This window comes from Dipodomys spectabilis, unplaced genomic scaffold (genome assembly GCF_019054845.1).
Source record: "Dipodomys spectabilis isolate Male_0828 unplaced genomic scaffold, ASM1905484v1 ptg000108l, whole genome shotgun sequence".
NCBI lineage: Eukaryota > Metazoa > Chordata > Mammalia > Rodentia > Heteromyidae > Dipodomys > Dipodomys spectabilis.
The window spans coordinates 9567503-9855860 of NW_024870785.1; the positions used below are offsets into that span (position 1 = coordinate 9567503).

At 39.8% G+C, this 288358-nt stretch overlaps 4 protein-coding genes and 1 long non-coding RNA gene across 7 annotated transcripts in view; 3 read left to right on the plus strand and 2 right to left on the minus strand.

The window, feature by feature from the left end:
* Positions 1-34342: 34342 nt before the first annotated feature.
* Fgf7 (fibroblast growth factor 7) lies at positions 34343-88166 on the plus strand. The gene is made up of 3 exons (XM_042688019.1): positions 34343-34708; positions 86840-86943; positions 87897-88166. Exons 1-3 carry the CDS (start codon positions 34423-34425, stop codon positions 88089-88091), a joined length of 585 nt encoding a protein of 194 aa, XP_042543953.1. The 5' UTR covers positions 34343-34422; the 3' UTR covers positions 88092-88166.
* Positions 88167-92747: 4581 nt separating this feature from the next.
* Positions 92748-124403, minus strand: Fam227b (family with sequence similarity 227 member B). The gene is made up of 11 exons (XM_042687597.1): positions 124353-124403; positions 123227-123280; positions 122039-122251; positions 117087-117191; positions 109757-109792; positions 109091-109195; positions 108276-108374; positions 104727-104828; positions 103414-103540; positions 101425-101562; positions 92748-93019 (listed from the first exon to the last, which is right to left on the minus strand). The coding sequence occupies exons 1-11, from the start codon at positions 124401-124403 to the stop codon at positions 92748-92750; spliced, it is 1302 nt and encodes a 433-aa protein (XP_042543531.1).
* A 3661-nt stretch (positions 124404-128064) lies between these two features.
* Positions 128065-162109, plus strand: Dtwd1 (DTW domain containing 1). 3 transcript variants are annotated; one of them, XM_042687715.1, is made up of 6 exons: positions 128065-128181; positions 133145-133419; positions 134703-134840; positions 136160-136412; positions 142792-143010; positions 161991-162109. In XM_042687715.1, exons 1-6 carry the CDS (start codon positions 128100-128102, stop codon positions 162092-162094), a joined length of 1071 nt encoding a protein of 356 aa, XP_042543649.1. In that variant the 5' UTR covers positions 128065-128099; the 3' UTR covers positions 162095-162109. The 3 variants fall into 3 exon arrangements, with proteins under 3 accessions (XP_042543649.1, XP_042543652.1, XP_042543650.1); XM_042687718.1 differs by lacking the exon at positions 161991-162109 and adding an exon at positions 144349-144565 and having other exon boundaries at positions 128066-128181; XM_042687716.1 differs by having other exon boundaries at positions 128067-128166.
* A 97268-nt stretch (positions 162110-259377) lies between these two features.
* On the plus strand, positions 259378-270926 carry LOC122114669. Its single transcript, XR_006148595.1, has 4 exons — positions 259378-260424; positions 262399-262572; positions 264577-264664; positions 270871-270926. It is a non-coding gene; the product is annotated as an uncharacterized LOC122114669 (long non-coding RNA).
* Positions 260965-288358, minus strand: part of Atp8b4 (ATPase phospholipid transporting 8B4 (putative)) — a 134175-nt gene continuing 106781 nt past the window's right edge. The window contains exons 21-28 of the mRNA XM_042687985.1: positions 287758-287908; positions 283974-284157; positions 282583-282806; positions 273273-273356; positions 270476-270721; positions 266995-267133; positions 264226-264356; positions 260965-262041 (exon numbers count right to left, since the gene is read on the minus strand). Of these exons, the coding sequence (XP_042543919.1) occupies positions 261760-262041; positions 264226-264356; positions 266995-267133; positions 270476-270721; positions 273273-273356; positions 282583-282806; positions 283974-284157; positions 287758-287908 (1441 nt within the window). The 3' untranslated portion in view covers positions 260965-261759. The remainder of the gene's footprint in view (positions 262042-264225; positions 264357-266994; positions 267134-270475; positions 270722-273272; positions 273357-282582; positions 282807-283973; positions 284158-287757; positions 287909-288358) is intronic.

The following is a 288358-nucleotide window of genomic DNA, read 5'->3' on the forward strand; positions in this document are numbered from 1 at the left end:
TTATAACATCACGGTATGTCGGAGCAGGTAATGTGCGAGGCTGAGGGTTAAGGAAGGAGTTTCACTCAGGAACATTTGGGAGAGGGGACAGAGTCCTTCACAGGGAACAATCCACGGGGCTCATCTGGCCTGTGCCTCTGTGTCAGGAGAGGTCCCCGGTGGCAACATGAACGTCGAGTGTTCAGTTCCATGGCTGCCATCCACCTTCAGATCTAGCTAGCCCCCGTGTCCCATCCCTGGGACCACAACCACCACGGGCTACTGTCATTTAACACTGTGCTAAGCCCCGTAATTCGTTTTGTGTTAAAATGTGTTTTTTTGTTTTGTTTTGTCGGTCGTGGGGCTTGAACTCTGGGCCTGGGCGCCGACCCTGAGCTCTTCAGCTCAAGGCGAGCGCTCTACCAACCACTTGAGCCACAGTGCCACTTCTGGTTTTCTGGTGGTTTATTAGAGGTAAGAGTCTCACAGACGGGCTGGGAAGGTGGCTCAGTGGTAGAGGGCTTGCCTTGCAGGCTGGAGGTCCTGGGTTCGATTCTTCAGCACCACATAAGCAAAAAGAAAAAAGCCAGAAGTGGCGCTGTGGCTCAAGTGGTAGAGCGCTAGCCTGGAGCTGAAGAGCTGAGGGACAGCGCCCAGGCCCAGAGTTCAGGCCCCACGACTGACTCTCTCTCTCTCTCTCTCTACATATATATGTATATACATTTTTTAAAGACCTCAACAATGTCCTTATCTCCATTGAAGTGACTGAGAAATATAAGTAACATCATGATAAGCTTGAGTTAAATTCATCTCTCTCCCTCTCCCTCCTTCTCTCTCTCCCTCCTTCTCTCTCCCTCCTTCTCTCTCTCCCTCCCCCCTCTCCCTCTCCCTTTCCCTCTCCCTCACTCTCTCCCTCTCTCTCTCTCTCTCTCTCTCTCATTGGTTGTGGGGCTTGATCTCAGGGCCTAAGAGCTGTCCCTGAGCTATTTTGCTCATGGCTAGCATTCTACCACTTTAAGCTACAGTGACACTTGCGGTTTTTGAGTGGCTACTTGGAGATCAATCTCCCGGGGACTTTTCTGCCCAGACTGGCTTGAAGCCACCATCCTCAGATCTCAGCCTCCTGAGTAGCTAGGATTACAGGCGTGAGCCACTGGTGCCCGGCTCCATGACTCTTCTTGTACACATCAACTGAAACCCCTCTTGAACAACTATTAAAAGCTAATAAAAAAATGATGAAAATGTACGTCTTATATAAACGATTGAGAAAATAATTGCAGTTATTTAAAATTTGAACGTGAAGTTCTTAAAGCCAAGGGAGCTAAGGAGCACCTTTCCGCTTCCCTGGCAACCATTTGCCCTGCCCCACCAGGAGTGATGGAGAGCTTCCTCCTGGCAGCCATAAGCGCTGTCCACAGCAGTCTTCAGCAGCAGCCGTCTGGCTGGCTGCAGGGGGACCCAGGACACAGACCCGACCTCCACTGTGAGCAGGAGGGATGACCTTGCGACTGGAGCAGCACCAGCATTCTCGGATACACACTCATCTCAGGTTTCTATGTAGGACTAGACTGCAGAATGTCATTTTTCTTTAAAGAAAGAGATGGACCTCATTTAATGTCACAGTCTTGGTACACAATCCTGAGCTTACAGTTGCTTACAGAGCTTACAGTGACAAGCCAGGGTGGGGACAGGGCCTGGCACCCCTAGGAGGTGGCCAGCACCGCCCCTGGTATCAGTGAGAACCGCCCCCCGCCCCCTGCAGGCTGTGAGGACTCAATCAACACAGGAAAGCAAACAGACAAGGTGTAAGCGTTTCCTCCCCACTCTTCTGCTCTCTAGGTCTTCTTATCTTTTTGGCTTTCCTCTATCCTTCCATGGAAATGGATTCTAGAAAGAGGTCCATCCTGGAGACTGGGGTCCAGATCTGTGTCTACACTGAGCGCTTAACCGTTTAAGGCAAGGGAGCAACAGAGTTGACCAGGCCTGTCCTTATCCCTTCATCTGTGAACTCTGAGGGTTCAGGCACGTTTACCCACAGCCCCTTCCCCTGCAGTTAGGATCTTCTATAAAGAAGGATAGACTAAGTTTGAGCCTGTCATCAAGGTGGGATGGGCAAAATGTGGACAGTATGGGATGCAATTCAAGGTTTTTCTTTTTTTCTCTATTTCTTTCTCTCTTTCTTTCTTTTTTTCTTTTTGTCAGTTATGGGGCTTGAACTCTGGGCTTGGACACTGTCCCTGAGCTCTTCAGCTCACAGTGAGCGCTCTACCGCTTGAGCTACAGTGCCACTTCCGGTTTTCTGGTGGTTTATTGGAGTTGAGTCTCATGGCCTTTCCTGCTCTGGCTGGCTTTGAACCGTGATCCTCAGATCTCAGCCTCCTGAGTACCTAGGATGACAGGCATGAGCCACTGGCCCCTGGCTGGAATTCAAGGATTTTCAAAGGTAGAAAATTTATTACTGGATATGGAAACTGGATGAGAGACAGGGAAATGAAGAGATAACCAAACATGGCTAAGATAATGATAGCACCATGATACAAGGTTGCAAAAGTCTGTCAGCTTGAAGGGTATATTATAATGGACAAGAAATATTTTAATAATAAGCATTTTCAATAAGAAACCCGCAATAACTGCAGCTAGCCATGGAAGCAGATAGGAATTTGAAAACTTCTAGAGGAGGTAGTGGAAACAATGCGAAAAGATGAAAATCTGAGGGAGAGTGCAAAAAGAAAGGGAGACCAGAGTTCCTGGAAGAAGACCACACTGTAAGGGGGAGAGGGAGGAGGAGGGAAGCATGTGCTGAGACAGTGGCTGGAAGGTACTGGAACTGGTACTGGATAATGGCACAGTGGCAGAGAAGAACTAGTTAAGAAAAGATTTGCATGGCACTCATGGCTCACACCTGTAATCCTACTTACTCTGGAGGCTGAGATCTGAGAATCAGGTTTGAAGCCAAACCTGGGCAGGAAAGTCTGCGAGACTCAATAAACCACCAAAAAAAAAAAAAAAAAAAAAAGCCAGAAGTGGAGCTGTGGCTCAACTGGTAGAGAGCTAGCCTTGGATAAAAAAAGCTCAGGGACAAGACCCAAGCAAGTACTGAGCACAGGCTGAGTGCTAGGCACCGTTCTAGGCTCTGGAGATTTAAGAGTGACAAGACATTCTAGATTTCCACCCTCACAGGACTTGTATTTTAAGTGTGCGCATGTGTGTGTTCTGGAGCTGGAGGAAGGCACATGGGAGACAAAAGAGGCGTATTCCTATCCCTCCCATACGCAAGGGGCTGCCATCCCACGTGTCAAATTTCCATCTTTAATTCCCCCCCCCCCCCACCTTAGCCTTGTGGAGGCTGGTGTCTGGCAGCATTGGAAGAAAAGGTTCAGCAATCTTCCTGAATCAAGCCATGTCTGTTTTACTTTTTTTTTTTGCTACGTCAAGTGGCTGAGAGTCTACAACTTCTCTGAGTAAAAGCTGCAGAAAAATGACTATCATTCTTATAGTATAATTAGTGATGTACTTTCCCTAGTGTAGATGCCTCTCCAGCTGCTTCAGCTTCACGGGAATGAACTTTTTCCTACTATGTATTCCTCAGAGAGAGAGCCTGTTAACAGCTTCAAAGAAGCTGGGTGCCGGTGGCTCAAACCTATTAACCTAGCTACTCAGGAGGCTGAGATCTGAGGTTTACAATTCAGAAAAGTCTCCGGGAGACTCTTATTTTCAATTAACCACTCAAAAAACTGAAGTGGTGCTGTGGCACAAAGTGGTAGAGCACTAGCCTTGAGCAAAAGAGCTTAGGGACAGTGGCCAGGCCCCGAATTCAAGCCCCATGACCAAAAAAAAAAGTTTCAAAGATTTTATTATTCTATGAAGTTACACTGCACTCACAAGTATAGCTCCATGATTAAGTAGTGAGGGAGATGATAAGTTTTCCACATTGAATTAATTGGGGTTTCTAAGAAAATACTAATGGTACTGAAATAAAGAGTTATGTTTTATTTCTTATAAGTTATTAATTTTGAACAGATGGCTTCATTCAAGTAAACTGGGTATATGGGCTTTATAAAGTCATTGCGATTATTTACACCGTTTGGTCATGGTTGTACATTTGCACTGTGTGGTGAGGTTCTGGGCTGTATTATGTGGGTGTTGACTAGGACTTCAACATTTTCTTGTCCTACTGAACGGTGATGGTTTTCAGTAGACTTCTGTTCATGTGTGTTAATGATTGTCCTAATTTTTATTCCCTTCAGATATTTAAAGCCATCATTATTTTTTCCCCAACCATAGAAAAATAAGGGTACAAAAACTTATAAATTGTAAGTAGCGGCTCTACTGGATTCCTCGGGGATGACTGCCTGAATTGGCCCCACACTTCATTTTCCCAGGCACTACTACGTGGAGGAGGAGTCATTTAGGGACAGATAAAATGGTCCTCTTCTAGGTCTTTACCACTGCTATGATTTGGAGGCAACAAAGACTGAGATATCCTAAAGGCCTGAATTAAGTTTCTAGAGTCTTTGGACTCTTTTTTGTTTGTTTTGTTTTGTTGGTCGTGGGGCCTGAACTCTGGGCCTGGGCACTGTCCCTCAGCTCTTCAGCTCAAGGCTAGCGCTCTACCACTTGAGCCACAGTGCCACTTCTGGATTTTTCTGCTTATGTGGTGCCGAGGAATGGAACCCAGGGCCTCATGCATGCAAGGTAAGAACTCTACCACTGAGCCACCTTCCCAGCTCCTTTGGTCTCCTTTTAGAATCACAGAATATGGAGAAACAAAGGATCTTCGAAATCATGGGTCCAGTTGGTAGCTCACACCTGTTAATCCCAGCTGCTCAGGAGGCTGAGATCTGAAGATTATGTTCTAAAACCAGCCTGGGAAAAAAAGTCCAATTTACCCACACCACAAAAGCTGGAAGTAGCCAGGCACTGGTGACTCACGCCTATAATCCTTGCTACTTCTGAGATCTGAGGATCATGGTTCAAAGCCAGCCTGGGCAGGAATGTCCCAATAAACCACCAGAAAACTGGAAGTGGCACTGTGGCTCAAGTGGTAGAACGCTATCTTTGAGCTGAAGAGCTGAGGGACAGTGCCCAGGCCCAGAGTTTAAGGCCCACGACCAACAAAAAAAAACAAAACAAAAAAACTGGAAGTAGAGCTGTGGATGAAGCGGCAGAGAAAAAGCCTAAGGGAGAGAGAAAGCTAAGCTTCAGAGGAAAAGCTAAGGGAAAGAGTCCAGGCCTTGAGTTCAAGCTCCAGAACCAACACATATGCATGCGTGCATGTACACATCTACACACACACACACATCTACACACACACACACACACACAGATTCCCTGACATTCAAAGATCATTTAGCTACTTGAAAATGAAGTTTTCCTGTTAAAACTAAAGTAAAAAAAAGAATGCCTATATTGATTCATTTATTGTTAAATGAATCGACTCCACAAGTGTTTGCTTTAAAGATTGTGTAGCGATCAAATAGGAGATGGTTCTGTGTTGGAGCTCACGTAAATAGGAAGAATCTCTTATTCAATCCACCAAGGGACTCCGCACTTGAGAGTGTGTGGTCATGTGGTGATAAACTTGTAGAAGGAAAAGGACCAAAGTGATTTGCATGCATGTAATTCTGTCCAGTGAGTGAGTGATCCTGAGTTTGCTCACTTAGCTGATGGCAACAGTGAGCTGTGATTCATTTGGGGAGACAACAGGCTGCCTCTGTCAGGAAAGAGGGCAAAATGAAGACGAGGAAGGGCCTCCTGAGCAGGCAGCTTCCTTTTGCTTTTTAGGACAGGTTAGGAATAAGAATCCTGATGTCTTTCTCATTCTTCCAGCTGTACGTGCACCAATTTGGAAACCTCTATACTCCATGCCTTTGGTGTTCATCAAAGTCTCCGGGGAGAAGCCGGTGGGAGAGAAGGAAGGTTAGAGTGGAAGGAGATATATCTGAGTCCTCACCTGGGCTGCAACCAAAGGGCTCTATTCATTTAATTTTTATTTTATACACTGAGCTTTCTGGTACATTTTTATTTGAATGAAGGAGCCACAGATAAAACATGTCTGAAACTCTTTGGAGAAGCCTAGAAACCCATGACTAACAATTCTGATAAATGCTTAAAATGGAACAATGAACATTACACTCTCAAAGATAGCCTTTTAGCCAAGAGCTAAGTATCTAAGTTTACCGTTTTTTTTTTTTTTCCCCTTTGAACTCAGAGACTCATGCTCAGCTTTTTTGTTCAAGGGTGGTGCTCTACCACTTGAGCCACATGTATGTTCACTTCTAGTTGTTTTGATGATTTAGTGGAAGTTACAAGTCAGCCTAGGCTGACTTTAGAATGCAATCCTCAGATCTCAGCCTCCTAAATAGCTAGGATTACAGGTGTGAGCCTCCAGCACCCAACTAGTATACACATTTTCAGATTTCTGAGATTTATGTTTGTTTCATTTTGCTTACATGCAAAATGACAGCATCAGCGCTGAAACAGAAAACAAGTTAGCCAAATGTGCTACAAAAGTTTTGTGCAGTGGTCAAAAATGCGTTGAATTTCTTTTTAAATTAAGACATTTAAACTGAAACGCTGAATTTTCAATAGTTCAGAAACTGATCATTTGAAAGCAAAGTATAAAAAAGGATATGGTTCTTTGGATATCTGAGTGAGTCTAAACTTGTTTGGTTTAGTAGTTCTGAAATTACCACCTGGTTCATGCATCTTCAGGTAATATAAAATCAGCGGACTCTGACCTCCAAAATTGAAGAGAACGCGGCAAAACTCGGGCCCAAAGCTACTATAATGGGACTGGAAGAGGAAAAAACAAAGTGAGCCAGATACCGCCTGTGTGTTCTTAAAGAACTGTAAATAAATTAACTGTGTTATACGTATGAATCAAATTATTGGAAAGGAAATTCTACAAAGCATCTTTTTTTTTTTTTTTTTTATTTGAGATGGAATCAGTTCTGGAATTTGCTTTGTGGATAAGGCCACTGTCCTCTTCTATCCTCTGCCTCAACCTCTGGAGTGCTGTAATTGCAGGCATAGGCCACCACATCTGGCAGAACATCTTAAGCGGAATTTACTGACGTATGAATCTCTGAATAGGTGCAGCAAGGCTTTTTGTTGCATTACTGAGAATTGAACTTGTGACCTTGCTCACTCAGCTCGCTCACCCAGCTACCACTTGAGCCATGCTTCCAGCCCTGCTTTCTGCTGCTTATTTTGGAGATGGGAGTTTAGCAAACCTTTCTGCTTGGGCTTGCTTGAGCTGTGATCTTCTGGATCTCAGCTTCCTGAATAGCTAGAATTACAGTCATGAACCATCACTACCTATCTTCTCCTATCTTTGTGATTGGTCATCAAGTCCAAACGTAGGTCAACAGAGATTACTTAGTCTGAACAATGGAAAAAATAAATAAATGAAGAAAATGAACAAGCCAGGTTAGGAAAGACTAATGAAAAAAATAATGGCATAAACTTTTCCAATCTCCTGGAAAACAAGTCCCAGAGGTTTGACAAATTCTGAGTCGGATAAATTCATGTCTAGACACACCATAGACAAAATGTCTAAAGACAGAGAAAATCTTTAAAAGCAACAGGAGAAAAACAACCCATCACCTATCCAAGAATCTTCCTAACAACAACCAGTGACACTGTTACACCAAGAAAGCCAGGAGGCAGTAGATTGCACAATCAAAGTGCCTTGGGGACAAAATTTCTGTGGAGCAAGGACTCCATGTGAAGAAAACAAATGTATTTGTTCTGAGATTCTTTTTTTTTTTTTTGGTAGTGGGGCTTGAACTCAGGGCCTGGGTGCCGCCCCTGAGCTTTTTTTTTGCTCAAGACTAGTGCTCTACCACTTCAAGCCACGGCTCCAATTCCAGTTCTCTGGTGGTTGACTGGAGATAAAGAGTCTAAGGGATTTTCCTACCCAAGTTGGCTTTGATCTGAGATCCTCAGGTCTCAGTCTCCTGAGTAGCTAGGATTACAGCCTCAGCTACTAGCACCCAGTTTGAGATTCTATTCTTATATTCTATTCTTACAGGAGCTCTTCAATAGAGCAACTATACTTTAAGTCTTTCCTTCCTCTTTGTTGTGCAAAGATGTTATTTTGGGGGGCTCAGTGGTAGAGTGCTTGCCTTGCATGCATGAGGCCCTGGGTTCAATTCCTCAGTACTACATAAGCAGAAAAAGCCAGAAGTGGTGCCATAGCTCAAGTGGTAGAGCGCTAGCCTTGAGCTGAAGAGCTGAGGGACAGTGCTTATGCCCAGAGTTCAGGCCCCATGACTGACAAAAAAAAAAAAAAAAGATGTCATTTTGGGTTCTACTTTCTGTGGGGAAACAAAATTACATTTTTGTTTGCTTTACTGAAACATAGAAGTCTCAGATTTCTTTTGCTTTATGGACACTTTTCTGTGTCTTTTTTAATAAATAATATATGTGTCAGAATTCCTAATTTTTGTAAAATATATATTGAAGATGCAATAACCTATATATATGTGTATATTCATCTGAATCTGGCTAATTCCAATGACAGTATATTGCAAATTAAACAAAAACTCTAAAAATAATCACTACTCTTCAAACCTTTTTTGTTGGCCGTGAAGTTCGTACTTCCTTGATTTCGGGTCTTTTATATCCTCTTAGGTTCTCCATAATTTGTGCCATATTGGAATGTATAGCTAAAACAGAGAAGAAAATACTTCTTAAAATTCGGCTTTATTTTCCTTTCACAAAAAGCTTGCTACCTTTTTTGCTATTAGCAGTAAACTTTAAATGGAAAGATATAAGTATGGATAAGAAAGAGTTAAGGTATTATTATATCATGCCCAGTCAGAGGAAATAAATATTTCATCCCATATTTTTACTAAGTGGTGCTGTGGCTCAAGAGTGCTAGCCTTGAGCTGTAAAGCTCAGGGACAGTGCCCAGGCCCAAAGTTCAAGCCCCACAACCAAAAACAACAACAAAAACTACTAAGTAGGATTTAGAGTCTATAAAGTTCATTCATTTAGATTATAGCTATCATTTTCACAAAACTATTCAGTGAGCTGAGTAACACTGTCCACAATTTACAGAAAACTAAAGTGCAGGAAATGTCATGACTCGTTCAAGCCATTGTTTATGAAGCAGTGGAGGAGAATTAAGTGTCCAGGGTTCCTTCCGTGACCCTCTAGCTAAGAGCAATATGTGGCTGGGAGCTCTGCTGTCACAGTCCACTCTTCCAATAACATATCCAGAAAAGGAAAGATAGGATCCTCTTTTTTCTTTCTTTTTTTTTTTTTGTTGGTCATGGGGCCTGAATTCTGGGCCTGGGCGCTGTCCCTCAGCTCTTCAGCTCAAGGCTAGCACTCTACCACTTTGAGCCACAGCGCCACTTCTGGCTTTTTTCTTTTTGCTTATGTGGTGCTGAGGAATCCAACCCAGGGCCTCATGCATGCAAGGCAAGCACTCTACCACTGAGCCACCTTCCCAGCCCGATGATAATCTTTCTTTTCCACCAGAATGAGTATGCATAAAGGTACTGAAGGTATCTTTCACATCTTAAAAGAGAAAACTGTAACATTTAAACACCTATGTCAACCAACTTAAAAAACACAAACTAGGTCTCTAATATATCTTAGCCCAGAACAAAGAGAAAAGATTATTTGTTAGGGTTGGTTTAGATTCTGGCACTGACAGTTACCAGGGAGACTCATTCAGTCTAGGGGGATATAATGTTGATGACAAATTTCTTGTAAGAGTTGAAGAGAGCCACCTGAACTGACTTCTGACATACATCAGGAAACATTAGACATTAGCCTCCTGGAATACGAGAGATAGATAAGCGTTTAACACCACAAAAGTTGAAAAGTTTGGGTAGTAAACAATCTACGCTTTGAATTTGGAATAAAATCAAGCCAAGTTGGAGTCGGAATGAGCAAGAATGGCAAAGAATATGATTTTTTTTAGCTGGGCACTGGTGGCTCATGCCACTAGTGGCTGAGATCTGAGGATCACGGCTCATAGTCACCTCAATCAGGAAAGTCCATGAGACTCCTATCTCCAATTAACCAGGAGAAAATGGGAAGTAGTGCTGTGGCTCAAGTAGTAGCCTTGAGCTGAAGAGCTGAGGGACAGCGCCCAGGCCCAGAGTTCAGGCCCCACGACCGGAAGGAAAAAAAAAAAAAAAAGAGTATAATCTTTTAAAATTTCTCTTTGTTAAGCTGGACCCAATAGCTCAACTGTACTTCCAGTTACATGGGAGGCAGACATGGGGTGGGGATCACAATTGGAGCCTAGTCTGGGGGAAAAAATTGTCCAAACTCCATCTCCATCAAACTGACGTTGGCAAAGTACTGCGCATGTGCTGTTTCAGCTAAGGGGGAAGTGCAGCGGTAAGCAGCTGTCATCTTTGGTAAGAACTGCAGCTCAGGCAGAAAGGGAGGCCATATTTGGAAAAGAAGCAAATAAGCAACGATAAAAGAAGCAAAGAAGCTCATGTGGTACAAGGGTATATAGGCCAATGCAAGGCCTTGAGTTCAATCCCTAATTTTTTGGGGAAAAAAAAGTTGCTCAGTTTTAAGTCATTCTTCAAAACAAAACAAACAAACAAAAAGCAAACAGCCAGGCACCAGTGGCTCAGCCTGTAATCCTAGCTACTCAGGAGGAGGCTGAGATCTGAAGACCACGGTTCAAAGCCAGTCTGGGCAGTAAAGTCCTAGAGACTCTTATCTCCAATTATCCACCAGAAAACCAGAAGTGGAGCTGTAGATCAAAGCAGTAAAGAGCTGGCCTTGAGAAAGAAGGAAAAAAAAAAAAGCCCAGAGACAAGTGCCCAGGGCTTCAGTTCGAGTCCACGACAAAACAAACAAACAAAAATCTATCAGGAAGTAGGGCTTAACTGTTTTCACTAAGTCTTCGGAAATTTCTTTAGTGGAAAAATATGACACGAAAGGGCAAATAGAATGTAAAAGAAATGAAGCTTTTAGGATCAGTGACTAATCTGTGGGATAAAGAAATCAGGGAAATCTTACTAAAAACCTGATTCGATTTGCAGGAGTTCAGCCATTGCGGGTGAGGCTGGGTAACTGGGCATCTGGGCAGGAATATAAGACCACCATAGTTGTAGTGAAGGGCTCTTTTGGCAATGTCCTTAAAGAATGTGGAGCAAAGGACATTAAGATGGAGTGGTTATCCTTGTATAAGAAGATTTTTAAAAATGTGTCTGTCAGGAAATAAAACATTGAGTTTAAACCTTTGAGAATGACTGAAATAATTCATGGATAATTATGAGTTCATTTGAATACTATAGTTGCTTCACAAATTATGTGCGTGATGCGGTTTTACCCCTTAAGTCATAAAGTTGTTAATGAACCTCATTATTCCAAATTATCCTAAACTTCATTTCACCACAGATTATTGGTCAAGGAGGAGAATAACAGGATAAGTTTATTGGAAGTTGAATGCAATTATGTCTCTTTTACTTATCATCATCTGACTTAAAAATGTTTGCCATGGGCTTCGTACTTTGTGTTAGCTGAGTGCTGCAGTCTTTTCTCAGCGGAGGGGGCCGCCTGAGCCCCACAGTAAGAAAATGATGCAGAAGGCATTTCATTATCTGTTATTGTAGAGAAAGAGGCTCAGTGTTTGCAGTTTCAAAACTCAAAACTGTGATGAATGAAATCAATTGATAAAGAGGTTACTGCCAAGCTCTGATGGCTCAAGCCTGTAATCCTAGCTACTCAAGGGGCTGAGAGCTGAAGATTGCAGTTCAAAGGCCGGGCAGGAAAATCTGTGACACTCTTATCTCCAAGTAACCACCAGAAAGCCGGAAGTGGAGCTGTGGCTCAAAGTGGTAGAGAGCTGTCCTTGAGCAAAAAAAAAAAACAAAAAAAAAAGCTCAGGGACATGCACATGCACACACACACACACACACACTCACATGCACACACAGAGGTCAGTATTATGTAAGCTGTGTAGGAAATACAAATGTTCCTTGCAAAATGGGTGGAAGGGTGAGGCATAGTGGGCAGAAAATGTGCCCAGTTCATGGTACCTTCCTGTTGGTATAAATGTTAAATGGAGGGTGCTGTGGCTCACCCCTACTGTTTCCTCTTTGTGTGCAGCCATTGTGCTCTAATGGGAAAAATGCTAGCCAGAGCCCTGGTGACGCAGGGTCAGTCCTCACCCTTTCAGCAAAGTCTTTCCATCACTGTGCTTACTGTAAGTCAGACTTCAGCACCCCACAAAGAAAAGGGGCATCTGATTCCATTATTTTACAAAATAAATTATAGGCTCTCCAGCTCTTTCCGTGGGTGGATTTTCAATATTCACCACTGAACAATATGTCTTCCAAATTAAAGCCCATATTCCAAGATCAAATTTGCAAAAGTTTGCTTCTGCTTTTAATTAAACTCAAGCTATTTCTCAGTGAATGAGAAATTAACAGTTAAAATGAGTGATTAGAATAAGAATGGGCTCTTCTAAGGCTGGTAATCCAACTGCTTTGATCTGGCTACCACTAAGCTCCTACTCTGACTGCTGAGACCAACACCAGAATCCAACCTTAATCAAATTAATCACACCAAGGGCCGGATGCCACCAGAGGCTGCCTTCCAGACCACATGGCACTAGAGGGATTTCTGGAAGGTCTGAGTTAGTACCTTGGAAGGACTTCCCCAGGGAGAAAGACTGAGGGCGACTACTTGATCTAAGAATCCATTTTCATTTTCAAAATAATTAGTGTCACTCTTTTCTGGTACAAAGTGCACGAGACAGAACAAAATGGCACGCCAGAGGGTGCTTTAAACATCAGATGGGCAGAAGAAACACCAGGGTATTTAAAATTTTTCTTTTTTAAAAGGAAAAGCTGTGAGTAGGTATGGTTCCTAGTAAAATAATCACAAGCGTGGGTGCCAGTGATGCCCGGGTGTGCCCGGAGCCGTGCGGGGAGGGAGAGCTCCGCAGTTCCTCCCCAACCGTGTGACTGCAAATCTGCTCCTCTCTGGGTCGGTACCAACCTCACAGCATCACGAGAGGGGTAAATGAAATGCTGTTTGTGAAGACAGAGGGAAAAGCAGAGATGAGGGGTAGTTACAAGCTGGCCATTGCTGGGTGCAGCCCTGTGGGAAGAGCTTTAGTAGTCTTAGTGAAATGCCAGGTGAGAGCATCATCTGACTTGAGGATGGGGAAGGGTAGGAACTGGAGATCTGAAGCGGGGAGGGAAAGGTGGAAACAGTTGTCTAGGGGAGAGAAATGAGAAGGATTATGATTGTCTGGTAGAGCGCTAAGTTCATTTGAGTTATGCAATTATTAATTTGAAAGTCACTTTTGAACTAAAAAGTATAAATATACACACATACCTACACACCATGATCTAGGACCCCATCATAAAGATTAAATCACATCATTTGCAGGGAAGTGGATGGAATGGGGGATCGTCAGGTTGAAAGAGACAAGCCAAGCTCAACAAGCCAACTAACTCATGCTATCTGTGGAACATAGACCTAAAATGATGTTGATGGCGATGACAGTGGGGATGGTAATGGGTCAGGAACGTAAAAGAAGGATTGTCTAGAAAGGAGTCAGGGAGACAGGAGGGTTGGGGAAGAGGGACTACTGAAGGGGAAAGAGGATGAAAAGATGGCACCCGCCCTACACACATACAAAGCACACACAGACCACCATAGCATAGTAAAACCCACTAAATGATGCTTGAAAAAGGGGTGAGCAAGCGAGGCGCCAGTGGCTCATGCCTGTAACCTTAGCTACTTAGGAGACCGAGATCTGAGGACCATGGTTCAAAGCCAGCCCAGGCAGGAAAGTCTGTGAGAGACTCTTGTCTCCATGAACCACCCGAAAACTGGAAGTGAAGCTGTGGCTCAAAGTGGTAGAGCGCTAGCCTTGAGCACAAAGAGCTTCAGGGACAGGACCCAGGCCTAGAGATCAAGCCTCATGACTGACCAAAAAAAAAGAAAGAAAAGAAAAACTACAAAACCAAACCAAAGCCCACTAATTTATACATACAAACTCTACAAAAATATCCTTTATATAGTGAAAGTCAAATATAGACATATGGAGACACAAAATTAAAGGATTGAGCATTGAGTATGCTTGAATTTTTGTGCTTTTTTTTTTTTGTCAGACATGGGGCTTGAACTCTGGGTTTGGGCGCTGTCCCTCAACTCTTCAGCTCAAGGCTAGTGTTCTACCACTTGAGCCACAGCACCACTTCTGGTTTTCTGAGTGGTTTATTGGAGATAAGAGTCTCATGGACTTTCTTGCCTGGACTGGCTTTGACTTTGAACCAAAATCCTCAGATCTCAGCCTCCTGAGTAGCTAGGATTACAGGCATGAGCCACTGGTGCCCTGCTATGCTTGAATTTTTCTGCATTATTGTTGCCATATCCCAAGGTCCAGCTTTTGAAAAGTTGATGAACTGCTTAACCTCTTTGAGACTCCTGTTATAGAGCAGGGCTGAGCATTCTGTTCATCTTAGAAGAGGCTACTGTGATAATAATGAAAGTGCTTTTTTTTTAAAGCCTCCTCTTCATAGATAGTTATAATTATGACAACCTGGCTTATAGCCCATTCATAATTTTTTTCTCTTTTTTTTTTTTTTTTGGGTCCGGTCGTGGGGCCTGAACTCTGGGCCTGGGCGCTGTCCCTCAGCTCTTCAGCTCAAGGCTAGCGCTCTACCACTTGAGCCACAATGCCACTTTCGGCTTTTTTCTTATGTGATGCTGAGGAATCGAACCCAGGGCCTTGAGCATGCAAGGCAAGCGCTCTACCACTGAGCCACCTTCCCAACCCCAATTTTTTTCTCTTTGTATTTGTATTGAAAACATAAAATGGTTCCTATTTGTGGGATGCCATGTGATGCTTTTGTGTGTATGTTCTGTAATGCTTAAATCAGGTTAAACATCTGCATATTCAAAAATCAATCACAGTCTAAGGAAAATATTCTAAATCCTTTCTTCTAGCTTTTTGAAATATGTAATACATAATACTTGTCACCTGTAGTCACCCTGCTGTTGCTACCTAGATATAACTCAGTACCCATCCCTCCTTCCTTTATCTTCCAGCCTCTGGTTACCATCTCTTCTCAACTTCTAGGAGATAGACTTTTTTTTGCATTCTACATAAGTGCCGGTCTTTACTATCTATCATTTTCTCTGCTGTATAAAATTCTTTTATTTTCCCCTTTTGCTATTTTTTCTTATTTCCTCTATGTTCCCTGCTATCTTCTCACTAATGTTTTCTTATTCTTTCTTGGGTTCCTTCCAATTTTACTTTTGCCTCTGGAAGGCTTTTTTTTTTCCCCATGTCTTTTCGATCAGACCCTTCACCATACTTTTCTTCTATGCTTTCTGATTTGCCATCTGTAGAAGTTTAAAAATGTGTGGTAAAATATTTAGTTATACCTTTCTCCTACTGCATACGGTATCATTTTTCTGGCTGATATGTTTCATGCCTTATTTGTTTTCTTTATCCACTCCCCCACCCACTCCAGTTCTCTTTCTGTTGTATCTTTTTCTGCTTTGATTTTTATCTATCTTCTAGTTTTACTGTAAGTAGCATCAGTGCTATTTTTTCTGTTCTTTGTTGCTTCTGGATGCCTTCCATAAGGAGATGGGGGTACACAAACTTTATGCTTTGTGTTCAAGCCAGAAGTCATCCAGCATGTTCTTCGGTTTATTATCTTGAAAACACTTGAAGCTGTAAAACTATTACAGTAAATACCCCTTGCCTTATCCTTAGATCCACTGATGTAAATCATTTTGTCACATTGGTTTCTTTTTTTTATTTCTTTAGTTTAATCATTCTGAAAATGAGTTGCTGTTACTTTAAAAATGAAGCAAACAAAAAGTATTTAAATATCTCTGATTATTATTGTTTATGCCTACACATAATTCATGTTCCCCAGTAGCAAACTCTGTGCCAAGGATTCAAGAGCAAGGCAGCTTTTGGAAGGAGTGGGGAGTGATGTAGGAAAATCAGGGCGGCCAATGAAAGACCAGCAAGAAGGCAGATACCACAGTGAAGGTTATGACCTTCCCTCAGGAGCCTGGGAGAGAACGTGCTTGTGGCTCAGAATTAGCCCGGCTAGGGACAGGGGATTGGGGGGAAGGGGTGGCATTCATTAACTCTCTCTCATCAGTCACTGGTTACGGAATTTGCCCCAGGGGCTATTAATTCTGTCCCCTCAACTGTGGGCAAAATGAGTTCTGCAAGTTTTTCTGAGACACCACTGCTGTCTCAGGGAGGCAGGCAAGGCTGCTCTGCAGGGAGCACCAATGCTTTTCCAAGATGACTGAGGGCAACTTACAAAATACAGTAAGGAACATGGAAACATTGGAACGCTCCTTCTAGAATTGCCCAAACAGCCTCCTTTAACCAGACTCCCACTTCAGATCTTATACTGCACTGGGACTGTATTGTTTCCCTCCCTCCCTCCCTCCCTCCCTTCCTTCCTTCCTTCCTTCCTCCCTCCCTCCCTCCCTTCCTTCCCTTCCTGCATCCATACATTAGCATTCAGTCCCCTGACTTTCAGGTTTCTTCAAAGGGAAACTGGTAGCTATTTTTTTTTTCTTGTACTGGGGCTTGAACTCAGGGCCTGGGTGTTATGAGCTTTTTCACTCAAGACTGGTGCTCTACCAACTTGAGTCATGCCTCCACTTCTGGTTTTTTGGTGGTTAATTGGAGATAAGAATATCACAGCTGGGTGTCGGTGGCTCACACCTGTAATCCTAGCTATTCAGGAGGCTGAGATCTGAGGATCATGGTTCAAAACCATTCCAGACAGGAAATTTAACCCCCAGAAACCAGAAATGGCACTATGGCTCAAGTTGTAGAGTGCTTGCCTTGAGCTGAAGAGGCCAGGGACAGCGTCTAGGCCCAAAGTTCAAGCCCTACGACTGACAAAAAAAAAGATTATCACAGACTTTCTGCCTTGGCTGGCTTTCAACTTTCAGTCCTCAGCCTCCGGAGTAGCTAGGATTATAGGCATGAGCCACAGGCTTTCTTATACATAGTGGACTTAGAGAATTTATCTAATTTGTCTGTACCACAGAATTATTACAAGCAGTAATTCAATTTGCATATGCTTGGATAAACAAATTATCTGAATCCCGAAAGCTCTTAGACTAGTTTGATCCAAACGGTTTCTAGATACTATATTTTCTCATTAGACCAGTTTGATCCAAACAGCCTCTAGATACTATATTTTCTCATTATGACAGGATTCTGCTTATAAAACTTTATATTTTAGGAGTCATTTTCCATACTGTCTGTCTTAATGATTATTTGCTTTTTTTCTTTTTTCTTTTTTTTGGTGTGGGGCTTGAACTCAAGAGGGCCTGGGCACTGTCCCTGAGCCTCTTCGTGCTCAAGGCTAGGACTTTACCACTTGGGTCAACAGCGCCACTGCTGGTTTTCAGTGATTAATTGGAGAAAAGAGGCTTGGGAGACTTTCCTGCCTGGGCTGGCTTTGAACCATGATCCTCAGATCTCAGCCTCCTGAGTAGTTAGGATTACAGGCGTGAACTAGCACCTGGCTTGCTTTTTCTTAACTGGTTCAAATTTTTGTCTTCCCTTTTTCAGTACACAGGATTTGCTATCTCTTCATTCCCATTACAATGTGTCATTTAACTTGTGAACTCTCAGAAATGAACTGCTAATGAGAAGAGTAAGTTATTTTCCATGTTTAGTTTCCAAAAGCTCTCATTCTGAAAAAAAAAAAAAAAAGGTTTTCAAATATTATCTTGCTTTAAATAATGACTGATCAAATCTTACCTTCACAAACTTTTTTTTTTGTATGTGGTGGGGCTTGAACTCAGGGCACGGGCACTGTCCCTGAGCTCTTTTTGCTCAAGGTTAGTGTTTTACTACTTGGAACCGCAACACCACTTCTAGTTTTCTGGTGGTTAATTGCAGATGAGTCTCTAGTCTCATGGATTTTCCTGCCTGGGCTGGCTGTGAAACATGGTCCTCAGATCTCAGCCCGGAGTAGCTAGGATTACAGGCCTGAGCGAGCAGTGCCAGGGATTCACAAATTTTTATCAAAGGAAGGGAGAGAGGGAGGGAGGGAAGGAGGGAGGGAGGGAAAAACAGAAAAAAAAAGAAAGAGAAAGAAAGGAAAGAACAAAAAGGAAAGAAAGAGAAGGAAAGCAAGAAAGCCTGCTAAATTAGACAGCATGAATAGCTTTTAAAATTATTGGATAAAAGTTTAAATTACCAGGAGTTGCATCATTATGGCTTATTATTTGAGAATTGTTTGTCTTCTATAATATGAAATTATTCTCAGAGGAATACTGATCAGAATAGAAACCAGATGTGTTTTTTAGGCTAGATTAAAAAAAAAATCAGTAAAAGAATAATTTACAAGTTTCTAAAAACCTGAAGCATGATGGGTATGATAGGAAAAGGATGTGTGTGAGAGAGAGAAAGAGAAAAAGAGAGAAAGTTAAAAAAGGATCAGAATTTAAAAAGTTTAAAAATGAAGAAAGGGAAAGATGAAATCAACAAAACTGAACAATAGCAAAAACAATGCTAATCATTGTAAATATTTAGAATCAACAAGGAAATAGCATAATTTAATTTTTATCTAGTAAATCAAGGAACTAGAGAGCAGAGAAAAGAATAGCCTCTTAGTCTACAAGAGATAAATTAAGTATAATGGCATGAGGAATCTTGAAAGGAAATAAAAATTTATTACATTGAAAATTTGAAATATTCCAGATATGATGATGTGAGCCAATTTTTTAAATAGTTTCACCCCTTAGTGTTTACTTTTTGAGGGAAAGAGAAATTTTTGAACTTTTGAGTTTGCTTCCTGGTTTTATATTTGATCCTTTTGGAAATAAAAGTATATTTATTACCATAATATGTGAGCATGCTGAGTAAAGTACAATGGAATGGAAAAAGTGGTAGAGGGTAATCAACGGAAAGATAATTAATCAATTTTGTGCTGGTTCCTTGTCTGGAACTCAGGGCCTCTCTCTCTCCCTTACCTTACTTGCTCTCGGATAGTTTTCTACCGCTTGAACCACATCTCCAGTTTGACTTTTTTGCTGGCTAATTAGAAATACAGTCTCTTGGACATTTCCAAGGCTAGCTTTCAGCCTGTATCCTCTATATCTCAGCCTCTTAAGTAGGATTACAGACGTTAACCACTGGCACCTGGGCAATGTTTTACAGAAAGTTCCTTCTTAGTGTCATAACAATTGACTTTTTTTTTCTTTTCTTTTTTGGTCAGTTGTGGGGCTTGAACTCTGGGCCTGGGCAATGTCCCTGAGATCTTCAGCTCAAGGCAAGCACTCTACTACTTGAGCCACAGTGCCACTTCCAGTTTTCTGGTGGCTAATTGGAGATAAGAGTCTCACAGACTTTCCTGCCTGGGCTGGCTTTGAATCACAATCTTCAGATCTCAAGGCTCCTTTTTAAAAAAAATTTTTTTCCAGTCCTGGGGCTTGAACTCAGGGCCTGGGCTCTGTCTCTAAGCTTCTTTGTCTCAAGGCAAGCACTCTACCACTTGCGCTACAGTACTGCTTCTAGCTTTTTCTGTGTATGTGGTATTGAGGAATCAAACCCAGGGTTTTATGCATGTGAGGCAAGCACTCTACCACTAAGCCATATTTCCAGCCCCAGATCTCAGCCTCTAGAGTGGCTAGGATTACAGGTGTGAGCAACCAGCACCTGGCTAACAACTGACTTTAATATTGTACACTAACTTACACTTGAGAATTCTCAAGCTGAAATCAAAGAATAAAATTGTTTTAGGTGCCAGGCACCGGTGGCTCATGACTGTAATCCTAGCTACTCAGGAGGCTGAGATCTGAGGATCACGGTTCAAAGCCAGCCTGGGCAGGAAAGTCTGTGAGACTCTTATCTCCAATAAACTACCAGAAAATTGGAAGTGGCACTGTGGCTCAAGTGGTAGAGTGCTTGCCTTGAGCTGAAGAACTGAGGGATAGTGCCCAGGCCCAGAGTTTATAAGCCCACAACCAGGAAAAAAAAAAAATTGTTTTAGGTTTTCACAGTAAGATACTGGAACATAGTTTGACTTTTTTTTTATGTATGTGCTGGTGCTGGGACTTGAACTCAGGGCTAGGGCACTGTCCCTGAGTTTTTTTGCTAAAGGATAAAGCTCTACCACTTGAGCCACAGCTCCATTTCTGGATTTTTTTTGGGGGGGGGCAGTTAATTAAGGATAAGAGTCTCACAGACTTTCCTGCTCAGGCTGGCTTCAAACTATGATCCTCAGATCTCAACCCTGAGAAGCTAGGATTACAGGTGTGAGCCACCTGCACTTTGTGATTTTTTTTTTCTTGTGCTGGTCTTTGGGCTTGAACTCAGTGCCTAAGCTTTTCTGCTCAGGCTAGCACTCTAATAAAAAAAAAAAAAAAAACAATTGCACTCTAATGCAAAACAACAACAACAACAACAAAATCACCTTTTGCACCAGATATCCTTATAAAGAGATTGTGTTCTTACTTTCACACTTCTGTAGTAATTGATTTTCAAGATGTGGCCTGGTTTTGATTTCAAGGGAATAAGACATCCTGATTCTCTGATTTAGAGTGCAGCTTTGGGAATTCACATTCCTGATGCCCAAACTTTCCAACTCTCAGATTTCCCCTCCCACAGGGTCCTCCCTAGGCTCAATTCTGCAAATGACACCAGTCCTGATCCACTATTACAGATGTCAGACCCCCAGAATGTGACTGTGACTCCTCTTTGTCTCCTACTTTATGTCTATCATCAAGCTTTGTCTCTAACGTGTATCCCCACCTCTCCCACCATAGTAGCAGCCCAAAAACAATCACCTCTGAGTTGGATTTTAAAAACAGCCCCTGTAACTTCTGCCATCTCTGAGATCATTCTTCACAAAAAATGTTCAGGATGACTGCATTTCTCACTGATTATAACACAGCCTAATCAAATCCTGAACTGCCCACTGAGCTCAAAGCCTTGCATAATCACTAAACTCTGTCCTAATTGATTATGCGCAGCATGTGTCATTTGGTTTCTAGAACGCAATAAGCTTATTTCACTTGAGAATTTTACTTTTATCTTTTTACTTTACTTTTATCCCTTCTTACTTTTTTTTTTTTTTTTTTGGGTCTGGTTGTGGGGCCTGAACTCTGGGCCTGGGCACTGTCCCTCAGCTCTTCAGCTCAAGGCTAGCACTCTACCACTTGAGCCACAGCGCCACTTCCGGCTTTTTTTCTTTTTGCTTATGTGGTGCTGAGGAAACGAACCTCGTGCATGCAAGGCAAGCGCTCTACCACTGAGCCACCTCACCAGCCCAATCCCTTCTTACTTTTATCTAGAAAAGTTTATTTTCATGTCTTCTTGTCTAGCTTTCAAATCTCAGCCTGAACGTTGCCTCCTTATAAAGACTTTCTATGACCGGATTCTAACCACCTCACCCCTTTCTGTTATTTGCTTCCACAGTGACCTTCTTATTCTTGAAATATGGAATTTTATGTTTATCATTTTCCTCCTCTTCCACGATTGCAGCCCGATGAAGCTAGGGTCTTTGATATTAAATTGGACAGACTATCTCGATCACAATGTCCCTCTCTGAATACATAGGAAGTATTCATTTGAAGGAATTAACTGAATTAATAAATAGAACCAAGAATTGCATAACTGAAAACTCAGACTTTCCTGTTGTGGCGGTCTTTGAAAAGTGATCCTCAGATCTTACCTTCCTGAATAGCTAGGTTTATAAGCTTCAGCAACCAGTGTCAGGCTTCTTATATTTTCTTTATATAATTTTTTTTTTTTTTTTTTGTCGGTTGTGGGGCTTGAACTCTGGGCTTGGGTGCTATCCCTGCACTCTTCAGCTCAAGGCCAGCGCTCTACAGTGCCACTTCCGGTTTTCTGGTGGTTTATTGGAGATAAGAGTCTCAGGGACTTTCCTGCCCAGGCTGGCTTTGAACCAAGATCCTCAGATCTCAGCTTCCTGAGTAGCTAGGATTACAGGCACCCGGCTCTTCTTTATATCTTAAAGGAAAAAGCTCACCTGTTCTTATACCAATAGTAAAGTGGTAACAATTCTCCCATGGCTGCTATGTAATACATCTTCTTTCTCTGCCCTTCACCATGTCTCTTCATTTGGCAGTATGGTGGCCAATGGCTTGACCTAATGTGTGAGTCCTGGACTTCTTGGGCCTGGGGTCTTAGAACCTGGTTTCAGAATCAGGGGCAGAGAACAAAAGGTATGCAGAGTGTCCCCTAACAGGTATGGTCTAGTGGATCTTTATCTCTGTTCTGATTACCCCAGCTTCCAGTTGTGGTGGTTGTGGTGGTTATCACACCTGTTTCCTATGAGATGATCTCTCCTGCTCCGGGTGCAGCTTGGTCATCAGAGGTCATTATCCTCTCAGGGGGGCTCTGCTGCTCCTTAGGGGTAGTTTTAGTTCCTGGCTATAAAGACATTGATGGTAAGTCTTGCTTCCCCAAACTCAATGTGACTGTCAAGTGACTGTGGAAAGAGAGGCTTAGTGCAAAGGCAGATACACAATGGCGGCAGAGATGCCACACTTTTCTCCTGCTTTTAGTTAATGGCAGCAATAGCTTAAATATACTGTTACAAATACCCTTTCAGTAGACAGTATTAGCCTTTGGGATTTGGGTATTTACTGAGTTTGAGACATTCCTATCCTAGGAGCAGCCTGCAGGGCTGAGGTCATTTACAGAAGCTTGATGTCTCTTCCTCCTTGGTCACTGATTTTTTTTCCTCCTTAAGGACTAGAGGCCTGGAAAACTTTTCCATTTTAGATTTTTGTTGCATATCCCCATCAGTGCTGCCTATCCCAAGCACTGTGAAAATAAAAATGGAGCTTCTTCAGAAAACTAAAAACTAGAACTCACATTCAATCCAGCCATGCCACTTGTTGAGGCATGTAAGTGAGGATACAAGAGGCATCTGTACACACTGCTGCACCATTCCCACTGGACAAGCCATGGAAACAGATCAAGAACATGTGCTGTAGCTGGGCGCCGGTAGCTCACACCTGTAATCCTAGCTACTCAGGAGGCTGAGATCTGAGGATCGTGGTTCAAAGCCAGCTCGGGCAGGAAAGTCCATGAGACTTTTTTTTTGCCAGTCCTGGAGTTGAACTCAGGGCCTGGGCATTGTCCCTGAGTTGCTTTTGCTCAAGGCTAGCGCTCTACCACTTGAGGCACAGCGTCACTTCCAGCTTTTTCTGTTTATATGGTGCTGAGGAATCGAACCCAGGGACTCATGCATGGGAGGCAAGCACTCTACCACTGAGCCACCTTCCCAGCCCTCTGCAAGACTCTTATCTCTAATTAACCACTGGAAAACCGGAAGTGGCATTGTGGCTCAAGGGGCGGAGCACTCACTTTGAGGTGAAGAGCTCAGGGACAGTGCCTAGGCTCAGAGTTCAAGCCCCATGACCAAAAAAAAAAAAAAGAAATCAGATATATGCCACATATACACAATGGAATATTGCTGAGCCATAAAGAAAAATGAAATTGTCATTTACAGGGAAATGGTGGAACTAGAGAACAGCGTGATAAGTGAAATATGTTGGTTCAGAAGGACAAAAGTCATACATTTTCTCTCATATGTGGAAGCTAGACATAAAAGATAAACATGTGTATGTCAGAGAGAGAGAGACAACATCTTGACAGTTGTGCAACTATTTGAGAGGACTAAGGGGGAGGAAAATGGAAGAGACTGTCAGGAGAGGAGATGGAGGACCCTGAGGTACATTGTATCTGGCTTCAAGATGGCATAAGGCGGTTGGGTGCTGATGGCTCACGCCTGTAATCCTAGCTACTCAGGAGGCTGAGATCTAAGGATCGTGGTTCAAAGCCAGCCCCGGCAGGAAAGTCTGTGAGACTCTTATCTCCAATTAACCACCAGAAAACTGGAAGTAGCGCTGTGGCTCAAGTGGTAGACCACTTGCCTTGAGCTGAAGAGCTGAGGGACAGTGCCCAGGCCCAGAGTTCAAGCCCCATGACCGACAGCAACAACAAAAAAGATGACATAAGGAAATTTGAATGAAGACCAGGTTAGTAGGGAAGAGGAAAGAGAATAACTAAGTGGTGAATCAACTTCTAGGAACAATTAATATGTGCTTAACAATGAATGACAGGAAATAAAATAGATCCTGTTAGTGGTGGTGGTGGTAGGGGGGGATTGTAGGGGAAGCAAATGGAGAGGTGAAGGAGGGCAGAAAACCTGAGGTTGTTTTAAGAACCAGGAAGCCAAAGGAGGGAGAGCGATAAAAAGGGGACAGTCTGATGAGGAGCCAGTTTTAAGCAAATATGGATATGTCAAAATGAACCCCTTTTGTATAACCCTTAAAGGCTAATAATAATTTTTAAAGAGCAGGGTAAGCAAAAAGCTGGAAGGAAAGGTGTGGTGTGCTCAAGTGGTAGAGCTCCAGCCATGGGTAGATAAAGCCAAGGGAGAGCCTGAAGGCCTGTGTTCAAACTCCTCTCCAGGCCCAGCTAGAGATAGATAGGTAGATAGATAGATAGATTTAAAAAGATAGCCTTTTGGTGGGCGTTATAGTTGCTGAGTTGGCTTGTGGTTAGGTCTACTAGCAGGCCGTAACCATTGGCGACACTCAGGCTAAGGTGCTGTTGTTTTTTAATTCTGAAATGTGGAGATATGACCTGAGCCTACACAAACATAGGAACAATAGGTGAGTTTCAGGATTTCCTTTTGCCAGACTGGCCCACGTGTTTTCTCTAGGTCTCCCCCATGGAGAAGAGTCTGTAGCTTTTTAACATCTTAAAGGAGAAGGCAGGTGATGGTGGACCCTGTGCTTGTCATTTAACATGTAAAAAGGAGGTGTTGGGGGGAAATCGCTGCTTTAGGTTTTCGGCTTACTTCCCAGTTCTTATTTGGGAGTCTGGCTCCGTGGGTTCCTTCAGCTGACTTGCCGTTATAGCCCCAGCGGGCCCAAGGGTAAGTACAAACTGCTTTTCTCCTATGCGTAGGTTTCTGTGTTTGGTCCCAGTTTTACATGAACGTGCAGTTTACCAAGTGCCTAGCAATTTGTTGCTGAATCTTATAGGGGAGGTAAGATGGCTTCCATCTTTCTAGATACCATGGGTAAGAACTGAATTAAATTGACATAAGGCAGATTAACAATAGGAAAACCAATTAAGCATAGACAGATGCTCAAGAGTCACACAAAATATGATTCTCAAAGAAAAGTCGGCTGACACGTTCCTTTCTGAGTTACAGAAAGGACTAGAGACCTGGGACGTCCCTGGGGTTGTGGTAGATATGAGATATGGAGGCAGAGGAGAGGAAATGTGTGGTGAATAATGGTTACCTCGTGTGAAGGGTAAAAAGCCTCTCAGGTAGTGAAAAGCTGTCCTGAAGCCACGCTCTGGGCAGGGATAGTCTGTCTGGGTATGGAGCTATCGTCCCAGCTCTACTCTGGTGGATTAGATATCTTGGGTGGGATTCATGGCTACTTTTACATCTGTGTCTCAGGGAAAATCTCCGCTGGCAAATACCTTTGGGTCTCCATAACTTTCTTTTCCTTCTTTTTCTTTTCTTTGTGTCAGTCTGGGGCTTGAACGAAGGACTTGGACACTGGCTTTAGCTTTTTCCACGCAGGTCTAGCACTGTACACTCGAGCCACAGCTCCTCTTCCAGCTTTTTGCTGGTCAAAGGGATGGCTTTGAACCACAATTCTCAGCTCTTAGTCTCCTAAGGAGCTAGGATTACAGGCTTGAGTCACTAGCACCAAGGCTTCTTGAAGATCATCATAATTTTTTTTTGAGGATTTAAAAAAATTAGAACCTATTAGTTGTAGGGGGGGGGGGGAAGTTTCATTGTGTGATGTTTCTATAAATGCATTCAAAGCACCCTGATCAAACGAACTCACCTCCTTTGTCACTGTCCCTCATTCCATTTCTGCCATTAAAACAATTTTAGCCGTACTTTTTATGAAGTACTTTGGCTACATTTACCCTTATTTATCCCATTTGCCTTCTCCATTGCCCGCCTCCCCCCCCCCCACCCCATACCTGTCTCTCAGTACAGCTTGTTTTCTTTTCCTGACATTTTTCATAAAATTTTTAGTGTATATTGTACACTAAATTGTACAATTGGGTTTTACTTCAGACTGGCCTCCTCTATTTCTTGTTTCTTGTCCCCTCTATTACTTTTATTTAACCTTTGTCCTCCCACTTTTAGAACGTTTATAAAGTTGTAATTTTCAAGCAAATAAAATAAAAATCAAACCAGTTTTGCCACAAACACATTGACATCCATGAAATATTTAAAAATTGGTTCTGCTGATTTTATCCCTCATTCTGCTGTCTTGTTATGTGGCACAGAGATGATTCAAACAATGCAATAAGCTTAACTGTACAGGATCTTTCTGTGCTTTATGAAGTCTGTCTAGGTGCAGGAGAACACTTTTCAGCTTCTAGAATGGCAGCAAGCACTTGTGTATTGCATTGAATCAGGAGTTTCAATCAATCACACAACAACCTAGTAGTTCCTGCTAGAGATCTAGCTTAGGGTCTAAACTTGGGTCATCGTTTAGATTCATAATTTTAAGACTTTTAAATTTAGATATCAATTCATAAATATGAAATGAAATAAAGCAAATTTTTAGAGACTCAGAGTCACGATGAATCAGATAGCATTTGTAGGCAGATATTTACATAGTTGGGTCACTGGTGTCCACACCACAATTTTGAGTACATGATTCAGACTTCACATCTTATATACAGTTAGTTTCTAAATGTTAGGGCATTAGTCCCAGTGTCAACAAGAAGTTTACATAACTGAGGCTTTATAGGGACTTTAGGTTTGCTCAATGACTTTTGGGATTTTGCCCCTGAGTTGAAACTACTGTCTGACCAGATCCATCCAGGTTGCTATTATGGCCTACAAAGTTCTTAATGACTGAAGTGCCTGCCTGCATTCAGCTTCATTCATTTCACTACATGTACTTCATTCATACTGGCCTTTCAGTCCACAGAACACAAGATCCTCACCCTCTTCACCAGATACCTACCCCAAGATTCTCACCTTTCCCACCCCACCCCTACTCCCTGGTCTACTTGTTTATGTTGTTCAACCAGCCCCAAGATTCTCACCTCCAGCCCCCCTCTACTTGTTTATGTTGTTCAGCCACTGGAATGCAGACTCTGTAAGAGCGCTGATCACTTCCAAAATAGTCACCATTGTATCCCCGGAAGACTAACACGACATCTGGCTATTTGATAAATATTTGTCATATAGCTGCATCTAGGAGACCAGTAATCTTGGTATGATCCAGAGTCAGGGCTGAATTTTGGGAATGGAACGGACAGAAGAAAGGATGAAGACAAATTCTTGTGTGAGGATAGATGTAGGAATGTGGTGGAAATAAACGTTGGCCCACAATTTAAAATGCATGGAAAAACATACACTTGCATTTTACAAAAATAAACTAAGTCGGTTCCAGTTTTGGGAATTCCATTCTCCTAGGTTGGTGAACTACTTGACCTCTTTTGTTCTTGGGTTTCCTTCAAGTTGCTTTGAAGATAGAATAGGGCTCGGTGGCTTTCTGCAGGGCAAAGCAACGGATGACCCTTGAATTGTCTACCCTGGTTACTTGTGGGGTGCTCACTGAGTCTATTCACATAGCTCCTTTAGGTCTGGGTTTTCATCAGACTTTTAGATTTCTTTTAAAACACAAGACGTCTTCCTGAAGGTTGCTTATAGGCTTATATGTGGAGACATAGAAGACAGTTCTTATTTTCTGCAGTGTTATATTTCTCTGCTATCTGTTGTGGTGCTAGCTGAAATTTAGGAGGTGGGATCTCACCCCCCCTCAGCTATGTGGCTCCTAGCTCATGGACTCTACTTTTATTGTGCTGATTAGCAAGAACTCTCCTAGGTTTCACTTATTTTGAAGGCCTTCGGCATGGCATTTTAAAATACATTCAGGTGATATACCCAAGTCAGGAAGCATAGATGACACCTGATTCCCCAGCTATGTTCCAACCCTGCCATTCTAATTATAGCTTGCCTATACTTTGGACAGTGTGAAGGGCAGAGAGTATAGGCTGAGTGAATGTGAATTAGTATTTCATAAACTTATTCTGCCAATGGAAATTAAGTTTGGATCAGGGGCAAAGAGTACAATTCTGATCATGTTACTCTTCTGCTCTTAGAATAAAGGTCAAACTCAACATGGCCAATCAGGGTCCTATGTGACTTCCAGTCTGTTCTACTAAGGCTATGCTGGAATTTTGTTGTTCAAAAGTAGGTGCCCTTGACCATCTTAGGATTTTTGTGCATTCATGGGGCCTTTTTCATCAGTTTTCACTCCACTTCATGCTTCAAATTACAGTCTGCTGGAAATTTTGCAGGGAAACCTGCCACCTGTTGTAGACAGCACCAGATGGCTTTTCCTTCTAGAATCTGGGCACGATCAGTCACCTTGTCTCACGAGAAGGGGAGCACAGGGGTAACTAAAATGAAATGCCATTTTTACTTTTCACATTAGCTTGGTAACTTTGCTGAATAAATGGGTGTTTTTATGTACTGTTCAGATGAAAAAACTTGTGTACCACCTTCCTTCATTCCTTTCCTCTTCCTTCCTTCTCTCCCTCCTTCCTTCCCTCCCTCGTTCCTTCCTTCCTTTTATGAAAAATAATTCTACATCTGCATACTATAAAATGATACTTTTTTTCTAGGAAATCAGTGGCTCACACCTATACATCCCAGGTATTCAGGAATTTGGATATGAAGGATCATGGCTTGAAACCAGCCAGGCAGGAAAGTCTAGGTTCTATCTCCAAAATAACAAGCAAAAAACTGGGACAGAGATGTGACTCAAGTAGTAGAGTGTAGGCTTAAGTGGGCTAAGTCAAACACCCATGAGGCCCTGAGTTTATACCCTAATAAATATATCATTTTATTTTATTTATTTATTTATTTATTTATTTTTGGGTCCGGTCGTGGGCCTGAACTCTGGGCCTGGGTGCTGTCCCTCAGCTCTTCAGCTCAAGGCTAGCACTACCACTTGAGCCACAGCACCACTTCCGGCTTTTTTCTTTTTGCTTACGTGGTGCTGGGGAATCGAACCCAGGGCCTCATGCATGCAAGGCAAGCGCTCTACCACTGAGCCACCTTCCCAGCCCTAAATATATCATTTTAGAATAGGAAATATGGGCAGAAAATAAGTGATCACAAATGGAGGCTTTTTAGAATACATTGGGATATACCCATTCATTGGAATGCTATGCATTTGTAAAAAGGGAGAAAGTTTGATAATTAGTAAAATAAGAAAAGAGTCTGTTGTTGCTAAGTGAAAAAAAGTAATGCCCAGAATAATGTGTTTTATAAAAAAAAAAGGAAGGGGAAAAGTAAACACATATACGTAAGTATATAGTTTATGCGGCAGCATGCACTCCAAAAAGTTGTAAGAGAGCTGGGGAGGTGGCTCAGTGGTAGAGCGCTTGCCTTGCATGCCTGAGGCCCTGGGTTCGATTCCTCAGCACCACATAAGCAAAATGAAAAAATCCAGAAGTGGCGCTGTGTTGAGCTGAAGAGCTGAGGGATAGCACCCAGGCCCAGAGTTCAGGCCCCATGACTGGACCCCACCCCAAAAAATGTAAAAACCAAAAAGTTGTAAGAAACTAATAACTAGTAATTGTATTTGGGGAAGGATAGAAACAGGAAGGATGGGGAACAAGACAGAGCATGTAAGAATACAAAGAAAAGCCGGGCGCTGGTGGCTCACGCCTGTCATCCTAGCTACTCAGGAGGCTGAGATCTGAGGATCGCGGTTCAAAGCCAGCCCGGGCAGGAGAGACCGTGAGACTCCTATCTCCAATAAACCACCAGAAAACCGGAAGTGGCACTGTGGCTCAAGTGGTAGAGCGCTCGCCTTGAGCTGAAGAGCTGAGGGACAGCGCCCAGGCCCAGAGTTCAAGCCCCACGACCGACAAAAAAAAAAAAAAAAAAAAAAAGAATACAAAGAAATCAAAACATTTAATGCTCCTGTCTACTGATTATATTATACATAATTATGAATGAAACAGTTTCAAAATTAATGACTGAAACCTAAAATTCATTAAGCACAACTTATTGCCTATCCTTTATTGCTTCGTGGAAAAAATATAGTGTTTGCATGAGCAAAGTTAAGCTATTAATTGTATAAAATTTAGGTTATAAATTGTACTTCATGATATTCACTGTAAGAAATTCTCTATATTCTTTTCATATACTTTATCCATAAAGTAAACTGGCCCAATATTAAGTTTTGCTTTTTGAAAAAGTTTTAGTTCTACCTTTTACTTTCAAAGGACATTTTAAAGAGCCATTTTTAAAAGAAATACGATGGAAATGTTTTGTTTTCCAAACTTAAAGCTCACAAAATATTGTTTCTAATTAACAATGAAGTTACCTCAATCTAGAAGCAACAAAAGACAATTGTTCAAAACAGTTCTATGCTTAGTCAATTACTGTATGCACATTATATAAAAACAGTAAAGGATTGTCAAAGTGCAAGAAAAATTCCTCTGAGAATTCATCTCTGTTTATCTCTACAACTAAGTAGAGACAACTACAGCTACTGGTTCTTAGAGAATCCTCCCTGAAGTGTAAGTGTGATAAGGTGAGGTGTGACCAAAGTCTCCATTACCTCCGTGATATCAGTGAGCCAGTGTGTGCCCGTGTTGAATTAACTAAGGAGTCACTAAAAACTTGCTAGTCAAATTTAAACCTTAAAGTATTGGATCGTCAAATACTGACTCCTAATATGTTTAGTTCTTGGTTTAAAATCTGTCATATTAGCTCGACAAGAAATGACTCATTACCTTACTTGTGTAACTGTAACCCTTCTGTACAGCATATTAGTGCCATATTAGTGTGAAAGAGATGGGTTTAATAGTGCTTAAATAGATTTACATTATGAATGGATTTAATTACTTTTACTTCTTTTTTATTTTTATTTTTTATTTTGGTCCTGGGGCTGGAACTCAGGGCCTGAGTGCTGTCCTTAAGCTTTTGTGCTCAAGGCTAGAGCTCTACCACTTGAGCTCCATTTCTGAATTTTTGGTACTCAATTGGAGACCAGAGTCTCAGGGACTTTCCTACCTGACCTGGCTTTGAACCATGATCCTAAAATCTCAGCCTCTTGAGAAGGTGGGATTACAGGCATGAGCCACTTGTGCCTGGCTTACTTTCATTTCTTTAGAAGAAATATTTGAGTCCTAGAAAGTTGGACTCTGTTCATTTTTATTGTCTCCAAAATTAGTGGGATATAACTATTCCTCCTTGTAGGAGGAATTTTAGTATGCTTTGATCTATCTTGATTTCACAGATGCAGCTTAAAAACCTTAGCAGCTTAAAAACCTTCTCAGCTTAAAAACCTTAGCAGTTTAAAGATATTGGTGTTGGGGCTGGGAAGGTGGCTCAGTGGTAGAGCGCTTGCCTTGCATGCATTAGGCCCTGGGTTCGATTCCTCAGCACCACATAAGCAAAAAGAAAAAAGCCGGAAGTGGTGCTGTGGCTCAAGTGGTAGAGCGCTAACCTTGAGCTGAAGAGCTGAGGGACAGTGCCCAGGCCCAGAGTTCAGGCCCCATGACTGGACCCCCAAAAAATAAAATAAAGATATTGGTGTTTGAATGCAAGGTAACTCAGTATGTTTAAATATTCTATGATCTTGAGTCTGTCCCTAAAAGCTCAGAACATAGTTGAAGTTCAGTTGAATGGATTTCTTTTGTCTATTTGGTCTGCATGCACCACCTAGTGGTAAAACAGTGTATTTTAAATGCGGGGCGGGGGTGGGGGGAGCGGGGGAGAAGGGGAGGAGAGGAGAGAGAAGAGGGAGAAAGAATGTGTGATATAACATGGAAACATAACTTTATATACATATTCTTAAATATTGAATTAGATCTAAATATCTAATAAAGCTCTCAAACATCATTTATATGCCCGCATAGGAAGCAAATGTGAAAAATTCATTTGAAAAGGAAAAGAGCTTTCTCTTACTTACATAAGCTATGAGTCTGATGATTCTAGCCCTAAATTAATATTTAATATTGAAACAATGTCCTGATTGAGGCAAACAACCAAGGTATTTAATTTTCATTTTATTTATTGATTTTTTGTTGATCGTGGGGCTTGAACTCTGGGCCTGGGTATCGTCCCTGAGCTCTTCAGCTCCAGGTGAGCACTCTGCTACTTGAGCTACAGTGTCTGGTGGTTAATTGGAGATAAGAGTCTCACAGACTTTCTTGCCTGGGCTGGCTTTGAACAGTGATCCTCGGATCTTAGCCTCCTGAGTAACTAGGATTATAGGTGTGAGCCACTGGTCCCTGGCTTATGTTTAGTTTTTAATAGTGGTAGTTTTTTTGGGGGGTGGGGTGGGGGAGGAAGGATGTGGTCCCAGGGCTTGAACTCAGGGCCTTGTTGCTGTTCCAGAACTCCCCCCCCCCCCCCCCCCCCCCCCCGCCACTTGAGTAATAGCTCTACTTTTGGCTTTTTGGTGGCTAACTGGAGATAAGAGTCTCACAGTTTCCTGTCCAGGCTGGCTTCAAACCAGGATCCTCAAATCTCAGCCTCCTAAATAGCTAGGATTACAAACTAAAAACCCTATACTGTACGAGCTGTAGTATAAAGTTATAGGACACAGGATTTGGAGGTTACAAAGAAGTATTAATTTTATGAATCTAGCAGCACTGAAACTCAGAATGTAAAGTGACTTGCTCAAGGTCATTCTGGTTATGAGCAGCCCAATTCTAGTTAAAAATAATAATAATAAAAAAAGAACAGAAAAAGGGCTTTTTCACTTTGACACTAAGAAGGCAAAAAAAAAAAAATCTTCCCCATACATTAACGGTCAGCTGTCTCTGTGAAAAGGTATATTCTCAACTCTGTCATGTACTTCTTTAAGATACTGAGATGTGAGTTAATACTTATTGGTAGTTTTGTTCTAACATTCTGAGCACAAAGGAGTTAAGTGAAGAAACATGTATCACAGAGCTGGAAAAGAGTTTCTAACTGTGAAACCCCCAGTTTTATATATATGTTCAAGGAAATGTTTTCACTGTCCATGCAGCTGCTATGCTGTGAAGATCGAACAATTCCCTTTCTTCTTTAACTGCTTCAGAATCAGAGATCTGTTTTTACAAAGCAGATACCCACTTGTAGATTTCAACATAAACCATGACCATAGCTCCCTCTCATGACCAGTGAATATTCTACAGGCGTCTTTTTATTCTCCCTGTTGTACTCGACTAACAGCTCACTGGTTAAGTTTTAATTGCTTCCAATGAGGTCAGCAAAGGTATTTATTGAAAAGCCCTGAATAAAAGGGCTCCACACACACACACACACGCGCGCACACACACACACACATATGCACACACACACACGCACACACACACACAGGCATACACGCGCTCTCACACACAGAGAAAATCCTCTTGCCTCTTGATTTATGGAAACAATTATGATTCTGCTGGAGTATTTCTCAGCTGAGAAATAGTTTGTAGCTACAGCAGAGAGGCTCCAGTTGCACAGGGCAGACAGCAGACATGGAATTCTTGAGTATCCAGCTGTTATAAACAGAACAAGTAAGTTACTGTTATTTGTCTTTAAAACAATGCTGAATTTTTTTTTAAAAAAAGTTTTCTCTCTTTCTCTGGTTTTAGTAATGGGGAAGGAGGGGGGGGGAAGTAAAGTTACTAGAGTTCTGAGCCATGTAAATGTCTAGAGTAGTTCTGTTAAGAACTTATGTAAAGATAAAGTTGATATTCTCCAGAGCAATGTTGACATTTAACTTGAAAAACAACAACAACAAAACGTGAGCAGCTCAGGAGAGGGCAACTGATTAACCAAAAAGGTAAAAGTGGAAAAGAAAGTAATGTAGGGAAAGCATTTATACTTCGTGAATGAAGGTTGTAGATCTGATTAAAATCAATAGCTCTACATGCAGAATGTTTCTTACAAAACTGCAAATAGAATAAATGGTTCCATCAGAATCTGGTTTGTCTACTGATGTATATCTTGCATAAACTTACATCTAGAGTGGAAAGATGCTGACATTCTCTGCAAAAGCTGTACCTTCAGAGTACAAACTGCACTCTATGTCATAATGCTGTGTGTCCACAAAATTTAAACATACATTTTTTTAAATCTTCCTTTTTCTTCCCTTTCCCCATTCTTACCCTCTCAGTGCAAACAGAAGTCAAATAGAGATCAGCATTGCAGCAACTGGCCTTACTACAACATGTTTTTATAAGGATATATGAACAGAGAATTACTTGAGGAGGAATTCGACATTGCCATCAGAAACTAAAAGGATAAGGGTTAATAGTCTGAGAAGAGCAACTACTCTTTTAAATCAATCTAGACGGCTTGCAGAGTGGAAAAGGTCAATGACCTAGGAGTAAGCATCAACTCAAGATTTAATTTTCATTATGTTATTCATGAACACCCGGAGCACTACACTATAATGCACAAATGGGTACTGACATGGATCCTGCCAACTTTGCTCTACAGATCATGCTTCCACATTATCTGTCTAGTGGGCACTATAGCTTTAGCTTGCAATGACATGACTCCAGAGCAAATGGCTACAAACGTGAACTGTTCCAGCCCCGAGCGACATACAAGAAGTTATGATTACATGGAAGGAGGGGATATAAGAGTGAGAAGACTTTTCTGTCGAACACAGTGGTATCTGAGGATTGATAAACGGGGCAAAGTGAAAGGGACCCAAGAGATGAAGAACAATTACAGTAAGTAATGTGTTTTATTTAAGGCACTGCTTGAATGCTGAGAAATCTGTGAAGGGATCCAGGTGGCAGGCTTTTGAAGTTTCCTTTTTCATCAAAAGTACTAAATACAACTATCACCTTCTAATTTTGCTGTACTGGGACTGTCAGACTATGCTCCTAAAAATATCTCTTGGAACAGGACAAACCTGCTAATATTATAGTTGGAACTGATCACCCAGACCAACTGCAATATATGCTCCATGTCCTAAGCTCAAAATACACTTAAGCCAAATGTAAGTGATATTCACACAAAAATGTATACTTTTTTTCTCCCCAGCAAAAATTACTTAGGGGTTCTCATACAGTTCTCAGTCAATTCTCATCCAAACTATGAGTAATCACTAGTTTGAGAAATAAGAATTTATTATTTTTTTAATGTGTCCTTTGAAAGAATAATTCCAGGATGCCTAATATTTTATCTGCATTAAAATATATGTCTTCAGTCATGGGCAGTTATAAAAGAGTGGGGGAGGAGGGGTCTGTGGCCACTACCCATCCATAGCATAATGTGCCTGTAGAAGATTGCTTAAGTACCTAGCGAGGCAGAAAAACATGTTTCTAACATTTTCTTTAAATCTTCTATGCCATCTAAGTTTTTTAAGTTGATTTGAGACGCGTAAGTATGAGGAAACAAAAATCACTTGGAAGATTTGATTCATAATCGAAAACTTTATGCCTTTCCCCAAGCACCAGCTGTTTTTATCACATTAAAATACCAGGACTTGGTTTTTCACTTAATGGTTATGATTAATAACCTATGTCCACAGTGTTAAAGTTAATGGTGTAAAGTATATACTTCAGCATTTACTTTAAGGGTTTAAAATCCCTGTGTGAAAACAAACTTGGTTTCCATCAGTAGTATTTAGACAATGTTAATTGTTGCACATTTTGTAAAATGTGTTAGTGTTGGGCTGGTGGTGCAACCCTTGCCCGGTACAGCACCAGACCTACGGTAATTACTTGAAACTTTGGTTGCCTGCTCATGCTTTTTGGCTTGTAGACTAATTAATCAATGTATAAGAATTTAGGGAGGGGGGAGGTTAGGTTTCTAATATGAAATGGAGACAATTTAACCATAATCAAATACACAATGCTAGGCCCATTTGATAGATTGTACTGCCTTATCATTATTGCTATTTATAGAGGTATCATGTTAATTCTAGAAGATTGCTCTGATTAGACTAGTTTAACTAAGGAAATGGCTATATAGAGAGAAGTTTTAGTTGATAGCCATTTCTATGTGATCAACAGTTTGGTGTGGCGTCAGTTTATTAAAAAAAAAAAAGTCAATGAGATTTATCATGGATGATGAAATCTGGTAGAAAGGCTAGTACCCTGGTGGAATTTATGACATACATGTCCAATCTCTGTGAATGATGGAGGACAATTTCTCAGTTTTCTTAATCTTCAATCTATAAAATATAGGATTTTTTTCCAACATGCCTTCTAATTGTTACAGTCTATTGCACTATAGACCACAGAATATAAGTATGAAGAAATCTTAGAACCTATTAGATAAATGCTGCTTATAATGAATGAAAGTGAATACGAGCTCAGTAAAATGTTCTGTCAACATTTCAAATTGTGGTAGTAAGGTTGTTACACCTAAACTGTAGAAATCTATATTTTGACTAATTTTGGAGGTGGTTTTGCAAAATAATAAGCCACTAAAAGATGTAAAATTTAGTAAAAATCTGTGATTTGAGATAAAAGCATTTGCAATTAGAATGCACAGGAATATACAAGGTTTATTTTTTTGCTAAAATTGCTTAAAACTATGAGACTAAGGTATTTATAAACATACACAAAGTGCTAGAATTGTTCTGTAGGTTGAAACACAATATGTGTATCCATAAAGCCCATCTGGTAAACATTTCTCCTCTAGTAAGAAAGGAAAGAGAAAGGGATCCTATACATTATACACTAGGATGTCACAATACTAATGTACTAAAATATGACAGTATATAAATAATCACCACTATCAAGCTTTATTAAAGTCTCTGTAGATGGGTATTTTTTCTTGCTATGTCAATTCTCATAGAAGGGGAGGCCTTCCCAAGAATACTTCAAATAAATGCTAAAACTGTTGCCAAGTTGAACTGCTATCTTACAGTAAAAGGAGTGAGCAAGGTTTCTCCAAAGTTAAAAAAAAAGAGGGGGCTAAGGCACCTTTGTTCTACAGGAAAGCCTAAGTTGCATAAAAAATACTTCAGTGAAGAATATTTGGAGAATAATCAGGAGGAGAAAATTTTGATAATTATTTCTTCTCACCTAAGAAGCAGCCTTACTCATTTTAAGAATAAATGCCACAGGTAAACAAGCAAACTGATCCATGTGATGTTGAAGCTATTGTATTAGGAAAATCAGGCACAAATAAAGTAGCTAGCAGAATTTGTTAAAATAATCAAAGAAGATGAGAAACTTGAAATTGCAATTCGCTTTTTTGAATTTAATTAGGTAATTCCATTGTGATAATTCCATACATACATCAATATTACTTTGAACAAGTTTACCTGCTCTATAAATTTCCCCTTCTTCTCTCTTGCTCCCCTTAAATTTTAAATATTGATGATTGTTTTACCAGTGTCAGTAGATGAATGAATGAAATGAATAAAAAATTGTTCCCTCCCCCCCCAGTATCATTAAAATGGAAGTCAAGGTAGTTAGATCGCCTACTGGAATCAAATGCGGCAGAATTTAGAAAGTCATAGGGTCTCATACTTGGGGAACTCATTGTTTTCAATGTTGTGATGCCTTAGAATTTTAAACAGGTTGTTCTTTGGAGATCTTGTAAGGTTGGTATGGATTTTGATGTCTTAGATGTCACAGTTTTCTCTGAAAAGTGAAATGTCAGCTAGGTAAAAATAATTGTCCGGACTGCCACAGAAAACTTGCTGTCCATTCTCACATATTTTCTCTGAATGACAGGGAAAATGACTTATGGGTGTTAATGGATTTGGATGCTAGGAGCAGCCCCGCTCCCCAGAGTCTTGGGCATGCTAATCTAGTACTCTACCACATTACTACTGAGCCAAATACCTATCCCCTAGGAATGTGGTTGATAAGATACTGATAAAACTTGATTGGCATTGGCAAGGAGAGTTGAAATATCTGGGTGTGTATAACCCTGCTTCCAGAAGATGGGATGGGGTAGAGGACATCGAGGAAGAGAGGGAAGGAGTGGGGTGGTGGGTGGATGTAGTCAGTCACTCCTCATGTCTTTAGGCAAACTGAAAAACTGTTTAAGTCACGCTGGACTATGAAGATTCAGGGTATCACATTCATTTCAGGTTTATCTGAATGATTGGAATGAATAAATTACACTAAGAAATTAAATAATTTTTTTTTTTTTTTTTTTGGTTGTGGGGCTTGAACTCTGGGCTTGGGCGCTGTCCCTCAGCTCTTCAGCTTAAGTGCTTTACAACTTGAGCCAAAGTGCCACTTTTGGTTTTCTGGTGGTTAATTGGAGATAAGTCTCCATGGACTTCCCTTGTCCAGGCTGGCTTTGAACTGCAATCCTCAGGCCTCAGCCTCCTGAGTAGATAGGATTACAGGTGTAAGCCACTGGCGCCTGGCAATGATTTTTTTTGTTTGTTTGTTTGCCAGTCGTGGGGCCTGAACTCTAGGGCTGCACTCTGTCCTTCAGCTCTTCAGCTCAAGGCTAACACCCTACCACTTGAGCCACAGCACCACTTGCAGCTTTTTCTGCTTATGTGGTGATGAGGACTCGAACCCAGGGCCTCATGCATGCAAGGCAAGCGCTCTACCACTGAGCCACCTTCCCAGCCCCCCGGCAATGATTTTTATCTGTAGACATGGAACAAGAACTAATGATGTAGATGAGGGGGATTCCAGGAGAAGCCAAAGACTGGAAAAGGGAGAGGCCAAAAGACTGGACTGTATATTTCTTTTTTTCTTTTTCTTTTTTGTTAGTCATGGGGCTTGAACTCTGGGCCTGGGGCCTGTCTCTGAGCTTTTCAGCTCAAGGCTAGGGTTCTACCTCTTGAGTCACAGTGCCACTTCTGGTTTCCTGATGGTTAATTGGAGATAAGAGTCTCATGGACTTTCCTGCCCAGGCTGGCTTTGAACGGTGATCCTCAGATCTCAGCCTCCTGAGTAGCTAGGATTATAGGTGTGAGCCATCAGTGCCGGGCCTTATGGTGCATTTCTAAGTGATGAAGTTGGAATCTGATCTCACCTAACAACAAGGAGAATAAAATCAGGAATAAATACTCATGTTGTCTGTAGGAGAACACAGATAACATCATAAAGGGACTGGAAATGAATGGTCAATAAATACTCTGACTTCTGTTGTCAGAACTCTCCCCTTGGAGACAAGGCCAGAGGGTGAATTTAGATGGTTCCTGGCCCAAGCAGACCATCAGCAGACAGGGGCAATCACTCCACACCTGACAAAAATAACACTGCTGTCTAAGCTTGGAATTGAAGTGCTGAGTGAGGGATGGCAGCAGTGTGCTAGGTACCCAACAACCGTCTCTGTGAACCCAGTTCTTCAAGATCTTGCTTTTGGTATTCAATTACTAAAAAGTTGTGTTGTCCCCAACAATAGTATTATTTATTCCTGTTGAGAGGAAATTCTATATTGTTACAAGCCATGGATGTGACTGTGTTGTTAGTTCCAAAGCAAGAAAAGGGTTAGCCATTCTGAAAATTGGCCAATGATTTGGCAATACTCTCTTTTGGACTGTAAGACTGAGATGGGATATGGCCTAACAATTGGCAAAAAGCAAATAAACACAGTGGTGTTGGATCTGACTATGGCCATGAAACCTTCAGAGACTCAACTGTCAACAATTCTTGGGATTGGCTCCTGCTCAACAGTACTCTCTTCTACTCGCCATAAAATGTGCATATCATCTTGGAATACAGAGAAGGTAAATTTACTTCTAAACAGTTCTTCACAAGTTGCCTAAAAGAATAATAACTCATATTGTCAGAACAAAAACAATATAAACGTAACTCCTGCCTTTAAAAAAGAAATATACCTAATGGAGTTCTATGGAACACATATATAAAACCAAATCCTAGAAATCATTGACAAAGTGGAATCCTATAGGATTACATCAATTACATCAATTACCTTAATAACTTTTCAAAGCCTTACATGAAAGATAAAGGATGGTTAAATTTCGAGGAAGCAGATTTAGAAACAGCTCTTCTTTGAGAACTCTTAACATTTTTTTATTTAAGAAATTTTTTTGCTGGGGGGCTGGGAAGGTGGCTCAGTGGTAGAGTGTTTGCCTTACATGCATGAGGCAGGCCCTGGGTTCGATTCCTCAGCACCACATAAGCAGAGAAAAGCTGGAAGTGGCACTGTGGCTCAAGTGGTATAGGGTGCTAGCCTGAGCTGAAGAGCTGAGGGACAGCACCCAGGCTCAGAGTTCAGCCCCCACGACCAAAAAAAAAAAAAAATGCCGGTTCTGGGGTTTGAACTTGGCCTAGCATTGTCCCTGAGCTGCTTTTGCTTAAGGTTAGCTCTCTACCACTTGAGCCACAGAGCCACTTCTGGCTTTTTCTGTTTATAGGATGCTGAGGAATTGAACTCAGGGCCTCATGCATGCAAGGCAAGCACTACCACTGAGCCACCTTCCCCACCCAAGAACTCTAATATTAAGGACTATTTTCATTTTATATTATTTTTCTTTTTTGGCTATGACAAGTACCTCACACTTGTTCAATGTAAATAGCTCCATTTATTGCCATAAGTGCATCTCTTGTCACCACTTTGTAAATGTGCATATGAAAAGACCATTTCTATATCAATCTAGAACATCTGGTGATTTACTTTCCCTTTGCCACAGCTGTATGATAACTCTTTATAGAATCAGGGTATTCTAAGACACAAGGAAAAGAAGCCAGCTTGAGATATATAAAAGGAGCCATCTTTTCTAGGCTTTTCTATTTCTTAACCTTGTCTAAACACTGCAATCAGCTAGGGACCTTTAAAAAAGTATTGGTGCCAAGTCCCATCTACAAAGATCATTAAATTGGTCTGGGGTGCAGTCTCGGCATGGAGACTTTTAAAAGCTCCCTGGATAATTGTGATACACTGCCAAGGCTGAGAACCATTGGGGTGAGGGGATTGCATTAGACTGTGAAGGAAACTGTAGCTCAATTACATCACAATCTCATGAAGATAGGGAGGACCCAGGATTCCGTATTTGGTAAACTTCTCCAGTGATTCTAATGTGCAGATAAGGTTGCAGGGCACTGCTTAAGGGGAACAAAAATTGTAATTCAGCCTACATCTCCTGGGTGAGAAATAGACTTGATCAGACATCAACCTGTAAGTTATATATTAAAGGAGTTCCATTTGACCTCCCTGGACAAATCTCAGTGGCTTTCCACATTTGGTCAACTGGCCTAGAATGGCATGTAATGACAACTTTGTATCCTGCTTTAAATAAAACAAGCTAAGGAGTCTGCTTTAGTGAGTAACAGAGCTGCAGGAGAGAACAGATCCTGTGCCACAGGCAGATTATTCAGACTTGAATTTCAAGTAGTGCTGAAGGAGGGGACCTGGGGTACAGACAGCTTTTTAGTGCCAGTTTATTTGGCACTAAGCATGCGACTTCTGACTATGAACTTAGATACCTCCAAATTAGGCTCTTACCTCTCAAAGCCCTTCCACCCAGTTCAAAAGCAAAGATTTAAAGAGATGGTATTGAACCTAACAAAACCCAGTGAGGAGAAGAGATTGTAAGATTGGGTTGATGCACAGCATAAAGGTGCAGCTTTATTTTCTTTTGTATCACATAATTTTTGTTGGTGGCACCAGCTCCCTAATATTGTTATTGGACTATAGTATTTTTCTCTATCTTAAATTTCACATATGGCGCATAGAAGAAAGGGCAGGAACTATTTATACATACATAATATGGAGAAAGAAAATTAATTGAAAGTGAGCTTATTTATCAGAATTATTCTGAAACTCAGTTTATTTTTTATGATGAATGTACAAGAGAAATGGGGCACATTTCAACATCCTTAAACACTGTTTTCATGTTCTATTGTAGTTTTTCCCATTTTATCTTTTTTTCTATTTGGATTTCAGATGTAATTGTAGATAATGCTGAAAAGTTTACTTGAGACCAAATTCAGAATCAACTCGGCCTGCATATTTTTCTTAGGGCAGTATTTCCAAACTGTTTTGTAGAACACTGGTGTCCCTTGAGATATTAATGGTGTTTCCTGAAGCACAGTTTCTGTGGCTAGCTGACTGGAAAATATTAGGTTAAGTAAGGTTGAGCCAATCTTTTACAGCAGAATTTCTATGGATCCATGGGGCACAAGTGTGAATTGTAACTATATGGGTAGCCAAGCTTACACGACAATAGAACCCACCCCTGGCTCTCTGTAAAGCCCCATTCTTGGAATTTTGTTAAACTGCAACCTCGCAGTGATTGTCTTGGAAACTGTCTTTGGTACAGTCAAGAACCAAAGCAAGCGACCACTTAGTTGTTCAATCACTGGAGGCTATACAGTTGACCCTAAACCAAGAGCAGTTCTATTGAAGTTATGAGCTCAGATAGCAATGTGGAATTCTGGGCAAGGATGCTGGGCTGGAATCCAGAGATGTGCAGTGGGATTTCAGCCTAATTTAAAGTTCTGAGTTTTGAGCAGCTTTATGGGACCACTCTCCTTATATGAAATGGTACTCAACTACTAACCTTGGGTAACCTAAAAACTCCAAGAGCACTTCCCATATGGTAATCTAAAAAGGTTTCGGGAGTCCAAGATGACTAAAAAATTCTTACCATGTACCCCGAACAGTAAACTATTTTTTCCTTATTATTATTATTATTATTTTTGTTGGTCATGGGGCTTGAACTCTGGGCCTGGGTGCTGTCCCTCAGCTTTTCAGCTCAGGGCGAGAGCTCTACCACTTGAGCCACAGCTCAATTTTCTGAAAGAAAATTCTGTATTTGGGATTTTCATAAGAGATGGCAAGTAATGTTCTCTCCTGTGCTCCAGATAGTGCACCATCTGCACAGAGTACCTCTGCTATCTACATTCTTTTTTTTTTAGGGGGGGGTCAGTCATGGGGCTTGAACTCTGGGTTTGGGAGGTGTCCCTGTGCTCTTCAGCTCAAGGAGAGTGCTCTATGGCTTTAGCTACAGTGCCACTTCCGGTTTTTTAGTGGTTTATTAGAGATAAGACTCTCACGGACCTTTCTGCCCAGGCTGGCTTTGAAGTGTGATCTTCAGATCTCAGCCTCCTAAGTAGTTAGGATTACAGGTGTGAGCCACCGGCACCCAGCTTTGCTGTGTACATTCTTTCTGTGTGCATTGGGTACTGCCACTGGAATGCCAGTTTTGAAGATGAGCACCGTATCTTACTCTCCTTCTCCCAGTGGTACAGCTGTGCCCAATGTAAGAGCTGAAAGAAGGCACAAAGGTTTATAACCACTAAATATACTTCCCCTTTAATTTGTTACATATCTAAAATCAGTGAAGGAGGAAAATGTAAGAAATGTACTGCTCAATTTTGATGGGAATTTAGTGTGGATAAAAACTAAAAGCTGGGGATGGGGAGGTGGCTCAGTGGTAGAGCGCTTGCCTTGCATGCCTGAGGCCCTGGGTTCGATTCCTCAGCACCACAGAAGCAAAAAGAGAAAAAAAGCCAGAAGTGGCGCTGTGGCTCAAGTGGTAGAGCGCTAGCCTTGAGCTGAAGAGCTGAGGGACAGCCCCCAGGCCCAGAGTTCAGGCCCCATGACAGGACCGAAATAAAAACAACAACAACAACAACAAAACTAAAAGCTTTGCTGAAATAGAAGAAAAACACATCTTAGAGAATAAGATCACAGGCGTGAGCCACCAGTGCCCGGCCAAATAGGTGTCTTATGGGAGGAGTGGACAATACAAAGGAAGCTAGGTGCCCTGGAGATACACTGGAGAAGTGAAGTCAAGGTGAGCCTGGAGAGCTGGGCCTCTCCTCACCAGCATCGCCTCACCTTGATGCCAACTAATGTCAGGAGAGCAAAAATCATACCCAGGAAAAACAATTCACAGTTGATAGTGACTTAAGAAATATCTGTATTGAAAGAAGAGAGAGAAAAAAGGTTTTGAGAAGTAAATGTATTATATGAAAAGGAAATATTCGGGGGTCTGTATATTTTTAGATAGGGAATCTGTCTGCTAATCAGACTGATTCTGGACTTGCTTTGAGGGTTGAAGGGCTTATGTATACAACACACACACACACACACACACACACACACACACACACACACACACACACAGAGGGAGAGAAGAGAGGAAAGGGAGAGAGAAAAAAAAGAGGGTAGAAATGGAGAGGGGAAGAGGGGATTGGAAATGGAAAGCTGAAAGTTGGTGAATCTGTTTTCTTGTTGTTGTTCACTGTGAGACTAGAACTCTGGGCCTGGGAGCCAGCCCTCAGCTTTTGCACTCAAGGCTAGCACCCTACTACTTTGAGCCACAGTGTCACTTCTGGTTTTCTTGTGGTTTATTGAAGAGTCTCATGGACTTTCCTGCCCAGGCTGGCTTTGAACTGAGATCTGAGGATCTGAACTTCCTAAGTAGCTAAGATTATAGGGGTGAGCCACCATTGGCCTGGCTGTCCATTCTTTCTTTAGTACCAGTGGCCTGATAGTCTTAGGAGGCTTTTGGTGTCCTACAGTTTCTCTAGTTGTACTTCTGGTCATAGGTCTGGTTGGTTTGCTTACTGGGGCAGGTGTTATACGGAAGTCACCTGAAGACAGTAGACAGTGTCTTCTTTTGTTTGCATATGAATAATGAACACATCACATAAAACTTTGAAAGAATGATGGTGCTTTACCTCCCCTCAACCTGCGTTCTTTTGTTAAATTCAATGAACAGCAGGATACTTCTCTTTGCTATACTAAGGTTATACAGGTTCACAGCTCATACTTTTCAGAGGGTTAACTGTTTAGTTGAAGGGTAGGGGATAATTATAAGTTAGGGGCCAAGTTTAGAGGACATGAAAGATAAAAGACAGATACACTATCCTGAAGGAACTACTTTTTATTTTTTTTTTGTCGGTCGTGGGGCTTGAACTCTGGGCCTGGGCGCTGTCCCTCAGCTCTTCAGCTCAAGGCGAGCACTCTACCACTTGAGCTACAGTGCCACTTCCGGTTTTCTGGTGGTTTATTGGAGATAGGAGTCTCACGGTCTTTCCTGCCCGGGCTGGCTTTGAACCGCGATCCTCAGATCTCAGCCTCCTGAGTAGCTAGGATTACAGGCGTGAGCCACCAGCGCCCGGCTAAGGAACTACTTTTTATAAAAGCTTGTTATGAAGGTATGAGGTTGGGAAATGGAAAGTGATTGAACACATTTCCAAATATCAATGTTGAGTTTACCAAGGTAATCCTTACTTTTTCTGTATTTCAAAAATTAGGAAAACTTTTGTTTTTAATCAGTTTTCACACTGTGTAATTGATATATGGATTAAAAATGTAACTCCCTCCAATTGAAGGCTATTTCTCTAAGAAATACACATTGAGGATTTTGTCCCTACCAATCCTTGATGTGGTGAAGGTAACAGTGACTATTGATAAATGAATAATAGCTTGCAAAAGTTTCATGTGATTAATTCAAGTTCAACTAATTGGATCGACATAGACTGCTTTTTTCCTCCCTGAAAAACTTCATGGTTTGGGCTGGGAAGGTGGCTCGGTGGTAGAGCACTTGCCTTGCATGCTCGAGGCCCTGGGTTCGATTCCTCAGCACCACATAAGCAAAAAGAAAAAAAAGCCGGAAGTGGCGCTGTGGCTCAAGTGGTAGAGCGCTAGCCTTGAGCTGAAGAGCTGAGGGACAGCGCCCAGGCCCAGAGTTCAGGCCCACAACTGGACCCCCAAAAAAAAAAAAAAAAAACTTCATGGTTTTTCTCTTTAAAAATATTTGATCATAACTGACCTGTTAAAGTCAACTGTATACAATCACTATAAAAGTTACATTATCACTACAGAGGATTTTTTTTCCATAATAATTCCCAAAACACAAGAAAAGTAATAGTTTTCAAGCATATATGTTTAGCATTTAAGGACAGAATCATGGAGGTTATCTGCTGTATTAAGATAAGCCAAAAAAAAAAAAAAGGATAAGTCATACTCTTAGTATGCTATAGGTGTTCTATCTAACCTTACTCAACTATGTAATCACAACAATCAGCAATCAAGCAGCTGTGCATCTAATTTATGAAGCTGGCAAGGAGGGTGGGGTGTTTCCTTACTTAGATAAGGAATATTGAGGTGTCTCTGTTTCTAAGAAATTAGGTTCATCTTCCTTCTTCTATAAATAATGTGTCATGAAATAATGTTGAATGTTTAACAGACACAAAGATGTGCTTTGGGCTCCAAATATTTTGACCAAATTTGGTCTTCAAATATTCTTTCACTTGCTTAAGAGTTTATCAGATATTGAATGATAATATATCTCAAAGAAAATGAACATAAATCTATAACATGGTTGTTAAACTGTACTTTAAAGTGTTTTAAAGTATTATTTTTAGTTCATCAGGTATTCACAGTAATGTTACCACACTGTAGAAATAAATTTTGTTACCAATAACTTTTTTTTTTTTGGGGGGTATGGTCGTGGGGCCTGAACTCTGGGCCTGGGCGCTGTCCCTCAGCTCTTTAGCTCAAGGCTAGCGCTCTACCACTTGAGCCAACGTGCCACTTCCGGCTTTTTTCTTTTTGTTTATGTGGTGCTGAGGAATCGAACCCAGGGCTTCATGCATGCAAGGCAAGCGCTCTACCACCCTCCTAGCCCTGGTACACAGTATTTTATTTCATTATAACTACTTCTCCAAATACTTCCTGCTACAAGTTTGCAACTACACTGCTCCATTAACACAAGGAAAAAAGCTCTCAGGAAGATAATCAGCTTAATTAAATTTACTGGTATACAATTTTTAGTTTTAAAATTATCCATAGTTTTGTCTCCTATCTCAGTGTTGCTCATTTTAATTAAGAAATATTGGTGCTTCAAAAAGCCAGGCACGGGCTTGGAAGGTGGCTCAGTGGTAGAGCACTTGCCTTGCATGCATGAGGCCCTGGGTTCGATTCCTCAGCACCACATAAGCAAAAAGAAAAAAGCCGGAAGTGGCGCTGTGGCCCAAGTGGTAGAGTGCTAGACTTGAGCTGAAAGCTGAGGGACAGCGCCCAGGCCCAGAGTTCAGGCCCCACGACCGGACCCAAAAAAAAAAAAAATTTGGCTGGGAAGGTAGCTCAGTGGTAGAGCGCTTGCCTTGCATGCCTGAGGCCCTGGGTTCGATTCCTCAGCACCACATAAGCAAAAAGAAAAAAGCTGGAAGTGGTGCTGTGGCCCAAGTGGTAGAGCGCTAGACTTGAGCTGAAGAGCTGAGGGACAGTGCCCAGGCCCAGAGTTCAGGCCCCATGATCGGACCCCCCCCCCAAAAAAAACCAAAAATACTTCCCAGTTTACTTATAAGACAAACCATTATGACATTTTAGAGGAGAAAAAGTAAGGCATTTTTAAGTAACATCTCCAATTAATCACCAAAAAGCCAGAAGTGAAGCTGTGGCTCAAAGTAATAGAGCACTAGCCTTGAGCTGAAGAGCACAAAAGCTCAGGGTCAGCACCCAGACCCTGAGGTTAAGCCCCAGACCAGCACCAACAAAACAAAACATCATTCAGATGTATAATTTGCATCTGAAGAAGGATAAACAGATAAAAATTTTCTCCTCTGTAATATGACGTAATGAGTATCTGGCAAAATCATCTTCTATTAAATAAATGCGTTACTCTAATTTTCCTTGTGTAAAACATCTCCATCTGTCTTCCCTGGAGTTGGTGCAGCAACTTTTAGTTTATTTTTACTTGAAAATTGCTAAATATGCCACAAAAGTTATTTTGTTTACATTTTAATACATTTCTTTTTTCTTTTTTTCGTGTGTGTGTGTGTGTGTGTGTGTGTGTGCGCGCGCGGGTGCATGTGTTGGGGTTGAACTCAAGGCCTCAGCACTGTCCCTGAGTTTTTCTTTTGCTCATAGCTAGTACTCTATCACTTGAGCCACAGCTCCACTTCCTTTTTTTTTTTTTTTCCTTTGCTACCAATTGGAAATAAAGAGTCTCACTGACTTGATCCTTAGATCTCAGCCTCCTCCTAAGAAGCTGGGATTACAGGGGAGAGCCACCAGCACCTGGCTTGAATAAATTTCTGACATTTATTAAATCAGTTAAACTTCTGCTCGTGTCTGCATAATTATTATAGAAAGCATACATATAGCGTTTTAATTACAGAGATTAAATCAGCCAATTTTAAAGTAAACGCAGATAATTTCCTTTTCTAAAGGCCACCAGAACTGAATGCAACAAACACAAAAATAAATAAACAGCAGAGAGTTTGTTTTTAACCAGTACTTCTGAAGAGTAGTTGAATAGTTTATTGGCAAATTGGTCCTTTTGTCCATGATTACTGTGTGTTCTCAATTTATTTCTAATCCTCTTAGGGCTCTGCCCAAGAAAAAGAAAGTGTCTGGAATTTCTATTTCTGGATAAATCACATTATATCAGTTATTTCTCAGTGGTTTTCTTAAAACTACACATATGCATTAGTTATGAACTTGAGTGACTTTAGGTTCCTCCACTATCTTTAAAAAAACTTACAAGTTTTGTGTTCTGAAAAATCACAATGGCTCTGTCCAGCAATTAGCAGTATTCATTGCCATCTTTGTGTATTTATTATGCTATGTGTGTGGCTATATAGAAACATAAAGTGAAGACACACTTGGTAAAAGTTCAGCTTACTTGAGGATACCAGTTATAACGAGTCAATCTGTAGACATTAGTTTATATTGTTATATTGGTATGTTCAGGGAACCATACTGAAAGGCAACTAATCAAATCTGTGACAGATGTGGAAAGATTCTTTTTTTTTTGTCTGTCGTGGGGCCTGAACTCTCAGTCTGGGCACTGTCCCTCAGCTCTTCAGTTCAAGGATAGTGCCCTACCACTTGAGCCACAGTGCCACTTCTGTTTTTTTCTGCTTATGTGGTGCTGAGGAATCGAACCCAGGGCCTCATGCATGCAAGGCAAGCACTCTACCACTGAGCCACCTTCCCAGCCCATGGAAAGATTCTTAAAAGACATGGCATTTGAAGTACATCACTAAGGGATGGTAGGAAAGAAATGGCTAGAAAAAAGAGAGCAACGGATGGAGGAGGGAGTCAGAAGAATAAACATCCTTTCCTGATAAACAGTATATAAGGACAAGCTGACAGATGTATCAGTAGGTATGTATGGGAATCTGTTGTTTCTGGAGCATTAACTTCAAAACAGGAAGTAGAAAGAAAAGAGAAGGCAGTGAGGTATCATAGGTTGGAAAGTTATATTTCACTTAAGGAACATGGACTTTAGCTATAGGAAATAAAGACCTACTTGGAGAAGAATAGCAATAGTAACTAATCAAGGCCAGTTACTTACATTATCCACAAAATAATTATCTATTTAATAATTCACAATAGTATTTGGTTAAAAAAGTTTAACTTCTTTTCTTTCCAAAGCTTCTTACCAGATCAATCCACAAATAAAAGATCAACCAATAAATGCCCACTAATGTTGTCCCTTTAATCTTTGATACAGAAGTTTAAGAATGGCCTAGATTACCAGCTGGAGAAAAGGCTGAAAAAGTAGGCTGATAAATACACCAATGGTTTCTCAGTCAGTATAGCATACCAAATAGGGGTATTTTAGCATAAACATTAATGTGTATTATTTATTACGCATGGGTAGACTGAATTGATAGGAACATGGGTGGCAGCAAAAGGATAGAGAAATCATGGTCTGAAATGTTGTGAAACTTGGGTTTTGACTTTTTCCCCCCCAATAATTTAGCTGAGCAACCTTAGGCAAGCACTTAATCATTCTAGACCTCAATTCTATTTTAAAACTAAAACTAAGGGGTTAAACTACATTGTGTGAATAGATTTCAATTATAAAGCGTTACCTATGAAATAGAGAGGATTGGCAAATGTTTTTTCCACTCGTTAGTGTTTTTGTTCTGGAATATTTTGGGGGTTGATTTCTGAGAGAGATAGTATTAAGGTGAACCATTCTGGTATCTTAGCATTTTAATCAAAATAATATTGGCTACCATATTGGTTGAGACTCAGCAAGTGATAATATGAAAGCTCTACCTGCCTAATTAACTGCTGTCAGGTCTTCTGCTATTAAAGACTTGCTGTTTGGGGAGTGCTTTGTCGTCTTTGAAATTATGCTATTTATGAATTGATGAATCTTAACATGAATGAGTGAATTCGGTAATGGAAGGGTAGAATACAGTGAGAACATTGTTTCTGGTGTATTGAAGGGAAGACCCAAAGAAGGGCGGAGGGTGTCACCAGACAACACGAGCAGTGCTCCCCAGATGTCCATGACTTAGGTTTTCACATTACACTTTTTTTTTTTTTTTTTGCTGGTCCTGGGGCTTGAACTTTGGGCCTGGAAGCTATCCCTGAGCTTCTTTAGCTCAAGGCTAGCACTGTACCACTTGAGCCACAGGACCACTTCCTGCTTTTTTTTGAGTAGTTTATTGGAGTTAAGTGTCTCACAGACTCTCCTGCCTGGGCTGGCTTTGAATTGTGATCCTCTGATCTCGGCCTCCTGATTAGCTAGGATTACAGGCATGAGCCATTGATGCTTGGCCTCAAATTAAACATTTAATTTACATTTAATTAGCATGGACTTCACTCTGCACATCACAGGCACATTACAGGACTCAAAGGAAGCTTGAGTCCCTGTCTGTTTTTTGATTAGACAGTAAGAGAAAATGTTAATGCAGAATGAGTTTAAGTAGTTGTGATCAATGTATACATGATCAATGTACCAAAAAATTCTGTATCTCTAAAAATTACTTAATTCAGCAAGTTCACTGACATTATGGAAAATACGTGAAGTTCACTATATGCCCACATAAATTATCTGCAAACTTTTTGTGGGAACCATACCTGTTCCACTATTTGCAAATATAAGTTGGCTTCAAAGAAAAAGAATCAACAAATATTTTGAGAGTAGCTTTGACTTTTATTATTTATGATATTGGATGCTATTATCTTTTTATTTTATGTGCATGGTGAGGTTGAACTCAGGGCCTAGGTGCTGTCCCTGAGCTTTTCTTGCTCAAGACAAGTGCTCTACCACTTTGAGCCACAGCACCACTTCCAGTTTTCTGATGGTTAGTTGGAGATAAGACTCTTGTGGACTTTCCTGCCCAAGCTGGCTTTGAACTGAGATCCTTAGATCTCAGACTCCTGAATAGCTAGGATTACAAGTATGAGCCATCAGCACTTAGCACTATGATTCTTTTATACATGTAAAATTAATAATAAACCATGTATATATGCATATGTGCGCTTTTCGCTGAAAGTTAGCTGTTGAAACGTACATTTCCATATATAATTTATCCATCCACACTAGTACACTTCTGACAGTAAAGGATGGTGCTACAAATAATCACTTCATGATAGCAGGTGTAAAACTGCAAACCAGAGTGAGTGGCTTTGTTACAACATTACATTAAGTAGTAATGTTGCTGACAGTAAAATTGGGGAGGCAGTGGCACTGGGGGATGGGAAAATGCTCGTTGAGGAGAAGCATGACTCTTACTTCATTTTTCCATTGTAGTATCTCTCTTCCTCATCAGGGATTTTGGTGGCTTTCAAGACAAAAGGAACACATTGAAAGCCCATAATCTAGCAAGTTAGCTCAGTGTTAATTCTTCCTAACATTTTAACATTTCAGAATACTGTTACAGAAAGATCTTGAAAATTCAGGAATCAACATTGGTTTAAACAATAACAGATTCTTTTGTAGTTTTAAGAAAAGTAAAAGATAAGGAAAATAGATCTTTGTATATTTTAGCTTTTGAAACATTTTTTTAAATTGTGAAAATACTGTACAGAGGGGTTACAATTACATGGGCAAGATAATGAGTACATTTCTTATCAAGCATTGGAGCCTCCTCCTTTGTTTCCCCTTCTCATCCCTTCCCATCCTTCCCCCCCCCCCCTCCCCCCCGCCCCTCCTCCCCGCCCCCACCAAAGTTGTAAAGTTCGTTTTTCCACATAACGACTTGTACATCTCATTGTTGCAGTGGGAGGGGGGGAACATTTTTAAGATAAAAAGTAGGTAGACAAGGAAATAACATTGATGGATCTGCTTAAAACCAGCTACCAAGGCTGTACTATTTGGGGCTAATTCCTTGGGCTGAATGTAGTCTGACTGAAGGAGCATAAGGTTTATCTCAGGCTCAGAAGCTTCCACGTGGAGATCTGACTTGGATCCAGATTCTATTTCACCTAATCTGTTGCTAATAACAGACCAAAGACCTTTGTGTTTATCTTCTATGAGTTATCTCAAAAGTTAGAAATAAATTCCAGTATCTCCAGGTCTTTTCTCCATCAAACTGTCATCTAAGAATCAATTTAAGTCCTTTTTTGAGCTAAAGAAGATAGTAAGCTTACAACTTAAGGCATAAAGTTTGACTTCTCTCTGATTTGTTCTAATGCATTAATTCCAACTTGCAAAACAAGCTTCCAGTTATCAGTATTATGACATTCTGTAACTCATTCAGTATTGTAACTCATTCTGGTTAATGTCCTGAAACATATATAATTCAGTATATCCTCTGCAATCCTTTTCAGACTAAAAACACATAAATTTTTCCCACTCAAATTGAAGTTTCTACTGTTGTTTGATATTTTAATGCAAAAACAAATGGAAATGGACCCTTTGTTTAAGTAGTTTCTATACTGTTAAATCTACTATTTTAGTTCATGTAAAATGTTTATGATCTTGCTCAGATGATAATATCCAACATATTTTGGATAAATGAAAATATATAAGAATGAAAAAATATAAGATGGCCAGGTTCTGGTGGCTCATGAAAATAATTCTAGCTACTCAGGGGGCTGAGATCTGAGGGTCACATTTCCCAGCCAGCCTGAGTAGAAAAGAATGTGACAGATTCTAATCTCCACTTAACCACCAAAAAGCCAGAAGTGGAGCTGTGTCTCACCTGGTAGACAGAAGCCCAGGCCTTGGTACATACTAATCATTAAATTGAATGAATGCATTCACTATACTTGAATTTAAAAAGCAATGAAAACTAATTGATACACTCACATTAATGTATAAATCACATTAAAAAACTCTGACTTAGAGCATTATCAAAATGCACAAGAAAATGAACTTTATGCCATTAGCTTAGATTCTGAGTATAAGTTACCAACCATCTGTTACCTGTATTATGTGTCAGCATTCTAATTGAGCTCCTTGATTCTGTTATTATTTCAAAATACAAATTAGATCACATCATTCTTTTTTTTTTTTTTTTGGTCGGCCGTGGGGCTTGAACTCTGGGCCTGGGCACTGTCCCTCAGCTCTTCAGCTCAAGGCAAGCACTCTACCACTTGAGCTACAGCGCCACTTCCGGTTTTCTGGTGGTTTATTGGAGATAGGAGTCTCACGGTCTTTCCTGCCCGGTCTGGCTTTGAACCTCGATCCTCAGATCTCAGCCTCCTGAGTAGCTAGGATTACAGGCGTGAGCCACCAGCGCCTGGCCACATCATTCTTAAAACTGCTCATTGTCTTCCTGATTTATTCAAAGTCTGAAATCTTTACAATGACCTACTCACTCCAAAACACTGTGTGCTTCCCCTTCCCTTGCTGATGTCCTTTGCTCACACTGTTCCATCAGTAGCTCACTACTTCTTCCTAATCTTTTTTTTTTTTTTTGTCGGTCATGGGGCCTGAACTCTGGGCCTGGGCGCTGTCCCTCAGCTCTTCAGCTCAAGGCGAGCGCTCTACCACTTGAGCCACAGTGCCACTTGTGGCTTTTTCTGCTTATGTGACGCTGAGGAATTGAACTCGGGCCTTATGCATAGAAGGCAAGCACTCGGCCGGGCTCTGGTGGCTCAAGCCTGTAATCCTAGCTACTCAGGAGGCTGAGATCTGAGGATCATGGTTCAAAGCCAGCCCGGGCAGGAGAGACCGTGAGACTCCTATCTCCAATAAACCACCAGAAAACCGGAAGTGGCGCTGTAGCTCAAGTGGTAGAGCGCTCCCCTTGAGCTGAAGAGCTGAGGGACAGCGCCCAGGCCCAGAGTTCAAGCCCCACGACCGACAAAAAAAAAAAAAAAAAAAAAGAAGGCAAGCACTCTTCCACTGAGCCACCTTCCTAGCCTCCTTCTTCCTAATCTTTGCCAAAGTGTTACTTTTTTTTTTCCAAGACCTTCCCTGTCTTTTCTATTCAATTACATACTCTTGTTCTATTTTTCCTCTTAGTATTTGTGTATACTGCCTTTGTGTAAACTATTTCCCCAACTAAGAAAAAGTGGGTATTTTTGTCTATTTTATCTTCTGCTATTTACTTAGTACCTAGAGTGGTGTCTGGAATCTATTAAGTGCTCAATAAGTATTTGTTGATGGAATAGGATAGATGAATTCCATAAATATTTATTAAGTTACTATTGTGTCAGGCACTGGGCCAGGCATTAGGAATGGAAAGAGAACAAAAAAATTGTTTTTCCTTTATAACTGCTAGGAAATAAATATATATAAATGAGGAAATCTATCAAAGGAATACTTTGAGAAATAAACCCAGAAATGGCTCAATTTTGACTTGTACTTTAAGGGTTGGGTTAGATGTGCTGAACTCAGGGATGGATTCAATCTCAGGTGATATAGAGGAAACTTAATCATAAAAATCTCTCTGATCTATAGCTCACATCAGAATCTTCCTAGTCTGAGAATTCTTCAGTAACCAGAGCTTTTTGTAATTCTGGAAAATTGTAAAAATGTTTCTTTAGTTTTTCTTTCAGAAAGATTTCCAATGTAAGAAGGCAACCATGAAATTTTAAAAAAATACATTAAAATAGGCTTTGGAAGATTTAGCATCTGCATCTTTGTAAAGCAATTTGCATTTTCATCTAGACTACCAAGAGTTCTAATAGCCAAAGAAACTTTCTTGTCCTCAAATTGTGCGTAGTTGGCAGAATCATATACAGGTGTCTAATAAATCCTAAATAAAGGCGTTATATTATAGATGAGAAAACTCAGACATAAACTGGCTAACATGCAAGGCCATGGTGGTATTTGCAAGTCAGAATTCAAATTCCTAGTATCTGTTCCCATATACTACACTACCACAGTGGTGCTATGTTGCCACTAAGTGGAGAGGTGATGAGAAAAGCCACTGTGTTTCTCTTAGTAGGCATACATACTGTATGGGTAGTATTGTCTTAGTGAAAGAAAGCATGGATGCCATTTCTAAGCAAACAAATTAGTTCAGAGATAGAGTGAGCTCAAGATGCTCAAGGCTAGGGTTCATTCATAGCAGAGCCAGGCCTGAAGTCAGCCTTAGCTCTGGCATTTGAAGGCAGTGGTCACCCCACTAGAACCATGTAGTAAATTCAAAAGCGACTATATTCAGGGAACAGTGCAAGGTGGTCATCTCCTTCTGCGAATAGGTCTTTGTTTTGTGGATAAGGAGCATTGAGACTAGTAGATACACCCAGTCTGGTCCATGGGAATGCTGTCCACTGGCACAGCATATTGAGAGGTTTACTGCTGGCATCGGATTGGTTTGAGACCCACACTAGGCCCTTTATGAAATCCAGATCCATTCTTGTTCTCTTACAGAAAGAAACTAAGGGTATTGTGTCAGATCTCCACAAGTGGCTATCAGATAGTAATAATGGCTGATATTTATAGATCTCCAAAAGTGACTAATAGTAACACTTAGGGAACTCTTCTTAACGTTGTGAAAGATAAACCATTCATTCATAGTGAACTAATTTAATTTTTAAAATAATTCCGAAGTAGAAATAGTTGTATTGTCAAAGCTCATAAAATTCACAAACACTATAATGATAATGACAATTTGCCTTGTGAAGTTTAAAATGTGTCAGCATCACTATCCCACAATATTGTAAAATTTGTTAAGTTTATGTAATCATTTAATCTCAATAAAAAATGATTATTTTAAAATTTTTTTTCGGTGGTAGGTCTTGAACTCTGGGCCTGGGCGCTGTCCCTCAGCTCTTTAGCTCAAGGCTAGCGCTCTACCACTTGAACCACAGTGCCACTTCTGGCCTTCTCTGCTTATGTGGTGCTGAGGAATCAAACCAAGGGCCTCATGCATGTGAGGCAAGCACTCTACCACTGAGCCACCTTCACCTCAGCCCTCAAAAAATTATTTAAGCAAGTAAAAAGATAATTCCAAAGTGTACGTTTTTCTTTTACAAATGAGGGAAAAGGCAGTTTTGAATAGATCGAGTGTCTATGAAAAAGAACTGAGTGAGATTTTCAATTTGGAGTTTGAAGTGTAAATTTTTAGTACTTCTACTTTAATGGCTTAGAAGTCTTCCGATTACTTTCTGGTAACCATACCCAAAGTGAGATGGTTAGAAAATACAAAAACAAATGAACGATTTCTATATTACCATCTTATATGATGAAGACAAAATCATGGCTCTTAGTATCATTTAAATAATGAACCCCTACCCTGAACTGGGAAGCGGAATTCTGGGTCCTGATCTACCCTATAATTTGGATTATGAACTATGCAAGTTTTTAAATTTTTTTCAGACTCAATTCTTTATAACATGATTAAGCCTTCCTATTGCTAGACTCTTTTGGCTGAAATATCTTGGAGTGTCCAAAATGATTTGAAGTAATTTTTGGCTATTTAAAATGTTGGCCTGGTTAACAGATAGGACTTAAATAGGATTTAAATGATACTAATGGTCTAAAGAGAACCTGTCTAAAACTATCTTGGAGAGGCCCAATATTTTGATTTTCCTTTATTTCCATATACATAGGATCATATTAGCTCCTAGTAGCTATTGTTACTTCTTCTTTTTTTTTTTTTGGTCAGTCATAGGGCTTGAACTCTGGACCTGGGCGCTGTCCCTCAGCTCTTCAGCTCAAGGCTAGCACTCTACCTCTTGAGCCACAGTGCCACTTCCAGTTTTCTGAGTGGTTTATTGGAGTTAAGAGTCTCACTGGACTTTTCCTGCCCAGGTTGGCTTTGCATCAGGATCCTCAGATCTCAGTCTCCGAGTAGCTAGGATTACAGGCATGAGTCACCGGTGCCTAGCTTGTTAGTTATTTCTATATGGACTATCACTATCATGAAACCAATCTATAACCTAAGATCACACATGGGTAATTTTACTTTGTGCTCACAAATCATCTTTTGTAGGACAGTGATTTTCATATTTTACATATATATAATCTGTTGCATTTTTTTTCCGGCTTTTTTTTTTTTTTCTTTTTTTGCTTATGTGGTGCTGAGGAATGGAACCCAGGGCCTCAGGCATGCATGCAAGGCAAGTGCTCTACCACTGAGCCACCTTCCAAGCCCCTAATCTGTTGCATTTTTATGTAACCTAATCTTTTCTAGGCTAAACAATGTAAATTCCCTCAACCATTACAGTTAAATAGGACTTCTCAGCCTTTCACTACCCACCCATCTTCTACAGAAGCCACCTAAAATAGGGTATCCAGAACACAGTGCTTCAGGCTGAGTAGGGTGGGTCAGGAACAGCATAGCACTGCCTCTTTGGCAACACCATACTCAGAGAGTGAAGCTCATTTCAAGCTTGTCTACTAAAAGTTCCAGTCTCTTTGATATTAATGATTGCCCCATCAGGTTTCCTTTTCCGTACAGGTGCCACTGCTGCTTTGAACCTGTGTTCAAGGCACTTTGCCATTCCTGTTGGATTTTATTTTCTTGGCTCTTTCCCAAGACAGCAGTCTACCGTAGAAACGTTACATGTGAAAGGTCACCTATTTATAGTGATTCCTTAACATTATGGGAAAATATCATCCTTTGATTTTTCTGATTTTTTTTTCTGAGTTAGGAAACAGACTTTTAGAAACAGCAAACTTCAATCACAAACTAGACTGTGACATTACATCTGCACAAACAGAGTTCCAAGTGCCCATAAAGAGTGGATCAGCAACACATCTCCAAGACCCAGAAGCAAGTATGAAACAAAGCTGCAGAATGAACAATCTTTCTCAAAGAGAAATTAGCTACAGAGATAGTCATCATAACAGAATTAGAATAGGAAAAAGTGAAGTTAGTGTATATGTCAGGATTCAGCTGGTAGAAGACAAGTATTAATTGAAAAACTCATAAATTATGTGTTGGTCACTTTCCTTCTCATCTTTCAGTGGTTTACTTCCATGACAGGCTGATAATTGTAAATAGTTCTATGTCAGAAAGTTTAAGTTTCTGAGCGAGGAGAAATAAAATGAAGAAGTTTCTTAGGTATATAATTAGGATCAGAGTGGTGAAGTTTTATTTTGTGCTTCTGTGAAATGTTGGAACAATAATGAATACTTTTAGTGTCACATCAAGAAATATATTGATGTTATATACATATATATATACATGTATATATATCAGCAAATAGTTATACATAAATATGTATTTAACATTTCTTGAAACATGTCACATTATAATATTAACAATGAAGTTAAGTTCTGAAACCTTACTAAAATTCTCATCTTTATATAATTTTTCCCAAATCCTGTTGATTCCTTTTCAATATACCTTTATGCTAACTATGTAATCCACTCATTTCCATTGATATTTTGAGTAAACATGAAACAAAATACAATCATGAACTTATAGAATTTCAAGTATGTCTCCAATCATGGAGACATCTTCATAATTTCAAGGCTTTGATGAGGGTTGATAGTAACTATTTTTATTTAGAATCATTAGTTAATTTTTAGCACCCACCAACAGAAGTAAATCCTTTGCCTAGGAGAAAAAACTGAGACATACTTTATAGTTTGTTAGGTAATGACTTATTTTACTGTACCTAGTGAACTGAGAGCCTGGGATTCAGAATCCTTTTAGAATTTGATAGACTATGTTTAATAAATAGAGAAAATAGATATGTGGAAAGACTTTCTCTCACTGTGATTTCCTTCTTCTCTACTTGATGTATATATTCCTTCGCCTCTACTTGATTTACTTGACTTAACTGTAGTTTTAAACATTAGCTACCTGTTAATTTACATTTGTGAAAATTAAAACAAACACAGGTGAATTTTTAACTCTATACTTTGTATGAGAAGGATAAAGTGTAAAGCTGCTGGAGAAAGAGAAATATCTTTTCATCTGGCATTTGGAGAAAATATCTTGTGTAAAGCTGTTTTTCAGTTCCAAATTGTTATTTTCATTTGAGCAATTACCTTAAAAAAAGCTCTCTTAGATAGTCTTTTAGGAGGTATAATAAAGAGACCTTAGTTTGGGTTCAAATCCCAGGATTTGATACAAATGTTATTAGTCCTGGGAAAATATCTTCATTACAGTGACAGAGATAATATTCAATTTATAGAGTGACAGGATTATTAAAGTAATGAATATAAGTGAAGCACAATTATGCTGTTACTGGGCATGGTGGTGCATGTCTGTAATTATTCAAGATGTGGGTAGAAAGACAGGCCAGGGCTGGGAAGGTGGCTCAGTGGTAGAGTGCTTGCCTTGCATGCATGAGCCCCTGGGTTCAGTTCCTCAGCACTACATAAGCAAAAAAAGCTGCAAGTGGCGCTGTGACTCAAGTGGTAGAGTGCTAGCCTTGAATTAAAGAGCTGAGGGATAGTGCCCAGACCCAGAGTTCAGGCCCCACAACTGACAAAAAGAAAGAAGAAAGGAAGAAAGAAGAAAGGAAGAAAGGAAGAAAGGAAGGAAGAAAGAAAGAAAGAAAGAAGGAAAGAAAGGAAGAAAGGAAGAAAGAAAGGAAGAAAGGAAGAAAGAAAGGAAGAGGCAGCCCAATCTGGCCTTGAGCTCTCAAACTTCCTGACTCTGTCTCCAAAGACTTATAGGCATGTGCCACTGTACCTGGCTGCTATCTTGTATTCTTTGCATATGAGACTAACATCATTGACCCTGTTGGCCAAGCTGGAAGCTTCACATTCCTCACTTTCTTTAGCTCCAATTTTTATCATTGAGTCTTACTATTCTAGCAGTTATGTGTCATTAAATAAGGAACAGTTAGCCTGGCGCTGGTGGCGCACGCCCGTAATCCTAGCTACTCAGGAGGCTGAGATCTGAGGATCGCGATTCAAAGCCAGCCCGGGCAGGAAAGACCATGAGACTCCTATCTCCAATAAACCACCAGAAAACCGGAAGTGGCGCTGTAGCTCAAGGGGTAGAGCGCTCGCCTTGAGCTGAAGAGCTGAGGGACAGTACTCAGGCCCAGAGTTCAAGCCCCACAACCGACACACACACACACACACACACACACACACACACACACACACACACACACACACACATACACACACACACACACAAAAGGAACAGTTGTGATGTAATTTTAAAAAAAGATGTGTTAATAAACCTAGGCTTGCAGCTATTCTTGTTAGTTATTCAGGGAAAAATATTTCATGTTCATATTTCTTCACTTGTACAATGGATGATAGAAGGTTTTAACCCTATGATGTATACATAATGATCAATAAGAGCTAATTCCTTCCATTTTCTCTTTTTCCACTGTTCATATTCCTAGTGGAGATTATCTTACTTAAAGCACAATCTATAATCCTAGCTCATTATGTGTGTTTTTCTATTTTCTCAGCTTCCAAATGATCTACCAGACTATTAATATATAAGGGATTTTCTTTTCATTTTTGGTCCTGGTCCTGGGGCTTGAACTCAGGGCTGGAGCACTGTCCCAGAGATATTGTGCTCAAGGCTACTGCTCTACCACTTGAACCATACCTTCACTTCCTGCTTTGTAAGAGATTTTCTGAAAATCTGATTATTATTCTATTATTCATATTTGTAATGTTTACAATTGGATGGCACTCATATACCAGGAAGATCAAATATGTGGCTCTTAACACTGTTCATTTCATTTTATTCTAACATTCTTTATGTTACTCTATATGTTATAGCTTTCTGTGCATTAACTATACTAGTATTTTTCACGCTTCTGTATATTTTCACTGGCTAATCTGTTTGGAGGTTGAGCAATGATGATGCTAGTTTAGAATAAGCAAATGCCATGTTGAAGACTGACATGTTATTATCAAACACAAAGACTTAAATAAACTGTGATCTCTAAAATATACCATGGATCAGCCAGAGAGGTTCACAATGAAGAGCACCTGTCATATGTTTCCTATATACCTTCTTCCCTTTTCTAGTTGAATCTCAGCAACAGTTTATATGGATAAAAGTGGAGGGAAGAGGCATTACTATTACTTTTGGCAGAAGTATTGATGATGATGATAACAAATAATAGCTAGTATTTAAGTAGTGCCTGCTCTGTATTGAGAAAATATTTACTTATACCCCTATTCTCAAGTAAGTTCAGTACTGTGGAATTTCCCATTGCTGTTAGAACATTTGTCCCACTCAATTTACCTTTCCTAAATAAGATTTCCAGAATGGGGATTCCATACAACTGCACTCCTTAGTCTTTCTCTGCAAGCTTCCAATCTCATCATCCACAGTCAGCCTATTCTAGGGACTTAGTGGGCTGAGATGGGTGACACTAACCCAGATGGCAAGAGAGCAGGAAGACTTAATTGTAGCTTGAGGATGGCCTGCAGTAGGATCACTCATTTCACTTGTTCTAAAGTATATTTTCCAAGCCTTAACCCACTGAATCAAAATCTGTATTGTTGATAGGCTTCTCAGGTGATGTGAAACGCATGTTAAAAATTAGGTACCTCAAGTCTATGTATTCATTTGTGCAGGCATGGTGCTGGCACTGTGCTAGGTCTTGAGAACGTAAGGGTAAGAGTGGCTATGGTATCTCTGTAATGTATAGTGTTTCTTTCTGTCATGAATTCAGCTAGTATGTGAATCAATGTTATCCTGTATGTCTGCATTGTCTTTATTTTAAAGATACTTGTTTAGTGCTGGGCACTAGTGGCTCATTCATGCCTGTAATCCTAGCTCCTCAGGAGGCTGATATCTGAGGATCACAGTTCAAAGCTAGTCCTTGCAGAAAAGTCTTCATGAGACTAATCTCCACAAGGAAACTGGAAGTGAAGGAGTAGCTCAAAGTGGTAGAGTGCTAGCTTTGAGCAAAGGAGTTTAGTTACAGCACCTAGGCCCTGAGTTCAAGCCACACAACCGACAAAAGAAAATAAAAACAAATAAACCCCATGTGCAAAAATTGCAGCAAGGGGCTGGGAAGTTGGCTCAGTGGTAGAGTGCTTGCCTTGCATGCACGAGGCCCTAGGTTCAAGTCCTCAGCACCACTTAAGCAGAAAAAACCAGAAGTAGTGCTGTGGCTCAAGTGGTAGGGCACTAGTCTTGAGCTGAAGAGCTGAGGGACAGCGCCCAGGCCCAGAGTTCAGCCCCCATAACTGGCAAAAAAAAAAAAAAAAAAAAATGCAGCAAAAACCTGTTTTGTCAAAATAATTCATGTTCTTTCAAGTAACAAAAATGTAGAAAGAGTATATTAAAAGTAATAAGTGCTAGCTGGGCGCTGGTGGCTCACGCCTGTAATCCTAGCTACTCAGGAGGCTGAGATCTGAGGATCGCGGTTCAAAGCCAGCCCGGGCAGGAGAGACTGTGAGACTCCTATCTCCAATAAACCGCCAGAAAATCAGAAGTGGCGCTGTAGCTCAAGTGGTAGAGCGCTCCCCTTGAGCTGAAGAGCTGAGGGACAGCGCCCAGGCCCAGAGTTCAAGCCCCACGACCGACAAAAAAAAAAAAAGTAATAAGTGCTATATTCACTGTAGAATACTGTTCAAATGTAGCACTCCAAAAAAAAAAAAAAAAGATAAGGCAAATACTTTTGTTTACTGAAGTTGTGGTTGGATTAATCATCAGGTACGAAAACAGATTAGCAAAAAATTTCTTAAGAAATAGTTGAGCAATTCAATTTCTTATCAAACCTTTTATGTCTAAATAGACATTTATAAATAGCAGTGATTAAATAAATGTTTTAAATATATGTGCAGGGAACTTTCTTGTGCTGAGTATGAAAAATTTTAAAAAATATGCTCTACTTTTGGTATAGTTAATAGGACACAATTCTTTTTTTTTTTTTCTTGTCAGTCATGGGGCTTGAACTCTGGGCCTGGGTGCTGTCCCACAGCTCTTCAGCTCAAGGCGAGTGTTTTACCGCTTGAGCCACAGCGCCACTTCCAGTTTTCTAGTAGTTTATTGGAGATAAGAGTCTTACAGACTTTCCTGCCTGGGCTGGCTTTGAACCGTGATCCTCAGATCTCAGCCTCCTCATTAGCTAGGATTACAGGCGTGAGCCACCAGTGCCCCGCAGGACACAATTCTTAGATTTTTGTACACACGCTATCTTTTCACTGTGGAGTGTTTGTTTATAAACTCTGGTTTTATTCTCCTCTGCCCCCATCCCAGCTTTGGTACTTAGAAATGCTTCTCTTGATTTTCACTCTAAAGTTCAGAATGTGTTGGAAGCCACTGCTGCTGCTATGTTGCTGACCCCCCAACAACAGTACCAGGAATGCTCTGAAAGAGACATCCACCCATTAACATAAATAACTTAGAACTGGTTCAGCATCCCTGTCCTATGCCTTAATGTGACCACATATCTGTGCCATTTCTGCCTTTTAAAGCTATCCTTAAGAGACAGTATTAAAATTTAAAGTAAGTCTAGACTCTACATTCAAGCATTCCTACTTTGGTTAAGTACATTTTTGCAGATATGTTATTTCAGTTAATTCCTCAGAATTTCATTTTTTTTTTACCTAATTTTCCACCAAGACTTGAATTATAACCCCAATTCCCATACCATGTTTGATGAGCATAACAGAACCCTTTGTGAAAGCAGTAAGAAGCAGACTTATATTTAGATGTTGAAAGAAATAATGGAAAGGGAAGCAGCTGCACAGTGTCTTATATGACAAGTCATTTCTGCCAATTAAAATTGCTAGACAGGGTTAAGAAAGGTTAATGTAAAACGCAATGCTATATGGGGAACCTATTTGAAAGTTTCTCAACTATTATATTTCCATCTATTCAATAAATATAGCATTTCTGTCATGGGCAGACATTCAACTATAGATGTATGAAATATAAAAATACACACGAATTATGTTGGTTGGCGTCTCCTTCAAGAAGTGAATGCTACAAATGGGGAGATAAACATAAACATAACCACATAAGTCCGTATAAAGTAAGGCAGGCTACACTAAGGGTTCTTTTTGAAAGAGTGAGAGACCGAGTGTAGGGATTTCTAAAAAGGGCAACATGGGGGAGGAGGAATGAAAGTGTGTTGACAGGCAATCAGAGGGTTTGAGGTCACCCTGCAGGCTGCATGAACAAAAGATGCAGAGTGGTGAGACACAGCAACCTGGCTTTGTGGATGAGCAAATGACGACAAGGTTAACTGTTTTTACTATGTGTTTGGCACTGTGATAAGTCTATTGCAACACAATCTAATTTAATTGTTTATTTTAATGAAGGACACTCCCATATCATAGTGAAGGAAACTCAGTTTCTTTGCCCAAGATCACAGAGCTAGAGAGTACACAAATCTAATTTTGAAGCCATCTCTCAGTTATTCTTACTTTTTGGGGTGTGTGTGTGTGTGTGTGTGTGTGTGTGTGTGTGTGTGTGTGTGTGTGTGTGTGTGTGTGTGTGTGTGTGTCTGTGTGTGTGTGTGTCTGTGTCTGTGTGTGTGTGTGTATACGTGTACATGTGTATATGCACCAGTAATAGGGTTCAAACTCAGAGTATGGGCATTGTCACTTACTTTCTTTTATCCTACCTAGGATGGCTTCAAACTACAATCCTCAGATATCAGCTTCTTGAGTAGCTAGGATTACAGGTATGAGTCACTGTTGCTTAGCATATTTTCATTTTTACTTTATACTATGTTGTCAAAATAGGGAGGCTCCATAATTTAGAGGATTGTGTTTATAAAGTGTTTATCTTTTCTTAGGAAAATAGAAACAGTTTTTTGGAAATGGAGTGTGGAGAGATTATAGGGTGTAAGAGCATTCAGTTAAGCTGTAATATTCCAAATGTAGGAGCAATGGTGTTGGTAAAAGAAGGAAAAACTACTTTTTTTTTTTGTCAGCTGTGGGGCCTGAACTCTGGGCCTGGGCGCTGTCCCTCAACTCTTCAGCTCAAGGCTAGTGCTCTACCACTTGAGCCACAGCTCCACTTCCCTTTTTCTGAGTGGTTTATTAGAGATAAGAGACTCACAGACTTTCCTACCTGGGCTGGCTTTGAACTATGATCTTCAGATCTCAGCCTCCTGAGTAGCTAGGATTATAGGTGTGAGCCACCAACACGTGGCCGAAAAAAACGAGACTTTTATAAAATGGTATCCATGTGTAAATTCCTCTGTAGATAGAATCCATGGAAGTGGTTGTTAGGTAGGAGTGATAAGAAACTCTCAAGAGCATTGCAATTCCAAAGCTGAATGGTTTAGAAAACAGTATTGATATTACATAAAACAGGAAGAGAATATTGAACTGTTTAAAGATCTAACTACTTGAGCCATTTCTACCCCCTTTCTCCCCTCCCTCGCTCCCTCCTTTCCTTCCTTCCTTCCTACCTTCCATCTTTCCTTCCTTCCTTCCCTCCTTCCTTCTTTATCGTGGGTTATGGGGCTTGAACTCTGGGCTTGGGCACTGTCCCTCAGCTCTTCATCTCAAGGTTAGTACTCTACCACTTGAGCCACCTTTCCAGCCCCCTATTCCTTTCTTTAAAAAGAAAAAAATCTAATAACTTCTATGTGTGTCCACATTATCAAATTTCTCAAAGAGTAGAAACTCTTCCATTTCTCGAGAAAAAAAGGCCTAGAATGCAACATGGAAAGGAAGTCTGTTAAAATGAAGATTGTCTTACATACAGCACAATCTCTGAAGTGCTCCGAAGGTGCCAACAATAGACTTGCATTGTCTATTAATTCAGTAATGAGAACAGAGATTGAAAGTCTTGAGATTACATATATGAAAGTATGAGTGCTATACATTTATTCCATAAAAAACAGGAGTTTTGTTTTTGTTCTTGCTTTTTAAAATTTGGTCCTTGTCCTGGGGCCTGAACTCAGGGTTTGGGCACTGCTCCTGAGCTTGTTTTTTGCTCAAGGACAGCACTGTACCACTTGAGCCATAGCTTCACTTCTGGCTTTTTTGTTTTGTTGCTTTTGGTACTTTATTGGATATAAATCTCATGTACTTTCCTGCTTGGGCTAGCTTTGAACTGTGATCCTCAGATCTCAGCATTCTGAGTAGTTAGGATTACAGGCATGAGCCACTGGCACCCAGCTAAAAACAGGAGTTTTTATTGTTTATTGTTTATTTTTTTGGGGGGGGGGGTCCGGTCGTGGGGCCTGAACTCTGGGCCTGGGCGCTATCCCTCAGCTCTTCAGCTCAAGGCTAGTGCTCTACCACTTGAGCCACAGCGCCACTTCCAGCTTTTTTCTTTTTGCTTATGTGGTGCTGAGGAATCAAACTCAGGGCCTCAGGCATTCAAGGCAAGCGCTCTACCACTGAGCCACCTTCCCAGCCCCTAAAAACGGGAGTTTTTAGAGTCACCAAATGATGATTTTTTTTGGAAAAGGTTCATAATAGTATAAAAATTTAGCAATTAAAATAATGAAATAAATGAAACGTTCTAAACCTACCCTTGTGTTTTTTAAAATTTTGATTAGGTTTCTCTTTCTCTCTTTTTCTCTCTCGGTCTCTGGGTGTGTGTCTCTTTCCCCTGCTTTTTGTCCCTTTCCTTCTTACCTCCTTCCCTTTCTTCTTTTGATGGTGCTGGGGTCTGAACTTGGGCCTTGGACTTTTGCTTAGGTTTTTCACTCTAGATTAGGGCTCTACCATCCTGTTTTTTGGGAGATAAGTGTGTTGGACTTTCCCACCTGGTCTGGCTTTGAACTACAATCCTCTCAGATCTTAGTCTTAATAGCTAGGATAATTGGCATGACCTACTGATGCCCAGAGTGGTAGCATTTTCTTGATTGAGGTTATTTTTTCCATAAAGCATATTACTTATTTCATAACAAGATTGTTGTTGGGGAAATCTAATGAGAGAAAATATGCAAAAGATTTCTGAAAGCTAAAAGGCTTCAGTTTGATAAGATGGAAAGTAAAGGAATTCATTTACCAACAAACTATTGATTCTGGGGGGAAAAACAAAAATAAAAGATAGAACATTTAAATAGTCATCATCCACAAGTAAGCTATTACTTGGCTTTGAGTCACCGTAAAAGGTCATTTGAACTCATAAACATGCACTTCCAGCATAGTAAACTTTTGTTTCTAATTAATTATCATTTAAAGGTTTCAGTTTTATTTGGATTATTTTTTCTTCCAAGATTTTCATGTTCCCTCTTTTCCAATTTAAGATTCAACACACTTCATGCATTTTAAGATAATACTCTTTAGAAGAAACTCTTTAAGAACAGAATGACCAAAAAATTGCTTTTGACCTCTGCCAAGTTCTTGTCTTTATAGAAATCAGAGTGAACTTTATGTTCTCATATTTTCTGACTTTCATACAAATGAAAACATAATATGTCAGAAAACAACACTAAAAATCAACTTTATGATAATGTTTCACAAAAGAAATGGAATTAGTTACAGTTGTAAATACTTTGAAGTTTCTAAAATATTGTCTTTTCTATAAATCCAATCTATAGAAAAAAATAAGCCTTGCAAATAAATTCAAAGTACTCTTCAGTTACACAGAATTTTGTCTATTTTTTTCTAGCTCTCCAACATCTACTTTTAAACTATAATTAGTTTATTTTTTTTTATTAGGCTATTTAGTAAAAAAAAAAAAAAGGTGACTGTGAAAATACCAATATGCTAGCGACATCAATACAAAGTCTTTAGCCCTTAATTTTTCTTTTGTATAAAATAAAAATTGTCATGTAGTTATATCCAACCCTGTACCTACCCATCCTTGTTTGCTACTGAGGATTGAACTCAGGCTGCAGACTTACTAAGCAGATACCCTACTACTTGAGCCATGCCTCCAGCCATTTTTTGGTTGTTCATGAGGCTTGAACTCAGGGCCTGACCTCTTTTGCTCTACCAAATTTTGAGCCACAGTGCCACTTCTGGTTTTCTGATGGTTAATTGGAAATTAAGTCTCATACTTTCCTGCCTGCATCAGTGATCCTCAGATATCAGTCTGCTGAGTGGCTAGTATTACAGGCACGAGCCACCTGTGCCTGCTTCCCTGGCTACTTTTGGGTTAGGGTTTTACTTTATGCCCGGCTGACCTGTGTTACAATCCTGGTGTTGCTGGTGGGGACAGGTACTAGCCACAGCGCCTACCCACTGGTGCTTCCCACACAGCCTAGATAACAGGCATGCGCCCCACATCCAACCATTGGTTGGGATGGATTCTCTCTAACTTCTTTTTGCTGGCCTCAAACCTTGATCCCCCAATCTCTATCTACCGAGGAGCTAGGAGGATAGGCTTGGGCTACCATGTGTGGCTATCTACCTTCTTTGGTGATACCAGTACAATATAGAATATATCTCCGAAGCCTTTGTCCAGCAGAGAATATATGTGTACCTATGCTTTTCTCCTACTTCACTGAAGTTGGTGTAGAGATATAAGCTGTCCTGGACAGATAAAAAGGAAGTTTTACATGCTTGGCTATGTACAACCATGGAAGAATGAACTCTCAACAGGCTCTCTCCAGTAGGTGATTTTTGGAGGAACAGCACAATCGTGAGGTTTCTCCTGCTAACATAAAACTCTCTCAGATCCAAACATGTATATTAGTAAATCCACTCATGGCACTTGTCCATGTTGCTGCACATTTCTTTAATGCTGGTTTCCTTCCTTTGTATGAGACAGAGCACTAAGAAGTGATTTAAACAATGGGCTTGTAATAAGAGATGTGTTAAAGTGTTTCTCTTTCCCATCTGATAAAGGAGCTAGTTTTTCTATCCTTATCTTAATAAATCTTATAGTTCTCTTGTTTCTTGTATATCTCTTCTAGTATTTTGAAAAATTTACTCTTATACAAATTCATAAGTTTAGAGGAGGCTATCTATTATTTGTGTTGTATCATGTATTATGGTTTTATACTCTTAAAAATGATCTCATAAAAATCTCAGAGCCCAAGGCTAGGCTTCAACTTGGGACCTGCAGGTAGAGTTAGCTCATCTTGGCTTCTGAGAGCTAACAATGTGCATCCCTTTTCAATTTCACATTTATCTCCTCCCAGCATGATGTTGGAGGCTTGATATGGGCATGAAAGTGGGCATGCTAGAAGTATTTATACCTTGGAAATTTATACCTGGCAAAATTGGCAAAAGCTATAAAGCAGAACAGTATTTTCTGGAGAATCTATTGAAATATTATCAGCCTACTCACTGCTTATACATTTAAAAAGATACATTTAAAAAAGTTATTCTGGACAGGTGCTAGTGGCTCACACCTATAATCCTAACTACACAGGAGGCTGAGATCTGAGAATCGTGGTTCTAAGGCAGTCCAGGAAGGAGAGTCCAAGAGACTTTTATCTCCAATTAACCAGCAAAAAGCCAGAAGTGAAGATGTGGCTCAAATGGTAAAGCACGGGCCTTGAGCAAAAAAGCTGACGGACAATGCCAAGGCCCTGAAATCCAGTCTCACTACTGGTACAAACACAAAAAAATTATTCATGCATGCTAAATAAACTAGCACTCTTCCACTGAGTCCATCAATGAAATTTCCACAGCTGCCCCTTACTCCCTTGACAGCATGTCTCTTGACTCTTTTGTCTTTATCAGTGGCAGACTTCCTGTTTTCATTAGTGAAGTAGCACTCTGTACAAAGAAAGAAAGCTAAAGCATTAAGTCCTATAGGAGATACAAGCCCTAGGCTATGAAGAGAGGAAAAAAGAATGATGGTCTTTCTTTGGTCTCTGTGGAAGGGTCCTCTGAAGTATTTTCATTTTTTCCTTATGTAGAAAACTATAATTGGATCCTCATTTGTCATCATGTGCCCATATCAATTCAAAGTGCATCAAAGACCTCAACATCAGACCTTAAACTCTGAAACCACAATAAGGTGGAGGAGAAACATTAGATCTTATAGGCATAGGCAGGAATTTTTTTTTTTTTTTTTTTTTGTCAGTCTTGGGCCTTGAACTCAGGGCCTGGGTATTATTCCTGAGCTCTTCTGCCCAAGGCTAGCACTCTAACACTTTGAGCCACAGTGCCACTTCTGGTTTTTGAGGGGTTAATTGGAGATAGGAGTCTCATGAGAACTTTTCTAACCAGGCTGGTTTTGAACCATGATCCTCAGATCTCAGCCTCCTGAGTAGCTAGGTTTATAGGCATGAGCCACCAGCACCCCGCAGATACTTTTTGAAAAGAATCCTAGGACACGATAAACAGGAGAGAGACTCGACAAATGGGATTATATCAAAACACAAAGTTTCTGTGCAGCAAAGGATACAGTTAATGAACTAGAAAGACAGTCAACAGATTGGGAGAACATCCTTATCAGCAATACATCCAACAAAATATATCCAAAATATACAAGGAGCTCAAAAAAATTATTCGCCTCCCCAAAGACCCTAATAAACCAATCAATAAATGGGCAAAGGAGCTAAAGAAAGACTTCTCAGAATGGCAAATAAACACATGAGGAAATGTTCAACATCCCTGGCCAAAAAAGAAAATGCAAATCAAAACAATATTGAGATTTCATCTTACTCCGGTTAGGCTGGCCAACATAGAGAACTGAAACAACAACAAATGTTAGTGGGAATGTGGGGAAAAGGGAACCCTACCACACTGTTGGTGGGAATGTAAGCTAGTACAATCATTCTGGCTGGGGGTCTGGCGGTTACTCAAAAAACTAAACATAGAACTTCCCTATGACCCAACCACTCTATACCTCTTTTGGGCATCTACCCAGAACATTACAAGGATATGGTAAAGACACTTGAACATCCATGTTCACTGCTGTACTATTCATGATAGCCAAGTTACAGAAACAACCCAGATGCCCTACAACAGATGAATGGGTAAAAATATATGGTACATATACACAATGGAATTCTATTCCACTGTTAGAAAGAATAGGATGATATCATTTGCAGGAAAATGGATGAATCCAGAACTAACAAATCCTGTTATGAGAGATAAACCAAGCTCAAAGAGACAAATGGCACATGGATCTAAAAACACAACTGGACATGACAACTTATAACAGGGCTCTATGCATTTACACACAAACAGACTAATTGGGGATATACTTAGAGGAGGAACCCAAAATACTACTTGCCAAATGAATCCCAGAAAATGGAAACATAGCTGGTTGTTGTTGTGTGTGTTTTGTCTTAGGGGGGCAAGGGGCAGAACAATGGAGGGATGAAGGGAAAACAAATGTAGTCATGGTATTCAAGTATAAACTCTGTAAATGAACAATGCAAGGAGGATGCAAGTGGCTAACACCTGTAATCCTAGCTATGCAGGGGGCTGAGATCTGAGGATCACAGTTCAAAGCCAGCCTGAGCAGGAAAGTCTGTGAGACCCTATCTCCAATTAACCACTAGAAAACTGGAAGTGGTACTATGGCTCAAAGTAGTAGAGCATTAGCCTTGAGCAAAAGAGCTCAGGGACCATGCCCAGGCTCTGAGTTCAAGATCTTACCCCCCCCCCCCAACAGAACTATGCAACTTATGGACAAGGACAGGACAGGACAGGGAAGACTGGGTAGAACAAAAGCAGAGGTGACATTGTCCAAGAAGGACTTCACTTAAAAAATTATGACCCTAGCCGGGTGCTGGTAGCTCACGCCTGTAATCCTAGCTACTCAGGAGGCTGAGATCTGAGGATCGCAGTTCAAAGCCAGCCGGGGTAGGAGAGATCGTGAGACTCCTATCTCCAATAAACCACCAGAAAACCGGAAGTGGCGCTGTAGCTCAAGTGGTAGAGTGCTCGCCTTGAGCTGAAGAGCTGAGGGACAGCACCCAGGCCCAAAGTTCAAGCACCACGACCAACAAAAAAAAAAAGACAAAAAAAATTATGACCTTTTTTCACAGCTCCTTAATAACACAAAATGGAGAGAATGAAATCCTGCTAAAATAATAGAAAAACAGGATCTTAGCAATTACTAAAAGTGGATAAACTGTAAGAGCAAAGAAAGCATAAAATGAATTTCTGCAATATAATTTTTTTAAAGAAAGATCTGTCAAAACTCAGTGCCTCTAAAAACAGATAAACTGCATATTTAATTTCATAACACATTATTGGCCACACAGATGACATGTTGAAACAAACATGGGAAGTGAAGTTGAATGTTGGAGGAATGAAATATAATACACTTCAATGTTTCAGGTATTTGGGGTGTCTACATATTATCTTTAGCTCCATGCAAAATCTATAACATGTATTCAGGTTAGCCCAAATTCTAAGTCTGTAGCACCACAATTCCTTTGTTTTTCCTACTTATATTTTGACATTTCTTCACAGTCTAGGCAATCATTACTAAATATTCGAGGTGGGAGTATTAGCAAATTCCAAAAATGTTCTAGCAACAGCCAAGTCATAAAACAAATATTTTAACCCACACATATTTTATTCATTATAGTCTGGAAAAAAAGTCTCTTGATACCAGTCATGTATATAATGATTAAACAATCTGAAACCCCTCTGGCACTTGTAAAAACTATGCAGCTTCTCGGTTTTGGCAACATCATTTTTCTGCCCTGAGCAGGGATGTATCAGAAGCAGAACTGTGCACGGTCTTTGTGTGTGAGGCAAATATCAAAGAAGAAGTTTCTGTTTATTTGTTTGATTTATGTTTTTTTTTCAGGATTTGTTTGGCTTTGCTTTTAGTATTTCTTTTGAAGGAAAACTACCCATACCAAATTCTGCTACCGCAAAATCCAGTCTTGCTGGCTGGCGTGCATAGGAGCACAAAAGGGCAGTGGCATTTATCTATATGGCAAACTCTCTCCTGAACACAAAGCCCCTTGCCTCTTTCATTTTTCTTAGTCTGCTTCCTTTTAGTCTGTTTCTTGCTGATGTAAGGATTGCCCATGGTGATGAACTTTTTTCAAGGCCTTCCTGTTGTTTTCCTGTTCTTCTCAACAATGACTACTGACAAAGATTTCTTCTTTCTTTCTTTCTTTTTTCTTCCATTTCTCTTTTGCTATTTAGAATCCTCTTTGTCATTTGGGCTAACTTGCTGCCCCCTCCCCTCCCCCTCCAACTTCCCCTCCTCCTCCTCCTCCCCCCCCCCCCCTCCTCTTCCTCCTCCTTCTTTTGGTCTGAGACTGGGACCTGAACTCTGTACCTTATGCTTTCCACTCATTGGTTAGTGTTCTACCAACTGAGCTATGCCTCCAATGCACTGTATAGGTTTCTTATTTCAAAAGAAATTTAACTGTAACCACTCTATCACCCTTACAATAAAATAAAATTTAATTAAAAGAATTCCTTCCTCAAAAGTAGAGAGCTTAGTCAGGCACCAGTGGCTCATGCCTATAATCCTATCTACTCAGGGTGCTGAGATCTAAGGATTACCCTTTGATGTCAGGTCAGGGCAAATTTGTAAGGCTTTTAGTTCCAATTAACTATCAAAACACCAGAAGTGGAGCTGTGGCTCCACTAGTGGTAAAGTGCTAGCCTTGAACACAAAAGCCCAGCTGAGTGCTGACGATCTTCCATATAGCCACTATGCTCTTATTTATGTAACATATAGCTTGAAAGATTGTTTTTGGACCTTAGTGTATATAAATACACTAAAAAGGTATCCCAGTTAAACTACCCTGCAAAAAGCATTATACATGGGCTGGGAAGGTGGCTCAGTGGTAGAGCGCTTGCCTTGCATGCATGAGGCCCTGGGTTCGATTCCTCAGCACCACATAAGCAAAAAGAAAAAAGCTGGAAATGGTGTTGTGGCTCAAGTGGTAGAGCGCTAGCCTTGAGCTGAAGAGCTGAGGGACAGCGCCCAGGCCCAGAGTTCAGGCCCCACAACCGGACCCCCTCCCCCCCCCAAAAAAAGCATTATACAAAATTTATACAAAATTTTTCAAGATGAATGCACTTCATATATATATATATATATATATATATATAAAAATATATATAAATATATACACACACACACTCACACACAAATGTATGTATGTATATATATATATATATATATATATATATATATATATATATATATATATACACACTAGAGTTTAGATAGATAGATTTAAAGTTAAATGTTCTCAGATGAGGTTTCTTAAAGTATGATTGTTCTACGGCCCCTGTTTTTTTTTCCTCACTGGCTAGAACTTGAGCCTTTGTCCAGAAATGTCTTTAGTTCACACTTGCAATTCTCCTTTTCCATGTAGACAAATAGTTTAAAAGTCTTTCATGACTCTTTTTTTGCTTGTGTCTCCTGATTCCTTGAGTATAATCCATAGCACAGAACTGGAATATGGATGGTAGGAAAATAAGGGCAAGTCATGACTCTCTCTCTCTCTCTCTTTTTTTTTTTTTGGTCGGTAGTGGGGCTTGAATTCTGGGCTTGGGTGCTGTTCCTCAGCTCTTCAGCTCAAGGCAAGCACTCTACCACTTAAATCAAAGCACCATTTCTTGTTTTCTGGTGGTTTACTGGAGAAAAGAGTCTCACGGACTTTCCTACTCGGGCTGGCTTTAAACCATGATCCTCAGATCTCAGCCTCCTGAGTCACTAGGATTACAGGTGTGAGCCACAGGCACCCAGCTATGACTTTCTAAAAGTAAGAGAAAAGCTAAACTTCTTCTTTTGCTTAGTAATACCATGACTGGTTTCCCCTTCTCTTTCTCCTATTAAATTTGTTTTGCTTATAAGGTGTGGATTAGGCAAGAAATGTATTTTCTCGGATGGAGGAGTGGGTAATCAGAATCACCTCAAAGTTTGTGTAATTTGTAAAAGTTTCTGACACCTTTTTCTAAAAAACTCCACATAGAGCTCCCCTATGACCCAGTAATCCCACTTTTGGGCATTTACCCAAACGATCACAAACAAGGACATACTAAAAGGAAATATCTTTACCCAGCAATACCCACTACACCTCTACCACCAGTCTAGCATACTGGGAAACACTATTTTTAAGAGGAAAAAAAACCAGTTAGTTTGAATAAATATTTTGAATGAAAATGTCTAACAGTGATATTCCTCAGGAATCACTAAAATGATTAAAAACTTGACATTTTCAGAAATGTGAGGAAAGTGAGAATGGAGAATGAAAATTCCAAGTATACAGATTGCATCGACATCTTTAAATCATTGAGCTAAAATAATGATAAAATGTTGGAAGATAAAATATTAATAACCAGATATGCAGAGAACCATTAGAAGAATTGTAATCCAGTACATTTTGCAATAAAATTGAAATGGTATTTATAAAAGTCACCTGATAATGACTTCCTCATAAAAAAAGGCATCTGAATAATTTGGATATTTCCCTAAAGATACTATCCTCGTGTGAAGTTGTAGTTAAAAAAAGAAAAAGCCAGTTAGAGAATGGACATTAAGGGCTGGAAGTACGGCTTAGTGATAGAGTACTTGCCCAGCATGCATACAGCCCTGGGTTTGATGCCTCAGTACCACACAAACAGAAAAAGCTGAAGTGGTGCTGTGGCTCAAGTGGTAGAGTGTTAGCCTTAAGTACAAAAGCTCAGGGACAGTGCCCAGGCCCTGAGTTCAAGTCCCAGGACCAACATAAAAGGAATAAAAGAAAAAGAATGTTAAGGCGTAAACAGAACATGTTATAATATTTCTGTATAAGCAACATTATATATCTACATCTGGAAAACAGATATTCTTTGTTTAGCATTAATAAAAACTATATACTACAATGAATGAGAATGAAGTGAATGATAGACTTATATCATGACATTGGCTAAAATCTAGAGAAAGAAAAAAATAATTAAGATGACCATTAAGATGAACTATATATTCAGTATTTGTAGGAACATAGAAATATGCATAAGAACAAAGATCTTTTAACTCATTAAATACTAGAGCTGGTGTGTACTTCTCAATGTCTTAATATGCTAGGAGCAAGACAGATAAATAGATGTGCTGTATTACATAGCAAATAGGAAACATATGGAAGTTATTACTCATATAAAAGTTTCATGCTAAAAATACAAATATGTTTAAGAGACATATAACCAAAACCAAAACTGGAAAACCTACAGTTTATGGTAAAACTAGGGATGTTTGGAATTCATCCATCCTTTCTGGATTGACCTCATAAAATACAATCTGAAATGAACTATTGTTTGAATTAATGATGGAACTCTGTGCTTATCTAATTAAACACCAAACAAATTAAAAGGACATACTCTGGTAATTCAATCTTTGAACATCAATTTTTCTGGCATTTAATACAGTTCTTTAATCCCTGAATATTAATAATTTTATTTGTTAATTACCTGACAATAAACCAGCTACAGTTGAGTTTATATATTGTTAAACTGTATTTTTTTTGTCTTTTCTTTTTTGGTACTGGGGATTGAACCCAGGACGTTGCACTTGCTAGGCAAGCGCTTTGCCACTGAGTTACATCCCAGCCCGAGTTTATATATTATTATATCCGCTTCCCCATTTAATGATAGCCAATTAGAAATGCCTGTATCAAGTTCTGGAAATCTGCACAAGCATAAGGAAGTCTAGTCTGCAAGACAGAGAAGAAAATTCTATGTTGTTTTAAGAACTGGTAGGCAGAACAGGGAAAGTGTTCAGCATTTTCATGTGAGAAGAAAACAATGAAATAAATCTGTTTGAAGCCAAGGATAATTTGTAAAGGAACAATGGGAGAAAATAATAAAAGGAGGCTGCCATCAGATCCTACAGGGCTTTCACTTCTAAGTACAAAAAGGTTTTGTTTTCCTTTGCTTTTTATAGAGTGCACATTGGAAGTTTTTGGAGCATAAGAATAAACTTTAGTTCATGTTCTTTATGAATATATAAAGTATATATAAAGTGTAACTATAAAGTCAAAGAGGCTGGGGGGGAGAGGTCTAAACTATAATAATTGGTGAGGAAAATAAATAGTGAAGGCCTGACATAACACTGATTGCTATGGAAACGGAAGACAAGGGCTGGCTCTGCCTGTGGCAGCTAGAAACACAGGAAAAGTTAACATTTCTGATTAAAAACTTGGGGTGCAAGAGGCTTGTTTTTCTGTAGGGTACAGCTTTGTGTGGTGATCTTTTCATTATACCATGTCTGGAACCTTCCTACTCTTGCTCTAGGCTTGGGGAGATTAAGCTCAGAGGTTCAGGTAAACATCTCAGTCACGCAGCTGATACCTTTCATTTCAGAAATAAAGAATGCTTTGAAAGAGAGAAGAATCCAAGGTTTGGTACAGTGTATGTCTACGTGTATAGTTATTATTCATCCCATTTTTCTCACTGATCTTCCTCAGAAGAGGCTCTGAGACATGGTCATAAGAATTACTCAACAGCAATTCCATGTGCTCTCTCAGTACCAAAACATAGTAAGATAAAAGTTTTTTTTCTAGCCAGGCGACGGTGGCTCACACCTGTAATCCTAGCTACTCAGGAGGCTGAGATCTGAGGATCACGGTTCAAAGCCAGACCAGGCAGAAAACCAAAAGTGGCACTGTGGCTTAAGAGGTAGAGCACTTGACTGGAGCTGAAGAGCTGAGGGACAGCCCCCAGGCCCAGAGTTCACGCCCCATAACCAACAAAAGAAAAAAAAAAAGTTTTATTCTTTCCAGGGTGACTTAGATTTGAATGATGGCTTGTTGGATGAAATGGATTACAGTTTGGGAGAATTTAATTTGAGGAAAAACTTAGCAGGGACATCCTTCTTTAATATTTTAAGTATCTTCCTGTGCTTACTGGGATGTTTTTATTTCTTCCTTTTTCTTTTCACTTTCATTTCGATATCAGAAAAATTGTGGACACTGCTGACCAAACAAACAAACACAAAAAAGTCCTCAGCTACTTAAAAATTCCTAGGGGTGCTAAAGCCAATGAGAGCCAGAGCCAATGGCTCTCCTGGAAATTTTTAGTTGATGACTAGAATGATTTGAAACTAAAGTTTACAATTATCTTCTTGCTCATGTGGCAAATACTTAAATACAATTTGAAGAAGGATTGAAGAAAGATAACATTACCTATCTACAAGATGGCAGATTTTCCCTATCAGTAGTTAAAAGCAGAAGTGGGAATGTCATAGATCTTCTAAGCTGGTATCTCTACCAGTAAGTCTGCCTTGATTCCAACAGCTGTCTAAAAGCACACTGTAAGTGCACATCTTCCTTTTATGACTGTTTTTTCCTTTCAGTTCCATTCTTGGTGCTTGTGTGCTCACTTCCCTTTAACTCTATCCAATTCTGCTCTGAGAAAAGATGTATTCATTGATACTGGAGTATGAATTCATGCTGTATATTCACCTCTCTTCTTTCTAGCCCTGTGTAATGAAAGCAGGGTTTTTTAAATGGAAGATATTTTAGATTTTAGGAAAAGACGAAACAGAGGAGAGATTTTCTAGGTAGTAAAAAGAGATTGCTCCAGTTATTTCTATTTTACAAAAATATTTTTCCCATATATTCTGGGATGATGGTATTCATGCCTTATGGTATTCATATACATACTCTATTGGAACCAATTACTACCAAGTGTGATACTTAGCAAATATAAATAGTTGTTTTGCGTGATCAGAGAAATAATTCTTTCTCAATAAAAGTTTTTTAACTTCTTGTGATTACAGAGGAAACCAAAGAATATTTCCTCTTGTATGGTCAAAGAACATGTTTTTCTTGGTCCGAAAGACGGAATTGAGACTTGTTAGTTCCAAAGAGGTCAAAACTATAAAATTGGTCGGTGAAATGGTATAGAAATCTAAGTCTGTAAATATGGTCCAGCTGTGTTCCCATTACACTCTTAATATGCTACTGGATAAATATCTCCCTATTTATTGTACAACCAAGGAGTTTGCTTCTAATTCTGGCTTAGATCTAACCTTGCTGAAACAAGCTGTTGCAACTTAAATTCTTTCAAAAGAAAACACTGCCATCACAGTTGTACATTCTGATGATGGACTTTGTAGAGGTTTACTGATGTTTTCACAACAAATCTCTCAGTGAATGGCATGATTTTCCCTATACGTCATCTAAATGGAATGTGGCATCATTATAGGGATAGGGATTGATACGTACTACAACTGACTTATTGCTCAGTGAGGATGATGGTGCTGTAGAATCAATTCTCTGGTTCCAGCACACTGCACTTACATTTGATACTAGCAATTATGCAAGCGTGTGGACCTGTTTTGAATTTCATGCTGATGTGAAGGGAATTACACTTTTGTGTTTTCAGTAATAATTTATCTACTTGTGTTTCTTTCTTGCTGGCTTTGATTTGATTGCTTTTCTAATTTCTTTTAGTATAGTCCAAGGTTCTGTCTTGGATCTATTATTTAATAGTTACAGGGTATGTTTTCTTAGACAAAAATGATCTAAATGCAAGATTAACGTTATCAACCATATGTATCAATTGTGTAATTTTACAATAGTGGATTCTAGAGTACATAAGGGGAAAATAAAGAGAGAATCTGGAAGCAGGTTTTGTGTCCAGCCTGCTAGAGGTTATTATTATCTCCACAAAATCCTTCATGCTCTCTCCCCAAGTGAAAGTCAGCAAAGAAATGAAAGGAAAGGTGGGTGTGCTTCTTGCCCAGTTCAAACACTGGCTCGGTCTCTCTAGGCAGCAAAGCCACCATGTCAGCATAGTACATCCTAACACGTGACAAAAGTTTTGCCATTGATTTTGAGCAGTCTGTTTCATTCATTGAACAGGTTTATTTCAATCTAAATGCACATAGCTCAGGTTTTGAAATCAGTTTTGCTGTAATTTTGAGGAAATTAATGTTAAAGAACAAGTACATATTACTAAATATACTAGTATAAATATAAATTATTAAATATAGAATTACTAAATATAGCAAGTGACCTTTAGAAAGTCATTTATATTTTGGTTGACCCTTTGAAGTAAAACACTGAAAACTGCATTTTGTGTGTGTGTGTGTGTGTGTGTGTGTGTATTTTATTATTATTTTTTCTTTTTGTCTTTTCTTTTTTGCTGCTGGGGATCAAACCCAGGACATTGCACTTGCCATGCAATTGCTTTGCCACTGAGTTCCATTCCAGCCCTGCATTATTTTTTAAGTGAACATTTCTCACATAAATTTGATACTTTGATAAAATTCAGTTTATGAAAAACTCCAAATATAAGTGGTTTACAAGAACATAAATGACTTATGAACAAATTAAAAACAAATATAAAACTGAAATATAAGCTGAGCCCAGTGGCATATCCCTATAATTTTAATGTATAAGGAAGATGAGATCTGAAGGACCATGGTTTGATACCAGCCCAGGTAAAAAAATTTCACAGGTAGAAAATTCTCCAAAATGACCAGCAAAAAACAGAGCTCAAAGCATGGCTCAAGTAGTAGTGTACCAGCCTAACAAGTGTGAGACTCTAAGTCAAACCCTAGTACCGATTAAAAAAAAATAAGAGACTGAAATATATTCAAAATATTACTTGCATTCTTTCCTTATAAACAATTCCTCTATAATGAATGAGACTGATGTTACTCCACTTTCAAATATATTTGTTTTAAAGAATATTTTTTGGCTAGACACAGTCACTGTATAAAACTGCTACCACTTTACAGGAATATTTTACAGCTAATTTAGCATTAATATTAGTTTAGTCATCAGAATATTTTACATATATTTAATTTAAACTACAAACAAATACTATTTAATTCTAAAATATTAGACTAGGGCTGGGAATGTGGCTTAGTGGTAGAGTGCTTGCCTAGCATGTATGAAACCCTGGGTTTCCTCAGTACCACATATACAGAAAAAGCTGGAAGTGGTGCTGTGGCTCAAGTGGTAGAGCACTAGACTTGAGAAAAAAGCTCAGGGACAGTGCTCAGGCCCTGAGTTCAAGCCCCAGGAATGGCAAGAAAAAAAAATTTAGACTAACAAATTGTTTGGGTTTTCTTAGCACAACTACTTTAATTTCCTATTTTAGAGTCAGAATAGAAAAAATAGCATGTTATATCTAATCAAGGCCAAAACAGTGTCTATGAATTCACTTATTAGATAACATTAAGAACTGAATAATCTGTTTAGCCTAATTTTATGAAGAGGCAGACTAAAAGTAGAGAGACATCATCTGCAATAACTACTGGCATCAAAGAATGAAAGTCTTCACTCTCAATGTATTCACCACAACTAATCTATGCCTTTAATAACAAGAATGTGATGGAGAAGCTACTGGCTGAAATATACTGAACATCTTTCAGTCTCTTCTGATTCTCAGAAGCTACGATAATTCCAAATAAGAAGTGATGGTAAAGGAAAGAACCAAGAAACTACTTAATTGTTCTACAGAACAATTAAGCATATAGTGAGACCATCTTATCAACAGGTGAAAGCATTAGGCAGAAATGGTGCTCACATTTGATGTACTTATAATTTATGATAGTAAAATTTAAGCTCTAAATACAGCTACAGATTTGGGTCCTTCTTTTGAGACCTTAAGACTGTTACCAGGGGCTGGGAAGTTGGCTCAGCGGTAGAGCGCTTGCCTTGCATGCATGAGACCCTGGGTTCGATTCCTCAGCACCACATAAGCAAAAAGAAAATAGCCGGAAGTGGTGCTGTGGCTCAAGTGGTAGAGCGCTAGCCTTGAGCTGAAGAGCTGAGGGACAACGCCCAGGCCAAGAGTTCAGGCCCCACGACCGGACCCAAAAAGAAAATAATAAATAAAAGTTGCACATTTCAGCTGGCTGTGGGCATAGCATGGAAAATGGTGAAATTCTACAATGTGACTAGATTGCAAATAGAAGAGGAAAGCAGATGTAACAGTATTTGGACCTCTACAGATGGTTTTTGGCATGAGGGCAATGGAGTAAATATTAAATACCAAAGGTTAAAAACACTATTATTATATTTTTTACAAGTCAGAGTATCTTCTGAAATTTTTTGTAAATTGAGTTTTTGATTGCTAAATGCCAATTCTATTAATTCTAAATTTCTGCAGGCATTTGAAATGATCTTGTACTTCAACTCCTTATGCTTTGGCCTCAACATCTATTAAAATAAAATTGAGGAAGTAGGCATAGTGAGAGAAATAAGAACAAGTGATAGAATTAGTTTGGATTACTTCTTGTCTAGTTTATGTTCTTTGCTGCATTCTCCTATATTTGCTTAAAGAAGCTAGAGCTGATGGTATTAAAGTAGTACATTCCAATACTATGTACTTCCAGTGAGACTAATATAGAAGCAGTAACATGGGAATCAGCCAGAATGAATGAAAAGAAATGCTTCCAAGAGTTCAACAAAGAGACCGTTTCAGCTCTCTTGGGTCATATTCTTTTTTCTGTCCTGTGTTTGAGATGGTCAGTGATCATGTGCAGTATAAATATGAGCTGTTTTTCTTGGCTAGATATGAAAGTAAAAAGACTTGAAATATTTTTCTATGGTATGGCTTATTTGAGAAGTTAAATAATTTTAGATGTAGTAGAGTGCACATCTATAATCCCAGCCATCCAGGAAGTAGAAGCAGGCTAGCATTAGTACCATAGGAAGGACACTGCTTTACAAACAAGCAAATGACCCTCCCCCCCAACAAACAAACAAGCAAACATAAAATCTACAAAGAATGAAACAAACTAATTCAGAAAAGAAGCCAAGAAGAAAAAAAATCTGGACGCTAGAAAATATAAACCATCATTAATTGATCATAGAGGAAAGAGAATAAATATGCAAAAGATTGAATATAGTTAAGTGCCCAATTAACAGTTATGATGCACTGAAGAAGAATGGTGAATCTGGTCTTTTGGAAAGAATCATAAAAACATTTCATGCTTTATGCAACAATAAGGAAAATTCAGAAAAACTAGGCCATTCCCTGGCTTGCAAGCAACTGAACATGAGTTAATATAGCTTACTAGGGGCCTCACGTTTGTGTCAGGATGTAAAGGGGAATCGAGGAAGAGTTACAAAACGAAGTGCAGACACATGTATGAACAAATGATAGCACTCGAAGAAATGGGATCTCTAGAGTGAATGAAGTTCTGAATAGGAACTGAATAGAAAGACATAAGAGCACAGGTGTTGTTTTCATTTCTTCCCATAGACTTTTAGAAGGGAAAAAAATAAAGAAAAAAAAAGCCAATGACCCTTGGTTAGTTGAAAATGAGAGTTTCCCTTCTGGAATATAGCTTCAAATAATGGATAAAAATGGAGCACGTGGGTTTTTATGTGCATTTTATGAAGGATGAATCTGATAGAAAGCTGAGGTACATTAGTTAAAAATTCAGTTAGAAAAGTTGGTTAAAATAGTTTATGTCTCCATCTGTTATACTGGAGGAATGACTCCCGCTTCACAGAAGCACTGGGAGGTTGGGGGTGTCCTTGGCCCATTCAGTTCACATTTCCACTTCACTTTGTTTCCAGAATCCAAAATAGAATTCAAGTTCCAAAAGAAAGATAAAATAAAGAAATGAATACAAAAATATATGGAGCTCCTGCTCAGTATTTTTCATGGAATATTTCTGGAAGTTGCCATAGGACACTTTACTTACATCCTCTAGAATTTGGTCACATGGATATACTGAGCTGTGAGAGATACTGAGAAGTGCAATTTTTTTTTATTTATTTGTTTTTTGCTGGTCCTGGGGCTTGAACTCAGGGCCTCTTTGTGTGCTCAAGGCTTGCTCTCTACCACTTGAGCTACAGTGCCACTTTCAACCTTTTCTGAGTAGTTTATTGGAGATAAGGCTTCTCATGGGCTTTCCTGCTTGGGCTGGCTTTGAACCTCGATTCTCAGATCTCAGCTTCCTGAGTAGCTGGTGGCATGAGCCACCAGCACCTGGCTAAAAAATTTTATTACTGTGGAAGAAAAGCAGAATGGGAACTGAACAACAATTAATAGCCTTTGCCTGTATATTATTAAATGCTTGGATGATATAAGGAATGACATGGTATTATCATAAGCTTGAAGACTTGAAAACTACAGATTAATGGTAACAACAGAAAGCTCAGTTTGCTGCTTAAGAAAAAGGACAGGTTCAAAATGCATAGGTTCCAATGGCCATTTAAAAATATTGGTAGCATAAGTAGAAAGAAAGTATCCAAATGATATTACAGATGAAAACTTCTCAAATTTGCCTAGGACAAACACAGGAAAAGAGTAGCTAATTTGTTGGGTGCCATAAATATTAGTACGTTCATGTATCATTTATATGTGCTAATTTACAATAGAGATTAAGGAGGCTAAGCTAAAGTTAAATAATTGGGACAAGCAAGATGAATGAGGATTATACATAAAGGCGATAACTTAAGCAAAAACAATTGGATGATGACAAGCTGACTGTGATGTAATTTTCACATTTTGCAAACTCAGTGTAATATATCCATATGTCACTATTCTAAAAATGGCTAATGTAGTTTGAATTAAGAAATGCATTTCTCCGTTTCTTAAGCAACTGTATATTAGCTCTCTGGAGGTTTTCCAAGGTATGTAGGTGATTAAACCGAGGAATGTCAAATACAATCTTTTTAAAAACTAATTTTACTGTTTCTTAATCTAGAAAAACATGGCTACAGTGTATCCACAAACAAACCAAATCTGGATGCCTGGCAGTCAAAGAGATGAGATAAATCCGTCCATGACTTACTCAGCCTTTCATCATTTATTCAAGTCATGATGACTGTCGCTACTACATAAATAGGCTCCTGCATTGCCATATCCCGCTAAATTTACAACGTTAGTAGGCACTAGTAATGACAGAAAGTATGATAAAGGATGCTGAGTTAAATATCAGCTAATATAAGAAGCATAAAATAAAAATTTTAACTTTGTTTTTATTGAGGTACATTTGAAATTCACAGTTGATTTTTAGATCAATAAGATCTCTGCCTAGCTTGGCAATAAATACTTAAAGAATATTTGTTAAAAGCTGGGTGCAGATGATTCATGCCTGAAATACTAGCTACTCCAGCGGTTGAGATCTAAGGGTTACCATTCAAAGCCAGCCTAGGCAGGAAAGTCCATGAGACTATTATCTACACCAATACCAGAAAAAAAGCCGTAAGTGGAAGCTGTGGCGTTGATGGTAGAATGCTAGTCTTGAGCAAAAGAAGCCCAGAGACCCCAGGCCCAGAGTTCAAGCCCCAGGACTGGCAGTAAATAGATACAATAAAAATGTAACTGGTTAAGTCATATCTATAAAAATGTTTGCTATTTCTATTCTACTATTCTGGAGTTAAGAAACCAGGGCTAACTTTCTTAATTAAAGAGGTAAATATTTTTCTCTATCATTTGAACTGAGCTCTTGGTCCATTTTTCCTAATCTTTATCCTAAAGTCACATTTATACAGCTTAGGCACCTCTGTTTCTACATGAGCAGCCATGAAACTTGGTTAGATGAGCTCTGACTAGCCTGATGCATTAGGAAAAGGCTTCTGTTTGCATCATGTATATGGAGCAGATCACAAATACTAGCTCAGTTACTACTACAGGAATACCAATTTTGTTATCCAAACAAGAAAATTGAGGTAAAAAGAATAAATCAGATGAACAATGAGAAAACAGACTAAAAATATTCTCCTAAAATTAAGTGAATATTTTGGAAAATAGCTTTTGCACGTAATTTGCACTTTTGAGTTTTTTACATTTTGTTAGGAACAGATATGTATAGATGCATGTATGTATGTACATAGGTATATATCTATATATCTATGTATAACTATACACAACATGAAATTATGCCTTTTGCAAAGGGATGTACATTTTTCCCTCAGGTAGATCTTCGACCCAAAATACAACCTCTCATATCAACATGCACAGAGACATGCTTGTATATATGAGTTACTTGACTAAAGTATGATATATACAGAAGTGAAACTTCATGGAGTAATAAGCGTTTTGAATAATTACCAAATGTCTTACAAAAAATGAGTATCAGGAAGTTGAAACAAGATTTTAAGGATGTAAGGTACTGTAAAGGGGGGGGGGCTGTTGAATGAAAAATGGAACAGGGGACAAATATTGCAGGAATATTCAGCGTGTCTATGAGTCTGGAGGAAGGGGATAGGATGAGAAGAATGATGGAAGGGTAACTCTGGTTAAGAAGCACTGGACAGTAATTAGATGGATATAAATTGTAACTCCCCTGTATAATCTTTTGAGGCTCAGAAAAAAAATATGGTTGTAGAGAAATTTGTATAGTAACTCTTCATTAGTTATCTATTTCTCCAAATAAAGTCTCATCATTTTTTTTGTAACCAATTTCTTTTTTTTTTTCAATTGTGAAAATACTGTACAGACTGGTTACAATTACATGGGCAAGATAATGAGTACATTTCTTTTTTTTTTTTTTTTAAATTTTATTTTATTTTATTTGAGAACATACTGTACAGAGGGGTTACAATTACATGGTCAGGATAATGCATACATTTCTTACCAAGCATTGCAGCCTCCTCCTTTGTTTACCCTTCACCTCCCTTCCCAGCCTCCCCCCTCCCCCCCACCCAATCATACCCCCCCTCCCCCCCCCTCCGACATTGTAAAGCTGGTTTTGACATGACATTTTGTAATGAGTACATTTCTTATCAAGCATTGTAGCCTCCTTCTTTGTTTCCCCTTCCTATCCCATCCTCCCTCTGTCCCCCCACCTAACCTCCTCCCCCCACCCCACCAAAGTTGTAAAGTTCGTTTTCGACCTAACGACTTGTACATCTCATTGTTGCAAAGGGGTCCACCTGTATCTCTATTTAAACGATTTGTTCTCCCCACACACAAATTATACCAGCATCAAATACAGTGAAAGCAGGGGTTATACTGTGGGGGAGGGACATCCAAAGCAACAAAGAAATCATCTTATAAATAAGTAAAGTCTCATCATTTTTGCACTTGAATGACTTTTCTTGTTACTATGTATGTTAAGGGTGTGGGGGGGGGGGATTGCTTAAACACAAGAATAATTATAACAGCTCACAGATGAAACAAATAAAGACATGGCCTTTCTTGGATAATCTACAAGGTTGAGTCAATAATCAGAATATCTTTCTGTGATTCCTTGCAGATATCATGGAGATCAGGACAGTGGCAGTTGGAATTGTGGCAATCAAAGGGGTGGAAAGCGAATACTATCTTGCAATGAACAAGGAAGGAAAACTCTATGCAAAGGTATTCATTTGTTGATGGCTTAGAGTTAATTTTTCAAACTTGTTTTTGTCAAAAACATTTTTGCCTTTTTAGAAAGCAAAACTGGAACCAACTTCTTTCCAGTGGTATAATTTAATGATTTCATTAAAATTTTATACCCAAGCATTAAGAAAAAAAATGTTTTCTTTGTGCCTTTAGACAGATTGCTTAAGCTGTCTGGACTTTGGTTTCTTCATCTGTAAAATGAGCTTCAATAGCTGATTCTTCTGGCTCTAAAGTCCCATGTGCATTTTAGATACTTGAAATCTAAATTTCCATCTGTCAGTATTAAAGCTCTTTTCGTTAAAGCACACTGCTGACATGAAAATTCTTGGGAAAAAAAAATCCTGAAGTATCACATCCATCTCAGAATCACGATCTCTGAACTGGAAGCATTCACACTATTTGCTCTGTTTCAATGTGAAATATGTAAAAATTTAGCCCACCATAATAAAATGTGATTGACTTTCCTTTGTATTCCTAGAGCTCAGCCTAATGTCTGACATAATACTACAGGTGTACTTGAATGATAGCATAGATGAACTTTTAATTTTATTATTCTTGAAGGCCATGTAGCAGTAAATGACCAGAGAGAGGCAAATGCTCTCTTGACTACTCCAAATTTGCAGTGCTTAGCAACAGAAGAGTTATTAGGGGAAAATAAGTCCTAATATGACAGAACAGTAGAATCTGACTGCCCACATAATATTTTTGTGGCCAGGTTGCATAAACTATGTATCATGTTGTCTTTTTTGTTTTCAATTTAAAAATAAAGGGCTGTATTTAATACACATTAAATGTATTAGGTCTGCTTAATCTGAGGTTTAAAACAAGTCATATATTGCTTAAGTTTTCTCCCAAATATTGCTTAATCTTAGTTTAAAATTGAATTCTTCCAAAAGTCATTTGAATAATACGGCACATTGTTTTAACAGAAAGACTGCAACGAAGATTGCAACTTCAAAGAATTAATCCTGGAAAACCATTACAACACATATGCATCTGCTAAATGGACACACAGTGGAGGAGAAATGTTCGTTGCCTTAAATCAAAAAGGGGTTCCTGTAAGGGGGAAAAAAACGAAGAAAGAACAAAAAACAGCCCACTTTCTTCCTATGGCGATAACCTAGTCAATGTATGGTATATAAGAAACCAGTTTCAGCAGGGAGATTTCTTTAAGTGGACTGTTTTCATTTTCTTTTTCTTTTCCTTTTTCTTCTTTCTTTTTTTTTTTTTAAAGTAACCGAGAAAGGCTGGAAAACTACTGAAAAACTGATCAAGCTGGACTTGCGCATTTTTGTTTATTTTAAGAGACTGCATTAAAGAAAGATTTGAAAACTATACACAAAAATTAGATTTAGTAACTAAGAGTTGTAAAAAGTTGTAAAACTGGTTGTACAATCATGGTGTTAGTAATAGTAATGTTTTTTTCTTAAATTAATTTACCCTTCAGAGTATGTTAGATTTGATTATCTGATAATGATTATTTAAATATTCCTATCTGCTTATCAAATGGCTGCTATATATATAATAATAATAAATAATAATAATAATTATGCAGATGATGTTATATAAGGTATGTCAGACCTAAAGGCTGCTGGAATGATCTGTCAGATAATCAAACCAACACTAACTAGGAGACGAGCAGCATTTGTGATGCTTTCCAGTGAAAAAATCATAATCCAATCAGAAAATAAGGACTCTTCTAAAAAGTTCTATTATGGAATTGGATCAAATAAGTAGTTTCAGAAAGCATGCTTGTACCTATTAACAAGGAAAAAAATTTCCCAATGCTGCTCAGATTGAAAAGGTATTGCAAAAAGGAGGTTTTAAAAAAAATCTTGTACATAAAATAGCAATAATAATAATACTGTACTTCATCTCACGTGCCACAAAGTAACGTTTTATAATCCCCAAAAGTAAAATTCAGAAGTCTTTTAAGTTTTTTTTCTAGTAACATAATCTGTCTTTTGTATAATTCATATTTGGGACTTGGGCTTTTTAACAATGTTCTTCCCACAAATAATCATGCTTTTTCCCCCCTCCTGTGTTATAGCATTAAACTCTATTTTAAGTTGTATTTGAACTTTATTGTTTTGTTATTTAAGTTTATGTTATTTATAAAAAAAACCTTCATAAGCTGTATCTGTTTCATATGCTTTTAATTTTAAAGGAATAACAAAACTGTTTGGCTGAGCTGCAAATTACCCCTCCCCCTTATGACTGACACCAAGTCTGGTACACAGTACTTGGGCCAGCAAATCCTGGAGGGCAGACAAAAATGACAGCCCGCAGCAATGCTTACAATAGATGCCTCACAGGGAACAATACAAATATGCAAAAAATGTTTTACCACAATTCTCTTGCCAGTTAAATTGGATCACAGAAGTAAAATCGTTCCAGAGGAAAAAAATCTTAAAGAATATATTTGAGCACATGAATAGAACAGTGTCATATTTAAACATTAAGGATAGTTAAAGGTAGTAATCCTGTAATCTAGAGGAATACCTTCCATCCAAAAGGTGGCAGTATTGAAAACCTTTTTCCTTTTAAATGGCAAGAGAATAATGACTCAAGTAGAGGATATAGTTAGGGATATGAACCCCTGAATGTCATGAAGACCTAGGGCTATGGACTTATTAGAAAGACTGAATATCTACTTTACAATTCTTCCACTAGCAGATGTTGGTAACACTTTATATGTTCACCAAGGACAGCTCAAATTGTTGGTCTGTTAATTATTGTGATTTCAACTTCAAAATGTTTGTCATTAAGGTCTATTTACATTACAGAAACAACAGAACTACGTATTTTCTTGTTCACTTATATGACCAAGCCAGGCCAGATACAGTTAGGGGGAAGTTTTTCCTGGCCTTACTCAAGTATATTCTAGAGCAGTGCCATGCATGGTATTCTGAACTATTGTCTGATTTGGGAATGTTGCTAGTCTAGCCAGATCAAGTGACTGGAGTCTTGTGAACATTTAAAGGTTAGAACAAGGCATTTTTCGTATTTGATTCTTTAGTGCCTTTCAGAGTTATCTATGATAAATTTTTATCTAAATCCCTTCAGTGTCTAAATAGCAAAAAAAGTTGTAATAATGAAACTAATCTTAAGTTTTGAAAGTTGAGGTCATTCATGATTAGGCAAAAATACTGTATATACATACAAGAGAAGTTACAAATGCCATCAAATTACTGTTAGATTGTTTTGAATTAGGCAAAAACCAGGATTTATTAGCAAAACCAATCCTGGAAGTAAAGGTTATCTACAAAATCTTTCTAAAAACATTTACTTTTAATTCTTGTTCTTATCCTAGGTTTATACATTTATCATGCAAATTTTAGAAATAAAAATATGCTTTAGTTATATATACTTTGAATTCTAGAACTTTAAAATTCTATGAGACCATCATACCATGTACTCATTTATAGATAAGGAAATTAAGGTTTTTGTAATTCAAGATCATGTAGCTGGATACACAAGAGAACTGTGACAGAGTCTTGGTTACTTAGCATGTGCTACTTACCCTGGGATTCTAATCATTATTAGCAAGCAAGCTTATGTTTTGGTTTGCTTCTATTGAGATATCTTTATATTTTCCACTGAATGTGATTTATTGGCAATTCACTTTACACATAATAATTAATCTGTGTCATAATCATGTAACCAAAAAGGAGAAAAGCAATAATATAGTTTCCAATCCTGATTTGTATTCAACTTTTACGGGTACTCCTTTACTTATATAAAGCATTATGCATACTAATTTTATAGGTAGAATAACCCTTTCTAAAATGTTATTTTGAAAAGAATTACATAAATATGTTGGTCTCCAACAATTAGGAAAAAATTTGAAAGAATGTAAAATATTAACAAAACAAGTAATAAAAATATGCTATCTCTTAGAATTTGCTCTGCTGGTTCTTTAGAGTGCCAAAGAAGATCAAGTCTGACCATGGAACCTGCAATAGTAAAAGCAATAGTAAAAGCAATTCTATAGCCACAAACACCCTGAAGCTGTGCTCCTTATAATTCTTTTGCTCTACACTAGTAGAGTTGTAGAATAAGATTGAGAGAAAAGTATAAAAACCGCCACTAAAGACAGAAATCTTCTCTCTTGTAACTCATGTGATTTTTATGTTTGTATACATTTGTGTTCACTTTACTATGAATCTGACACTAGTTAACTCCCGAGAGTAACACTCATGCCTCAGAAGGACATCCAAGGTTTAATCTGAGGAGTCATTCGTACTCCTTCTCCAATGTATCCGCTTGAGCATGAACACAATACAAGAGAGCTTCCACCTTCCCTTGTCTGACATTACACATAAGTAACACATGGCTAAAGAAAACTAAAACCCAGTCTAAGGTCCTGTATGTACCAGAGTGATACCGAAAAACATTTAACTGCCTGTTATGGGGTGGTTATCGACCGAATATAACACTGTTCCATCAGAATGAACACAGGCTATTACGACTAACTTGTGAATAACAGATGATTATCAGCTGTGACCCTAAGATTATCTTAAAACAGTTTTTGAAAGTGTCTATTAATTGTTCTCTGTGGTTGAATTCTTAACATGTATTTTAATAGAAAATAGTTCATTAAAAGTTGTTTTATAAATGCTTCAGAATCATTGTCAGGCTACTCTTTATTTGATTTTTTTTTCCCTTGAACTCAGAAGCTGGACAATGTTCCTGAGGTTTTTTTATTCAAGGCTAATGCTCTACTTTGAGTCACAGCTTTTTTGTGGTTAACTGGAGATAAGAGTCCCTTGGACTTTCCTTCAAAGGCTGGCTTCAAACTGAGATCCTCAGATCTCAGCCTGAATAACTAGGATTACAGACATGAGCCACTGTCCTCAGCTTGTGTTTTTGCTCTAAATCCACATGGACTAGCCTCAACTTTGAGTCTTAAATATGTGTGTTCACAAGCACACACACACACACACACACACACACACACACACACACGCACAAAGCAGGTTCATCAAGTTGTTTAGAGAAATGTACATTATCAAAAACTGCAATTTCAAAATTGTTCTTGTTAAGTTTCTGGTTGAAGAACATTCTGTTTTTGCCAAGATTCATGTGTTTGACAAGGCTCGGTATTGTCCAGAAAGTCCATTTTGCAAGATGGACTTGATTAGTAAGAACTTTTCCTAACATTTTGTTAAATTTATACATCCTCCTCATTCTCTCTAATGAAAACTCGGCTTCCCCTGCAGTCCTCATACCTCGTGTATCTTTTTTTCTCTCCCACATCACTGACACACAATCTGAAGATGTGTGAGAGGTATATGCATGCCCATCATACATGTTATATAATTTATGCCTGTTGGTTTCTCTCTCATCACTAGGCCACAAGCTCTAAAATAAAAACGGGATGACTTATTTTGTATGGAGACTTACATATCCACATTTATCACTATCTGTTACACTAAGTAAATATTCCCACCCAGAATGTGAATACTTATTTCCAAATGTATTTATTGAAGGAGTGCACAAACAAATTCCTATTTAGTGACAGAACAATGAACACACATTACTATAAAGCATCAGCCTATTCCTATCCAGTGTGGTTGTTTGCAACTAACAGAATGTACTATTGTTTTGTGCCACCTGAAGAATAAATTACTCAGAACCATCTAACTTTGTTCACTTTTGATCATAGCACTTTTACATTACTCAATACAATATTCTATTTATACTCTGGTTGTCAAGGTGTGGACAGGGCTGAAGACACTGGTGCTCTCTGAATTTTAATTGTTTGTTCACTGTGAAGTCTATGGAGGTTTGGCTCCTGCCACACAGCAGGTGGGAAGCCAACTTCCTTCCTTCAGTCCCCTACTGTTCCTCAGGGCATGATCTCTTTCCCACTTGGGACCAAGAAAAGGTGTGGGGATGGAAGGCATGTTTCCTGATCCAATAGAAGAGGAGGATTCAGTGCCTTTACTTTCAGTGCCTCCAGGGTTAGGGGCATCAGAGTTCTCAGAGCTGTCCCAGAAGAGTGGGAAGTATTTGTTACACGGAGTTATTGAGTACCTGGAATGTCGTTCTAAATCAAGAAGGGCTGGGAGCTTAATGTACACAGTAACAAAAATATATAAATTTAGTATTATATTGGCTGATTAAAATATTTTGGTTACACAGGGTTAAATCTTTTGTTTACAAATGAAAAAATAGTGTAAATAATGCATTTCATAATAGGATACCTAGTGGTGAAAAATGAAATTCAGAATTTCTTACAAGTACTGCCAGTATACAGACCATTGTATTGGGGTGGGAGGTTCAAGAGACACAAGTAAACCTTTTGCAGACCATCAAAAAAATTCTGGAACCCAAACTAGTAATTAAAATTTCCTGGAAAGCAGGGTACCCAAGAAAAGAGAATTAAATGATTTTAAAATAAATTTAAATTATGAAAACAATTCATAAAATCTGGATAGTTCTGTAAAAATGGTCAATTTCCAGTTTTTTATATATATCTATTCTATTTCTAAAAAGTAATCTATTACACTTGGTATAGTATAAAATTCAACATAATACATCTTATTAAGTTGCTACTACATTAGGAGTTTGTATGTCAAGCCCTCTTATCACCGCCTGACACTCTTACTTGAGAGTGATCCACTTGTTTACTGGGTAATTTCCTTGTTTTCTTTAAATGATATATGAAAAAACACATTGTGGAGATTTTGCTGGCTTAATTCTTAAAGTGGTATTTTACACAGATTTAGGGTTCTTTCATTATTGTCCTGAGCAGTGCAAATGGAGATATGAATGAAAATTCAGGTAGCTCTTTGTGACATGTAGACTCAAAACTCATCAGGCTGTGACAAAGTATTTCTGCACATTATCTAAATATCAAATAGTGAATATCAAATAGCTAAATATCAAATAGTTATTGTCCAAAAATAAGTAGTATGTATCCTTCATTTTTTTTCCTGCATGGCACCAAATACAGTAATCTGTATTAGGTACTTAATGAATTGTCTTAGTGCTTGCAGTTTATCATTTATAAAAATGATGGGTTTGTTCATGTTTGACCTTAAAGTTCAGCTAAAGCGAAAAACATTGGGTTTAAAATTGGGAACTCTATAAAAATAGTTTTTCAAAATGATCTTTTGAGTTTAAAAGCTTACATTGTATTGTACCACAATAGGAGAAATGAGCATTAAAACTAGTCTCGTAAATAATCTGACAATATGCTGTTTAGGGAGAGTTGGCTTGTAAATCCTGAGTCATTCCAGACACTGAAATTCTATAACTGCTTACATTCCAGTCCTAAAAAGGGAGATATTGTGCCAGTTTGTTTGGAAGGCAAACTTTAACTATCCACTGTCTGTTTATTTCATTAAAAACCAAAACAGAAAGTTCTTTTCACTAAAATTCTGGAAGAAAGTTAATTCCGTATGACAATATGCATCTCAAATGTCAAGAAGAAGAAGAAATTGTTTTAATGTTTTAAATATGCTTTAGATTAGAAGCAGCAACTCTAAAACAGCAGCACACATGAAGTGTAGATTATTCTATTCCTTGAAAGTTATATATATTCATGCATTCATTCTCATGTTTTATCCCAATTCTACGTTTGACCTGATTCAAGCTTTTTCCAGAACAAAGATTAAAGCTTTTTTTTTTTTTTTGCCAGTACTGTGGCTTGAATTTAGGACCTGGATGCTATAGATTAGGATTTATGCTCAGGGCCAATGCTCTACCAGATGAGCCACAGTTTCACTTTCAACTTTTTGTTGGTAAATGGGAGGTAAGAGTCTCATGCCTGGGCTGGCTTTGAACTGTGAACTTTCCACGTTAGCTTCCTAAAGTAGCTAGAGTGAACCACCAATTCCTGGCTACGATTAAAATTTTAATATACACAACTCTTCCTCCACACCATACACAAAGATATGGAGAGGGAAATCATGAATCCTACATCATCAGTCTCTATTCCTAATCCCACATCAACAATCAAAAACTACAAAAAAAAAAACCCACCCCAAACTATGTCAGAAAATTATTTCATGCATATGAGTAGAAGTCAGGAAATAACATCATGGAATAACAAGAATATAGACATTCACAAAGTTTAAAACGCATAAAGCAAAAACTAACAAAATTACAAGGACAAATAGATAATGTCACAGTTAACAGAGATTTTATATTGCCTCTCAGCAGTAGATTAAATAAAATATGAGAAAAAATACAGAGGTAACAAACTTTCCTCTAAAGGACTAGATAACATTTTAAGATTCTTTCAGGCCACATTTACCATCAATAGTGTTCTTTACTGAGATAGAGAAAACAATCCAAAAATTCATATGAACAATTAAAAGACCTAGAAGAGCCAAAGCAATTCTAGGTAAAAAGAAGCAATGTGAGCTGGGCACTTTTGGCTCATGCCTGTAATCCTAGCTACTCAGGAGGCTGAGATCTGAGGATCTCGGTTCAAAGCTAGTCTAGGTAGGAAAGTCTGTGAGACTCTTATCTCCGATAAATCACCAGAAAACCACAAGTGCCACTGTGGCTAAAGGGGTAGAGTGCAAGCCTTGAGTTGAAGAGCTGAGGGACAGTGCCCAGGCCCCACAACCAACCAACCAACCAAAAAAAAAAAAAAAGCAATGTGAGCAGTATCATAATATCAGACCTCAAACCTTACTACAGAGCTATAACAACAAAAACATCTTGGTAATGACACAAAAACAGACCTGAAGATCAATGGAATAGACTGAAAGACACAGAAATAAAACCATACACTTATAGTTACCTGATATTTGATAAAGGAGCCAAAAACATACACTGGTAAAAAAAAAATAGCCTCTTCAATAACTGGTGTTGGGAACACTGGGCATCCATATTCAGAAAACTAAAAGTGGATCCCTCTTGGTCACCATGCAATAATATCAATTCAAAGTGGATCAAAGAATTCAATGTCAGACCCAAAACTTTGAAATCACTGCAAGAGAGAGTACGGGAAACATTAGAGCATATAGGTATAGGTAGAAACTTCTTGAACAGAGTCCCAGGGACACAACACATAAGAGAGAGTTGGTAAGTGGGACTACATCAAAATAAGTTTCTGCACAGCTAAGGCCATAGTTACTAGGCTAGAAAGACAGCCAACAAACTGGGCGATCTTTTCCAGCAATGTATCAGACAAAGGCCTAATAGCCAGTTTGTACAAGGAGCTCAACAAATAACCACTCCCAAACCTAATAAACCAATCACTAAACGGGCAAGGAAAAGAGACTTCTCAGAAGAGGAGGTAAGAATGGCAAAGAAACACATGAAGGAATGCTCCTTATCCCTGGCCAAAAAGGAAATGCAAATAAAAACAACTATGAGGTTCCATCTCACTCCAGTAAGATTGGCCAACGTTGTGAATTTGAACAACAACAAATGTTGGTGGGCATGTGGGGACAAAGGAACCCTACTGCACTGCTGGTGGGAATGTAAACTAATGCAACCTCTCTAGAAAGCAGTCTGAAGGTTCCTCAAAATAACTAACAGACCTTCCCTATGACCCAGCCATACTACTCCTAGGCATCTATCCTGAATATCATGAGCCAGAATATGATAAGTATACCTGCACATCCATGTTCATTGCCACACTATTTACAGTAGCCAAGATGCCCACAGTAGATGAGTGGATCAAAGAAATGTGGTACCTATACACAGTGGAATTTTACACAGCCATTAGAAAGAATAAAATAATGTCATTTGCAGGGAAATGATGGAACTAGAACAAATCATGTTGAGTGAGGTAAGCCGAGCTCAAACAAATTCTCTCTGATATACAGAAATTAGACCTAAGCACTGGGATAAGATAAATTATACAGGATTCTAGATACAGCAGTGAGATCAAAAAGATATTCTTTTTTTTTTTAATTGTAAAGATACTATACAGAGGGTTACAGTTACATGAGTGAGGTAATGAGTACACTTCCTCTTGAACATTGTTACCCCCTCCATTGTTTTCCCCCTACCCTCCCTCCCTTCCCCGAGGTTCTTTTTTTTTTTTTTTTTTTTCAAAAAGATATTCTTAAGAGAGAAGGTGCAATGCCTAAGTGCCTTTTCATATTTATATAAAATAATATACATACTGAAATGAACTGCCAGATATTGAAACAAGAGACTTACTCTTTCTTGCTTTCTTTCTTTCTTTCTTTCTTTCTTTCTTTCTTTCTTTCTTTCTTTCTTTCTTTCTTTCTTTCTTTCTCTTTCTCTTTCTCTCTCTCTCTCTCTCTCTCTCTCTCTCTTTCTTCCTTCCTTCCTTCCTTTCTTCTTCTTTTTTTTTAAGTTTTTGATGGTTCTGTCTTCTTTACCTTATGTATGGTGCATTCAAGAATACACCTTCAGGGCTGGGAAGGTGGCCAGTGGTAGAGTGCTTGCCTTGCATGCATGAAGCCCTGGGTTCAATTCCTCAGCACCACATAAGCAGAAAAAGCCGGACGTGGCGCTGTGGCGCAAGTGGTAGAGCACTAGCTTTGAGCTGACGAGCTGAGGGACAGCGCCCAGGGCCCAGAGTTCAAGCCTCATGACCAACCAAAAAAAAAAAAAAAAAGAATACATCTTCAGAGCCAGTGGCTCACGCCTGTAATGCTAGCTACTCAGGAGGCTCAGATCTGAGGATCTCAGTTCAAAGCCAAACCGGGCAGGAAAGTCCCTGAGACTCTTATCTCCAATAAACCACTAGAAAACCAGAAGTGGTGCTGTGGCTTAAGTGGTAGAGTGCTCGCCTTGAACTGAAGAGCTGAGGGACAACGCCCAAGCCCAGAGTTCAAGCCCCACGACCGACCGAAAAAAAAAAGTACATCTTCAGAATGGTTGGGGGGAGAGTACAGAATTTGAGGGAAAAGGGTAAAAAAAGTGTAGCAATGGAGCTCACTGGACATTGATGAAAGTCAACTATACAACTAAGGTAGAGATGGGAGGGAGAGACTCAGAAAGAATGAAGAAAGAGTGTAAAGGAAATGTATTCATTGCCTGACTCATGTAATTGTGATGTAATTATGCATTGCCTCTAAAATAAGAATAAAGTGCCAGGTGCCGGTGGCTCACACCTGTAATCCTAGCTACTCAGGAGGCTGAGATCTGAGAATTGGGGTTCAAAGCCAGCCTGGGCAGGAAAGTCTATGAGACTCTCATCTCCAATAAACCACTTAGAAAACCGGAAGAGGCGCTGTGGCTCAAGTGGCAGAGCGCTTGCCTTGCATGCTCAAGGCCCTGGGTTCGATTCCTCAGCACCACATAAGCAAAAAGAAAAAAGCCGGAAGTGGTGCTGTGGCTCAAGTGGTAGAGCGCTAGCCTTGAGCTGAAGAGCTGAGGGACAGCGCCCAGGCCCAGAATTCAAGCCTCAAAACCAAGAAAAAAAAAAAAAGAATAAAGTAAATTAATTAAAAATATATAACCCCCCCCCTCCAATTGTAGGGCATGAACTCAGGGCCAGGGCATTGTCCCTGAGAGCTTTTGCTCATCAGTGCTCTATTACTTTGAGCCACAGCTCCACTTCTGGCTTTCTGGTGGTTAATTGGAGTAAGAATTTCATGGCCACTTTCTTGCCCTATCTTTGAACCTCAATCCTTAGATCTGTCTTGAGTAGCTAGGATTATAGGCATGAACCATCAGCACCCTTCTATAAAACCTATTCTTAAGAGCACAGGATAGTTAAAAACATGCTACAAGATTTGTTCCACAAAACAAAGTTTTTGACCTCTGATACAGATATGAGTAACAGTATTTGATCTAAGTTGAGAAGTCAAAAAAAACTGCAGATGTATAATTCTCCCCAGTACACATGGAATAATAATCACCACAAACTAGACCATAAAATACATCGTATTATATTAAGTATGGTCTCAGGATATAATAGTTTTCACATTAAAATAAAAAAAAGTAACAATAAATATCTAGAAAAAGTCACATTTTCAGATATTAAATAAGACCCTTATAAATAACCCATAGGTTATAGGAGTTTGAAAATATTAATTATGTTATAAAATATAGCATATTTAAATTTGAAGACTATAGCTAGATCAATGGTTATGGGAAATTTATAGCATAAAGCGCATATAAAAAGAAAAGATGTCTGGCACTGGTGGCTCATGCCTGTAATCCTAGCCACTCAGGCGGCTGAGATCTGAGGATCACAATTCGAAGCCAGCCCAGGCAGGAAAGTCTGAGAGACACTTTTTTTTTTTTTTGGTCAGTCTTGGGGCTTGAATTCTAGGCCTAGGCCTGGGCTCTTCAACCCAAGGCTAGCACACTACCACTTGAGCCACAGTGCCACTTCTGGCCTTTTTTTCTATTTATGTGGTGCTGAGGAATCGAACCCAGGGCTTCATGCATGTGAAGCAAGCACTCTACTGCTGAGCCACCTTCCCAGCCCCTCTGAGAGACTTTTATCTCCAATAAACTACTTAGAAAAAGCTAGAAGTGGCACTGTGGCACAAGTGATAGAGAACTAGCCTTGAGCACAAAGGAGCTCAAGGACAGCATCTAGGCCCAGAGTTCAAACCTCAGGACCCACAAAGGAAAAGAAAATAGTAAAAATGAGGTAAAATGCAACTTGTGGTTGGAAGATACATGAAAATTATTCATGGGTTTTTTTTTTTTTTTTTTTTTTTTTTTTTTTTTTTTTTTTGGCTTTGTACTTGTTTTTTTTTTTTTTTTTTTTTTTTTTTTATTGTAAAGCTACTATACAGAGGGTCACAGTTACATGAGTGAGGTTATGAGTACACTTCCTCTTGAACATTGTTACCCCCTCCATTGTTTTCCCCCTACCATCCCCTCCCTCCCTCCCTTCCCCGAGGTTCTTTTTTTTTTTTTTTTTTTTGATTGTGATTAAATGATTACATAATTTCAAAGTCACAAGTTCATTCTAACTTCCCTGGAGCAAATTGTCTACCACAGTCTGTAATATATAACAGTGTTCACATGTTATATACCATATTTGTGATCAGCTGCATGAGGATATTTAGTAGTGGTTCAACCAGATGAGCGGGAGTTCTTTGTTTCTTAAGTCCTGTTAGTTTTGTCGTATCACTAACCTTTTGGATTTAGCATCCACTTATGAGGGAGACCATATTCATGGGTTTTTAAAATCACTTTTCTGTAAGTTTATTTTGTACCAAAAAATCCACAAATAATTTAATTTTGTATTGATCCAAACAGTTACAGAAAAAAGAAAAAAACAAAACCAAAAACCAAAAACAAGAATAATTGGAGTAGTGGACTACTCTTTCCATTCCAAATTTCTAGAAAACATCTTCCAAATACATATATGATGTAGATACTAAGTTGACATTAGCAACCTCAACAAGAAATTTCATGTAAGTACTAAAAAAAAATCATACATGGTAATATTTTCAAGGGTAACATTGGGGAAAACCAGAGTTCAATGATTCTGTGAATTCCAAGTACAAGTATCTGAAGAGTAATAATTAACTAAATATTTTTAGAATCATAAATCAACTAAAGAATAGCTATCAGAAGAGCAGATTAAATTGGCTAGTCTCCCTTCTTCCTGGTTTATAAATGAAGGCATTGGAAAAGCATCCCGTTTCACCTCTCCTCCTCTCTCCCTCTTCCTCTCCCTTTCTTCCACCCCTCAACTAGCTGTTTTAATTTTGCTGCACAATGAAATTGTAAGAGGAGCGTTGAAAGGTAGAGAGCCTGGATTCTGAATTACCTGGTCAGAAACAAGGCCTGAGTATTAGACTTATGTTTGGTAGTGGGGATATAGCATAAACAAGAGAAAAACAAATTCATCTTACAAAGTTCATTAATGTAATTAAAGAGGTTGGCCTGATGCAGCCGTTTGACATATAGTTCAAGAACCAAAAGAGAATACAAAATATATTAAAAAATGGGTATTTTAAATGATTTATAAGTGGATTTTTTAATAAAGGAGTCATCCGGAACAAAACATCCTATGGAAAAATAACTGTCTTCCTTATAACAAAGTAAATTCCAAACAGATGAAAGAAACAAATTGACTAATGAAAGAAAGTAGTGAAAAAATACAGGTAGGTATTTTCATAATCTTAGCTAAATCTAGACAAAAATGCCACAAAACTGAAATTCTAAAGCAAACACAATATACTAAGTAAAAATATTAAGCTCATCCATTGGCAAAATAATCTTCCCATCACACCCATACAAAAAACAAAAACATCGAACCAGCAACAAAGAGTAACACTATTACCAGCTAGCAATATAAGCTAAGAATGAGAATGTCTAGTGTATCTGTATGGATACAAGTTCCAAAAAGCAACAAATAATTGTTGTAACAGGTGAACCAGCAAAACCCTTAAGCATGTATCATTGTAACAACAATCTAAATAAAATGGTATTGAGACCTTCACAAAAAATGAACTAAGAAGTCATGACCAAAAAATAACCTAATTCCTTGGTTTAGGCTGCTTTCTCTTTCTGTGGCTCACACAACAAACATTTACTTACCAGTGCTTATGCGTTCTTGACTGCTTGCCATCCTTTCCATCAGTGATTTTGCAGGTGTTCTACTGACCCCATGAATTGTGGTGGTGATGAGGTCTTTCAGATTCCAATGGGTCCAAATGTCTTTTGGAGGTTTTAGACCTGTTTATAGAAAATACACATTTGCCAAATCAGATTACATTATCAAATCCAAATTTTCTATTTTCAGATGGGCTCATGATCTTCTGCCTGGGACTGGCCTTAAGACTATGATCCTCTTACCTCTGCCTCTGTGTAGCTAGGATTACAAGAGCAAACCACCACTACTGGCTTAAACTTTGAGAGGGTCTCATTAACTTTACGCCTAGGCTGGTCTCCAACCAAGACTGTCTTATCTTTGCCTCCCAAGTAGCTAAGACTATAGGCATGACTCACTATGCCCAACCTCAGTAATTACTTTTTTAGAATTAGTCGTCCACTAGATAATATACTCAGAAGCTATTAGTTTGATTAATCTGAGTGACTCTTTTTCAGTTTTCTTTTGTTGATATAGTAGTGGCTCTGGTTTTCAAAGTGTAAGCATTTATAGAGTGATTAAAAAACCAGAGTCTGGAGTTTATGAGTGTGCAGAAAATAGTGGCTTGCGTTATAGGATGTGGGCTGACTCACTACTGTGGTGGTTTTGATGCCTGAGGTGTGGGCATGTACTCCGCTGCCATAGAGCCAAGGTCTTGATTGTAGGTATGCACAGAGAAGCAGCAGCACCAAAGTCCCGGACAGGCTTTCATTTGACCAAAGGATATTGGTGATATCAGTGGCAAAAGTCACCAGTGCCCTCTGAAGCAGGCTGTTGAAGTCTCTATTGATAAACACCAAGGGAAGATCCACTGTGAAAGCCTCTAGGAGTCTATGGCTGCTGCTATTGGGTTGTTCAAGTCCTTAGCAGCAAAGGTTGATGTAGACTGCTGCAGGAGAGGCCACTGAGGACTATAGTTGTACCAGCCATATGCCCAGTTCTGATAACCTCCATCTACCTTCTTGTTCTAATCATCTCGGTGTTACCCATATGTTGATCTCCCCTATCTTCAACACAGTCACATTAAAAGGGTTATAATTCCACTTCAATATAAAAATCGGGAGGGAGACACAATTCAGTCTGTAAAAGAACTTTTAAGAAATTTCCTGCTCCTCACAGCAGTTGAAAGTATTTATCTTTCACATATGGTATCATTTCTGTTGTAATACTGTAATCTGTAATAATTTCATTGATTAAAATTATTTTGCCTTTTAAAGCTAAGAACTAATTTGGTTAAGAAGTTAAACATAGGAGCTGGGAAGGTGGCTCAGTGGTAGAGTGCTTGCCTTGCATGCCTGAGGCCCTGGGTTCGATTCCTCAGCACCACATAAGCAAAAAGAAAAAAGATGGAAGTGGCACTGTGGCTCAAGTGGTAGAGTGCTAGCCTTGAGCTGAAGAGCTGAGGGACAGCGCCCAGGCCCAGAGTTCAGACCCCACGACCGGAACCAAAAAAAAAAAAAAAAAAATTCACTAAGAAGTTAAACATAGCATTTAAAAACATGCTATTGTATTATAGCATATTTAAATATAAAGATAAATATATAACAAATTATGTATTAATAAATATATAATCACATTTAATATCATTTTTTATAAGGCAAAAAATACCAATTTCTTGATCTGAGTAAACAATATTTAATCCACATTTTTTTTGTGCCATTCCTGGGGCTTGAACTCAGGTCTAGGTGTTGTCCTTAAGCTTTTGTGCTAAAGGCTAGCACTCTACTACTTGAGTTCTACTTTCAGCTTTTTGGTATTTAATTGGAGATAAGAGTCTCAAGGAGCTTCCTGCTTGTCCTGGCTTTGAACTCTAATCATCAAGTCTCAGCCTCCAAGTAGCTAGGATAATAGCCATGAGCCACTGGCAGGCACCCTGCTCAATCCCCAAAAGTTAAGGATTCAGTGTAATAAATAGTACTTAAATGACATATTCATACCTGTCAGCCAAAGGTAAATGGTATTCCCTAGATCTTCTTTAAATTCATCATTAAAGAGGTTCGTAGACTCTGGAAATGCTTCATAAAATGCCGTACAGATAGCTTGTGCCAGACAATCTGGGTACACCTGGAGTTAGTGTAGATTAATTTTATATTTTCTAATTATCAAACACATTATAAGTTTAAAATACAGGTATATTGCTTTTTTCTTAAAGCTTATTTTTAACCATTTTATTACTTCTTTGTAACTTTAAGGAACATGAACAACAAAGAGAAGAAAATTAAGTTGATCTGACAGCATTTGGTAAAAAAAAATTAACTTCAATACAGGATGAAGTAAACAACTGAAGTAATTTGATGATTAATCTTTTATTTCATTTAACCTTGCTGTTGCTACCTTCTTTTTAGAAAAATGATACACATGGGTTGTCATAATAAAAAGCATATTTTTAAAGAATTATATTGTTCAGGAGCATTTATATATTGCAATCAATATTGTTCAAAAATTAAAAACAAGATATAAACAAATACATTGCCTTACAAGTATCCCATTAACATCTTTATTAACTTCTTCTCAAGGAGTGACTAGATATAGAAAGATACAAGATTTTTTTTTTTTTTGTCGGTCATGGGGCTTGAACTCTGAGCCTGAGCACTGTCCCTCAGCTCTGCAGCTCAAGGCAAGTGCTCTACCACTTGAGCCACAGTGCCACTTCCAGTTTTCTGGTGGTTAATTGGAGATAAGAGGTTCACGGAGTTCACTGCCTGGGCTGGCTTCAAACTGCAATCCTCAGATCTCCTGAGTAGCTAGAATTACAGATGTGAGCTGGTACCTTGCAAGATTTTTTACATTGAAGACAAATATATATCTATTTTGGTATTCTGCATTCACATGTTAAGTCACTAATTGAATAAGATTTTATTTTTATTTTTTGTGGGGCTTGAACTGTGGGCCTGAGTGCTGTCCCTCAGATCTTCAGCTCAAGGCGAGCCCTCTACCACTGGGGCTACAGTGCCACTTCCAGTTTTCTGGTGGTTTTTACTGGAGATAAGAGTTTCACGGACTTTCCTGCCTGGGCTGGCTTTGAACTGTGATCCTCAGCCCTCAGCCTCCTGAGTAGCTAGGATTATAGGCATAAGCCACCGGCACTAGGCTCAGAGCATAATTTTTTAGTGGCTAATACTTACTCCACATCAGACAACTTTGGTTTCAAAAGTAATGAAATATGTTCTCAAATGTGTTCAAGATAGTAAGTTTTTCGAATTCATTCAGGCTAAAAGTAGTCAGCATAATTATTATTTTCATTGGTTACCTGTAAGAATGCATCTTTTCGACTTAGAGGTATGCTCAGGAAAAGTGTTACATAGCTTTCTGAAATTCTATCAAATAAGTAATCTTGATTTTTTCTGTCAGGCTGAAAAAACAAAACATGTATGTAATTGTCAATATTGTGATTTAAATTGAGAATTATTTACATAATCTCAATAATTTTTTATGTTCTTAAAGTATATATCAGGTCAATGTAGTGAAAGAAGCATGGGTTTGGGCACCACACACAGCTGAATTTGACTGACTTTGTTATTTATTAATTGCATTGCCTTTGGCAAGATACTCATGTTTTTGTTTTTGGGGTATTTTTTTTTTTTGTTGGTTGTAGGGCTTAAACTCAAGACCTGGGCACAGTCCCTGAGCTCTTTTGCTCAAGATTAGTGCTCGGGCCACAGTGACACTCATCTAGCTTTTTTCTGAGTGGTTTACTGGAGATAAGAGTTTTATGGACTTTCCTGCCTGGGCTAGCTTTGAACTGTGAGCCTCAGATCTCACCTCCTGGGTAGCTAGGATTACAGCTATGAGCCACTGGCACTTGGCAGTGTCTCAGGTTTTCCTTTTTTTTTTTTTTTGCCGATCCTGGGGCTTGAACTCAGGATGTCTTTGAGCCTGTCTGTGCTCAAGGCTAGCATTCTACCCCTTGAGCCACAGCGCCACTTCTGGCTTTTTCTGTTTATGTGGTACTGAGGAATCAAACCCAGGGCTTCATGCGTGCTAGGCATGAACTCTACCACTAACCCACATTCCCAGCCCCCTCCATTTTCTCATCTAACAAATGTAGGGCACATATACCATACCTCAGAGGAGGAATAAAATTAAACAATAATTAGGCTTTGTGTAATTTTCTATTTTAAGCACTCAGCATAGTGATGGCATACAGAATGCATGCAATCATTTGAGGAATAAAATTACTTGCATGGTAGTTAATATATAAAAAGCAACAGATGACTTAGCTACCCTCTATTCTTTCCGAACAAAATTCACAACCAGAACTTCAGTGTGAAATTAAAGCAATTTCTGTGGTTAGCTTTCTTATATTGCTCATATTTCCTAATTCCCCTCTATTCTTTCTTAACAAAACTCACAACCAGAACTTCAGTGTGAAATTAAAGCAATTTCTATGGTTAGCTTTCTTATATTGCTCATATTTTCTAATTCAGAATGAGTTTAATACATTCGTTTTTCTCTATTTTTTGAAATATTCGAAGATTGATGTTTCTTGTTTAATTGTATATGTATTTCAATGTTTAAATTTCTCATTAAATACTCTTCCACAAGCATCTCACAAATTTCAATCTGTGGTTTTTTTTTTTTTTTTGCATTCAGTGCCAAACAATGTTTGATTCCTGGTTCAACTTGTGGTTTTGAAAGGTATGTTCTTTAGTTTCCAAAATTTTGGAGACTTTTCCAGGTATCCTACTATTTTTCATTTATACTCTAATTCTGTAGCTTAGAATACAGCTTATTTGGCACATATTTAAGTTGTGCACCTGAGAAAATATGGATTCTGCTGTTGTTGGAGGGTTCTACTGCCTGAATGTCCCACCAGTTAATGTCCTGGAATCTGATCATAACTGATGTCGTAGTGGGGGTGGGACCTAATGGGAGACATTTAGGTTATGGGAAACCACCCTTATGAATAGATTATTACTATTCTCATGGGCATAGATTCACCTCTCCTCACTCTTACGCTCTCTATGTCTTCTTCTCAACCTCTCATTCTTGCCCTTCTGCCTTCTACCATGGATGGACTACCAAGAATTCTTCTGCCAGATGTCTAGTACCTTCCTAGAACTTGGACCTCTCAGCTCACCAAACCACACAAATCAACCAGTTCTGTTCATTATAAAGTACTTATTTTGTAGTATTCTGTTAAAGCAACACAAAATGAACTAAAACATGAATGTTGCTTCATGTTGTTAAGTTGTCATGATGTTTAAGTCTCTGATTTTCTATATATTTTACCAATAACCAAAGGTAAGGTATTGAAATCTGAAATTAAACTTATGTGTTTGTGTATTTCCCCAGGGAGTATTGAGGCCTTTTAATAGGTGCATAAATACTTAGGTTTATTATGTCATCTCATATGTACTCCTTTTTTTTTTAAAAATCAGCCATGAGGCTTGAACTCAGGACCTGGGTGCTGTGCCTGAGCTCTGTCCCTGAGCTCTTTTGCTTAAGGCTAATGCTATACCACTCTGAGTCACAGTGACATTTCTGGTTTTCTAATGGTTAATTTGAGCTAAGAGTCTCACGGACTTTCCTGCCCAGGCTGGCTTTGAACTACAATCCTCAGATCTCAGCCTCCTGAGTAGCTAGAATTACAGGTGTAAGCCACCAGCACCCTGTTGTACTTATTCTTTATCCCTGGTATTATTGTTTGGAATGGACTTTGAGTGATGAGTTAAAAAATGGGGCTTTAAATGTTATATGGCTTATTTTGTATGAGTGGCAATGAAAAAATTTCCTGCTTTTTTGGGAGTCAAGGTCATAAGGGCATTTTTTGTGTGTGTGCTAGTCCTGGGGCTTGAACTCAGGGTCTGGGCACTGTCCCTGTGCTTCTTTTGCAAGGATAGCACTCTACCACTTTGAGCCACATTGCTACTTTCAGCTTTCTAGTGGTTAACTGGAGATAAGAGTCTCATAGACTTTCTTGCCCAGGCTGACTTTAAACCATAATCCTCAAATCTCAGTGTCCTGAGTAGCTGGGATTATAGGCATGAGTCACCAGAGCCTGGCTCCTAAGTGCAATTTTTATAAATCTAAAGAGTATTATAATTTCCTTATGGAAATTCTTGAAGTCAAACTCTGCCTTATATATTATTAATTTCCAATCTCTGATTTTTTTTCTCAGATCACCACTTTGATCGTAATTCTAAGTCTCACCCTTTCCAAGTCAAGTAAAGACCTTATCTTTCTTTGATCTTTAGACTTTTTTTTTTTTTTTTTTTGTCAGTCGTGGGGCTTGAACTCTGGACCTGGCTGTTGTTCCTGAGCTCCACAGCTCAACACAAGTGCTCTACCACTTCAGCCACAGCATCACTTCCAGTTTTCTGGTGGTTAATTGGAGATAAAAGTCTCGTGGACTTTTCCTGTTTTGAACTGCAATCCTCAGATCTCAGCCTCTTGAGTAGAAGTATTACAGGTGTGAGCCACCAGTGCCCGGCTGATCTGTAGACTCCTTTTCAAATTGAACTTCTTTAAATCTCACTGATTTTCAGTGGGTTTTGTGAAAGTTACACATTATAATTGAGGAAAGTTACAACCTTAGTTGTATTATTCACTATGGTACTTGAATTCACCTATCTTTTTCTGATTAATAATGGTTCAAGAGCTTTGAAATCTGTACTGATGTCCTAGTCCTACAAAAAAAGGAGAGTTTCAATAGGATATTTTTTAGCATGTGTGGAATGCTTATAATCTAATCTCTGTGAGAAGACCTAGAAAAATATTTTTGTATGTGTTACTTCAACTGAAAAATTAACTATGCTACTATGTTTATAAAACAGAACTTTGAAAATATATCATTTACCTTAAATTTATAGAGAAACCACCACCAAAAGCAGTCATGCAGAAGGTAAATGGAGGCTTCTGAGAGAAAATGGTGCTTCCAGACTTTACAAAGTCTTTCCTACAGAAGAGAAAGGTGAATCTCAAATTAAAATAGATCACAAAAATGCTAATGTAAATGTGCTTTACAAAGAATGTATTCCATGGTTACCGATCAGCATAGTCCAACAAATAATTAACATGAGCCACATTTATGATATTAATTTTCTGGTGGCTACTTTATTTTTATTTACTTTTTTGTCAGTTGTGGGGCCTACACTGTCCCTCAGCTCTTCAGCTCAAGGCTAGCGTTCTACCACTTGAACCACAGTGCCACTTCGGCTCATTTTTCTGCTTATGTGGTGCTTAGGAATCGAACCCAGGGCCTCATGCATGCAAGGCAAGCATTCTACCACTGAGCTACCTTCCCAGCCCCTCTGGTAGCTACTTTAAAAAGTAAAAAGTTAAATTTTAATGACAACCTGACTTGTAAGTTATTTTAGAGTCAAAGCAGCAGGCTAAACTATCCTGAGCTGAGAGTGTAGAAACAGAAGGAAATGCATGGCATCTGGTCACATGCCCAGTCAGTGTATCCTTAGATTTGTAGGCACTAGCACTGCCTAATACATAATCTTTTGATAAATGGCATTAGACATCACTGGTATTTCCTGCCAAGTTTAATGTCCGAAGATCAATTTTTGCTTAATAATTAATTTGTCATAGCTTTAAATATAGATCTGGCTTATAAATTGATATTCTCAAAGTTTATTATACAATAACAAAGTCATGTTTACCTACTTCAATGGCATGGTTTTTTAAAATAAAAAGGAAAACTCGTTTAGCATCCACATGTCTGGGTAATGGAGTAGTATCACTTATTTTGAAACCTGAGAAATTAGAACCCTAGAAAAAAAGAAAAATATCACAGAATAGAAATTAACAAAGATTTTTTTCATGTTACTATACTATGTTATATCTCTCTAAGAAAAATCTTCATATTTTTTTCTGGAAAAAGATGTGTCTTAGCATCCTTATATGGCATTTGGTTTGGTATATGGTCAAATGATTTACAATGTTAGCTAGATGACATAAGAAATATGAACGAGGCAGGCAGAAAGAGAAAGGCTCTATGCCTGCTTTTTTTTTTTTGTCCAGTCGTGGGGCCTGAACTCTGGGCCTGGGCGCTGTCCGTCAGCTCTTCAGCTCAAGGCTAGAACTCTACCACTTGAGCCATGCGCCACTTCCGGCTTTTTTTTCCCTGCTTATGTGGTGCTGAGGAATCAAACCCAGGGTCTCATGCATGCAAGGCAAGCGCTCTACCACTGAGCCACCTTCCCAGCCCTCTATCTTTCTTTTCTGGAACACTTCTCTATATTTTATCTGCATCTCTTGTGTCATAAATGTTATTATAGCTCGATATAATATTTTCGATACACAATCCTGAAGAACAAAAAGTTTAAATACCTGTATATTCTTCTCTGTCTTCATTTCATCTGAAAGCTGCAAAAGATATAAATAAAATCTTTAAAGCTCTTAATAACAGGTTTCCATGTTAAGAACCAGATTTTAAAATACAGTAAAATGTTTATAGTTAGTAAAAATTATGAAACTATTGTCAGTACAATTCATCTAAAAGTAATTTCAAAACATACTGAAAAGTTGTTTGATAAAATTCAACAATAAGAATTTTAAAACATGAGTCAGGTACTGGTGGCTCACATCTGTACTCCTAGCTAGCAACTCAGGAGGCTGAGATCTGAGGACCATGGTTGAAAGTCAGCCTGGGAAGGAAAGTCCCTGTGAGACTCTTATCTCCATCTAACCACTAGAAAACTGGAAGTGGTGCTGTCCTTGAGCAAATGAGCTCAGAGAGGATGCCCAGGCCTAGAATTCAAGCCACATGACTGACAAAAGCAGGAGGAGGAGGAGGAGGAAGAGGAGGAAGAGGAGGAGGAGAGAGAGAGAAAAAAGAAAGAAGGAGGAAAAAGAATGAAGAAGCCGGGTGCCAGTGGCTCACACTGTAATCCTAGCTACTCAGGAGGCTGAAATCTGAGAATCGTGGTTCAAAGCCAGCCCAGGCAGGAAAGTCCGTGAAACTCCTATCTCCAATAAACCACCAGAAAACTGGAAGTTGTGCTATAGCTCAAGTGGTAGAGTGCTCGCCTTGAGCTGAAGAGCTGAGGGACAGCGCTCAGGCCCAGAGTTCAAGCCCCATGACCAAAAAAAAAAGGAATGAAGAAGAAAAAAGGAGGAGGATGAAGAGGAGAATTAGGAAGGAAGGAGAAAGGAGAAAGAAGAAGAAAGAGGAAGGAAAAAGAATGAAGAAGAAAAAAGGAAGAATGAAGAAGGAATTATTATTATTATTATACAATTTTTTTTTGTCATACTGGGGTGTGAACTCAGGGCTTCATTCTTGTTTGGTTTTTTGCTCATGGCTGCTGCTCTACTACTTGGGCCAGGTTTCCAGTGCAGCATTTTGCTGGTTAATTGGCGTTGAGTCCCTTAGGCTTTTCTGCCTCTGTTGGCTTCAAACTGTAATTGTCTCAACCTTCTGAGTAGTTAGTACAGGCACAAACCAGTGCCTAGTCTTAAAACAATTTTTTTTTTTTAAATTTTATTTTATTGTAAAGGTGATGTACAGAGGGGTTACAGTTACATAAAGTAATGAGTACATTTGTTTTTGACAGTGCTACCTCCCCCGTTTTCTCCCTCTTCTGGCCCCAGCCACGGCCCCCCAACTACACTCACCACCAAATTGTAACATTTCCAACATAGTGTCTAGTGAGTATCACTGTTGTACTGGTTCCGCACCAACATTTTTAACAAGCTCCCGGGTGTTACCAACATTGTGGTCCACAGGCCACTTGAGTGGCAAGTTCTCAGTCTCCTGGTTTAAAACTCCAGATTTTTAGCCTCCCCCCCCCACCCCACCCCTGCCTTCTGGTCATCTAATGATATGGAAATCATCAAGTTTGGGGTAGTTCCTGCATGATTGTCATACTAAAAGTTAAAAGCAGCTAAACACGTGTTTAGGTTGCTAGATATATCCCTTCTAGGAGAGTCATACTTGAGTCTCTCTTAGCCAGTTACTCCCATGGCTGCCAGAGAAATGCAGATGGGAGAAGCTACCTTCCATTTCTAGGGAGTTTGGGTGATGGCTCAGGAATATCATGAGTAAGCAATGGTACTTTGCCTCTTTTTACTGCTATTTTTACCTTGCTACTGGTAGGTGGTTCTCACCGGGGTAGGATGGAGGTGGGGCTTTAATTCACTCTATACTTCAAGGAAAGAAGCCACACACGATAAAACAATTTTTTAAATAATAAAATGAATGCAAGATGGGCACTGGTGGCTCATGCCTATAATTTTAGCTATTCAGGTGGCTAAAATCTGAGGATCATGATTCAGAGCCATCCCAGGCAAGAAAATCTGCAGTGCTCTTAATCGCCAGAAGTGAAGATATGGCTTAAGTGGTGGTGCACTAGCCTTGAGCTAAAAAGTTCAGGGACAGTAGCCATGCACTGAGTTAGTTCAAGGCCCAGTATTGCCGACCTGATTACTGTAGAATTATTAGCTTTCCATTATTCCAAAACCTAAAACAGGATACTGATGACACTTTAGAATATACTTCAAGACTCTGGTTTTAAAGAAAATATGAGGTTTTCTAAGAGTTTGGGGATGGAGTTTTTGGGATCATGAAGGTATAGTATCATGTCGTCTGCAAAAAGGGATAGTTTACCTTCTTCCTTCCCTATGTGGATCCCTTTAATGTCTTTTTTTTGTTTGTTTGTTTGTTTTGTCTTTTGCCTTATTGCCCTGGCTAAGGGTTCTAGGACTATATTGAAGAGGAGAGGAGACAGTGGGCATGCTTGCCTTGTTCCTGATGTTAGGAGAATTGGTTGTAGTTTTTCCCCATTAAGTATAATATTGGCTCTTGGTCTGTCATATATGGCTTTTATTATTTGAAGGAATGTTCCTACTATTCCTATTTTTTCCAGAGCTTTTAACATGAATGAATGTTGTATCTTATCAAAAGCCTTTTCTTCATCAGTGGAGATAGTCATGTGGTTCTTGACCTGTTGATGTGTTGGATTACATTTATTGATTTATGTATGTTAAACCATCCCTGCATCTCTAGGATGAAGCTTACCGGGTAGTAGTGTATGATTTTTTTTATGTGTTTCTGGATTCTGTTAGCTAGAATTTTGTTAAGGATCTTTGCACTTGTGTTCATCAAGGAGATTGGTCTGTAGTTCCTTTTTTTTGTAGGGTCTTTGCCTGGTTTGGGGATGAGTGTGATATTGGCATCATAGAATGAGTTTGGGATAGCTCCCTTTTTTTTCTACTTCTCTGAATAGCTTGAGGAGTATGGGTATTAGTTCTTCTTTAAAGGTCTTATAGAATTCCGTTGTGAATCCATCTGGTCCTGGGCTTTTCCTTGTTGGAAGACTTCTGATTGATTCCTGTATTTTGTTGTAAGATATTGGCTTATTTAACTGATTTACTTCTTCTTTGATCAGTTTGGGCAACTTGTATTTTTCTAAAAATGCATCCATTTCTGCTAGATTTTCTTTCTTTAGAGTATAGCTATTGAAAATAGTTCTTTTTTTTTTTTTTTTGGGTCCGGTCGTGGGCCTGAACTCTGGGCCTGGGCGCTGTCCCTTAGCTCTTCAGCTCAAGGCTAGCGCTCTACCACTTGAGCCACAGTGCCACTTCCGGCTTTTTTCCTTTTTGCTTATGTGGTGCTGGGGAATCGAACCCAGGGCCTCATGCATGCAAGGCAAGCGCTCTACCACTGAGCCACCTTCCCAGCCCCTGAAAATAGTTCTTTATAATTGTTTGGATGTCTTGGGTATTTGTTGTGATTTTTCCCGTGACATCCCTGATCTTGTTAATTTGGGTTTCCTCTCTTCCGTTCTTAATTAATCTTGCCAAAGGTCCATCAATTTTATTTATTTTTTCAAAGAACCAGCTTTTTGTTTTATTAACTTTATTTATTATTTTCCTATTCTCAATCTCATTAATTTCCACTCTTAATTTGATTATCTGGCTCTGTCTAGTAACTTTAGGTTCCATTTTTTCATGTTTTTCTAGCTGTTTTAATTGCAACATGAGATTATTTACTTGGTCTGTCTCTATTTTCTTGATGTGGGCACTGAGGGTGATAAATTTGCCCCTCAGGACTGCTTTTGCTGTGTCCCACAAGTTTCTTTGTGATACATATTCATTTTCATTGAATGTAGGAACTTTTTAATTTCCGCTCTAATTTCTTATTACCCAGGTGTTGCTTAGAAGTGTGCTGTTCAATTTCCATGTATTTGAGTATTCCTGTGGTATGTTTTGTTATTGAGAACTAGCCTGATTCCACTGTGGTTGGATAGGATACAGGGAATTATGTCAATCCTCTTGTATTTGCTTACGTTCCTTGTATGAACTACTATATGGTCTATTTTGAAAATCCTCCTATTTTATACTTCCTGCAGTACAGGAATGCACCACCTTGCTCAGCTATTGGTTGAAATAAAATCTTGCAAACTTTTTGCCCTGTCTGGCCTGGGACTGCCACCCTCCTAATCTCCACCTCCCAAATAGCTAGGATTGCAGGAGTGAGTCACTGTGTCTTGCTCATACAGCTTTTCTACTAATTTAATCATTCCTTTATGTACAATATAAATAATATATCATTATGAATGGAAATTTTCAGGAAACTTTTGATAGACAAATGGTATCCTTATATTCTACAAATTATTTTAGATCAAAGGGATATAAAACTAAGTATATTTCCTGAGGTTTAGTATGATTTTAATACTAAAATCAACTACAGATTATATAGAAAATGATTATCTTACTAAACATAGATGCAAAGACTAAATAAAACAAAAACAAGGAAGCAATGATGCATTATTTAATGAGGTTCAAAGTCTGAAGAGGTACCAATGTAATCTGTCACATTTACAGATTCAAGGATGAAATTACCTTTTGTTCTCACCATAGTACACTCACCCCTCTCATTTCAAAACACTGATATTTCATCATTAATAATAATTTATTCTACATCTACATCCATATACACTTCTATATATTTTGAAAAAAAACTAAAAATTTCTTAATGTAAAAATGTAATTATATAAACATTTAAATTACACTTAATAGCAATATACCTATATCCTCTCCATTAATGTCAGAGATAGCATGTGAATCCCTAACATTGTTAATATTCATAAGGCAATAATAATAACATCCTATAAGCCATTAATAATGGGAAAATGTGATAGACAAACAATCTTGCCACGATTATTAAAAAAATTTGTAATGCCTACGAAAAATGTAACAGGTGGTATGTAAAGCTTATATAGAGAAAATCACATAGATTTTATTTTATTTTATTTATTATTTATTTTTTTTTGGGGGGGGGGTCCAGTCATGGGGCCTGAACCCTGGGCCTGGGCGCTGTCCCTCAGCTCTTCAGCTCAAGGCTAGCGCTCTGCCACTTGAGTCACAGCGCCACTTCTGGCTTTTTTCTTTTTGCTTATATGGTTCTGAGGAATCGAACCCAGGGCCTCATGCATGCAAGGCAAACGCTCTACCACTGAGCCACCTTTCCAGCCCCAAGATTTTAAAACTAAAAGACCCTTACAAAAGAGTAAGTATGACTATATCTATGATCTAGCGATGAAGAAATCTTTCTAAAAACTATGTCGCCCAAAGTAAAGAAAGTTAGTAAAAATTATATATCCATGAACATATAAAATTCTATGTAGCAAAAAATACTTTTGCACAGGGGATTGGGAATCCTAACTATTCAGGAAGCTGAGATCTGATGATTGTGGTTCGAAGCCAGCCCAGGCAAGGACATCTGTGAGACTCTGATCTCCAATAACCACCAGAAAAGCATAAGTAGAGTTGAGCTCAAAGTGGTAGAATGCTAGCCTGAACAGAAGAACTCAGGAGACAGTGCCCAGGCTCCTGAGTTCAAGCCACACAACCAACCAAACCAAACCAAACCAAAAACCTTTTGGGTTAAGAGAAAATGGGATAAATATTTGTAACTCATATTACTGAGAAAATTTAATACTTTGGAGTATAAATAGCTCTTAAAACTAAAAATAAGCTGAGTGTTGTTCGTCCATACCTGTAACCTTAGCTACTGAAGAGGCTGGGATCTGCCCAGGCAGAAAAGACTGTGAGAACCTAGCCAGTTAACCACCAAAAAGCCATAAGTGTAGGTGTGGGCAAGAGTATGGGTAAAGCATCAGTCAGAGATTCCATTACTACAAACAGAAATAGTTGCTATCGAAACATCAACCTAGCAATGTATAGAAAAACACTTAAAACCAATATTTCCCCAGTTGGTTCTCCTTTTAGACACTTATCCTTATAATCATGGAAAAGAATCTTTGTAAATGACAATGAATAATCAAAACTAACTTAATTGTTCAACAAAAGGCCTAATAAATTAGCTTGTTTATGAAACATACAGTTTAAAATTATTTAAAATATGTGTTAGCTGGGAAGTTGGCTCAGTGGTAGAGTGTTTGCCTTGCATATATAAGGCCCTGGGTTTGATTCCTCAGCACCACATAAATAGAAAAAGCCGGAAGTGGCGCTGTGGCTCAAGTGGTAGAGTGCTGGCCTTGAGCTGAAGAGCTGAGGGACAGCTCTCAGGCCCAGAGTTCAGGCCTCATGACTGGCAAAAAAAAAAAAAGTGTTAAAAACTTGGTAGTGCATTGATGGATTAGAAAAATTTTTTTCTAAGAAAACACAAATGAAATAAGGTGACTTATCTATAAATGATAAAATTTTGATTGTAATTCCTTTTTAGTGCTTATCTCTTTTTCCCAATTTTCTAAAATTCCTCCCTTAGTGATTTATAGTAAGAAATAATAAATTTAAATTTTCTAGCCAGGTGCCGGCGACTCACACCTATAATCCTAGCTACTCAGGAGGCTGAGATCTGAAGATCATGGTTGAAAGCCATCCTGGCAGGAAAGTCTATGAGTCTCAGGTCATAGGCACTGTCCCTGAGTTCTGTTCAAGGCTAGTACTCTAGCACTTTGAGCCATAGCATTACTTCCAGTTTTCTGGTGGTTAATTGGACATGAGTCTTTTAAAATATTAAATTAAGTGGATGGGCTAATGGTGGCAGATACTTAAATCTTTATAGCATTAACAATATGTAACTGAAAAATTTATTTTTGAAAAGGGCTAATTATATGTAAGTAATTCAAAAGCCTATTATAATTTTAGTGAAAATATGAAGATTTTTTAAAAACACTGACAAAATAATGATTGAAAGTATTATTTTTTCCTAAAGGAAGAAGTTAAACATGGGACTTAGACTATAAAGTATGCATTATTATAAATTATGATAAAAATAAATGAATAATTATAAACCTCAAAGGATATGCATAAGTTGAAATCAATCTTTAAATAACTTGTAATGATATGAAGATACCTATACTCTACCAAGAGAGTACAAAGCCCCAGAAATTATTTGGTACATGATAGAACAAACACTTATGCTTTTCCTCCATGGCCTGTCTGACTGTCCTGATAATTTCTTATGGTGTGTTAATGACATTATAAATATCCAAATGTCCTTGCCAGAAAATAAAGCTTACCTATCCTATATTGTGAAGAGAAGATAAACCCAGTCATTCCTGAAATAGAAATAAGTAACCAAAAACTAAAAGGGTGTTTAAAAAGTGTTAACAGTGCTTATCTGTGAGACTGCAGTGCTTATATGTTCTATACAAATACAATTTTTGAAGAATGAAAAATGTAAATATCATACCATTATCTTCTTTTCTTTACTGCATTTCTGGAGGAATAACTTGTACTTTTCAAGTTTTTCGTCAGAATCTTTAAAAAAGTAATTGATAATATACTTAATCAAATTCTCTAGGAATGAAGAAAAACTTAAGTTCTTTAAAGAAATAATATTTAAGTTTAAATACTTAATAAGTTTAAATACTCTAATTTAGAGATATGACATAAAATTGAGTGAAGATGAGCTAGGAATTTTACTAAGTATAACCTATCCATACTTTTATTATTTTTTTAAATATATTTTTATTGTGAAAATACTGCACAGAGGGGTTACAATTACATGGGTAAGATAATGAGCACATTTCTTATCAAGCATTGGAGCCTCCTGCTTTGTTTCCCCTTCCCATCCCTTCGTATCCTCCCCACCCCCCACCAAAGTTGTAAAGTTCGTTTTTCGACATAACGATTTGTACATCTCATTGTTGCAATGAGTCCTCCTGTATCCCTGTTTTAACAATTTGTTTTTTCTCTTCCCCTCCACATATACCAACATCATATATAGTGAAAGCAGGGGTTGTACCATGGGGAAGGGACATACAAGGCAACAAAGACATAATCTTATAAATATGTTAGAAACAATCGCATGAAAGAGCTCTCTCTTTTTTTTTTGTCAGTCATGGGGCTTGAGCTCTAGGCCTGGGAGCTGTCCCTGAACAATTCAGCTCAAGGCTCATGCTCTACCACTGGAGCCATCGCGCCACTTCTAGTTTTCTGGTGGTTTTTTTTTTTTTTTTTTTTTTTTTGTGATTAAGTGATTACATAATTTCCCAAATTTCACAGTATTGTGGAATAATGATGCTCATTTAAAGTCACATGCTCATTCTAACTTTCCTGGAGCAAATTGTCTATCACGGTCTATAACATATAATGGTGTACACATATATCCCATACATGTGATCAGCAGCATGGGGTTATTTAGTAGTGGTTCGACCAGATGAGTGGAAGTTCTTTGTTTCTTAAGTCATGTTAATTTTGTCGAATCACCTAACATTTTGGATTTAACATCCACTTATCAGGGAGACCGTGTACCGTTTGTCTCTTTGCTCTTGGCTTACCTCGCTCAACATGATTTCTTCTAGCTCCATCCATTTCCCTGCAAATGCCATTATTTTGTCATTTCTAATGGCTGCATAATATTCCATTGTGTATAGATACCACCATTTTTGGATCCATTCATCTGTGGTGGAGCATCTGGGTTTTTTCCATATCCTAGTTATTGTGAACAGTGCTGCAATAAACATGGAGGTACATGTGTCCTTGTATATTGGTTCCTGTTGTTCAGGGTAGATGCCTAGAAGTAGTCGTAAGGGAGGTCAATCTTTAGCTTTCTGAGGACCCTCCAGACTGCTTTCCAAAGTGGTTGTATAAGTGTACATTCCCACCAGCAGTGTAATAGGGTTCCTCTTTCTCCACATCCCCTCCAGCATTTGTCGTTGGCTGACTTGTGGATTTGGGACATTCTGACTGGGGTAAGGTGGTATCTCAGGGTTGTCTTTATTTGCATTTCCTTCACCACCAAGGATGGTGAACATTTCCTCATGTGTTTCTTTGCATTTTTATTTCTTCATCTGAGAAGTCCCTCTTTAGTTCCCTTGCCCATTTAGTAATTGGTTTGTTAGGTTTGGGAGGGATTAGTTTCTTGAGTACCCTGTATATACTGGATATTAACCCCTTGTCTGATATATTGCTGGTAAATATTTTTTCCCAATTAGTTGGTTGTCTTTCTAGCTTGGTTACAATAGATTTAGCTGTGCAGAAGCTTTTTATTTTAAGATAGTCCTATTTGTCGAGTCTCTCTCCAATTTGTTGTGACCCTGGGACTCTGTTCAGGAAGTTCCTTCCTGTGCTTATTAGCTCAAGTATCTCTCCTACTCTGTCCTGCAGTAGTTTCAGAGATTCAGGTTTAATGTTAAAGTCTTTAATCCATTTTGAGTTGCCTATCCATACTTTTAATGAGTAACTTTTATTTATGTTCTGTGTATTGTTGTGTGAAATAGTGTTCCACCAAAATGTATAAATACTTACTTTTACATTTAAGATTTTGCCTTAGGTGATGACTACTGAACAAGATCACATTTGTCAGATAATCACTTTGGTTTGGTTATTTGATGGATAGCTTAATTTCAATAAAGTGCATGGCCCAGTGAAAGATTATGTGGGCTTTTAAGTTGCATAATGTAAACTTAAATCTAACCTCTGACATAAAATCAATGAATACATATAAAATTATTTTTTAAAAGCAGGAGACAGTACAAAGCGATATGTTTATATTTTTGTGTTTACTTATATTTTACTTATGAAAACCATTTATGTACTTTGAATACAAACACAAGATACATGTGTATGCATAATATATACATAGTTGGTATATATATATGTATGTGTGTATTATCACAAATGCTCTGTCCATATATATATATATATACACACACACACAGAAAATACATATAAAAATTTTAAATTCAATATAAAAATTTTAAATAACTGGTGGATTTAATAGTAGCATATATAAGCATAGGCTCTGAATTTGAAAAATTTAAAGCCAAAAATTGGACATTAAAATCTAAATAATATAGTTTATAAATTTTATTTATTTTTTTTGTTGGTTGTGGGGCCTGGACTCAGGGCCTGGACTTGGGGCCTGGTCGTTGTCCCTCAACTCTTCAGCTCAAGGCTAGCATTTGAGCCACAGCGCCACTGCTGACTTTTTTTGCTTATGTGGTGCTGAGGAATCGAACCCAGGGCCTCATGTATGCAAGCAAGGCAAGCACTTTACCATTGAGCAACCTTCCCAGCCCTCAATTTTATTTATTATACAGAAAAGACCAATGTTATCATTCTCAAGGTGTTTTACCCTGCCTTAGTAATACTGGTATTTGGACTTATGGCCTCAAGCTTGCTAAACTGGCAAATTACTACAATAGTCACTCCTCAAACTGTTTTTTGTGAGTTATTTTTAAGACAGTGTCTCATAAATGCAATCCTTTCAATGTTAGTCTTCAGAGTTGCTAAGATAACAGGCATGAGCCACTAGCACCTAACTTGAAGTCTTTGTTAACACAAAGGGAATATCTATGCTGTGTGTGTGTGTGTGTGTGTGTGTGTGTGTGTGTGTGTGTGTGTGTGTGTGTGTGCGCGCACACATGTGTGTGTCTATGTGTATTGGTCCTGGTACTGGTACTTGAATTCAGGGCTTTGCATCCTCATTTGGTTTTTGACTGATTGCTGGCATTCTACCACTCAAATTAATAGACTCAAAGAAACTGAAAAATCTAAATGATTACACAAACTATGTTGAGAACCTATCTATTCTCAAATAAACAAAAAAAATCTAGAAAAAAGTTTCTAGATACAACTGATCTACCAAAATTCAATCAAAAGGGCATAAACCACCTAAGCAGATCAATAGCAAACAATGAGATTGAAGCAGTAATAGTCTTCCAAAGAAGAAAAGATAAGAATCCAAATGTTTCATGGCTAAATTCTAGAAGACTGTTAAAGCAGAACACCAATACTCCTGAAATTCTTCCATAAAAAAGAAGGGGAATGCTACTGACTCATTCTTATTTTTTCTGCTGGTCCTGGGGCTTGAACTCAGGGCAGGGTGCTGCCCCTGAACTTCATTTGCTCAAAGCTAGTGCTCTACAACTTGAGCCACAGATCTAGGTTTTTTTTGGTAGGCTATTGGAGATAAGAGATAAGAGTCTCAGAGCTTTTCTGCTAAGACTAACTTTGAACCACGATCCTCAGATCTCAGCCTCCTGAGTAGCTAGGATTACAGGTGTGAGCCACTGACACCCAGCTTTTCATATGTTTATATACAAAAAGTTATATGTATACAGAGAGAACATGATTTGAACTATGGGACTATCTAGGAGGATGAGGGATGGGGAGAGGGAAGATAAAGATGGAGGGTGAGAAACTTTGAAATACATTTAACTGTGCATAAAGTCTGCATAAGGAGTCTCAAGGAAAGCTAGGGGATTGAGGGGAGAAGGGCAGAAGCAGTAGAGGTGGCTGTTCTGAGCAAGGTTTACTATATGCATATCAAAAGTACCAAGGTAGAGCATCTTAGTGAAATGAATACACTAACAAAAAGGAATAAAAAAGAAAAAGTGAATGACAGGAGAGTGGAGTAGGCTTTATTGCAGGGGTAGTACCAGCAGAAAGGCTAACGAGAGTGAATGATGAAAACAGTCCAAGTAGTTTGTTTGCATGTATGAAAAGAGAACATTGAAACCTGTGAAATTGTTCTGTAAGTGGAGAGTAGCATAAAGGAGAGCAACAGAGGTAGGGAAGTTGGTCAGGATACACTGTATTCATGTGTAGAAATGTTACAACTAAGGTATGCTAACAAAAATACAGTAAAACTAAGAAAAAATATATTTTATTCTTCAGGACTGAGTGCATAGCTAACATGGTAAAGCACTTGCCTAGCAAGCATGAAGCCCTGAATTCAAACTTCAGTACCCCACTAAAAGAAAAAATAATTATAGTCTAACATTTCCTTTTCTTTCTTTTTGTGTTGGTCCTGGGGCTTAAACTCAGGGCCTCAGCACTGTCCCTGAGCTTCTTTTGATCAAGACTAGTGCTTTACCACTGGATCTACAGCTCCAGTTTTGTTTTTTTTGGTAATTTAATAATGAGTTTCACAGACTTTCCTGCCCAGGCTGCCCTAGAACCTCAACCCTTAGATCTCAGCCTCCTGAGTAGCTAGGATTATAGGTGTGAGTCACCAGTGCGTGGCTAGCATTTTCTTTGAAAATCTACATAAGGCAACAGCTACACAGACAGACAGATAGACAGACAGATAGACAGACAGACAGACAGACACACACACACACACACACACACACACAGATGACCATTAATTTACTTACATATAGAGGGAGATTTGCGTTTCTTGGCAGTCTCAACGTTCCACTCAAATAATTTCGAGACATGCTCTTCCAAACACAGAGAACAGTCCATTAATCTTGACTCCATGGCACTGTATACTTCAAATATTAGAGGAACATTCTTCCATAGATGTGAATAAATTGATGTAACTGTATTGTCTTGTTTCATTTTTTTCAGCTCATTTTCCCATGAGTTATCAATATCCAAATCAATATCCCTGGGCCAATAATCCTGCAAAAAATGTGTAAGAGAAGAAGTAAACAATTTTACTTTTGTGCCAGTCCTGGGACTTGAACTCAGGGCCTAGGTACTATCTCTGACCTTTTCTGCTTATGGCTAGTGCTCTACTATTTGAGCTATAGCTCCCCTTCTGGAGGTTAATTGGTGGTTAATTGGACATAAGAGTCTCATGGGCTTTCTTGCCTGAGCTACCTTCCAATCTGATCCTCAGATTTTAGCCTTCTGAGTAGATAGGATTACCAGTGCTTTCTGAGTAGGTAGAATTACCAGTACCTAGCCTAATTGAACAATAATTTGATTTTTTACTGTGTACCACTTTGTTAAAGATTTTTTTTTTGCCAGTTGTAGGCTTGAACTTAGGGTCTGGGCACTGTCCCTCAGCTTCTTTTGCTCAAGGCTAGCATTCTACCACTTGAGCTAAAGTGCCACTACTGGTTTTTTCTGTGTATGTGGTACCGAGGAATCGAACCCAGGGCTTCATGCATGCTAGGCAAGCACTCTACCACTAAGCCACATTCCCAACCCTTAAAGAAAATTTGACATAATTAAAAACCTCAAAACAATTACAAGTGACCTTTTCTGTCCCTGCTAGCTTCAAACTATGATCCCTAGATCTCAGTGACTTGAGTAGTTAGGATTACAGGCATGAGCCACTGATGCCTGACTTTGTTTTTCTGGTCAGGAAATTGAGTACCTACAATTTTAGCAATTAAGAAATATATAATACTGTAATAACTTTTCTTCTCAAGGCTGGCACTCTACCACTTGAGCCTCAGCTCCACTTCTGGCTTTTAATTGAAGGTAAGAGTCTCAGGGACTTTGCTGACCAAGGTGGCTTTGAACTGTGATCCTCAGATCCCTTAGCCTTCTAAATAATGGCATGAGCCACTGGTGACTCGCTCATATATGTTATTTAAATCAATGAATCAATCAATAAATGCACATAAAGTAAAATGCTCTTCTCACCCAATTTTGAAACTTTAAAAATTCTTCATAGGTCTTTGGAAGCTCTTCTATTTTCTAATAAAGGAAATTCAGTATTGGTTATGGATATAAATTTAGATTACATCATACTCATATATAATTTGCTTAAATTATACTCAAATATATTCGAGTATACTTAAGTTATAATTTTCAGGGTGTGAGATACTGTACAATATTCATGCAGGTCCCTGCTCTCACAGACAGAGATAAATGTTTAGATTCTGAGGTTCCAACCTAACTCTATAAAAGACTTTCCTCTTATGTACTACCTCTAAAAAGAAACCTCTACATCAATGTTGCTGAATGCTGTCATTACACATTCCTATGAGAATTCCAAGGTATTTCAGATTATCGTGCACAGCATCTATAATAAGTCTAGAGCCAAAATGAGAACATGCTTTTCTTGCTGAAGTGCTTCAAAAAGCTCCACTTGTAAGATGGTGAAGATAAATATTTAGATATTTCAATTAGTAAGTCATAATCCATTTTTATTATCTAGTAGTTTCTTTGTGAGGTGAAAATATATCCAAGCTCAAACTTTGACATTTCTAGTTATAAAAGTGCCTATTTCATCAATATATGAAATGGTTGAGATGATCAAATCACAGGACTACCTTTTGTAATAGTGGTTACACATTTGAGATTGAGAGAGTATCTCATATGTGAGGAATATAAGTAATTATGTACCTGATAATAAAATAATAAATGTGTGTGGCAACTACTATAAAAATAAATGTTTAGATACAAGCAAAGATAAATAAAGCTATGAAACAAATATTATGGTACTCTTGGGATAGTCAGATTGAGAAGGATTAGAGAGTAGAAGAGATAGAATACATGAAAGGCTTAGGGGCAGAAAAATGTTCAAGTTATTTTCAGGGATGATGAGTATAGCAGTTTGGCTAGAAGGAACTAGCAGTGTGTTTGTGTGTTTGGTCCTCCAATCTCAGAAAGCTGAGATCTGAGAAATGAGGTTCAAAGCGAGCCCAAGAAGGAAAGTCTGTGAGACTCTTATCTCCAACTAACTAGCAAAATGCTAGAAGTGGAGCTGTGGCTCAAGTGGTAAGGCACTAGCTTTGAGCAAAAAAATAGCAAAGGGTTTCTTTACCTGTATTGAAGCTCTATGCATCCAATAAACCTTCTTCAATGGGCTTCCCATGGTGCAGTAACTTTGTAGATGAAGACAAACCAGCTGGGGTTTAGGTGTTAGGGAGTTTTGGGGGGATCCAAATTGGAAAGATATCCGCATGCAAAAATAATTGAATTGGCCAAACAATTTCTTCTCGCTGCTCTTACACTTCGTTTGTTTCTGCTTTTTGTTTTGTCAAAAAAGTATCAGTGAAGGAAGAACTGGAGAAAGAAAAATTATTAAGATGAACAATTTTTTCACAGTTCTTGTATTCTAGGACCCAGAGAGAATTGACACCAATAGTGAATCAAAAAATATGTAAGACTTCAGTTAACATTCCTCCTAGCTCAAATATTGAGCAGGTCCTAAGAGGTAGCTAAGAATGGAGAAGTTTGATGACCGAGTTAATCCAGTTAAACTTGCAGTTTAACTTGCAGTTAAAATGGAGGGTGAACTAATCACAGGTGAAGTTAATCTAGTGAAATTGACACTAACTAAAACTCTGAAAACTAAAGGAAATGAAACATCAGCCTCCTTCAGGCTGTCTGTTACATAATGGTTAACAAACTACAGAAAAACATACAAAGGAGGAGAATGGGATCCATAATCCAGGGATGAACATTGTTTTTAGAAACCAACTAACTGAGAAAATGGTTATTTTAATTACCAGAGGAGGGCTTTAAAATGACTACTGTAATTGTGTTAAAGATCATATAATATAGGTTACATAATACTAAATGAAGATACAGGAATTGGAGATTGAAAATAAATGGAAATTCTAGGACTATGAATATCAGAGTAGGCTTCAAGACTTAAGAGTATTAGAAGGCATAACTCTGAGTCAGTTTATGCTATGCTAAATGTGTTTGTATCTAATAATAGTTTTCCTGATGAATTTGATAAAAGTTAAAGGGAAACATAAAGAAAATTGTATTTCTAGTTGGAGATTTAACTGATTTCTCCAAGGAACTGATGAATCTGCTACCCACATACACATAAATAAAAAAGGAGATAAGTGATTTGTAAAGTATTTTTAAGCAATTTAACCTTATTGGCATTGTGGCAAAACATGGAACAAGATTTTTGTTAAAACAAAAAACAACTTAGAATGTGACAGACTATTAGTTCTTATCAGTAATTATTTTTCTCTATGTTTTCCTTGTAGTTATAGTGGGAGTTTTGGGACTAAATTCTGGTCAATTTGATATATTTCGTTTTGTATAAGGCAGACCTCTGTAACTTTGTGTGTGTGTGTGTATAATTTCACTATACTTTTTTTTTTTTGACAAATAATCTATGGACCCCAAGTCCAAGGAGGTAGCAGATCACTAAAAAATAAAAAGAAACCTTTTCTTGATTCTAAACATTATATCTGACTAGAGGCATTCATAGTAACTTTATTGAATTCATAGTAACTTTATTAAATTCACTATGTTGTTTTTATTTTTAATAATGGCCATGGACTGGGGGTAGGGGGGGGCTGTAGCTCACTGGTAGACCATTTGCCTAACATGAGTGAGGCCTCACTTCAACGCCGAGCACCACAAAACAAACAAAAAGATCCAGAATCTACTCTGTTGGGCCTACTGGTACATATGTGTCTGTAATCCAGGCACTATGAGGACTGAGACAAGAGAATAACATTTGTTTTTTTAATTCGTACAATTAAATTAAAAAGAAAATGATTGGGGATCTTTTGTTTTCCTGAGAGACTTCACCATTGCTTCTTTCTTTACCCAGAAAGGTCTTCATTCTGCTTAGATTAGTTCCTTTCAAACTTTTCAGAGTACTGTGTACAATAGGAAACACACTTTACAATCAGAACAATGCATGTGTGTACATACATACATAATTAAAAACTCTATAAAGGGGCTGGGAAGGGGGTTCAGTGGTAGAGCGCTTGCCTTGCCTCATGCATAAGGCCCTGGGTTCAATTCCTCAGCACCACATAAGCAGAAAAAGCCACAACTAGCGCTGCAGTTCAAGTGGTAGAGCTCTAGCCTTGAGCCTTGAGCTGAGGTACAGCACCCAGGCCCAGAGTTCAGGCCCCATGACCAGCAAAAAACAAACCAAACAAACAAAAAAACCCACCAGGGGCTGGGAAGGTGGCTCAGTGGTAGAGCACTTGCTTTGCATGCATGAGGCCCTGGGTTCAATTCCTCAGCACCACATAAGCAAAAAGAAAAAAGCCGAAGTGGCGCTGTGGCTCAAGTGGTAGAGTGCTAGCCTTGTGCTGAAGAGCTGAGGGACAGCGCTCAGGCCCAGAGTTCAAGCCCCACGACCGGACCCAAAAAAAAAAAACAACACAAAACCCACCACCACCAAAACTCTATAAAGTTCCACTTTGTATTATTTCGGTATTTAAAAACTGTAGCTTCGGGGCTGGGAAGTTGGCTCAGTGGTAGAGTGCTTGCCTTGCATGCATGAGGCCCTGGGTTTGATTCCTCAGCATCACATAGGCAGAAAAAGCCAGAAGTGGCGCTGTGGCTCAAGTGGTAGGGTGCTAGCCTTGAGCTGAAGAGCGCAGGGACAGATCGCAGGCCCAGAGTTCAGGCCTCACAACTAACAAACAAACAAAAAACTGTAGCTTTCAGGGGAGGGGGAAAGGTAGGACTGAGGATTAAACTCAGACCCTTATGTTCTACAACTTGAGCCATGTACTCAAAGAACTTCCATTTCTTGTATGGCTGGTATTACAGACATGCCTAGCACACTGGGTCAAAACTCTAGTCCTGACTGATTTCTTTGTCTACAAATGGATCAAGATGTCCAACAAAGATTCCTACATGCTTTTCCACTTGAAAAACACTGCTCTAAACTATCACCATTCAAGGCTTTCCCCAAATCCAGTGAGTAAAGCCTTCAGCGGCCACTCCATTCTAAGCTCTTTAGAAATTCTTCTAACTTTACTAGTCATACGTATTATCTTTCTTTTTAAAATTTTGCTATTATTATTGCATTATTGCATTGTGTGATTGTATCATTATTGTATTTCCTACCACTTGTGCCCAACAGGGCAAGGTCAGTCTTTTTTTTTTTAATTTCTTCTTCAGCTTCCTAAATTAATTGGACACGACTCAAATGTTCAATGATTTGTGGTTGGGTCCTAGAGTTGTCAAGCATGAACTTTTCACCAGTCAGAATTTCTTGCAGGTGTGGGGAGGAGGCATGGCGAGAAGAATTTGTCCACTGAACTGAGGCTTCATGTCCTGTCGGATACAATACCCAGGAGCACCAACTGTGTCTTCCTGTTTTACCGAGAACCAAATTATCCACATACAAACGGTTTTCTCTTTTCGTTGCTGGTTTCCCCCTCAGAACTCTACAGGGCCCGAAAGACTTCATAACCCCCCACCAAAATTACGTTGGCATGACTACTGTGTTTTGATTACATGGAAAGCGTCCTGAGGTAACTATTTCTTTACCACGCACCGCAACAACTCTCTTTGAGCAATCTGGCCAAGGTGGCATCCCCCCGGCGGCTGCCTCAGGGCTCGCTCGCCATCCGCATCCCTCAGAAAGACGCAGCCGCCGCCGCCGGCGAAGCCTGAAAGGCGCGGGAGGGGCGGGACTTCCTGTGTAACTCCGCCCCGCAGTCTTCCTCGCCAATCACCTTCGCCGCTGCGCCCGGCCCTTAGCAACAGCCCTAGCAACGATCTAGCCCCTCCCCCTGGTGTGTCCTGGGAAGCGCTTCCCCCTCCTGCCCCTACCTGGTCCGTGCAGGATATGGGACCGACGTGCGCCTTGGGGCTTGGACGGAGCGGAAGACGCGTGGAGCAGTGCGTGGACTGTAGTGGGCTGTGCAGGTGTGAGTCCTACTTGAACCCCGCAAGCCGTTTGTTCCCCAAGTCTCTCGGGGGCGGGGGAGGGAAGCAGTGGCAGTGGAACTGCTCGTGCTGCGCGACTGGGGGTCACGACCCTAGCCGAGGTCATGCTGGGGGGTCACCTGTGAGGGAGACCTGGGTCTCGCGCGGGCTTTGTTTTTTGGCCTCTTGTAGGCCCTTGATAGCCCTATAGGAAAATTAAAAAAAAAAAAAAAAACAATTCCCTCCCTTTCAATGATTTTCTACACCCTCAGGGGTCTCTGCCCTGGCCAAGGCAGTTTTTATATAGCTTCATTCTTTCACTTTTAGCCTTTGGAGTTGTTTCTGTTTTGGGGGAGGAGGGGAAGGAGTGGGGATGGGTGGGAGGAGAGCAGAGATTGCTCATCACAGCAAAAAACCCTAAAGTAGACACTGGAATATGTAGGCCTGGCCAGGGTATTTAAAATATTAAGAGTATGGTTACCTAATAAGCAGAGGAGTTTGTATCTGCTGTCTGAGTTATTTCTTGGGTGTGTAAGACAAATGAGGTATGCATGAGGTGCTAGTTCCAAGGAGCTGGGTGATAACGTTAATGCTTTAAGGTTGCCACCTATAAGGGCTATTTCTGACAGAACCCCACCCTACCAGGAAAAACTACTAGACAGTCTACATTACCATGTGTTAGGTGCTGTGGGAAAGGCCTTTAGTCACACACACACACACACATATACATGTATATATATATGTTGCATCTTAGGTTTAAAACAATGGATCTATATATATTGCATAACCAGTTCTTAAAAATACTGCAGAAGTCTGGTGCTAGTGGCTCACACCTGTAATCCTTGCTACTCAACAGGCTAAGATCTGAGAATTGCAGTTCGAAGCTAGTTGGAGCCAGAAAATTTGTGAGTCTCTTATTTCCAGTTAACCAACAAAAAAACCCGCAAGTGGAGCTGTGGCTCAAGTGATAGAGTGCTAGCCTTGACCAGAAAAGCTCAGGGATAGTGCCTAGGCCCCGAGTTCAAGCCCCAGGACAGGTGCCCCCAAAAACAAAACAACCCTATAGAAAAGGAATCTGAAACAACTATATCTAGTATTGAGCTGGTCCTCAATACACAATAGAGGAGTGTTGGATAATATTCTTTTGGGAAAAATTGCCAAGCTGCCCAAGTCTATAAAGATAGTTTATCAGGTACTTCTGAAGTGAGATGCATAAGAGGATTCCTTGCTCCCCGGCCCCCCCCCCCAATATTTTTGATTTCGTTAACAAGTATTTATTGACTTCTGGTGCAAAAGAATCTGGTGCAGGTGATACCAGAAAAGAATTCTGGTTTTGCAGAATTGAAGGGCAAAGAGTATCTCCATGAAGTGTTTTTCCATGGCAAACATGTGGAACTAATAATAAGTACTTAAGAGAGTGAGGCGTAGTTTGTGAGGAAGTTGATAGGGAGCCTGAGTTGGAATCCTGATTGTGAATCTAAAAACAAGGTTATGTGCAAGGTAAAAATGATACATTTGGTGTATATAAATAGTTTTTTTTAATTCAATAGAAAGAGTAAAATACTATTTGTTATTGTGTTAATCTGTCTTTTTAACCTCACAAATCCAGCTATGTGTACACTCATATATTTGGTGTTAATAACCATGTTTTGAAAGCCTTGAATCAGGATACTTAAAATAATTTATGCACTTCTCTTTTTCTGCCAGTCCTGGGGATTGAACTCAGGGGGCTGGACCCTGTTCCTGAGCTTCTTTTGCTCAAGGCTAGCACTCTACCACTAAGCCACAGCACCACTTCCAACTGTTTATGTGGTTCTGAGGAAGAGAACTTAGGGCTTCATGCATACTAGGCAAGCCTACTACCACTAAGCCACATGCCCAGCCCATAAATTGTTGATATTTCTGAGATATCTCAAGAGAATATACTTTGTGGGTTGTAGAATATCTCCAATATTTCCAGTAGTTTTCTTCAGAATACCAGACAACAACATTGTTTTCTCATGGAGTCATTTAGCCCCACTCAGTGTGGACCCTCTGTTGGCTTGTAATACTTGACAGTTAGCTAAAGAACTTCTCATTTCTGGGGACTAATAGGCTCTCTTCTCAGTTTTCTTCTTGGGACTGTAGATGGTCTCTGCAAAGCATTTGCGATTGTATGAAAAGTTTGGAGGTCTCTATTTTTCTAGGGGTAAGAAACAAGATTTGCATGTGATTCTGAGACTCAAGGATGGCAGCTAAATATCCTGTACTCTTTGTCACAAAGGGCATCCTCGCAAAGATGGAAGCCATTTTTAGGCAGGTGATTTGGAATGGTAATCACTGCATAATGTGTTTCATTTGTGAGTCTGGAAGAAGGGATTAGACTATTATTCTCAAATAGTACTTTCTTTGAGCACCTTTAGGACTTCATTTCTTTTTTCTTTGTGTTGGTACTTGGCTTGAAGTCAGGGCCTGGGCAATGACAATCTGTCTTTGTCACTCAGGACTGGCACTCTACCACTTGAGCCGCAGTGCCACTTCCAACTGATCAACTTTATTCATGTAAAATCTGTGCATAATTAATATGCAGCAAAAATATTTACTGTATTTTTTTCTTTTTCCTCTGGGTGAATTTGTGAAGCACATTTTCCTTTTCCCTCAGGAAAAACATCCTTTTCTTTACATATCTTTGTGTCCCAAGCTCATTGGGATTTATAATTTTGAAAAAGAAATGTTCATAAGTGATTATGTTCATAGTGTCACAAACATCTAGTTACCAAATTATGTTGCATTTGTTTTCCTGAATTTTTTGTTCACTTTTTATTTGGGTTACCACAGAAAGAAATTTTCCTGTTGGAGTCACAGCATTTCTCCTATTGGTGTTTGTCCTCAAAGTACTTGGAGTATCATAGTTAAACACCCCATTGCTGTAGGGTTTATAGTAAGAGAATCATTTTACTGCTATGGAATGCATGTAAATCACTAGAGCCTTGCTCATTTTTCTGCTTTGAAAGATATCTTGCATTCAGGGTATGCATTAGCAGCCATCATCCTTCCTTGAAAATATTAAGTGGGAAAATTATTTTATTATTGTATTTTTAGAACTAAAAAACCTGAACGTGTGTGTGTGTGTGTGTGTGTGTGTGTGAGTGTGTGATATACACACTTAGGAATCAATAGAAATTCTGAGACTGAGTGGAGATTAATGGTTTTACTATGTAAACGTTTATATCTTCTAAACTCTTACAAACTACCATTGGTAGTAATTTTTTTTGGGGGGGAGTGCCAATCCTGGGCCTTGAACTCAGAGCCTGGGAGCTGTCCCAGAGTTCTTTGCTCAAGGTTAGTGCTCTACCACTTTGAACCCAGCTTTTTTGGTGGTTAATTGGAGATAGAGTCTGACAGACTTTCCTGCTTTGGTTGCCTTTGGACTGTGATCCTTAGATCGTAGCTTCCTGAATAGCTGGGATTACAGGCATGAACCACTGATGTCTGGCAAGTGGGATGGTATGTTTTTATTTTATTTTATTTTTGGGGCTTAAACTCTGGGCTTGGGCGCTGTCCCTCAGCTCTTCAGCTCAAGAAGAGCACTCTACCACCTGAGCCACAGTGCCACTTCCAGTTTATTGGAGATAAGAGTTTCACGGACTTTCCTGCCCGGGCTGGCTTTGAACCGCGATCCTCAGATCTCAGCCTCCTGAGTAGCTAGGATTACAGGCGTGAACCACCAGCTCCGGGCTGGAACAGTATGTTTTAAGTTGGCGAGAATGTATCTTGGTAAGAACTTACCGGTGTTAGGAAAGTGTCTTGTTTTTCTCTCACTTTCCCAGCACAATCACATGGAAAATTTCTGTGACCTTAGAAAGTGTCCCTATTAGCAAGCATGCAGTTCTGCAACCAGCATCAGCTGTCTTCTGTTTAAACTCAAATCTGACTGTGGAGGTCACCCTCACTCGAGGGTTCAGCCCCCAAGACTGCCTCAACTTTACACCCACTTGCAACCCAGCTTTAAGAATGTCTTACCAGCTACATATTGAAGTTCTCAAAAGCCCCTCCTCATTCATTTAATATACTAGAGTAGTTCACAGAAGTCAGGGAGAAACTGTACCTATGTTTGCCTGTTTATTATAAAGGTTATTTTAAAGGACACAAATATAGGAAATCTGGAAGTTTCTCTAGCTGGGAGCTTCATCCTTTTTGCAGTTGAAGAATGCCACCCTCCAGGCATGCAGATAAATGCCTTTCTGCAAACTTCTCCTTGTTATGCTGGGTGGAAGTCTTCAGGCCCTCATATGTTTTTGGTTTTTTAATGGCAACTAGGGATGAGAGCCTAGGGATGAGAGCTAATAGACGGGATGGAGAATCTCAGCACTCCCAGATTCCCTTCTGAAGAGTTTAAGATTAGAATTTAAGGTTGAGTTACAGTGCAGGAACTGTGGAAGTGTGTGTGTGAGTGTGTGTGTGAGTGAGTGTGAGTATGTGTGTGTGAGAGACTGTTAACTGTGTGATTGTGTAACTCCAAACTTCTATTTTCATTAGAGTTCAACATGAGATTTGATGTCACCCTCCTATAATGTCAATTCCATTTACAGAGTTCACTATATTTCTGATTGCTACAAACATAAAACCATTGAATTCCTAATACTTACAAAGCAAAATTGTCATTTGTGGAACAAAAAGGGTACTAGAAAAATGGAATTTTATTCCCTAAATTTTATATTTGATATAATTTGACTAAGATAACATTTTTCTATGTTTGTAGAAGAAATGGTCCAAGTAGAGAACTGTGATTTCTTTATTGTTTATTTAAAGTATTGTTTATTTAAAGTACTATTAAAGTATACCATAAATACTAAAACCAGCGCACAGTTATGAATTAAATTGATATTTTGTTTGCTTTTGGTTTTGGAGGGAGAATAAAACATTTATTTGTAATTTTTCTTCCTCCCCTCTCTTTTAATGGTACATCTGTGTTTTGTGTTGTAGGTGTTGCTGTTAAACTTTGGTCTGAAGGAAAAATGTCTCTCAATCAATCTGTATATCCTAAAGAAAGTGAAGAAAAGAATTCAACAGTTGTGGACCCAAAACAGTCAGAAGAGCCCTTTCAAAACTTGTGCTTAGCATCGCAAGAAGTTCTTCGGAAAGCTCAGCAAAGTGGGAGATCAAAGTGTCTCCAGTGTGGTGGTTCCCGGATGTTCTACTGCTACACGTGTTACGTCCCAGTCGAAAATGTACCTATTGAACAGATTCCACTTGTGAAGGTGAGAAATTCATTGCTTGAAAGTCATATGCCTTACATATGCCTACTCTCATATAATTGATAAGGGTTTTATTTTTTGTCATGAAGATGATTCATATTATTGAAAATGGTGTCCCATGAAACTACTTAGCCATTGAGTATCGTTGTAATTTGCATTTTCTAGAATCATGTAAGTGGAACCATATACTTTGTACTCTTCCTCATCTGTCTTCTCAGAGCACTTATTTTTAAGATTCAGGCATACTGTTGTATGTATCAGTTCCCAAGCTACTTTTTTCAGAGGAGCAGTTGCTATTACTCAGGAGTTCTTTTGTGTGGGACTGTAACTTGGCTTTCATTTCCATAATGATGACTGAATACAGGACTTATCCAGGCATTAATAAAGAGAGTTTAAAAAAAATAAATCAAGCCAGGCACTGGTGGCTCATGCCTGTAATCCTAGCTACTCAAGAGGCTGAGATCTGAGGATTGTGGTGCAATGCCAGCCCGGGCAGAAAAGTCCCTCTGAGACACTTGTCTCCAATTAACCACTTGAAAACTGGTAGTGGAGTTGTGGCTCAATATTCTGGCACACAATCCTGAGCAAAAGAACTCTGGGACAGTGCCTATACACTGAGTTCAAGTCCCACAATCCCAAAATAATAAGAGAAAGAAAAATCAAAAGTAAAATAATAGAAAGTCCTAACTCAAGAAATCTGAGGGAGTATTATTTTTTATCAAAGGCAGTACATAATCCATAACAGACAGTGAACAAACAAATGACCATTAAGGAAAAAATGGGCCCGATAATTTTGAGAGTTACGGGTGGGATGAGGTTACACCTTTGCCTTACTCTATTAATGTTTTTCCTGTTGGTAATCTAATTTGTACTGTTAAAATGTGGTGCTGCAAGCTACGATGTGCATCATAAAAAATACCTTTGGTTTGAGAGGAGATAGAAAGAACAGAATTTCAGCTTAAATTTGAAATTTGAATTGGTCAATCTTGCGTTTCCTTTTAAAATAGCATAAAATAAACAGACCTAGAGTTTATAGGAATTATAAAAAATGTTCTTGGCATGGACACTGTAATGTGAGGAGTTGGACTCAATACCCATATAAATAACTAAAGATGAAAATAACATTAGAATCTTTGCTTTAAGAGCAGATTTTATACTTATTGAGTTTAGCATTGTTTTAGCCTATGATTGACAATATGGAGGAAGTAATTTGAGTTGCTAAAGATTTGTATTACTAAAAATGAGAATTTTTTTATTCATGCCTCTTTTTGATGTTTTTGCTTTAGCTACCATTGAAGATTGACATTATTAAACATCCAAATGAAACAGATGGCAAAAGTACAGCTATACATGCAAAGCTCTTAGCACCTGAGTTTGTAAATATATACACTTACCCTTGCATTCCAGAATATGAAGACCATCAAGTGAGTAGCTTATTATAGTTCTTCACATTGAATATGAATGCATTTCTGAACTTACTTGAACATTATTAATTATTAATTTGAAAATCTAGTTATTCCTATGTAACATTAAATATACTATTTTCTCTATTGGCTTCTTCACAGTTCAAATGACCCTAAGCTATTATGCTTTCTCCTCCCTCCAACATTTTCTGTTTATGTACATATAGATGATCTACCTTGATGTATACTGGGAAACCAAATCACAAATGTTGGAGTGTGTCCAAAAGAAAAGAGTTAAAAGGATTTTCAGGAATTCTCTCTCTCAAGAGTTTTACTACACAGCCTTTCTAATATTGCTTTTGGCTGCTCAGATAATCTTTCTTGTTCATTTCTACATTCTCAGTTGATTTTCACATAATGTGGAATTGTCACACTTGCAGAATGAATGATAGTAGTCAGCTTGCCGAAACAGTAAATTTGTAATAGATGTCAAACAATAAGGCCTTGGGTACTTCAGAAAAAAGCTATAAATCTTTTAGGTTTCATGGAAGCTTTAGTGAGTGAGAGCCACTTAGAAACAAATTAAAAATTTGTATATTCACTTATTCTACAAACTGTTTTTGATTGAATTTATTTAGAAAATTGTGTAAGTAAGTGATAGCAGTTTTGATCCAGGAATATGTTTGTATTTACTTGTCTGATCAACTAGATATCACTTATATCAATTAAATGGAACACACTACAGTGTACACACTACTATTACTATTATTACTGTAATCCAGGTTGGTTTTGACTTCAAGATCTACTGCCAAGTGTTGTTGGGATTATAGGCATGTATCCCCATGACTGTATGACTCTGTTAATCCTGGCATTAATAGTATCTATAAAGGCCCTTTAGACCATTTTCTCATCAATCCACTATGTTCTTTGTTTAAGCAAAAATGACATTTAGGCCAGATGCCAGTGGCTCACGCCTGTTATCCTAGCTACTCAGGAGACTGAGATCTGAGGATCATGATTCAAAGCCAGCCCCAGCAGGAATGTCTATAAGACTCATCTCCCATAAACCACTCAGAAAACTGGAAGTGGTGCTGTGGCTCAAGTGGTAGAGTGCTAGCCTTGAGCTGAAGAGCTGAGGGACAGTGCCTAGGCCCAGGGTTCAAGCCCCATGACTGACAAAAAAAACACCTCCAAACCCCCAAAAAACAACCCCCCCAAAAAAACCCAAACACATATAACAGGGCCAACCTACTGGCTTGTTCCTAAAAATTTTAAGTGAATCAGAATTGATGTTGCAGATCCCAGTAGCACATGGCTAATGTGAGTTTCTTCATTTTTAGGTGGCACTTGTTTTTCCTGGACCTGAGTCTGTATCAATACAAGATATTTCTTTCCATCTACAAAAACGGATTCAAAGTAAAGTTAGAGGCAAAAATGATGACCCTGACAAGCAGTCTTTTAAACGCAAGAAAACTGAAGAACAGGAGGACTGTGATTTGAAGGAGAGTAGAGGCACTACATTGAAAAAAATTATCTTCATAGACAGCACTTGGAACCAGACAAACAAAATATTCACTGATGAGCGACTTCAAGGTAAGAAAAATGTTTTTTTGGATTATTTCTCCCCTGCCAACTTTTATTTGAAAAACCACAAGGATATCTATGCACTCGCCACATTTCCTTTCTTTTCTTTCTATGTCATATCTGTAGGTATGTGTTTATATCACCTGTAATTTGAGTTGAACCATTTGAAAGCAAATGATAGCCTTGTGACATTTTTGAATACTTAAGTATACATCTTCCAAGAATATACATATTTATAGGTGGTTGCTGAAGTCCCAGACCTGTCATCCTACCTATTTAGGAGGATGAAATTAGGACCACAGTTTGCCACCAGCCCAGCAGAAAAGTGGCCACTTCTCATCCCTAAACTGGATGCAGTTGCACACACCTGTCAAACTAACTACAGTGGAAAGTTTCAAGTCAGTGGATTTAGATCCAGATACAAACCTGTGCAGAGACTCTGTCTCAAAAAAGTAACACAAAGGACTGGAAGCATAGAGTACTTACCTAGAAAATATTAGGCCTTGAGTTCAAATCCCAGCACTACCAAAAAATTAAAAAAAGAATAAGTACAATCTCATGCATAATAAAATATACCATTAGCACTTCTAAGAAAATCAACAAAAATTCCACAATATTATCTAATATGCAGTCTTTATTCACATACCCCTAATTGATGAAAAAAATGTCTTTTGTAGATTTTAGCCCCTTGACAAAACAACATTTTAACTCCTCACATTTAAGGTTGTTAAATGCTTTTTCTATGATAATTATATATGAGGATAAATTCAGGGTTGTCTGTGACTATTGCAGTTTTTATCTATTGTTTTGCTGTAATTGCTAATAGTGTTCTATTCTGACACATCCAGAGCTACTGTTGGTGCAGTGTTGAACAAAACAGCAGTTTCACTGTCAAGGGGATTTTAAACTTATTGGTATTTCACATGCATAAAGATAATATGTGCTAAGCTCCAGTTATTCCTTGTGGTACACTTAGGAACCAGAGAGGTTGGGATCAAATTAGGACATACAGGGAAATCTGCCTCTAAAAACTTATTTCATGGTATTGAAGGGATCAGAATTCCCTTTGAAAAGTTGTGATCTAGCACAGAATTGAATTAGGCTATGTGAATTGGGAAGAAATAATAGAAATTTTTCGGATAAGTCTGATTTTAGGCAAACCTAAAGTGCAAACAGACTTGAATACTGCCAGTGTAATTCCACTTAGATTTTTTTCCCAAGGATTTTCACTTAGGATCTTTCATTTGATCCTTGCAATTACCATATAAGGTAATGCTAAGGAAAAATAGCTCAGAAAGAAAAAAAAAAAATCTTCAAACTGAGGAGTAAACATGCTGCCATAAACATGTAAAGGAATGTGACTGGCAGTGCTCCCTTTCCCTTTTTCAAAGAATAGGGCATTAAGGGTTTGTTGCCCTGTAGACACAGGCAGCAAGATTCTTCAGGGTCTTGTGCTCTGTAGTATCCTCTACTTCGTCATACGTAGAAACAGACAGCACTCAGACTGTCAAAACAACCTCATTCCATGCATGGGCATCTCAAAGGTACAAACTGTGTTAACCTAGTTAAATGTGCTGCTGTCATGCACTTCAGCTTGGAACTGATTTAACACAGAATCAGACTCTAGTGAAGTGTCTCAAACTTTCTTTTCTAGCTGACTCACATTTCTAACAATAGCCTGGGAGAAGCTCTCCCAGGTTGAACCTTTTAGCAACTACTGCCTCATACCAACTCAGTGGTTCTTTTGTCTTCTAAGCGTGAACAAAGCCACCAAATAACTCCCAAAGCACCATAACACCACCAGCCCCCCGCCCCCAACTTTTACAGGAACTACTGAGAAAAACCTCAAGAACTGTAGAAGGTATAAAGAAATAAGAGAGATAGTATTATCTCCTGTGCTTTGAATTTCTGGTTGTGTTACCTGGGCAAGTAAAGTAACTTAAAATTATTGTTATTGGAAACTAAGAATTTTAGGAGGAAAAAATGACTCATGAAATAAAAGAAACAAAATTCCTATAATATTAAAATGTAAAATGAGACTATCTACATGAATAAAACACTAGAAAGTGGAATGCCTAACTTAATTATGGAAGGTCAGGTTAAAACTACAAGTGTAGAATGACTTAACATTCCTCAAGATTCACCAAAAGAAGCTTTGAGAAAATATAGAGGAAAGATGATCTTCTTTTGTGGGAGATAACCTAAATTATTAATAATTGTATTGTAGCCACACACTATTTTGACTCAAGCCTACAATCCTAACTTTTCAGGAAGCTGAGATCTAAGGATTGAGATTTGAACCCAGCTTGGATAGGAAAGTCCATGAAACTTTTGTCTTCAGTTAGCAAAAAGCCAGAAATGGAGCTGTGGGCTCAAGGGACAGAGTACCATGAGTGGAAAAGTTAAGGGACAGAGTCTAGTTACTGAGTTCAAACCGTAGTACTGTTGTACACACACACACACAGAGTTGTTCATATGATCTAAATTATGTACATGTGAGAATGATAGAAATTAGAGAAATTCCTTTAAATATCAACCCCTAGAAATTGAATTTTTTATCCACAGAGACTGTGGCATGATTAAGGAATAAGCCTTTCATTGACATGATTAGATCGTTTTAATCTAAACTAGTCTGGGATCTGACTTGCAGCTCTAGTTCTGTCACCAACAAAGATCTTTTTTAAAGTGAGGTTATTATGTTTTGAAACAAATTGCTGTATATCTAGAAGAGTATCTGCAGTTACAGAGCATAATGATAAAAGGAATAAATAAAAATCCATGCACTAGAATAAGTTCAGTTAATTTCTATGGCATCCTTCATGGCTTTCCTCCTATTTCCTTTCCCACTGACAATGCTCTTGAATTATGTCTGTCTGTCTTCTATTTCTAGATTCTAGTGTTATTATGTACATCTGTATTCATAAGCTACATATTAACCTATTTTTGCTTTGTTTTGAACTTGTACATTGTTTTCTCTGTACTTGCTTTCGAAAGTTATCAGTTTGTTTCTGAAGTTTACCCATATTGTCCTGATGGTAATTCATTCATTTTTACTGCTATATAGTATCTGGTTATATGAATAGACTATAGTTTATTCTATTGAAATACTTGTTTCTGTTATTATAAGTAGTGCTATTGCAAACATTTTTGCACACATACAAGCTGCTTCAGAAATTGATCTCTGGACTGTTGAATATAAATTTTTTTTTGTTTTTTGGGTCCGGTCGTGGGGCCTGAACTCTGGGCCTGGGTGCTGTCCCTCAGCTCTTCAGCTCAAGGCTAATACTCTACCACTTGAGCCACAGTGCCACTTCCCGCTTTTTTTTTCTGTTTATGTGGTGCTGAGGAATCGAACCCAGGGCCTCATGCATGCAAGGCAAGCGCTCTACCACTGAGCCATCTTCCCAGCCCATAAATACTTTTAGCTTTATATATAATTCCAAATTGCTTCTAAAATGAGTAGATGTGTGCTACCATCATTAACATAAGAAAGATCCTATTGATTCATAATTCTTCTTATCTTGGTATTGTTATATAATTGATTTTGCCAATCTAGTCTGTGTTAAGTGGTATATTATTGTGTTAATATATATTTCTCTGGTGACTAATTAGATGAAGTAATTTCTTTCTTTATGTGGCTATGTGGATATATTGCCAAATAATCCTGCCAAATGCTCATATCTCACTTTTCTATTTTAATTGTCCATTCTTACTGATATATAAGAATTCTTTATATATTCTAGAATGTTTGAAGTACCTTGAAGTTTGTCTCATCTTTTAAATTAAGGTAACTTTTGAGGAAAAAAAGTCTTAGAATTAATCGATATTAGGTTTAGTACCTTTTGTGTCTTAAATCTTCCTCCACCTAAAGATACTAATTTCTACAAAAAAGACAATTTTATTACTTTCCAGTTCTTAAACATTTATTTTATTTTTTGTTATTTGTGGGGCTTGAACCTGATCAGGGCCTGGGTACTGTCTCTGAGCTTCTTTTTCCTCAAGGCTAGCATTCTACCACTTGAGCTATAGCACCACTTCTGACTTTTTCTGAGTTTATTGGAGATAAGTATCTTATGGACATTCCTGCCTGGGTTGTGAATCTCCGATTTCAGCTTCCTGAGTAGCTGGGATCACAGGTGTGAGCCACTGGTTCCCAGGGCATCTAATTAATTTTATTTTTCTTTCTTACTATGTTAACTAAACCCTCCAATGTAATAGCGAATTGAAACCTTGTCAAGGTCATCCTAGATAGTGTTATTAACTGGCAATTTATTTATATTTGTTGTATCTATATATTGGATCTCTTACCATCTTGATTTTTTTTTAATCCTTCTTGTCCCATTTCTTTACTATTTTCTCCCTTCCTGGCTTTTGTTTGATTGAAAATTTTTTTCTTAATTCTATTTTTAAATATGCCTATCTGGATTCATTTAAAGAATTGTGTGTGGGTCACTTTAAAAAGTTCAAAGCTAAACAATAACTCATCCTTTTGAACAATATGAGGACACAGTACATGGAAGTGTCATTCAGTCTCATTCACAATGTTATTGTTCTGTTCATTATTTTTGCTGTTTGTTTTATTGTCTGCCCACAAATTAGATATTTTTATTATTTTTTGTTTTATAAGACAACATTTATTTGGACTTGAGTAAATGTTTACTACTGTTCTCTTTGCTCAGCATTCTTTTATTTTATATTGTCTTTTGCTTTTACATCCTGTAAGAATTCCTTTCATTTGGTTTCTTCTTGGCACAGGTTTAATTTTCGTTTTGTCTATTAATGTTTTCTCTCTTTTCTTTGATGTATTATTCTGCTGGGTACATGATTTTTAGGCCAGTTATTTTCTTTTGACACTTTGAAGAAATGATCACAGTGCCTTTAGTGTTCTTTTGTTGCTAATGAAAAGTTTCCTCATTTTATTGATCATTGCTCTGTGCATGATCTGTCCCTTTCTAGCGGCTAGTTTTAAAATCTTGTTTGCATTGTTGGGGTTTTGCACAGTACCCTAGATAGCTCTAAATGGTGATTTTTCTGGATCTGTGGCTTTGCACTGTCTCTTTAAATGCTCTCTCTACTTCATTCTCTTTGTTCTTTACTCCTCAGACTATTAAATACTAGTTTCTTCATGTCTCAATAACATGCAATTTCTTACTTATTTCTTGTCCCTTTCTGCTACATTTGTGGTGTAGCATTTAAGTAAAAGTGATATGTGACAGTAGGAAATCATTCCTTATTGGCCAGTGAGCAATTTTTTTAAAAAAAAATTTCTCACTTTAAAATAAGCTGCTGAGAATGGCAGATAAACACAGTGTGAATCTGAGCACTAGTCTAAGGTGCTATGAAAGCATTGTGGGTTTGTTTGCTGACACCTGGCTTGCAGAAGATGACGACTGCGTCATGTATCATTTCCTCTTTCGTCGTCCAAGAGAAAGTGTGGATGCAGTGTGGACACATCAGAGCACAGTGACAATGTTCTGCTTCTGAAGACAGAACTAAAGTGATAGCTTAGGAGTAAATGTTTACCAGTGTCGAGGACCATTAGGCTACCCCACCTTCTCTCTCTCTCTGTTTCACATGATACTTTGAGTTTATTAAAGCCTTTTGAAATTTGGTGAATTTAGTCCTGTCACAGGTTAAAAAATCACTGGAAGATTTTTTTTTTTTTTGGGGGGGGTCTGGTTGTGGGGCCTGAACTCTGGGCCTGGGCGCTGTCCCTCAGCTCTTCAGCTCAAGGCTAGCGCTCTACCATTTGACCCACAGCGCCACTTCAGGCTTTTTTCTTTTTGCTTATGTGGTGCTGAGGAATCGAACCCAGGGCCTCAGGCATGCAAGGCAAGCGCTTTACCACTGAGCTACCTTCCCAGCCCCCACTGGAAGATCTTAATGTTGATTACTTTTTTGCTGCAAGGTCTAAGAGTGGGAGGTGACTATCTTAAGATGTTATTCTGCATCTGATGTTGTTTCTATGTGTTTTTTGAAGCGTTTAAAATAATATTCTGGCTGGGGGCTCCTGGCTCATGCCTGTATTCCTAGCTGCTCAGGAGGCTGAGATCTGAGGATCACAGTTCAAAGCCAGCCAGGGCAGGAAAGTCCATGAGACTCTTATCTCTTTAATTAACCACCAGAAAACTGAAGTGAAGCTGTCACTCAAAGTGGTAGTGTGCTAGCCTTGAGCAAAAAGCTCTCAGGGACGGCAACCCACATCTCGAATTCAAGACCACATCTGACCAAAGATTAAAGAAAAAAAAAATTACCCTGTTTGGAATCACTATTAACAGTTCATATCAGTGTTTTTTTAAACACTTCTTGAAATAATTAAAAGGAATCATTATTGTATCAGTGCTGTAGTTAGTAAGTAGTTATATTTTTTTCTTTTTCTTTTTGGCAGGGTTGTTACAAGTTGAATTGAAAACGAGAAAAACTTGCTTTTGGCGCCATCAAAAAGGGAAGCCCGACACTTTCCTCTCCACAATTGAAGCCATTTATTACTTTCTAGTGGGCTACCACACTGATGTATTAAAAGAGAAATACGAAGGACAATATGACAATCTGTTATTTTTCTATTCTTTTATGTACCAGTTGATAAAGAATGCCAAATGCTCTGGAGGTAAGGAAGCAACAAAACTTATCCATTAGTTAACAAGTCATCTGTCATTTTCTTTTCCTCACATTAATAAACTTACAGTTGTGCTTTGTTTATTCTTGGGAGATAATCATATTAGATTTAGAAAATGTCTGAGTCTACGCGTGTGTGTGTGTGCGCGTGTGCGTGTGTGTGTTCTGGGGTTGAGCCCAAGGCTTTGCACCTGCCTAGCACTCTATTCCTTGTGCCATACATAACCCTAGGACTTTTGACTTAAGTAGTTTTCCAGTAGTGTGTATGGCTGGGCCGATGTGAACCATAATCCAGTCACCTGTTTACACTGCTAAGGCAACAGGCATGGAATTACTATGTCCAGTTGAGTGAGGATCTAGCATTCATGACATATTTGGCCTTCCTGATCTCATCCTCTAATGTAGCTGAAATGACAGGCACATGCCACTGTATGCCACCTATTGATTGAGATGATCCTCCTGATTCCTACCTCCCAAATAGCTAGGGTAAGAGGTATGAGCCACTGGTACCCTGCTTGAATCTCTTTGCTTAACAGAAAAAGAAATAAAGCATGATTTGTTTGAGGTTAGTCACAAAAACAGGCAGAATGAGTTTTTGGAAAATAACATACTGTATCTGATGGATACTTCCTGCCTTTTGTATCTGCCTAACTTCTTTTTTTTTTTCGGATAAAATTGCTAGTAGCCAGGCACCAGTGGCTCATGCCTATAATCCTAGCTACTCAGGAGACTGGAATCCAAGGATTGTGATTCAAAGCTAGATTAGGCAGGAGAATCCGTGAGACTTTCATCTCCAATAAACTACTCAGAAAAGGCTGGAAGTGATGCTGTGGCTCAAGTGGTAGAGCCCTAACCTTGAGTACCAAGAGGCTCAGGGACAGTGCTCAGGCCCTGAATTTAAGTCCCAAGGAAAAAGGAAAAAGAATTGCTAATAATCACGTGGTCCTGCCACAGAGATGAACATAAGCCCTACTTTGGTAGACCAAGAACACCCAAGTCCATTCTGATAAGCATTAGGGATGGCATTCAAGATGTTTAATTGGTAAAAGGCAATGGGATAGATACCATGGTTAAATGCACAGACTCCAAAGCTAGACAGCCCAGTCTTAGCTATGCCACACATCTGTCATGTCAGGTTTCTCATCCACAAAGAGTGAAGGATAGAGTGGCTTACTTTAGATAGAATCACTGTGAGAAGTAACTGAACGTGTATCTATCTAATAGGGTCTTTTAGCAGCACCTACAATGTAAGTGCTATGGTTTTTGTTTTAATTTGGAATTGTGAACTAAGAATAAGCCTAGAACTGATGGTGGCCACCTATGCTACCAGGTGAAAAGAGCCAGTCTTAGAGTGAATCTGGGAAAGGACTGCAGAGTGTCCAGATAGAGGGACTGAATCCTGAGGACGTCACTTAATCTGGTGGAAGTAGCTGCTGGTGAACAAAGCCCAGTCATCCTGGATGCCTTTTGTTGGGCCCGCTGGATGTACCCTCTTCTCTTTTATGTTCTGCTCTCTGTTGTGTGAGGTAGGTTCCCTTACCCTCTGGCCTTGGGTTTGATTCAACAAATAGGAAGTTGAGAGGGAAATGAAAACCATTTATTTACCTGGCTCCTTTCTTGCAAGGTAGGCATGCTTTGACTGTGTCCCTGTAACAGAATGCTACCTATCACATGTCCTTCCCTTCCTGAACACTCATCTCAGTTATATTTCTTGGTTCACATCCCTGCTTGTTCTCCCTTATGGGCAATAACCGATTTCATTTGTTACTAAGGCCCAAGGTACAGCCTTAGCCCTAGTTACTTTTCCTAACCCTTTCTCATCCCGTCCATTTGATGAATGTTTCTCAATGTTTCATCCATTTGACGAACATTTCTTATTTGAAGTTACCTACTGTTTTGTGGTTTTTTTTTTTTTGGTATCTGACTAGAGATACTAAAAATAGCAGTACATATTTCTCTCTTTTTGTATATAAGTAAATACACACTGTTGGGATACATATCATGTTTATGGAAGAAAAAATAAAGCCCAAGTCTTGCTTGGCACTGGTTGCTTATGCCTGTTTTCCTAGCTATTCAGGAGGCTGAGATCTAAGGATTGTGGTTCAAAGACAGCCTAGGCAGGAAAGGCCATGAGACTCTTACTCCAGAAAACCAGAAGTGGAGCTGTGGCTCAAAGCAATAGAGTACTAGCCTTGAGTAAAAAAGAGCTCACAGACAGTGTCTAAGCCCTGACTTTAAGCCCTATTACCCCCCCCCCCCCCCACACACACACAAATCCCAAACAAACAAAAACAGGTCTTGATGAAAGATGCATTTACTTCTTGTAGATTCAGAAGTCAAAGCAGGTGAGTTCCAGTGGCTCATGCCTGTAATCCTAACTACTAATCAGGCTGAGAATTGGAACATCACAGTTTGAAGTTAGCATGGGCAGAAAAGTCCATGAGTCTTCCTTCTCCAATTAACTAGGAAGAAAACCGCTTTCAAAACTGATTGGAGTCATGGCTCAAATGGTAGAGCACCAGTCATGAGCAAACAGGCCAAGCCAGTGTGAGGCCCTGAGTTGAAGCGCTGGAACTGGTAAAAAAAATTATATATATAATAAAATCACAATCAATTAATTGACAGTTGTTAGGAGCTCTGAAATAAGGTTATTAAATCATTTAAGTTAGCATGCTCTAAACTTACTTGAACATGCAATGCCTATTAGCACCCAGAAATAGGACATTTGGGATATTATAGTTTTAGAGCAGTATAAACACATATGCACATGGCAGCTGAGGATTAAAGAAGTTAAATAATTCCTGATAAACCATGCAACTATTTCACTAATTTCTGATAAGTCACACAACTGGTCTACAGTCTGAGATTTCTGACTTGCTTTGGTTTAGTGAGATTGCCATTTGTATTATGCTATTCATAAACAGCAGTGTGGATTATATAAGGTTTGAACATTATTAGCACCACAGTCTTAGCCAAATAGACTCAGTGGCTTACTAATTTAACAGTTATATTACAAGAATGGAATTAAAATAGATTTCTTCATGTTTCAACCTTGGCTCTAGAAATAAGAGGAGAGCTTGAATTGATTTAAGCAGGGCCAGAGTTGGATTTCTTTGGGCTAAATTTAGACTTCCCTGCCCCAAAAATCTATTGCCATTTAACCGGCTCTACAAATCAACTACACATAGCAATTAAAAGGGACAAGGAAAAGAAGAGAGAATAATCTTATCATTCATTTGCTCTTCCCCCCTCCCATCTCAGAGCTTACAGACAAAAGATGACCCACATACTTCAGAAGGAGCCAGTGTCACAAAGCCAGATAAAAATCTCAAGTTCTATCCAAAGAAAGGTACCTGTTAGAACAACATGAATTGGCTGCACTTGTCTTGTTTCTTTTTGGTATGCCAGGCTACAAAAATGGCCTTCTTTACTTCTCCCTGTATTGTTGATGGTATTTTTTTCAAGTTCCTTTGAAGTACACTCTCATTCTGAATCAGCCATATACATGCCTAAAAAAATGTATTGTCTTTCTATTCACTCTAGTGTTTTGACTGTTGATAAATAAACCTGAAAGGCTATGTTAACCTGTTGGAGAACTGAGGCAGGCCTAGAATAGAGCCAGGTTGCCCTTATTACCCTGGCTGACTCCTATCTAGACTGGCTGATAACCAACCCTCAGATAAGTGATCTCCAGCCAAGATCAGGAGAGCCACTCAACTGTGAACAAAGAACATCTATTGTTATACCATTAATATGTAGCTATTTATTTTACAGCATTATTGTGGCAGTAGATATTCAGTATTTGGATACTGTATCAGATATCACATATCTCAAAAACCTGAGAAGCTTCTTGGCCTCAGCCCTTGACCAATCACTTTACCTTAGCTATACCACTTTTTGTAGTGACAGATACCCAGTAGGTCTGTGTGATTCCTCTGCTTGGGGTCAAAGTAACCATATGTTCAAAATCCCTGGCTGGGGGCTGGGAAGGTGCCTCAGTGGTAGAGAGTGCTTGCCTTGAACACATGAGGCCCTGGGTTCAATTCGTCAGCTACCACATAAGCAAGAAAAAGCCAGAAGTAGCGCTGTGTCTCAAGCGGTAGAGCACTCGCTTGAGCTGAAGAGCAGAGGGACACCTCCCAGGCCCAGAGTTCAGGCCCTGTGACCGACAAAAAAAAAAAAAAAAGGAATCTCTGGCCCATCTAGTACTTATGTATACTAGGAATTCCATGTCAGAAGGCTTCTGTTAAAAGAGATGCAGTCTAGAAGTTGCAAAGTTAATGGATCAATGGACCTTAAGGAGTGTTGTAAATTCCTCTTTTTTTTCCCCTGAAACTGTAAGAGCCATAGGAGCACCGTCTTATCCTGCTGGTGCAGAGATGTACCATTTGGCTATGCAAGACCGACAGTGTCGCGTACAGCTTTTCATGTCGCAGCAGTCATGCTGCACAGTCATTCACCAGTTTGCCTTTGCTTCTCTTTCTTGCTAGTTTCACTGCTTTTCTTCCTCACTTTACCAGCCTGGGTTATATCTTCTAATAAAGCCAGACATGCTAGACTGAATTTAGTCAGGACATCAGGTTCATTACAAGTATGTCATAATTTTTTAAGAATTTGCATAAAAGAATGAGGATTCATCTAAAGGTTGAGCTACTGGGCAAGTACAGTGTGGGAGGCTGCAAGAGGGAAAGATGAGAGACAGACATTCACAGGTACTCAGAGTCACTATGACTCGCTTTGTAGAAACGTGTAAGTCTCAAGCGTATCAAACTTCTCATCTTTCTAGGCACCCTTTAGAAGTATATGGATTATAGTCTTTATTTGGTCTTTTCTTTGAGGCCTTTTGATTTGGTCTTTTCCTAAGACTCTTCTTCAACCATCATTTGTATACCCACTTCCTGATTTTTGAGCTTTTTTGTTATTGTTGAAGTTGTAGGTTGTAGGGCTTGAACTCAAGGCATGGGCACTGTCCCTGAGCCTCTTTGTTCTCAAGGCTAGTGCTGTACCAGTTTGAACCATAGCTCCACTTCCAGTTTTCAGGTGGTTGGTTGGAGATAAGAGTCTCTTAGCCTTTCCTGCCTGGGCTGGCTTTGAATTGCAATCCTCAGATCTCAGCCTCCTAAATAGGATTATAGATATGAGCCACCAACAACAGGCCTTGAGCATTTAAAAAAAATATATATATATATTTTGTAGTAACTACCAACTACTGGTCAGCTTATTCTTTTAAATTCTCCAAAATTTCACCAAATGTTTTGAATTCACTAGGTACATTTTCTATCGTCTGTAATTACTATATTATTAAAATTTGTTTTTGATTCCATATGCTGAAAGTTAAAAGACCCTAATGGAAAGTTAAGCTGCATATTTACTGAGACTACATTGAAGACCACCAGCAAATACTCCCATATATAACAGCTGATTACCAGTAGAAAATTGATAAAAACCCTCCACATGAAAAGTGGAGAAATATAGTAGCCTGTGTGTATGTGGGGGGGGAGGTGTAGGTGGGAAAAATTCCAATAAACAGAGAGAAACAACAAAAACCCATTAAATAGCTTCAGAAAAATAGCATGTATAAAACAGTGATAGAGTATGAAAAAAAGATATAAATAAGAAAGATCCTGGAAATTAAAAAGTAATTGCTGAAACAAAAATCAATATAGTAATTAGAAGATAAAATGTAGAGTAAAAGTAAGAAAGTTCCAACTTCCAAAAACTTAAGTTCAAGCCTTAGTTTTATATATATATATATATATATATATATATATGCATATATAAAAATGTATTTAAAAAAACCTTAAGTGGAAATGCTTGTACTAACCATTATTTTTTGTTGTAAAGGAAGGTGAAGATTCTTTATATAATAGTTACCATAAATTCAGGAATTTTAGGTAGGCAGAATGGAGGCTTATTCATGCACTGATCTGTGTATTATATGCACTGTGTATTATCATTGAAATACTGAGTATCTTGTGGGATTCTGAGAGGGGTCAATGCACCCCTCTCTAATTTTTTTAAATCTTGTTTTACTGGGGTTTGAACTCAGGGCTTTGCTAGTAAGGTGTGTTACCACTTGAGCCTCATCTTTAATACAAATTACTTTTGGGGGGGCGGGGTTGGACGCTGTTCTTTAGCTCAAGGCTAGCACTCTACTACTTGAGCCACAGCGCCATTTCCGGCTTTTTCTGCTTATGTGGTGCTGAGGAATTGAACCCAGGGCCTCATGCAAGCAAGGCAAGCACTCTACCACTGAGCCACCTTCCAGCCCTACAAATTACTTTTAACCATCAGGTTTTCCTGTTATACTCTTGAGGTTCTGACAGTCTGCAATCTTATTTTACATCTTGGCTCTAGCAAATAATACATATCTCATTGCATATTTAGAGTAGAGTGTTATGTTTCATGGAGAAGGTCAACTTATCAATGCTTTAATGTTTATATGAGCACTTGACTGATTTCATTTATTAACTGTGACTTTAGTATCTTTGTTCAGTAACTCTGCCATTGTTAGTAAAGTGAGTTAACTAGTCAAACAAGATGTTTTGGCTTTCTAAAGATAATTTTTAACTCTCATGTGGAGTTTTGTTCTGTTTTTGTTTTTTTTTTCCACTTCAGATCTTCAGAAAGTAGGGGGAAAAATTAAGATCAAGGATCAACCTGGGAGCGTCTTCATTTGTGTAATGGGAATTCCAGAGAGTGGCAATTGTAGAAGGCAGTTTTATAATTCCTAAAACTTGAGTATATAAGTTTTTGTTACTTATGATACAGGGGCTTGAATTCTGGGCCTCATGAACAAGAATCATGCCAGAGGTCTTTTCTGGAAACTAGAACACATGGGGTGATGAACTCTTGAGTGAGAACAATTTTCAAATTGGGTTCTATTCCTCATAATATTGTTAATCTAGCCAGGCGCCAGTGGCTCACACCTACAATCCTAGCTACTCAGGAAGTTGAGATCTGAGGATCACGGTTCAAAGCCAGCCCAGGCAGGAAAGGCCAGTGAGACTCTTATTTCCAATTAACCACCAGAAAACCAGAAGTGACACTGTGGCTCAAGTAGTAGAGCGCTGGCCTTGAGCTGAAGAGCTGAGGGACAGCACCCAAGCCCAGTGTTCAAGACCCTAACTGACAAAATATAAAAAAAATGTTAATCACGTGACATGCAGGTTCTCAAAAATTTTCCCATATATCCTTATGTTAAAGATTATTAAGAAGAACTGAAGACTGATTTCTAGCAAAACGGAATAGAAAACCAAACAGGATGGACGAGGGCATCAAGCAGGCAGCAAAGAGAAGTCTTAGGATTTGTTCATTCAATATGTGTTTGTTTATTCCATGAAAAGTTCTGGGTTCCTGCTAGGGGCCAGATTCTCTTCTAAGTGATGAATAAAAGATACTAAGTAAGATATCCAAAAGTGCAACAAGAGACAGTGACGTAACTAAAATAGACTAGTGCAAGCAAGGGGCACTTAGTGTAAAATAAGGTGGTCAGGGAAAAACCTCTGTGATAAGGTGAAACTCAGAGGACCCTAAATGAAGTGGGAGAGAGTGAGCCATTTGAATAAAGAAGAGAGCAGTATTTTAGGTAGGGAAACCCAATATGAGCAGAACCCTTGAGGTAGCCAAATATTCGACATAGTAGAGAAACACGAAAGAGATTAGTTTGAATAGTGAATGAGATGGGAACATTATCCGGGATAGCGTAGGTAGGCCCCGTACAAGCACAGGCATCCTGAAAAAAAAAAAAAAAGTTCAAAGAAGGATAATGCAAAAGGATGTCAGAGGGATGAAAAGTGAGAATGTTTCATTCCACCATTTTTAGCTTTGCAAAATGGACAATGGGAACCATAAATTAAGAAATGTGGGTAGCCTCTAAGAAGCTTAAAAAAAAAAAAAAAAAAAGATACAGAGTTTCCCCAAGGCCTCCAGAAAGGAATTCTTGTTTAGCCAAAATCTTGATTTAGGTCCAGTGAGATCTGTATTGGACTCTTACAGTATGTGAAAATAAGTTGTGTTGCTTATGCGTGCCAAATTTGTGGTAATTTGTTGCAGAAGCAAGAGAAAAATAACTTGAATTAGCCACAACTTGAAGAATAGTGAACAGATTCTTACTAGAGAGTGGCCCTACCAGAAGGTAATTATTTACTTAACTAAGTTATGCAATGATAGAGTGTTGGTGTTCACACAGAGGTTAGAAAATGAGCCTTAAGAGTGTGTATCTCTTTGTTTTTGTTTTTTTGTTTTTGGGTCTGATCATGGGGCCTGAACTCTGGGCCTGGGCACTGCCCCTCAGCTCTTCAGCTCAAGGCTAGCGCTCTACCACTTGAGCCACAGTGCCACTTCCGGCTTTTTTCTTTTTGCTTATGTGGTGCTGAGGAATCGAACCCAGGGCCTCAGGCATGCAAGGCAAGCGCTCTACCACTGAGCCACCTTCCCAGTCCTGAGTGTCTCTTTTTAAAGACATTTCCAGGCAACTGTTAACTTGTTATGGCAGTTGCTAGTGCTAGGGTGATACACATAAACTAGGAAGGAATTGTTCAACTTGAATGAATTTCTGACCTGTTACCTGTTAATTTTTTTTTTCTAGAAAAGGAAGGATGACTGGAGGATGTAGTTAAATCCCAGAGAGAGGAGTGAAGGACAGAGAAAAGCAATGAATTACCTCTACCATAGGACTATCTGAACCAGGACCAAGGAATAGCTCCTGCCTTGGGATCCTTAGGAAAAATTTCATTTCAAGCCTTTCGTTTCTCCCACCCTCATTTCTGTGGTATTCCTAGCTTAGAAAACCTGGACTTGGAAAAGCCATCTCAGGAAGAATAACAGAAAGTTTATCCTATATGAATATGATTTAGATATGCCATGCAAAACCTAAGTATAAGCCATAGTGGACAAAAATTGTAAAGAGTAAGTACGTTTTTACACAAGAATGGGACAAGAACTATTGTAAAAGGGTGAGCTAGCCTAGTCTTGGAAGATAGCGCCAGAACAATTCTTTGTTGGAAAATGATTTCTAACTGCCTAAAGTCTCTTTTAGTCTGTGTTGGGGGATATCTTCATCAAGACTGTTGTCTTATAAAGAAAAATCTTTGAGCGCTTATACCAAGGCTCAAAGCTTATTGTACAAAAGCTTCTTCTGTAAATCTTGAGACCTGCCCTTTTTGGCTTGGGCTAAGAATCAGGGTACTGTGGAAAAGGCTTATAATAGTCTCCAGAATACAGGTCTTATGAAGAACTGTTGAAATTATCCTAGCATCTTCAATCTTAATTCTGTGATCATTTTTTACTGTTGGTAGCAACCTTTTTTTTTTTTCAATCTGTTTTAAAAAATCATTTTCAGGGGATTTTTTTTCCTACTGTGATATATACGTATATTTCTCTTTTGTACTATTAAATATTTGTTATTGCAAGTTTTCCCCCTCCAGTTTTTCAAGCACATATTTTGCAAACACTTTAGGAATTTTAGAGACTCAACAGTAGACTGTCTCATAAGTTCTGATTTTAAAGCACTTTGTCCATTAGAAACAAAGGAAGGAAATACAGAAAGAAGGAAAGGAAGGAGAGGAATAGGAAGAAAGAAGGAAGGATAGATAAAAGGAACTAAGGAGTAAGGAAGGGAAGGAAGGAATGAAGAAGCATAGGAAGGAAGGAAGAAGGAAGGAAATGTACTTATGGAACCATGTGTTCTAATGTTTTATAATCTTTTTTTTTTAAGTTCCAAAACACATTTCCCTGAAAACATGTTGTTTGAATTTAAGAAATAGAAGTCTTTGTTACTTTTGGAAAATAGTTTTGTAAAGTTAAAAATGTTTTCCAAATTTGAGTCTGGACACCTCATTTTATTTTAACAATGGAAGTTAAGAAGCTATTCCAAGAGTAAATTATAATTCTAGTTCTCAGATGAAATCAATGTACAAAGATCTTTAAAGCCGGACATGGGATCTTCAGAAATCCAGGCTAACCTTTTGAAGAGAAGGCCCCTGTGACAAGTCCTTGGAGTCATAGGAAGGAAAGGCTACCCAGGAATAACTGAAGTATTCCAGTCATTGGCACCAAGGTCCAGACATGTGTGAGAGGCTTTCTAGAACTTTCTTATTCAGCATAGTCAACAGGTCAGTATAATCACCCCTGACATCATTTGAAGCAATTATTGAAACTAGTTCACCCGAAGCCACATACAACTATATAAAAAATCCTGGTCATTGACTGAATTTCTTCATTGCTTAATTTTGTGTTATATGAAGGTAGCCATATTTGACAACCTTTACTATAGTCAAGACATCTAAAGACTTTCCAGTTACTTTTTCTGCTCAAGGTTGCTGATGTTAGGTCTTGAAACTTAAGCACACACATTAAAAATAAGACTTTAAGCCGGGCGCTGGTGGCTCACGCCTGTAGTCCTAGCTACTCAGGAGGCTGAGATCTGAGGATCGCGGTTCAAAGCCAGCCCGGGCAGGAGAGACCATGAGACTCGTATCTCCAATAAACCACCGGAAAACTGGAAGTGGTGCTGTAGCTCAAGTGGTAGAGTACTAACCTTGAGCTGAAGAGCTGAGAGACAGCGCCCAGGCCCAGAGTTCAAACCCCACGACCAACCAAAAAAAATAAAAATAAGACTTTAGTGCTTATTGAAGTAGATTTACAAATTACTGCAAATTACCTTTTTTATTCATATAATATATAGTAGTCTAATAATCTTTGCCATTTCAAATGGCAACTTCCCTAACATTTCACAGTATGTGCATCATCTTGTATAGAAGGTTTTAATTACAGGCTGATGAACAATGGACTGTAGTTAAGTGAAAACAAATTGGAATCTAGTAGGAACTGATGAATTTGGCTAAAAGCTAGCTCTTTAACTTTATACATTAAAATCTCTGGATCTATATGCTTATCAGTTCATAGATTTTTAACACTAGCATGCTCTTTATTACAAGCAGCTTTTATCCAAATCCTCATGTTCAAAGCAAGTATCTATATACTTAATGTTCCAATTACTTCAATCATCTGAGAGAGGAGGCCTCTAAAGTCATTCTCCCTTGTGGGAGCACTTACCATCTATTTCTAGGCCAGCTTTTTAAAATAAAAAAAAAAACACATCTTTGTCTTTAGTAAAGTGAAGAAATCAGTATCTTATTTGGATTGACAATCTTTAAGGCCATCTGTCATTAAAAATTTATATATATATATATATATTTAAATATGTACTTTTATTGTAAAGATACTGTACAGAGGGATTACAGTTATATGAGCAAGGTAATGAGTCTATTTTCCACCAAGAATTGTTACACCTTCCTTCATATTTCCCCTACCATTCCTTTTCTCCCCAACTCCTTCCCCCCCCCCCAAAGTTGTGAAGTTCATTTTCAACATACTGTCTTGTACATCTCATTGTTACAATAGGTCATCCTGTATCCTTATTTCAGCATTTTGTTATTTCCCTTCCCCTCCCCAAATTAGAAAAATGTATATACAAGATGCAGGAAAAAAAAAAAGATGCAGGGCACCAGAATCAAATACCGTGACAACAGGGGTTGTACCATGGGGGAAGAACATACAAAATAAACAAAAATATCACATAATACATTATAAGTACATTAAGAAGAACAGCAACAAAGATAAAACCTCTTATGTCCCTATCTTGGGGTTCATTTCACTTTAGCATCAGGTTATATGGTCATATGTATATAGCTTTTGACCTCTTCTGCTTGTCCTAGACATATACTAGTTATTGCAGATAAATGAAAAACCGTGGGACCTATATGTTTCTTTGAGTCTGGCTTGCTTCACTTAATATAATTTTTTCCAAGTCTTTCTATTTTTTAACAAGTGGACAGTGTCATTCTTTCTGATGGAGGCATAGAACTCCAATGTATATAAATAGATCACATTTTCTTGATGCATTCATCTACTGAGGAGCATCTGGGTTGGTTCCATATCTTAGCTATGGTGAATAATGCTGCGATAAACATAGTTGCGCTGGTAGCTTTAGTGTGGCCTTCTTTGTGATTGCTTGGGTTTTTTAAAAAATATTTTTTAAATTGGATAAATAGAATTGTATTTTTAGTGCACAACAGTGGTTTTTAAATCTGCATATACATGCAGCATGGCTCTGTTGAACTAATTAACATACATTACTGTGCACAATTTTTTTGTGGTAAGAATACTTAAAATCTACTCTCAGCAGTGTTTGTTAAGGATACAATACAGTGTTGACTCATTGCCACGTTGTACGGTATATTGAGTTTATTTCTCCTATCTGTGTTGTTTTTCCACCAACATCTGTCCAACTCCTATTCCCCAGCCTCTAATGACCACCATTTTAATCTCTACATCTCTAAACTAAGCTATTTTCAGTTCTGTGCCTTGTTTGTTAGACTTCATGTAATGTCCTCTGGGTTTATCCAGTTAACACAAGTGATAGGATTTAGTTGTCTTTTTTTTTTGTTTGTTTTTGTTTTTGTTTTTTTTTAAGGGCTGAATAATATCTTGTCATGCCTATGTTTATATTCCTATTTGATCAGGTAATACAAATGGTCAGATTTCAATTACTTTTTAATTTGTTATGACTTGTACTGTAGCCCAGTGTATATAATCTATCTTTGGGAATTTACACATACACTTGGAAAAAAAATACGCATTACACTGTTCACAGTGAATGTTTGGAGTTTTCTTTTAAGATATCAGTCACTTCAGGTGGGTTGACAGTGTTCAAGTTTTCTATGAGTGGGAACAATTAGTGAGCTTAACTCCCTCTTAGCAAGCAGTGGAGGTTGAAAATTTAACAAAAGATGCGGTCACTGGTGGCACACATCTGTAATCACATCTGTAATCTTAGCTAATTAGGAGGCTGAGATCTGGTAGATTTCAGTTCTAAGCCAGCCCTGGTAGAAAAGTCCACGAGACTTTGTCTCCAATCAAAAAACTAGGCTGGAAGTGTGTCTCAAGTGGCAGAGTGACAGCTGAACAATCTAGTCAAGCAAATGTGACGCCCTGGGTTCAAGCCCTGGTACCAGCAAAAGAAATAATAGTAACAAAATAAGAAACATTATAAAAGGTTAAAAAGATTCCCATAGATATTGTGGAACATAATTCTTCCTAAATTTATCTTTACATAAGTGAATTTATTTTGTTTAAAAAGGAAAAGTTAAACTTATTTAGGGAACATACAAATTATCCTTATTTTTTTTTTTTTTTTGCAATCAGACTTTAACCATTTTATTTCCTTGATAATTGCAGATAGGTTCCATTGATATTTTCTGATATATTCAGTTTTCAAACATATGCCATACCAACTGTCTCCTTTAAAGGATAATAGTTTTGGAGTCAAAGGACTACTCTGATTATAGAGTGAAAGACAGACATAATGAAAGGTAGAAGCTATTTAACTTTCTGCATCAGGTATCAACTTTGAACATTTTTTCTTTTGGCTGATGGTTCTCCCCCTCACTTCCTTCTAACCATTGTGCGTTAATGAGTTGGAGATTCAAGCAGCGTTTCTTAGTCTTAAGAAAACAAAAATCTGGTCTAGGAAGGTGGCTAGTGGTAGAGTGCTTGCCTCGCCTGCCTGAGGCCCTGAGTTTGATTCCTAAGCACCACATAAGCAGAAAAACCTGGAAGTGGTGAGGGACAGCACCCAGACCCAGAGTTCAGGCCCCACGACAAAAAAAAAAAAAGAAAAGAAAAGAAAAAGAAAAAAGTCTAACCCACACTGCTTTTCCACAAATGCAAATATCCCATGCTTTTTGATACATTTAAATATGTGTAAGCAAATGAAACATTTTTGGCTTAAAGATTTTACTCTTTAATCTTCCCTCCAAATGCTGATTCTTGTTCTTGTCTCTTGAATTTCCTGTACATTACCTCAGAGTGACACTCTGAGTGAAAAATATTTCTCTTGATTCATTTCCATCCTACCTGCCCATCTCGAGGTCCTTTGACTGTCTTCTTTCTCTCTGCCTTCTTTCTCTCCCTCTCTTTTCTACCCTACCCTACCTGGTCAAACTGTTGCTCATTTGTATGTGCAGAAATGAGGCAGTTTTAACTCCTTTTTCCTTGTAAACTCATGCCTTCTGGAAGGGAGTGGACTGCAAAGAAGCTAGTCAAGCCATTCAGGAGTACACAGATGAATCGCCTGTGTCCCAGCCCATCAAGACCAGTGACAGATCAGATCAGGTCAGACAAGGGTTAAAAGCCAATTCCTCTCTCCAGGGCAAGGTAGACATCGTCAAGAGATCATTAGTAATTTTAAAAAAAGACCTTAAAATATTAAGCAAACAAAACCATATCTAGCCCTCATGCCTGTTGCTAAACGGGTATATTTTCCAAGGTCCTTACAATAGAAAACTGAACATGACATCATTTCAGTAGGTTTGAAATGTCACAACCAATAAGTTGGGCAGCTTCGCTGTAATATGTTGCAGACTATTTTAAAATCTTGGTCCTGAAGTTTCAATAGTTTTACGTAAAGTAAAAGGAAGGTCCTTAGGGATATAGAGGAAGTAAGGATGTAGTAAAAAATTCAGAGATGTAAGAGAATGGCAAGAATGAGAATGACTGTGTGCATGTTATAGTTTAAGCCTGAGTACATGTGTTAAATCTTGCTGCCTTCTTCATCTTCTAGGCTTCTTTTCCTATGTCAGAGTTGATCAGTAAGCCACATAACTAACTATTGGTTTTGAGGATGAAGGCCTCTGATTGGTCTGACTCCCCATTTCTGCTTTAGTTCTCTGACTGCCCCTCTTCACCTTGTACTTCCATATTTGTCTCCTTAGAGTTCTGAAGAGCAGTAGGCTATGTGACTTCTCTGTACTTTTCTATTTTCCTTCTATCTGGTGTATATGATTCTCTTTACTGGCCAATTCTATGAAACCTTCTCTTGTGATATCTTCCCTGATTACACTTTCAGGAGAATGAATCAGCTTCTTATTAAACATTATACTAGCACTTTCATAATAATAAGCAATGATGACATGGTTATTCTTGGTTTTGCATTTTTCTCTAATCCTCTATAATGTCTTTATAAGCAGGGATAATACCTTTATACTTTTAGTCACTTGTAGCTAACATAACTAGGAGGGTCTAGGTTCTTAGAATATGCTAGTTGATCAGAATTGAATAATGCATATGTCACAAGAAGTTGCCAGTGTCTTTCACTTCGTAGACATGTCAAATTCCCAGCTATGTTTTGGTGATTATGCTATGTGAGTTATCTGCTCTGGAGGGAAAAAGAAATAGACAAGCCAAGCAAGCAATCATGCTCTTTTTCAATCTAGATGTGGATATCCCAAAGGAACATGTAATGAACAGAAAAATGGATATGCAATTATTCACAAACTAGTTAGAAACATTAAGCCCCTATGCAATGTGATACTTTGAAAAATAATGCCCAGGGGAACAGCAGTTCTAGAGAAAACCAAATCCAAGTGTGGCTACCGTCCATCTTCATTTTGGAAACAGCCACAGCTGTGGTGGCCCACCAGACAATGGAATGCAGTTGTGGATTTAATATGGGGAATAGGAAAGGAAACTAGGTTTCCTGCCCCAGGGTGGTTGGGCATGGACTCCTATAACTCTTCTTCCCCCACTTTCTATCTCCAACCTTCTCATCATCTAGGAAATGCATTGCTGCTCAGGGCAAGGTCTGACATTTTGATTCTGTTTGTACTCTTGGGAATATCATGGCAAAGGGCCTTAAAAAATTGAAGATGACACTATTGTACATCTCTAACTCTTGCCAAGTATGGACAAGTCCCAAGTTAAGCCACAAAAAATTCTTTTGTTTTTGGGGAAAAAAAAAGAGATTCTTTCTATAAATGGTATTTTGCAATATATCAGAGAAACTATTGTGTTTCGTTTGACAATAGTTCAACACAATTAAGCTTTCCTTTCCCAAAAATACAATAAAATCATATGCCTGCTGGAAATGACAGACCAGTCTTAACTGACAATATTTTGTCAAGACCATTTCCAATCCTAGTTTCTGCTCCTTACCCTTGTGTTCTAGACTTCTCTCTCACATCTTTTTATCAAACTATCAAGGAGCATTCCTCAAACACAGATACCTGTCTGTAGCAGTTTAAGAGCTGCTAGCAACCACAGAGAAGTACTGTTACTTAGCCTGTAATAGAGCTAACCAGAAAAACTAATCTTACGCTAGTCAAGCGCGTGATCATCTTTGGAAGGAAGCCTGGGAAGGAGACAAGTAAGGCTTCCGGGTGCAGCTCATGTTCTATGTCATTTATTTAATGCTAACTATATAGATGTGTTCAAATTGTGATAAATAATTGAGCTATATAGCCGTATGATTTATGTACTTTTCTATAGGTAATCATCATTAGTATCGCTGTAATAAGTAATCATCACTGTAAAAATAAAGGGACCATAAACTGGTTCAAATAGATTTATATATTCAGCTAGCACAAAGAATACTAAGAGCAATAACTCCCATGTCTATGATATAAAAAACAAGCAAAAATATACCCAGTAGAAGTTTGTGGAATATACCTTTTGGTGAGTAGTTACTTGTTTTATTTGGGAATAGGAGACCCAGAAGCTAACTATTTCTCAAAGACAAGTAAAGCCCCAGAGTTTCTGTCTGGCTCTCTTTGATACACTTGTTTTCCTTTTAATCATCTTCACATTGTTGCAGAACAACCCTTTGGGAAGACAGTAGATACAATCAACTTGCCTTCTAAAAAGCAGAGCGAAAGTACATACTTATTTAATGATCTGTTCAAGATAACAGAGGAAGGCAATGGTGGTACTGGAATCTGGACTTAGATTTGCGGGGCTTCATGTAGAATTTCCATTTAATGCAAGTCAGTATGTTATACCCACTTCAACAATCACTGGGTCTAACTTCCTTTTTTTTTTTTTTTTGTTCCTAACATCAAGCCAAGAAAATACCATGGTTATTGAGAAAGCTTCATTTACTCCATAGACATTGATCAAAGCCTTCTTGGTTAACCATTTTTTTCCTGACTAGTCTTCTATCCAGGAAATAAAACCCATCCCTCTCTTGTAGTTTCTTGCAAGCAGTAACATGATATTTCTCAGTCTTGCTCAAATAGCATACAAAATGGGTAGGTCTGTAGAAGGACTTTTGGCTGAAAGATGATGGTGGCTTTTTGGTGGTAATTAGGAGGTGGCGGGGGTGGGGGGAAGAATACTGCTATTGTAAACTTGTTTACTTATTTATATATTTTGCTATCTATATAAGATCCTAAAAGTAGGGCTACTCCCAAGGAGAAGTGACCAGGAGGCTGTAGGAAACCATCTGCTTTAGGTATAAACCATAGCAGATACTTTTTCCTTTAGAGAATTTACAAAACAATCATAAAAGCAGAGTAAAACTTGTTGGTCTGCTTCTCATGTGTCTGAAAAATCCTCAGGGATCACTTTGTGACTAGGTCAGAGAGCCACGATGCTGAGGAGGATAATGCCCTTTGCCACCATTACCTCTTTGCCACATTTTTTTGGGGGGAAGGGGGAAGAGCTCTTAGAAGATGGCAGATGAAAAGCTTCCTCCATGAGACTGTGTGAATGAGCAGAGGAGGTAGAGAACAGAGGACAGACTGTCTATCAAAGAAAGAAAGTAACAGACCCTTAAGATCATGAAAGGCGTTCTGGGACAGCTGAAAAGCACAGAGAAACAGAAAAGCTATGTAGTGAAAGCTTCAACTCCAGCTCCCCAGGAGAGGGAAAGCCAAAGCCACAACCACACGTTAAGCAAGGCAAACCTGGTGACAACAGACTGGCACAGGATAGGATCGCAGGTCTTACAAGCTTGAAATCCAGTACAGGGATTTGGGTATGACAGTGACCCCTCCCGAGTGTCGGACCAGCACTGGAAAAAGAAATATATTTAGTCACTCCCTGTGTCTTAGAGAGTGATGGCCAGTACTATCTTGAGGGTCTGCTGTTTGAGACTGAGCTACTCTGGGGACCTGAAGACAAGGAATAGTCACAAGCCAGAGAACCTAGGGATGCTTTGCCACAGTGTCAGTATGGGAGACAGACCCAAGAGAAGTCATGGAGAAAGTCAGATGTGGGTCCACTGAGAAGGATAGGGAGTAGGGATCTCAGGCTGTGAAGGACCTGGTCAACCCTCTGGTGCAGAGCAAGCCACTTCGCCTATAATATCTGGAGTACTTGGGTGTCTACTTGGATGTCTAAAATGGGCTATGGTTTCACAGAATAGGTATTTTTTTTTATTCTATCTAATCTTCTATACCATAGATACTTAGCTTTGGTCTCTTCAAGTCCTAGCTTTGACCAGGATTTTCTTTTCGTTGTTTCTGCCAGACTTTCTCCAGATGGAACTGAGGGAGCTCTCTTTCTCCTGTGGACAAAGGAGAATATAGTTTGTAAAATACATGGTATTTGATTCTAGTGTTTCAACTTTTGACAGTATTAAAAACCTTAAGTTGGTTGATGTGACTTGAATGAAACTTCAGTTTCTCATACTTTTTTTTTAAAAGAAGGATAAGAATTTTAGATTGTGCATCTTGAGGGTTTCTGTGATTTTATGGTTATGGGATGCATGTAGTTAGAAAATTGTTACTTAGAGTGAGGCAGATTAATGTGCATTATCTTACGTGGTTACTGTTGTGGTGGTAACAGCTAAAATCTGTTGAACAAAAACAATAATATTTCTTTGAATTCAGTCTTCATAGTGTAGTTTTTTCAACCTAGTTATTGGTCATACATGCTGTATTTTATTCTTTGATCCTGATAGTTCCACTTACTCTCTCAACTGTCAGGTAGTAGTACACAACCAATGAGAGTGAGTTTTCTATCTGTGACAGAATTTTCTGATATGAGAAAACACTGATAAACTGACAAGTTGAAGTGTAACCTCTTTGGACAAGTCCTTAAGTATAATAATTTTTTTTTAAAAAAAAAAAAAACAAGGCTGACTCATTTTAAAAATGTCAGGCTGTAATCGCCTCCAATTTATTTTTTCAGAACGACACGGCAAACTAAGAAAATTCAGCCCAAACAAAGATTCTAGAAACAATGGCATCAACAGTCTCCTGAAGTCTACAGCATCACTTGGGATTCTTCATTGAGGCTGTTGAAATGAAAGGAGGTGAGGGCAATCATTGTTGTGGATTGGAATATTGATAACAGTGATGAAATAAGCATCCTTTAGGCTTCTCTGGGTCCTTGGTGTTACTATTGCCCCTAGGAGAGGTCCATAAATTCCTAAGAGATGATTTCTGAGAAAAATAAAGGGATTCTACTAGAGCTTCTTAAGAGTAAAAGACTTCAGGAGAGGCTTAGTAGGTAAAGAGAAACCTATGGGACAATTAGAGGTTGGATTATTCTTACAATACCCTTAATTAATTAGACCCAATTTGTGGCTAGAGGAACAGTTCACTTTGGGAGTTCTGGGAAACTCCTTCCCGGATGATGAACAGGATTTAATTCTGGCTGCCAAGTCATTGATGACCCTGACGGTTGGTTCCACTTAATTCATTGTGGTTCAAAAGACTACACCCAGTTCACTGGTTTCTGCTTCTTGCTCACATGTTGTTGTTCTGATTTCTTCAAAACAGGCATCTGGCCTTGATAAGAGAGAGGTTGGTTGCCTTGGCTGTTGACGGCCTCCAGCCAGCTGTTGTTCTGGCTGTGTTATCTGATGGACTAGGACAGACTCAGTCTTTCTGAGAACCTTCACAGTATTTCTCTTCTCTTTCCCAAGTCCTACTTCCTACTTCCTCCTAGAAGTAGCCTGCTACTCACTGAGTCTATGATTGTGAGTGCTCTTGCAGAGAAAGTAGAGGAGTTGAAACACAAAGGAGTTAGAATACCTCCAACAGACAACCAAAGGCAGCTAAGAAAAACAATCCTGAAATTGTTTTAGGCCACTTGGCATTCTTTTCTCCCTCTCTCAATCTCTCCCCACTCATTTGTCTCCCTTTCTTCCTTCTAGTATACACAAAGAAAGGAAGATTCCAAGAAGTACTTAAAGGTAAGTGTAAAAACATTTTTCATTAGTTTTGAAAGATACAGGCATAGACTTTTCTGACTTAATTGATTCTAACATGAAATAAAAAGATCTCAAGAAACAGTTGAAGGTTAGTGTAAACATTTTTCTTACGCTTGAAGAAAATATAGGCGTAGACTTTTTTTTGACATAATTGATTTTAAAATGAAATAAAGTGCAGATACACAGGCTATGTTTATATGGCAGTCTCTCAAATAAGTGTCATTGATTCTATGTCTCAATACTGATAAAGCCACAAAGGGTATTAATGAGAGGAAACCTTATGATTTTTCAAGTATTCACTTATTGAACAAATATTTATTAAAAAAAGTAACATTTCTCCAAAGGAGACTTATTTACAAGATAAAAAGTTGGGAGCACATTGTGAGAGAATGAACTACTCAGAAAAAGGAGAAATAGATATTGTGTAGAAAATAGGAAAACACACAAACATGAGAGGAGACACCTGCTTTTCTATAAACATTTGATTTACTACAGTTCCCAGAAATGTTCCAATGAAATAACTGTTAATTCATATTCAATTAACATGACATTACAGTTTTAAAGGTCACACGAAAACATTGCCTTTCTTCTCTCTCCTGAGCTTTCTCCCTTCCCAGAATTCCCTAGTGGTAAAGCCAGCAGATTGAGTTATTTCTTTTCAAGCTTAAAGAAAGGTCACAAATAGCTTTCAACAGATTACAAACTGTTTGACACATGGTTTCAGAAGCTTGGAAAATTCTGCGGATACAGGAATGTTTCAAACATTGATGAAAAGATTTCATTGTGTGCCAAATTTAACATTGCTAAAGCAGGTCCTCTTTGAATTAACGAGGCACAAACCATAATATAATCATCTGGATCAATTGTTGCTGTGGATGACTTTGAGAATTCTTTGATAGTTTGATGTTATTGCCTAATAGTACAAGACCTTTTGTTACCGTAAGTAAAGCCTTCACTTTTATATGCAGTCCCAGGCAAGCTGTGATTTGAAGAACACAAAGGGACTAGATTTTCCAACATTGTTTTCATTAGTCTTACCTTCAAGTCTTCTTCTATACTTGCGGCTTGTAAGAAATACATAGTCATCACCAGGACTTTTCTTTAATCTAAAATTCAAATTTAGTAGTGTATACTATCATTCTATTTGTTAAATCTGGCAACTCCTACTTTGGGGTTAATTGTGTGTGTGTGTATCTTTCTGGAGTGAGTGGTAAATATCTATTGTAGTGATACCTATTAAATACCTGTTGTTAATATTATACTTACTATATGGGCATATGGAACATTTCCCCAAAGATTCATGTTTTGAAGTTCTGGCCACTAGCTAGTGCCGCTAATGGGAAAGTGAAAGAGGTAATATCTATTTGGAAGAGATGGGTCACTGAGGCTGTGCATTAGAAGAATATAGTTTGCCTCTGGCTCTTCTTTTCTCTGCTTCCTGGCAGCCAGGAAGTGAGCAGCTTCACCCCACCACATGCTCCCTTCCATGATAGTCTGCATCACCATAGCCTAGAAACAAGGGAGCTAAGTAACCATAAACCACATCATCTTGACAGTGAGCCCAAAGAAATCCTTCCCTCTTGAAGTTGATTTTTCTCAATGATAGTCATAGTGACAGAAAGCTTACATACGGGCAACAATGCTTGATAAGAAATGTACTCATTATCTTGCCCATGTAATTGTAACTCCTCTGTATGATATTCTCACAATAAAAAAAAAAAAGAAAGCTTACATATCACCCTTAACCGTTATGGCCCCAAATCTAAAGTTTTTAAGTTCATATGAGGTTATCATCTTCCAATTTCTCTTCCCCTGCTTGCTTAACTCATCAAACATTCTATTTAGGAGAAAGTGGTATAAAAATGAGACTGTAACAGCAGCATACACCACACCAAAAAAATCAAGCAAAAATGTCTCTGGAAGCTTCTGGACTGATGGTATGAAGCACCTTTTGCTTTTTACTGAGTGAGAAAATTCATAAAGCTTCACGTTAGAGATTTAGTTAGCTACTTCATTTCCAACTCAGTATGTTTAAGATGTTTAAAATAGAGAAATGTTAGAAAGATTTGACAAATACCTTTTGACTCTGGACATGGTTCGCTCAGCCAGCTCTATCAACTGATATTTATCTGGATAAAGAACCTGTCCACATAATACCTCTCTTGGACATTGTTTTATATTAGAAAAACAAAAAATACTTGAGGCTTAATGAGTTTCTAGTGTTTGATGAGGACAAAGAGGGACAATTGGAAAAAAATAACCTAAATGAATGGATAGTCTGAGATATTAAAAACATAATCACCAACAAACTTGTGACTAAGTCTGTGTCCAAACAGGTGATGGAAAAAAATTATGACTCTGGAAGTAGCTTTTCAAAAAATCTTATTTGATGATACTTCTAGCTCCAATAGGAACCAGAGATTTACTAGATACAGGTTCTGCTGGACCTTGGCGTTGACATGAGCTTTTGATGCATATCCTTCAGATGAGTCCAAATCAATGTTCTTAGTAAAAGAGCCACAGGTGTTATTTGGATATATGTAAGAAAGTTCTGGACTTTGAGTGTTCTAGACTTTTTTTTTTTAAAGGATGGTTTAGAATTGCAGAAACTAACAACTCAAACTCCACTTCAGACAGGATTTGGAACTAACAGACTTCATGTAGATGACTTTTTTTTTTTCTCCCAGTATCTGGTTGGGCAGTTTGCTTAGCTAGAATTTTCTGACAACTGACACAGGAAAACTAGCAAAGATCCTCTGAATTTTAAAATATTTGTTTCATGCAGATTTCAAAAGACTCCTGAGACCAAAGAGACGGGGCGGAGAGGAAGAGACAAAAGCTGTCTTAAGTTCTGACTACTAGATAGAGTTCCCAGTGCCTTCCCACATCTTTTATTACTATATTTTTTAAATCTAAAAGAAAGTAGTTGAGCATCTGAATATTATTAAAGCAGAAAGACCACACAACATTTAAGTGATCCTTACATGGCATTGTGTCCTTCAGTTCATCATTCTTTGGCATATGTTTGACCCATTTGTTTTTATTGTTGTTAGGAGAAAAAAATAGAAAGGCAAACATATTTTTTAAACAGGGAAGAAAAATAGATTTGTGTTTCAGGCTTATAGTCACCATTTACCACTTAACCTGGCATCGGTGCTTAGCATTTATAATGTGGAAACTACTCATTTGTATCATTATTGTATCATTATTTGAATGAATTAAAGGCAAATGTCTTTGAGGGACCCTGGAAAGAACTTCTTTTCTTTCCTCTGGACTTTCTCTTATCTTTGTGTCTTCTTGTAGACCGGGTAACTGGCTTGATGGATTTTCTATGTTGGGTTCAGAAAATAGTTTGCAGTTGAGTAAGCATGCTAAGTCATTCCATGGGCGAGGCTTAAACAATGCGATGGGGAGATTCAGCCAATTGCATTTTATTTACACATGGTTTTCATGGACCTCAGGAGCATAGAAAGAGCTGGACACTGACCTTCACCTGCAGAGATGATGAAGGAGAATCTGTCCTTACTGTAGCTTTGTGCGGATAGGGACCCTAGAAAGAATGGTGGGAGAGTGTGTTTTGGTGAGTGCAGAGCTGATTGAAATTGTTGCTTCAAGGTTTTTTGTTTTTGTTTTTTTTTTTGGGTCCAGTCGTGGGGCCTGAACTCTGGGCCTGGACGCTGTCCCTCAGCTCTTTAGCTCAAGGCTAGCACTCTACCACTTGAGCCACAGCGCCACTTCTGGCTTTTTTCTTTTTGCTTATGTGGTGCTGAGGAATCGAACCTAGGGCCTCAGGCATGCAAGGCAAGCGCTTTACCACTGAGCCACCTTCCCAGCCCCAGCTTCAAGTTTTGTAAAATGGAAACCACAGGATCCTTATAGCAGAAAACTTTGATGTACAAATTGGACTTGGTTAAAGTTTCTGAAATTAAAAAGAGTTATTCCTTAAGAGTCTGGGAATGTGGCTTAGTGGTAGAATGCTTGCCTAACATTCATGAAGCCCTGGGTTCAATTCCCTATCACCACATAAACAGAGCCAGAAGTGGTGCTGTGGCTCAAGTGGTAGAGCACTAGCCTTGAGCACAAAGAGGCTCAGGGATAGGCTCTTGAGTTCAAGCCCTAGGATGAGCAAAGAGAGAGAGAGAGAGAGAGAGAGAGAGAGAGAGAGAGAGAGAGAGAGAGAGAGAGACTTAGAAAACAGCTATTTTTTTTCATATTTACTTAAAAATTATTTAACAAGTAAATGTTTGTATGCTTCTTTTAAAAAAATATTGATAATGAAGATCACCTGGGGGCTGGGAATGTGGCTAAGTAATAAGATTGCTTGCCTAGCATGCATAAGGCCCTGGGTTCAATTCCTCAGTACCACATAAACAGAAAAAGCCAGAAGTGGCGCTGTGGCTCAAGTGGTGGAGTGCTAGCCTTGAGCAAAAAGCAGCTAAGGGACAGTGCTCAGGCCCTGAGTTCAAGCCCCAGGACTGGCAAAAAACAAAAGACAAACAAAAGAGGAAAAAAAAGATCACTTGTAAAAAACAAAACAACAAAATAGTGGGAACACAGTATATCCTTTGCTGGTTGCTGAGAGAATTAAATTTTGTGCCTTGCTTTTCTAATTTTATATCTTCCCCTTCAAGGAGAAAAAGCTGTTGAGCTGTGGAGATACATATATAACATATATACATATATACACACACATGTACATATGCATATATACATGTATATGTGTACACACATTTTTTTTGGTACCTGTCTTGAAGCTTGAACTCAGGGCTTAAGTGCTGCTACCCTGAGCTTTCTTATTCAAGGCTACCACTCAACCACTTGAGCCATAGTTCCACTTACCGCTTTTTGGTTGTTAGTTTGAGTTAGAGTCTCACCGACTTTCCTGCTCAGGCTAGCTTTGAAACATGGTCATCAGATCTCAGCCTCTTGAGTAGCACCCAGCTAGGATGGATACATATACATATATTTCCATTATATATATTATTTTTAGACAACTACTCATTGGGCTATTCTTTTGGATAAGCTTAGCCTTGTTGATGTTAGAAATTTTAAAGAATACATAAAAATTATGAATAAGCATGCGTTATATTTCTGTCTGCTTTATAATTGACTGAACTATGGGGCATTATTAATAGAGACAGAATCCATTCTTGAGATGGTTGCAGTTATTGGCTTTGGACTTAGTTATAAAATACTGATTGACATATCTTTGTGGAAATAATCAGCAGACAGAAAAATGCAAAACTGGATTTTGGGGTAGATACAGGAATGGATATATTGATTTGCTGTCATCTGCCCATCCCAGGTAAGCAGGGAATAGAGAATAGAACCAGAAACTCAAGAAACAAAGCAAGTAAATAACCTACATTTATATGAAAAAATATCAGAAGAGGCATGGTTTGAGACAGATCAGAATAGCTGAACATTGTAGAAACCAAGAGGAAAGTATTCTGAAAAGCAAAAAGGGTTTTCAGAGTGCCAATCAAGGGTGGGAAACCTATTTTTGGCCAAGGGCCATTTATAACATCATTTGCAGGCCGTTATCAATACAGGCAGCCAGCCTTGGCAGCCAACAAGAAGCGTATGGGAAGCGAATATGACTGTATCGTCATAGGTTTTATAAGGCTCCAGGGTCTTATATGGCTGGAGGTCTGGACATTCCCCACTTCTGAAAGAGCACAAAAAGAACAGAGGGGAAAAAAAGACATCCATTATTGCTTACTTGTTAAATGATCTAAGAAAGAGAGGAAAGGGATTTTTAAAAATGTGTTCCATTTGAATACAAACATCCTTGAAGCAATCTTCAGGCGACTTCCTGAGATTTGAGTCACACAGGACACTCTGACATTAAGATCTCTTTGTGCAAAGACGTGCTGTCTAGAAATCATTGATCTAAATTCATCAGTTTACTGTAGATGACTGAATCTTTTACCAAATGGGGTAACTCGTAAATTGATTGAACAACTTTATTTTAAGTAGTCAAATGTATGAGTAAATACTTCATTTACTGATAATACACAAAGATAGATCATGTTTTTAAATATATGTTACCTAGTTTAGTTCTTTAAAATATGTGTGAGATTGAAAACACAGCTATATCCAAAGGCCACATATTTTAAAATGCACATAACTAGAACTTAACATTGGCAAAATTGCTGTTTCCTAAAACAGATATGGCTGGAGTCTTTATATGGCTATTTTTACTAAGAGAGAACCTTTCAGCTTGTAGTCATATTTAGAGTATATGATGGCTACTCAGTTGGATTCTCTCTCTCTCTCTCTATTTCTCTCTCTCTCTCCCCCCCCTCTCTCTAGTAGGTCATTCACACAAGGTTACAGATACATACGCTAAGGAATATTTTATTTTTTATGTTTATTTTTTGTTGGTTTTGGGGCTTGAACTGAGGGCCTGGGCACTGTCCCCTGAACTCTTTTTGCTTAAGACTAGTACTCTACCAGTTTGAGCCACACAGCACTATGTCCTGTTTTCTGGTATTCACTGGAGATAGTCTCATGTACTTTCCTACCCTGTCTGACTTTGAACCATGATCCTCAGATCTCAGCCACCTGAGTAGCTAGGATTATGGGTGTGAGCTATTAGTCCCTAGCTTGTCTCATTTTTTAATCAATCAGGCAGGACAAACTTGAAGGTATTGGCCAAGATTATATAACAGAGAAAGAAAAATGAAACAAATATATATAAGGAACAGAACTTTAAATTAGAAGAAATGAATATCTTAATCCACATTGGGGAAGGGGAAAATCTCAACATTGGTAATCTTTGAGCTACATTTTGAAGAACTAAAAGTAAAGATTCATCCCAACCTCCAGTTATAGCCTTGCTGGGGCATACTAAGAGGAATTTGGGACAGGAGATAAGGGATGGAGTATCTCTTCCTTATGGGCTTTTCTTAATGCCAGAAAATAAGGGGGAATGTTAGAGGAGAAAGTGGGTAAAAAGCTAAAATAAAACTCTTCTGGAAGCCGGGCGCTGGTGGCTCACGCCTGTATCCTCGATACTCAGGAGGCTGAGATCTGAGGATCGCGGTTCAAAGCCAGCCCGGGCAGGAGAGACCGTGAGACTCCTATCTCCAATAAACCACCAGAAAACCGGAAGTGGCGCTGTAGCTCAAGTGGTAGAGCGCTAGCCTTGAGCTGAAGAGCTGAGGGACAGCGCCCAGGCCCAGAGTTCAAGCCCCACGACTGACAAAAAAAAAAAAAAAAAACTCTTCTGGAAACCAAAGGGAAAATACAGGGACAACTTGTTGAAAGTCATGGATTTTAGATAAGAGGTAATCTAGGATAATCCTAGTCTCTGAGTGGTCTTTAGATGTTTGGGGAAAGGTGGTTTGTATTTATTTATTTTTTGTCAGTCGTGGGGACTGACCTCTGAGCCTGAGCACTGTCTCTCAGGTCTTCAAGGCTAGGGCCCTACTACTTGAGCCACAGCACCACTTCTGGCTTTTTTCTGCTTATGTGATGCTGAGGAATCGAGCCCAGGGCCTCATACAAGCAAGGCAAGCACTCTAGCACTGAACCAACTTCCCAGCCCTTGTTTTGTTTTTTTTTTTTAATACATGTATGCACAAGTAGTGGCTACTGAAGGATTACTGTTTTGGATGTTACTTAATAGTTTCTATTAAAGGAACAAAATGGAGGATTCCGTTACTAAAAGCTAAGAAAAGATAACCAGTTCTCTAGAAGGAGTGGAGAGCCTTCAATGCCAAATGGGAGAACTTGGCCTTTCATGTGTAAAACTTGAAAAGCCTGGTGGAGAAGGGTGGTTAAGATGCAGAAAAATGAAACTATGATTTAGAAATACCATTCTTATAGAGGGAGGATACCTGGAAAAGTAAAGAGACTCACTTTAAGGTGATTACTGTTGTCCTCAGAAGAGCTACTGTGGGCCTGTAATAAGGGAATGCTTGTGGCAGTCTGGTGGAGAAAAGACAAATGTACTTGAGCAGTTAATTGAGATGCTTATGCATGGACCTGGGCTGGTTGGTCAATTGGTGTGGGAAATTAGGGAAAATGGAGGAAGTAAAAAGTCTTTGTGGGTTTTTTATTTGAGTAAATGAGATTGTCCCTAAGGGACGAAGAACCTCTCAGAGGAAGAGTGTGTCTTTACAGAGAAGATATTAGACATCTTGAGACTGAAATATCTATGACATTCTGGGGAAAATGATGTGTACACAGTCAGGTATGTGAGTCGGAGTCAATAGGAAAAGATGAGATTGGAATTATCGTTATTGCTTCAACTCTATAAATTTTATTCTATTACTTGCATGAATTGAACCTAAAAGAAAAGCTCAGAGCTTTGTCTATGGATAATAATATACCACCCCATGTGTTGGTATTGAAAGGACTATTTTGAGTAGCTTGGCATGCCTGTCATTCTGTTACGGGTACAGCCTGTACTTGGAGAATGATACCCCTAATATAAACTACAACGTCAGCCAAAACCTTAGCAGCCTTTGTCCGCGGTGGTTTTTTGACTTCCTGACCTGTGAACTTCTGGGAGAAATTAAGGGAGGACCCACTATGCTCTAGGACAATGGGCAAAAACTTTTGAATGAGCCCTTACATCATGGAGCTGCGGAAAAAAAAAAAACAAAAAAACTGCATACATCTTGAAGAGTTAGGAATAAGAGAAAAAATTTAGAGACATTTCCAGAGAACCCACCACAACTCAAACAACACCTATACAATTATAAAGCACTAGCCATTTCCTGTCCCAACCCCTAGTTATACTGCAGGATAAAATGTCAAGACTTATCTATTTGTTGGGAAATAGTTTAGTCCTTTCTTCTCTTGGGGTGAGAAAGGAATGGAATTCACCAACCGCTAAAGATTTGAACATTGCTTCAAAAACTTATTTCATCTTGTACACAGTTTCAAACTTTGAAAAGTAGGGGAAAGGGTCAAACAAAAGCCACAGACAAAAAGAAAACATTTGGCACAATGATACATCCTAGACCCGAGTTTCCTCCTTTTAACACTTCTGGCTAATTCCAGCTGACAGCAATGAAAGTTGAATCTGAAGGTTGGGGCAGAATTTTGGCTGAGATTACTTCTCTTAAACAGATACTGTTTTCATTGCCTTGTCTTAACCAAATTAAAGTGAAGTCTTCTAGGATGTTTATTTGTTTGACATTTTTGTCACAATGACTCTGACTCCATGACTTCTCGACCTTGGATGTTCCTCAAACCATGCCCAATGAAGTGGGGCGGGGGGGCGGGGGCGGGGAGAGGGGAAGGGATGGAGAAGGTCTTTTATCTTTGCAGTGTGATGTAAGGGACAAGAAGAAAGAACTACATATTCTTGAACTTCCACCAAAATGTACAGTAGTACAGCTCATAGTGGCTTGCTCCCTGTTGGGGTCTGATTGAATGACAGTTGGGTTGTGGGGAGCAAGAATGTGAGTCCACTTGCCCTGCCAACTTCAGTGGTGTGCCCTGCCTGTCAGCTTGCATATACTCAGTTTCCAAGGAACTTTAGACTAGCATTGACTTTGACACTTAGCCCAGTTTTTAGGGCTCTAAGGACAACTGGCCATTGTCATCTGTTGTGATTCAGGCCTGAGCAAAGTATGGGGCAGAATTGCTCAGAAGTGGATTCAATAGCCCCACACTTTTCCAAAAGCAAGCTCCTCCTTCTGTGTACCATAAAGGATGCATACCATTCCACTTATCCACCCGTACCACAGAATGAGCTCCTCTTCTGGAATATAAAGAAAGCAAGATGATGTAGAAAGGTTAAGAAGATGGACTCAAAAGCCCAGATTCTTGGGTTTATCATGTGTTAGCTCTGTGACCTTGAACAAAATTCTTGGCTTCTCCACCAACAAATGGGAATAATAATGTTCTTTACCTCCTAGGGATGATGTTATTAATTCTAGAGTTATGAGTTAATATTTATAAAGTGATTAGACTGTGGCTTGACATATAATATGTAAATATGTATTCAGTAAATTTAAGTCTTTTCCATCTTCAGAGCTCTATGAATCACTGTATATTCACTATATAATAGGCTGGACCTGGGCACTATCCCTGAGCTCCTTTTGTTCCAGGATAGCATTCAACCACTTGAGCCATGGTGCCACTTCTGGCTTTTTCCGTGATTAATTGGATAAGAGTCTCACAGACTCCCTTGCCCAGGCTGGCTTTGAACTGTGATCCTCAGTTCTCAGCCTCCTGTGTAGCTCAGATTACAGACATGAGCCACCAGTGTCTGGCTTTCATTCTCATTCTTTATGTGTCTTTCCTGTTGTAACATGAAACCCATCAGTGAGTCTTTTTTTTACGTGTTTTATGTATTGTAAGATAAATTCCCAACTTGACCTTATCTCTTATTCCTCCTCACATACCTCATGACCTGACAAGGAATGATTTTTTTTTCCACCAAGTTTTTGCTCCAGAATTGGCTACCTAAGGCCAACCTCTCTCTCGTTTCCAAAATTAAGACCATTCTATTGCCTAACCTAGGCACAGTTAGATATTCTCTTCTTCGTGTTTTCATAGCACTTTGCACATTGCCCTATCAGTACATCGTGCTGCAAGTGTATGTCTGTGTCTGTCTCTTCCACCAGGCTAGAATCTCCATTTCTAGCACTACATTCATTCATAGTCTGTTGCAGGTTTAGAGCTAAAACATGGATAAAATACGCAATTACTCATTTCTCTCCAAGGAGTCTAAAACTTGACTATAGTACATAATGGAGATAGTGCTACATATACTATGGATCAAATCAAAACCCTTTATGAGAGTCTATTCATGAGGAACTAATATTCAATTAGTTGAGAGACATTTAACTTCTTTTTCATCATTAATGATTTCACTTCTAGGTAGCACAACTTCTTAGCTGTTTTTTTTTTTTAAAATAAATTTGTGAACTGTGGCTTGCTAAGGGTTATTCTAACACTGTACCTGGCATGTGTTGAGTATTTACATGCGTCTACAAGCAGGCTCATGTAGATCTTTCTGTAAAATGTAATCACTGGAACAAGATTAATTATAAAGAGTGTATTCAAGGCTCATGCTTGTCAAAGGAATACTCTTGCATATTAGAAAAGAACAATGAGACTATAAATAGGAAAAAAAAAAGAAAAAAGTGCCAAGTATTTTTAATACTGGCTCTGTTATTTCCTGCTGAAGGCATTCTTTCTGGAGACTAGAAAGACTTATCCCATTGTTCCAAGGGAGAGAGTTAGGGTAGATAATTATGAAATGATCTATTAAACCTGATCTTTTACCACATGGCAGAGAAAAGCTACTTTAACACTAGTTCATGTGTGCTAAGTGGTCATTAATATTTAAAAATATACTGTGTAAGTATGAGTATTGTATAAGCTAATTGCTTGTTTTTTAATTTTAAATTTTATTGAAAAGGTGATGAGTCAGGGGTCACAGTTATATAAGTAAGGCAATAAGTACATTTGTTTTTAATCGTTGTCACCCCATCCCTCTTCATCTCCCATTCACTCCTCCCTGTCCCCCCCAAGTTGCAATGTTCATATCCAATGTAGTGTCAAGTGAGTATCATTGTTGCTGTGGTTCATCTGTTGTCTTGCTGTTTCTGTGATTCCATTTTCCTTTCAGACATTGCATTGTCCATTATGCAAAACATGAAGAAAGAAAAAAATAGAGAAAAAAGAATGAACAATATACAGGGTCTAATGAGAACCTCTTGTTTCCATAAGTTGGAGTTCATGTTAATATGCTTCATTATACATAGTCCTATGCACTAAGCACTCGGGTTATTGTGATCCCCTGTTAAGAATATCCTATACATATATTAGTTCTTACAAATGAGGGAGATCATGCGACCTACTTTTCTTTGGGTCTGGCTTACTTCACTTAATATAATTTTTTCCAAGTCTTTTCATTTCCTTATGAATGGAACATTGTTATTTCTGATGGAAACATGGAATTCCATTGTGTATATGTACCACATTTTCTTGATCCATTCATCTACTAAGGGGCATTGGGGTTGCTTCCATATCTTGGCTATGGCAAATAATGCTGTGATGAGCATCATTGTACTGGTGGCTTTAGTGTGACCTTGTTTGTGGTCATTTGGGTAAATTTCCAGAAATGGGATTCCTGAGTCATAGGAGAGCTCTATGTGGAGTCTTTTGAGGAACCGCCACACTGCTTTCCAGAGTGGTTGAACAAGTTTGCACTCCCACCAACAGTATAGTAGTGTTCCCCCTGGTCACATCCCCACCAGCATCTATTGTTAGATTGTTAGAATCTCAGTGTTGTTTTGATTTGCATTTCATTTTTAGCCAGTGATGTTGAATAATTTTTCTTGTGTCCCTTGATTCATATTTCCTCCTCAGAGAGGTCTCTCTTAAGATCTTTAGTCCACTTTTTAATGGGGTGGTTGTTTCTTTGGGGGGGGGGGTGTTTTGGAGAAATTTAATTTCTTGTGCTGTTGGTATATTTTAGATATGAGACCCTTGTCTGATAAATGGCTAAACACATGTAGAAACTTAAATTTAGATCCCTATATATCACCCTGCACCAGAATCAACTCCAAGTGGATCAAAGACCTGGAGGTAAAAGCAGATACCTTGAAAATGTTACAAGAAGGAATAGGAGAAACACTAGGGCTCCTTGGCACAGATCAAAAGTTTCTTAATAAAGATCCAGAAACACAACAAATCAAAGAAAAGCTGTATAAATAGGACTGCAGGGGGCTGGGAAGGTGGCTCAGTGGTAGAGTGCTTGCCTTGCATGCATGAGGCCCTGGGTTCGATTCCTCAGCACCACATAAGCAGAAAAAGCTGGAAGTGGTGCTGTGGCTCAAGTGGTAGAGCGCTAGCCTTGAGCTGAAGAGCTGAGGGACAGTGCCCAGTCCCAGAGTTGAGGCCCCATGACCGGCAAAAAAAAAAAGGAATGCATTAAACTGCAGAACTTCTGCACGGCAAAGGACACAGCTAGCAAAATATATTGAAACCCAACACACTTGGGTTGCTTTTGTGCCAATCCTAGCACTTGAACTCAGGGCCTGGGACTGTTCCCTAGTATTTTTGCTCAAAGCTAGCACTCTACCACTTTGAGCCACAGCTCTACTTCCAGTTTTCTGGTGGTTAATTGGAGATAAGAGTCTCATGGGGGTCTGGGAAGGTGGCTTAGTGGTAGAGTGCTTACCTCGCATGCATTAGGCCTTGGGTTTGATTCCTCAGCACCACATAAACAGAAAAGGCCGGAAGTGGCACTGTGGCTCAAGTGGTAGAACATTAGCCTTGAGCTGAAAAGCTGAGGGATAGGTCCAAGGCCCAGAGTTCAGGCCCCATGACCAATCAAAAAAAAAAAAAAACCCAACAAAGTAGAAAGAGTCCCATGGGTTTTCCTGCATAAACTGGCTTCAAACCTCAGAATTCAGCCTCCTGAGTTGCTAGGATTATAGGAATGAGCCAGCTAAGCTATTTTTTTTTTCTCAAGAGAACAGACTTATTTATGAAATACCACAAGGACAGTCTAAAACAGCATTTGAAAGTGAGTTCATGCTGCTTCACAATGTGTAGGAATAGGAACAGGGGAAAATATAAAAGTGATCCTAGGCCAGGTGCTGGTGGCACATGCCTATAATCCTAGCTATTCAGGAAACTGAGATCTGAGGATTGCTGTTCAAAGTCAGACTGGGCTGGAATTTTCACAAGACTCTTATCTCCAATAAACTACCAAAAAAACTGGAAATAGAGGTGTGGCTCAAGTGTTAAAGGACCAGACTTGGGCAAAAGAGCTAGAGTACAGCATTTAGGACCTGATTTCAGGCTCCAGTACTAACAAAACAAAACAAGTCATTCTATCACACAAAATCCAGTTTATTAACTGGATTTTGAGTGGTTACAACAATGTGTCCCCATCTGCAATCAGCACTTTCATAGATAAATTATACATATATATGTATAATGTGTAATACAAATATTTTGCCTACCCTCTAATTTTTAAATCCTGTTCACACATTGACTGAAATGTACTTAAACATTCTTTTATATCAGCCAGAATCTCTCCTTTTTCCCAGCTATAAAAAAAGGAAAACAAACAGGGTGCTGAAGGCTCACTCCTGTAATCCTAATTACTCAGGAGGCTGAGAAAGATAGATGGAAAATAGTATTACAGAACTTCCTTACCTCAAATTACAAAATTGTGCATATGGGTGTGTGTTTACATTTATATTTTTCCCCATTCAATCGTTCTGGCTAAAATTCATTCATATACTATACGCCTTTCTTATACTCTTATTATGAAACCTTCCTGTCATTCAAGCCAAACTTCTACTCCTTTACTAAAACCCCACCTCTAGTTGTCATCTTCCTGTGGAATTATATCTTCTTCATTAGAGTTCTCTCACAGTTTTCTCTTCTTCAGTTAATGGTGACAACTCCAGGTCTGCATGCTTTTGTAGTTCTTGTATCACGGTCATGGTCTTATGTAGCTCTTAGTTTCTTTCTGCTCAAACGTCTGGCTTAAAATGTGCATACAAGGTTTAATATCAAGACTTTAAGGCTATCAATTCCTTTAAAAGCGTTAACTGGGTTTTTCTTGCCTGACGAATCTGGGTGTTAGCCTTGATTTCATATTCCGGCTTGTACTGAATATACTCCAGATCAGAGTCAGCTTTCTGGAACATGAGTTCCAGCTTATCGACCTCTGCCTCCATGTTGAATAGTTCACTTGTTTTCTGTTTTTGTCGGCCATGGGACCTGAACTTTGGGCCTAGGTGCTGTCCCTCAGCTCTTCAGCTCAAAGCTAGTGCTCTACCACTTGAGCCACAGCACCACTTCTGGCTTTTTCTGCATAGGTGTTGCTTAGGAATCGAACCCAGGGCCTCATGCATGCCAGGCATGCATGAGCCACTTTTTTTTTCTTGACACAGGGTCTTGTTATTTAGTCCAAGTTACTCAAACTTGTCTGTATAGCCTAGTAGTCTTAGAACTCATGATCTTCCTGCCTTAGCTTTCCAAGTGCTGGTATTACAGTTCTACACCAGGGAACTGGCTATAAGCTAAATTTGTAATCTTCCACTAGAAACTCACATCTCTGCTTCTTGTACCTATAGCTCACTCATAATAATAATAAATTGCAGCTTCATATTTTCCTTAATGCACCCGTCCTTTGGACATAATTTCTCTGTCTACTTTGAAAAGTCTCTTAGGTTAAACTAGTTCTCTGTGGAAGGTTCTCAAGAGGGATTAGAAATTATCTAGTTTTCTTTTGCAAATGAAAACATAAAATCTCTATATACTTCAAGTTTATTTTTCTCAATGTTCTGATGATTTATCTGCTCACTGACATCTAATTTATACTTGCTAGACACTGGTTGAAACAACTTCGAGTAGTTAAGAAAATCTTCAACTAAAATATGTCTTTTCTTGCATATCAGTATTATTGAACAATATATTTTTTTCATCCAGTCCAGCTGGAATAGTTTTTATTTCTTTGCAACTTCAACTTCAAAACTTGCCCATTCCCTCCCTGGAATGTGTAAGCTATTTCAAAATAGCCAACTCACCTTTTTAATCCTCTCAGTCTTCTCTGAGTTAATACTTCTTTCATATCTGATGATAATTTTCTAAATCATCCCAAAGTATTACTAATTTTGTCCAAATGGAACATTTCTTTTGTGTCTCATAAACTGAAAATAAAATTTAGTGTTGCCTTGTCTTACTAAATGTGTCTTCAAAGTTTTACCATCAATTCATTTTTTCCCCTAGATTTTTAAAAATATTAAAATCCAATAAATGAAAAAGTAACACCTGTATCTTTAAGTCAGAAACTAGCTGTTCGGTTCAGTCAAACTTCAGTAATTGTTTATTCATGTTGCACCTGCTGGACACAATTATATTTCATTCTCACTTTCTATATCACTGTTTCTCAGATGATCCAATCAGTTCCCTCTTTTGGCTCAAGGTAAAACTAATTGTTGGAAGGAGAAACAGTTTGTAATCAATTCAAGATGGAGCTGGAATAAATGTTACTGGCCTGAGTAGCCATTGTTCTTGGCAAGTATCTCTAAGCAATAAACACTGAGCACCCCACCCTCATGAGAGAGGGACGAAGATAGTCATTATTTTCATGTCATATTGCTAAATGCTATTCTACAGTCTACTTATGTACATTAGGAACAGACCTGTAATATTCTTAGTATCAAACAGTCAGGGGTTGTGAGTTGCTAACGATAGATACTCCAAGTACTTAGTTTAATAAGCTCTGCATACACACATGGAACTAATTTTTATTGCAGAATCTATTTAGAAAGAAAAGCACTTTATCAGTAAGCCAGTAGCATAAAACTTTTGGAAGCTCTTCAAGGACTGAGCTATAGATCCATATAAAATTGATTTAGAGAGAAAATAGCAAGGTATTTGCAAGTTTGAAAACATTGATTGCTTTCCAATTATATACAACAATTATTAAATTGTTTATTTGGTTATTAAGTAAGATCTTGTGCTATGCCCTTGATCACCATATATTTTTCAATGTATTTTTAAACAGAATGTCACATTTGTGATCTTGTGAGGATTAATATTTTTGGTTCATTGAACATGGGAAATCCATTCCTAGCACCTCAGACACGATGTGATTTGAACTTTGGATCCTCTTTTTTAAATACAGAACACTTTTACATAGCATTTTTTACCTTCTCTATTATATAATATGATGTAAGTATCTGTTTTGAATATCTTGCCAGCTTATTCTCCAGGTAGTCAGTGTTGGCGTGTTCTAAGCCCTAGTGGTTAAAGGATAGCATTCTGTGTCTCAGGGTAAGTCTGACTTTAATTAGACACATCAGAAAAGTGACCACTTGGAAAGAGAGAACATAGTAGTCATCTGTTGAGCCATACTCCACTCTGTGGATCTTTCTTCCCCCATGTGTAAAAATTATAGACACTACATTTCCTTCTGAGCTCTATAGCCATAGAGGCTAAATTGGATCCATTTCCTCTCACTTCTCAGAGGGAAAGCTAGTGCCAAAAGTTAACACCTGGAGCATAAGGTCTCCTTTCAATTGGATGAAAAACATCAGAATCCTATACTGGGGGCAAGAGGCTACTTAACACAAGAGCCCTGTGGGATCACAAAGAAAAGAGTAGGATTTTGTTTTGTATTATTTTTTGGCAGCAATGGGTTGAACTAAGGGCCTTGTGCCTGCTAGACAGGTTCTCTCTTACTTGGTTCATGCCCTCAACCTTTTTTCTTCTTTTTTTTAGGTAGGGTCTCATGTTCATGATTAGCCTGGCCTCAGATTGTTAAATCTCCTAGCTGCAGCCTCCTACTTAGTTGAGATCACAGACCTGAAACACCACAATCAGCTTATTGATTGAGTTGAGTTTCTTAGTGTTTGAACCTATTGTCTCTTCTTTTTCCTCTAATTCTAGTGGCCTGTGTGGGATTTCATCCAGTCCCTTAGTCTGTGTTGTTTACAGTGTGTATGTAATCCATAGTACCAAACAACCTGTCACTTTTCCAAAAGTTTCAGCTACTATAACAATGTCTGAAACTAGAATCTTTCTTCTTCTATTATCCTACTTCCTTTTCCCAATATACCTTGCATCAGGCCTTCCATCAGTGCTATAGAAAGTTGACTTCATGATCCAAAATATGGAGAGATGTCTAAAAGAAAAATGCAGATCCTGAGACAAAGGGCAAATCTCCTTAGTCAAAAACTAATCGTCCTAAAGCGTATACCTTGGAAAGGCTTAGGCCTGATAATCATCAAGTTCCTGGAAAAATGTATATTTATCAACAACATACTTTTGGCTAGTTATGGCATGTTAGGCACTTCCCTGGGAAGGAGGGTAGATATAAGAAGTGGTGAATAATCCAAGGAATCATGATTATAATGCAAAGATGAAGAAATGTCTTGAGAATTTATGTGATAGGAGAGTTGCAGAAAACTCTGTTTTCTGAACAGAACCTAAGCGAGGCTTTGAAAGAAGGCAAGAATTAGAGAAAGTTTAAAAAAATATTCAGGAAGGGTAAATAGAATACATGGTAGGAATATACAGAAGCACAGATACACTTATTCCATATTGCAATAGAATATATTATGGCCAGGAATCTCAATCAAGTCTTTCAAATTGGGGTCTTCATTCAAGTGGGACCCAAGAATAGTTGCTGCTTCAATCAAGGATTCTGTAGAGCTTCTATGAAAATTAAAATATGGTTGGAAAGTGCAGCTTCTTGGCTAGTGATATGAGACTCTGGGATATGACATGATCACATACTCATATGGCTCCTACTCAGGAGCTATATGATCTCCTAGGGACAATGCACATGGACCAGAACAGATGATCAGTGATTCAGTATTGAATGAATGAATGAATGGCAGTGAATAAAGTGTAATTTATAAGTCCCTTGGATGAGCAGACCCAAGGCAACTATTGCTTCAATACATATTCCAGAATAGAGTTTAAGGAATGAACGACTGAATTAGGCAACCTGTTTTGACTCTTAGGAGAACTTTCTTCAGAGATGTGGGCTGTATGTTCATCAGATCACAGTTATTGGAGAATCAGGAATTCCAATGGAATATTTGGTCAGCCCAGCATGTTATTAGATGATAAAATTTCTAATATGAATAATCATCTTTAGGCCTTTGTAATGATTTTCCTTATGGTGATACCCACTTAAAGCTATCTCCTTTAGGCACATCTGGATTGGATTAAAAAGTGTATTAGACTCATCCCTAAGCTAATATTTTAGAGATCAGATCCTGAAGGCCATGGCTAGTTTATGACATTCTGAGTCCTGAAAAATAGATAAAAGATCATCACAGAATTCGGAGATCACTGGAAATCTCATTATATGAAGGAAAGTTTTGAGGAGGTCATACTCCATTCACGTAGACATGGGGAAATGTTGCTCTATATCAAATGAGTAGTGTGTTAATACAGTATTCTACCATATGGAGGCCATATGGCCATTCAGAGTGGGCGTTGTCTTTAGAATCAGCCAGAACTGGAAACAAAGTCTGAATGCAACACATATTCCTCTGTGAGCTTGAATGAATGATGAGGATACATGTAATGCTAACATCATGGAGTTGTTGCAAGAATTTAATGAGATATACTAGCCCTCAGCCAGTTCCTGTCATAGAGAAAGCACTTAGTAAACGTTAGTTCTCTTTATAAGAACAATTGAAATGTACCTATATCACGTCAAGCTTTAGTTTTCCAAAGATTTCATCCCCAACCATCTTCCATGCTGCCAGTCTTAGTAGGCCATGATTTCATCCAAACCAAGAACACACATGCCCTATTTCTTATTTCTCAGCCATCTTTTCACTTTGATCTTGGAGTTACCCATGAATCATTTTTGTGTGTGCCTCTCCCTCAGATGGTACTTCTTGGTCTCACTCCAGCACAGCCTCTCTGGCCGTGCAAAGTTTTGTCCCATGGGTCTTGCCTTCCCCAGAACTTGAAGAACACTTCCTGCTTTGATGGCCTATGGTGACCGTCATGCTATTTGCATAGTAAGATACATTTCATGGAGAGAAAACAAAACGAATAGCTTTACTCTGAGGAATAACTTGCTGAGAACAGATTGCTTTCTAAGAGCAGTTCCTGACTGGAGGGAGGAAAAGGTAACCAAAAGTCACTGTCTCATGGGTAGAGATGGAGAGTGCAGACAGAATGGTCCCAGAAGATACAATATCCTCCTGTTTTACAATCCTGTCTGGGAATTGTGACAGTTCATGTCGGCCCAAGTGGAAGTTAATTGGGCTTAGTGAAGCAGTCACTTAATCACAAATCGCTTTATACTATAAAAATTGCCTCTGTTTCTCCCTCCCCACTTTGGAAGTGGAAACAGGAGGCTATTTTTGTTGTTTTTTTCTAATACCTAAAATTGAAATCTGCATGTAGATATCGAAAGTGATCTCCACCAGAACGTTGTTTTTATTAGCCCAAGACCAGGTTTTCAGGAAGCTAAGAAATTGGAAGTGAGCCATGGCACAAATCATTGTCTTAAAAGAAGAGGTAAGTAATTTGTGTATGGCATACGAAGGGCCATCTTAAGTAGGGAATTGCCCTAAGCAATCAAGATACCTACTCTTTCATGGTTGGAGCAAAGGTATCCTTCAGCCTGGTAAAGATGAGAGAGAATTTGTGCCATTGGCAATTCCAGCTCTGGAATCTGATATAGAAATATAAGATCTACCTTTCCAGTAACGTGTCCCAGGGTCATTAGGATAATATAGAGGACATGAGAACTGACCACTCCGCAACAGAAGGCTGCCCCTACAGAGAGGAAGTGCTTTCCCCAAACCCACAATCTTCAATGCTGCGCCTTTGGCTGGTCTTTTTAATTTCTGTCATTGCCCTGCCACATCATGGTCATAAAGTTTCAGGAAATTTGGACCAAATTTCCAGCAACAAAGGAAGTGACTTCTAACAGAACATATTATGTCATTGTGTGTGTGTGTGTGTGTGTGCATGCGTGTGCATGCGCACGCACACGTGTGCTGAAATTAGCGCTGGAACTCAGTGTCTTGCACTTTGGCTTGCCTTCTTTGCTCACAACTGACATTCTATCTCTTGAGCCACACTTCTAGTCTGGCATTTTACTGGTTAATTGGAAAGAAGAGTCTTGTCAACTTTTCTGCCTAGGCTTACTTGGAACTGAGATAATCAGATCTCAACCTCCTGAGTAGCTAGGATTACATACATGAGACACAAGCACTTGGCAATTCCATTGTTATTTTAATATATGTTGATGGAAGCCCTAATGGTGTAGCTCAAGTAGTAGAGCACTTGCCGAGCAAGCTGAAGCGCTGATAATAAAAATAAAGTAAGTTAGACAAAAATTAATCATTAGTAACATAGAAAATGTGTATTTTATATTAGAGCTATTGAAAGTACTAGATCACTTAAGGCTTTTTAGGGTTTTTAAGTTGTTGTTTTAAGTTGCCCAGGAAAACAAAAACATGGATCATTCATCATTTAAAATCTTGTGTATGTTGGGTGCCAGTGGCTCATGTCTATAATTATAAGCTACTGCTGAAATCGCAGGATCCCATTTTGAAACCAGCCCAGGCAGGAAAGTCCCCATGAGACTCTTTATCTCTAATTAACTATAGAAAACTGGAAGTGGAGCTGTGGCTCAAAGTGGTAGAGCACTAGCCTTGAGTGAAAAAGCTCAGGGACAGTGCTCAGTCCCTGAGTTCAAGCCCCACAACCAACCAAAAATAAATATTATACAATTTATTACTTTAAATTTTATTACTACTTTAAAATTTATTACTACTTTTAAAATCAGTTAATTTGAGTGCTAGTAACCTTTAGTCAATCTATAGCTATTATGCTAGTATGATGGTTTGTTTGTTGATGTTTAATCAAAAAATTACTCTTGCTTGTTTTAAGAGGTGAACGAGCAATATGAAAACTAGTTGTGATTTAAAGGATTTTCTAAGACAAAGAAACAAATCCTCACTAGTACATTTGTATAAGCATATCCTAATTGCATGGAGTTTGCCTTGAGAAGATTTATTAGTACTTCCCTTTCCAGTGATGTTTCTGTTCCTAATCAGGCAGAATTAGCTGAACAGCAGTTTGCAAATCCAGATGAGCCTCATGGATCTGATTTTTGTTTTATAGGTCTAGATAGAGAAGTTGACATGTTCTATTAAACTGATGTTTCATTAATGGTTATTTTCCCCCCTTGAATCTGTAGACAGAGGTGCATAAAGAGATTCTAAATATACCTAATGTGGTACAGTAACATTATAAGTGTTGAGATTTTTTTCCTTTCCTGTGTAGAAGTTTTCTAGCTTGATGGAATCACATTTGTCTATTTTTTAAATTTCTTTTGGTTCATATACCAAAAAAGAAAAAAAATTACCCAGATCAATGTCGGGAAGCTTATCTCCTATCTTTTCTTTTGATAATTTAGAGTTTCAGGTTGTAACATTAGTCTTTAATTCATTTTTGAGTTGATATTTGTATAAGGTGTGAAATAAGAGTCCAATTTCATTCTCCTGCCTGTGAGTAGCCAGTTTTCTCTACACTGTTTGTTGAAAAGACTGTCTTTGCCCATTGTATAGTCTTGGTACTTTTGTCAAAGGTCAGCTGACCATAAATGTGGATTTAATTCAGGACTCTCTAATCTGTTCTTTTTCTTATTATATGATCTCTAAGTCTTTTTCTTATTATATGACCACACTGTTTTGAATACTATAGCTCTGTGGTATACTTTGTGGTCATGTGGCATCTCCAGCTTGTTCTTAAGGCTCAGGATCTTTTGGGCTATTGGGAATCTTTGGTATGTAGATAAAATTTGGGGATTTTTGTTTCCTACTTCGGTGAAAACATTAGAATTTTAAGAAGGATTTGTGTGACCCTGTTTATTCCAGGCATTCTGGGTTTTTAAACATTAATTCTTTCCAACGAAGGACATAGGATATCTTTCCATTTATTTGTGTTGTCTTCAGTTCCTTACATGAGTATTTTTAGTTTTTAGTGTACCAGTTATTCGCTTCAAACCAGGTGCCAGTGACTCATGCCTGTAATCCTACCTACTCTGGAGACTGAGATCTGAGAATTGAGGTTTGAAGCCATCGTGGGCAGGAAAATCTATGAGACTCATTACCTCCAGTTAACCACCAAAAAGCTAGAAGTGAAACCATGGCTCAAGTAGTAAAGTGCCAACCTTGAGCAAAAAAAACTTAGTTCAAGCTTCAGTACCAGTGCACGCACGTACACAAACACACATACACACAGAGTTACCTACTTCATTGTTTAGATTCATTCCAGACCAGGATATTGCTGGTATTATGGTAAGTGGGATGATTTTTCTTAATTTCTTATTTTGGGTAATTATTACTATACAGAAGTGTAAACTACAACTTTGCTAAATTTATATAATATGCTGAGTACCTTTTGCAGAGACCTTAGGATATCTGTATATGAGATCCTGTTGTCTGTGAGTTAAAACCATTTTATTGAAAAATATATCCTGCCACCATTGAGGGTACTAGCTCTAGGTACATGGACTTTAGTATGTTGAAGGCCATATTTTCTTAGCTAATTCATTGAACTTTTAAACCAAGAGGGTATTGAATTCTGTCACATGTTCTACAAATGTTGAGCAAATCTCTTTTTTCTAATCTTTCATTTTGTCAGTGTGATGGATACATAACCTTTATTGTTTTGTGTGTATGATACGGACTTGTTTTCCTAGGAGAAATGCTACTTGATCACGGAGTATGATCCTTTTAATGTGATGTTGAATTTCAGTTGCTATTATTTTGAAGATTCTTGTATCTGTGCTCATTAAGCATAATAGCCTGTAATTTTCTTTTCTAATAGTGTCCTCGTCTGACTTTGGTATACGGGTAAGGCTGGGCACATAAAAGGAGCTTGAAATTGCCATTGTTCCCTCCTCTTAAAAAATCTTTTTGGAAGAATTTGAGAAGGATTAGTGCTAATTCCTCTTTAAATGTTTGATACAATGAGCCAGTTAAGTCAAAGGCCCAATCCTGGGCCTTTCTTTGATGCAAACCCAGTGGAAAAGTGACCAGAAGAAGCAAGACAGCTATGCCTGTTATTGATATATGCCTTGGAGGTCCTATAGGAGTAGAAAGCCTAGAATCTTGTAGGGGCTTCTCTTTCCACCAGCCCTATCACCCTTGACAGGCCTCCATGGAAGTGGCAAGGTATTTAAATCCACGTGTTATCTTCCAGCTTCTGCTAGACACGAGAAGATACCAGAAAGGTCTTTAAAGGCTCATCTGTAGCAGCGTGTGTTCATATGAATTTAGTCATAACAGTTCTGATGTTCATCTGTTTTCTATATTTCATTTGAGAAATCCAGTGAACTTCTAAAGAAATTAGAAACCGTCAAACATCCCAGCTCTTTGTGTCAGATTCCAGGAAACCCAGTTGCTAAGAGGTGCTGTGAGGCACTGAAGTCTCAAGCTAGTTAATGACAATTGAACTCTGACTATGTGTATTGTAGCATCTGAACTAGATCCAGGTCTCTATTCCATGCAAGACTGCCTGTGCCAGTCATGAGTACAGCTATCTTTGTAACCTAACGGGCCCCCTTGTGCTCATATTGTTCTCCTCAACAATTACTACAGAGTGCAGAGGACAGAGCAGAGAGCATGGCCTGACATTCTGTATTCCCCAGCTTGGTTCAGTATTCGAATGCTTACTGCTTGAATGATCACAGCCCCCTGTTCCCGCCTGAAGATAGAGCTCCCCCCCCCCAACCCCCTCCCCAACCCCCGCCCTGCGCACTGCCTTTTAGCTTGTCACAGCTTTTATCTTCGGGAGATCCACAAACAGGCACAACTGTGAGAAAAAGTAGAAGGGGAATGTCTTCTATCCCGGTGGTAGCACACTGTTGCTTTTTGGAAGGCCATGCCCTACTAGGATACATATCTGGTTCCTTAGGGCAGCACTGTTGAAAACCATTCTGCTTATCAGGGTTGGAGATAGGTTGAGGATAGGATTTGCTCCTAAACTAGTTCTGCCCAGTTTGCCATCTGATGTTGGGTTTCTGTCTTCTACCTCACTGTCCTTTTCTAAGGGAGGGGGAGGGCGGTGTTAGTAGCAATGTACTAAGAATGGAAGGAGGGACATGGTAGCCCACGGTGACGTATTAGGAAGGGCAGGGAGAAATATACTAGTGCATAGTGCAAACTTAGCAGCTTCAAACAATACAGAGTTACATTTTCATTTTCTATGGGTCAGAAGTCTCAGCTTATACACTCCTAGTGCTGCAGCCAAAGGTCTCAGGATGAGTCCATGTGGAGGCTGGCAACGTTTTATCTCCCTATGTCTGTACAAGTCGTGATGGCTTGCTTCTTCGAGGCTGATAGGAGCGCTTCTGCTGTGTGGAGTCCCAAAGCCTAAGAAAGAAAGAAACCTCCATTTAAAGAACTCTGCAGCTAGGGCAGGCAAAGGGAAATCTCCTTTTGATTAGCTCAAAGTATAACTACTCAGAAACCATAATTTCGTATTTGTCTGTTTTTTCACCACTATACTGAAAAACCCGAGGCAGGCATTTCTTTGGGGAAAAAAAATTATTTAGCTCGCAGCCTCAGAGGCTGAAAGTCTAAAGAACAGATAAAGACTCTTCCCAGAGCCCTCCGATGGGGTACATGCAAGAAGAAGGGACACATCTTGAAACTGAAAGGCAGAGGGACTAGGTGGGTCCGGCCTCAGGTTTTTTTTTTTATAACAACCATCCCTCTTCACAACTAACCAGAGTCCCATGAGACGCCTTCATCTCTTCCAGAGTTGCCCTACTGATGAAGGACCTTTCTCTCGGTTCTACTTCTTAAAGTTTCTACCACCACACTGAAGACCGAATTGTCTTAAAAATAAAATGGGAAAATAAGAACCAAAAGGGATCAAGGGCATGGCTCAACTGGTAGAGCACTCACTTAGTATGTGCAAGGATCTAGATTCAATCCCCAGGAATGCATTATTAATAATAGTCAGTAATAATGTGAGAAAGGAGATGGAGGCAAATGAATGTTTCTGTAAATATTTAGAATATGGAACCTACAGGAATTTGTAGTCATTTCTGAGTAAAGGATAAAATAATAACATAAGTGAGCCTAAGAGACATCTAAAATATTCACTAAAGAAGTAGGAATAAAACCCAGCAATATTCCTGATAGAAGAAAACAATACCAATTATTTTCATCACCTCCTACTCACATAAAACCTGCCAAGTCAGGTCAGCGTGAGGGCTAAGCAGAAGATACTGTAGCAAGTTGAGGTGAACAGCAACCTATCTAAAGTTGAGTCCCAGGGAGTCACAGCTCTGTTAACAGTGAACCCTGGGACTAAAGCATTGTTACTTTGGAGCTCGGTAGAATTTGTTTCATTCCAGACCTACTGAATTAGAATGCAGGGATGGAACCCGGTAATCTGCTATTTTAATAAGCCTTCCTAGGGATTTCTCTTCACAATAAAAATTTTGAGCATTTTGTAGGGTAAATCGTTTCAGTTCTGGAAATAGACTCATTCATCAAACTCATTCATAAAAACTGGGAAGTTGGACTAAATGAGTGTATAAGCAGGGGCCTCTGAAATGGGCCAGTACTCAAACTGACATGGAATTGGCCGGACGAAGCACTCAACAAGGACAAGGCTCACATTTCTTGACCACCTGAAGAGGCCAAACAAAACCTTCCAAATAATTAGAGAAAGAAGGTGACTCTGAGCCATGTGCTGTTGGCCATTGGGTCTTGCTAAAAATAAAATATTTTCAGAGGAAAGAAAAAAAAATGAAGGCAAGCTCTGTTGGGAAGGTCTGTTGTATTTTGTTTTGCCCTGGGGAATACCAAACCTGTGGCTCACCTTGCGCTTTCAGCTGGCTCCGAGACCTGGATCTAGAGTCATCTGGTATTTTAGAATCTATAAGGCAATAAGTTCAGAAGGAAGCGTGGGGTGTGTCTATAAGGCCCTCAGATTCTGTCCCTCATGTCTCATGATGGAGGAAATCATTTAAGCAGGACCTATGAAGACATTCACAGTTGCCTGACTAGAAGGCCAAGGGGAAGGTCTGATCTCCATTGCATGTAAAGAGGCTTTAAGAGGGCTGGGAAGGTGGCTCAGTGGTAGAGTGCTTGCCTTGCATGCTTAAGGCCCTGGGTTCAATTCCTCAGCACCACATAAGCAGAAAAAGCTGGAAGTGGCGCTGTAGCTTAAGTGGTAGAGCGCTAGCCTTTAGCTGAAGAGCTGAGGGACAGTGCCCAGACCCAGAGTTCAGGCCCCATGACCAGCAAACAAACAAAAGGCTTTAGGATAATTTCCAGTGTGCAATTCCTTCACTGAGCTCAGCTGTTTGATCTTCCAAATGGGAAGAGTTAAGCTAAATGGTATACCCAAACTTTAAACATTGATCTGTCTTCCATGCCCTAGAATTCTTTGTCTTACAGACAATAGAAATTTAGTTTTGGTGATGCCAGATGGTATTACTCACCTGCATCTAATACTTGAATGGAAAGGTCTTTGGGATTTTTTTTTTAAAGATTGTTTTGAACTTAAAGCAAGGCATAACTGGCCAAACACATACTCCCCTGAAGGATCTTGTGAACATTTTTATCTTTGTCTCTCTCGAGCTACCATGGAGGTGGGGTAAATTTCCATGGATGGATTTGAAGTCAACAGATGAGTGTGTCTTGTCCAACCTTAGAAATCATGCTGGGGGAAAGCTACATACTCTTCCACATGTGTTTTGTTACAGGAGAAAGAGTACTGGGTTCCATTATTCTTTACCTTCTTTCAGTTACACCATTAAATATGTTGGATTATTTTTCTATTATTTTTTCTCCTTTTTGAATACAATGTCATCCAAGAGACTGCACAGCTTGATTATTTTCTGCACAAAATTAGCTCCTTGACTTTTAGTGTTTGTGCCTGCATTATTCCCCTCCTCCTCCTCCTCTACCACCTCCTCCTCCTCCTCCTCCTCCTCGTTCTTTTTTTCCCATTTGGGCAAAGTATTTTGAGCCAGACTCAAAGGAAAATAGAATATGAGTCAGAGGCATCTTGTTTCTCTATAATATTTGGAAGGTTTCCCTTGGCAGCTTTAGGTGAAGTAGAAAGGTGAGCCTGCGTTCCCCCCATGTCCAGCCAACTGTACTTCAGTCTGAATCCTGGATTGTTTCAGAGGATTGTACTTTGTTTTGTCCGACTTCCCAGAGAGTTTTTTTTTTTTTTTTTTTTTTATGAATGGATGCCTTTTTCAGCATCAACAATAATAACAAAATAACTCACACAAAACTTTTGGAATAAAAACAAAACACAACTGTTTTGTTGATTTCAAATAACCATGGCACTATTTTATTGCAGCTTGAACTAAAGTGTTGATTCTTGAACTGAAATGCACTTCCTTGTTTATCCTCTCGCACAGATGCTTGCGTAATTTTGCCCTGCACACATAATCCTTTCCTGCAATTTTATAGTATCTGAAAGCAATTTCCAGATTTATTTTGAAAGTCAAATGATTCCTCATAACAGTTCTATGAAGTATATTTGGAGAGAGCTTGGGATAATTGTTTTTCAAACAAAAAGTAAAAGCAAAGAAGGGTGGAGTTAAGTCTGAAGACTACCCAGTGAATCACTCTTCATGCCAAATTAAAATGTTGTTCATTCATTCAGTAAATATTCAGGAATATTCTCATAGAGCCTAAGTCTTAGTATGCTCGACTGTATTTTTGTGTGTTTTTTTTATTTCATGTGCCTTTTAAAGAGTTATTTTTTCTCTCAATATTTTCTTAATCCTTCTCAACATACATCTGATATTTTTACAATCACACTATCCGAAGGCAAAGAAGGAGGAAGAGCTAAAGGAAGCAGAAAAAGCTAACGAGAATCCAAAAGAAGCATGCTCAAATGAGTTTTACCCTTCAGCTGTAATAGAATAAAATGAAAGATTTCCCAAAACAGAACTCATATTTTCCCTTGTCCCCACTTAAGCAATGACTCTTACACAAGATTCTGTGTAGCCTCTCTTTACATGACTCCTGATTCAGAAGACCCTTAGCATTAAAGACTGGGTAATTTGGAAGTTCAAAACCTTACTCTAACTGAAATACCTATTTTAAAGACAGTATACTAATCACCTATTTAAAGTAAAAGGAAAAAAGAATCTTAGAGCTTGGGCCGAGGTAGGGGAACAGAGTAGCTGAGGAATAGAATGTTTACCTGCCATGCAGGAGGTACTGGATTTGGTCCCTAATTATAAACACACACACACCAACATGCACGCACACACACACACACACACACACACACACACACACACACACACACACACACACACACACACACACACACACACACACACACACACACACACACACACACACACACACACACACGCATACGTAAAGGAATAGACTTGAGATCCTCTGCTCCAGGAACTTTCCATATGAATTAATACAGGTTTTACTGCCCGGGTACATTGAGGCCCAGACACTGGAAAGGTAGTTTGATATATTCACAAATACCAAGATAGGATCCATGCTCTGCCCCTTGGGCTACATGGGGAAGCACCGAGTCAGACAGAGTCAAAGGGAGGGGGAAACTGGGGGGCGGGGGACAAGAGGAAAGAACGGGCAAGGAAAGTCAACAGGTTAAAGATAGGCTAGTTTGAATGATACCAGCTGACCCTGGAGCCTAGTTTCAATACCTAGTTTGGTACCTGGTCTTGGGGTAACTAGGGTAGGTGATTAAAGACAGTGTGTGAGTTCTGATTAAGGAGGTCTTTGGGTCCTAGGTTTTGATTGCTTCGTCTGCAAGTTTGCTCCCTGGAAATTTGTTAAACTAGGGATTAGCTAACTCAGAGAGGGGCCATCCTTCTAGGGTAAATCTACCATTTCTGGATTTCTAAAGTTGGGCAACGCATTTGGAGGGCTCTAAGGGTTTTCCCTTGGCTTATCTGGATGAGACATGCCACAAACTCACAAGGCCCGTTGTATCTCCTTGAATGCTTAAACAACATTGAGATTTCAAAGGAAATCACTCAAGTACTTGTAATTCCCACAGTAGGAAACCACTTAGACACATGGCTGAACTTAACTGCCTCTGTGTATAATTGGTGGGCACTAACTCTCCCCCCCCCCCCCCCCACATACACATACACAAAAGGCAGGCCAGAAGCAAAGGCAAACCTATGAAGTAGATGCAATTTTCCCTTAATGTTCTATCTCCCGAACTTCAGTACATGCATTCTCTCAGCTAAATGCTCACAGCTCCCAAATTTAGGACTTTTTCTTGGTCTTCCATTTCCAGGCATCACCTTCCACTTCATCTTTTACTCATAACACCTACTCAAATTATGAGCCAAAACACTATGGTAGGGTTGGGTGTGGAGGCTCCAAATGTCACTTTGCTGGAAAGGGAGCTCAGTCTACTCATAGCACCCCATTAGGTTCCATCTGTCTATAATCAGCTGCCTGACGCCTTGGATGCAAAAGGAAGAGATGAAGTTTAGAAAGGTTGCAGGGGAGTAGGGACAGAATTGTATCAAACTGTAAATATGCTTACGGACACCTGGGGTAGGTTCTAGGGAAGAGGGCTTTGCAATGGCTGCCTTGAGGGAAGAAAACTTTGTAATAAAGAAGTGAGTGTTGGGACACATGTTGCTTCTTCTGCTAAAGAACAGTTCACACTTTCTGACATCTTTTTCCAGAGGAAACATGTGTAGGCAATCCTAGTGAGCTGCACACGCCCAAGAAAATTGAACCGACAATATGTCATGCATCATGCAGGTTGCCAAATGCCAAAGATCATTCTTATGCTGTGTTATTCAACATCCTTAAGTTAAGAATACCCCTGGCTATTCTTGTTTGCCTGATCAGCAGACTAGCATGCTGCTTTTTATAAATATTCTTAAGGGGGTGAAAATGATGGCTTTTGTCATTTATTTATCTCACTTTTGCAGGCTATTTGATTCTGTTTGAGACTAGCCTGTGAATTTGGGCTTGTTCTGATTTATAAGTGACCTTTGGATGAATCTGCAGTGTTTCCTGGAATTTATACTGCAGGGATTCCCTTTCTGTCCTCCTTCCTTCATTACTGAACATATCACGCATAAATGCATCGGGAAGCCAGACAAACATTAATTTATTTTTTAAAAAGCGCTTACGTTGGAAACAGTAATTGAGCTGTAGCCATTTTGTGGGTTTCTTTTGTCTAGCATTCTTTCATGGTTTCTCCATCCTGATAAATTATTACTCAAAAGCATTTAAGATTATGGTGCTCTTTTCAGAGTCCTGGTGAACACAACAAACACAGAAAAGTGGCCTTTCATACTATTCAAGGAGGAGATGCATCCTGTGAAAGGTCACCCCTGAAATCCCAGTGCCTGACAGGAGAAAATTCCTGCTTGATGAAATGTTGGTTTCTCAGATCTGGTCCCTACCTTCTTCCATGGATTTTTTTTTTCAGAGATACAAAATAGAAAGTGAGAAACTACTTCCAGAGCTATGGAATTAGGGATCTCCTTGGTGATCTAAATAACACGTGGTAAAGATGAACATAGAAGTCCGGTATTGGTGGCTCATGCCTGTAATCCTAGCTCCTCAGGAGGTTGAAATCTGAGGATGGCGGTTCCAAGCTAGCCCAGGCAGGAAAGTTTGTAAAATTCTTATCTCCAATTAACCACCAGAAAACCAGAAGTGTTGCTGTGGCTCAAACTGGTAGAGCACTAGCCTTGAGCAAAAGAGCTCAAGGACAGCACCCAGGCTGTGAGTTCAAGTCCTATGACCAACAACAACCACAACAAAAAAGATGAATATGTAAAAGTGATGTCTTCTTGCCAGAATACCCGTGGATGTCTGTGTATAGGTACAGATCTGCACCTATATTATGCTGAAAACACATGGAAGTTCTTTTCTTCCATGTGTGGCTCAAGCATGAAACTATTATAGTTCCATGCTGGTTTGCTATTAGAGAATTTCCTTCCTAAAATACACTGGTTTTATGCAACTTCCTTGTTTAACAATATCTTATGGCGTGGTAGGCAGAATAATAGACCCTAAAAGATGTTCATGTTCTAATTCTTGACTGTGTTTTGAAGGTATCCATCAAATGTTCATATGTGAGAAACTTGGTGCCCAAATTCATATGCTAATGGTATTTGGAGGTGGAGCCTTTGGCCAGTTTTTTGGATTAAGTAGATTAGGAGGATGAAGTCCTCAACATAGCATTAGTGGCTCCCTAAGAACAGAGATCTGCCTGAGCTAGCCCTACCATGTGATACCCTCTGCTGTGTTATGAAAGAGCTAGAAAATTCCTTCCAGGTACCAAATAGATCCTGCTGTTAAATCAATCCCTCAGCCTTAAGAACCATGGACTACACAAACAATTACTTATAGATTGCCCAGTCTCAAGCGTTTTGCCACAGCAAACGAAATGAACTAAGGTATACCTAGAATTTGTGAATGTATTACCTTAAATAACAAAAGGGGTGCTTTTTTTTTTTTGCCCCAGTGTGATTAAAGTAGAGGATCTTGAGATGGAAGGTTATTGTGGATTATCTAAGTAGACTCAAATAGACTCACGAGTCCTTCAAAGCACAGAATCTTTTCCAGCTGTGGCTAGAGGAAGGGGGGAGGGAGAGAAACAGAGAGAGTATCTGATTGATAAGGGAAGACCTTATCAATGACATGGATGAAGGGATTTATAGCATAAGAGAGTCTCTTCTGTTTAAGTCACTGCTGGTTGAGTTGTCCTTTGAGCTTATGGTAACTTACCACCTGGTCTTTCCTTACAGTGCTTTTCTTCTATTTTTCTTCTTGAATATTTGTTTCTACAAAGCCAATTGAGCCCATGTTTCTTTACTCTTGTATTCCCTATTGCCTGTTACTTTACTATTTTGTATATCTAACACAAAGACTGTTAATCTTTTGCTCTAAGAATTTCATTATACTTGAAAAATTATTGAATCTCTAGTATCTCTCTCTCTCACATATACATGTTGTATCACTTTTTACTTTTATTTTTTTCAACTTAAAGCAATATGGAGCTGTAGTAAAAAGAAAATTTAACAAAATAAATTTATTTTTTTCCTTTCCAGTTTTCTTTTCTCTGGTCAACGGGAAAGCAAATCAATTTTAAACATATATTAAAATTACTGAGTAGATTATTTTTCTACTTGTATAAAATTATAACAGCTCCAGGTTCCATTTATTTGTATATAGTGTGTGCATTTTATAGAAAGAGAAAATTACTCAGATTTAGGAAAAAGACCTACTTCATCACAGAGGTTTATCATAGAATTAAATTGTGTGACATTGTAAGGGACTTACTTAGCATCATATCTGGTCTGTAACAAAGACTCATTATGAGGAAAAGAAGGAAAAAGATGAGGAGAGGATCCGAACACATTGATCTTATGTAGCCCTGGACAAAATAAACAAAACCCCAAGAGTATAGCATTTCATCTCATAATGAGTCTGGAATTTGAGGTGTTATAATGACCACTACAGATGGGCAAAGTCAAACTCATCACTCAGTGTAGAATGATGTCCTCGATGAGGGGCCCGCCATGTTATGATCACCATGATGAGTCCCATTTAGTTCTTACAGTCTGTGTATCCTTAGTATATTACCTTTACTGAAGGTCAGAATACATCGAATCACTTCTTAGTGGCCTCATCAACAAACCCAATTGGCCACTAAAGTCTGGAAGCAGGTGAGTCCCCAGCATATCTCTAAAGTTAAGAACAAACAACAACAACAAAAGAAATCCAGAAGAATGGAGGTATCCTTGAGATTTGCTATAGAAGAACTCATCTGGAGGCAAATCCATTATGTGTGGGATTTTAATATTTTCTTCCTCTAAGAAAGGGTATGTGTAGATGAAGAACTATTTCCTCTCCTCTTTGTCATTCCAGGATTTTGCAAGAGCTGTCAGCAAAATGCTTGAAAAAAGATCCCTTCCTGACTTTGTTTATGGTTTTACAAAGACTAATCATATTGACTAGGATAACTTTACCATTGGTGGTCATTCTTTCCTCTTTAGCAATGTTATAATTGGATACAAAAGAGTGATTCATATGACCATGCTTATATGACAGCTAAAGCAGAAAAATTGTCCTGGGGTACATGCGGTATAACTTGGCTAGAGAAACATATAAATATAAATATACAATTACAATGGAAGATGGAATTTCCAGTGAGCAAACAATTCTGTCTCACATGGGCAAGGCCAAGAATGTTATACCCTGCCATATAGATAATTCAAAAGAAACACACAGATAGGTGGACTTGGGCATTTGACTAGATCTCATTTCAGTAGTTAATTAGCCAAAGGAGCACTGCATTGCATCAAACAAACCCGATTCTAAAATTAGGCATTGCCTCTTAAAAAAAAATTTTTGGACAGATTATGCACTTAAAATCTACCAAGACAGTAGTTCTCAATTATAAAAGCAAAAGTGCTGCCTTCCATCTAGTTACCATAAAAACTGTGGTGAAACTAATGCAGGTTACAGTAGGACAAATTCTCAATAAACGTTAATTTCATAAGGCCAGTTTGATCCAAGTGCACTGTGTTTAGGGAAACACAGTGAAACACCTTTGTACAATTAATCTGTGACACACCTTTGTACAATTAATCTGTGACTAATTACAAAAAAAAACAAAAAGCAAGGTGAAGTCATTAGATCTGGAAGGTAGTTCTGGAAATGTTTTTGACTAGTTGGCAAAGGTAATCATTCACCTTTTACTTCATAGGGCAGAGGTTGTTAGCCGGTCTTGAGCACTAATCACAGATCCTGCATCATCATGTTGTGTGGCCTTAGACAACTAATCTCTCTTCTCTTTTCTTTCCTTAGTTATATGTTAAGGGAATCACTGCCTTCTAGTATCAAAACCGAGGAAATAGATTTTTATTCTATATACCCAGATGAAAGACCATGCAGTGCTTTAAGTTCCATACTTTCTCTTCATTCTCTTAAATTAAGGTATCTTCATGTTATTGTACCTCCCTTACACGTTTCTGGAAATGAACTATCCTTCTTATTATCCAAAGACCCCATATATCTACGAAGGCTTAGCTTCCACATTACTGTTCTGTAACTTTTCCCTCTGTCCTCTTATCTGTGTTTCCAAAGTATATTGTCTCTTCAGTAACTCTTAAGCACATTGTCTTAGACATTGGTCTATCTCTCTTACTGGCAGATAGTGGTTATAGTATATAGTCCTTGTAGCTAAGACATTTTTTTAAATCACCATTATTCAACAGAGTAGATTATAGTAGGAGCTCAACAAATGGTTGGGGATAGAGAAGGAATAACTAGTTGCTGCAAATTTAATAATGTGCATCAAACCCTTCTCCTATATTATCTTCTTTATTATAACATTTGCATTCTGTCTGTGTTTATTCATTTAACAAATATTTATTAAGCTCTCTACTATCTACCAGGTACTTGTCTTGGTGTTAAGGACACAGCAGTTTTCATATATGTAATTTTAAGAAACAAAACAGCCATGTTAATTGTTGATACATTTTTTTGAGGAAAATAGAACTGGATATGCAAATATCCAGACTTCGGATAGTGTTTTGTTTTAGATAAAAGATTGAGGAATCACTTTGTGTTAAGGTAACTTTTTTTTTTCTTTCTTTCTTTTTTTTTTTTTTTGTCAGTTGTGGTGCCAGAACTTTGGGCCTGGGCGCTGTCCCTCCACTCTTCACCTCAAGGCTAGTGCTCTACCACTTGAGCCATGGTGCCACTTCCAGCTTTTTCTACTTATGTGGTGCTGAGGAATCGAACCCAGGGCCTCATGCATGCAAGGCCAACACTCTATCACTGAGCCACCTTCCCAGCCCTGGTAACTTTTGAACAACTAGCAAAGTGAAGCTTAAGAACTGTAGTTACAGAAGAGCGTATTCTCAAAAGAGGGCTGGGCCCAAGGAAGGCGCATACATGACATGTCTAAGAACCAACATGGCAGACAGTGTGTCTGGAAAGGAGTGATAACTATGCTGAATGACTTAGAGGTTAGAGAGGTACTAGAGAGGCAAAAAAATGTCATGTAATTCTCATGGGAAGGCCATGGGAAGATCTTGTGATTTTACTATTAATGAGTAGGGAAGGCATGGGAGGAACTGGATGAGAAAAAAGTGATGTCCTGTGGAATGTAGACTCTAGTGGGACAAGATGGATGGAACAGTCTCTTTAATTGAGGAGAAGGATGATGGGGAGGGATGGTGGAGGATTCGACTAGGGTAAACTTCAGTGGTAGAACCCAGATAGGAATTTAATTTAAGAAAATTTAACTGATGTATTGAAAGTATGAAATGAGATAAAATAATTATAGTTTTTTTTGGGGATAACCGAAGATGCTACTCCTTAAGGTTGGGAAGGTTATATAAGAAATAGGCTTGGATAGGAAAATGAAAGAGTTTACTTCATATATTATGTCTGAGATTCCTGTTACTACACTCAATAAAGTCATAGAGTAGGCAATTTGAGTGAGTTGTTTAGAATTCAGGGCTAGAGATAGATATTTGAAGGTTATTAGCATGAAAAATAGTGACTGGACTCATAGAAATGGATGAGTCATTGTTATTTTAAATATTGAATTGTTTTTGTTTGTATTCCAAAAGTGTAACCGAAAATATACTTCAGACTTCAGTCATAAGCTCAATGAGATTCTCTAGGAAATATGAATCAGCAGGTAAGAGATAAGATCTGCTGAGTCCTGGCAGACAAATAGTTAGAAATTGTGAGGGCAAAATAATTCAGCAAAAGAGGCTTGGAAAAAAAATAGCCACAGAGACCAATGGTGATTATGATGATGATGGTAGTAGAAATTAATAGAAAGTAATGTTCCAGAACTAGGCAGAGAAAGTGGCTCAAGAAAACAGAAAAATGGTTCGAAGGGTCAGATGCTCATATATCCAACGAAGCCTGAGAATTGATTTCGTAGGTTTATTATTGCCACTGGGTTTGTTCAGTTAGCAGGCATCTTCATCTCTCTGTGGTATACAGTCGGACTGAATTTCAAACACAGAGACTAAGTCACTTTCCCAAAGTTCAGATGGCTTTAGAAAGAGGAGTTGTGACTGAAGCACAGGTCTGACACCCCCAAAGACAGACACTTTCCCCCGTCCTTTGGTTATGGGGTACTCATTATCCCCTACATAAAGCATCTGTGTTACAGGATGAGATCTGAGCTGCCATTCTGCCTGCTGGACTCAGTGTCCTGAAGCAGGAATGATAACGTGGGGGTGAGGGTAATTGGGTACCTCTTCCCACAAAGAGAGAGACCCCAAGAATAACCACCTGTAAGTGGAGGGCACATCCTCCTACAAAAGACCTTAATATCTTGTTTACACAGTATCTAAAGGCTCTTTGAATCTGAGAGGGACATGGCTTTTCCCACGGTGTTTTGCGTATAGCTACTCCTTTGCCTGCTGATGGATGCAGTATCTTAATCTGGTGGCCCTATGTAGCTATTTGTCTTGTAGTCAGCACAAAGAATTTCTTTGCTTTTGGTCCTCTTTTTCTTCCCAAGGCCCTTTAGTTTATGTTACTTTGTCTCCTGTCCAAATTCAATTAATTTCCTCTATCTGGTTGCACTAAGAAGGCTCTGGATATTGTGAGAGGAAGGGAGGTGATCAGCTCTGAAGAAACATTCAATCTCTCTGTGTCTTCAGAATAGTAATGGAAAAGGCTATCTAAGACCTTTTAGTCTGTCAAAATTAACCTCTACAAGAATGATTCCCTTACAAATAATGCTAAAAGTGTGTCTGTCTCTTTCTGTCCTGTTTTCAGACGAGTGAGGGGTAGCAGAGGCTCCAGGCTCGGGATGTAATAGAAAGAAAAATCTTGAAACACTATACCCTGGTTTTTACCAAGTTCTACAACTGAACATAGTAGGGTATTAGATTTGAAAATAATTAATATGATTTTGCTCTTTGAACCTCCTCCACCCTCACGCAGACAAGTAAGTAGGCCCCTCGATAATCGGGTCATTTAGGCCAAGGCCATGTAGCAAGCTTAGTGGCAAACCAATTATTAAAAGTCAAGAGGGCTGGGAAGGTGGCTTTGTGATAGAGTGCTTGCCTTGCATGCATGAGGCACCACATAAGCAAAAAGAAAAAAAGCCAGAAGTGGCGCTGTGGCTCAAGTGGTAGAGTGCTAGCCTTGAGCTGAAGAGCTGAGGGAAAGTGCCCAGGCCCAGAGTTCAGGCCTCACGACCGGGCCCCCTTCCCCCCCCCCCCCAACAAAAAAGTCAAGCGTCTCAGGTCTCAGTCTGGAACAGGAGAAACGTAAGTTTTATAACAACTAGTTTAGGGTAATAGGAATATTATGCCATCATCAGCCAGGACACTGAAAACAACCCTGATACTTAGTCCTGCAACATAGTAGCATGAGATAAGGCATAAGAATCAAGTGTCCAGCCAAGTTCAGGGGACTTAAGACATAAAGCAATTAGCTATATTCCATCGTGGGAAACCAGAAGCCTTCAGCTAATTTTTCTTCAAGCAGTCATCACAAGTTAAAAGTAAAATAAATGCAGACAAAATGTAGGATGTAGGTGTGGGAAGAAAATGCCATTTCTGATTCAAAATTCTCCAACTCGGCCTCTCCTTAAAGCCCAGTTGAGGACTTGCGTTTCCATTGGCCATAGCTGGAGCGTAAGTAGGAAATGACTGGAGGACATGGAACCTTAGCTTCTTGAATCTCTGTGCTTGTATCTGTCTTAGGCTAGCAGGTACCGTAAATCATTAGCATGGGTTGAATTCCTTGTGGTCATGGTGAGCTCAGCCGTGCACTCTGTCCAAGTTTTAGGAGACCAATATCTCAACTAGCACTAAGAATCTTGGAAGACTTAGCCGACAGAACAAATCAAGAGGAAATATACTAGACTTCCTGCTCCTACTTTGATACAGAAATGTTCTTGGAAGCACCTTCGACCTTTAGGTCTTTGCTTTGCTGTGCACGTTGCAGTTGCTTCCTTTTTCTGTTAAGTTCCAAAAAGCAATAAAGGAGCTGATGGGACAAATAGTATAAGTATACTCTGCTAAGATTCTCAAAGAATACATTATTTTCCTTGTATTTGAATAAAGTATTGGGTCCCCCTTGCTCCTGATATCATGGTCCATAAAGTTTGTAAACTCTTTCTTTCTTTGGTGGTGGTGGTGGTGGTGGTGGTGGTGGTGTGTGTGTGTGTGTGTGTGCTGGATTAATTAAGGCATGAAACTTGTTCAAACCAGTGGGACACTAAGCCCTGCCTTGGCTTGCAGTCAAGAGCAGCTAGCAAGCAAAGTATGAAACCTAAGCCTGTCCTAGGATGCCACCCAGCAGTGGCATCATCCCAGCTGGATTTGCCACAGCCACTGGCCAGAGCACCATTAGACAGCCGCAGCAGATGGACTTCTCTCCCAGTGTTGTCTGGAGCAAATTAGGAGCAACAGCACAGCTGTCTCTGGACTTTCCATGTTGCCATAGTGAGACATTTCTGGCTATCCTGAATTTGAATGATTGCTACTCCCCCACCGCTCCCCACCCCTTTGTATGCAAGGTGAGAGTCAGTGCCACAGAGATAGGCATAAATGTTCTTTGCCTGGTCTTACTATATAGGCCTCGAAGCAATTGCTCAGGCCTCCTGAGCAATTTCCCCCTTGATAATTGTTCTCCCTCCACGTTTTTTTCCCCACAAGTTCTCAGTAGGGAGGTCATGCTGGCCTTGAACTCCTAATTCTCCTGCTTCGTCCTCACAAGTGTGTGCTTGGAGTGGGTGGGTAACTACAGCTGTGTACCACCGTGCTTGACCCCCTCCCTAAATTTGCCTCTTTTTACAAAAACAAAAAAGAAGAAATTGGCCTCACTCCTGGAGGGTTTGCTGTACATTAAATTTGCAATTTAATAGAATTATATTGGTTTATGCCCACTGTATAGATAGGTCAGAGAAGAGGTGGAGCAGGCAGTCTGTGATGCTAGTCTGCAGAGCCCAGAAAACCAGAGATGCAGAGGAGGTGAGAGCCTTAGGGACCAAAGGTAAGAGAAGGGGAGAGAGAGCATGCTTTATATTGGCATTCCCCAAACATTTGCGTGGATGGATACCACTCAACCACTTGAGGAAGTTTTTTAAAAACCTAAAAGATGCTAAGAGTCCCTCCAAGGGTACCATAGTTTCGTGAGCCTGGGTGCCAAGCAAGTGTGAGCACTATTTAATTCCCCTTTAGTAGCCTCAGCCATTAGGATGGCCTGCTATTCCTTTAAAAAAAAAATCCTTGGGGCTGGGAAGGTGGCTCAGTGGTAGAGCACTTGCCTTGCATGCATGAGGACCTGGGTTCCATTCCTCAGCACCACATAAGCAAAAAGAAAAAAGCCGGAAGTGGCGCTGTGGCTCAAGTGGTAGAGCGCTAGCCTTGAGCTGAAGAGCTGAGGGACAGCGCCTAGGCCCAGAGTTCAGGCCCCACAACCGGACCAAAAAAACAAAAACAAACAAACAAAAAATCCTTTTAGGGAAAGGTCTACCAGTGTTAACTTAGTCTAACTCATTAATTTTTCTAAGCCAACAATAGAATTCAGCAGGGCAAGCAGATTAAAATGAGAAAGACCTTCCAAACACGCGGTAAACGAGGTAATCCCAGGTCCCTACCTCAAGGGATATCCAGGTATCTTAAGATGGGTTCGGTTTCCAGTGGTGAAGACCTTGCATTTTCTTGACCCTCGTCATCTTTTAAGCCTTGGAAGTCTTTCAGTCTCTGACAATACACAAATACAATATCCAAAATGCAATCTAGTGCCTTCCAGTAAGCTATGCTTATGAAAGCCAATGAAATGATGGAGGTTCCTTGTTAATGGCAGGGTGTGGCTGGTGTTCTAGAGAGTGGGCCAGATCAGTAAAAACAAAACAAAACAACAACAACAACAAAACCCACACAGTGCTATAGTATACTAGAAACAATATATAACCTTAAATGTCTCAAGAGAAAGAAACGGGAGTGGGGTAGAGAAGAGGCAGTGGCAAGAGGACGGAGAATAGATACCTCTTTGTTACTCCCCAAACACTTGGTGATATTTGGGATTTTTACTGAGTTGATCTGCTCCGTGATTGAAATGATTCAAATCTGAAACCATTTTAGCATGTAACTTGTATCAAACTATAATTGGTCCAATATTTGAAGCAGTTTGGATTTTTTTTTTTCATTTAATGAGTTCCTTGTCCAGATCCAAGTGACTGTGAAATCATTTCCAAACCTGAATTGCTTCAGACTTGTGACTGTTTCTGAATGATGATGGCTTGGGTGGATGTTTTGTGGAGCCCCGTGGATCTATGTGGGAGGGCTAGAACAGGAGCAGCAGTGAGAACCTTACCACATTTCAACGCTCAGGGGCTTGAACGGCTCTGAGGCTGGATAGTGCAATGCCCTGAGACCAGAGAGCCCTGCCTTCGTCCTTGAAGTGAATCCTATCTCTCTCTGCGACTCAGTGCAAGATCCTGATCTCACAAGGGTAGCATTTGGCTGAGTTGTTTCTAGCTCTCCCTATACTTTTCGGCTATAAGGAGTGAGACACGTTCATGCTGGGCTTGTGTTTGCATAAGACAATATCAGAGAAAGGGCAAGTTCTATGTCTGAAAGGCTCAGGACAAGTGTTAAGACCACAGGCTGGTGATAATGAATACAACTCAAACAGTTTAACCAATGACTTTGGCCTTATGGAGAACACAGTGTCTTCTACAGAAATAATAAATTCTCCATGCCAATAGAAACAACCTTCTTGAAAGAGTCACAGGGTTTTTTTTTTGTTTTTTGTTTTGGTGTTTTTATTTTTGTTTAGAATCTTAAGACTATCAGTAACTTGTACATGTACCAACCATTTAGATGTGACTTTAAATTTTAAATGTTTGCCCTCACTTTAGTAGCATATATTAATTATACAAGAAGCTTCGTTGTTATATTTCCATACATGAATATAATGTTCTTTGATCAAAGTTACCCCCTCTGTTCTTCTTTCATATACTATTTGTCCATTTTTTTGTCTACTTTTAAAAATAAATTTTGAGGCAGGCATTGGTGGTTCATGCTTGTAATCCTAGCTTGTCAGGAGATCTGATTATCATGGTTTAAAGCCAGACCTGAGTCTCCACTTAACCATCAAAAAAGAAGACAGAAGTAGAGCTGTGACTCAAGTGATAGAGTGCTAGCTTTGAGCAAAAAAGCTCAAGGACAGTGCATAGGCCCTGAGTTCAAGCTCTAGGACACGCACGCACACACACACACACACACACACACACACACACACACACACACACGCACGCACACACACACACCACAAAGAAAGGTTTAACAAGATTTATTATTCTATTGTCATACATGCCCAAAGCACTTTGATCATCTCTATCACTCCTTTAACCTTTCCTTTTACCCTTTTCCTATTTTCACTCCTTAAACTGTCCTCTACTTTGTTTCCCATCCAAAGAGGATGGCTCATTCCCCCTTTCCACTTCATGAACAAGAGGTAAAACATTGAATGGTTTTTAATCCATTAAAAAATGTAGAAAGAGGGCTGGGAAGGTGGCTAGGTGGTAGAGTGCTTGCCTCACGTGCATGAGGCCCTGGATTCGACTCCTCAGCACCACACAAACACAAAAAGCCAGAAGTGGCGCTGTGGCTCAGGTGATAGAGTGCTAGCCTTGAGCTGAAGACCTGAGGGACAGTGCCCAGGCCCTGAGTTCAAGCCCCAGGACTGGCAAGAAGAAAAAAAGAAGAAAAAAAAAGGGGGGGGGGGAGGATGAGAAATTGAGTATAGAATGCCTAGATCAATCTTATTGAGTTGATGCAAATGTTTGAAAATTAATTTACAGCCAGGCCCAGAGTTCAAGCTCCATGACCGACACAAAACAAAAAAATGTAGAAAGAATAGTTTCCCTCTTTAGTTTCCATAAACAATGTCAAAGTAGGTTGGATAAATTGTATCATGGGAACTCTAGACTTTTTTCTGTGCTAGCATAGCTGAAAAGAGAGTTATATTACTATTTGGGAATATTCTGATTAAAAACATAGAACCAAGGTCAAATAATCTCATGTTTCATCAAAACTGGTTCTAGGTAGAGATCAGAGGTGAACAAGTAGTGTTGTCTTTGTTCAGTTTGTTTCAGTTAAAAACTAAGAAGTATACAGTTTTAAAGATCTATTTAGGAAAGGTTTTCCCTGGTTTTGTTTGAATAATTAAATTCTATAGACTCTTCTTGGCATTATTCAAAAGCTTCTAGGAGTACTAGTCATATTAAACTACAAATTCAGGATTATCTGCACCAAAGACGAAGCTGTTGTGATTTGTTTAAGTTCTTTGGTTGGAAGGCCTCAGTGTGATAAATTTTATTGCTGTTTTAAATATGTGGATGTCATCACACTAATTGAAGGCCAGTTTCTGTTACCTTTTCTTTACTCCCCTGAAATAAAGTAATCCAAACTTCAGATGTCAAGGTAAAGGTCCTAGCTACTATATTTGGCTTTATATGACATGAAGTAAAGACAAGAGACACTAATTGTGTTATCTCTGTATCATGTTCAGATTTATTCTGAGAACCTTGGAGAAAGACTTTGCTTGGAGAATTTTAATATTCCTATTACAATTAGTAGCATTGAAATGAAACATATTTCAGTACTTGTGGCAGCCACTTAAGATTTTGAAATTCTTTTTTGTCTTAATCACTAAAGTCCTGAAAAAGATTTGGTATTTACTTAATTTGGCTGGTGGTAATACCCAACAATTAAGAACCACAATGGATAGAATATGTTGATTTTGAAAAGCCTATTTTCTTTCCACTACCACTCATGGCAATAAGCTTCTTTGTTTAGGGAAAGACTAAACATTGAATTCCTACCAATAGTATGAAATGTAGAAAATTTTGAAGTTGTAAGAACTTCAGTGTAAGAATATGGACAGAAATGTGTCATCTGCTTCTTTGTGTGCTGCTGAATTTATCTTGTAAACAGTGGGAATGATCTCTGCCAATCTCTAAGCTTCAGTGTCAACATCTGCAAAATACAAGCTATTTATCTCCTAAGATTATTGGGTCTGATAATAGAGCACTTTTTTTTTAGAAAGGGAACTGCCAATTTTTGAATAGTATGGGACATACTTTGTAGCGACCAGGGCTATTTTATACTTAATTTACTTAACACTGTTTGGCTACATGTAAATTTAGGATTTGAAGGTAATAATTTATTAATAGAGTTTTGTCTAGGTCTCCTAGTTTTAGCTCATTGATTGGAATCAAAACAAATCCTTAGAGAAACAAAACAGATCTCCTTTTGAAATACTTTTGTACTAAGTTAATAATTTCCGAGCAATCAGGAATACACACTGATTTAAGTTTATCCAAATGTAAGAGTAGTTTTCTCAGCAAGTACACAGCAGTGTTTAAAAATATTAGACATTAAGAAATATTTGTGACCAATCTAAGGGCTTCTTCATGTAGATATCTATAATTTCTCACGAAATTTGTACTGAAGTTCAAAATAATATTATCTGTCTAGCTCTTTCAGTATAAAATTCCATAAAGATAGAATAAAGAGAGTATGAGGTAAGAATTATTTAGTTGGCCCATATCTACAATTCCAGCACTACTCCAGAGGCAGAAGCAGGAAGATCATGAGTTCAAGAATAGCCCAGGCTACATGGCAGGACCCAGTCTCTAAATAATGAAGTAAACAAATTTGCTAAGTTTGAAAAGAGTCGTGTCTAATCAAGAATAAGCTTATAATCTGTGAACTTTTAATGTAGTCATGAAGGTACACAGATAGTTGGTCTTTGTGGAAGATCATATTTAAAAATCTATAACCTGCCAGGTGCCAGTGGCTCACACTTGTAATCCTAAGCTACTCAGGGGGCTGAGCTCTGCAGATCATGCATAGTTTAAAGCCAGTCTTGCCAGAAAAGGCTATGAGACTCTTATCTCCATGAAACTACTCAGAGGAAGCTAGAAGTGGAGCTGTGGCTCACGTGGTAGAGTGCTGGCTTTGAGCACAAAGAGCTCAGGGACAGCACTCAAGCCCTGGGTTCAAGCCCCAGGACAGGCCAAAAATAAAAAAAATTATAATATTTCAGGTACTGCAGTGGGTCCATCTGTATCCCTATTTAAACAATTTGTTTTTTTCCCTTCCCCTCCACAAATTATACCACCATCAAATACAGTGGAAACAGGGGTTATACCATGGGGGAGGGACATACAAAGCAACAAAGAAATATGTTAGAAACAGTAGCAAGAAAGAAAAACAATTTGAGTCCTTATCTTGGGGTTCATGAGATGTACAAGACATTATGTTGAAAAACGAACTTTACAACTTTGGCAGGGACGGGGGAAGGTTGGAAGGCAGGGATGGTAAGGGGAAACAAAGGAGGAGGCAACAATGCTTGATAAGAAACGTACTCATTTCCTTGCTCATGCAATTGTAAGCCCTCTGAACGATATTTTCACAATAAAAAACTTACTAATAAAAAATAATAATATTTCAGATATTATACTGGCATTCAGTTACAGTTTACTAGGTATGTCATAAAACAAAACCAAAGGACTGAAAAGAATAGGAAAAAATAGATAACAGAAACAGACCAACAGATAACTTAGATATTGGAATGACCAAATAGAGACCTTAAAATAATTATGATTAATATGTCTGATAAAGCATAAGACAGCTAGCCTTTCATCAAATTGTTATATGCTAAAATATATGAAAAGGTAAATTTTGACAAAAATACAATAAATTAATAAATTAATAGACAATATACACAGAGAAGAGAGGATTAGCAAGCTGAAAAATAGTTCAATAGAAAGTAGAATGAAGTCTACAGGGAGAAAAAGTATAAATGTTTCTAAAAGAGACAAGAGACAGAGACTCTTAAAAGCTTAATATAAATGTAATTTTAGAAAATAAACTAAAAGCAAGTCTACATGATTCATCAGAGTAAAACTGCTGAAAACAGTGGAAAAATGAGAAAACTTTTAAAGAAGCAGAGAAAAACACATTAATCTTCAAATAAGCAGCACTTACAACTAACTTTTCAACAGAAGCAATGAAAGCCATGAGACTGTGGAATCACATATTTGAAATTCTCAATTAAAATATCCCTCAAAAATGAAGGCAAAATAAGTAGTCTTTCCAGACAAATAGGAGCTGATAATTCCTCACTATCAGATTTTACACTGAAAGAAGGAAACAATCCTGGAGAGAAATATAATCAGCACAGTGGAACAACAATAGAACGAGTAACCCCAAGGTAAAACAGAGTAGATATTAATCACTTAGTGGGATAATACTATGAGTTTTAAGCTGTATGTAAAATTGAAATACATAGAATTAAAATATTAAGGTCTTTGTATTGTCCAGAATGTCAGGAAACACTCGTAAGAAAACTTTAAGCCAAAGGTGCATGTTGTAATGAAGGGGAATATGCAATAAAAGATAAATTAAAGGGTGTTACAGACAAAGAAAAGTGAAAATGTGGTAGTTACAATTTTTCTAGTAGCTAGTATTGACACACTGGGCTGGCACAGAATGGTTCACTGACACTAATGAACCCATTTGTGACAATCAGCCACACATCTCGTGCATCTCATGAAGAGTAGACGGTTCTGTTGGCCAGGTAAATTAAGGCTACTCAGCTTATCATTAACATTGTTGATAAACTAACTGTGGACTCATCTAGGCACCAGGACACCACTCCCCCACCCACCAAGGGAAAAAAAAACAGCTAAGGTATAGGAATAGGTATAGGAAAAGCCAGTTTCCAGGAATGACTGTTTTCATGTCTACAGACCCCAATTAAACCTCCAAATCTTGAGAGCTACATCCCCACCCCCAAGGAAGCAATTCATTCATGAATCTGTGTTCTGATTCATTGTGAGAGAGTTTTTTTCACTTTGCTAATTCTTACCAAGAACCTTTCAACCCAGATCCAGTGGTCTGGAACCCGTGATATCTCAACTAGATAAAAGCATAATTTTAATATGTAGTAATTTTAGAAATAAATACAAAAATAATTTGATAAATTTAAAAAGTAGGGTTAATACTTCTAAATATTTTAGCATTTGCTATTATTATAAAGAATTACTTCATTTTTTTATTGATGATAAATAGAAAATTTCAGAGTGGTAAAATGACCAATTAAAAGAGTATTGGTAGCTTGGTGCTGGTGGCTCACGCCTTGTAATCTGAGCTAGTCATAAGCCTGAAATCTTAAGATTGTAGTTCAAAGACAGCCTGGACAAGAAAAGTCTATGGGACTCTTATCTCCAATTAGCCACACACATGCAAAGAAAAAGCCACAAGTGGAGTTGTGGTTCAAGTGGTAGAGCACTAATTAGCCTTGTGCTAAAAAGCGCAGGCCCCAGATGCTAATCAATGGATGAATGAATCAAGAAAATGTGGTACACATACACAATGAACTTTAACTCATCCATTAGAAAAAAGGATATATTCCATTTGTAAAGAAATGGAAAGAGTTCGGCATTGGTTGCTCAAGCCTGTAATCTTAGCTACACAGGAGGCTGAGATCTGAGGATCACAGTTCGAAGCCAGCCAGGTAGGAAAGTCTGTGAGACTCTTATCTCCAATAAACTACTCAGAGAAAGTCAGAAGTGGTGCTATGATTCAAGTGGTAGAGTACTGGCCTACCACAAAGAGGCTCTGTCCTTACACTGCTGAGATCCTGAGTTCAAGCCTAGGACTGGCAGAAAGCAACCAAGCAAGGAAGGAAGGAAAGGGAAGGAAAGAGAAAAAGAAAGACTTGTAAAATGTAGTAAGTCAGAACCATGGTTTACCTCATATGTGGAAGCTAGAATTAGCCTATAAACCTATATAAATCTATAAATTAACACATTGGGCGGTATGCAAGTGATTACAAATGTATTAACGAAAATAAGATAGATTCAAGGAGAACTCAACAAATAGTGTAATTTTTTAGAAAGACAAAGTCAAAGCCCAACAAAAATAAGCACTGGGAAATGGGTACTTGTAAAAGGTGGAATGAGGGTTAGACGCATGAAGAGAAGAAGCCGGGAAATGCAGTCAAGAATTCAATTGTATATACTACAAAATTAAGAAGAGCAAGGGAAGGGGTGGGGATGCTTGTATTCCCAAACTGCTTTGTTACAGGCAACTCCTTTGTACAACTACTTAAAGGTCTTTTAAGGGGGGGGAAAAAGGCTCAGGGACAGTACCTAGGCCTTGAGTTCAAGCTCCAGGACTAGTAAAAAACAAACAAAAATAAGATCATTGATGACTTAATAACTTAATTTATATATGCAAAATACAATGGTCCTAACAATTCTAAAGGATAAGCTACCGAAATTAAGTGGAAAACAACTCTATACTCCCAGTCACACGCTAATGTAAGTATTTCAGTAACTCATTGACAACACTAAAAAAATGGATAAAGATATAGAAGTCCTAAATATCTCAATAAATTGAAGGTTATTTAGGCACAATATTCAACACCTACAGAATGCACACTGTTTTCAAATGTGCATTGATGATTTACCAAAAAGGGATATATGCTGGACAGTTCAAGTTGCAATAAGGAATTGAAGTCGGAAGATACTTTTTCTGACTCATAGTAGGAATAAACTAGTAAGAAATAAGCAGATGATTGCAAAAAATAGAAAACATTGTTTCAGAAGGTTACTCAGCAAGAGATAGGCTGAAACACTTTCTTTAGTAACAGTGAGCAAATGTATAAAAGCTCGGCCAAGCCATCAGCCTTTCACATGAAACTTTTCTTTTGTTGTCTGTATGCTTTAGCCAAGACGTTTATCAAGCTTGATTCTCCACTCTTCTTAAAGGACTAATAATTCCGCTGCCCTGTAGAAAGGGAAAGCTCCATGGACTTCCACAGCAAACTCCCTGTTTCTACATAGAGGAAATTTTATATTTATAGCTGTTCAGTGTGTATTTGCATGAGGACAAAGAGAAGAATCCCAGCGAGGCATTGGAAAGGAAGTTACACAATGCTGTGTTTCCCCTTCTTAGGGACCAGTCAGTCCCAAGTTTTTCCGGAGAAACAGGCTGAACAAATAAATGGGGTAGACTGATGTGACAAATAATGTTCTCTGAGTGAGCAGATTAATGAACTTCAAGGTGAATATGCTCAAGTAGTCTATTTCCCTGGCCAGTGCCGTCTCATCTTTGACGTAGTAGATGACAGCGTATAATTAAGATGTAGTGCTTTGAGGTGAGGCAGTCAATGAGTCAAAAACAAAATCTGATTGAATTTTGGGTGACTCAACTGTCGTGACAGGCAAACAGATTGGGTGGGTACCCAATGCCTCAGACCTTCCACAGTGCTTTCCTGGGCCAATTTACCCTGTGTGGATTTGTCATTAAACTGAAGAAAGAAAATGACTAGCCAGAATCCACTGTTATCAAACCGTCATCCTAGAAATCAGGAGGAGGTGATCCTTCACAAAGTGCAGGACGCCTACTGTTCTTCATGTGGATGGCTTCTCAGTGGCACATGGTTGTATTTTCTCCTGTGTTATGACCCTCTGCCTCTTCTTGTGCTCTTTCCACTTTCTAACACCCTCCTCCTCTTCCCCTTCCTTCTTCCTGGGGTTTGAACTCAGAGTCTTGAACTTGACAATCACTCTACCTGCCAGGATCCTTCACGTCCATCCCAGGGGACCATCCGGAGGCAGGCAGGCACGCACAGGAGAAAGATTATTTTAAGGTTTATTAGAGGGGCCATATTTCCCAGGAGAGGGAACACATCCATCCCTATTCAGGGATTAGCAGGAGGGTCCAGGGGGCAGGAAGTGAGGTAGGTACATGCTCAGGTGAGTCTGGGCAGAGAGAGGGTGTGGCTGGATGTAATGGCATGAACTCCAAGATGAGGAGGAGCTCAGGTATGGGTGGAGCCAAGGACCAAAGGCGGGCATAATGCTAACACTACCACTTGAGCCCTGCTTCTAGCCCTTTTTGCTTCGGTATTTATGTTTGGGCCAACCTAGAATATGGATGTCTTCATGTGTATGCATCCTTTTAAAGTAGATAAACCCTCTTCCCAACCATTTATATTTGTTACGTGTACGCAATATTATTCAGACTGAGGTCTGTAGTAAAGCCTTAGATAGTAATGAAACCCAAGCTAATATTTGGAATCTACTCCAACAATACAACAACACGGGCATTACAGTGGAGTGCTGTTTTAAGACCAACGGAGTGACTGGGTCCCTGGCACAGGTGCATTCACTTCCAGACTTCCTTTGGTCTATCCCAATTAACATGTCCCAACTGTCAAAGCCTCCAGTAAAGACTCTTCCTCGCCTTCCAAGAACAAGAAGTAAAGAAAAATAAACTAAAAGATATTTTCTTCTCCATCTGTCAGAGAGTTACTAGAGTTTGTTCAATGTCTAGAGTCTGTGTTTTGGTCGGTCCTTTGGTTTAAACTCACTTTACACTCTGATTCATCCTCCTCCCGTCCCATTTGCTGACCTTCTTCCACCTCCCATCACATTTTGAAAGGTTAATCCCTGGCTCCAATCACTGGCAGTCTTCCTTCTTATGAAGCATGGTTTTCATTTCCTTACTTTTATAAACTGGTCACCATCCAAGTTTCCTCCAAGGGCTGTGATGTGTGGTGCATCAACAAGCCATTTAAAGCATTACTTCTTTGGGTTACCCATTCCTGAACACAAAATGAGTGGAACCAGGAATTGTCAACAGACATCCAACCCAAATCTGGAAGGCCTCTTAGGAGAAACTGAAGGAAAAGATGTCCTTACAAAAGATAAGAGATGTCTGATTGGCTCTATTAGTGTGTTGGAGGTTCTATAACAAATGTAATTCCTCTGTTAGCCCTAACCATTATCACCTTACTCTTAGGCACAAGAAGATAGATTAAAGGCTATGTATGTTGAGAGTCACAATTGAGAAATAGTATGGGCTCTGGAGCTTGTAGCCTTAGTTTGAAAGTGTGGGACCATTATCATTCTTACCTCTGTGTGAGCTACAGAAAGTCCTTCAACTTCTTGATGTCTTGTTTTATCATCATTGCAACAAGAACCACAATTCAACCTTTCTCCTAAGGTTGATTGTTAGAAAGATGAAACAATCTACCATAAAGTACTTATCCTAGGTAAAGTACATAATTTTATTTGCCATCTGTGGAGGTTGGGGTGAATTAGCTAGTGGCTAATAGAGATAATCTCTGAATCTGTAAAGATACAAGGAATACATAATATCAAAGATATAAAAGAAAAAAATGATATTTCACAGCCTGAGCTCTACTGCACACTTACATTGGCCTTGGGTGTATTCCTACCTCATATCTGGAAGCATCTAAAATGGACCAGGTATAGCTTTTTTTCTTCTCCCCCACCCCCAGAAGTAAACAATTCTTCTTTGTTTCTTTTATGAGTCTTTTCGTCTTTTCAAAAAATTGTTAGGGCTGGGAAGGTGGCTAAGTGGTAGAGCGCTTGCCTCGCATGCATGAGGCCCTAGGTTCCATTCCTTAGCACCACATAAGCAGAAAAAGCCAGAATTGGCATTGTGGCTCAAGTGGTAGAGTGCTAGCCTTGAGCTGAAGAGCTGAGGGACAGTGCTCAGGCCCAGAGTTCAAGCCCCATGACAAAAAAAAAATTGTTAGTAGTTGTACAAAGGAGTTGCCATTTAACGGAGAGAGCAGTTTGTGAATACAACACATCTTGATCACTGTCACCCCTCAGCATTTGCACCACCTCTCCCAACCCACTCCTTCCCTTTTCTTTCTTTTATAGGATGTACATTGAAGTCTTAACTACATTCTTGACTTCTCCTCTTCATGTGTCCTACCCTTCTCCCCTTGTTCCCACCCCATCTCTTGCTAGTACCTTATTTTGTTGGGCTTTGACTTTGCCTTTCTAAGGAATTACACTATTTGAGTTCTCCCTTGAATCTAACTTATTTCAGCCAATGCATTTGTAACCACTTGCATACCACCCAACATGTTTACTTATAGGTATATAGGCCAATTCTAGCTTCCGCATATGAGGGAAACCATGGGTCTGACTTATTCCACTTAATATAATTATTAATTCCACTTTACAAATATATAATATCATTCTAATGGATGAGTAAAATTCCATTGTGCATATGTACCACATTTTCTTGATCCATTGAGGGGTATCTTGTCTGATTCTATACCTTGGCTATGGTGAATAGTGCTGCAATGAACATGGATGTGCTGGTGGCTTTACTGTAACCTGGTTTATGATCTTTTGGATTAATCATCTTTTATTCTAAGATCAGAATATTAGAGGTATATGTCTGGCAAGTGGTTTGACGTTATAGTGGCAGTAGATAACAAAATACACTTATTCTATGCCTCCACCATCACTATTACCTTCTCTGCACACAAATACAGAGACACCACACACACACACATACACACACACACACACACACACACAAATTCAACATAAACTCAAAGGTTTGTGTTGGGGGTCTGCCAAGGAATCTTAATTTGATATTGCTTCTGTTTGATATTGCTTCTGTCTTCATCAAACTTTGAGTTTGATTCTCAACTCTACCCCCTTCTAACTCTGACTTAGCAAAAAAACTAGAGTCTCTGCTTTCATTTTTATCTTTGTAAAGTGAGAATTGTAATAGTTCCTACATAAGAAATTAGTTTAAATTATATGGTGCAAGTAACATGCCTGGCATTCAGGGTACAGTCTTTAATAAATATTAGTGCTATTGGCTTCATTTTTATTTTTATTTTAGAAAAAGAGGTATCACAAGGCCAATCTGAACCCCCAAGGCAAAGGCTCTTTTGTTCAAAGACAAAACAATTGTATTTTATTCAGGGATTCATTAAAAATATCTGTGAGATATTAGTAATATAATAATCAAGAGGCAGAAAGAAAATAACCATTCTTTGTATTTCTCCTAGTGACAGGCTTATGGGAAATTGTGTCTCTTTTTTCTTATTTGTCAAAAAATTCTAAAACTCCAAATTTGGCTTTTCCCAAATCACTGTACCAGCTTACATTCTCCACAGCAACTAAGGTTGCTGGATTCCATCCATATTTAGACTGCCAGGGTGCTATCACTTCAACTCATTAACTGACAAACCTAGACAGCTAATTTGTTTCTTTTTTATATGAAATTGGGATGATAAAATAGGACTGGTCTTATTGTTCTAAGTTCCTTGACTCTCTGTCTGTCTGTCTCTGCCTGTCTCTGTCTCCCTCCCTCCCTCCCTCCCTCCCTCCCTCCCTCCCTCTCTCTCTCTCTCTCTCTCTCTCTCTCTCTCCCTCTCCCTCTCTCCTCTCTCTCCTCTCTCTCTCTCTCTTTCAGCAGTAGAAAAGGTTGAACTCAGGGCCTTGTACTTTCTAGGCACACACTCTACCATTTGAGCCATGCTCCTAGCTCATTGCTGTAGATATTGTCTAGATTCTGCTATGCTCCTCTGAAGAGTAAGTTTAGTTTTAGGAGATTGTTCATTTTATTCAGTATCCCAACTCTATTTTATAGTTGGTAGGCAGATACCAGATACGCTATTTAAAGGCCACATAGAGTCTTTCTTAGGCAAGGAGCAGCTAAGGCAAAATTAAATATAGATGTTTGGAGTTCTCCCTTTTTGTATCTTTTTCTTTTTCAGAGTTTCCCCTTTAATTTTCTGTTCTGACTTTCTCAAAGTCTTTCTTACACTTCACACCAAAAAGATGGTTGCTTTCTGCTGCTGCAGCTGCTAGAAGGAATAGCCTGAAAGCTTGCTAATGTCATTCATGAAAATTCTCCTTTCAAGAACAGGTTTTTCTCTAGTCTTGATTTTGGACACTCTCCAGTTCTTTAAGAAGATTAAAAATGTATGTATTTACTGTGTTTTATTATTGCTATTTGAGGAAACATTAATCCAACCGTGATTACGTAGCATCAGAGAAAGCTGGAATTCCATGTCTTTTTGTATTGTTGTTGTTGGTCGTGGGGCTTGCACTCTGGGCCTGGGTGCTGTTCCTGAGCCCATCAGCTCAAGGCTTGTGCTCTACCACTTGAGCCATGAGCACCACTTCCAGTTTTCTGAATGGTTTATTGAAGATCAGACTCTCACAGACTTTCCTGCCTGGACTGGCTTTGAACTATGATCCTCAGATCTCAGCCTCCTAAGTAGCTAGGATTACAGGTATGAGCCACCGGCGCCTGGCTCCATGTCTTTTTATCTGAAGTGTTTTTAACCTTCTTCCATAGTGTTCTTGTATTGCAGAAAATGGGCATGACTTGAAGATGGGTAATGCTATTTTTTGAGTGAATTTTTTCTAACAAAATTTTAAAAATTAAAAGGTAAATGTATGGGTCATGCTCTATGCTTCTTGTTACTAGGCAAGAAGAAGAGTATAATGTTTGTCTGTTCATTTGTAGTGATAGTAAGGTTTGTTACGCTTAAGCTGGTTGGAGATTTTTCCCACATCCTAGGAAAAACTCAAGGTTTCTCAAGATAGCATTGAGAATAGAAATAGCTTTAATAGGATAGTCATTACATGCATGCATACACCGACATGGAGAAACAGGAAAGAATTGAACACTCTCTAATGTGCTCCTAAGAAACTTGAATTTAGTACAGATTGGAAAAGGAATATGATAACCTAAGCACACAGAGAAGGCCTAAGAAAGCTCCAAAAGAGTCCTTATAAATTTACCTCTATTAACATTACAGAATACTGAGACTCACTGGGGCTTTATAATGAAAATTGCCTCAGATGACGCTAGTTCAATGCTAAGTTTTCCATAGGACAGTTTGACCTTTCTGTGTTGCCTGTTACTACCCTCACTAGTTACATGATATCTTTACTTTTTTTTGCGGGGGGTGGGTCCAGTCGTGGGGCCTGAACTCTGGGCCTGGGCGCTGTCCCTCAGCTCTTCAGCTCAAGGCTAGCGCTCTACCACTTGAGCCACAACGCCACTTGAGCCACAGCGCCACTTCCGGCTTTTTTCTTTTTGCTTATGTGGTGCTGAGGAATCGAACCCAGGGCCTGAGGCATGCAAGGCAAGCGTTCTACCACTGAGCCACCTTCCCAGCCCTGGTAGTTACATGATTTCAATAATCTCCGAAACCCCTGTTGATATTGATATGAGACTACATCTTGTTCATGACAACCAGAATAAAGTATGGATTCATCCTCTTTCACAGTAACTTGAGGAGCAGATATTTTTTGGACTGAATGTAAAGAACAAAAAAAATGCTTAGCCTATTCACCTCTGTGCAGAAGTGTGATCGTCTTCCCCCATCCAGTCAAATGTATTAGATGTACAAAGTGGAATCTATCTCCTTTAATTGCAAAGGAGAAGAAAATAAAACTTCTATGCCCCTCCATAAAGATTAAGGGCGCGCATCAACTCTGGATGCTCAGTAAATATCATATAAAGAAGAACAATGCATTTGCATGACCATTGTCTGATACAATAATGGATAAAGTCAGGAGGAGTATTTATATAAAGAGTTAAGTGTTATCACAAAGAACAAGCATCTAACTTGACCATCTTACAAAAATGCTCAAAAACAGGAGAGACATCTTAAAATAAGCCTCAGTGCACACAAGACAGCCAACTTGAGAGAAACCAAATAAAATTATTTTTAAATGTTATACTTTGAAGCCGATAGCCTGAGATCAAAGACAGTGGCAAGTTGCTTATCTAAAATATCTTCTTAGAAATTTGGATGACAAAAATAAACATCTTTGTTCTTAGCCTCAATCATTTACACTAAACCCAAAACAGAAGAGGACTGGTAGTCCATAGCAAGTGAACAAAAACTGGTTGTACTGAAAAGAATCTGCTTCAGTGATTTGCATGATGCAGAAAGCCACTCTTTTAGAACTAAATCTTTATTTTGAAACCATAAAGGATCTTCATGCTATATCATTGGATGTGTTTCCTATTGTGTTACTCATCTGGAGCAAAGAGTAGGGGATTATCTCTGTGGATCTGCTTGAGGTCATTTAGTTGTTTCAATTCAGGAATCAGGGGTGATAGTGCCTAAAGATAAGTAAGAAGAAATGAAGTGCAGAGAGCTGTTTAATCATAGAAAAAGATATGGAGATAGGGATGTACGTGTCTTGTACTATCACTGGGTTTTGTATAGGTAAAAATTAAGCAGTGGAAAAAGAGTTGACAGGGCAGGCAAAGGAAAAAAGACAACAGCCTAGTGATGGCTAATGATAGCTAATGGTTCTTACAGAGACCAGGGCAAAAAAACCCCAAAAAGCAAAACAACAACAACAACAAAAACCCTTGCTTGCATGATCATTTTACTTGTAATAATTGTTTCAGATACTGGTTTGTATATAGATTCCATGACTTTGTTTCAGATTTACTTAATCATAATCTTTAGGCTAAGGCCTGGTAATTTTTTTTTTAAGTCGGTCGTAGGGCTTCAATTCTGGGTCTGGGCACTGTCCCTGAGCTCTTCAGCTCAAGGCTAGTGCTCTACCACCTGAGCCACAGTGCCACTTCCAGTGTTCTTGTGGTTAATAGGAGTTAAGAGTCTCACAAACGTTCCTGCCTGGGCTGGTTTTCAACTGTGATCTTCAGATCTCAGTCTCCTGAGTAGCTAGCGTTACAGGCATGAGCCACTGGCACCTAGCTAGTCCTGGTAAATGTTTGCTCATCCAAGTCTGATGGTCTGAATCCGAATTCCAGGCCCCCAGTAAATAGGAAGTTAATGCCAGCAAATGCCACCAGTAGTGCCAACATGCAATTCTTATGTCCCTTCTGTTTGCCTGATAAACCAGTAATAGCATCCTGAGCATGCTACCTTCATTCCTTTGAGCTGCCTTTCTGAAATCTGACTTCACGGTGACAAAATTGTTCTCGTTCTGTGTAAATAGGCAAATAGTGATGAATTATTATTATCTTCATGTGTGGATGGGGGAAAATAGGGCTGGAATCTGAAGACACCACTACAGATGTTTCAAAGGCATGATTTAGTGGAAGAGGACATTGCTAAACCAAAGAAAATTAAATTACATCATTTAATTGTTTTAGAGTCACGGCAAAATTACAAAGGTACAGAAATGCACTATAATCCCACTGCCCATGATTTCTTCCACGATCAGCATCTCCAATGAAAGTGTCAGATTTGTTACACTCTCTAAAACTACATTAAAATGGTATGGCCATCCAAAGTTCATAACTTAATAGGGGCTCACTCGATGTTGTATATTCCGTGTGTTTGGAAAAATGTATAATAGAAGGATCTGCCATTGTAGCACCAGTGCAGGATATTATCACTGTGTTATTATTATCTCTAAAGACTGGTGCTCTACAGCTTGAGCCATACCTCCAGTCTAGTCTTTTGCCTTCTATCTAAACTTGAAAATCAGTTTCTTGATCTCGATAAAATAATGTTTGAGGTCAGGATAGGAACAGCTGAGATCTTGGCAATATTGATTCCATTCATGAACATTGACTATCTCTTCATTTATTCAGTTCTTTGATTTTATCAGAATTTTGTAGATTTTCTCACTGCTAACATTTGGAACCTGACTGTCTCCCTACAGCCCAGGTGTAAAGGCTTACTCTTGTTTCTAGTTCCTTAAAAGTGAAACCTGAAGTCTTTGGTTTGAAGCCATCTTCTTCTTGCTTCTGCTTTTAAATAAAAGCATTTAATGCTGTAAAAGTTTCTTTAATTATTTCTCTAGTGACATCCTAGAAATCTGACACAGTGAATTTTTATTATCATTTGGTTCAAAATACTTCCTCATTGTTCTTCTCATGTCTCCTTTAACCCTTGGACCACTTTGAATTAAAATTCTTTAATGTTTTGGTTATATTGGGAATTTTTCAGAGATTATTGTTTTTGACTTACAATTTAATTACATAGTTGTTAAAGAACATCCTTTGTATAGCTGTACACTCTATTAAGTTTTATTTTGTGTCCCAGAGTATAGTCTGTCTTGAGAAAATTTTCTTGTATTTAAAGGAAATAGCATTCCCCGGACTTGAACTCAGGGCATGGGTGCTTTCCTTGAGATTCTTTTGCTGGAGGCTAGCATGCTACCCTTTGACCCCAGTGCCACTTCTGGCTTCTTCTGGGTAGTTTATGGAAGAAAGAGTGTCACAGACTTTGCTGCTTAGACTGGCTTCGAACCTTGATCCTCAGATTTAAGCCTCCTGAGTAGGATTACAGGCGTGAGTCACTGGAGCCTGGTGCATTCTGTTATTTTTAACTAGACTATTATACAGATGTCAATTCAAGTTGATTGATGATACTATTCAGATAGGCTATTCACTTAATGAAGTTCTGTCTGGTTAGCCTATAAATGGCAGAGGGGGAGCATCCAAATTCGCTACTCTAATTGAGGATTTGTCTGGTTTTGTTTCTGTTGATTATAGTTTGAATATGGTTTGTCTGAGCTCACGCAGAAGTTTTAATGCCCAGAGACTTAAGAAGGTAGAACCTACCATTGATGAAGCCTCTAGGAAGTGATTAGATTAGTTCGTTTTATTTTCCTTTGGCTATTTATACTTTATGCTGTTCATCTACTGTTTTCTCAGGTGCTTCTCTCACATTTCTAAGAAAAATCTGCTGTCATTCTTTATTATTATGCTTCTGTATTTTTCCCGTAGTCGCTTGTAAGATGAGCAATTTAATCTTTTTTTTTTTTTTTTGCAATTTGATCATGATGCCTCTTAGTCCATAAATATATATATATATATATATATATATATATATTTGGGCTTAATTGAGTTTTTTGGACCTGAGGATTTTAGTTTCAGCAAGTCTGGAGACATTTTGATCAGTATTTCCACAAATATTTTTTCTGTTTCTACTCTCCTCTCATTCAGAGATTCCAATTGCAAATATATTACTTAAATTGATCCACATTTAAGCTCTGTTCATCTTTTTTTTTCTTTTTTGTGTTTAGCTTTGGATAGTTTCTATTAAAATATCTTTGAGGCTACTCATCTTTTCTTCAATTTCTGATTGGTGATTAATCTCATTTGAATTTTTTTTCCTGTCAGGAGTTGTGTTTTTCATTTCCAGGGGTTTTAAATCTTCTTTATATTGTCCATATCTCAATTAACTTTTGGAACATTTGAAATGCAATTCTAAAAAACTGTTCTCATGCCCTTTTCATTATAATATCTGTGCCAGTTCTTGGCTAAAATCTTTTCCCCTTTATTATAAGGTAATAATTTCTTGGATTATTTTCATGCCCAATAATAATTTTTATTATAGATATTGGGAGTTACCCAATACACATTCTTGGATTCTGGATATTTTTGGATTTCTAAAAATATTGTTGCATATTATTCTGGGAAATAGATAAATTATGTTGAAATGGATAGATCTTTTTTGGTCTTGCTTTTTGATTCACAAGGTAGAGCCAGAGCAGTAGCATTTGTAATATGGCTAGTTTTTGCTCACTGTTGACACAAGACTGTTCTGAATACTTTGATGCTGCATGAATTCTGAGGATTTCCAGTAATGGTTGGTGGATATTATTTCTATGTCCTTGTTAGCTCTGAACCATCTTCCTCTCATTCTTTAGTGATAATGTCTCTATCCTTGAGCTGTTTTTCTCACATATATTTGCTGGTAAATACAATGATAACTATAACTATCACCAGATACTTGACATGTACTCAGCTTCTATAATTTCTTGCTAATAAACCTGTCAATGAAGCAGTATGTCATTATAATTAAGTACTTCACTGATGTTTCTCAGTTTGTGTAAATTTCATTAGTATAATTTGCAGTAATTGTTCAATTCTTTGTTTTAGATGAAAAGTTCGTTCCACTCTGCTCCTTGGCTTTTGCATCCCAAGGAAAATCTTATTTGGTTAATGGGTGTGGTATTTCTCCTGAGTATTTCATCTACAGATGAAGGAGAGTAGAAGGATTGAGTGAAAGAATAGAGATCATGAAGCTGTAAGAGGAGAAAGTCACATGAATTTGGATATCTAATAATAATGTGGGGGGTAATTTGTGAGTCATTTTACTCCATCTTCAGAACCTTCCGTTTATACTTGGTTACTCACCAGATTTCCATTTTAGAAATTAATTTTTGTTATAGGCACTTGGTATATAATGAGTCTGAACTGTAGATGGCCTGGTTAAAAATAGAGATGTCTGGGCTGGGAAGGTGGCTCAGCGGTACAGCGCTTGCCTTGCATGCCTGAGGCCCTGGGTTCGATTCCTCAGCACCACATAAGCAAAAAGAAAAAAAACCAGAAGTGGCGCTGTGGCTCAAGTGGTAGAGTGCTAGCCTTGAGCTGAAGAGCTGAGGGACAGCGCCCAGGCCCAGAGTTCAGGCCTCACGACCGGACCCAAAAAAACAATAGAGATGTCCTGGGAAGGTTTACATTCTGCTTGCATGTTTCTTTAAATAATGGTTTGTACAAGCAAATAACTACTTTCCCCATAGACTATAGGAAAGGAGAATTTGTGTTTTGCAAAATTGAACCAGTCACTCTGGATACTGACACAGTAAAGGCAGGTTTGTGGTAGAGAAGAAATATTAAGCGTATGTTTACCTTTTCAGTAAATTGTGTTCTTCAGTCTTTCCCTTTACTCTGATTCCAGAATAGTCTTGAACGTTGTATCATCTTGTTGTAGTAGATTCAAAGATTGTCCTCTAAAGCGATCACAAGTCCTAGAGAAATATCCTATAGGTACCAAATGTTTTAGGGTTCCTAAATTTCGGTCAGTTTATCACACTATTATAAGAATCCTTTTGGTAGTTCCTACATAAATATATCCAAAGTACATCCATCTAGCTTCATAGGTCTCATTTTGAAGTATGAACTGTCAATCAAAACAAGAGGTTCAACAGAATAAAGTTCAAAACCATAAAAGGAAAAAAAACTCAAAGAAAATAGGGACAACCACGGTGAAGGAACTATCCCTCATATCTTCAGGAAGCAATACGTGAAGATGCTATGTCCACAGTGCAAAAGAGAAATGCTTTAGGAAGAAAACAAGAATGAATCAGTCATAACAGAATCTTTAGAAGAATAAAGTTTGAGTAGTCATAAAAAAAAAAGTAGCCGAAGGTTAGAGTATAAAAGTAGGAACATTTTTTCAGGAAGCAGAATAGGCTAGAAAACAGGAAAGAAAAGTTTTGTTTGTTTGTTTGTTTTGAAGTTGAGAATTAATCCAGGGGGTCCATCATATGACTAATAGGAATTTCAGAGAGAGAAGATGACAATATAGAAATTTTTAAAAATCTATAGCAAGACAAAAGTTTCCAGAATGAAAGAATCTGTTATGTTGCCCACATGATGAATGAAAAGAAAGGAAAGGAAAAGAAAAAAAGACCCAGCAAGGAGTATCATAGTGAAATTTCAGATGCATAAATTTCTAGGAAGAATAAAACAAATGAGCAATGGCATAACCACAATATGCAGCAAGCCAGCAGGTTGTAAGAAAAATCAGAGTTCTCAAAAGAAATGTTGAAAGCCAGAAACATCAGCTGTACTATAGAAGTGACGAGAGAGATTTATTTTCTACTCATGACCAAACAGTGAAATTTGAGGCAAGTAAAATAAAGATGTTTCCAGTCATTCAAACTCTTATTCTCAAGAAGTTCCTGGAAGATGGTTCCACCACAGCAAGGGCTAAAGCAATCAGGAGAATGACTGTAGCGCAGGGCAAGTACTTGTAGAAACAAAACAATACTTCTGCACAAGAAACAGCTAGAGAAAACTAGCCCATATTACAACAGATTGGTATTCAACAGTGAAAGATCTCTTCAGTTTGAGGCCCAAGACTGGTACACCATTATTTCTACCTCATCCCAGAATGACAATCCCAGTGAGTGCAATTATTAGGCCAGCCTAGATTCAAGAAGTAAGGGACTACATTCTACCTCCTCACAAGAGGACCAGCAGTTACATTTCAGAGTTTGGATATGAGGAGGGCCAGAGAATTACATAATCACTTCATTACCATTTGGTAATTTAACTTTACTATAAAGATATCTTAACCCTGAACAGTTAGTTAGACAGTTAGACTGTCCTGTTGATAATGAGATTTTTTAAAACTCATACTTTAAAAACTTTACTTCTGACCGTCTATGCAGATAATGAATGAGTGGATAGATAGATGGACAATCAGACAGGCTACCACCTATATAAGACCAGACTGGGAGAGAATTGAGAGAATTGTGTGTCTTCATCTATAAAACCCTAATTGAAGTTACCTTGGAGCATACACAAATTGAAAAATCTGCAGCGATACAAAATATAAATAAATGGGAAAGATAGGAAGACCGAGAAGAGGAAAGAGAGAAGAGGGAGGAGGGGGAGGAGGAGAAAACAAAAGCATTCTTCATAGCTTCATAGAAGTATCTAAAAGTCACTGCACCTCCTTTTTTTTTGTGACTGTCTTTTTTTATTTATTTTTTATTGTAAAGATACTATACAGAGGGTTACAGTTACATGAGTGAGGTAATGAGTACACTTCCTCTTGAACATTGTTACCCCCTCCATTGTTTTCCCCCTACCATCCCCTCCCTCCCTACCTTACCCGAAGTTTTTTTTTTTTTTGATTGTGATTAAGTGATTACATAATTTCCGGAATTTCACAGTATTGTGGAATAATGATGCTCAGTTAAAGTCACAAGTTCATTCTAACTTTCCTGGAGCAAATTGTCTATCACAGTCTGTAACATATAACGGTGTTCACATGTTATACACCATACATGTGATCAGCAGCATGGGGATATTTAGTAGTGGTTCAACCAGATGAGTGGGAGTTCTTTGTTTCTTAAGTCCTGTTAGTTCTGTCGTATCACCTAACATTTTGGATTTAGCATCCACTTATCAGGGAGACCATGTACCGTTTGTCTCTTCGCTCTTGGCTTACCTCGCTCAACATGATTCCTTCTAGCTCCATCCATTTCCCTGCAAATGCCATTATTTTGTCATTTCTAATGGCTGCATAATATTCCATTGTGTATAGATACCACCATTTTTGGATCCATTCATCTGTGGTGGGGCATCTGGGTTGTTTCCATATCCTAGCTATTGTGAACAGACTGCACCTCCTTTTAAACCAAAGATACGGGCACTATTGAATCCTTGAGGTTTCTCCTCTGTGCCTTACCCATGTCTACCATGTTGGGAAATGTCCTTGTTCTTCCTGTGTGGACCATGTGGGAAAGCGGCTGTCTGTAATCTCACTAGTATCTCCCTAGCTTTAGGGCTGGGATGTCAAGAGGCTTTCCTTCTCTTCCTACCCACTCTTCCTGCTGTATGAGTATTTTGCCCTAAAGCACATTGGACGATCACTCAGACCCAGAGATCAAGCATCCAACATTCCTTTTGATTGATTATTATGGAAAACTGAGCGCCAATCTCTAGAGAAACTGGCCCTCCTGCCCTTCCCTGGCTTCCCTTCAGGACAGAGATCTTATTATTTATGTCTCCAAAACTCCTCTGCCAATCTGCTGTTGAAACTCTCCTCTGTCCATCTGTATTTGATCTGCAATATATTTTGTTGCTCATTTTTTCTGGTAAGATATTTTAAAATTTAGGTATTTGTTTTGTAGTGGTTTCTTTTGTGAATTTAATTCTTCCTCTAAGGTACCATCTTTTCTATTAGGTAGGATTTGTTGCTGGATTGTCCTCTCACCACAAAAGGTTCTGACAATCTTTCTTTTGCAAATTAAATGCAGTCTGTCAGCTGCTGAGTATTTTTTCAGAGTCTTATGAATAATAACAAGACATCCAAATCAACCCCATTCTGTAAAATTAGGATTCCCCACAGCCCTGGTCGGTCTGGAGGGCTGGTTTTAACTTAAGACTTTATTATTATTATTATTATTTTGGTTGTGGGGCTTGAACTCTGAGCCTGGGCTGCTGTCCCTGCACTCTTCAGCTCAAGGTGAGCACCCTACCACTTGAACCACAATGCCACTTCCAAGTTTTTTGGTGGTTAATTAGAGATAAGAGTCTCATAGACTTTCCTGCCCAGACTGGCTTTGAACCACGATCCTCAGATCGGACTTTTTTTTTCTATTGCCTTTGAGTTTAAAATGGGGACATTACCAGTTTAATATAAGTGTACATTTACAGATATCTGCAAATAGTTGTAAAAGAAATGTGATAAAGATTAAAATGTGCTGAAAGTTTAAAATGTTCCGTGGGAGGGATGGAAATGTGGTAAAGGCAGAGTTCAAATGTTCAGTGTTCAAATATTCCATGTGCAAGTATGGATTTATCACAGTGGTAGTCTCTCCTATGACACATACCCATTTAAAAACCAAAGAAAATAAGTAGTGACCTGTGTGTCTCATAATTGTCTTTTAACTCTCCAGTGGGGCTACATCATTATTTTAGCTGTCAGTGATTAGTGCAAGCAATTAGTAATCAACGTAACTAGATTAAAAAGGGGACTGGAGGTAGGTAGCAGATAGAGCATGCTGGGTGTTTAAGTCGTCCATAATGAAAAGGCAAACTAAGCAAAACAAAATGAATGCAAACCAGGGGAGAGAAGGACAAAGTCATTTCAGTTGTGAAACTGTTAACCCTTATTTTCCCTTTCAGAGTCTGGGCAAGGGAATGCCGTAGGTGATCCACGGGTGTTTCTATGCATGATTTTCTTAAAGATGACCCTACAGTATGAAGTCATATGCACGTGATCTTCTCTCAGAATATTTAATACCACCTACTAAACTCTAATTCCTCTATGTCTTACTGGCTTCTCCTTCTCTTTTCTTTTGCATCTGCCTTCCCTTCCCTTTAATCTCTCAGTCCAGAACCTTTTGAAATTGTCTGTGTTCCCAACTAGATGGAGGAAAAAAAGTTAATTTTCTCAGCGTAAGATTTCCTGTGGCAATAATGTGGCTTTATTTCAAGTTTCTCTCAGTTGCATGAACTTCTTCCAAGACTCTATACCTAAATTTGTACTTATTTTTCTTAAAATTACGTCTGTACATTATACAAGATTCAGGTCCCACCAAACCCACCTACATCCCAGGTCCCTCTTTCATCCTTGGACCCCCCTCTTACAACATTAGTCACTTCAAAATCAAAATATTATCAAAGAAGAAACAAAAACTTTTGCCTTTGAGTCTCTCCATCAGATGCACGACTCACAAAACCTTTCTTAAAGACACTTTTTTCTCTTCCTCAGTTCTTTCCATGTTTATATGAGCCATCATGTTTCCCTACCAATTAAAAAGACTTCCTTCCATCTTGGTCTCTCCCTGTCATGTCACTCTGTTATCTTGAAGGTGGAGGCCAATAGCTGTTAACAACTTCCACCATGAATCACGAAGCCTCCAGTCTCCCAATGGAAGAATGCAAGGACATTTATGATAAGTGCCCCTATAACACCCAAACAACCGCACACTTTCAGCAGTTATACTCTCCTTGTTCTTCTCTTAGGTACTGAGTCTACACAGTCTTGGGAAATGCAAATGAGTTCCTCACCCTAGCTTCAGGCTTCTCTTCATCACAGAAGCTTCTGCATGCACAGTTTTATGAAGACTTTTTGCCAGTATTTACTTATTCACACGTAGGAATGAGTGATGGGGAGGCAGGAAACTAGAATGATACTGTTAGGGGTATTGACTCGACTACCAGCTGCCTATTCTGGGTTTGATCATCAGAGTCACCTGAGCTCAGGGTTGAGCCAATAGCCACCTGGGTCAGGGGGTCTAGGGAGGGGACAGAAAGGAAGTCAAGTAAAAGGAAAACATCCTCAGAGCTGTATGTAGTCCCCTTCATCTGAGCAGCCCCCATTTTGTCTTCAGATAAAAAGGCCATATAGCATTCCATTTCCATTGATTTCTTCCCATCTTCACGCTTCAATTTGGCCCTCTGATTCCATACTCTGCTTTGGTTTTAGAAACTTCCTGTAACCTCACAGAGGGGTCAGCAGTTAGAAGCACAAGAGCACAGCTATTAGCTCAGGCAGACCTGAAATTGCATCACATCTTGTGTATGCTGAGAAATAAAGCAAAGAAGGCTGGAGTGTGGCTCTAGCATTCTAGAATGCTTCCCTAGCAAGTAGGAAACCCTGAGTCCAAACCTTATTCCACACAAAGAAGAATGGATTCTTCTATTTGCAGATGAGTCCTAATTACTCAAATCAGAGAATATAAGTGAACTTATTTGAAGTAACAGATATATGGCATTTTAAAGATAGGCATTTTTATTCTGTCACCTAAAAATTGTGAAGCTACCTGTAATGTAAGTACTACAGCATTGTTGTGGCTATGGTTATAAAGCAGTTTTAAAATCCATTTAATGCAATTCTATTGTTTAATCAGGTAACACAACTAAAGTTCAAAAAAGGCCACTTGGCCATTTGATGACATAGCCAAAATGTAATCAGCTGGAATAGACTGGCTTACAACTTAAAGTTGATCAAAGTCATTTATAAATACATGTACAAATGTTTAAACTGCCCCTAGGTGGCCAAAAGTAAGATCTGACTTGTAGTTTTCACTGTTTGTTCCCCTCTACATGTTCATGAAAACTTGTCCATTTATAAACCATAAGCTTTAAGGAAAGGTAGTTTTGCCTGTATGATTTTTTCCTTCCCAGATCTTCCTTCTTCCCTATCTACCCACCTCAATCAGTTCATAAAGAAGCAGGACTCTTTGCTGCCTGGAGAGTAATTAATCTTTTTATTTATTTGTAAATGAGGGTTTGAAGAAGGAAGAAGGGAGAGAAAATTCTTGATGACTTGAGAGGGATGCCTTTTACCAAAAAGTTTGGGAAGTGCATTTTTAAACCGTGTTCACATCTCTTTCACTAGCTTCCAGTAGAACTCCTTCCCCATCCACTTTTGCTCAAGCTATATGCAGTGTTGTAAAATTGAATCTCCCTTGGAAACTTTTTCTCCAGGGCCTCTAGGTTTACAAGAGTATCAGGCAGTGGTGTCTGGGCATCTCTCCCCTTTGCATTCCATGGCCTCACATTAGTAGTTTGGAATTGGCTGTGATAAGACTGTTTCTACCACAGATGGCAAATTAGGGCTTGTTCCCTTGCCCCTACTACCCTATCCCAAGGATAAGTTTACCACATCACTGGACTAAATAACAAATACTTTTTTAAAAAAAATAACCCACAATGGTAAAAGACCCCTTTTTAATGATGATAGCCATATTCAACCCTGGATTCTCTCCATTCAAAATAAATGCTTCTAAAAATATAGATTGGGAACTAGAAGAACAACAGTGGCAAGCTAACTTCTTGGTCCTTTCAAGGAGTAAATCTCATGTCCTTTGTTTCACTTAACTTGCTGTGTTTGAATGTGTCTCTAAAACACCTTAACCTGAAAGTCCCAGTATTAATCCTGACAGCACCGTTTTTTTTTCAAAGAAAGAGACTAGCTTTTCTTCAAAGATCCCTGGCTACCCCAGGACCTTAGCAGCAGTTTCCTGAACACTACAGCTAGGGAGATGGAGGAGCACTTGAGGGGATGTTTATTGTCTCTCTAATCCATCCCCCACTGGTGAAGTATGTGCCAGAAAGGTAAGTGATGGCTCAAGCCTGTAATCCTAGCTCCTCAGGAGGCTGAGTCCTGAGGATTGAGGTTTGAAGCCAGCCCAAGCACGAAAGTCTGTGAGACTCTGATCTCCCATAAACTACTCAGAAAAAGCCAGAAGTGGCACTGTAACTAAGTGGTAGAGCACGGGCCTTGAGCACAGAGAGGCTTAGGGACAGTGCCCAGGTCCTGAGTTTAAGCTCCAGGACTGCCCCCTCCCCCCCAAAAAAGTGAACTTCATTATCTTAGCATATAAAACAGCACATTTTTTATTCTTTAAATATTACATTTATTATTAGCAAATATAAATGTCTTCCGGAAGTCTTGGTACCTGCAAAATACTTTAAAGAAGGATCTTTTATCCCCCTTTTCTTATAAATGCCATTGACAATACCAAGCCACAGAGACCCTCTAACCAGAAAAATATACAAGATAAAACATTCTACCCAACTCCCATTAACTAGAACTTGAGAACTCCAGCTTTTAGATGAAGTCCCTATTCGCTAAGCATTTGCATTTTCCTTCAGAAACGCCCTCCCCCGCTTTTTGTGGGTTGCAGGGCTTGAACTTTAGGCCTGGGCACTGTCCCTCAGCTCTTCAGCTCAAGGCGAGTGCTCTACCACTTGAGCAACAGCACCACTTCCAGTTTTCTAGCGGTTAATTAGAGATAAGAGTCTCACGGACTTTTTCTGCCCAGGCTGGCTTTGAACTATGATCCTCAGATCTCAGCCTCCTGAGGAGCTAGGATTATAGGCGTGAACCACCAGCACCCAGCCCCCCTCCTTTTTAAAAAAAATAATTTGTGTTCTGAAATTCCCTTATGAATCCATAAACTTCTCATGTGTATTCTCAGTCCTGGGATCTTGGCTTTCTGGTTCAGTCTCTCCCCCTAGTCTGAACTTAGCAGGGGAAATTAAACCCCAAAAGCTGAACATCATTTGGCATCAAGGCTGACAAACACAGTGGGCGAGGAAATGAAGTATTACCTTTTTTGGTAAAAAGCAAGCAGAGTGTAGAGTTAACAAGACCCGTTTTCCTTCTGACTCATAAACTGGCTCTGAGGGCAATTCCAAAAGAGGATTGTTAGAAAAGACCCGGGCAGCACCACACCATCATAATAAGTGGCAATCTCCCCATTCATTCATATAGAGGATGTTTGTGTATCAGTTGATAAGGTGAAACTGCTTCTTTGCTTGCATAAGTTCTTTTTTTAAAAAAAAAAGTATTATCTTTAAGTAGTTGTACAAAGGAGTTATCATTTAACAAAGCAGTATATGAGTACAACATGTCTTGATTTATGTCACCCCTGTCAACATTCTTACCCACCCCTTCCCTCACCCTTCTTAAATTTGTGAGATATACATTGGATTCTTGTCTTCATTTCCCCCCTCTTAATATCTTCTATTTAGGTTGAAAGAATTCAGTATTACTATAGATCTTATTTCTAATAGCTAATGTGTATCAAGCTCATTCTGTTAAACTCACACATGCACGGCCCACTTTGTATATTATCTATTTCATTATATATATATATATATTAATTTATTTACTATATATCATCCTTAATATATTGAAGTGTAAATGGAGTCGACCAGACTTCCTCCACTCTGGATGGCTTTGGGCCTGGACTGTGATTTAGCTGCTTCCCCATATTTATGGAACCTTGAGTCATGTACACATGTACTACCTTAGGTGACCCTGCCTAGAACCTCGAGACCAGGAACACATGCTCTGCCTTATGTAGCCATAATTGGCCACATGCCACTTTTGTCTAGTGGAAACACGTACGTCCCACTACTGGTGATGAGACTGTAGACAGAGGGCTTTGAAGGACTCCTGCCCGCCTCGCTCTCATTCCAATCTACTTGGAGCTGTGAACCTGTACAACACACACACACACACACACACACACACACACAAAATCTTTAATTTATAAATGATAAAATAGGCTTAAAGTTGTAAAGTAAATGACAGCTGGGACTTTGAAAATGAATTTTCCTTGTTTTTATTTGTTTTTTTTTATTTTTTAAGGCTTGTTTCAAACTCCACAACCACTGATCTATGTCTTTAGCATCTGGAATTTTGACTCTGGCCTCGAACTGCATCTTCCTGCCTCCACTGGGGATTATAAGTGTACAACACCACCCCTATCTGCTCCTTTACTCTTTAGCCACTGAGCAGAGTACTTTCACATGAAAAATCACATATCACCTCCCACCACCAAGTGAAAATGCACTATGAGCATGAAACAGGTGATCATTTAAATAGCTCAGAGGAAACAGCCAGCTATGTGGAATGTGATTGGACAGAGTCACACGGAGGAGGTCAAACTTCAGCAACAGGATTAGAATGAAGAGGAAGGGTTACGAGCAGCTGCAATAGAAAATGCAAAATCTGAAAGTAGGATCAAGGACAGAATAGAACAGGCAGAGGGACAGCAGGGCTGACAGGTGAATTATTACAATGAGTGGTGGTAGCCAAGGGATATTGGATTCTATTTCTAAAAGAAGGAAAGAAAAAAGGAAGGAAGGAAGGAAGAAGGGGAGGGAAAAGAAGATGTAAAGGAGGAGAGGAGAGGGAAGGGAAGGACATGTTGGTTGCTAAATCCAGGAATATATCAAGAATGAAGTCTAGGATAGGCATTGCCTCCCAGAGTTCCCTGGGAACTTTAAAAAAAACCCCAAAACCAACAACTCCATATCAGACAGTCCCCAAATTGAGTCCAGATTTCAGGGGATAGAGCCCAGACCTCATTTGTATGTGATTCATTTCCTCTAAGTTCCACAGGATTGTAGTGTCTAGTGTGGGTTGTGAACCAATGGTCTAGCACCTTAGGTTAAAGTAGATGAAATCGATAAGAACGGGATCTGGATATTTGAAACGAGTTGACAACCCAAGAACGAGGCCAAGAGGAAGGATTCAAGATAGAAAGATAGTGAGGACACAGACATAGTTTGGAACACAAGACCAGATTGGGTAGGGAGGCCACGAACAGAGGTAGAACTTGTAAGTAAGCAACAGGTATTGGGGTTTAAACCAATTTCTATTCACACTAAACTGATAACACCACTTCCTGATGTGGAGGGAATATAGAGACCTGACTAAAAGTAAGGATTTTAGGCTGAAGATGTGACTCAAGTACTAGCCTAGCAAATAGGAGGTCCCAAGTTCAAGCCTCAGTACTAACTCCCTTACACCTTCGAAGAAAAGTCTACTTTTAAAGCCAGGCATTGGTGGCACATGCCTTGTAATGGTACTGAAATCTGAAAGGTCATGATTCAAAGCCATCCCTGGCAGAAAAGTCTGTGAGTCTCCATCTCCAAAATAATCAAAGAGCAGGGATGGAGTTACAGCTGTCTGACGAGTATGAGGTCCTGAGTTCAAATCCCCATACTTCCAAAGGAAGAAGTAGGGATTTTGCAACTCATGAGCTTTGGTGCCCTAGACAAGTCAACTTGGCCTCAGTAAGCCTCAGTATTTTTATCCATAAAGTGGAAATGTATGGCTGCTAGGCACAGGGGAAAGGCAATGAGTAGAAGTCGTCCAGGAGACCCAGTTCTAGAACAGGTTGGAAACTGATGGGTGCACAGAGAATGGCAGATAGAAAATTCCAGTAGATGGCAAGAGAAAAATAGATCAGGACGGAGTACGAGGGGAGCTACTCCCTCCCCTTTCTGTAGTAATGATGGGGGAAGCAGCAAAACATTTTTTGGAAAGCAATGTGGAAAAATATATTACCCGCCAGAAAGATGTTTGTACCATTTTATCCAGTAATCCCACTCTTGGACTTTGTCCTAGAGAAATAAATCAAATGAAGGAAAAGAAGCTACAGTGTACAAAAATCCATAATATATAAGAACTGCCAAATGTAGGTTAATGGCTAAGTAAATTATTATAAATCTACTCAATGGAACATCATCCTCAGGTTTTGGGAACTCTTGTTAGAAGCTCAGACTTAATTACACAAAAATTAAAGCACTCATTATTTAAAAAGTCACTCTCAACTAACCTTTTCTATCTAAGGCTGGCCGTTGTTAATAGTGGGATATGTACCTACCAAGATAGAGACTTACATATGTATACATACATATATAGATTTTTGTACACTAATCCAGAGAGATAGATGTCTATGTGTATTATAAGCTGAACTTACTTTTTGCATTTTTTAAGTTAACCGCATCTTGGAAAATTTCCATGTCCATACAGCTAGATTTTTTTTCCCTTTCTTTTATGCAGGTCCCAGGGCTTGAACTCAGGGCCTGGGCACTGCCCCTGAGCTTCTTTTGCTCAAGGCTAGTGTTCTACCACTTGAGTCACAGTGCCACTTGCGGCTTTTTTGGTAGTTTAGTGGAGATAAGAATCTCACACACTTTCCTGCCTAGGCTGGCTTCGAAACACAGTCCCCAGATCTCAGCCTCCTAAGTAGCTAGGATTATAGATATGAGTCACTGGTGCCCGGCAAAAATTATTGTTTTTAAGCATGAATATCACCATTCCATATATGGATGAGCATTTACATTTCAGTTTTCATAGTTATAAATGTTGTTATTTCTGTCCCCTGAAGAACACGAATGGATTTTGGGTGGGGGGGACAGATGAGGAAGATTTAGAGTTGAGTGGAGCAGTCTCTGTGCATTTTAATTAATACTGCCGTCACTTGGCTAGCCTCCATTTTGCTAGCAGAATAGAAGAGGACTCATTGTCCCATACCCTAAGCTAAAGTGGATGTTTTCAAACTTTTAACATTACAAGTATGTTAGGGTGACAGTAGTAGTCATTATTTTAATTTGCCTTAGGATGTTTCTTTGTCTAGTTCTGTGTGTGTGTGTGTGTGTGTGTGTGTGTGTGTTTTATGTGTTTCACTGTTGCCGATATTTCTTACCATTTTTCAACTTCTGTAGTAGTTTCAAAGTGTTAGGTCTTATATTAAGTCTTATGTTAAGTCTTTGGCTCACTTTGAATTGATTTTCATTGAGAGATAGGGAGCCAGCTTCAGTCTTCAATGTCAATTTATTAAAAGCGTGTCTGTGTGTGTGCGCATGTCAGTACTGGAGCTTGAACTCAGGACTTCACTTTCTCCCTTAGCGTTTTTACTCAAGAAGGCTCTTACCACTTGAACCACAGCTCCACTTCTAGTTTCAGTCTTCTACATGTGGATATCCAGTGTTTTCCCAAGACCATTTTTTAGAACATACTTTTCTCCAAAGTATGTTTTGGCTCATTTGTTAAAAAAAAAAAAATGAGATGGCTGTACCTATGTATGTTTATTTCTAGGTCTTCTATTCATTGGTTGATGAACCTGTTTTTGTGCCTATGACTGTATAGTATAATTTGGAGTAAGATATTATGATGTCTCTAACATTGGTCTTTTTAGTCAGTATTTCTTTGGCTGTTCGGGGGTTTTTATTCTTTAATACTAATTTTAGGATTGTTTTGATTTCTGTAAGAATATCAGCATTCTGATGATTTTTCGCAATATTCTGACAATTCACAAGTGTGACAGGTCTTTCCAACTTCTGGTATCCTCTTGAATTTTTTTCTTCAGTGTTACATAGTTTTTATTGTAGGGGCTTTTAATCTACTTAGTTAAATTTAGTCCTAGGTATTTTTTAAAGGCTATTGTGAATGGAGTTATGATTTCTTTCTCACCTTGTTTTTAATGGGTAGATAGAAGAGCTACTGACTTTTGTATTTATTTTTTGCCCTGCTACTTTGCTGAAAGTGTCGATCAGATCTATGAATGTTTTATTTTTTAAATGGAGTTTCTATCATGTTTTCAGTATAGGATCCGGTCTGCCTTAACGCTCTGACTAGGAAATCAAGCACTGCATTGAATAAAAGTGGAGAGAGTAGACACCTTTGTCTCATTCTTGACTTTACAGGAAAAGGTTTCAGCTATAGAGGTTTCTCAAAAAACTAAAAACGGAACTACAGAACAATTGTGCTATACCACCCTTGAACATATATCCCAAGGATAAAAAGTCAATATTCAATAGAGATACCTCCATACCTGTTACTGCAGCATTATTTACAATAGCCAATCTGTGGAATTAGCCTACATGCCCATCAGTTGATGAATGGGTATGTGTGCTCAATAAAGCCAGAAAGAACAATAAATTATATAATTTGCATAAAAGTGGGTGAAATTGACTGGAGATAAGTGTGTTGAGAAAGATAAGAAGTTCAAAATGAAAATATCCTATGTTTTTGCTGCTATGCTAATTCTAAGCCTCAATAGTAATAATAATAATATAAATACTTGATTATAAAAGAAGACTATTGGAGAGAACAACAGGAGGCGGGAAATGAGAAGTATGATGGGGGTAGATTGCTCAAGGTAAATTATATAATTATGTAATTATGCTGAAAGCATAATTAAACCCACAAGAACTTTTTTAAATGGGAGGGAAAGAGGAGAGGGGTTTTCAGATTAATAGAAGGAATGAATAAAACCAAATTACATTATATACACATACAGAAATATCACAGTGGAACCCCTTTGCACACTGTCTTTTTCCCAAGTTCTGCAGTTAGAATCTGCCTGTGTAGTAGATTCTGGGACTGAGAAACAGGAGAGATTAACTTAAATGCCCAAATTTAAGATATTGTAAGAAGATAATTTGATAAGATTAGTTGAGACACACCTATTTGGGTCTTTTTTTTTTTCAGGTAATTTCTGGCCTTTAGCATGATTTTAGTAATTTTAACAAACCTATTCTAAGGTTAATGTATATACTTTGTTTATGGTTGCCTCCATATATATATATATATAAACTTTTAGAATAAAACAATGGTTGCAAATGTTGCATTGGACTTAATTCAGATAATCATTTTCAGAACAGCCAGTGGTTTGGTAAGATGATGTCTTTATGCAACTTAAATAGCTATGGAACCCTAACTGGGCCAGCTCCATCACTGACCCTATGCTAATTAGGCTCCATCCCAGCTTGGCTCATGAACCAATTAGTACCCTTTGACCATTACCTTTCTATTAGCTGTTACCTTGGCTTAAGTTAGGATCATGATCCTGAACTTTAGACTCCTTGATAAGGTTCGGAGATTGCCAAGAATAAGTTGTTAGCCAGTCTAGCTCCAATTTGGCTAATAATTTACCGGATGAGTTGTGGATAAAGTAACCTTATGTCCCCAAAGAGTTGTCATAGTTTCTTAAAGTATCATTTTCTGTTAAGTGCAAAATATCTCAGGCTCCAAGTCAATGTTGAGAGAGAAACCGCCCTTCTATCTAAACCCAGTATTTATGAGAATCAACAGGCGATTCTGTTTTCAGACAGCCGTCAGTGCAGCGTTTCCAGAGAACTCAAAATGTCTTTCATCACAGAAAGAAGAATGTTGTGGTTTGTTTCCTGCGATGATTTATGTTTTTTAGAGAGAAGTTTTTGGGTACCCAGACTTCAGCCCACATACATTGCTTTCTTTGATAAGTAGCATCCAGTACTTCACACATTAGCTCTTCACACATTAGCTCTTCACACATTATGTACATCAAGTGCATGTCTTTGGCCACCCATCCTCTCAATAGCGCTGCCTTTCTTTCCTTGTATTTCTTCAAGCTGCCAGTAAGGAAGTCAGAGCTTTGTTTTGGATGTTGACATAGTTTAGAAAAGAGATGTATCTGGCCCAGTGAGTTATTTGCCCAATGATAAGCTCAGAATCGAAGCAGCAATAAAGAAGCAGAAAGGAAAGTAGAAGCCAAGACCCACTCTCCCAGCTGTCCATCCCAGGCAACCTTATGGAGCTGTTCTTGGCTACTGGATTGATGTTTGTCAAGGTCAAGCTTGAAAATAAAGTGATTAAACATTGATGCACGATGGAGAAATCCCATATAGATCTTATTAATTTCTAAAATGGGAGTCTTAAACCTTGGCATCTTAAAAAAAAAATTTCCTTTGCCCAAGCTGCACATCCTAAATCAGTGAAGCCAGAATCTCTGTACCTGTGGCAGAGTCATCTGTATTTTTCAAAACTCACTCGTGTAGTTTCAGTAGACAGCCAAAGCTGATGGACCTCTGATGGACAGTCCTGAAGGAAGATGAAAACTTGTCATTGTTCTTCGTAGGGCTTAACCAAGCTTCACCAATACTTTAGTTCTAGGTTCCCTCAAACAGGTTGGATGCTTCTAAGGCACACGAAACTATTCGCTGATAACTTCTTCAAATGACTATGGAAAGAGTTGAAAAGTCTCTCTGCGGTGTCTACAGTATTACAACTCGTGTGTGTGTGTGTGTGTGTGTGTGTGTGTGTGTGTGTGTAGTGAGTTATCTGAGGGGAAAAGAAGGACAGTATGCCTGTCAAAAAATTAAAAGGATTTGGCATGGAAAGTAGTGTGGTGCGTCGACCACAACCACATAGAAATGAGTAATGAAAGATGAAGCTGTGTTGGGAGCCTCTGGCCGGCACATGTGTGCACATAGCCTTCCTTCCTGGCATCTGGGTGTGTGTGTGTGTGTGTGTGTGTGTACACGCGTGTGCCTGCCTGCTCGCTCGCGCCCAGTGGACTGCCTCTGGTGTGTGGCTAATCGAGGAGGATGCCAGGAAAGTGTGGAAAGCCTTATAAATGTGTCTACTGCACGTCGTTGACAAGCAACTGGACTCCAGCTCACCCATCTGTCTCTGGCAGGGTTGCCGCCAGCTTTCCAAGTCTTGGGAGAGCAGCCCCCGTGATAAATCACTCTGTGGTGTGGGAAAGTGAACTCTTTCCTCATGTGGAGAGTCTGAGCCCCTACCCTGTACCCCGCCAGGTGATGGTTCTCTACCACCTCTGTGTGTGAGAGTCAGCAGATTCTCATGTACCCGGGGAACTCAGCAAAGGTTTAGGAAGAAAGGTCCCAAGAAAGCCCAGTGGGTCTAATACTGTTGCCTTGGTCTGGTCCCATTTCATTCTCATAGCAATTGCCTCTTGTTTGGTTAATTTGGGACGTAAGTCTCCGAAAGCTCAACTCACTTTCTGCAGATGACATGGCTTGGAAGTGACAGAGGAGGAGATTTAGCCTACTTTGATCTCTCCCAACTTCTATCTCCTTGATCATAAAGGGGGTAAGTCACCCCAAAGTGACAAGGCAACACATAATTTTGATTCATGAAAAATGACATAGGTAATGCTTCAGAGGTTGAAGAAGGACATACCATGAACAGTCACCCCAAATTTTTGCTTGGCTAGACGGAAAGCTATTATAGGCCTGCATCTTCTTTCTTGACATTTAAAAACAAAACAAAACAAAAAAAAACCCCAGGCTTTTCAGCTGACCCAGCTAGAGGTGATCTAAGAGAAAGACAATGAAGAACACTGAATTAGTAACTTTAGCACTCCCTTCTCCCTTGTTTGGTGCGTCTGGGTCAAGACGGTGTCAGGAAAGGGATGATTTAGGGTCATCCCATGGTTAATGACAGAACCAAGATGAGGACTAAATACAGGAAACAGAATAATCACACAGGTTTGGAACTTGGGGCCTTGGAGAAAACCACTGTCAACACTCTGCCACTATTCTTTCTGCTCCTTTACACTTTTTGACCCAATGGCAGTTGAGTGACTCCTAGTGAGAAAGGGACATTCCGACTATGGATGTGAAGAAGCCATGGGAATCACTGGATCTCAATGAATCTTTGCTTTCATAGGCCTGATGTTTAAAGTCTGTCTTATTTTTAGTGAGCTAAGAAGAGATCGCTTTGGCAGGAGAGACCTAGGGAATCATGAGATTTCCAATGAAACAGTAATAGCTACATGTATGTCTGTGGGTGCTTTGTGCACATCATTTTATTTCACCCTTAAAACAGCCTGATGAGTCCCATTTTATAGCTAATAAAGTTCAGTCAAGGCTGGAATCCCAGCTCTGGCTTCAGGGATTTCTCTGTTGTACAGTTATCACCTTCTAGGGAAAGCTAAGAAATTCCACCTAGAGACTATAAGGGAAAGCTAAGAAATTCCACCTAGAGACTATAAGCAGTTGGTAGATCATGGTTTATAAACCCCAGACATCCAATTCAAATTATGATTAAGTCATAGTTTTAATGTTACATCTTATCCATGGAGATCCAATATTGTCCCTAGACCCTTCTTATATTCCTTAGCAAGAAATAAAAACATCTGTGGAGTGCTTTTCTTCAGAAATCATGTTTTTCTTTTAAGAAGCGACATGACATAATAGAAAAAAAATCTAATTTTTAGTTAAACTCATACCTTCCCCCCTCTATATATATAATTTATAGATTTGCAATAGCTTTTAATTATAAAAAATACTATGAATTAAATATCTCTGAGGATAAACATTCAAGAGCCATTAACCATTTTTATTTACTAAACTTGCTTTTTTAGGAAATATAGTTAAGACAGGTCTTTCTCGCAGCAAAATGGGGATTATAAAGTCACTGATCCTTGCCTGTCAGTGAATATACTCCTTTCCTAGATGAGGAAATCAGTGTATCACACATCATGGAGATGCTGGGGACAGAGCTCTTCAATGCTTCCTAGTACAAAGACCAACCTCTAGCCAGTTGAGGATGGAATACCACATTCAAAATGAGACTGAGTAAGGGAATTGAAGGCAAAAACTGACCAGGATATCAGGCCAGATGCAAAAGCAATTGAAGAGGAAAAATGACGAAAGGCTAAATGGGTAAAGGAAGATTAAGAACAAGAAAGTAAGGATGAATTGAGGAAATGAAGGAATAAAAACAACTGTAAGCCCAGCACCGGTGGCTCACGCCTGTAATCCTAGCTACTCAGGAGGCTGAGATCTGAGGATCGCAGTTGCCAGCCCAGGCAGGAAAGTCCATGAGACTCTTATCTCCAATGAACCACTAGAAAACTGGAAGTGGCACTGTGGCTCAAGTGGTAGAGCACTAGCCTTGAGCTGAAGAGCTCAGGAACAGCACCCAGGACCAGAGTTCAGGTCCTCCCCCCGCAAAAAAATAAGCAAGTTACAGGGGTAGATAGCCAAGCAAGTAAGGTAACATGAATAAATGTTTGGACAAATAGATGAGCTACGAAACAGGTGAAGACCACAGGAAAAAGCATTCCTCATAGATGGTTTTATGAAGAAGCTATTACTGACATCACCTATTTCATGTCCCCTGGTAACTCTGAGAGGTGAGCAGGGCAGATGTTATTTTTCTCCTTTTCCAGAGTGAGAAACCACTTAAATGGGCGAGTGGTTAGATCATTTGCCTGGAATTTCAGCATAAACAGAAACAGAGCTAAAAAGAGTTGCCAGAATTCCTCACACGTTGCCCACACTACACTTTGATCCTTAAGAACCTCAGGGGCTGTAGGACGGAGATTGAAGGGCACAAGGTCTCAGTGAAATCCAGGGCTTCTGAAGAATCTAGGTGTTTGGTATGTTCTACATCAAGAAAGAACCATCAGCTTGCTCTGTGGCAGAAACAGCATTCAAGTTCTACATTCCAGTCCCTTGGTGGTTTTTTTTTTTTTTTCTTTTTAAGGAATATTTCAAGTTCAAAAACACGGAGGCATCCCTGCCAGATTATTTCTCTTTGATCTTGCCTATCTTCCACAATTTGTGAAGTGAACTGTGAATTTGGTCTTACTTCATTTCTTCTCAAAACCTGCAGGCTACCAGCTCATCACCAAAGCTGGAATACCCGTTCCCATCCACCGGCCTCTCTTCCCAAGTCAAATCCGTGGGCTTTGGATGGGGCCAGTGTATCCGTTGGCAGGCAAATGGAGGAAATGCAGTTTTCTCTTCTGAATTCCTTCTTCGATGTTCTTTTACAGTCCTCTCCCACATGCTGCAATGCACACAATTTCATCCCAACCAGATTCAGCTCTGATAACAACTGAGGAGCAACAGTATTGTCAGAGGATAAAGATTTATACTCACAGTTCCTTTGCCATGGAATCAATAGTGCTTCCTTCCCTTCCCCTCCCCCAAGGTCTCTCTGTTGTCTGAAGGGATCCTATTTCGTGTTGACCCTTGTTGGCAACATTCTTTTTTGTTCCTAATCAACGCATGTTCACTAGGGGATCTGTGTATCCCCAGAATTCATACGTTGAAATCTCAGTTCCTAAGAATGATAGCATTAGGGACCTTTGTGGTAGGATTGGGGGGTACCATTGTAAAAAGAGACCCTAAAGAGCTAGCTATTCCTTTCCACCATGTGAGGCACAGTGAGAAGTCTCTGTGTATGTACAAGAAAGCAGGTCCTCACCAGGCACTGAGTCTTCTAGTACCTTGTTCCATAACTGTGGGAAATAAAGGTCTGTTCTTTGCAAGCTACTCAATGTAACTTAATGGAGGATTTCTAAGTCCTTTACTACAATGGGAATCCTGTCTTGGGAGAACCACCCAATGTCTCGATGATCACTTCTCTTGACTTTCAGGAGAGGCTGGTGGGGAAGTTGGTGGGTGCTGGGGCATGGGAGGAAGTTAATGATAGCTGGAAACAAAGGACAGTTTGTTCAAAATTCTTCTCCCAGATCTCTGAGTTATAGGAGAGCACAAAAGTCCTTGAAATGTTGCCTTTGTTCTCTCAAATGTTTCCATCACTTTAGGACTGACTCTCCCTTTCTGGGAGAGAGTTTCTAAGCCAGCCACTCAAGTAGGAAGTCACACTTTATCATAGCAGATTCCCATCCATTTGTATTTCTACAATGTCCAAAAGCAAGAGCACCTTCTCCAAGTAAACCTTAACCTTTTATGACTGCTAATCAGCATTAACCCCCAATTCTCATCCATGAAATACAAACCAAACTATTTTGTCCTTATGATTCTAAATGAGGACAATCAGAGACTGTGGTAAGCAAACAGTAATTTCCAACTCCGGGCAACACACATCAACTCGCATGTGGTCTGAATCTAGAGCATTGCTTCTAATAGAATATGACCAAAAAAAAATAAGGTGTCACTTCCAAGGTTAAATTATAAAAGGGTCATGGTGCCTACCCTCTAGGAAGGGAGGCTGATACTGGCACTGGTTATACCATAGCAAATGTATCGGGCTCCCTGATTCATTCCCTAATATTAGAAAGGCAGGGGTTTACCTACTGAGGGAGATGAGAGACACTCCGAGAGAAAGTAGTTACTGCATTCAAGAGTGATGCCCTCAATTGGGCAAAAGTGAACTGGGAAGAGGATCATTCCAGGTAGGAGGAAGAGTGTGCAAAGTGGAACCTATGGTCTTGTGGATAAAGAGCTAGGAGGAGCATCTGTGAGCTAAGTGGAGGTAGATGAGGGCCTGACCTAAACCTTATCTGATTCCAGGCCAACTCTGAATAATGGATCTCCCAACTTTTCCTGTAGTCCAGCTACATTCTCTTGGTAGCACTTCAGCCAGACAGGTCTTAAATATTCTTTGGGCCTGTTTTAGGGAGTTTTTTTTTTTCAACTTGTTTTGAGGACACCATTACAAGAACTCAGAAGTATGAAAGAATGAAGAGACATGCCCCCTGACCACAAAGAGTGTGTTCTAGCTGGGGACACATCATGGAAAAAAATAAAAAACCAACAGTCTCTGAATCACAATAGAATGCTTATAAAATAAACCAAATCCCTAAGTGACATAAGAGAGTTCAAAATAAAGTAACCATGGGGAGAAAATGAGAGATGTGTACGGGGTAGATCCCATTTGCTCTTGGCACCACTCACCACCTTTAAGCTTCTGTTTGGCTTCTCAAAGAGTATCTGTGGCATAGTCTAGAGGAGGAAAGGGAGGAAGAGAGTACTAAAAATCAGCAGTGGATGCCGGGCGCTGGTGGCTCACGCCTGTAATCCTAGCTACTCAGGAGGCTGAGATCTGAGGATCACAGTTGAAATCTATGAAACTCTTACTTTCAATTAACCACCAGAAAACCAGAAGTGGCTCAAATGGTAGGGTGCTCACCTTGAGCTGAAGAGCTCAGGGATAGCACCCAGGCCCAGAGTTCAAGCCCAATGGCTGACAAAAAAAAAAAAAAAGACAAAGAAAAATCAGCAGTAGAGACAAAGTCCCATGACAATGGTGGAAGATGACAGGGGAAACGGAAGCCAGGATACTGGCACGGTACTGTGTGCTGAACAGCTCAAAGCCACCACTCTCCTTGGGATGTTACTGCCATTTTGTTCATTTTACATGGAAATGCTGAAGGCTGGCTAACACATGTGACCCATGTGTCTGGTACACATTGGCGTTAAAGGATGCTTGATGAGCAATTGGAGGACAGTACATGTCCTCCCCAGGGGTGTAAGAGCTTTTGACTGAAAGCATCACAGACAGTGACCTTGAGAAGTCAAGGTGACTAAGAGCTGTGATTTTTTTTTTCCCCCTCCTCTTCTCCCTAACTTTGGGATTCAGTCAAACTGCGATCATGGCCCCAGAAGATTTTTTGTAACACTAGCTGTGTAAGCAGGAGAGGCAGCATACATAGCCCCAGTCAAAACTCATTAACTGTACCATAATGTGCTCAAGAATCCCCTTCCAGAACTCAGGTGAATCCTCAGGACAGCGGGTCTTGGGAAACCCTGAGCACTTAATGGTTTAAATATTGAAAGCCAGGCTTAGTTGTGACCACCTGTGAAGTGAAAACTTGAATACTAAATTCCAAATATGCTATAACCTTGGACGTTTTTTCTACAAAGCACTTGCAGACATATTTAGACTTCCATTAACACAATGGTCACTGAAAGTTCATTGTGTCCCTGGTGCATTCCTCCACATGGATTATTCAGCGCACACACAGAAAGCATAAAGAAGCCACCACTGACCCCATTAACGAAGGCCTAGGAAAGGCAAGACAAGTTCTCCAAGATCAGAGAAAGCCACAGAGGTAGAATTTTAACTCAGGTGGGGGACCGACAGCTCTACCCCCAAGGTCATTTCCCCTGTGAAGCCTTGAACGCTTTGAACCCAGCTACTTTCCACACTTAAGATATACTTAGGATTTCATGAGACGATCTTGGAGGATATTGCTTAGCACTCTGCCTGATACATGGCAGGCCGACTGATAATAGTTTGATAATAACTGAAAGGGGCTTTGAGGTCATCTGTCTGTAGTAATAAGGATGGACTAATTTTAGAGAAAAGCAGTCATGCGTAGCGGCAACTCGAGACCCTTTAGCTGCCTCCCCCCTTCTGACCTCCGAAGACATTTGTCATTGAGATGGACACTTAGCCTCTTCAGTGATGGCCAGAGAGACTTAAAGGCCCCTGGATATACCAGTCTCCTCACCTCCTCTGGGCCAGGCAACCCCATTGGAGCACTCTGGTCTGAGCACACAGCCCGTGACCCTGGCCATGCATCCTTAGTTTACAAAGAAACATCTTTCTCTACAGGCTGGAACCCAAGGGGGTATGACTTAGAATGGCTCAGAGAGAGTCCAGGGAAAGTGAAGGCTGTTATGGTTTCTCTTGTTCACGGAAAGGTCAGATGACTCTCAGCCAGGGCTCTCACACGAGGCTTAGGCTGTTAGCCTGACATCTTTGCTCTTCATGTCAGTCCACTGCCCGTCTTTCTCCTCCCTCAGGGACTGGATGACACCTTGAGGGACTAATGTCAGAATCATACCAGGAAGGAGCTCAAGAGGGAGGAAATGCGAGATTTAGGAGGACATCTTTCCCCCAGCGAAGCAGATAACAGCCCTGGTGGTCATAATAAGCCAGCTGTCTCTGGGCACGTGTGGTTTGCCAGCCATTGTGCTAATCGCTGTAATGAGTGCTTACTCATGCCAACCAGTATTTCAGGAGCTTTTGCTCCACATTTGTTACTGGCCTCAACTAATTATGCCAGGGAGTTTCATTTTATTATGTCCATATGTGCCTACAAATGCACCTTGATCAGATTCACCCCCTCAGTTCAACCAGTCCCCTCCCGCTAGTACCTACAACCTTGGACAGGACCTGTTTTACATCCAGTTACTGAGGTGGAAGTATATGTTAATTATTCAAAGGAGTTTCAACTGACATTTTACACATACATGAACAGTAGTTAGATCGATCCCTTGGTTTGCTTTCACTTTCCCCGTCTCCCTTACCCCTTATTATACAACAGCTTTCCTTGAGTTTTGTTACACCATCTGCTTTCACAAAGACAGTGTATCCTTGTATTATTCATCCTCTAACATTTTTCTTTTTATCTCCCCCATCCTCTACGCTGGTTGAAGGGTCCCACAATTACAAACATGCTGTGTATATGTATATACAGAACACATATATACTTTGTTTTGTTTTTGTATTTGTTTATGCCTAATGCCCACCTATGAGAGAAAACTTAAGACCTTTATCCTTACTTCACTTAACAAGGTCCAGTTCCATCTATTTCCCTGCAAACAACATAATTTCATTCTTTAGGGCCAAGTAACACTCCAAGGTGTATATAAATCACATATTTTTAATCCATTCATCAGTTGTAAGGATCTGGGATGTTTCCATAGTGTCTTGATTAGTGCAGTAGTGAACATGGGTGTGCAAATACCTCTATTGTAACTTTCTTGACTTAAGACTCTTTCAGCATTGTATCACCGGATTGTATAGCGATTCTATTTTTAGTTTTTTGAGGAATCTCCATGATGATTTCCATAGTGGTTACACTCGTTTTCATTTCCATCAGCGATGGGTTTCTTTCCCCACATCCTTTCCATCATTTGTTATTTGTCTTCTTGGTGATGGCCATTCTGACTGGAGTGCAGTGAAGTTTTGCTGTCATTTTGATTTTCACTTCCCTTTGGATGTTGAGCATTTTATCATGTTCTTATGGATCATTTGTATTTCTTCTTTCAAAATTATTCAGCTCATTCGCCCACTTATTAATTGAGTGATTGGTTTGGGGGGGGAGAATTTAGTTTTTCAGCCTCCCTACATATTTTGGCTATTAATCCCTTGTCAGATGTGTAGCTAGCAAAGATTTTTCTCCCATCCTGTTGGCTGTCTTGTCATCTAGTGACCGTTTCCTATGCAGAAGACTTTTGGTTTGATTGTAATCCTATCTGTCAATCGTTGCTTTTAGTTGTTGAGCTATTGGGAATCTACTCAGGAAGTCAACTTCCTCAGCACCATACCGAGCCAAAACTCAATCGGAAGTACGTAATAAAAAAATGTTGACAAGTCTCTAGGAAGGTGGAGGTATCATTACCAGAGGCTTTTTTTTTTAGAGAATTCTAGAGGGTCCCTTGCAGTATGCCCTTATCTCGGAGTGGTGGTTGCTATCAGCTGCCTACTGGTTAATATCCTACTCAAAACTTACAAACATCAAACTAATGCGGACCCTGGTTATAATATTTGTTGTCTCTGAGGCTCACTTATGAGCCTAGGAAAAGAGCTTGGGTGCCATAGCACGTGAACTGTCTGTGCTGTACCTGCTGGGCCTAAGCTTAGCTTGAGAAACATGATGCCAAATGAAATTCCCCATGTGGATACTGACTTCTAATTTCCATTCCTCAATGGTTTATTAAGAATATATCATTCTTATGGAGCTGGGAAGGTGGCTCAGTGGTAGAGTGCTTGTCTTGAACACATGAGGCCCCGGGTTCCATTCCTCAGTACCACATAGGCAGGAAAATCCTGAAATAGAGCTGTGGCTCAAGTGGTAGAGTGCTAGCCTTGAGCTGAAAAGCTGAGGGACAGTGCCCAGGCCCCAGAGTTCAGGCCCCACAACCAGACCCCCCCCCCCCAAGGGGAAAGATGGGTTGGGAGGAAGGTGAGAATGTGGAAAGAGGCATTGATCAAGATGCATTGGATTCATAAACTGCTTTGTTAAATTGCAACTCTTTTGTACAAGTACTTAAATAAATGAATGAATGAAAAAGAACAAATGGTTCTTAAGGACCACCAGTTAATCTAGTTCAAGTGCACAGTGGTTTTTGTTTTCCTTCCCCCTCCCCCCCCCCCCCCCAGTCATGGGGCTTGAACTCAGGGCCTGGGCACTGTCCCTGAGCTTCTTTTGCTCAAGGCTAGCATGCTAACACTTGAGCCATAGTGCTACTTCCAGCTTTTTCTGTGTACGTGGTACTGAGGAATGGAACCCAGGGCTTCCTGCATGCCATGCAAGTACTCTACCCACTAAGCCATATTCCCAGCCTGTGCACAGTGATTTTTTTTTTTGAGGTCCAGTCATGGGCCTGAACTCTGGGCCTGGGCACTGTCCCTCAGCTCTTCAGCTCAAGGCTAGCGCTCTACCACTTGAGCCACAGCGCCACTTCCAGCTTTTTTCCTTTTGCTTATGTGGTGCTGAGGAATTGAACCCAGGGCCTCATGCATGCAAGGCAAGCGCTCTACCACTGAGCCACCTTGCCAGCCCATGATTTTTAAGGACTAGTATTTGCTATTACTTTATGGGTTTGGCCAATGCCTGTTATATATCCTTAGTCCGTGACTAAGATGAGAAGGTGCCACTTCCCAACTGGGGAACTTCATTTTCCTTGATTCCTCTCCAGGCATGTGGTTTGAGTTACCTTAGCCTGAAACAGCAACCAGAACTCAATCCGTGCTGTGTCTATAGGAACCACTCACAGGTTTACATATGGAACCTTGTCTTCTCAGCTCTGGGGGACAGGTGGGGTGTAACCAGCAGCACTATCTCTCAAGAGCCAGACTTCAGAAAGAGTCCATTGCTTCCTCCCACAAGGTGTTTCCAATAACACGGGTGCGCTTCCTTCTTTAGAGCTCAAACAAATACAGATTGATGATGTCATGACGTTGCAGAGAAGTTGGGGTGGCAAACTGTTTTCAAATGTCCTCTGTGCACTCGTCTGTTGCCCATCTGGATAGGCTGTCACGGGGAGGGTAGACATGTATTGGAAAGGAAGAAGAGCACCCATCAGCTTGGCTGTTCAGACCAGTGTGTGGGGCAGGGTCTGCTTGGCTAGATCAGAGACCCTCGGGGTTTGAAGAGACGTGAAAGTGGCAACCTTGCCTATATTATGGGTGAGGGCATGGAGCCCAAGTCAGTCCAGTCCACTGTATTTTTCTGGACTATTCCATTCTACACACCCAATCCCACCAATTAAACTCATGTCTACCCACAGGTGGTTGATGCTTTCTTTACAGCAGTAGTTCTCATCCTGGATTCCTGTATGGACTCCAGGTGTGTTTCAAAAATTCCTGTCACCCAGGTTTCAGATCTGAGAGGTACGAGACAATAGCACAGAGAGTCTCAAGAGCTAATATTCCACCTAATATTCATGGAGTTAAGAGGATGTTAAGGCTGAAAAGAACACATTTCCTTCCTTCTAGGAGGCCCTGATGAAGCAGACAATATGTAGTTAATTCTAGTGTTAGAATGAAACTGTGGCCCTGACCCCATTATCCTATCTACAGAGAACTAACTTGGATTAAAACAGTGTTCTTCTGCCTCTAAGCAGCGCTTGCTTACCTTTCCAGGCCTATCTCCCATCACTCATCTTCCAAAAGGCCTCGGTTAATTGGATTCTACATTTGGCTGGCTCATGTACCTTTTCTCCCTGCACTGCTGCCAGGCCCACAAATTGTAGCACAATGATATACTATTTCTCTTGTTATGCCATAAGAATAATGAAATGAAAGCTTCCTCTTGTGCAGGTCATACCACATGCCAGCCACTCTGCTTTGTTTTCCCCCTGAATTTCCACCAACTTTCTCAAGAGTTCTACAGTACTGACGCTAACATATCCATTGTCTAGATTAGGATTAGAAAACGGAAACTCAGTGGGTGTCAAGTCTTGCCTCAAACTAGACAGCTGATAAGGACCTACTAATGTAGGTCGGCAGGTCCTCGAAATTCCTTGCTTATTTAATGTTTAATAAATAATAGTTCTGATAACCGTTGGGCAGTGTAAACTTTGTGCGTGTGCCAGTCCTGGAGCTTGATCTCAGAGCCTGAGCACTGTCTCTGAGCTTTATCCACTCGAGGCTAGCACTATAACTCTTGAGCCACAGCTCCACTTCTGGCCTTTTGGTGGTGAATTGGAGATAAGAGTCTCACCAACTTTGCTACCTTGAGCTGGCTTTGATCTGTGATCCTCAGATCTCAACCTCATGAGGACCTAGAAGAGTGAGCCACTGGCATCCAAATGAAAACTTTTTTTTTTTAATGTCCATCCTCTTATTTAATCCTTACTACAGCCTCACACTCTCTGCTCTCTTTGGCAAGTCACAGAATGAAGGCTGAGGAAAAAATGAAGTAAAATGCTTAAAAATCTCATTCCCCTAGCCAGGAATCCAGCTATTTGGATGTCAAGTACACAGCCATTTCCACTGCTCACATAAGCCACATACCAGCCCCTGCTCTTCACTGACCCAGTACGCTTTTAAGAGCATCTAGATGACTTTTGATGGTGCTCCTACATGCCCTGCTGCTACCACACATGCAAGCTGCTGCTGCTTTATTCATTGATTTTTTTAAAAAAAATCAAGAAGTAGTAAGGATATCCTAATGAAGCATCTGAGCTCTAAGGACTTAGAGAACAAAACCTCAGCAGTTCTTTGGGTTGGAAAGATATACTGAGGAGGCTTAACTGCAGGTTCTTCTTCGTGAGGTATCTAAGTGACTGATTTGGAAAAAGGAGGACAAAAGTCCTCTTCACTCATGGTTTTTAAAGGCATGAACCTCAACTATCTGTCTACACCGGCTCACTGCAGCAAAAGCAGTAGAGATTGGTGTGACCTATTCATGACTCTAGCGGGACCCCATGGCCCCCGTGGAAGGGGAGCAGAAGGGGTAGACCCCCCCTCTGCTCAGTTTCCATCCCAGGCATCTGCCTATGCCATCGAACTGCTTTTTTTGTTTATTTAGTCATATCCTACCTCATTTTCCAAAGGAGTCAGAGCAGCTTACATCATGAATGGATAGAGCAAGCGATGATAAAATATAAAGAAGTACATTTAACCAAGGCTGGGGAAAACTTAAATATAAAAGTCCTGTCCAAGGAAAAATACTTTATTAGTCAGAAAGGAAACAACTGCCCAAATCCCTGAAGACTGCAGCATATTGGAAATAGATCTTGTGTGCATATGGTTGAGTGGATGAAGTATTTTTTTAAGGGCTAAATAACTCCTGTGGGGTTTCCCTCCCATACTGGATATCGACCCAGAAGAATGATTAAAGCAATGAAACTATAGAATTGATTCCCAGGATGTGGTCAGCACACAGTATCCAAGCATCATTGCTCAAATGGTATCTGGGTTTTCCAAGGATAAGTTGCCAAAATGAACACGTCAGTGCTTTGTACAGAACAGAACTTTTATTTCAACAGTAAGTCTGAATCATGACCATTCATTCATTTAACAAGTACAGTGACAATAAATTATCTGCAAGGCACTGCTGTGTAATATACTAGAAACACAAAGATAAATGAAATGTGGATCCTTTCCTATTGGACTTCCTGTCTTTATAAGCAGATGAGCTTGTAAATCTATAACCAGCACAATAGTAACTGTGGTTACAAAGGTAGACATGGGGTGGTAGGAGCAAAGATGGAAACAGTCACTTCATTGCAACTGGGGGCTATACCTTAACGTGTAATCCAGTCCAGTTACAAGGACATGGAGGTTTGGCATTGGAGGAACAGTCCTTATTCAAGTGAGCCTCAGGGAGTCATAGAACAAAAGGACGTAGAAGTGTCTATGGTTTTGCTTAATGGTTCCCTAGTTTTTTATTTGTTTGTAAAGAGAAATAAGACCAGTAAAAAGCAGCAGTCATCTCCAAAAATGGTGGCCATCCAGAACACAATGGAAGACTGAAAGGAAATCCTATAGCAAATTTTGCAACATCCTGGGCCGTGAGACTATTTTCTTGAATAACAAAAGCATATTATTCTTGGCAGTTCTCTACATGATACGAAAGGGCCTGAAGGATGGAAATCAACTTTCTAATCATAGGAGGTTTTAATGGATGCATCTGTTTAAACCTCCTGTTACCAAATAAAGACAAAAAAATCTAGCAGGTTAAGAGAGATTAAAAGTAGCAAGTTTATCTGCAAATGCTCTACCAAAATCTGCAAACCAATAGCTAAAAGTGGTCAAGTATTTCAACCCTTCAGAGCCCCTGTGCCTAGCTAAAAGATATGGGTTATCTATTTCTGGCTAAGATTAATCTAGTGCTATATATATATGAATGAATATATATTCAATATATTCTCTCTCTCTATATATATATATTATATATATTATATATATATAGTATGTATATATATTATATATATATATAATATATATATATATATATAAAAATTCATTCTGGCCATTGGGGCATGAGTTCCAACAACCCCAGTGAAGTGAAGACTTGAAACCACATACAGTACCAACACCTGTAATACACTAGGAAGTCTAGACAAATGACAAACTTAGGAATTGATTATTTTTGGCAAATTCCATTAATATTTGGGGCCATGGTTGGCCCTGAGTAACCAGGACACAGAAAGCAAAGCCACAGATAATGAACTGCTGTAGTATAAATGCTGAGGAATTTTTAAAGTCATGTACGGATTATCAACTTTAATACTAGAATTGATTGGGATTGATTCCAGAATATGGGTCTGGAAAACCCCAAAGCCTTGTTCACAATGGACAGCTACACCTAGAGTTGTCTCAAGATTAAATACTACCGTTTAAAAAATACTTAACTTTTTTCCCTTTATACTGTCTCACCAATGGGGAAATGGAAAAACATGAAAGGAAGAATAAGCTAAGATGTACAGAAGGCTGTACAGTGTGTCAGGGAATCAGATAAAAAGGAGAGCCCCAATGGGAAGCGTGTACATTTGTGACCAAAACCGAGTCACCAGGACCCATGAAGCCTGAGTGCAAACCCAAAGCGTCCATGAGAAGATGGTACGGAGTGAAGAGTACAGGCTCCAGAGAAACAGACTTCCAAGTTTTCTGCCCAACTCCTCCACTGTAAATCTTTGAACGAGTTGATTTTGTCTATCTCACTTGAAAAATGGGGGAAATAATGATACCCACTTCTCTGGGTTGTGGTTAGACCTGAGTGAGACAATGCATGTGAGGCTTGCTTAAGCATGCTGTACTTAGAACTGCTCAGAACCCTTCAGGTAATGTACAACAATCTCTATTCGTTGTAGATGCAGAAGGGTACGTTGACGACAAGCCAGCCACCTTACCATCTCTATTTTCCACATGAGGAAGTGGAGTTGGAGACTATGAGCGTCTACTACACCGTTCCAGAGATGATGAATGGTCTTTGTGATGGCCATGTCCACCGTCTTGACCTGGAGGTATAGTATAGATTCTTTTCTTCTTCTTTCCTACAACTCAGCCCATCCCATGTGGCTTTCTTCCAATGATTTCCCTTTTTCAACTTCCCACAGTTCCTCGAGTCCCTCCTGTTAACATGGGAGAAAGTTTTGTTTGGTTGCTGGCTTTTGTTCATCAACATTTATGCCAAGCACACAGTGTTAGAGAAACGCTTTGACTCTTTGGAGATGAGTATTTCCAGGATTTGGAAATGCTTTTCCTCGGTTTCCACTTTCCCTTACTTTGTCTGCCTTCATATACTCCTTCCCAGATACACACAGAATTCCCAAGGTAAATGAAAACATGGTTGACATCAGGAACTCACATAGCCTACTAGACTACAGACTGCTTTATTTTTCTGAGTTTCCTTTTTCTGGTAGTACTAGGAATTGAACTCACACTTGCTTGCCAAGTACTCTACCACTTGAGCCACACTCCCAGCCCTTTTGTTTTATTCCCCTTTTTTTCATGCTTTGGTCCAGGTCAGCCTCAAACTGGGATCCAAGTAGCTCAGATGATAGGTGAGCAGCACCATCCCTGGTGACTACAGACTACTTTGAAGACGGTAGACCGAGCATCAATAACAGATGCTATTTCACTTAAAGACGAGATGATGACAAATGATAAAACAACTTCCATCAGATATTTGAAAATCTATTAGGTGAGAGAGATGCATTCGGTTTCTTCTTCAAGGGCAGAAGCAGGTAATGGTGATTGTGGGAAAGCAGATCTCAGGCCCAGGAAAGGGGCACTTCCCAGCAATGCACTATCCAGTCAGGAGTCCGCTGCCTTGAGCTTAGGAGTACAGGCCCACAGGAAACGTCTGAGCCATTTGTAGGGTCCTTCCAAAGGCAACCCCTGTAGAAAGTCAGGAAGTATTTGGGCGCTGTCAGAATGCAGGAGTAGCACCTGGAAGAGACAACTGAGGCAGACTTAGAAGACTCATTTGGTTGGGGAAGGCAGTGGTTGGTGGTGAGAAGATTGCAGACTGGAGCGAAAGAAGATGCTCAAGACCAACCAGCCACCTTGAGACCCCATCTCAGGGCTGCATTCAAAGAAACACAGCTTCGAGCCCACCAGGGTAAGGATATGGATGAGGAAAAGGTACTCTGTCTGTTCTTTCTCTTCCTCCCCCAGAAACAAGCCCACAGAATGCTTTGGGTCGATCTAGGATGCCATTTTAGAAAAAAGTCCCAGGCCACTTATCAGAAAGCCAAGTAGAAAGCCCAAGAACATGGTAAATGGGAGTTGGGAAGAATGGCTAGCCAGCCTAGAGTAACAGTTGGGGATCTTAGATAAAATACCCTTGGGTTCAGCCTCTTGGACCAATGAATTAAGGACCAATAGGAGAGGGTGAAAAGGAGGAAGAGTTTTAGAGGCAAGGGTTAGGGAATAAAGGGTGGAGTGCATAAGAGCCCCCATGGAAGTTTGGACTAGAGTGACACCGCGTTCATTAGCACTCGTTACGAATGGATGTTTGACTGTCAAAGAACTAAGTGGATGTGGGCTGTCTCCAGCAGAACCGAGCTGAAAGAAGGGCTGCATGCTTCTGCCTTCCCATGACAACTCAAGACTGCCCCTGTATCTGTGGACACCCCGCCCTGCAATTCCTTGGATCCTAGTAACTGGGGAGGGCTTGGTTCTTAGTCCCTGATAGAAGCTGTTCTTCTCAAGGCCTCTATGTGGCCACTATTGACGTCCGGTTTTCTATATCAGTCTCTTTGCCCTTCCAGCTCTCTGCTGGCCAGAGGCTAAGGTTATTAGAGACAGGAGCCATCGCTCTGAAGTTCATGGTACTTTCTGGTCTCACTCAAAACATTCAGATGTCCTGTTTCTTTTGTTATCATCTTTTGAGGCACTTAGGCCCAGTGGGATTAAGATCTCTCAATCAGTGGAGAATCCGCATTCGATCACCTGGGCTCCTGTCCATTCCCAGTGCTTCTCCTTCTCTCCAACAATCCAGCTCTATCTAGCTTCCTTGAGCCAAAATTCCACCCCACCCCCAGGACAAGTGAAATTCAGCCTCTGGAATACAAAGCTGTGGTTACTCTTCTGGTAACCACAGCTTGTATTTATTTAGCTTTCCCTGTGAGCCAGGCATATGGCAAGTGTTTTGCAACCAACATTATCTCATCTGATCCTCACAGGAACCGTCCCTGCTAGGTAGGGTGGCTGTTTCAGCCAGCTCTGAAGGGAAACTTAAAGAAACTTGTCCTCAGGGGGTCAATCCAAGGCCTATGACGCAAGCACAGGCTCTCGCTGGTCACACTCCCCTGCCTTCTTCCTCGGTGAGGCTGAAAAAAGTGAATCAATCTATGAGGAACTTTTTCATTCTTAAATAGAAGTCATCGATTAGGTCATTTTTACCACAATCAGTCTCAGGGACCGTACAGGCTGGGCTCTGAGAAAGAGGTGATGTTGTGTGAACATTGGCTGTGTGCTGCCCGTGGTTGCTCTCTGTGGGCTGCCAGGGAAGACCTGTGTGCAGGAGAGGGGCCTGTGTAGCCGGGCCCTGCCTGCTTCTTAAGTCACGACCCCTCCAGCATGTTCTGTCGAAAGAGTGTGTTTTCCGCTCTGTTCAAATACCTGTAAAGAGTAGTTGCTGTGATCCAATGCCAAGCATTTCACATTTCATATTTTAACATCTCTGAAGTTGGGAATTAATCTTATATCCAATGATGACCTTACAACTCTAAGTGTTAATATATTTTTTATTTTCAAGTAATATGTACATTAATGTGCATCTTAATGGATGGCATCTCAGATTCCATGAACATGGTATACACTGTGCACAGGTGAGAGAAGTTAAACTAGAACTTCTTCAAAGGCAAGAGAGAGGAGGAGGAGGAAAAGATGGAGGAGGAGGAAGAAGAAGAGGAGAAAAAAAAATAAATGGAAGTATAAATTCAATCAAAAACGTATTTCCTGGCCAGGAAGGATGGCTCATACCTGGTAATCTGTTACTCAGGAAGCAGACATCAGGAGAAATGTGGTTCAAGACTATCCCAGGCCCTGAGCCTGAGACCCTCATCTCACTCAATAAACTAGGTTTGCTGTTATGCACCTATAACCTGAGCTACACAGTAGGCATAAATAGGTGGAATACAGCATCATAGGCAAAAACTTGAGTCATGGCTCAATTGGTAGAACACCTGCCTAACTAGTGTAAAATAGTGACTGGAATCCTATGATTGCAACAGTTCCACATTAATTTAAATCCTAGTCCCACTATTTTTTTTTAAAGTATTTCCCTACCACCCCACACTTGACTAAGCCACCAAACTCCCAATCACAATTATTTACAAACATTTTTTTTTGTTGTTTGTAAAACATAAAACATTCAAGTCAAATAGCATCCGTCGTTTGTTACTTCAGGAAGCAAATTATTAGCTAAGATGGCAAAGTAATACCAAGAAAATATTTTGACCTGCCAAGCAGTATCTTATAGGTTACGTGCTTTTATTTATTTATTTTTATGTATTTTTATTTTTATTTTTTTATTGTGAAAATTCTGTACAGGGAGTTACAATTACATGGGCAAGATAACGAGTACATTTCTTATCAAGCATTGTAGCCTCCTCCTTTGTTTCCCCTTCCCATCCCTTCCCATCCTCCCCCCTGGTTACGTGCTTTTAAAACTCATTGCTTTTATCTAGTTTGGACTAAGTAGGTATCTCATAAAGAAAAGTACATATTATCTCATATTTGCCTCAGAACGCGCTCTGAATATTGCCATGCGGTGAGGCTTGATCAGTGTCCTTAGTGACTTATCTCCATTTTCATTGATGTTCACTAACGTTCCTCTCAAATTGATGTCTAATCTGTTTGTCCCTATCCCCCAATCCTTTCATCATGATTCCAGATGAATATCTTCTTTTCCATGGGTCACGTGATACAAGTGTCCTAGTTGCAAGATTCTATTCAAACTCTTTCCTGAGGGTGTTCGGCCATCACCCAGGGAGTGGAGAAACATTCGTGACAAGAGGTAGGACAAGTAGACAGATCATTTCTTCGTTTCCAAGGTAGCCATCACCGTTCCCCGCATCCTCGGTTTATTTTTGTATAGGCCCAAGGCTGCAACTTATTAAAAATTTAAACTTGTCCTACGGGAAACCATATTGAGGATAGCCAGAGAGTTCTAGCCAAATAGTTATCTTTTTTTTTTTTTTTTTTTTGACCTCTGGACATTTACGTGTGCTGATTTGCATTCTGCAGCAGTTACAGGAATAGATATGCCAGGAAGTTTTGAAATTCAAGGACAGATAGGGCCCATTTCTTGGTTAAGGTTGTAGCTCCAGACCTACAGATTGGCCCAGCAAGGCCCTCCAAATCTTGTGCAATGAGCATTTTGAAATCCATGGGTCATTTCATTCTGGCTTCCAGGAAGCTCAGCAAAAGGCTCAGGCTGGAGAATTGCAAAAGTTTATGATTTCTCACCGAGGAATGAAATGTGACGCAGTAGAGCAAACAGCAGACAGCTAATACCAGATGTTAATGTAAAAATTGGAAAATGGTAGCGCCCCCCCTCCCCCGCCGTGGTTATCTGACCCCTGACCCACAAAATCCCATCATAGGGTCTGTAAGCCATCATCAGACTGGATTCTTCCACCACTAAACCATGTGCTTAAAAAAAACAAACAAACAGGTAATGTTTCTGAATCATAATGGATTATTAGATTCTAGCAATCTCTAGGCATTTTGTTTACTGCAGCACAGAATGATGCACTTCATTCCTATACAACCGGAACTATAGCCTTTTTGGTATGTAGGTTTTTCTAGTGGTTAAATATAACTTCAGGGATGGTGAAGGCCAGGAAGGGAAGACATTTTTTATGTGTTCTGAGAGGGGAAGAGAACACCCAAAACATGCATTTCAAAACATTTCTCCATTTATTCCCCCTTCTTCCCTAAACCTGCAGGCTTGAGGATTTTTGTAGACAGACTGCTGGGGAAACAAGGTGTGTGGGGAGAGCATGGTATAGATGGAGGGGTGGGGTATAGAATCTCTAGATTTGGTGTCAGATCTTCCCTGCGAAACTAGCAAATCACCCTCTCTGCCCCAACATTCCCTTCCTAACACCGGGCTCAACACGGGTGTGTCGATCGCTTCACAGGGCTGTTGAGAGACGTCAAGAACTGTGCACAGTCTGCACAGTGGACTGTGGTTTTGAAGACCACGGCTCCAGCTCTGTTGCTCCTGCTTAAATCCTGCAGGAGCTGCGACCAGCGGGCCCACAGCCTCCTCCAGGCCCAGGGACAAGGTAGGAAGGATCTTAACACGTCCCTTTTCTTACTGAGCATGAGTGTCCCTCTGCTGTTGAGGTTTAAAGCAGTGGTGAAGACGGTGACGTGAAAATGCTGTGGTGAATTGTTAGCAGGAAACAGAGTCTGTTCACCAGATGCCGCTGAAGTGCTACCATGGTCTTCTGTGAGGAGCTCAGAGAGCACCATAGATAGAGTATCACAGACCAGACGGGCTCAGGACCTGGCCTCAAAGAGAGCATCCAGGGCAAAAACCTAAGACCCTCTCTGAAGTCACTAAAACAAACAGGGCCCCAGGGGCTTGGCTCAGGTAGTGGAATGTCTGCTTAAACACTCTCTCCTCTCCCTGCCCCTCTCCTCCAATCTTCCCTCTCCTCTCCCATACCCCTTCCCACCTCTCCCCTCCCCTCCATGACCACCCTGTTCCCCCTTCGCTCCTCCCCTTTTCCCCCTCCCCCTCCTCACTTCCTCTACCACCCTTTTCCACTTCCCACCCACCTCCCCTCTCATTCCTTTCCCTGCCTTCCTCACCTCCATTCTCCCCTCTCCCCTCTACACCCCAACCCTTCCTTTCCCCTCCTCCCTCCAATCCCCTCAACTCCCAGTTCCCTTCCCCTCTCCTGTTCTCCCCACCCATCATCTCTCCAGTCCCCTCTTCCCTCCCTCCTCATTCTCCTCTTCCCCTCCCTCCCCTTCCCCTCTCTCCCCTTCCCCTCTACTGTCCTTTCTCCTCCTTTCCCCTCCCCCACTCTCTTTTCTTGCCTTCGTAGCTATGTATACCTGTAGGCAGATGAAGGTAGCACACCTAGGTATACAATTTGTGGTTGACTGTGATTGTTCATAGTCCTAAATCTAGTGGGGAAAGGGGAGAGGTTTTTTTTTCCCCCCAAAATCAATGCCATTTTATGAAATTCAGTTTTATTCTCCAGTGTCTCTCCATCCCCACCCACCCCCTCAGACTGTGCATCTTCAGGTTCAAAGTAATCCCTGGCAGTTGGAATTGAATGATCTCTCTCTGGGCATGTGAGCTTACTTGGGTCTCATGGGACCAAAGAAAACTGATAGTATGAGAGAAACACATTATCTGTGATAAATAGCCTCATTTAATTGGAACCGAATTTGCAAAATTGGACCATTTCTAATCTTTCCCATCCATTATAGCTCCAACTGGTTCATTTCATGCTTGACTGTGACCCTAAGAATGACGTACATTTTCCTCCAGTATGAAGAAAAGAAATCATAGATCAGTGTAACAGAAAGTTGTCCCAATGTATCCCCAATAGAGAAGAGACAAAACATCAAACACCAGTAGTGCCAAAACATTTTACTGAAATTTTTCTAACTTTTTCTCAAAGAACATTACAAAAAGCAAGTAAAATTGATGACAAGTTACACACTAGAAAATAACTTTTCTTTAAGGGCAGGCTTCTAGGGAGAGGCAAAGGAAATAGGTAGAAACATTTTTCTGTGGTTAAAATACTAGATTAGGCTATTTTATACATAACTCATTTGGATCCATTTACAGGGGGAAAATATGTCCCAGGCTTGGAAATTAAAGCCAGACTGTGACCTACAATCAATAGGCTAGTTTCTTATCCACCAAGCTGGTTTACAAAGATCAGCGTACTATTGGGAAAAAGCTTTTTGTTTAACCAGTAGCTCAACACCAACCAGATTAAGGAAGATGTAAAACTAAAAGGTTGATTTGGAGGAAAGAAATAAGGCACGGTGATTGGCTTTTTTGCTTTCTTCTCAGGTTATAGTTTTGTTTCCCTGTAGGATACCAGATGTAAATCTCACATAGCGATCTCATGTCATCAAAGCTTTCCCGCTGATGACTGAGATTCCAGTTCTCCAGGTTCTCTTCAACTTGCTGTACCATGCTGAACGCATTAACTGAAATCTAACTTGTGTGCTCATAGGAGAGTTATGTCTTTAACGGCTTGAGAATCTGTGCTTTGACAACCATGAGGTAGGAAGTACATTTATGGAGGAAAATCTGAATCACGGAGAAGGCACCATTACCTGGACAGCTTTTAAGGTAAGAAATGATGGAGCTGGGATTTGAACACAAATCCACCTAAAAGTCTTTTGCAAGAAACTCACTAGTCAACTCACAAGGAGACTAAAAATTTGAACTAAAATGACTCAAAAAAAAAAAAAAAGCCACAAATGTAGATGTGCTTGAGTTATAAATGTGACAGGGATATCCAAAGTGAGTATATTTATGTTAAAACTGACTTCATTTCACTTACCAAGTTTCAAAAACTGGAAATGTTGAAAGTATCCATAGATCATGTGAAATACCATTACTGTTAATTTTTTTTTTTTTTTGCCAGTCCTGGGGCTTGAACTCAGGGCCCGGGCACAGTCCCCGTGCTGCTTTTACCTCAAGGCTAGCACTCTGCCAGTCGAGCCACAGTGCCACTTCCAGCTTTTTCTGTGTATGTGGTGCTGAGGAATGGAATCCAGGGCTGCATGTATGCGAGGCAAGCACTCTACCACTTAGCGGCATTCCCAGCCCATTATTATTATTTTTTTTCTAGTTCTGGGATTTGAATTCAAGGGCTTTGTACTTGCTGAGCCTAATGCTCTACCACTGAGCCACACCTCCAGCCCAGTTTCTTGCTGGTTATTTTGGAGACAGAGTATCTTAGAAGTTTTTGCATGTTAAACTCTAATGCTCGGCTGATTCCATGTGGCCTGAATGGAACAGTCCTGGACAAATTACTCCTGAGATGGTATAAAGGACAGTTGAAACATTTTAGATTATTTTCTAGAGAACCTCTGTGACAGAGTCTGACAGCTAATTGAATAACCAAATTAGCAGCCTATACTTCTGTATAAATACTCAGTCCGTTGTATCCCTAGACTGACAGAAAAAGAAGACCAATAGGTCTTTTTGTTCTTCAAGTAGGCAAGCAGTTTGTCCCTGGCTTTACAGACAGGTTTCAAGCTAGAATGGCATGTGGCTGTGAAGTCTCTTGATAGCACCGTAGCACACACCTACCATCACATGCGCTTATCCCGAGCATCTGGGGGCAGGCTACTCTACACACACAGTGTCTTTATCAATGAGTGTTGCTTTTTGGGAGGTTCAGCTACACATCCTTTTATCCACCTGAGGTGCCACAGTGTCTAAGCAGATGGACACAGGTGGTGGTTTGCATCACTTTGTATCTAGGTTGGTAAAAGTCCACACTTGTACTGGGAGGCTTTGTTCCACCAAATCACAAATTGGAGAGCGGCCACCTGTCCTGGCTGCCTGTGGAGCCCAGCTCCACCTGACAGATATCGGCACCTGGTCCTCCAGCCGCTGAAGCTGAGCTCCAGGTGAAGGGAAAGGACAACTGTGTGGTTCCCAGTTCATCTGGATTCACAGTTTCACTGGTATATCCTGACCAAAGCCGCTCGCTGCGTCTGTGGTTTTCTTCCATACATTTTCCATCCGGCTCGGGCTACTATCAGGCATGTTTTCCAGCCCTGATGTTGGGGGTGGGGCTTTAGCACGCATATTTTTTCCAGATGTGATCAGCTCTCCGTAGCCTTCTTGGTGAGCGAAGGCGTAGCCAGATCTTCTTGAGCTCAACCTGCGGGTCTGAGGTCTTCGGCTCCTTGGAGGCCTGGTCTTCCTTTGTGCCTTCTGCCAATGGCGGATCTGGAAAGGAGCAGACCCAGGGAGGGGTGAGCCAAGGAAACCACACCAACCATGACAGGACGCTCACCTTCACGACACCCGGAAGTCGTGACTAGAAATCAGAATGTTTTCCCCCTAGGCTCTAATCCGTTTTTTATTCCTACTGACAAACTACCAAACACAAAATATTTGGGTAGAATTCCATGGTGTCTGCAGCTCATACAACTTGATTATAGAGGAGCATTCCCCCACTCCGGAGGTGGGACTAGAACTCAAGGCCTCTTGCTGGCTAGGAACATACTTTTCATACAGAAAGGTTTTCTAACATCACCATCCAGGCGCAACACAAACGTTCTTAGGACCATTCTCTCCCAACAGTTTTCTCTGGTCGCGGGTCTCTGGACCCAGGAGTCATCAGTAACTGAAGTTGGCAGCTCATGATGGTAATCCTAGCTACTCAGGAGGCTGACAGCCAGTCCAGAACAAAAAGTCTGCAAGACTTCCATCTCCTGTTAACCAGCAGAATTTCAGACTGGAGGCATCGCTTAAGCGGTAGAGTATCAACCTCTCAACCGTGAGCAAGACAGCTCAAGGCCCTCAGGCTAAAGGGGGAGGGGGAGATGGAGGAGAGGGGAGAAAAAAGGGAGGAGGAGAGAGAGAGGGAAACAGTATGGGTGCATGAGAGAGAAATGACAGGGAAGAGAAGATGGAAAGAGTACGGGGACAGAGGGGAGGGAGAGGGAGAGAGGGGAAGAAGTGGGAGAGGGAGATAACAAGTAAAAAGGGAGGGAAGAGAAAGATGTAGGGGAGAGAAGGGGAGATGAAGGGAGGAGGGAGAAAAGTGAGGAGAGGTGGGCGAGAGGAAGGGGAGGGAGAGAGATGGAGTGAGAAAGGGAGGGAAGAGAGGCAGGGAGGGGGGAGGGGAGTAGGTTGGGGAAGGAGAGGAAGGTAAGAGAAAGGTTGGGAGAGTAGAAAGAGGGGGGAGGAGTGATAGAAAGGGAGGAGAGAGGGACGGAGGAGGGCCTGGAGAGGGAGAGAAGGGAAGAGGAACAAAGGAGGAGAAGTAGAGGGGGAGGGAAGAGAAAGGTGAGGAGAGTGGGAGAGAAGGGTGGCCTAGAGAGGGGAGGGAGAGGGAGAGGGGCATGGAGGGAGGGGGGAAGGAGAGGAAGGAAGAATGGAGGGGAGGGAAGAGAAAGGTAGGAGGGGTGGAGTGGGGGGAGAGGGGAGAGAGATGAAGGGAGGAGGAGAGGTTGGGGGGGAAGGAGAGGAAGGGAAGAGAAAGGTTGGGGGAGGGGTAGAATGGGGGAAAGAGGGAGAAAGGTGGGGAGAGGTAGAAGAGGGAGAGAGGGAGGAAGGGAAGAGAAAGGTGGGGGAGAGAGGATGGGGGAGGGGGAAGAGAGAAGAGGAGGAAAGGAGGAAAGAAAAGTGGGAAGCTGTAGATAATGGGGGGAGGAAGAAGGGCGGGAAGAGAAAGGTGGGGGAGGGGTGGAGTGGGGAAGAGGGAGAGGAGGAGAGAGAAAGGTAAAGAGGAGAGAAGGGAGAGAGGTGGGAAGAGGGGGAGGAAGAGTGGGGAAAGGTAGAAAGGTAGAAAGAGATGAGAGAAGGGGAAAGGGAGATACAGGCGGGGAGAGGTGGAGGGGGAGAGAGGAAGGGATGGAAGAGAAAGGAGAGGGATAGAAAGGAAGAGAAGGAGAGGAAGGAAGGCGGAGAAAGGTGGAGAGAGATGAAGGGAGGAGGGGAAAAGATGAGAAGTAGAAGGGGAGAGGAAGAAAGAGGAGAGGAAAAGAAAGATGGGAGGAAGGGAAGAGAAAGTCAGGAGAGTAGAATGAGGGGGAGGGTGGAGGGGGGGAGAGCATAAGCAAGCGGGGCGGGGAAGGAGAGAGAGGATGGAGCGTGAGGGGGAGAGGAGAGGGTAGGGGCATGGAGAGGGGAGAGTAGGGGGCGGGGAGAGGGATGGACAGAGGGGTACATGAGAGAGAGGGAAGAGAAAAGGGGGGAAGGAAGGCGGGGGGGTGGAGAGAGAGAGCATACAGGACCTATGGTAGCCACAGTCCATGGAGCCGGCACTGGGTGAAGAGAGCAGGCTCCCAACTCCTGCGTCCATGCACACACTGGCTTTGTCACTTGAGAAGGGGGGGGGGGGGGCGGCCTCTGGGCCTTGCAGTCACTGAGCGCAGGTGCAGCTCAGCCCTCCAGGGCACATACCTGGTCGCTCAGCGTGGGGTATAACTCCATCTTGAGAAACCTGAATGCCACCACTGGCATGACCGAGACCACTGTGGCCAAGAGGATCACCAGCCAAATGTACTTCTGGCTCAGACACTGCCGTGCGTTTCCTGCGTGGCGCAAGAAATACACCGTGTTGATAAACAGAACTACGTCGTTAACCGATCGAGAGGTATTTCATGAAACAAGGCTTGCACTACTGTTCAAGCTGGGTGCTGTCCTGGCCTGTAGGGTGTTCAGCGGTGGTGAGCTGACGTGTTCTGAGCCAAGCCTTCTACGATCCAGCCTTGCCCAGAAGCTCAGTATTCTTTTTTTTTTTTTTTTTTAAAGCACATTTACCTTTCTGGATTCTTCCATGAAAATGATCATATCAGAATGCAGCAGTCGTACTCGCTGCACCCTGTGGGAAATGAACCAGGTAACTTGTGGGGGACGGGGGGGGGGGGGGGACTGGAAGAGGCCAAGGGAAGGGGTGACATGGTCCAAAAAGAAATGTACTCATTACCTGACTTATGTAACTGTAACCCTTCTGCACATCACCTTTCCAATAACAACAACAAGAAAAAAACTCCCTCGTAAATGCTCCTCAGGTGGGCACAGTGGCAAATGGTGATTGGTTGATTGGTTTGTCGTAAAAAGTAAGCGCTACTATAGTGTCAACCTTTGAAATTCCAAGCAACAGGCTCAGAACACCTGGAACTTGCTGCCTCTTTGGGGTTTGCCTGGCTAGATGGGAGGAGCCACCATCAACCATGGCACCGCCAAGCTTGAAGCCAGTTTCTTGACTTGCTCTTCCTATCAAATTTGTGAGAGTACAGGAAGTCAAGAAGCTGGCTCAGGAAGCCAGACAGACAAATTCTGCAGGAAGATACGAACTGCTTAAATATCAAATAGACTTCGGTCCCTGTCCATTGTCTAGGGACATCTCTCGATACCTGCAGCTAACCAGGACTCCTATTATCAGCGCTCAAGAATGAACAGCGTTGGGGATGAGGGTGAGGGAATGAGGGCAGCGGTTGGTAGCTGGTGTGTCTGTCTTTTCTGGCTTTGGAGAATATACGTGTGTCTACCATAGAGTAGCTGATTCTAGTTACCATCAGCCAAAATGAAAAAAGAGAAAAAAAAATTTCTTTTTGGAGCTCCTTGAAGCTGATTACCCCTCAGCCAGGGCTGGGGGGAAGCGGGGAGGCGGTGGGAAGAAGTTTGAAGCCCCACTAATACTTGTTGGTTACTAGGGAAGGGATTTTCTTCCTCTGCTCCCCCCTACCCCACCCCATTGTTGATCTAACTTTGGTACAGCCTCATTGGAGCTCAGTAATTAGTTCCTGGAATGGCATGTGCTTCGGCAAAAGAGTGGTCTCCGCACAATCGCCTTTGTCCAGCGGAGGCATTCCAGCCCCATTATGCACGGGGAGAATGTTCTCTTAGTTCTGGAAGTATTCTAGTCAATAATACACTGAACTTTCAAATTTGGCAACTCCCAAATAAGTAAATAAAACAAAACGTTAAAAATATTTTTTAGTCTCTTTCTTTCCTAATTGGCGTATTCTTATCCACGACCAACATGTCTCTACGTGGTTGGAATCTTTCGGTAAACAAAGTATTAACATTACATATTGAGCAAGAGTGGTACGATCTAAAGACTTCCAGGATCAAGAAACAATGTTCTTAAGTGTTTGTGTGCATGGAATGGGAAACAGAATTTTAGGTACCTTGGCGTCGATGAAAATGCCAACTCTCACAGTTGGCTCTACCATAGTTTAGTCTTCTAAGAATGATTTTCTAGACTGAGTCACCCAAGTAGTGGATTCACAGCTCATTTTACCTGAGTCAATCTCTTCTTGCTACTTGGTTGAGAAAAGTCAGGAAGCCTGTTTCTTGTTCACCCCCACCCCTTACTAAACTTCTGAGAACATTTTTATTCACAGACTTCTTATGGAAGTTCTGGATGTCTTGCTGAGAACCATTTTGAGATGCGGACTGCAATGCAGTGTACTCACTTTATATACCAGGTGTACATTCTTTGTAGAACAAATAGAATTCAAGGCTATAAGGGACTTCGAAAGGTCCTTTGCTACCAATCTAATGCTCAGTCTTTAGTCACTAATTGGTTTAAGCAAGCAACATTTCTCAAATAATTGTATTATCACCGTCAGTCAACACTAAAATGTTAAGATACATTAAGTACTTCACATTTGGTTTTCATAGATTTATCTCATTTGGTCTTCACAGATTTCCTATGAAAATAAGTACTATTAACATCCCAGTTCTAAGTTAAGACATTAAGTCATGGCAGAGACCAAGTACTCTGGAACCCTTGTCTGTCTAAACAAAGCCACTTTTGGACTAAGGTCCAGAAATTTGTAGAAGGCTCTGACTTTTACATCACTTCTGAATTTTGGCAAATATGTTGGTAATGATGTGACATAAAAACAAGAGTTCAGGATTTCCTCTTCTCCTCTGAACCTTATACAAACTTTTCACTGTGTATGCTATGCCTCTTGCTTCTAAGGAGGCAGCCACTCCCTCTGCGTGCGCTGCATCGACAGCCTGTGAGCTGCTAGCACAGCAGCTCTCCCGCATCTGATGGGATAACAAAAACTAATCTCCTGAAAGCCATCAGGCGCCCAGCTCCACCAACTCCTGGAGAAGGCGTCACCGGCCATTTGCAGCTGCCCCCGAACAGTGAGTTATAAAGACAAACAGCAGCCCGACGCTAGGCCCTGCTAGACAGGAGGATTCACTTACCGACAAACGGAAAGTGGTTCGGGAAGATTCCAAAGATGCCGTTACTGTGCATTGTAAATAAAATGGAGAAATAAGTAGCAACACTGCCCCAGATGAAGACGTGATTAATGACAGTCCAGTAACTGGTATCCAAGGCTATCTGTAAATAAAGTAAAATGAATGAGGCCTTTGGGATTGAGAGAGGTTCATTTGACTATGAGCTATTTCCTCACAATTGCTGACAAGCAGGTGGCGATTATTTAGCTGCTGGACCAATTACAGCCACCTCCATTATATCTCCCCTAACACAACACACATACACACACACACACACACACAGAGTGACTGAGCTTGATGTTTCTGTTAGACAGCAGACTTTGGATCTGAAGGCCAGTCTATCATCCAAGGTTGAGATAGGATCAGGAGATAAAATGTTAAGCTTTGTTAAGTAAGAGGGGAAAGAGAGAGAATGGTTTTGAAATCACCTTCCAAATTGCTCTCAAGTTTTCTACTGGAAAAAAAAAATTTATGGCAGCAAACAAGCGCAAGTTTGTACCTAAACACCCACATGGCCATTTTTACACATGCATAATCTTCTACACACATATTCCAATTCATTTTTATGACCCTTTTTTTTTTTTTACAAGACTCGAAGCATAACCGAGAAAAATCCCAATCTTCTTGTCATAAAACTCAAAAACTCAAGAGCGTAAGAGCGCATTCACAGGCGCTTCTAACTAAAGAACTAGAAGAAAGGCTGATGTGTGCTCAGAGATGCCAGGAAAGTACTGGTAAACGTGAATCCTTGAAGAGGAGACTCTGCTCTCGTGATTTGTGTTTCAGAGGTCTGAAGGAGTCCTGGTAAAGGTCTGTACTTCTGGCGGAGTTCGGTGCGCTGATGCACCACCGTGGCCATCTCATCTTCCTGGGAGAGCAGGCTTACCCGCAGAGTGAACGCCGCCCGCCCGCCCGCTCCACATGCGGAGGCACACATCCCATCCTGCTCGCAGTTTACAGTCCTGTAAAATGTCGCCCCAGTCGAAAGAGGCATGCCAGCAGCTTTGGATGTGAACTGAAAAGGTTATAAAAGGACAGCCTTTTCTTTCCGCAAAAGGCCTGAAAACAGCCTCTGCCATCCAGGCCTTGGCCCAGACCTGTGGGTTTTCTAGTTCATTCGGTTGCTAAGGCAACCCAAAGTCTTCAAGTCTTGTCTTCCACCACCTGTTAGTTCATTAAAATCAAAGGACAACAATAGCCTGATCTGGAGAGGGGAAGAAAAGGCAAAGAAAAAAATCCAGACTTACATAAAAGGACTCTCGGAACAGGTGGCTCCTGTGGAAGCAGAACTAATGGAAGAGACAGACAAGCACCATAGCAACAAGATGGAATAAGATCTCTTAAGGAGAGGCAATTAGACCAAAAAGAAAACCCCCTCCTCACTATTTCTGCATTTTAAATATTTAACAGCAAAACCAATCTAAAACAGTCACTGGAGATCTGGGTTAATATTCTGGAACAAACAAATGGAAACATCATCTCAAAACAGGGAACAAAAACTCAAAAGAAAACCATGTTCAGACTCATGAATGTCACATCCAGGAACCCATATACAATTAATATTGTTTTAGAAAGAGAAAAGCATTTCCAAAGACATGACAGAAGAAAACTGCTTTGTGAAAATAGCATAGACTTCCAGATAGAAAGAGCCCCCTAAATCCTAGGCTAATTGATGGAAAAAAAAGATATATCCTGGTAACATTTGAAAACTAAGAATAAAGATCATAACACTTTCAGATAGAATATATTATTTACAAAGGAAAGAGAATGAATCTAGCATCAGATCTGCTACAGTGGTAGGCAGCAGTGACATATCTATCATCAGGAGGCTGGGAATCAATGATCAGGATTAAGGTTCAAGGTCAGCTCAGGAAGCAAGGCTCTTTTGACTACAGTTTTTTTTTTTATATGAAAAAAAGAAGCAGCAAAAAAGTGGGGCTTAGCCTGAAAATAACTTATGGACAAGCAAAGGGAAGAGAAAAAAGTTAAGAATATAGGAATATCAATAGTAGTTTTGTTTTTTTTAAAGATACATTAATTGTAAAGAACGAAGAACAAGGTACTAAACACCTTTCGTGCCTGTCATATGTTATACTTAGGAAATTCTCAGATAATCTATTACCTTACTGATATAGTACACAATGCCAGGGACTGCTTGGAAGAATGTTTTCAAAATTTATTTTTCCTCCCAGCTGGCCTTTTATTTCTGCTACTAATTTTCAAATCATCTTTCAGAACCCCAAGAATCAGGCCCAGCCTTGAAGGGGAATCTGTTGAAACCACAAAATGATGTCACAGTACGTACAGACAACACACACACACACACACACACACACACACACACACACACACACACACACACACACACACACACACACACACACACACACACACACACACACACACACACACACACACACACACACACACACACACACACACACACGCCTCCCCTTGAGGAAAATGTAGAGAACCAGAAATGCACCCTCGTATCAAGGAAGAGCTCCACTGATTCTTAAGAGTTTGTTCAACAATCAGAAGCCAACAAATAAAATAGGCTACAACGCCTGCTACAGGTACTACCAAAAGTTTGCTTTGAACTCTCAACTTGGCATAGAATGGTACTGACCACCACTGGCATTCAAAAGGGAATTGAAACACAACTCTACAATACCCATGAAAGAAGGTCTGTGGAGCAGCAATCATCCCTACTGGAAAAATTGCTCTAACTTTGTGATTAGGACACAGAATCCAAGGACGTATAGTATCAAATAAACTTTAGATCTTACTTTAAGGCCTAAAGTTATTATTCATAAATCCTAGCAATTTTTTTCTCTTTCTAGTATCACTAATTTTTTGGGGAGGGGGTTGCTTTTTGTTTTTTTTCGGTCATGGGGCATTGAACTCAGGGCTTAGCCTGGGTACTGTTCCTGAGCCTCTTTTGCTCAAGGCTAGCACTCTACCACTTTGAGCCACAATGCCACTTCCAGTTTCTGAGTGGTTATCATTGGAGATAAAGAGTCTCACGGGTACTTTTCTGCCCTGGCTGACATCAAACCACAATCCTCAGATCTCAGCCTCCTGAGTAGCAAGGATGACAGGTGTGAGGCACTGGCACCTGGCTTTAGAGTGTGCGTGTTTTGTCAAGCACAAGAAGGAAATACTTCTATAGTATTTCTCTTTACATCCGCCCTGAAGAGGTGACTGTGACATTCCTACAGACATGTCGGTTGTAGACACCTCCCAAATCTGGTCATTTATACTATAGCTTCATGGTTTGTTTTTTTTTTTAAGTCTCAAAATGTGTAAAGGAAAATCCTAGTATTCTTTTAGGATCATCTCCTCCCCTCCCCGCCCCCCAAAAGCAGGAAAAAAAATCCATGTAACAATCACTGGGAATTTCGCCAGCGTTGAGCCCTTAAGGCACTTTCAGCAGCAGCATTACCTGCACGCTGACCACGACGACCAAGGAAGTGGCCATGGTCACAGCAAAGGACTGGTAGTCGGCCATATGTTGCCCGTCTTCCGCAGCCATGTTGTACAAGGCCCCATAGGGGATGAAGAAAAGAACTAGCGAGGTGTAGATTCCATGGGCCACACAGATGAAAAATTTACGCTTGTTAAAAAGGAGGTGCAGCTGGCCAGGTTCATAGAGCTGGGGACAGTCCATGCTGTTCTGGTCATTCACGTCCTGTGAACAGTATAATTTCAGGAGAGAAGAGTGGAGGAAAAGTCAGAGAGGCTCAATATCCTACCATCTTAGCCTGCCTGTTGTGTCCTGCTCTTTCCCACGATAAACACAGAGGTGTTTTATTTGTTGTTGTTTTGTTTTGTTTATAGGGAAGGAACTTGTGGCTTCAGGGGAGATTGGACTTGAGGTCCTCATAGATCTTAAACAGCAAGAGGCTGGACTTGACTTGAACCTAGATCTTGGAATTCGAATCCAACTTTCTTCTCTACGCTTCCCTGCAGGCCACTGTGGCTACAGACCCTTTGGAGGAATTCAGGCTCCAGGGATCCCAACCCCAAGCATGTTGTCGCCTTTGGACCAAGAGATCATGGCCAACGCAGTGGGCGGTAGTGACCAGGAGGTGGCAGCAGAGAGCCACAGCATCAGAATTGGATAACCAGGAACTCCAACCTGAGGCAGAGGTTGAGTTAGGGAAGCAGGAAAGGAGCACAGAGAGAGAGAGTGGGGAATTGAAGGGAAGGAGGAAGACAACACCAAATACTTAGGATCAAAGTGCTTTACCAAGGATTCAGGAGCCACTGAGAAATGTTTAGGACAAAGAAATGGAAAACTGCACGTTTAGCACCGAGCAGTTCCCGGGGAAAAACTAAAGTGATTCAGGTTTGGTGTGCACATGAATGTCCGGGGACCAACCCATGATTCCCAATTTTGTCAGTAGCCAGCTGGGAGCACCGCAGCCAAACACCAAGAACCAAAAAGGACAAGAGTCCGCCGCTAGGAACATCAGACAGACTGGGCAGAGGAGACACATTCTTGTGCTACATCTTAAGTCATAACCCATGCCTCCACAGCCAAAACGTAAGCTAATGTGATACTCATGACAGTGTAGGAATATCGCAAGTCCGAAGGCAAGAGGCCTGGCTTGAGGTTTAGTTCTGTCACTTATCAGCTGTGTGGTGGGAGGACATCGATTTGAACCTCCAAAGCTCTGCTCCCAGAGCTGAGTACCGAGGCCCTCCCCGCCCAGCTCTCCCTCATCCTGGGATCTGTTCAAAGGCCAGAACTGACAAAAGCAGGGAAAGCAGACATGGCAATAATGAGTCTTATTACTTTTTTTTTCTTCTGGAATTGCACAATAACCATGTTTTCCCAGAAACGGCTTCATTGTTATTATTTTATTCCACATTCAAGGAAGCGACAAAGCACCAAGAAAAGGAACGCTTGTAAACACGGTCACTTGGACGCGAACGTGCTTAATCCTTTACATCTAAGGTCTTCCAGAAGTTCCTTTTTGTAGACTTCCACACAATACGCCCTCCACCAGCTGCCCTTTTTACACGGGAGAAGGGAGACGTACAGTGGCCTGCAGAGCCAGCAGCATGTGAGGAGGGAGGGAACTCATAATGTGAAGATTTACATTTTGCAATAGATGGCTTCCAGCCAGAAATTGAGGCCTACCAAATGGGTAGGCCTGAGAACAGTGCGGGTAAACTCTGGTCTCCTTAAAAATACTTCTCTCGCCCCCACCCCCCCCAAAAAAAATCCCACACGTTTTAAAATAACACATTGTGTTGTGCCACGGAAACGCCACTGGCTAGCCTTCTATTTCCCCAGGGACAGCCAGATCCACCCCCACCCCCTGGCAAAGCACCACTGGTGCCAGGCAGCCACCAGCACTGTGCTCGATCCCCTCCCTTCCCCGACTCGGGCAATTCCGGGGCTTGTGCCGGCCATGCATATCTTACTGTTCACACTGGCCTTCTGTATTGCTACCTCATTCCCTGATTTTCTGTCCCCCCCGCCGCTCCCACCCCCCTCCCCAAAACAAAGTACACGGCAAACCTTCAGAGACAATGGTAGCATTGTTGTTGTTTTGGTGGTACTGTGGTTTGAACTCAGAGCTTGATACTATTATGCAGGCATTCTTACCACGGAGCCACACCTTCGGCCCTGATTTTGCCAGATGGGTCTGAAACAGGATCTCAGTTCTGCCCTGGCCAGCCAACTAGGTGTCGTGATCCTCCTCCCAGCAGGCTGCCTGGACTGGCGTGACAGGTGTGTGCCACCCCATCTAACTCTCGGTTGAGAAGGAGTCTTGGGAAATTTTCTTCCCCGGGGCTGGCCTTCTAACTGTGGTCCTCCCTGACCTCAGTCTCCCAAGTAGCTAGGATTACAGGCATGACCCACCAGCACTTGGCTTCACAGGCATTTTAATAGTTGCCATATGAAAAAGAAAGTATAAATCATAAAACCTTGGGAAATGCTAGGCTGTGAGGAAACTGGAGACACGAATTCCTGGGGGACTTGCTCAGGGCCTCTCCCTCAACAATGTGGGCTATGAATTTCTATGAAGAGAGAAGCCAAAATGACCAGAGGACCCTTTTGGGGAGCAGATGGCAGGAGAGGGGTGTCTGAAAGAATCTGTCACTAATGCAACCGCTGTTAAAACATCTGTCTCTCTAGGGCTCTTTCTATGAATCTTGTCTTCTCTGTAGGAGCCCAAAACAACTAACAGGTTTAAAAAGATGTAAAGATAGAGACATGCACATACCTGGTCAAAAATCCCCATGGCGAGCACCGGTAACGATGTGTAGACAATGTTAAAAAGGGTGATAAACCACTGGTCATAAACAGTCTGAAAAGAAATAACATCAGTGAGCAACACCATCCATGTCAGTGAGAACATTCTCCCCTAGGGTTAAAGAACGCAAATTTCTAAAGTAAACGGATGTTAGCGTCTGGAGCCAGATGGATGGGAGTTCTCTCCTGTATTCGGCTTCTTCGTGTAACGCTAGATTTACCTAAATTTCCATCTTCTTTCTCTGAAAGGAGTTCATCTCCTCCCCATAGAGTGGCAATGGAGAGGAGATGATACATGTATATACCTAAGACAATGCTGGCCACATGAAAGACCCTGACCCTTGTGGTGGGTTCTGTCTCATTCTCTAGGCTTTCAATATTTTAGGCATGTTCCTTGGGATCGTCTTAAGAAACATGCCTAAAAGAAGAAAGCATTCAGTATGAAAGCAGCAAGGCAGCCAGATGGATGGAATGCAGTGACCGATGAGGAGAACAACGGACATCAAGCTTTAAGGAAGGCATGGTGGTTCACACCTGTAATCCCAGCACTTGGGAGGCAAGTTTGAGACCAGCTTTCCAATGAAAGAAAGCTTGAGGAAAAGCATGTCAGCGAGGTATCGGAGAGCTAACAAGATAGTGGGGAATTATCTGTCAAGCTCACAAAGAGAATTAAAAACTCCATCCAACACTTTCAAGACTAGTGTGATGTTATCTTTCTCCTCCTTATATTTCACCAGATGCCAGGGATGGGATGAAGCCCTAGTGTTTTCTAGGCCAGCCAGCTGTCCTACCCCAACTGCCAATATGCTACCCTGGGGTCCTGGCCCAGAGCTGAGAGTTGCAACTCTCGGCTGTCTTCTATAGATCCTCAACACACCCAGACTCCAGGGCTCAGACTATCAACAACCATCCAGGTTCCAGCCTGTTGCCCAGAGGCCACCAGCCCCTGTCCATCAGTCCCGATGTCCTCCTTCTCTTGAGCGAATATGTCCAACTCAACTTCTAGATGCCTATGTTGAGAAATGTCTACTTCTGTGTATCAGGATACATACAATACATAAAAAATAACAGCAACATTGGCCATAAGAGTCTAAAACCAAAACCATCCATCAGGAGAGGAATGGAGAGAGATACTGTGGTGTAGTGGTATGACAGAATACTAAAAGTAAGATATGAATCATTCAATTATATGAAAAATCCTAAGAATAAAATAAAAAGAAGGGAGCCAGGCCCCGGTGGCTCATGCCTGTAATCCTAGCTACTCAGGAGGTTGAGATCTGAGGATCATGGTTCAAAGCCAGCCTAGGAAGGAAAGTCCATGAGATTCTTATCTCCAAATAACCACCAGAAAACTGGAAGTGGTGCTATGGCTCAAGTGGCAGAGCACTCGCCTTGAGCTAAAGAGCTCAGGGACAGCATCCAGGCCCAGAGTTCAAGCCCCATGACCAACAACAACAACAAAATAGGGATCTTAAAGATAGGAGTGGGAGAGACAGAGAAGGAAGGGGTACCATTTGCCAAAAACAACCTAACTTACCCCCCCCCATACATCAACTTTATAATAACTTTTAAACATGCTAGATGCCAGTGGCTCACATCTGTAATCCTAGCTACTCAGGAGGATGAGATCTGAAGATGGCAGTGTTCAAAGCCAGCCCAGGCAGGAAAGTCTGTAAGACTCTTTATCTCCAGTGAACCACCAGAAGACCAGAAGTGGGGCTGTGACTCAGAGAAAGAGTGAAAGAGCTCAAGGACAGCACCGAGGCCCTGAGTTCAAGCCCTACAACCACCACCAACAACAACAAAAGAAGAGATCTACAGCACTAAGCCAAAAGACAAATAAAAATAACGCCCTGGTTAACCGTGATCAACAACGATCAACTTGACTGGACAGTAGAGATGAGTAAAGCATAATATCTCTGTGTAGAGATCTGATCACAGACTCTGACCTAGTGAGTGGTTAAATTCAGATTCAAATTTGTAATAGACTATGAGAAGTGGTAAGACTATAGAAAGTTGGTCCAGGTTGAAGGAAGTGCCTGGGGTGGTAGCACTAAAGTATACATTAGCCTGGCCCTTCCTGTTACTGCTTGCTTCTTCCTGGCTGCCATGAGAACAGCTTTCCTCTGCCAGGCCTTTTCCCCCCATGTTGTTTCTACCTTGCTGGGGCCTAACAACAATGGAGTCAGCTGACCATGGCTAAAACCTCTGAAGCAGCGAGCCAAAGTCCATCTTTCCTCCTTTGTTTCTCTTGAGCATTGGTCACAGCAACAAAAAGCTAAGCAATACAGATATACGTGGATGTATAATTTAATAACAACGGTAGTTAGCCATTATTAAGTGATAATGTGTCATATAATTTACATATAAGCATTTATCTAGTCATAGCTGTCTATAGATAGGTGGACAGATAGACATGGAGAGAGAGAAAGAGCGTGAAAGAAGACACAAAGCATGACTCCACTTAAGTCAAAAGCATGCAAATCCCTGCTGTGCTGTGGAGGGATTCATAATTTCACAATTCTTAAAAGTATAAAACAACTCAAAAGGGTGATAATAAAATATCCAGGGTAATTGTTTACCTCTGGACGGAAGAGAGGTATGACATGGAAAAGCAAGGGAGACAGAAGTGTGACTCGATACAGCAAGGAGCTTGCTCCAGCAAGCTGGGGTTGGACAGTGCTCTTCCGTTTGCCGGATCAGGGTACACATTCGTTTGATAACAGTTTTCTGAGTTGGCATTTATGAACCAAGTATGTTTTGGTAGATCTGTTGCCTTTTACAACGTAAAAAAAAAAAAAAAAACACATAGATGACTTTCTTTCACACATATAGTCTGTGGAGATTTGGGAAGGATTTAAGGACATAGAAAAAAAATTCAAGGTCTGGCCCAATTAAATCAGCTCTTGGGGACAGAATGTAGGTATGTTCTGTTTTCATTGTTCTCCAAGTAATTCCGATGCGAAGACAAGATCAGAAATAAGGCAGAGGCGTCGACACACACCCTCAACCATCTGAGGCTGACCCCCTTTCTTTCCTCAAGTTCATCAGTTCGTGATTGCAGTTGGAAAATAGAAGAGGAAGAACGCAACTGTCCTGAGGTCTTATAGCCCTGGCATCATCAAATCATTTCTTCACCCTCTGCCTCATAACAAGAGAAGAAGAGGGAATCTGGGAAACTGTAACATACCAAACTTTCCAGTAGCAAAGAGTTTGGCCTACAGCGCCACCTCTCACAAACTGGCTAGCACTGAAACCTCCAATGACTTGACAGTAGCTTTTATCAACCTAGCACCCAGAGTTGAAGCCTAGTTTCACAACTGAAGCAAGACAGGACAAGAAGTACAAGTCAGGATACAGGATCAGTGAGTTTTTCCAATTTATTGGAAGAGATGTTTGCTTCCACTCAGAGCCACAAGAAGAAAAAAGCTAGTATTTACTGAAGACTTATTCTGTACCTTTGAAGTATTTTAGATATGAACTCATGGAATTCTAGCCAATCAGGGAGGAGAGTACTATTAATAGTTCTCAATTGACAGATGGGGACAGGGGCACAGAGGAATTCCATCAAGATTAGAAGACTCGGATGGCCCTTCTCACTACAGACATCTCCATACGTGTCTCACTATGGCTCGGGGACCTTGCAGGCAATCCATAGTATCACAGCTATTTTCATAATAATACTAACCAAGTGTTTATTTGCCCTCCGACTCATTCTCTCAGGAGTGCGCATAACCTGTACTACCACAGCTGACTGAAAGCAGAAGCAGAAATGGAACCCAGTTGTCTTTTACAATGCCAAGTAGTTTTCCAAAAGTATAGAGCAATGGCATCTTTCTTGTGGACTTGTTTTTTTTTCCCCTATAAAAATGCAGTAACTTTTCAAAATAAACTTGAGTTCATCATTTTTAATTAGTCAATAAGTCAGTATTTAAACTTTTCCCCCTCTTTCTTTTGGGGGGGAGGGGAAGCGGCTGGACCTGGGGAGTGGGCTGGGCTTGGGTGCTATCCCTGAGCTTGTGTGTTAGAGGCTGTTGCTTTACCGTTTGAGCCACAGCTCCACTTCCTAGAATACTTTTACCCCAAGGTATTCATTTCTCAAGTTTCTTAAGGGTATGGCTGGGATATTAGAAAGCACATCAAAATTAAACTGGCTCCAGGAACTGTGTCAGAACCAGGAAATAAGGCTGAAAAAAAACACTAAAACAGCAAAAAAAAAATGAAATCAGCTATTAAAGAATGAACAAGGACCTGGGAAGGTGGCTCAATGGTAGAGCGCTTGCCTTGCATGCATGAGGCCCTGGGTTCGATTCCCCAGCACCACATAAGCAAAAAGGAAAAAAAGCCGGAAGTGGCGCTGTGGCTCAGGTGGTAGAGCGCTCACCTTGAGCTGAAGAGCTGAGGGACAGCGCCCAGGCCCAGAGTTCAGGCTCCACAACCGGACCCCCCCCCCCCCCCAAAAAAAATGAACAAACCTACATTCCATTACCTTCTCCTTTTTCTTTCAGATTGGCTCCATGTTCATGCTGATTTTGAGTGCTGCAAATTGTTCGCACGCGCACACACACACACATACACACACTCCCTCCCAGCTCCCTCAACTCCTTTAGGCAGCTAGACTGCTTCTGACTCCAAGATTTCTGGTTCCCCTTGTGAATTTCTGTTCTTTTTTAGACTGAAGGAGAAAGGCCATGCTCCCATGAGTGGCCACTAATCTTCCCGGAAGCGTCTTTCCCAGACCAGAAATAAAGGGAAGAGGAGAGCTGTGCACTTTTTTGCAGCTTTCCTCTTTAAAGCACGCCCCTCCTGCACCCACAGGAGCAATGTATCGTCGCTATCAGCCAGCTTGGACAAAGTTAAAAGAACAAAACACCACCGTGGAGATACGAAGCCCTCATTTTGCTGTGCATGGCAAAAGAAATCTCTATGATGACTTTTTTTTTCTGGCCTTAAAAAAAATTGTCATTTAAAGAAAACACATTTGTGGAATACAGATGAGGTATTTGGCTTTAGCACGTATGTCCTTCGTTTAGGTAATTAGCAGAAACCCACCAGAGAGATCTAGAAAGAACAGCCACGCCAGTAGACCCAGCCCCACCCTGGCTTTTCCACATAGAACATCTGGAAGGCAAACAGGAAGAGCTACTCTGCCAGGGAGAGAAACAGAATCACAGGTAACTGGGCCCATAATGGCATTAGAGCCTTGAGATTCGTCTCGCTCTTTCTGGACTTTTCACTGGGAGTTTTCAGATATTGTTTGACAGAGCTAAACTTTTTTCCAGCCTTGACAAAATAATTGCTTCCATATCATAGCAGAATTTTTTTTTAAATACACAGCTCTGTATCTCGCTGACAATGATAAATTGTCACCAGATAATAGCATCTCACAAGCATTCTATGCCAGTAGTTGCATAGTTTGAAATGAAAATTTCCTAAATAGGGCTTCAATTTATATTTTTTCTGGCTCTTATCTTGGGCAGGGAATAGCTCATCTTTATTACAACTCCTGAAGACAGAGTTAACTTCTGAAATAGGTTACAGGTAGGAATTGTGAGCACAGACCTGCAGTAGACTGCATGGAAATCATGAAGTCTTCAAGAATCGATTGGATCAAGTGTGTCCAGAAAAAGGAACCCATGGTTCAATATGGAGGACATATCTGACCTCTGTCCAAACTTCTCTGGGTCAGAAATCTGGTTGGAAATCTCCTCAGGACAGACTGTATTTAATATACCTCAGAGGCAGTGCAGCTGGAGTATTTGCTGGTAGAAGCTGGCCTCCAGCTTGTCGATGATGGTAGAAGGCCGTTCATCCAGGGGGAAAATCTAACCTCATGTCTAAGCTGTGGAAGATACCACCTGAGACATTTGCACTCTCTAGATGAGAGGGTCCATTTTCCTTTGCAAAGTCATAGGGGAGACTGCGTGTTTCTGGACGTTTCTCCTTCAGATTTCAAATAAAGCAAACATTTGTTGATCTGGGGGTGTTTAAAAAGGGAAATTTATAAAGGCTATAGCTTAGTCTCAGTTCATGTTAAACTGAGCAGTCTCTTATCAAGCAGAGTAGACCGAGCACTAAAAGAGAAACTGGATTTGGTGGTACTGGGGTTTGAACTAAGGGCCTAGTGCTTGCTACGCAGGTTTACTACTTACGCCACACCTCCAGCCCCCAGATGAGAGAGTTCTGAGTTTCAGTTATGCTCACCACTGGTTCTCAGCTCTTGGGATACTCGGGTTCCTTCTCTATAAAATCAAAAGCTGCATTGATTACCTCTGAGACTCCTCGCCAGAGCCATGATTCTAGGCTTCAGCAAGACCTACACTCCTTGTTCTCTACATTCCAAACGGTTCTCACCGAGCAAACAAAAAGAGTGTATTCCCTCCCAGGAAAATTTCTTTTCCAGTGTGTCTCAAATCAGTCACAAGGGAAGAGGGGTACTGAATGAACCAGAACAAAGTACCCAGCCTGTGTTCCCCCACCACCACCTGAGACAGCCAAGTCTCCTACCCCACAGGCAGCAAACAAAACAGGCGGAGGCAGTCAAGAAACAGCATGCGTCACTTCATTAAAAGAATTAAAACTGGTAGCGGTTCAAAGCCGACATTGTGGGTAAAGAAACAGTCTGTACATTTGGGCTGCTGGTTTTGGCTGTAAGAGGGGTTGGCTTCAAGGCAATCTGTTGAGAGGCGTAGGGTTGTGTAGAGAGCTGATGGGGAATGTAGATGCCAAGTCTTCCCTCCTGTCAGGATGGGACAAATACAGTGACTGAAGATTAAGCCTAATCACGAATGGCCTCTCAAGAGATGCATGCAGTTCATTCAGTCTGCTGGGGCTGGGAGCCATTATTCCTACTGGCTCTCTTTCACCTTAAGAGTATTCAACTTCACTGAAGCAATTTAGAGAGATGGCAGGATGTGTAGAGGCTTCCAGGGACCACCTTTCTTTAAAAGCCTAAAAGTGATCAAGGCTTAAGAAAGTCTCATCACTAATACATGGTTTGGGGGACAAATCCAGTTATAGATAGTTTTGAGGGGTTCTCAGCAGTTATTTCTGGATGATTTAGAGTTACATGGACCCTGTGTGTGTGTGTGTGTGTGTGTGTGTGTGTATGCACGCGCACACGTGCACGCGTGCATGCACGCCAACTGGTCCTAGGGCAGGAACTCAGGGCAGTCTCCCTGAGCTATATTGCTCAAGGCTGGTACTCTACCACTTGAGCCACACATCCACTTCCAGCAGTTTTGGTAGACAATTAAGAGTCTCATGGACTTCCCTGACCGACTAGCTTCAAACCGCAATTCTCCTATCTGAGCCACCAGCACCGGCTCACATGTAAATATTTTTATAATCCAGTGAAAACTTTGAAGATAATGGAAAAGACTTATCAGTAGTCTAAATGTAAACCTCTTACTTTGGTATATAAAACAAAGCTGTTTTTATCCCTTGGACCAGAATTAAAGATGAAAATGTATTGGAAAGAAATGAGTATAAATAGCCTGTTCCTATGGGGACTGTATTCTTCGTGCTTTGTCTGTTGATTGCTTTTCAAACATTGGAGCTAGGATAAACAGCAAGCCACTGTCATGTTTTAAAATCGTTGCTGTAGAAATGCCTGTTACAGAACTTCCTAAAGAGGGCTTCCTATGGCCTCTGACTTACAGGACACTATGCCTTTTGCTTGGGAAATACAATAGTGCAACATACCGAATAAGTTTGGGTAACAATAATATCCAGTCTCACTGACTCTAAAACACTATCACTGATGTCAAGGTAAGACCAAACGGCAGCCCAGGCCTAAGTCCTGGATGTGACAGAAAGACCATGTTCGTGCAGAAAGACACTAGAGGGAAAGTCTTTGTGCTGGCTTTGCATTGGCTAAAAGGAAAGGCCAAACAAAAACTCCTAAAAACTTGAACCACAAACTGGAATTTTCAGGAGACTCAAAGATAGGTCACTAGAAATCAGTTACCCAACCTGATGCTGTACTGGTTGGCAAGAAGGAAAAATAATGAGTAAGGATAGCTTAAGACATGCTGTCTTCAAGCTAGCTTGACCCAGCATCAGGCAGCACAATTGATGCATTATTAAGCATCCGAGGAGTAGAAACAAATGGTCAGAAGACAAACTCAAAGACATACCAGCAGAGAACTTCCCATCCCTGGGGAAGGAAATAGAAAGCCCAATTTAGGAATCTCAGAGAACATCAAAGAAGATGAATCCAAGGGAACCCACACCAAGGCACAGCACGATCAAATTGTTAAATGTTAAAGGGTTTAAGGTAAAGCTCAGGTGCAAAGTATGTCTTAGCATGCATGAGGCCCTGGGTTTGGGGACAAATAAAAAGTTAAACACAATGTTGAAATGAGCAAGAGAAAGTGAATCAAAAATAAGGACACCCCTGCTGAGTATAGTAGTGGATTCCTCAGCAGAAACAATTCATTCATAATCTTGAAAGAAAAAAAAACCTTAGCAATCAGAATACTTATATACCCAGTAGCCTTGTCTTTCAAAAATGATGAAGTCTATCTCAAACAAGAGCTGAGTTTGGATTACCACTAGACCTGCTTACCAGAAATGTTATGGCAGGTCAAGCTAAAAGAAGAAGTGGTTACTGATTAGTAATGCAAAAACATAGGAAACGAAAAACTCCTGGGAAGTACACTGTGGAATCCAAAACAATGATAGGTAACTCAATTGTATCTCTAGTATAATGGTCAAAAGGCAAAACTATTTTTTTAAAGAAAACGAAAGCTACAACAATCTGTTCCAAGATACAAATTATAACAAGATGTGAAGTGTTAACATGAAAACCATAAAAGGTGAGGAGGAAAAGTAAAATGTATAGAATTTATACATCTGATTAAAATCACTACTTGTAGATATAAAAGTAGGATGCCAAATGTACTAATTTGCTAACTTACTTATTTGCTACCTACATTACACAGACCAACTTTTAGCTGAAAAGCTGCTATCAACACAGCTTTGAGTTCTCTCCAATTGAAAATATATTTACTCTCAAATCAGGTACATTCAACGTGTTCAAGAGACTAATCTTCCCATAAAAGATACCTCAACATTTCTTATTGTTATAAATATATATATATTTTTTCTTCTTCTTCTTGGGCTGGATCAACGCTCAAGTCAGCTATCAATTACACATTTATAATACTGTCCCTTGTATCAGTCATAGAAAAATGTTCTTCATTCATAAAGAGCCATGAAAAAGAATCATTTGTTAGCCATGAAATCTGATATAAGAGATCTAAGTACCTTTTACCCACCTGCGCTGAGAATCCACAGAAGAAACCGAACCAGAAATGCACAAGTGTGAACGCAAAGTTCTTGTAGAAGAAATAGCATAGGAACTTGCACATCCGGAAGTAGGACCACCTTCCATGAACGAACAGGAGCCTTTGGAGATACCGGAACTGTGCAAATGAATAGTCACTGGCTAAGACAGCTTGCAGTCCTTCCTGGCCGCTGATGCCAACGCCAATATGAGCACCTATGACGCAAAAGAGGAGAAGTTTGGGTCCCAGAACAAAGATACAATATCCTTCCTTCTTTTGTTTCTTTGTTTCCAGTACTGGGCTTTGAACTCAAGAACCTTGGCTCTATCCCTTAGCTTTTTTGCTCAAGACTAGTGCTCTACCACTACTTGAATCGCAGCTCTTCTTCTGGCTTTTCCCTACTTAATTGGAGAGAAGAGTCTAACAGACCTTCCTGTCAGAGGCAGGCTTCAAACCACAATCCTCAGACCTCACCCTCTTGAATAGCTAGGATTACAGACATGAGCCACTAGTGTCTGGCTGTTAATATCTTTTGGGAACTTAATATTTCTCTTTTAGGACATTTATTTATTGAAACCTTCTAACTACAGCAATTCTGGTTGTTTTTTTTTTACATATATTCATGAAATACAGTAGTTGTTTACCCTAGTTTTACATAAGAGGGAAATTGGATTCAGGAAAGTTCAGTAACTTACATGAACTCTATTTCTAAGTAGCACCCACATGTTGTTATTTACCTCCGGTTCTCTTAACCACATGGCTGCTTTTATGTCCCCAAATAGTCAAAGCTGACCCAGGGCATTTTTCTAGCCTAAAAATACACAAAGGATTTAATTAAAGAAAAAGCAAGCCAGGCATAGGTGGCTCATTTCTGTAATCCTAGCTACTTAGGAGGCTGACTTCTGAGGATTGTGGCTCGAGGCCAGCCCAGGTAAGAAAGTCCATGATGCTCTTATCTCTAATAAACCAGCAAAAAGCCAGAAGTAGAGGTGTGGCTCAAGAGGTAGAGCACTTGCCTTGAGCAAAAGAAGCTTAGGGGCAGTGCCCAGGCCCTGAGTTCAAACCCCAGGACCAGGGGAAGCACAGCAAAATCAATATGGTGTATATGACACACTACCAAATTCTGAACCCACAGACTCAATGTAAGTAACGTACTGGACAGAGAAAATACTCACTTACTTGTGTGTGTGTGTGTGTGTGTGTGTGTGAGTGAGAGAGAGAGAGAGAGAGAGAGAGAGAGAGAGAGAGAGAGAGAGAGAGAGAGAGAGAGAGAGAGAGATTCACCTCATTGACTTTAATGAGTCAATAATCAAGGTAATAATAACCACAGGGCCAGAAGACATGGGATAAAAAGTGTCCATGACATAGCATTATCTGCTTACTTTTAATCATGCTGACATCATTGGCTCCATCGCCGATGGCCAAGGTCACGGCATTTCTGTACTTCTTTACCAGCTCTACTACTTGGGCTTTCTGGAGTGGTGTAACTCTGCAGCAAACCACAGCCCTACACATGCAGGCAAGCTCCAAGAGACCATTCTTCATGTCGCTTTCTAGTGCATAGGCCTGTGTTATTGAAAAACAAAATCCAGGAAAGAACATATCACAGTATGTGACAGCTGTAATCCGGGATGTGTGTGTGTGTATGCGTGTGTGCATGTGTGTGTGTGTGTGTGTGTACATGTGTGTGTACACTCAGGCTTGATCTCAAGGCCTAGATGCTTGTCCCTTAGCTATTTCCCTCAAGGTTGGTGCTCTATCATTTGAGCTCTACTTCTAGGTTTTTGATGGCTAATTGGAGCTGAGCCTCATGGACTTTCAGACTGGTTTCCAATCCTCGGATCTCAGCTGCCTGAGTAGCTAGAATTACAGGTGTGAGCCACCAGCACATAGCTTACATGTCTTTTTTTTTTTTAAACTTTTATTCTAAACCATTGTATTCACTGCAACAAATAATTATTGACCCAGAATCACACAATCAAGTGAAGAAATGAGTATGAAACTCCTAGTCAACACGAAGGAATTTTTAAATAATAATCTTTGAATAAGCAAGAAAAGATCTCACTGTTTAGAAGGATCTACAAGTGATGATTACTGGGCTGTTGTCTGTGATGGGCTTTGTTGGTTCCCTTGCGCTGTTGTTTTTGTGTTGTAGCATTTGTTGTGCTTGTTAATTGCAGGCAAGAGGAGCAGCAGATCAGATGCACATTGTTCCTTGAAGAGTACCATGGCTGCTGCCAGGTGAGGCTTAAAAAAGCAGGCTGTGCATCCTGCATCTCAAGCAGACTTCCCACCCCGTTGGACACTGGCTAAGTCCAAGTGCATAGAACAGTTAGATATGCTAAGGGAATGCTGAAAAACAATATAATCCCTTCCCATGTAACCATGTAATTCTTTTTCTAGAAAACACGTCATGCTATCTGTCTTGGGAGGGGGCAGTACTAGGCCAGGCGTTTGAACTCCAGACCCCATGCTGGTTAGCCTGACACTTGGCCATGCAAGTCATTGTGCCAGCCCTGTTTCTCACTGATTAATTTTAGGATAGGTTCTTGCTTCCCAGGTGAGCACATGCCAGAGGCACAATCCCCCTACGTTTAAGTTTCCATCAGTGGGATGAAGGGTGCATGCCGCCATGTCTAGCTTGGAGTCTTGGGAACTTTTCTGTCCAGGCTAGCCTCGATCCTGCAGATGCCTGGAGAGCCTGATCTCAGCCTCACAAGTAGCCAAGATTAGAAGCACGCCCCGCTTTCTTATATACTTTCAAATGAAGACAATAAGAGGAGTTAACAGGAATCCAAACATCTCTAAGTGAATCTTCAAGCAAACACTCTCTCAGCCAGCTGCCTATACTTGTGAGTTTTATCTTCTGAACCCGGCCATTTTAAGTCCATTCATCACTCACATGTCACCAACTCGCTTGTTTCCCGTGATTTAATATGGTTTATTTTGCTTTGGTGCTTTTATTCTTATTGTTATTTCTATTTGCAAACATCACTTGCTCCAGAAAGCTTTCTCTGTTCACTCTACAAGATGAGATTTGTCTTTCTCTAAGCAGACACAGAGCATTGTAGCCCTTCCTCTTTTTTTTTTTTTTTTGGTCGGTCGGTCATGGGGCTTGAACTCTGGGCCTGGGCGCTGTCCCTCAGCTCTTCAGCTCAAGGCGAGCTCTCTACCACTTGAGCTACAGCGCCACTTCCGGTTTTCTAGTGGTTTATTGGAGATAGGAGTCTCACGGTCTTTCCTGCCCGGGCTGGCTTTGAACCTCCATTCTCAGATCTCAGCCTCCTGAGTAGCTAGGATTACAGGCGTGAGCCACCAGCGCCCGGCTACCATTCCTCTTTTATAATGATTTTCATACCAGTGGACAACAATTGCCAGGGCAAGGATTCCAACTCCTATCTTTAACCTCGGGCTTTAGCACTGTGATCTGGACGTGCTTAATAAGTGCTAATGAAACAACTAGGTGGCTGAATATAAAGAAAACATACTCTAGTCTAGAAAATTCTCATCTCCAAGCCTATTCCCAGAGGAAATACCGATTCAGAAGTCTCAAATTGTACTGAGCCTTCCTGAACTGGCTGCGTTATTTAGCATCGCCAGTGGGCTCTCTACTCTTTCTTCTTGAGGATCAATAAGTAAAAAAGAAAACTAGAGTCAGACTTGGAGAAAGAGAGGTCCAATTACATTACAAAGCATCAGGATCTGGGCCAATTATAGAGTCACCATTTGAAATAAAACAACAAAAAGAATTCTAACCATACTTGCAGAAACAGTTGATTTCCTTACATGGGAAGAGACCCTTCGCATCAGGATTTGAAGCTAAGGGAGTAGTCCTGCAAAGCATCGATTTAGCACCTTGAGAAAGACAGAGACAGAGAAAGATGGAGACAGACAGAGAGGGAGACAGAGACTGAGAGACAGATTGAGAGAAAGACAGCTAGAGGAGAGAGAGATTGAGGTAGAGACACACAGACAAGAGAGAGACGGAGATGAGAGAAAGGCTAAGTTATCACCTGACTGCTCCCACCCTACCAACACATGGCTTTCTTTGAGCCTGAGGTCAAACCCAGCCTATTAGGGCTCTTGTCTATATTGCTGTCTCTGGGCAGCTCAGCCTGAGGCTTCCAGTTGTAAATCCCAGATGACAGCCTTCAAATGCTCAGTTGCTGTTCATCTGAGCAAGGGAGAAGTTCGTGTCATCTGGACAAACTTTCAACGGAGCTTGGCCTGCAGAGACGCTCTGTAACTTTCCATGGTGTAGAAGGCAACATGTTAGGTCTGCAGTCCAGCTGGAGAACTCTGAGCTCTAAGAGCTAGCAGACAGATGATCACAAGGGAGGGGGAAAAATACAATATACTCACATCCAACTTCTTTTGTCCTCTAAGAAACTTTCTACAAGAAGAAACATTTTATTTTTTTCCCCAAAGTTGAAAAAAGAATCATCAAAGCCAAAGAAAGATGTGAGATTAGTTCTTTGTGCACATAAATGATAATTTCACTAGAGTGCAATCGGACCTTTTGTATTCTAAATTAGAAACCAAGAGGAGTGTTTTGATTTTTTTTTTTGTTCAAGACTTGGAACCTGAACTACATTAAAAGTACAATGCAAGTTTATTCTATTATGACAAAAACCAGATTTCCTAATCAAAGCAAATTGTTTGGCCTGGCTACAAAATGCTGCTATTTAGAAAAAAAAAACCACCAGAGGTATCTGAATGGCAATAATTTGGTGTGGTAATTATATGAAGGTCAGGCTATGCTGTGCAAATCACAGACATTAGCAAGAGCAGTAATTGCAATTCATCCATCCAGTTGCATTTACTTTAATTAAATAACACCAAGCGGTGACACTCCCCCATCCTTGGAAAAGCACTTAAATAATATGGCTAAGTGCTTTGCAGTCATTTGGACAAGATTGATACTCTGTGAATACAGTATTTCTTCAGACTCTCTCTTTGCTGTGACGGTTTAAACAATAATGTATGAAATATATATTAGAGGTTTCCTTTTTCCTTTGCAAACAGGAAACGGTTGTGTATGGCCTATTTCTCCTAGTGCCATTTGAGAAACACACTCACACACACACACACAGTTCTCATTATGACAACACAAAAGAGATGATTATGGGGATAAAGTAAAAGGACAAAAGCCTGAAGCGAACTCACCAAACTGTGGCCATTTATGACTAAGGCATAATCTCCCGTTACACTGTCTTCTGCTGCGACAGATTTCAGTTCTAGTGGCTGCTGCTTTTCACAGAGTCCCTGGCTATCCAAAATGTGCTGGCTGCGTCCAAACAAAAGTTCCTTCGCTGTCCTTAAAGAACAAGGGCAAGAAGAAAGAAAACACTGTAAGGAAGTACATAGAGCCTATCTACAACTCCAGAGGCAAACTCTCATTTTCCTGCTATTCAAACACAGCTTGGCACAAGATCCAGTGTGAGCAAGTCACCTGGGTAGTTAGTGCCGGGTGATGGGGGGAGGGAGGCTGGAGCAGATGTCTATCTTCCAGGATATACGTGGGGGAAACAAAATGAACACAGAATCTTCTCCATTGTTTTATATTACCTGACAGGTTACCACCATTTTGAGCTGGGTTTAACTAGGGAAGCTTGGTAGATTTGTTGTACATCAACACTGTCTTAAAACAGCAGTCCTCTGAGAAACACACGTGTGTGTGTGTGTGTGTGTGTGTGTGTGTGTGTGTGTGTGTGTGTGTGTGTGTGTGTGTGTACATACTAGGGATTGAACTCAGAATCTGAGCACT

Coding starts and splice junctions, on each gene's coding strand:
- Dtwd1 (XM_042687715.1), top strand. CDS start 128,100: ATGGGACCGACGTGCGCCTTGGGGCTTGGACGGAGCGGAAGACGCGTG. Junction 128,182..133,144: donor CTGTAGTGGGCTGTGCAGGT/GTGAGTCCTACT, acceptor TTTGTGTTGTAG/GTGTTGCTGTTAAACTTTGG. Junction 134,841..136,159: donor CAGAATATGAAGACCATCAA/GTGAGTAGCTTA, acceptor CTTCATTTTTAG/GTGGCACTTGTTTTTCCTGG.
- Fam227b (XM_042687597.1), bottom strand. CDS start 124,403: ATGGGAAGCCCATTGAAGAAGGTTTATTGGATGCATAGAGCTTCAATA. Junction 122,252..123,226: donor TTTTAAAGTTTCAAAATTGG/GTGAGAAGAGCA, acceptor CATTTTTTGCAG/GATTATTGGCCCAGGGATAT. Junction 103,541..104,726: donor GAAAAGATGCATTCTTACAG/GTAACCAATGAA, acceptor CACTAACTCCAG/GTGTACCCAGATTGTCTGGC.
- Fgf7 (XM_042688019.1), top strand. CDS start 34,423: ATGCACAAATGGGTACTGACATGGATCCTGCCAACTTTGCTCTACAGA. Junction 34,709..86,839: donor AGAGATGAAGAACAATTACA/GTAAGTAATGTG, acceptor GATTCCTTGCAG/ATATCATGGAGATCAGGACA. Junction 86,944..87,896: donor AAGGAAAACTCTATGCAAAG/GTATTCATTTGT, acceptor TTGTTTTAACAG/AAAGACTGCAACGAAGATTG.